General features: G+C 37.7%; 4 protein-coding genes and 1 long non-coding RNA gene across 28 annotated transcripts; 2 read left to right on the top strand and 3 right to left on the bottom strand.

The window, feature by feature from the left end:
- Positions 1–3,851: 3,851 nt before the first annotated feature.
- Positions 3,852–13,072, bottom strand: PEG10 (paternally expressed 10). Its single transcript, XM_019443356.2, is given in 5 exon segments — positions 3,852–3,999; positions 4,001–5,133; positions 5,136–5,877; positions 5,879–6,344; positions 12,777–13,072. Coding segments are annotated over 5 exon segments (2,385 nt in total). The 5' UTR covers positions 12,782–13,072; the 3' UTR covers positions 3,852–3,960.
- A 140-nt stretch (positions 13,073–13,212) lies between these two features.
- Positions 13,213–82,480, top strand: SGCE (sarcoglycan epsilon). Of its 13 annotated transcripts, none has more exons than XM_053897007.1 (13): positions 13,213–13,394; positions 30,242–30,349; positions 40,987–41,109; positions 43,094–43,251; positions 48,951–49,023; positions 54,022–54,220; positions 64,630–64,792; positions 68,502–68,528; positions 68,828–68,901; positions 69,265–69,453; positions 79,289–79,332; positions 80,214–80,248; positions 82,194–82,480. In XM_053897007.1, exons 1-13 carry the CDS (start codon positions 13,286–13,288, stop codon positions 82,242–82,244), a joined length of 1,353 nt encoding a protein of 450 aa, XP_053752982.1. In that variant the 5' UTR covers positions 13,213–13,285; the 3' UTR covers positions 82,245–82,480. The 13 variants fall into 13 exon arrangements, with proteins under 13 accessions (XP_053752982.1, XP_019298900.1, XP_019298891.1 ...); XM_019443346.2 differs by lacking the exon at positions 68,828–68,901 and adding an exon at positions 67,357–67,568 and having other exon boundaries at positions 13,216–13,394; XM_019443347.2 differs by lacking the exons at positions 68,502–68,528; positions 68,828–68,901 and adding an exon at positions 67,357–67,568 and having other exon boundaries at positions 13,216–13,394.
- Positions 82,481–92,422: 9,942 nt separating this feature from the next.
- On the bottom strand, positions 92,423–160,733 carry CASD1 (CAS1 domain containing 1). Of its 12 annotated transcripts, XR_002078343.2 has the most exons (23): positions 160,278–160,720; positions 152,284–152,380; positions 151,375–151,495; positions 143,080–143,124; positions 141,528–141,590; positions 137,175–137,219; positions 136,620–136,743; positions 135,031–135,245; positions 133,017–133,439; positions 131,891–131,980; positions 124,884–125,003; positions 123,758–123,914; positions 122,276–122,355; positions 119,821–119,922; positions 117,150–117,290; positions 116,519–116,596; positions 112,719–112,811; positions 106,667–106,734; positions 104,635–104,728; positions 99,078–99,225; positions 97,652–97,775; positions 95,312–95,494; positions 92,423–93,055 (listed from the first exon to the last, which is right to left on the bottom strand). XR_002078343.2 is itself a non-coding variant. In XM_019443343.2 (18 exons), exons 1-18 carry the CDS (start codon positions 160,408–160,410, stop codon positions 106,708–106,710), a joined length of 2,154 nt encoding a protein of 717 aa, XP_019298888.1. In that variant the 5' UTR covers positions 160,411–160,720; the 3' UTR covers positions 104,805–106,707. The 12 variants fall into 12 exon arrangements, 7 of the variants coding, with proteins under 7 accessions (XP_019298888.1, XP_019298889.1, XP_019298884.1 ...); XR_002078344.2 differs by lacking the exon at positions 97,652–97,775; XR_002078342.2 differs by lacking the exons at positions 92,423–93,055; positions 95,312–95,494; positions 97,652–97,775 and having other exon boundaries at positions 98,206–99,225.
- Positions 160,734–160,857: 124 nt separating this feature from the next.
- Positions 160,858–223,123, top strand: LOC109263705 (uncharacterized). The gene is made up of 3 exons (XR_002078347.2): positions 160,858–161,152; positions 195,847–195,988; positions 222,950–223,123. It is a non-coding gene; the product is annotated as an uncharacterized LOC109263705 (long non-coding RNA).
- COL1A2 (collagen type I alpha 2 chain) lies at positions 218,472–254,122 on the bottom strand. The gene is made up of 52 exons (XM_019443336.2): positions 253,890–254,122; positions 251,355–251,365; positions 250,696–250,710; positions 250,018–250,053; positions 248,732–248,824; positions 247,396–247,452; positions 244,562–244,606; positions 244,425–244,478; positions 244,282–244,335; positions 243,916–243,969; positions 243,445–243,498; positions 242,897–242,950; positions 241,125–241,169; positions 240,778–240,831; positions 240,631–240,675; positions 240,216–240,269; positions 239,574–239,672; positions 239,407–239,451; positions 239,201–239,299; positions 238,707–238,760; positions 238,437–238,544; positions 238,040–238,093; positions 237,852–237,950; positions 236,896–236,949; positions 236,332–236,430; positions 235,888–235,941; positions 235,363–235,416; positions 235,157–235,210; positions 234,832–234,885; positions 233,824–233,868; positions 232,580–232,678; positions 231,066–231,173; positions 230,361–230,414; positions 229,344–229,397; positions 228,595–228,648; positions 228,444–228,497; positions 228,240–228,347; positions 227,795–227,848; positions 226,622–226,675; positions 225,489–225,650; positions 224,674–224,781; positions 223,893–224,000; positions 223,404–223,457; positions 223,209–223,316; positions 223,011–223,064; positions 222,522–222,629; positions 222,010–222,063; positions 221,780–221,887; positions 221,187–221,445; positions 220,618–220,802; positions 219,684–219,926; positions 218,472–218,945 (listed from the first exon to the last, which is right to left on the bottom strand). Exons 1-52 carry the CDS (start codon positions 253,957–253,959, stop codon positions 218,799–218,801), a joined length of 4,104 nt encoding a protein of 1,367 aa, XP_019298881.1. The 5' UTR covers positions 253,960–254,122; the 3' UTR covers positions 218,472–218,798.
- Positions 254,123–288,358: the final 34,236 nt, after the last annotated feature.

The raw sequence follows: 288,358 nt of genomic DNA, 5'->3' as shown, positions 1-288,358 counted from the left end.
GAAATACAGCAATAAAATGGGGAAGGGTAGGGAGGTGGTAGGGAGAGGAGGCAGGGGTAAGTAGGAGGGCCACTGACAGGGGCATCATCACTTTCCGGTAACTTCCATAAATATTTACCTTCCATCATTACCAGTTTCATTCCAGCAAGAATTTTTCAAAGAGTACCTACTCATCCTATAACTCTCCAAAGGCTTTGCTCACAATCTGGACCCCTGGAGTTAACACCCAGGGCAAAGAGCCTCTTCTAAATGATTTATCTAATCATCTTTGAACTTTTTCCCACTAGAGTTTTGTCCATGTCCAATCTGCCCTAAATAGGTTGATCTCTCTGCAGTTCCCTCTGAGTTTATTTGAAATCTTTAAGGGTAGCAATCATAGGGTAAAGGATCACAAGTAAGTACACATGTCCACTTATAGAGTTATCTAATACATAATATCATGCTAACTTTTAAACTAACCCCACCCACTTAAGATTACTTAATAGTCCCTCCCACCCTAAAATACTTATCATTATATATATCCCCTATTACTTAAATGATTACATAAAGAAATAAAAACAACGCAATTTCCACAGACCAATTCAATTGATCGTTTTCTACAATCCGAGACAACAAAGAACTTTCAACCCCACTAGATGTTCATTCTTTAGATAAACGGTTCCCACCCAGCTCTTCATCACAGCAGGTGATCCTTCATTTTTGTCCGGGTCTTTCCAGCAGTGTTCTCTGTTGCCAATCTTGGAACTGCATCTGATGTTCGATGTCTGTGGTGGATGACAACCACATCAATCCAGGAGCCCAAGAGGTACCTGCAAACTTAAAAACAAATCCAGACTGCACGATACAGATGTGCCCTCTTTATCCATTGTGCCACCTTGCATGATTGAATCAAACTAATTCTCTGTTTTCCAGCATCCAATACAAATACCTCATTGCTCAAACTAAATTGACCCTTCAGAAATGTATGTAAACTTCCTCCATCTCAATATCCTAGTGTGATGACCTTCACTAGTTCTCTCCAGGGTCACCCAACAATGGGAGCTCATATCTTCTTCTTCCTTGATTTCATGAACACTGAAAATTTGGGTCAAAAGTTAATCACGTTTGCCAATTTGTTTCAAAAAGGTCGACTACCGGCTTTGCTTAATAATGCTGATATGCTGATTTATTTATGTCCTTTATGCTTTATTTTGCTCCCTTTTTAACTCCCTTAGAGATTTAATTCCTTTGCTCTTTCCTTTCTAATGAATAAAGGCATTTTTGTGGGAAAAATGCCAAAAAAAAGTGTCCAATTAACATAATCAACAGCAACAAAATAAATTCAGTGAAAGGAAACTTATTAAATCCTGATACTATAGAATAAATTTGCAATTACTTATTCTTAACACCTACATTTATAGATAGTATAATAGAGAGTATATATAGCAATAAAGCATAGTACACACTGCCCAAAGTTTTCCACAAGCTTTACTAAACAGCCAAATGTGCGTCAGGGTCTTCATCCCCATCACCATGCTCTCCCTGACCACTGCTTTCGTTGGTCAACGTCTCCAGATGTTTGCTTGCGGTGATGGCAAATGTCCGTGTGCACATGCCACAGGGCTGCAGATAAATGACCTACTTCTAGGTCCTCTGCAGCTTGAAGATCAATTGACAACTGTAAGTTTGACACAAAACAACTTGAATCAAATGTATGGATGATGGATTGATCTGAGGTAAACTGAAGTGACGCTTCAAAATAGTCCAGAAGCACAAACGCACCATTTTAAAAGTAATTACTCTAATACACGTGGGTGACTGACAAGCTTTCTGATTCCACTGAAAGGGGGGGGGGGGGGGGGGAGGAAACGTTTTTGGAATTAACTAGCCAATTAGTTATCTTCTTTGGATTTGTAAATCTTTTTGTGTGACTTGTTAAAGGCCCAATTGATAAAATTGAACTTGTATATGTTAAAATAGAAGACTGAAGGTTAACGGGATAAACCACTATACAAATACTCCAGTTCTGAGGACTCTCATTCACAGTGTTGTAAGAGAAGTTCACAGTAAAATATTTTATACTATGTTAACTTATCCATTTTAATTAGTTTAACAGTAAGAATTGGATAGAACTTTGTAATTCAATGGAAATAACTTCTGAAAGCAGTCACCACTTTAAAACACTGTTAAAAGACACCACTAATCTACAGCTAAAACTTTTAAGTATTTAAACATGCAAGAATGGGGGGGGGACGATAATGAATGTATGAAAGATGATGTGGATGAAAAATGAAACTTCACCGTTGGACTCCTCTTCATGATAAGCAATTGGAAATATGTACCACACGGCCTACTGCTCAAACTGTGTTTTGGCAATTGGACGTTGTGTATTGAAACACATGCCCCTTGAAGCCTGCCTCTTTCTCCTCCGTGCATGGCAGCAAAATGGAGTCTCAGCAACCAGGCAGGAAAGATGACACGAATCCTGCAGCAGGGTTAATGGCAGTAGTAAAGAATTAAACAGAAAGAGAAAGGTTAGACAAACAGTTCAAGGTAGTAGCAATAGACCAGGCTAAAGAAGTCAGGCAGTCCCAGGTTAGCACAAAGCATCCAGGAGACTAGACGTCATCACCAGACTGAAGACAACACTTGTGTTGTCCGTTGCTTTGAGTCATTTGAGTTGCTTCGAGGCCTTTCATTCATTGGCAGCTTATTATCCTCTCCATCCCCTAGAGGGGACCGCTTTCCATTGTGTGAACTCTTGATCCTTTTAAAGTGGTTACCCATCAGGTCACTCTCTGGATTTAAAGCTCACAAAAGAAGTCCGTATCTTCAAGGCCATGTCCGGTGCCTCAATCCCTCTTCTTCAAAGATATCCCTCGCAGGCATAAGAGTGTGGGTCTGGGTGCTAAATTCGTGTCCCCTCTCTAAGCATCCTAATGCTATAGTCTAGTGAGGGGACTGCTGATGAAATGCCCAGATGCAAATGGAGGCAGACACATGGAGAGATGCTTCCAAGACTTCAGATGAGGCTCTTCCAGCCCGTTAACAACACCCGTGAAATTTCTTCTGATGGACAAGTTGGTAGCATTAACTCAGTCTCTTAAGAGGTGGGTATGGGTTAGGAATCCTTTTGATTTGCTGCTACTCATTAACCCTCGTGCGTGACCAAAACGTAATCACCAACAGTCTCTAATTACCGGGTTTAACACTTCATGGAAGCCATTACTGGCATGATGATGGTAAGGTGTTGTGAGAAAGCCAGAGTTCTTGGGTACATGTGGTTTGCACCAGGGTGTGAAGGCACACTCTAAACATGCCAGAGTCCCTTCTGAGAGAGCACTTCCTTCTGAGGCCTGAGGTGTTGCTGTTGCAGGGGGTTTGCCTGCTCCTGGGAGAACCAGTCTAGTTGCTGCTCCTTGAGAATTAACGGAACCATGAATGTGGAGTCTGAAGATGGTGAAGTTTCTAAGGGTGCAGCAAAAAGATCACGGAAGCCGTTTTACACTGCACCAACAATTCTGGCTTCCTTAATAAGGCGTCGGACCTCCAATGATGTAAAGAGGGTACCGAAACTGCAAGAAAAGTCATGTCCTCCTCCTCCTCCTCTGTATCTCCCCCTCCATAGAGAAATCAGCATTTCCTGTGTTTGTATCAGCTTCTCTGTAAATGTTAAAGGTGGAATCTGGCAGCCTATTAATTCAGATGGTGACAGAGATTTCAACGAATTTTCGTTATGTTGGCAGTTACGGTGGAAAACCGAGAGAGAATTTGTTGGTAAATGCTCTGTCGCTCTTTTGGTGCTTTTCAGGACGTGTGCCCGTCCAGGGTGGCCCTGACCTTTCCCTAGCCGTTTCAGAGAGGACCGTGCCTCAGGTTTGGCCTGAAGATGCAGTAGCCCAATTTGGCACACAGTCATTGGTTGAGAAGCTGAACAGGAGTAAATGTGAGGGCAGAGATCTCGAAGGACACGACAAGTGCTTACATGGTGCTGTAAGACGGCGGCGGCGGCGGAGGCGGGCGGCGGCGGCGGCGGCTGCGGCGGCGGATACTGGGGTACCGGAGGCTGGCGGTACCAATGCGGATTCCAGGTGATCATCACGGGGACATAGAGCGATCGCCCGTGTCCGTCTCGCCCCACTGGGTACCAGGCGAATCCTACCGGGTAGGTCGGGTACGTGGCATAGGTGGGGTACGTTTGGTATCCAGGTATCTGAGGTACGTATTCAGTATACGTCGCCAGGTGAGCCTGGTCATCCAAATTTGGAATAGAGAGTCGAGGATACTGATTCTGGATGGTGAAGTTGTTGGGAGCTCGGCAGTCGTAGGAAACTTGCAGTTTCCACCCCCTTTTCACCTGGAGAACTTGGGCTCCGTTGGGGGCGATCGTTGGGGTGATCAGCCCATCTTTCACGTTTCTGGCCACGAAATCTCGCAGAGCTGCCATTTCAGGCTCGGACAGTGAGTACACGTGTCCGCTGGGGATACTGTGTGCTCCAGGGATCATCTCTATGGTCGGGTCAGCCAGACGGTGATCTGGGTAGACGTTTTCATCCACCGGAGTGTACACGTTCTGGACGTAGTAGTACCTCACTGGTTGGTAAACTCTGTATCCATCCACCGGGTAGTAGAAGGACGGCTGCGCTGGTGGGGGGAGCGACGGTGGTATCGGAGAGTACATCCGGCAGTGGTATCGGCAATATTCAGAATCAAAGACGATAGATCGGGTGCTCCATGTGATGTTGGGGTCGTGTGTGCTCAGCCAGCGCACCCCGAGGACAACGGGGAAGAACGGAGACTGAGTCACGTCGAATGACAGCACCTCGCGGTGATCTCCCAGGTCAACGATCAGGTCATGTGTTTCGTGGACAACGGGGCCCGATGCTATGGGACGTCCGTCAATTGCTTCCACAAGTATCGGCCAGTCCTTGACTCTCAGAGGAATCCCATTTTGGGCAACGTACTCGTGATCGATGAAGTTGCCAGAAGCACCAGAATCGATCATGGCTCGGACGAACAGGGTGTGTCTGCCCGGGAGATGAATCTGGAGCATCACTTGCAAGTGTGGAGATGAAGCATCATCTTGTGGGGACCTTATTAATTCTGGCCCGGTCGCTGAAGGTCCCTCTACAGCGGGGCCGGGGAGTTTCCCGCCGGCGAAGCCTTTGAGGCCTTGGCAGGACAGTTGTCGGCGTAGTGACCTCCATTCCCACAGTAGAGGCAAAGGTTCAGCTTTCTGCGTCGTTCCTTTTCTTCCTGGGTCAGGCGCATGCGGGCACCTCCCACAGGCTCGGTGGGATCTACCTGGTGGTGGCTGGTGATGTGCGGCAGAACGAGCGCGCGCGGCGGGGAGCGAGGCTTGCGCGCCGCGGCTGCTCTGGCCAGCCTCCTCTCGATGTGGATGCACTGGCCTATCAGTGCGGACAGCGACTTGGCCACTTCAAGGCGCGACAGCTCCGCCTGGATGTGGTCGCTGAGGCCCTCGTGGTACTGGTCAATCAGGGCGGGCTCATTCCAATCCAGGTCCTGGGCAATCATCTGGAAGGCGTTGGAATAGTCGATGACTGACCCCATGCCTTGGCGCAGACGTCTGATCTTGCGTTTGGCAGCCTCCCGCCTCTGAGGGTCTTCAAAGACGTGCTTCATCTCGGTCATGAAGGCTGGGTAGTTGTGCATCAGGTAGTGGGATCGCTCCAGCTTCGCGGAGGCCCAGCGGGCGGCACGGCCGGTCATCATGCTGGTCACGAAGCAGACGCGGACGCGATCGACTGAGAAATCTCGGGTGCTCTTTTCCATGAAGAGCTGGCACTGGGCCATGAAAGGAACCAGCATGTCTGGGTTGCCGTCAAACTTCTCGGGAAGGTCATCTGGGCACTCTTCCTCTATGGGAGTGGGCGGGGGCAGCGGCCGCCGCAGCACCTCGGAGCTCGAGGTCATCCTCCTCATCCTGAGGGGCGGGCTCCACTTGCTCACGGAGGGAGGTGTTCTCCTCCGTGAGTTTCTGCACCTGGTTCTGCAGGTTGTTGTTCTCCTCTGACTGCTTCATGACCTTCTCTCTGAGGTTGTTGATCTCTTCAGAGAGATCGTCCCGCCTTCGTTCGGCCAGGTTGGGGATGTACTGGCCTCTTTGGCCGCTGCGCGAGGAGGAAGAAGAAGAAGAAGAGGAGGAGGAGCAGGAGGAAGAGGAGGAGGAAGGGCCGTTGGGGGGAGGAGGAGGAGGAGGAGGTGGGCAGTCGGGCCCCAGGGTGAGAGTTGGAGTGGGAGGGGACCTCCCAGGTGCAGCTTCGCTCCTGTGGGGATGGAGGCCTGGGTCCTGGCCTCCTCTTCCACCCTTTCTTCTTTTTGTTTTCAAAAGCTTTTTGTTTCTGTAAAGGAAGACAAAAGCATAAATTTAACATGTACATTCAAAGCAACACATTACAAAAAAGAATTTAGCATTTAGAGAGTCCACCAAAATACTTTAAATACATGAGTACTTAAAGTATGCACCAAAATACTTTAAATACATGAGTATTTAAAGTATGAACCAAAATACTTTAAATACATGAGTATTTAAAGTATCCACCAAAAATACTTTAAATACATGAGTATTTAAAGTATCTCTTTGCCCTACTTGTTTACATCAGTAATTAATAAAGAAATGCAAACCTTGAAAAGGGGAGAAAGAAATTAATCAATTAAACAAAGCATAACAAAAAGCACCCCATTTTTTAAAAATCCAAATGACCTTTTCCTCCTCAAATGTCACCTGTTCATTATGACTCAACAACACATAACTATATCAACAGCAAGCTTCCCTTCACCAACTAGAAAAGAACACTGAGACATTGTAAACAAACAACTCTGTATCAAGAGAGCACAGCAAAAACCTCTCAAGTCAAAGACCCAGTCAGAATAAAACCACAAAGTAAAGCCAAAATGATTAACTGTTATTAGACAAGTTACCTGAAACACAGCTAATATTCCAGCTAATAGGGAACCAAAAAAAAAAAAAAAAAAAAAAAAAAGGTGGGGGCTTAAAATCACAATGCCTATATTCATCAACTCTGGGGGAAGGGGGCACTTTGGCCAACTGTCATGTGGTCTACCTCCATGCAGAAGGTAAATGATTATCAAAACAAACAACAACTGCCACAAAACCCACAAGATTATCTAAATTACTTTTCTGACCACAATTTGACTTCCCAAAGAGAATTCCCTGTGGGACAGAAGTGGCACTGAGCAGCAACATGTGTATATCAGTTTCCCTCCTTATTATACGATCAATCAGCAAATATTAATTGATGCCTCTTAGGAGGAGCTGAGCTATCAAATTGGACACTCAAAAACTTACAGTATAGATTTAATTAAACAATGCAGGTAAGGCACAGGGTGAATATTTAATAACTGTTAGTTATTACATTATTAATAGTTATTAAAGTTATTAATAAGTTATTGATAGTTATTCATAAAGTTATTAATAAGAAAATAGAAATGTAACATTCTGTTTAAAGAGGCTAAGATTAAAATAGGGAGGGGCTGCAACTATAGCAACCTAGGCATACATTTTCCACCTAAATTTTTAAATTATTTTTGTATATACCGTAGGTTGAACAAATCCAGGACCTCATTTGACTTCCAGGTCACCAGTTTGCAATTTCTTGTTTTTAAACAAAATTTGTCAGCACAGTCCCACCAAACAAAAAGTTTGTAATTTAGAGCAGGATAGGGCTGCACTCCTAGGTGGTGAGTGGATATATGGCGCATGGGGGGGTTGGGGGATTAAAGGTTCCTAATTATGGGTATGGGGACAATAAATCACACCTAAAATAAATGATCCAACAGTGCCTATGTACTTCCTAAAAATAGGGCTAAGTGCATTTAGAGTAATTTTTTTAATAACTTTACAATGAGCATTAAATTCTCATATTTGGAAAACTTTAGAAAAGTGCTCAAAAGTTTAAAAATATAATATACAAAGCAGGCAGACTGCCTATTCACTACAATTTTAACTTGGCAGTCTTGGCCACCTTTTCCTCTCTGACTCATCAAGGCAAAATGGACACTAAATTAATTATATTATTTACAACCCACAAAGATAAACATGTGTTATTCAAAGAAGTTAGGTGAAAAATAGCTAACATTTCAATCAATAGGGCATAAGAAAAAAAAACAACGTGATAATCAAAAATGATGGCTGTACACTTCAGCCTTGACCCTGGGTGTAGAGAAATACCCTTTCCTTCCTCTTCCTTAAGACCCCTCATAATCCTTTAGGCCCCTCCCCTACCCTCCCCCTCCCTACTCCAAGGAGTGGCTATACAGCAAGCAGAATCTCCCTCCAAGCCCCCAAGCAGAATCTTTAAGGGACAGAATTACTGTGCCATTTTAATAGTTTTAATTGACATTTAAGATTAAATATTCTAAATAGTCTAAAAATGCAGAAAAACTAGAAGATGCAATACATCATAACCTGTGACACTGTTTCATTTCCAACTCCTTGGAGATAACTGTATTGGTGACACTCAGAATATAAGGTTACAAAATAGTGGACTTTTTATTTACAAAATTAAGAGTTTTAATGTCCCATTAAACAACAACTAATAAGCACAAGTCAGGTGACTCAGGTGCCACTTCTGTCATCCAGACAATACTTTCAAAATTCTGGAAAGGCATTCAGAGCATGGCCTGGCGCTGCCTGACCCAGGTCAGGAAGGTTAACAACCTACATGTCAATCACAGTCACTGAGATGAGTTTTATTGAGGCCCAGATCTGATGGGTTTTAATATCTGCAAAATACAATAATAGGACAGATATAACAACATGTTCAGAAATCAGCAATCATTGTATTGTTTGGGGAATCAGAAGATCAATAATAAGCGTTTAAAATTCAAATGCTTTTAGTATACAGGAAGGTACCATAAAAGTGAAAAGGACCTGAAGTTAAGACAGTAAGGAGGAGGCTGTGACTGTAATTTGGGGACGCATGCCCCCCCTCCCCAAAGACATTCAATTCTTTAAAAAAAATTGTATTCCAGTGCTGGTCAAACAAATTAAGGGTCTTATTTGGCCTGCAAGGTCACCAGTTTGAGACCCCTGACCTTTACCAAGATCAGGTTTCAGGTGCCCACCTCTGGGGTTTTAAATTTTGGGGTGGGGTTCTAAATCCTAAAGGAGATGACTGTCCAGAGAAGAGCGGTTTCAACTTTAAAAGTGATAGGATAGTGGGCAGGCAGGTTAACATTTGTGTAAATAAAGTTTTAAAATATTTAAACAGTAACTAGAGCACCAGTTAACATAGAAACAGGAGCATTATGACTTGATTTGAATTACAGAACTATGGCTCTTTAAACCCCCCTTATGAGGGGCTGTACTGGGGAGGTGCAGTCAGGTTTTAGGAAAACCTGAAAGGATACATAGCATAGAGCCGAGCCACATGGGACAGATGTCACCTTTACATATGAAAAAGAATTCATTGCTAGTCTATATAGGAATTAAATACATTTAATTCATCTCTGACTATTCAGGATGACTTCTAAAAACCTCCGTTCCCCAAACATATCAAAGAGTAATAGTGGTCCAAAACTGTCACACATTAAACATCTCATTAGGAAATGACACTTCATTAAGCAACTCTTAATTGCTTTACATTTTCAAAAGTCCCAATTTCTTTTTTAGTACTCTGTGTACTATTTGTGAAATGCAAATTATATTAATATGCACATTTTGACCATTGTTTTGAACTTTAAAAAAATGCAGACACAGAATTTCCTAAGAGGAGTGGGGGGGGGGGGGAGGGTCAGGGTAGCAAGGTGGGCATGGGGACTTACTGAAAGCTGTAATTATAAGTATGTATAAAAGTATCAAGATAAATGAGGTTTTAAAATTTCTTCATTTAGTTAGAAACATAAACATGGTACATATGACTAAAAGTAAGGCATAAATTGGTTTAATAAAAAAGTTTAGCAATGCCAGCTAAAATGTTCAACTATGTTCAAAATGTTTTTACATTATACAAATTTTAAATGAAAATTATGTACCACCAGTAAGTAATCCACTCACCCCAAATTTAAATATTTAAATAATTAGTTTTTGCTTTTTATTTTAAAAAAGCTAATTCTTCTGAATATTTTAAATTAAAATAGTGTTTTTTAATTATAATTACAGCTTGCATTATTGGAGTTTAAAGTGTATATATATATATATATATATATATATATATATATATATATACATACACGCTTTTTTTTTTAAAGATCCTATTAAGTGTGAGAAATAAGGCTAGCAATGCCTTGGACAATCCAGCACAGCAAAGCACCACAGAAAAAAAACCAGAAAACACCTGCAGACACCAAAGAAGGCACTGAATAAACCAATTTACTCTGGTCATTTAACACATATTTAATGAATGCCTACCATGTGCCAGGCACAATTAATAAATATGCAGGCAAGTTAGCCAGGGCTAATACCCTAGGGTTCCAAGAAAAAAAAAACCTAGCTGCACAGGCATACACATAAACACCTCATCCTTGCTCCAAGGCCAACAATGCCAATAAGCCACTAAACTCCTAGGAAACACAGTTCAAATTGTTCCTTATTTTGTATCCACCAAAGAATCCTATTCCAGTAAGCCACCATAAATGCCCATTAGTGTCTCAAAAAAAAACCTTAAAAGTATTTAAAACAACTTATTTCTCATTTATAGTAAAAATATTTAGCTGGATTGCCCTTAGAGGCACCAGCCATGTATGCTCAGAAGCACCTTTCATAACCCACTGTCAAGTTTAAATTGTGGATTATGTTATTTAATATATGCAAAGCACTTGTAAAAAGTGCTTGTAAATTCCAGGTATAATTATCATTGTTGCTAATTGTTCTTGTTTATTGTTCTTATATTTATTAGACACTGCTGGATAAAAAGCAAAACCGGCGCCACAGAAACCGCAGAAGGGAGGGGCTGTGCAGCCAGGCTCAGGCAGAGAAGGCAGTGCGCAGGCGCAGAGGAGGTGGGCCTGATGGGAGGGGCTGGGGGCTCACACTGCGCAGGCGCAGGCGGGTTCCGGGGAGGCGGGGCCGTAGGCCAACTCAGAAGAGGCTGGCTCAGGGAGGGGCCAAGCTTTGGAGAGGCGGGGTTTGAGCAAGCCACCTCAGAGGAGGCGGGCCTAGGGAGGGAGGTTTCAGGGGGGTGCCACCTCAGAGGAGGTGGGCTCACAGGGGGAGGTGGGGTCTGGGGGGAGCCACCTCAGAGGAGAAGGGCTCAGGGAGAGGCGGGGCCTGGGGGTGTGGCCTCAGGGGAGGGCTCAGGGAGAGGCGGGGCCTGGGGAAGAGGCCTCAAAGGAGGCGGGCTCACGGGGAGGCAGGGCCTGGGGACAGGCCTCAGAGGAGGCGGGCTCAAGGAGAGGCGGGGTCTGGGGGGGAGACACCCAGAGGAGGGGGCTAGGGAGGGGCGGGGTTGGGGAGAAATGGTCTAGAAGGCGCGCTCTAGGAAGGCGCGCTGCAGAGGAGGCGCGCGCTGAGTAGGCGCTGGGAGGCGCTAAGCCCGCTCTGAGCAGATACTGCAGAGAAGGCGCGCTAGAATGGGCGGGGCAGGTCTGAGACTGGCTGTTTGCCTCTCCCACGATCCCCCCCTCCCAAAACCCCTCCCACCAGCCTCCAACAGCCAGATTCATTTCATGCAACAAGAGCAATCATCCCCAGATCCAACCCCCCCCCCCCCCCGCCCATACTAAGCAAACCAACAGTTTCCACAAACTGTTGCTGGACGCCCATTCGCGCCACCACTACAACTACACTGCCACTTCAATCAAGCGCAACTAGGCAAGGCAGCTCGCTCTGCCACCACCAAAAGATTCCCTTTTACACTCAAGTCAGCGCCCCTCCACTCCACTGCTATAGCAGGAATGGTGTGGGCAGAATGTTAAACACTAATTTTTGCCCGGGGCTCCATTTTGTGTAACAGCACCATCATGCAGACAACCGTCCTGCAGAAAAACATAGTGGGAGCCATTCCAAAAGGTGTGTTAGAGACAAAGGGTGGGGTCCCCCTCTAAGAAGACGGAGTAATCTTACTCTACAGCTCTTGTCCCTTTATAGCAGGTTTCTTTATAGCATAAAACAGTGCAGCTTGTATATCTCTGCAGCTGTTATTACTTTGTAGCGCATTTTAGGTGTAAATTCTCTGCAGCTCATGTACCTCTGCAGTTCCTGTGCCTTGTAACACAATGAAGCGCTGTTGTAGTGCTAATGGTATCATTTTTGTAGCGCTAATCTTCTGCAGCTCAGATTTTGTAGCGCATTTAAAGCGCAAATCAATCATCAGTCTGTAGCTCATATATTGCTGCAGTCCATAATGGTTTGTAAGCGCATTGAAGCGTCCATCCATCTATAGCGCATCTGACGCGCTTATCAGTTTGTAGCGCATTGAAGCACCCATCAGCTAGTAGCGCATTTGAAGCGCCAGTCTACAGTGCATTTGAAGCGCTTATCAGTTTATAGCGCATTGAAGCGCCAATTAGTTTGTAGCGCCTATCACTATGTAGCGCATTTGAAGAACAAATTGCAAATTGGTCTGTAGCTCTTATCCGTCTGCAGCTCATGTCTGTCCGCAGCTCATGTCTGTCTACAGCTCTTATCTGGACTTGGGTCCTGGAAATCAAAGCCCTGAAGGCTTGGTTTCTCTCTCCACTCTGTTTTGGGGTACAGCCAGTGAAGGCGTGACAAGATTTTCGTGGAGACACTTAGGGGCACTACTCTATCTCCCGCAGCTCCCGAAAAGGACAGGGAATGAATGTGATCTTAAAAAAAGAAACATCCTCACCGCATACTCACCACGCGAGGACTCCTCTGCGAAGACAGGAGGACGGGGTCCCACACCTGTGCCAGGCGTGGGTTCCGCTGGGTGCTCCGCAGCCCGGAGTGGCCCCGGACGCGAGCCCGCTCAGCGGACCTTTCGCAAGGCTCGGTGGACCCTCTTCGCTGTTCTCCCCAGGTCGTAGTCAGGTTTCTTCGACACACACCAACCGAAGTTGAAGCGCGTGTACCGGGAGCGCCGACCGGGAGCCTTATATAGGCTGAACAGAGGAGGGGGGCGCCAAATCCCAGCGTGCTCCGCGGGTTAGGGGGGCGGAGGGGAGCGGGGGCGGGGGTTGGGGGGGGATTGGGGGATGGGGGTGGGGGCGATGGCCACGCTACACTGGCCCGCCGCTAGGGGGAGTACGGGATTAAGGAGGGGGTGCAGGATGCTGATGCTGAACTGGCCAAGCTGGGAGGAAAGAAGAAAGGGAGGGGAGGGGAGAATCGAGGACGGCCGGCCTAGTCAGGCCAAGAATGCAATTGTCCCGGTGGTGGGAGCTGGGAGACCCTTGTGCTTGGACGGGACAGGGTCGGGGGACACGCAGGATGAGCCCCGCGACCACTGGCACCTTCTTGCTGACAGGTTAGTGGCCCGCGCGCGACGGGAGGTCCTGGGGCCAACAGGCCGCCGCCTCCCCATCCCCCGCCCGGGTTTTGGGTACCTGGGGGCATTTTCTGGGCGCCAGTCCCTCTTTCTACCCGCATCCTCACGACACCCCTTGTCCAGAACACCCCGCACCCCAATTCCTGGGCCCTGTGAGTCCCTTCTCAGCCTTGACCCCTGGCCTTTTCTTTTTCTCCGCGCCCCCGCGGGCCCCTCCCTGCCCAGAGCGCGCAGAAATTCTGTCTCCAATTTCCATTCCCACCGCACCCCCTACCCCTAATTACCAGCCCTGGTGGTGGACCTCTCCCCATCCCTGAAGCAAAGACTTGGGGGTTGTTGCCCATTTTTCTGGGGGTCGTTACCACACGAATGGGGCTCTGCGGCCCGGAGACAAGCCATAGGAAATGGGTGTCAAGCTGCATCCCCTTCCACATAAACATCCTTTTTTTTCTTTCCTTGAATCCGATCGGGAGGGAACACAAAAATGTGCATTTGAAACACCTAATTCCCCTTCTTCCTAAAAGCATTTCTTGGCGGCGGAAATCTCGTTTTTCTTAGATTTTACGGAGCAGGGAAGCAGAATCGTGAAATGCTGGGAGCTAAACTGGGCGTTCGGGTCAGGGTTAACCCCGGCTGGGGGCCAGAGACGCTGCAAACAGCCGCGTTTGCCCCACCAAGTGCACTATTTTGAAAAGCAAAAACAATTAAAAACAGCTGTGGATGCCTCCAGTGTGCTTGGAGGCTTCGGAGGCTCCCAGCTATGGCCTTTTAGTGGTGATTACAAGGTTTACACAGAGACCTAGCTCTCTCTGCAACGTTACGTTTTTCTAAGTCTTGTAGAGTGAATGAATACATTTAGTCACGGTAACCGCATGTTTAATCCTTTCAAGCGTGTTGCTGAGATTCGGCCACAAATGTTTGTGTGTATTTATGCATATAAACATACATATTTTACTTTAGATAAAATTGCAATGAGTTGCAAACCTCTGAAATACTGATGAACAAGGATGCTTAAAAAAAAAAAAAAAAGAGCCATAACGAGGATTTCCATTTAAGCGCCTCAAAGTGTCAGGGTCTGAGAAAAAGGACAATTTGTTGATAATCTTAGAAAAAGAGGTTTAAGTTAAAATGGAAAGCCAATTGTCTACAGCTGAGTGAGGTTTCTGAAATGCGGATGACCACATTTGTATTTAAAGGCTAAAATTGAGTATATTTTAGTAACATTGCTACAGATTATTTATACATATAGGATAAATAAGAATTCGACCCATTGTACGTGACAGGGTGTCAGGGATCGCAATTAAAGCTAGCTTTTCTAGGAATAAACAAAAGTGGAACACAATTACTGGGATTTTACTTTTTATCAGAAATAAAATGTTGACCATCAGATCTATGAATGAATGAAGTGAAAATTTCCAACAGTGGAAGATGTTTTTCTAGGAAGTTGGGTGAACACAATTATACTTTTTAGAAGTGCCTTTAATCTTAAGATGTTCATCCTTTTCTGCAAGATAAAATTTTAGGATGTCTTATGTTTGTCAGAGTACCATTCTGACTGCCGAACTGTCAACCCCTTAGATGTTTTTTTCAATCTAGAAAATTTAGTTTGCCTATTTGTTAACGGATAGATATTCTTTACCTAAAAAGTGAGATTAAAAACCAGGATAGATGGTAGGGAAAATAAAAGTTTAAAAATCTATCCCGAGACTTTTAAAGTTTGCATAACTTTGAACCAATTTCATTTTTTATTTCAAAATGTTAACCAGAATTTGTTTGTATAAAAACATCTTTAGTATTATTTTTTATCATACTGAATTTTTATTCACTGTGCAAAATTCAGGAGAATAAAACTCCAGAAAACTGGGAAAAAAATCAAGAAGAAAATCAAGATCACCTGTAACTTCTTCATCCTAAACTAATCCCCATGCACATTATGTAGTTTACTTTTTCAGACTTTCTTTATGCATTTACATGTACCAAAATAACATATATTTCTCATAGAGCTACATATGTATGATTCCTAAAAATTAAAAATCAGATCAAATTAATTTTCCTTCATTATTTTCTTTCCAAAGAGACCTAACTGTTAAACAACATTAAATTTACAGAGATTTTTTAAAGGAAATAATATTAATTGCTTTTTCTAATTAAAATTTAAATGAACAACGTTAGTACATAAATATTTAAAACTGGATAACTGATAATTTCCTCTGATCTCACTATTGTAACATACACATAGTTATCATTTTGGTGTATTTCCTTGTGTTTTTTATTTCTCTTCATATTAAATAATTTTTATTTTGCTTAGAAATACTTTTCTGAGCAAAAAAAACAACATTGATAAGTAATTATGATAAGACTTTTCAAATCTGAAACAGCAAAACAATATTAAAAATAAATACAAAAATATAACATTGACAAATACCTTAGATAACATTTGTGTTATCTTACAAAACATTAGCCTCCCTCCAATTAATAGACAAGAATTTAAAACACTTTTTTGACATTTATTATTCCTAAGTGAATTTTGGATTTTCTCAGATATTCTCAGTGTTGACTGTTTCTTACCCATTTTGCACACGGTTACATGTAAAGCAAAAAAAAAGGTGTTACTGAGCATATTTATTTTATCAAATAATAACTGGGCATTATATTTGGATATTTTAATTCATTTTGATGAGCATTTGCTGTGGATCCATGAAGCTGTTGATTGACCACCTGTATTAAACTTCTAGTGCAATGGGAAAATTGTATTTCAAAACAAAGTAGCATTTTCCCTTGTCAAATACTAGCTAGACTTCTCTTTGGACATTTAACCTATTTTATGACAATTTTCCATCTGTGAAACTGTTGACTTACCTCAAGTATTTAGCCTAATTTCTAGGGTGGCGGGAAAATTGTATTTCAAAACAAAGTGGAATTTTCACTTGTCAAATAATTAGACTTTCTAGTTGGACATTTTATGTATTTTAAATGAAAATTTGCTATAGATCTGTGAACCTGCTAATTTACCAGATACTTTTGGCTTCACTTTTAGGGTGGTAGACAAAATTTATTTCTAAGCAAAGTAAAATTTTCAGTTGTCAACTGGACTTAGTATTTGCTCATCTTACCTCTTTATTATAAGGGTTTTCCATAAATCTAAAAGCTGTTGGTTTACCCGATGTATTTAGCTTAGCTTCTAGGACAATGAACAAATTGTATTTCTAAGCAAAGTGGAATATTCACTTGTCTTGCTCTCAGACATTAAAAATAGCAAGAGACAGCACCAGAGAAACCTAGTGAGAGACCATCCAAAGAGATAAGGGTAACATGTATTCAGTTTATAACGCTGGTTTTCCACTGAGAAAACCATACTCTAAACAAATGCTGAGGCAGTAAAGAAACCCTGACATGTTAAAAAATTCTCCATCAAATATTCAGATTGTTTGGGATTCCAATAAGGGCAGGATTTATGGATATTTTCTCCAAAATAAATAGCCACTTTATTTCTTTTCTTTTTTGATAACTGTACACTTACTCTTACTGACTCCTTTTCTTAAACCTTACCCTTGCCTCAGCTCTAAACACCAAAGTGCAAATCCTACTGCTGATCTTGTTTCCTGCTCTTAGTGTAAAAGAGGACTCTAGGTGAATAGATGATACGAGTTTATGTGTCCATTAGAGATTCTTGGGCTGGAGCTCTGTTTTAGTCCAAATCTTCACAGAACTATTAAACATGGTGACTTTTTTTTTTCCTTTTCATCCTTTTGAACTTCTCCAGCATAGATAAAGAGACAGACATAACAGACAGACAGACATGAACAGACTGAGTCACTCACTCTCTGTCTCTCTGTCTCTGCCTGTCTGTCTCTCTCTCTCTCTCTCTCTCTCTCTCTCTCTCTCACACACACACACACACACACACACACACACACACACACACACACACTCTTATATGTATATACCCCATCCAGGCTTTTTCTAAACTTTAGAATACTGTTCTCTGGTTTGCTATCTCTCTGATTTCCAGAAATATTATGCCAAAAACAGGAAAGCAAAATTAAAAAAAAAAAAAAAAAAAAGAAGCTAGTGTTCCTAAGGATCAACAAGTCTTTTTAACTGAATATTTTTTGATTGGGGTTTTCAAGTTGGTAGGATCAGATAGAGTCTCAAGTCTCTTAAAGCTGTTTTACATGAACTGCCTCCAAGCAACATTCTCTCTAAGAAGAATTCCTGGTGTCTTCAATTTTTTAAACAATGTAACTATAGTAAACACAGTATTGAATAAAAAACAGTCTCCACAGTCTGACGCCCGAACAGACATTTCCATTGAGGCTCCTTTCCTTTTAGTCTTTGTTCTGTGTGCATATGTAGTTTTCAAAGACTATAATTTTAATATGTATAGGTTTTTTACATGTTGTTTTGAAACATAAGTGAATCTTACTTTCAGCAAAGCATTTGTTAAGGCTTGAGATGCTCTTGTGGGTGAGATGGTATGTTGATTAGCGGGATTGCTTTGTGGGCATGAGGCGGGCTGAACTAGCACCCTCCAGGTGTGTGGGGTACTGGGTTTGGGTCCAAGAGTGGTCCCTGGAGAAAGATCTAACCCTTTGCCCTGGGTCTTTTGTTTTTCCAGCATTTTTATGAATGACTTTGATGAAGATCTAGGATGCTTGCTTTAAAATCCAGGAATGACTTGAAAAGGGGGAACTGTTACAAGTAGATAACAAGAATTTAGAGTTTAATGTGGTTTAAATAGGCTGCGATGCTATGTGAAAAGATACTTAATAGCAGTAAATGCATCATAATTCATCAGTGTATAAGGAAGAAGGTGACTTAATGTGGTGGCAATCTTTGAGGAAAAAGGTTAATATGAACCAGCAGCATGATGTCTCTGTAAAAGAGAAAAAAAAAATCAAATTTAGATTCTGATAATAGTATAGTGTCCATATGTCACAAAAACGAATAGTACCCCACTCTAATTAACCACATCTGTAGTATTGCGTCCATTTCTGGCTGTCACATTTAAAGAGAGACGTTGACAAATTAGACAACTTCCAGAACAGTCCGTGGGGATGATGAGGGGTCTGGCAATCCTGTCATAGGAGGTATCCTCAAAGGGTCTGGAAATGTTTAGCTTGAAGACTAAAAGTAGACATAAACTCTTTTCTGTTTGTTTCGGGAAACAGAACTAGCATCTAGTGGATGAACTAGAAGTGGATGAAAAGTAGAGCTGGATTTCAACTCCAGACCTTTCTAACAGTGCAGCTCAGCCAGGGAATCAACTTAACACCTTTACTTGGTCTCTTCTTTTAAAATCTCAGAACTATTCACCTTTGTTTCAGTGAATATTTAATCTGAAGGCCATGCTAACATTTTTGCGTAGGGCAGCAGAGATACTTGTGATGGAAACATTTTATTTTTTTCTGATAAACTGTCTGAAAAGAATAATCCTCTGTGTTGCAAGTTGATCTCTTACAACTGGAAAGTAGCTGAAACAGGGCAGTTTAACACATTCCTTCCTCCCCTTTCATTGTATTTCGAACTTGAATATCTGAGAAGAGAATTAAAGGGTTTGTTTGTTTGTTTATTTGTGCCCTTTTTATTTCCCCCTGCAAAGTGTCCTGACCTTAACTTGTTTCCTATAGTTATTCCTTTCCTGGTGTTTCTTGCTGGCTGGGAGCTGGCTTCCCGGGCAGAGTGGCCATGGATGATGGGGAGCCCAGGGTTAAGGGGGAGCAACCGCCATTGGCTGCTGGTGCAGGACAGCTGAGCCCTTGGCTGCTGGATCCTCTTACCCTGGGGGAAATGGGGGGCAGTTGTCCCTTCCGCAGTTTTCACCCCTCTTATATGACCTTGCAATACTTAGTTATAATTTTTAGCTTTTCAATTGAAAATAAAACCTTTCAATCAAAAGTAATTTCCTACCCTGTGGCCTTTTAACTTCTCTCCATTTCAGGTTAGCCTGGATTCTGACCATCTCAGGAGCACACTCTCAGTGTCTCAACATGTCTTGTGGCAGATTTTTCTTTCCTGTCCATCTGCCTGTTGATCGTTTATTTTGATTACCATATCTAACTTTGAAAACCTGATTGCTCAAAATTAATTTATAGAGTATACACACAGGACCCCCCCCCTTCTGAGGCACGATAACCTGTAATACATCTGACTCCATGGAAACTATTTTTATGCTCCAGAGCCTTGAAAACTAAGGGTGACTGTGATGAGCGATGTAAAGAAAGAAGAAACTACCCTTCAGTCATCTTTTTTAACCAACTTTTTCCTACTTTTTTCACTCCTGTCTCTCCCCAACACCCCCAGCCCCATACCCAGAACTTTCTCACTCCAGTTGTTAGGTCAGAACCATGGTCACTCTAACTGACTGTGTTAAGTATATTTTTCATGTTAAACAAGTTTGTTCTTATTTTCTGTATCTTTTATAAAAGTGCCATGCACTTTTGTGGGATTGTAATAAGGCACAGGGCAACTTGTAATGGCTCACTTCCCAGTTGTTGAAGATGCCACAGGCGGTCCTGTGCTGAGCTCATATTTCTGAGAGAGAAATGCTCAGAGATGAGCTTCTGGCTTGTCAACGCTCGTTCACCTGACCCACGGGCGGCTATTTGCGATTCCTTGAATGCAGTGATCGCTCCTGCGCCGGGGAAGTAAATAATCCTCAAAGTTAAATTTTAAAAGTTGAACAAGTTGTCTCAGGAAATAAATAGGTAGTCTCAACACATTAAGTTGTTGGCATGATTATTAATGTCATGTTCCTGGAGAAAAATAACGTGGGTAAAGCTAAAGTGCTGTTTTCTTCTAGAGTCACTTGGGTAGAATTTTTTTTCTTTTGATCTTCATCTGAGAATCATTATGCAATATGTATGCAATAGCGGTTTAAATGTGCTTTATTGCTTACAGAGAGCTCATCTTTGGCATGTCTCACTTTCTACTTAATTGCCTTGGACTAATCAGATTTTGAGAATAGATCCTCAGCATTCTGTACCCCGGGAATTGCCAGGGCATCTGTTGTGACTTCGGAAGGAAGACTTTCTTTTCTGACAAATGAAGCTGTTCATTTAAAAAATGCTTAGGAGTTAGGCAGCTCTGGTGTAAATTCTTCCCCGTTCTTCAGTGTTTCACTCATTCATCTGGTCACCACTCTGATTATTATGGAGATCTGGGGTTATTGTGAATTTGAAAGGAGAGATCGCAGTTAATTTTCCTATAGTAGTTAAAGTGAAATATTTTAGCTTCCGGTTTCTTCAGCAATAGTCATAGATGTAAAGTTGATCTTTTACCTTGGAATGCAGGAGAAAAGAAAAAAATAGCCCCGGTGTTCTTTTGGGGTTTTTCTCTGTTTCTTTCTTTCTTTTTTTTTCCTCCTTAGCAAATTGGTAAGACATGTGGTTAAATGATGCTGGTTTTTCTCTCTTATGAAATAGTTAATCAGTGTAGCACTTTTAACATTTGTCATTTTCTCTAGCTATAGAGTTGATTCTAATCAAAGGCCGGTACCGCAGAAGTGGAAACAGAACAGGTTGCTACATGTGCTTATCAAAATCTGAAAGGTTATTTTTTATCTGGCTGTTTTACTTCTAAGAGTTTAGCTTATAGGTACACTTGTGAAAGTGCTCAAAAGTAAAAGTATAAGGATGTTTATTGTAGGGTTGATAGCAATAATGAAAAATTAGAAAAAGAAGTGGTCATCTTTACTAAAAATTCTTTTATTTATTTATTTTCTGGGGGTGTCAACTGGTTTTGAGTCCCCTCTGAGATGCTGGGGATTATAGGGTCCCAACCATTAAGGATCTTTTACACTAGTGGGGCTGACAGAGATAAATCAAATAATCACACATATAAATGTGCCCTTCGATCTGTGATAAGTGCTACAAACACTACTAGAATTTCTAAGTAACGGATTTAGCCAGGCAGGGGGATTAAGGAAGGCTTCTCTGAGGAAGTATGCAGATCTGAAGGGTGAGTAAATGTTAGTGAGGTGAAGAGGAAAGGTGTATTTGAGGTAAAAGAAGAGCTCTGTAGAGGCCCTGGGGCAGGTTGACTTGGCAAATAAAAGGTGCTGGAAGAAGTCCAGTGGAGTTGGAGCTGACAGAGAAGAGGGAGCCCAACACAAAAGGAGGCGAGCTAGCAGGTCAAGGAGCAGAGTTTGCAGGACCTGTTAGACTGCATTTAAGAGTGTAATCTTCAGCCTAAAACCTAGGGGAAGTCTTCGGAGGGGTTTAAGCAGGACACGATCAGATTTGCATTTCACAAAGAGCATTTTGGCTGCTTTGTGAAGAAGGGGTTGGAGGGGTCAGAACGGCTTGCAGCACACTCCTTCCAAGGCTACTTTTGTAATCCAGGCTGGAGTTGGAGACCTCCTGAGCTGGTGTGGCTATCGGGGATGAAGCTGGGAGGGACGCTTTGAGGAGTAAATAGCAACGGGAGTGGGTCGTGGATTGAATTGGCCGCGGGGATCAGCAGGAGGAGATGGCAGGAACGATTTCTAGATTTCTGTCATGAAAGGAGGAGGATGAATGGGGGTGCCATTCATGGGATGAGGAACACGGTAAGAGGTCCAGGCTTTAAAGGAAAGATCAGGAGTTCTAGTTTGGACGGCTGAGTGCGAGGTGCTGATGCGTAAATTATGATTGAGCCACACCGGCATAAAGCTATCTATGCAGCCTTCAGATGTGATGTCACGTAAACATATTCAAGATCTATGCTAAGGGAAGACACTGTGATCACATTATGTGGAAAAGAGTACGGTGTGTATATGCACGTGTGTATGTGCAAGGACGTATGTCTGTATATGCATAGATGTGAAAAGGTGTAAAGCCCTTTGGGAATGGATGCCCTAGGCACTGGAGGGAGGCCACAGATAGGGGAGACGGGATTTTGATTTTTTATACCCTCCTGGTTATACTATTTGAATACGTTGCAGTGGTGATACAGGGCTTGTACAATAAAGAAAAGTAATGACAGTTCCAAGTAAACAACTGATACGAGAGTCTTTCGCTTTCAGAGGTTTCTTAATTGGAAAATCTTGTAAGCATTGTACTTTTTGTGTTTTTAACAGCATTTTCCTGACAGTTTGACTTCCCTAACCTGGTAGCTCTTACACTCTGCCTTTTAATCCTTTTCCACTAGATTGCACTATTACACTAGATTTCACATAGCCTACATACTATTTTGTATTCTGCCGTTTGCTAATTTTATTAATTTCAAAATAATCCAACATTTTGCAGATCAGGACATTAAATTATAATGGTGCATATAACTAGTACATATATTATGCATCCCTTTTGTTAAGGGTCCCACTGGTGCTCCTTATCCATCTAACATTTCTGAGATGGAACACAGATAGTCCTGTTTCCGGGCAGTGGAAACCCAGTATGTGCTTTGGTCAGGCTATTTGAGCAAAGGAGTAAAACTACTAAGAGAAGTGGACAACTGTCCCTTCTCCATTATTCTATCAAATCAACACTTCTTTTATTGGGTATTTAATTTTCGCCCCAATTTTGATATGTATGATGCAAAGTTGATTCTTGTGCCTGTGCAGATTTTGCTTCTGTTGTATTATTTGCTCAGAAAAAAAAAAACAAAACACCTAAGAGTTTATGAGAGTCAGAGCTAGCACGTCGTATCAGTAGAACTCGCTTCTAATTACATCTGGCTTTCCTCTGAAGGATTAGGCTACAGCTCTCGCCCATCATACCATGGCCAATGCCATCATCTTAGTCCTCTGGGAGGCCACGTGGAGTTGGGGGGTCATTGGAGCCCCTGGGCTGTTGGCTCTGCTCATCAGCAGCCTCCAGCATTTACTACATGCAGCTCTAGAAATATCACTTTTCATGTGTCTTATGACCATGAGAACAAAAAAGAGAAGCTTAAGTCTGTAATGCCAATTGTCACATTTTTTTTTCATTTAAGTGTCTACTTTTTAAGAAATCACGTTTAAAGGAATCCAAAATTTCCTTCACTGTGCCTGGGTGGCTCAGTCGGTTGAGCGCTGACTTCGGCTCAGGTCATGATCTCACAGCTGTGAGTTTGAGCCCTGCATCGGGCTCTGTGCTGAGCTCAGAGCCTGGAGCCTGCTTTGGATCCTGTGTCTCCCTCTCTCTCTGCCCCTCCCCGACTCCTGCTCTGTCTGTCTCTCGCTCTCTCTCTCAAAAATAAACTTTAAACAAATTAAAAAAAAATAAGATTTCCTGCATATTAGTTGAAGATTAAATGTAATAATAGCTCACATTTTTCTGAGAACATCATTATGTGCAAAGCACTCTTTTGAGGGTTTTAAATGTATTGTTTAATACTAACAACATCCTTATGAAGCGGGCACTATACTGTCCCTACCAGATGAGGAGACTGAGGTACAGAGATATTGCATAACTTGCTCAGTGGACAAAAACTGGGATTTCAACCCACTCTTATCTTCAGAGACTCTGATACAAAACACTACCTTTCTGTATTCCAACCTTATTTTACTCCAAAGACTAGTATCTTACCTTGCTTATGCTAAAATTATAAAATTCAAATAATTTTCAAACATATTTAATAATTACTTATGTTTTGCCCTGCTGGACTCCTATTTTAACAAAGTTTGGAGGCTTCTTAGTTTGGCATTCCTAGGTTTAAAATCCTGCTGTTACACTTCTCTTTAGAGGATCTTTTCCTGAGGTTGGAGTGGATAGTCCTTCTCAGCAAAGCCTTTTTCCCCCATAGTTTCCAACTTTTTAATTTTCCTCTTTTAATGAATCATGTGTGTGTGTGTGTGTGTGTGTGTGCGTGTGTGTGTGTGCATGCATGCCCATGTGTGCAATCATGCACATAATGCATGGAATTAATTTTTATGGGCATTGCCTCATTGCTAGTTATTTCTAATCCAGCAGTCGAGGGAAACTTACTTTTTCTAGAAAGAAAAATAAGCTGAAGATGATGTACTAGTAATAATATTTCAAAATACATTTAAAAGTATGTAGTTTATAAATTGCTTTTCCATTTAACCATTTGGGGTTAGTACTGATGGAGTAGATGATACGGACTTTGCAGTAAGCCAAGAAATAAGTTCAAAGTCCTACTCTGCCACTTAGTAAACTTATGATCCAGGGTATGTTCCATAATTTCCCAAGTCTTTTTATCCTCAGTGAAAAATGGAACTAATAATACCTACTTCCCATAGTTGATAATGTAATGATTATCAGTTAATATGTATAAACTCTTAGTGTAGTGCCTCTCACTTATTATTCAAAACGCAGTAGCTAATGATAATGTCAATGCACATTTCTAGAGAGAAGAATATGAAGACATCTTAATATAAGAGACAATTTTAAAAGTATTAAGGATGTTGCATAAAGGAAGGGAAGAAAAGATACAGAGGGCCAGGAAGCAGCACAGCGACGTGGGGAAAGCAGACAGATGTCAGGGACATGAGCTATCTATCTACTTTATGAAAACAAAGTCTGTGCCCCCTTCAAGTGAAATATGAAAAGAGACAGAGGAGACAGTGGACAGAGATAGACATGACAGTTTGGTTCAAAGGTGAGTGTGTTAATCAGATTAAATTTCATTTGGCATTCCCTGCTGTTTACTTGGACAGCAATGGCAGAGTAAATCGTTATTTATTATTTCTTTCCCTTGACATTCTGATTAGCTCATCAGCAATCAGTCACCATTCACAGCTCTTCAATTGCTTTTATTAAATAACAAACCCCACCTCCTCAAGTCCGCAAATTATTCAGGTTTGGGAAAGAGTAATGTCTCTTTGGAGAGTGCTTGCTCCAGGCCAGATGAAATGTAGTCAGTCATGGTGCTACGAGACTCAGAATAAATCATGGAATCTTAAGACGAACTTTAAGTATTATATAGTTTCAAGGGAATTTAAGGGCATGCCAGCCACCTTTGGATTAATTCAGACTTTGATGATTTTTGAGAGAGAGCTGTTGAGGAATTGGTTAAATTGTGTATGCCAGCTAATCATGTGAATGTCTTCTTAGTTTGCGCAGTGTAAACGCAGTAAGCATGTTATTCTTTGCTTTTGTGTTTATGCATCAGAGCAAAACTCACATCCAGGTACAATTGTTGCACAGATTATCATGAACCCAGTGAGCACAGTGGAGTTTCTTTCAAGATTTCTGAGGATGGTCTGTTATCTTTGGAAAGAGTCCAAGAACCGGTCCATACAGGTTGAAATTTTTTTGCATATTAGATTTAATCTTGATAAGTTATGTATAGAGTAAATATTCTTAAATTGAGTTGTGTTTTCCCATGCTAACTAAGGAAATTTGTTCTCACAGAAAAAGAAATGCTTTGGTCCTTTTCTAACAAAAATCAAACTTTAAAATGGTAGCTTTTTTCAGCGAATATCTGCATTTGTCATTGCACAGATTATAGTAATTTTCTATACAAGAAGCTAGTCAACTGGATCCATGGTCTTGGACACACAATTAAAAACAAATAGTTATTTCCATGTTATTGAGATTTCTTCCTCAAGGTGTGAGACTTGAATGTGGAAGCAGGCACACCATCCGTGGCGTTGTGCCTTGCCTTTAGTGACACTGTCTGGCGAGTAGAGTCATAAAAAAGTTGTCTTTTTATTTAGATTTATTGGACTACTGTCTTCTGTGGTCAGAGTGGAACTTTAAATGGATTACTCTGAACTTTTAAAAAAAATGAATATGCTCAAAGCAATGCTGGCTTTAAAATAGAATGATGCTGGTGGAATGTGTTTAAACTCTTACACTGCTTCTATTTTTTAATGACTGAGGCACCAATCAAATTTGTCTTTTGAATCTTGTAAAAGCCAACTGGACTACCCTTATATAGGACCTAGAACGTATGAGCAATGAAGCAATGTCCTTCACCTGGCAAGGACGTGACAGAGTGGAAGAAATAAAAATCCCATGGATTTAAGTTATCTTAGTATATTCTTTAAATCACCCATAAAGTACAATATATGTAGTTTTGTGTTTATAACCCTGAACAATTCTTTTTTTTTTGTATTTTTATTTAAATTTTTTTTAACTTACATCCAAGTTAGTTAGCATATAATCCAACAATGATTTCAGAAGTAGATTCCTTAATGCCCCTTACCCATTTAGCCCATCCCCTCTCCTAGAACCCCTCCAGTAACTCTGTTTGTTCTCTATATTTAAGAGTCTTTCATGTTTTGTCCCCCTCCCTGTTTTTATGTTATTTTTGTTTCCCTTCCCTTACTGAACAACAATTCTTATGCATACATAGTCTGAGAACTACTGGGCTAGAATAAAGGAGGGAACAAAAGGGGTGCTGTCTGGATATTCAAACCATTCTTTTTTTAGAAAATTTTTTTAATACTAATTTATTTTTGAGAGAGAGAGCATGAGTGAGCAGGAGAGGGGCAGAGAGGGAGAGGGACAGAGCATCCAAAGCAGGCTCAGCACTGACAGCAGACAGCCCTCACACTCAGCAACCGTGAGATCAAGACCTGAGGTGAAGTCAGACGCTTAACTGACTCCGTCACTCCAAACTGTTCTTTATGGTAACTCTCCAATCCATGGGAAAGTGGAGGTAGGAGTGGATAAAGTTTTCAGTTCTATGGTCAGCCTTACATTTGGCATATATGATGTGACTCAGTGACTATCCTATATACCCTTGGGTTTTGTAGGTCTTCTCTCAGTCTTCTAGAGTTCATATTGTGTATGAGAATTACCTGATAAAACTGTGTAACCCACGTACCTACACTCTCCACGTTGGAGTTATGAATATGTGCTTAAAACATTTTTTTGTTACGAATTTTTTTGGGGTATGAATATGTATTTTTAGAGAGTTGCCCACAAGATTCTTCTGTGACCAGAATGTAGTCTTTGGAACCCAGTGATCAAGAGAATGCAGTGGGGGTGGGGGAGATATTTGGCCACAAGAGGCCATGGACATTTCTGATCCTATTTTAGCTTAAATTATTTAGGGAGTAACGACTGTGTTTTTCACCTAGATTTAAAAGGAGACAATTTGGGACTCCTGGGTGGCAGAGTCAGGTAAGGGTCTGACTCTTGATCTCAGCTCAGGTCTTGATCTCAGGGTCATGAGTTCAAGCCCCGCATTGGGCTCTGTGCTGGGCGTGAAGCCTGCCTAAAAAAAATAAAAATAAATAAAAGGACATAACTTCAGTTATTAAGCAAATCAACCATTTCTTAGAAGGATCATCCAGAAGATTGGTCTTTCAGTAGATATAAAATTAGTACACTTAAGTTTGCATATTTTAAAAATTAAATACCCATCAAATCATTTATTTGCTTGGGGTGCTAGGGCCTTTGATTTCTACCTGCAGGCATCACTGAAATGTTCACCTGAGGTTTTGTTTGCCTCTTTGTTAGTTTTTAATAACTTGGGTGTTGAATTGTATTCTTTTTTTTCCATTTTGGAAGGGAACTCAGTATTTCTCATCATTTAATTAAAGTTCAGAATTTTATTCAAAATTCAGTTTAAAAAGGAAATACACATTTCATCTCTTAGGGTGAGGAACCCCTTTCAACATGAAGCTTCCTGTACTCCTGCTGATGTTTTTATCTTCACTTGTCCTTAGTTTCTGATTCGTGAGGTATTTTCTTTACTTGTAAATGCTGGTTTCGCCCATTCTAGTTTCTCTTGCATTGTGTCTCATCAGGTTTGCTCCCTTTCTTTATCCTTAGTCTGCCTGTCTCCTTGCGTCTTTTCCCGAGCTGAACAAAATCTGTTTTCCCACACTCAGATAACCTGCCCTCTCTCCGCCTTGCTATGTCGCCGTCTATCTATCATATCATTTAATCTCTTTGCTCCCCTATCCCTGCCAATGTTCTTAAGATTAACTATATTTGCTGCATCTATATCTTGACCTTTTGCGGTTTGGTTTCTATTCTTGTCACTTTGTTGCAACTCCACTTTCAAGGAGTCCCCGGTAACTTCTCATTTTACACAGACTAGTAGTCTTTTCTAAACTCTCATTCTCTTTGACCTTTTTGCAGTATGTGAGGATGTTGATTCCAGTCTCCTTGATATCTCTTGTGTTGACATATGTGACACTTCAGGCTCAGTTGTCCAACCTCTCTGACTGCCTCTGCTGCTCTTTGCTGAATCATCCTCTGTGCTTGCTATATAAATGTATTTATTACCATGTTCTTCTGCCTTTGCTGTCCATGCCACTTCTTTGTGCGTTCCTTCTTGCTATATTTCAGCTCCAGAAGCTAGGACAAAATTGTAGGGTATACCCTGGGGGATTCCTGGACTGAGCTGAACCCAGAGGGAACATACCTGAGATGGTTAGAGGAAGGGAGAATGTGTTGGAGACCCAATGTTGTAGTTAGGAAAATCGTACCCGAATATCATGTCTAAAAGGTAAGGATGAGGGGCGCCTGGCTGGCTCAGTCGGTTAAGCATCCGACTTCGGCTCAGGTCATGATCTCGCGGTCCGTGAGTTCGAGCCCCACGTCAGGCTCTGTGCTGACAGCTCAGAGGCTGAAGCCTGTTTCAGATTCTGTGTCTCCCTCTCTCTGTGACCCTCCCCCATTCATGCTGTCTCTCCCTGTCTCAAAAATAAATAAACGTTAAAAAAATTTAAAAAAAGGTAAGGATGAAAAATGAGGGAGTAAGCAGTAAGAGTGGTGGTTCGATGATGGGAAATAGAATAGATGAATGGCTCAAGAACACGAAGGTGTATCTTCTCCAGATCACCTTGGTATATGAGGGTGCCTAGTGCATGTGACCTGGGAGCATGGTCTCTTTAAAGAATTATGCTGGGGTTTTGGCTTCAATAATCATTCCTCTGGGGATGAATTTCCAATCTGTATCTGAAACCCCTTTAAGTTCTCTTATGAACCAGAGTTCTATTTCGATCTTTCTCTTAGACGGTTTCACCTGGATATTCCAAGTAATACCCCGGACTTAATATATCTCAAATTAAATTTGTCATCTTCCTCCTAAAACTGACTCCTTTTGGGGGGATTCCTAATGTATCACTATTTTGTGTCATCCTGGTTCAAAAAGTCAAAACCATCTTTGACTCCCCTTTTAACTAACCGACATGCGGCAATTTGAAAACTTTCTCAGTATTATCTGCATGATGTCATGTAACTGGCCCCAGCTTTATTTTCCTTTTGCTTCAACCACTGATTTATGGGCTCACTGCTACCCTACACTCCAGAGATAGCCTCCTATTTATTAGCCCCTAATCCCAATTCTGCTCATTTCTGCCAATGTAATGTTTCCAAAACTCAACTGTAAAATTTCTTTTTTTTTTTTTAATGTTTATTTATTTTGAGAGAGAGAGCTTTTGCAGTGTGAGTGGGGGAGGAGCAGAGAAAGAGGGAGAGAGAGAATCCCAGGCAGGCTCTGTGCTGGCAGCTGCACAGGCCCAGTGTGGGGCTTGAACCCACAAAACCGTGAGATCATGACTTGAGCTGACACCAAGGGTGGGATGCTTAACTGACTGAGCCACCCAGGCGCCCCCTCAACTGTAAAATGTAAAACATACTTTAAACTTATCACAGCATCCCTATCCAGGGATTATGGCTCCCTCCTGAGGGTTTTGTAGTACTTCTCTATCACTGTGTGTATGTGTAATGATTATATGCATATATATTTCATTCATATTTGTGTACATGAATGATCAATCCCTGAAGATTGTGGACTTGTTGAGTTGCAGAACCTGTATCTTGTTTACCTTATATCCTTACATATTCCTTGTGGTGACACACAGCAAATATTTATTAAATGGAATCAAACAGCTAGTGGGCTGAAAGGAATCTAATCCCAGTTAATAGTAGCTGATCTGTGATAGTCATTTTAATGTAACATTAATTTCATTTTTTGTGCATTTGTTTTATTCTGAAAAGCTTTTTTATTAAGCTGTGCTGATGGCATAAATGGAACCATTAACTGGAAGACCAAACAGGCCAACAATTATATTTTCAGCAGAAAAATGACTGGTGGGAAGAAAGATGGTGAGTTTAGGTGGTAAATCTAAATCCCCTTTGGGGGGTCAATTAAATGTTCGCTTCCAGTGTCCCATTTGCTTTTTTAGTCTTGTGTGGATTTTTTTTTTTTTTGGTAAGTCAGTCTGAAAAAAATCAGATTTTGTTTTCCTAATCTTCTAAAACTTCTGATCCTCTATGTTCTTAATCCATTATTTTCTAAATTTTTTTTCCTTTGCTGTAGTTTGCCTTTTTTTTTTAACTAAAAATAATTCTTGTTTTTAACCTATTGTGACCCTTATCCAGTCATTACCTTGCCACTTATAAAAATTGTCCCAGTGTGGTTATTATAACAATTTATTTACAACGTTGAAAAACATTAAGAAGCACATTTAACATAAATCATTTTAAAAACAGTATTTATTCAACCTTAGAAAAATGGTCATAAAATATTTTGGCTAATTGTGGATGGTTTTTTGACTGATTTTTTTGTTGTTGCAAAACCAAATTGATATGTTTTGCTATTAAATAATTAGATGGCACTTACTTTCTATTGGAAAGATGACCTGACCCTTGGATGATTTTTTTTTCCTAAATTTTTTCTTCCCTATCATAAATGTGTCCATTAGCAATATGCCAGGACCTTTGAAATAATGCATTTCATCAGGGAGAAAAAGACTTACTTAATAACCAAAAGATGAGTTGTTTTCAAAATGCTGATTATCATCATAAGCTTTCACTTAACATTTCTTGATTATTTGCCTTTAAGATCTCTGCCCACCACCCCCACCCCAACCACACATATGCACATACACAATTTTGGCTATATGTGCTCCTGCATGTTTGCATGTAGCCTGGTTTCCATAACTTTGGGGCAACCAAAGTGTCTATAAAAATAGCAATTTAAAAATGTGTTTAGAAGAGAAGTAATTTTATGTGATAAAAATGGCTTTACTGCCATATAACAAATCCTGGGTACCTTGTAGGAATGATTCCTGGCTTACCTCACTCTCTTCATACAGCTCTAAAATTAGAGGTCACTAGCTTTATTCCAGCTAGCGCCAAATTATTCCTTAGCTGGAATCATCCACTTCCAGGTCTGTTTCACAGTAAGACAGAGGCTTCCAATTTTCTACTCTGCTGTTTTTGAAACAAACCCGCAAATATCTTTGCATTTTTAAAGGAATTTTGATTGGTAATATCCATAATAAAACATAGAGTTTTATAACAATAACTTCCCATGAGAAGATCACAAAACTGTGTTTTAAAAAGCACTAAAAAATGCATTTGTTCCAGGACCGAAGCCCGTCATCTCAGAGTCCTTTCCCCACACCTTCCTTAGATATTCTCAAGGGATTCCTCCTGGTTTCTTCAAGGGAATTACCCATGATGATCATCAGTATCTGGCTGCTTCCTTACTCAAGCTGAGGGCCCTCAGCTTCTTAGGCATATCCCCTCTTCCTGTTTTCTGATCTTCCTAGTTATGGCCCCAGATGACTCTCGGCGGTGTTGCCATCTGCAATGTACTAAATCTCTTCATCTCCCGAGGCCTTGGGACTTGCTCTGCTTCCTGGTGCCCCACATGAGATCACCAAAAACTCTCCCTTTGGACTTCACACCATTCTGCACTAAATTTACACTCATCCATTCTTTTTTTCTTCAGTTTCTTCTCTTTCACTTTGATCTCTAGAACTCCTGTTATCTTTGAGCATGTCCCTCCATTTCCTACTTGATTTGCCAAAAAGGTGTTCCACAGTAAGCTGTTGAGCCCCGATGAGTCATCTGCTGTGGTGCTTTCTTTCTTTCTTTCTTTTTTTTTTTTTAATGTTTATTTATTTTTGAGAGAGAGAGAGAGAGAGAGAGGGAGAGAGAGAGAGACATGGAGCATGAGTGGGGGAGGGGCAGAGAGCGAGGGAGACACAGAATCGGAAGCAGGCTCCAGGCTCCCAGCTGTCAGCACAGAGCCCAATGAAGGGCTGGAACTCATGAACCACGAGATCATGACCTGAGCCGAAGTTGGACGGACGCTCAACCGACTGAGCCACCCAGGTGCCCCTGCTGTGGTCCTTTCTTAGTAAAATGTGCGATTCCAAGGTCTTTGCATGCAGCATTCTCCAGAATCTTCAAGAGATACTTGTCTCCTCCTCTTTTAAACTTCATGCTCTCATTGGATCCCAAACTGATTTTCTCCTTGGAACTTGAGTGATAATTACAGTTCTCAAAATAGAAGTGATCAATACATCCTAAATCTACTGAGATACCACATCCTCAGTTTCTTTGAACTCAACCTTTAGCTTTTTTTCCCTCCCTGGTCTTCTCATCCAATTTAAATACTATCACTATAGTTCTGTATTATCAAAATATACAGAGAATGATGCCTTATCAACTGTACGAAGAGAATTGTTTCTAGTGGTTCATAGAGCAAGGCCGTTTTAAATGCTACCTCAGGTATCAAATGTTCTTTGAGATGTTCTTGACCGTGAATTCCAATCATCTCTTTTTGGCAATTTCAAGAGAGCACAAAACATTCTAAGAGCATTTATAGAGTAAAGTAAGTTTAGTGATTGTATTTTTTCTATACCTTTTAAAATAATGCTGTGTCCTAAATTTTAGCAGTGGGATGGTATCTCTTCTGTAAATAGGATTTTGAAGAATTTGAAGTCTCAGAGCCACACAGTTGGCATCATTCTATCTTGGCACAAATTACAAAAATCATAAAGAGCATTCTAAATATAGATTCCCTTTTTTTTCCCCTAGGGTGGAGGTAGAGGAACTTAAAATTTATCCCAGAATAATTTAAATAAAAAAGGAATAAGCCTTCACATTACTCATTCATATACTTCACTTAGATAAATGTTTTCAAATTCTCCTTTCTTTCTTAACACGACTCACTTTCCAAAATGGGTGAGCCTTAGGTTTACTGATAAACTTTTATTATTTTTTCCCCTAAGAAACAAGAAACAAACTTTCTCCTTAGAGAAAGTCAAAACAATCATGTACTGATTTCCTAATTATTTAATATTAAACTTAAACTTTAATTTGACCTTCTTGGGAATAAAGTCATATGTACTCTGAATAATTTGCTAGAATTCTCTTCTGCTGTCTTAAAGGAGCTCCTCCTTAGCTTACTGACAGTCAAGGACTGGCATGCCTTGAACATGGAAATATCTCTCTAGATGACTTCTTTTCCTCTGTGGTTGGAGAGGAGCAGGAAGTGCTCCTATGGCTGAAAATATATATTCTTCTTTGCCTCTGAAAGGTGGCAAATGTAGGAGGAAGAGTCACAAAGTTCCAGGACTTCAAAAGACCATCTATCAGGGATATGAGTTTCTCCTTCTAGGCTCAGGTAATGCCAGCTGAAATGTTTCCTTTTAAACTTCAAGTGTGTTTCTTTCTTTAAACAAAAGAATCTTCAGGTCTGTTTCTTTCTTGGAGTTGTGACTGTCAACTCACTTCTTCCCGTTGTGCAGTGTTATTACGGTAACTTCACTAAATAGAAGAATGAACTCGGACAAATTCTAGTTTGTCATCAAACAGAAGAGATGATTAAGAAAGTGCAGGCATTATGCAACATAATTAGCTTGCTGTAGTAGATCGTAATAATAACAAGGTACAGACAACCACCAAATGTATTACCTTATGCTTCCAAATCAACAAAATACATGACTTACTGGGTTCAAGTCCCAGCCTTTCCTCTTACTCCTCCTGTAGGCTTGAACCCATCATTTTGTCTGTCTGGGTTCAATTTTGTTATCTATAAAATGAAGGACTGAACTCTCCAGGGGGGCAAGTGCATGCCAATTCCGATTGATAGTGTCTGTCAGGAATTCTGGGTTGAGAAGAATGCTGAGGCCATATCCAAGTAGGAAGTAATGCTATGATCTGTCTTTAGTAGAGAAATATATTTGGCATGCTCAGGCAGGATGACATCTAAAGCCCTTCTCAACAGCAGCGTTCACGAGACTAAGTTCATCGATCACCAATTAACAATGTTTTGCAACCACTTTCCAACTGACATTTAAGAAAAAAACAACAGGACAAAACAAAAACATGTGATCATTATATGGAAAATCAAGACGTTTCACTCCAGTGTAGAAAAATAGTTTCGGTAAGTGGCTTTGGTCAGGAGGAAAAACAAACCTTTTGCTTTTTGTAGAAAAAGATGCAGTGTTTCTCTTCTACCTCATGTAAAGAAAAGTGGCCTTATCTCTTAAAGGAATGAAGTTAAAAAAGCAATTTAATGCCTTCCCTGTGATGAATTCTACAGCCTAGGCATGGTCTGTGACTGAGATAAAAACAGTAGCTGACCACCACCAAATGAATGGCCTGCAGTACTTTGATGTTGAGTAAACTCACAGGTGAAGGGCAGACTGCTGAGAAAAACTTTTGATTCCAAGCCAGGATTTATAAACCTGGATTGATCAAATATAAGGTAAATCTTAGTGAGAGGGGGAAAAGAAACCCCACAGAAAGGTCGTGTACCTAGCTGGATACTGATGTTCCTCAGAATAGTTTTCTACAGCAATTATCTAGGTTAGTAATTAAATTTCAATTTGGCTATAGAAATAATACATTAAAAAATAAATTGGGAAGGAAACAATAAATATATCGGACTCTGAAACCCTGAAATGAGTTCTCTTGAGGCAGAGACAGCAAATGAGTTTCATCTCTTAGAATCAATGCGGATTCATTGGTAGCAGCTTCTTGTGGTGCTGTGTGTTCAGGGGCTCCAAGCCTTTTAGCTGGTAAAGCCATAAAGTATAAGACCAAACTTAATTTTTTTTCCTGACAGTACTTATAAGTTTTAATTACCGGGGATGGCCATATAATAAGTTTAGCGACTGTATTTTTTACGTAACTTTCTTTTAAAATGATATCCTGGTTCTTAACATTAGGATTAGCATAAGGATTTAAGGTAAAGAGGATTTTGAGGAATCGGAATGTCTCATTGCTTAGGCAAAAGTTTATTTTCAAAGCTGTGCCAGATAAATGGCTGTTCAGTATTACCATTCATCTTAAACGTACTTAAAAGTCTTCTTCAACATTTTTACCCCCAGTTTTTTTCAGGCAGTGCTATGAACAGTTGAGAAATATGCACCATCTTATTTAAGTAATTTTCACTCAGTTAAAGCACTCTTGTCATGCTTCCCATTGAACAGTTTATGTCTTAAAACTCTCTGAACATGAGAGGCAAATTAACAAAATTGAAATGCTTTTAGAAGTAGACTTTAATTTCTTAATAATAAATTACTTATCAATTATAGTGCGTTATAATATTCTTAGGCTGATTTAGCTATTGCTGAAGGTAATAGATCACTTAATCAATAGATCTCTTTGTTTAAATTATGCAGTATATTTCCCACACAGCAGATATGTAAGAAATTATTTTATACAACACATTAAATCCATTCATTTTGATTTGACAGTTCGTGTTTACATAATGTATGGGTTGAATTAAGACTTTCTATGGTACACTTATTTATTTCTGAATGCATTTAATACATGGAATTTACGCTGCCATCTCAAATAATGGCTGTGTCCCAATTATAGTAAGATCATCTATTCAGAAGTATACTGCATCAACTAAGGACCAGGAAATCTGCCACAAAAGGTGGCCAAAATCGATGCGGCAAATGCAGGCTCCTGTTTTTCACATCTAGCAGAGCCCCGCGTGCGTTAAGACAGAACAAATTTGTTCTTACTTTAACACACAACGCCACCTCATTTGGTAGTCTGGTTTCTAAAAGTGCATGCAGCAGATTAATAGCGGCAAATTAGAAGGGATAGAGAAGCTGCTATAGGAAACATACCGATAGCAATGAGAAATGACAGCTGACAACTTGTCTGCAGATGAGAAAACAGAAAATCTATAAAACACACAACCTTAAAAAGCATTAGCAGACTGGGACCCACTAGCGGAGGTGTGTGATCAGTAAATGACAAGGCAACCAAACGGTCCATAAGGACGTCATTGTATAATAGAGCAGAATGCAATAATTGATGTGCCAAATGATGATGCTGTACCATCATGAAAAAGGATGGACTCCATCCTTTAGAAAACTCAGCTCTCTGAACTGTTTCCTTCCTTGGGTCTCCTGGTAAAGTGAGAATTTACTGTGTCTTATTAAACCTTAAAAGTTAGAAAGTGATGATATAAGGGGACCCTTTAGAATGATTAATTTGTTGATAAAGCATCTATGAGAGAGATATACACATAATAGGTGCCTAACAGAGGCCACCTGGACGTGAATACTGACAATACTTTATGACTTTCTTCTCAGAGATTTCAGTGGAGAGACAGCTTTCAGATTTAAATCTCGCTGGGACTTGCAGGGTCTCACACTCAGCAGCTAGTTTATTTTATAACCGTGCACTTGTTCTTGGTGATGCAGAAAAAGGTCTGGTAAGTGTTCTTTGGACTTTTTTGTAGAGAAGGGACTTTGTATGTGCCTGTACACACACATATGCCATTAAAAATAATCCTTGTGATAATTGCGAAGTTATATGCTATAAATTCTAGCAATGCACCACCATAATCCTTTCAAAATTTCATGTTTACTAAATACATCCAAATTTGCTTTTGTTTTTAAGTAATTGTACATAAGCACTCAAATGCACACCCTCATCACGATGTGGCTCCCTTAGGGAGAAAATTTCAAATGGACTATTAATAAAGGAAGACAGGATGCTATTTAGCTAGCATGAGGCCCCACTTTATTGTTACTGCCATCACCGTCTGTTACTTGATTCTTGGCTCTCTGCTGTCACATGGTTGTTGACATGATCTGTAGTTTTCTGTACGTTATGACTAAAATGTACAGAGAACAGTTTTGTAAAGTTTTTGGTAGCGTGGTAATGAAGAACATTGAACTGAGTTTAGGGACCCTGGCCCCTTGCCCACACACCCTTTTGCTCTTCTTAGATATGTAATTTTTCCTAAAAAAAATCTGCTCTCTGTGACTGTCCTCAGTTTTTAATCTTTGCAAATCTAGCTACCCTTGCTGTTTGAAGATGCTGTTTTTGACCCCCTGTGGGTTGAATTTTTGGTTTAATTGTTTTTCCCATTAATGGTGATGGATTTGCACGGGATTTAGCCACACACTGGTTTTCAGTTTCATTTGTTTCCAGTGGCATGTGTTTGCAGAGGTAATGGATTTGCAGCCGTAGACAATTGCAAAGCCATGTGATACACAGAGAGACCAGAGCCTGTGACCTCAGTTTGATTAGCATGACACTGTACACATGTATATTTCAGAGATCATTAGATTTTAGTACTGTGGATTCTTAGAATGTTTAAATTTGATTTTTTTTAAATTTTTTTTTAACATTTATTTATTTTTGAGACAGAGAGAGACAGAGCATGAATGGGGGAGGGTCAGAGAGAGAGGGAGACACAGAATCCGAAACAGGCTCCAGGCTCTGAGCAGTCAGCACAGAGCCCGACGCGGGGCTCGAACTCACATACCGCGAGATCGTGACCTGAGCCGAAGTCGGACGCTTAACCGACTGAGCCACCCAGGCGCCCCTAAATTTGATTTTTAAGATTTGTTTTTAAGGAAAGCAATACACTTCAGGCTTTCTGTTTGTGAGTACTGCTTAGGTACATGTGGATGCAACACGTGTTAACTGAGTCACAGCCATTGTTGGTGTCGGTGCAGACCAAATCAGGTTATTTATATAGCTCATGCTTAGAACAAGAGCCTGTAACTTGGAATTCTGTGTCCCGTGTTGTTTCCAAAAGGAAGCTAGGTGTAAATACCACCCAGATAGCCTCTGTTGAAGAGTGATTTGTTTTGCAGGTAACAAATGGGAAAGGGAAGGGTAAAGGGCCCTTCTAAAATGTTGTGTGGGTGCCCGTAATTTAAACTGATGCTGCAGAAAGGAAGTATCATTTTCACAAACAAAACATAGTGGCTTAGTCATTTTCCATTTCTAGATGATGAATGTGCCATACATCCATATCATGTTTTTCTCAGAGTGAATGGCGTACTATACTTACAGTGAAGCAGCCTTTACTGCAGAGTTGCCAAGGTAACTGACCAGCAAGTACGCAGTTCAGCACATTGCAGAAAGGCAATTGAGTACATGTGAATAAAGAAATGTGCATGTCATCTTAAAACCCACGAGGGCCATGGTAAATTGTGGTTTGGCTCTGTAGATCACAGAAATGGTTTTTATGAAAGCGGAAACTGAGATGTTCCATACTAGTCCTTGTAGTGAGGTCATGTGCAGTGGCAGGTGCCCCTTCGTGGTTCCCCTTCAGGCCTTGCCAAGGGCTATATAGTAAATAGAATCATTTCAATATCGTTTAATATGAACAACCTTTCTTTTGGCTTTAGAAGCTAGCTTTTATTACCTGATGGCGGCAAAAACTAAGGGAGACTCTTAGTTTATAATGTAAATGGAGGCTGATAACCCATAAACTGCTACACACATGTGAGAATTAATTCGTTAAAAAGCTGAAATTTAAGTTAAGTATTATGTATACATTTAGTGCACAAACATAACACCTGTGTTTACCTCCACAGTGCTTTTTAAGTAGAAGGTTTTCATCCATTCAACAGGCATTGATAAAATTATTCAAATATGTCAGACACCTTCTAAGTGCCAAGAAAATAACAATGGTAAGTAAAATTCAGTGCTGGACTTCAAGGTGTTTTAATCTCTAGAAAGAATAAATTACGTAAACTCTAGAGAGATTCCTTTAGATTATTTAAAGTACTCCTGTGCTTTGAGGGTAGGATTATGATCTAGAATTTAACCACCTTGACATACAGAATGAAGTAACTTCTCAGTAGGGGTTCACAAATCTCCATAATTTGACTCTTCTTCCTAGTTTTTCTCCTTTTGCCTTAAATATATCTCAAGATCACAACTTAATTTTTTTTTCCTTGAAAGGTCCCCCCAGTATCCCACGACTGTATCTTACAAGTTTTCACCACTGAAATGCCCGAATCCCCATCTATGAGTTTCAGAATCTTGTTAGTATTTTATGAGCCATATGGAACTCTGCTTCTTACATAAATCTTTTCCAGATCTTTTCCAGCTTCCATTTACTCCTCACCATCTTACTGTGTGTTGCTAGAGCAGTCCATACGTCTGGGAACATACCTAATTAGGTGGGCATTGGTCTCCCAAACCAAATGGTGAACTCATGGAAGGCAGGGACTGGGCCTCCTCCATTTTCACATTCTCCACAGCACCTGGCATTCAGGGGAGGCTGTGGAATCCAACTGATGAAAAATCTCACATTCTCATCCTCTCTATTTTTCTGTGACTTGCTCATTCTTGTTTGTTTGTTTTTTTTTTTTTTTTGGAATGGGACCATTTCCACAGGTGAGTAAATTGTTCTTGGGGGGAAGAAGTTGGGTATTCTAAGGGCCATGTGCAGAGTACTTATGAATACTAGCAAATCAAGTCAGGAAAGGAGGAGTCTCTCTACGTACCTAGTTTAAACATAACTTGCAGCTTCCTTCCATCTGTTATATAGCCTTTGAAGTTGTGTTTTTAGTAGCAAAGCTATGGGTACATGAAGCTACAATATTTTCATTCAGTTCTCCATTTTTGTCAGCCATCCACAGAACTGCAGGGACAAGTTTTCACAGATAAAGAAGCATTTTGTGAGAGTTTGTATTTTTATGCTGAAAAATTTACTGTCAGTGATTTTGCTATCTAGGGCTTTTAGTTGTGAGCCTAGGGTAAGCAGTCTTGAGGTTCTCAAGGTTAATTACTACATTCACAAATCCATCAGTGACTAAGAGAAAGAACTGACCTGATAGGATTTATCTGTTTAAAAATTGCCACCACTAGCCAATCAGGAAGATAAAAAACTAAAAGAGATTGTAGAGGTGACAAGTGTAATGGCAGTAATGTGTTGGTGGAGATGATGATATCACAGGAAAAAGAATAGGTGGGAACTAATTAAACCAATTTAGCCATTTTAATGTACTCACATCACATAAGTAATCGGTAACTCATGAAATCTGCCCCATTTCATTTAAAGAAATTATTTGCGCTAAATTTTATTATGTGATTGTTATGTTTATTTGGGATGTAGCATACTAGAATAGATTAATAGAATTATTAAAAGTCAAGATCAGGTAAAATGGAGTAAATCATTTCTAGGATAAATACGAGGAAAAAGTATCCAATGCATTTTTATAAGCATATATGAAAGTCACCTATTATATACATTTGATATTATATAGTCTGCTATGCTTTGTCTGGCAAATAGTTAATATGGTTTAGATTTTTACCACTTAAAAATTACTCTTTATACTTCACTTTCAAAAAAGAAAAAAGAAAAAAGAAACTGTAATCGTAATTATGTGGTGGGTCAGTTCTCATCATATATTTTGTTGGTAATGATTCCCATAAAAAGAAATTACCAAAAAAATATTATGAATGTCTTCTTATTTAATAACAGCTTTAATTATTAAATGTGCCTACTTTTGTTTACATAATATTTGAGTGTCTAAACACACCATGTTGAAAGAGTTGTTTCATGTTTTGTCCTGAAGTCACTTTCCTTTAAAACAAACTTCGTAACAATATCTTGCATGCTGCTTCAGTTCTCCCAGAAATTTCTAAAGAAGCAAAACCCTTCTTTGCAGTGTAAGCAAACTATGAACGTTTCTCATGATCTCTTATCTTTCCTTTGTTTTCAGTGTACACTATTTTCTCGAAGGTGCACTCTGATCGGAATGTGTACCCATCTGCAGGTGTCCTCTTTGTTCATGTTTTGGAAAGAGAGTATTTTAAGGGGGAATTTCCACCTTACCCCAAGCCTGGTATGTTCTCGGTGGGAAACAAGTGGGTAATTTACTCAATTTTCCTTTTTGTTCAGTGTATATGACTCACAAGGTCTATGATCAAATATTATTAACATTATTCAAAATGGTCTGTAAATGTGATAAATTGGCTGTTGTAGGGATATTGCCTGTTTTAAGATTAAAAATTTAATCACAGAAGGAAATAATTCATTTTGAATTAAAAAAAAAAAAAGCTTGTTTCTAGTTTTCCAATGTTGAGTTTTGTGCTTCTGACAAATGACCTACCTGTATTCGTGTAGAAATAATTATAGCTGTACAGTTATGATTTTCCATATTGAGACTTCGATTCTTATGTAGTATATTGATCTTTGGAAGACTATACATATGTTGTAGAAGAGAATGAAATACGGTATTTAGAAAGAGTTCTCAAGAAAGCTTTTACAATATGAGATAATTTTATATAACTTCATAATATAATGAAGATTAATTTTTCCTTCAAAATAATACTAATTGTGAAACCTTATTTAATTCACTGTTGGTTTAATGCCACCTGGATGGCTCAGTCAGTTAAGCATCTGACTTTGGCTAAGGTCATAATCCCACAATTAGTGCGTTCGAGCCCCATGTCGGGCTCTGTGGTAACAGCTCAGAGCCTGGAGCCTACTTCAGAATCTGTGTCTCATTCTCTCTCTGCCCCATTTGATGAATACCATCAAATTAATTAAAATATAGAAGGGGTAGCAAGCAAAAATATATTTGTTACTATGACTCCTAAGTAATAAACAATGAACTTTCTGAGAATTGTACCATTAGAATTAATATAAATGTTATTTTTGTAAATTATATGATGAATAACATACCTGCAAACAGTCATAGAAAATAGTTAATCATGTTCTCACCAGCATTAAAAAAATAATCTTTTTATAAGTTATTTAAAAAAATTTTTTTAATGTTTATTTATTTATTTTGAGAGAGGGAGAGAATCCCAGACAGGCTCCACACTGTCAGCCCTGAGTCCGATGCAGGGCTAGGACTCACAAACCATGAGATCATGACCTGAGCTGAAATCAAGAGATGGTTGCTTAACCGACTAAGCCACCCAGGCACCCCCCCCCCAAAAAAAAGGTTTTTATGTGGCATTCTGTGTTTGCAAAACAACATAGCTGAGCCTTTTGAGCAGTAGCTCCAATGTTTGTGAAGAAAATATGTAGTTAAGAGCATAGTTTCTGGAGTCTGCCAGGATTAAATTCTAATTTCACCATTTAATAAGACCATGGAGAAGTTACTTAACATGGAAAATTACATATCCCATGAATAAAATTAGGGCTAATATTATTAGCAACATTTTTATAGGTGTGTTTGAAAATCAGGTGAAATAGTGCCTATAGAGACCAGCCACATTCTAACAAATGGTGCTATTATTATTTATTAATTACAGTTCTTTTTGGATTTATAACATTCTCCAAAGTTTTAAAATTACATTATTTTTGTTTTTCTGATACTTTCATCATTTTGAGGTATCCATTATGATTAGTTTGATAGTATCCAGAGTGTTATGAAAGAAAGGCTTCTCAAGAGAATATGTGCATCAGCATGATTAGAGGATTTTCCTGAAAGATTGTTGTCTCCTTGGCAGAACTTTCACACTCCTATGTGACAAAAAAAAAAAAAAAAAAAAAGAAAAAAAGAAAAAAGAAAAGAAAGAAAGCAAATTTCCAAAAACATTGTATGACTGCTTTTCTTTGTTGCATAAGATTTCCAGGCAAACTAAATAACCAAAAAGATTTTTTCTTTACTTGAGGCTCTAATTGAAATTCCCAGATGGGTTGGGTTTTTGTTTGTTTGTTTGTTTTGTTTTGTTTTGTTTTGTTTTGTTTTTTTGGTGTGTATTTAGTTTGCTACAAATGTAAGAAAAATTTTTAGAAATATTTTGATTGAAATTACCAAAGCAACATGTGTGAAAATAACTGTCTTATATCTTAATTCTGTGTTTCTTATCTAGGCGAGATTAGTAATGATCCTATAACATTTAACACAAATTTAATGGGTTACCCAGACCGACCTGGATGGCTTCGATATATCCAAAGGACACCATATAGCGATGGCGTCCTGTATGGGTCTCCGACAGCTGAAAATGTGGGGAAACCAACAATAATTGAGGTAATTTACTTAGAACTTTTTTTTTAATTTGGAAATATGCCATTCCTTTCTGTTTATCTACCAAGGTCTTTGTTTCAGCTTTGTATATAAAAAAGGGAGCAGTCTAAATTAGTGGGAAAAAATTAAAAGACATTTAAAAATGATAGATTACTATAATATGAATTCTGTGTAAGAAAATAAATACAAACTTAAAACACTTATTTGCTTTATATATTAATTTCAAATTGCATGTTCATTGAAATACAGTCTTTAAAAGACATGTGCTCCTATCATGTGCTAAGTATTATGATAACTGCTGGTAGTAGAAGATGAGTAAGAGGTGAGTCCTGCTATGTCTTCCAGGAATTGAAGCACTGGAATGGAAATCCATTGTTAGCCAACACTGTCATAACTATTTTAATAAGAAGGTACTGTTTGATACAGAGTTGTAAATAGGAATTCACTTCACAAGTAGAAGGAAGCCTATCTTAGAAGAAACAGCACATCAAAATCTTGGAGATGTAAGCAAAACCACGCGATCTAGAGAACTCTAAGTGTGGCTAGAAGGCAGGATGCACCCCAGAGGGCAGATGATGGGAATAGAGGTGTTGATGTTGGTAGGGGTAGATCTTTGAGGGCTCCATAAGCCAGGGTGATATGTTTGGCCTTTATTCTGGAAGGAATGGATGCTATTATAATCCATCAGATTTTCACCAGTACCTAACATCATACCTGGAAGACATTAGAAATTAAAACAATAGGGGTGCCTGGGTGGCTCAGTCAGTTGAGCGTCCCGACTTTGGCTTAAGTCATGATCCCCCGGTTTGTTCGTTCGAGCCCTGCTTCGGGCTCTGTGCTGGCAACTCAGAGCCTGGAGCCTGCTTGGGATTCTGTGTCTCCCCCTCTCTGCCCTTACCCTGCTCACACTCTGTCTCTCTCTGTATCTCAAAGGTGAATAAACATTGAAAAAAAAATTAAAACAATAACAAAAGCAATATTGACATTGAATGGGAATTAACACTATAAAAACTAAATGGATATAAAAGCTAGTAAGGTTTCCCTGTCATACCCAACAAAATCAGAATTATAATGGCAGTCAGTGGCAAGAGAGTCCTACTGCAGTTTTATACCCTGATGCCTCAGGAGCTTAGATTTCTAATTTATTAATTCCGTAAGGGTTTAGTGGTAGTGACCAGAGCAGCATCATAGGAGCTACTAATGGAATTGCCAGGAGCTTGTACAGGTCCTGAATGGCATGTTTTCCATCTGGTATAAACTCTCAGGGGATCACATGCTTTGAGTTTTTCTCCAAAGTTTTAATCAGCCATAGACTGTGGATATGAACTTCTGTGTTGGCAAAGAGAAGCTGTTTCTTCTTTTGAATTGAAGTTTGAATTAATATGACTTTCCAGTGACTTCTATCAATAAATCTCCTTCCAGTAGACAATGTAGATATAAGATACAGAAACAGAACATATAAGTATCTACATAGATATATATGTAGATATAAGAAAAAAGTTATTTTGAGTTATTGTCAAAATATTTTTTTAAAATTTTCGGTAAAGTTATATAGGTTATTTACCTAAAATAATGTCAAATGTCATTTTTAAATTGGAAAACACTAAAGGAATTCCATTTAAATTAAAGAGCAAAACAAGAGTGAACCCCTCCATCACATTTATTACAGAATATATTAGAAATCCTAGCCATTGCAGTAAAGAAAGAAAAAAGACCATTAAATCTGTAAGTATTTAAGGGAAGAAATAGAATACTCAATGATATAAATAGTCCATAGACTATTAAAATTTTAAGAAAGCCTAGGAGTAAACTATAGGATCAATATGAAAAATATGGTTCTGTTTCTACACATGAAACACAAGTATTGAGAAAATATATGTTTTAAAAATATACCATTTATAACAACAGCAAAAATTGTAAGGCACTTAGAATAAATATAACAGAAGGTGTGCAAAGTCTATATGGAGAAATTTATAAAACTTAATTGATACTAAGATTATATAAGTGAGAAGGTAGTCCATTCAGTGACAGGAAGACTCAAAATCATGAAAGCATCATTTCCCCCCTAATTGATCTATAGATTCAATGCCATTCCAAGAAAAATTGCAATAGGTTTTTTTCATGAAACTAATGTAAACTAATTCTAAAATTTATAAAGAAGATAAATTTTAGTGCCAAGAACAATTTTTTTCTTTAGTGCTAAAGAAAAAAAATAGAGGGGAGGAAGGTTTCTTTCCCTTCCAGATATCAAGATTTATTATAAATCGCTAGTAATTGTCATAAGGTTGTATTGATATAGGGATAGACAAATTAACCAATTAATAGAATGGAGAGCCCAGAAACAGATACATCTACATAAGGAACAATGATATACATCTGAAGAGATGGTACCACAGCTGACTGGGGGGAAGGATGTCAGTGAATGGTGCTCAGAGAATTGGTTAGCCATATGGCAAACACAAAATTAAATTCTTACTTCATAAGAAGTACAAAACTTGAGTTTAGGTAGTTTAAGGATTTAAATATGGGAAGCAAAATTTTAAACTGTTATATGAAAAGGTTGAAGAATATCTTTCTGAGTTTGGGGTAGGGAAGGATTTCTTAAACAATACCTACACATTTTTACTTAAGAGAAAAGACTGATAAATTTTACTGTGCTACACTTGTCAACTGGTGTTCATCAAAATCGTTAAAAAATAGACAACCCACAAACTGGGAGAAGATACTTTAAAAATATATAGCTGACTAATGATATGTATCTAAAATATAAAAAAGGACTTGGTAATAAGAAAAAAAACATGAAAATAAGTAATAAGGCATGAACAGACATCTCACTAAAGAGGAGACACAAATGACAATTAGGTAAAGAAACTTACTCTGATCAGTAATGAAAAATGTTCAGATTAAGACCACAATGAGAATTTTACCCTTGGTAAAAGTCACTGAGGGTGGATATGGGGATTAGATAAGCACTTTGGAAAACAGTATTGAATATTTCACATAGATGAGTGTCACTGTACCCTATAATGCTGTAGTCCCACTTCTAGGCATATACCCAAAAGAAACACTTGCAAATGTCTACTGGAGGTGTGGCCAATCATGCTTATTGAACGATGTTTGTATAGCAAAACACTGGAAACGCACAGAGCAATGGAGACCCAGAAGCCTGTCGGCAAGAGAATAGATAACAAAAGTCTATGAGAAGAATAGAGAAATAAATTGTGGAGTTTTCATTCAGTGAATTAAAAAAAAATTTTTTTTAAGTAGAGTGGACACACAGTGTTACATAGTTTCAGGTGTACAACATAGTGACTTGATAACTCTCTAGTTATGCGATGCTCACCACAAGTATAACTACCATCTGTCACCATACAACTCTATTATAATATTATTGAATGTTTACAGCAACAACGAATGTAAGCTTGCCCAGCAACATGGACAAATGTTTTAAACATAATGTTGAATGAAACAACCAGCCCCTGAAGACTACATACAGTTAAACACTGTTATAGAACTCGGAAACAAGCAAACTAACATATTTTAAGCATACATGCATTTATAATAAGACTATATTTAAAAATGAATGGGATGATAAACGTAAAATTCGAAATGGCTACTGCTGGTTGCAGAGACGGATGGGAGAGAAACACATGTCTTGAGCCAGGATTCTCAAGGGTTCATGATGTTCTCACTCATACCTTACTACTAACATAATGTTACAAATATGTATCAAATAATATGCTAAAAAGGTAATGATGAAAATTTAGCATATCTTTCATTTAACACAAGTAGTGATTTATCTGTAAATAACATATCTATATTTGTATATAGTAACATATTTACAGTATTTTAAAATATTCTATTAACGTAGTCAAAAAGAGGTTTGCATATCTTAAGCTAATATTTAAACATATAAACCCACTGATTAATTTATTCATTAGATATTTGTTAAGCATCTAAAATAGATCAGCTACTGTTCTAGAAATAGGGGATCAAAAAAGCCTGAACGCATGCATACCTCTCTGCTATGAAGGGCTTCACATCATCATGAGAAGTAAAATTTGAGAACGTTAAAATGTTACTTTATTTAAATACCTCATTAGAAGTGATAGACTGCATTCTGTTATAGCTGTTAAAATTAAACATTAAATATAAATTCAGATAAAATTCTCTCCCTGATTTATGAAAGGTCCTTTATTCTCTTCAGTAGCCTGTGACTTAAAAAAAAAGTATTAGAATTTATGAAATTTATAATAATGAAATTTGTGATAATTATGGGAAGTTAGCCATAAAAAATCTTGCCACGAACTTGAAAATGTCTGATCTTTCTGAGTTTTAGCTTTGAGATACCCTAACAAATAGTAAAAAATTGATACTTTTTTTTTCCCATTGAGAAAATGATTAAGTTATTTCACAGGGTAAACTTTTAAAATCCTCAAGTCTTTTTTGCATTTTTTCATTTGCTTCTTTGTGAGCAATAGTTCCTAATTTATTTTAATGACTCGTCTTAATTTTAGTGTCCCGTGGGAAACTTGTTGATTATGTGTCCCAACAGACAGCAACAAGGAAGTCATTAAACCCAACAGAAATTTGACAAATTGGGGACAGAGAAATCCTTTTAACTTCGTGCAATAATATGCTTTTCAGAATATGTACTTTCAAATAGTGTTAAAGGTTTGGACTTACTTATTCCAAAATTCTTTTTTTTTATTGTTCTCTCAAATAATATTTCTGGTGAGCGTAATTTCTTTCCTCTAAAGCTCACAGATGATGCTATAACAGTCTTTGATATTTATTTTTAAATGAGCCAGATTGTTCTTTTCGTTTGAGTCAGTTTTGTCCTGCTCTTTTTGTCTCAATGTGCACTACAGCTTGTCACTGCCAGAAGGCTAGTGCTGGGATTCTAAGACGATTGCACAATCATTTGTTGTTTTTGAGGTACTGCACACCTGTCTGAATGATTTAATATCTGTTATAAAGTTAATTATTCCTTAATTTTTGAGGCCCTATCTTGTTGTTGGCCTTTGCTTTGTTTGGTGTTTGCACTGGCCATTTCGGGGTTGACTTTGATGTAAGTTCATTGGCTCTGCAAATGTTTACTAATATTTGACTCTACAAAGGGATTGATTTGTGTTTTTGAGCATGTGCCATAAGCTTTACAGGCTATGATCCTTATTATTCTTCTGCTCCCATTGGGAGATACGAGGTCCAAGGGGTTATTCATGCATTTTTTTGACTGGTTGGTGTGCAGTTTATTACTGAATACAAAGAACACAGAGATGTGCTTTTTTTCAAAGTGTACTTTTTAGTATGATCCTTCAGCTCCATTTAAAAGTGCAAAAATACATTGTTTTGGCTTTTTTGAAATCTTAGACCGGCACTGGTAAGTAATTTCTAATGGTTAATCCATTTACTAATGATGCATCTTCGTTGGTACTAGCACTTAATGGTGTTCTATAAAAGGGTCTTTCCGATTTTAACTTTTTGTTTTTGCATGTTAAATAGACTTGACTAATTATTTATTTTCCCATAACATTGCTAAAAGCTCTGAGTCGTTATTGCCTGGAGAAGACACATTTTGTAAGTATATAAACAAATAACGAAAATGGGAAGAACGACAATTTGTTTTCATTTCGTCCTTAATGAATTTCATTTCCCAAATAACATTTCACTTCTTTAATATGATTTTCTTTTTCTAATAGATAACTGCCTACAATAGGCGTACCTTTGAGACTGCAAGGCATAATTTGATAATTAATATAATGTCAGCAGAAGGTAGGTACGAAGGATATGTTGCTGATTGTTTTCTTATTTACCAGAAGTATTTCATTATGTTTTGTGTCTATGTAAAACACAATTCAAGATTTTAAGGTACCACATACCTAATGTTACCAATAAAGTAGTAAAGTGTAGAAAAGAAAGTGAAGCAATATTTAACTGGTTATAAAATATTATGATGTGTGATGATGCTGAAAAGCTCAGAATAGGGGGCCAAACACATGGGCCACTTACCTCTCCACGCCTTGGTTTCATCATCTGTAAAATGAGACTAAGACCAGCATTTCTCTCCCAAGTCTGGGGTAAGGAAGGAGTCTCTGAGTTAAGGATTGAAATGTACTTAACATGGGGCTGAGCTCAGAGTGTACAGTCAGTAATTATTAGCTAGTTTTATTACTTTACTTTAAAACTGATCATAGGTAGTGGTTTAATTGTGTGTGAAGATGGAGAGTTGTTGATGGGAAAACACTGGAGTTTGGGTCACAGTCTCCTTCCTAAATAGCAAATCACGCATTGCTGGAGCCTATCAGCAATTTGGAGTTACATATAGTCACATTGTCAGTTACTCCCAAGGATTTGGAAGGTTAGGGACACAGGAAATATTCTAAGAGTTGCACTCTCAAGTATTCTGACCCTTTTCTGGCATTCAGTTGGGAAAAAATTCATGCCACTAAAAACTTTGTAGTTAAAATTTGTAAATCATGGGATACTCCTCTCTATGCTAGATATCATTTATGAGGGTAACAGAAGAACTGACACAGCATTTTTACCCATAAAATTAGTAAAAGCAATTGTGCATCTTAAATAGGGAATTCATAGTTCTATTTACCAGTACAATTAAATGAGCAAACAAAATATTTTATTAGAACCTACTAATTTGCAATTCTTGATAATTGAGTTAAAAAATACCTCTACACTATTTGAAAGAAAGCAATAGTTATAGAATTGATGCTGCAAAACATAATTGGGGAGATTGCTTAAAGATTTTGAACCCCTATACGTGAGTTTTTTCCCACGTGTTTTAGCAGCATCAGTTGCACACAACAGTGTGCTAGTTTAAAACTTAACGTGACTTTCATATATGAAAGGCAAGTTCAAATGCCAGTTCTGTGGGCCTGGACAGATGATTCCCTGTCCCTTTTTCTACTTCCCAAGGGCTTTTGGTAGGTATTCCTGTTTGGACCCAGAAGACTTTTGCAACTGTAATTGGATGCTTGCATCCAGTCTAAGCTATCCTTATAGAATTGAAGTACCATTAATGGTCAGAATAATCACAAAATTCCCTTTCTCCTTGGGAATTCATCAGTGTAGTGATATAGTTACATTACAGTGGGCTTGGACCACTAACCTCACCATTATGCTCCCAGAGGGGCTCCCCTTTCTCAGGTACAGAAGTCCCTACAGATTGAAAGACAGTCTGGTATACAGTTTGAACTTCCTCCTCAAGTCTGGTCTCAGGACTGGTAGATACAGAATACACGGGCATCCGTCCTCTATGTGTTTGATATGTAGAGACCTATGCTCAAGCAGATACATATGTAAGATTGAAAGTTGGCTTTACAGGCTATTTATTTTATTTAATGTGTATTTATTGTAGAGAGAGAGCATGAGCAGGGGAGGGACAGAGAGAGAGGGAGACAGAGAATCCCAAGCAGGCTCCGCACTGTCAGTACAGAGCCTGACACAGGTCTCAAGCTCACGAACTGTGAGATCATGACCTGAGCCCAAATCAGGAGTCGGATGCTTAAGCAACGAGCCACCCAGGTGCCCCTGTATCGGGGGTTTTAAAGGTGTGTTGGTGAAGGAGGAAGAGTAGATAGATTTTGGAAGCCTCCACTTTTATTTTGGGCAGAGCTGCCCCACTGTCTTTTACATAGGGTTCAGTGGCCCCAAACTGTGAAAACCAGTGAACCAAATAGCGTGCGTTTATCCTCACTGGTCTCGATGGAGTGCATGTGGGCACTAGGATGTACATCTTTGAGCAGGGCCTACACACGTGCCGTGTCTCCCGGATAAGGTTAGGAAGAGAAATAGCAGGAGTTGCATATCAGGATAATCATGCTCAGTCTGACTCTCTGCCCAGCTGTCTCCTCCTCTGAGAGACCTAATGGGAAATTAGTCATGTAGAATCACAGAGCTTGGAGCTCAAGGAGAGTACATAGAGTGATTCTCTAAATTGGGTCTAGTGCCTCAGAGACCTGCCACCAATTTGTTGGCCTGCCGTTCCCTTGGCCTCTGTGATGTCCAAAGATAGCAGGCATGGGATTTCCCCAAAGTTAGAAAGCTCCTATGACTCATCTTTGGAAGGTCTGGCAGCAGCTCTTGGCTCGGTGGACAGCAGGCAGCTGTAGGGCCCAGAGCCTCCAAGGGGTGTGGCGGCAGTGTGTCTCAGAAAGGAGCCACGAAACAGGGTCACATGGATTAGGAAAAACCAAGTAACAGTTCTCCAAAAAGTGGCATTGATAATAAGAAAAATGTTTTGCACGCTTTTTTGGAAAAGTGGATATAAAAACACGGAGTAAAATTAATGGATGATAGACTTCTAGCACACTCAAAAACTATATTTGGTATTATTTATAAATATTATTTATTGCCAAGAAACTGTTCTTCATGACATATTTATGCATGGCTGTTTTTCACTATGGAGAAAAATGTGGCATGATTAAACTACTGTTTATCTGTATAAAACAGGAAATGTATCTGTATAAAACAGGAAACTTATCTACATAAAATAGAATAAATAAATCATATTTTAGAAGATTGCAGATGGGCTATACATCAAACAAATCTAACAAAATCACAAGCAGAATAAATGGCAGTGTAGAAGATGAATAAAGAACCTTCCGTGATTAGAGCCTCGAAAAACTCAGTCTTTAGGAAGAGACACCATAGGTCTAGAAAACCCCCTTGAAAATTCTAAAGCCTGAACATGTTCCCTGAACATCTTCCCCTGAACATGTTCCCCTGATCATCTTCCTCTGGCTTCAAATGTCTTTTAATATTAAAGAGGCTTCATAAGAGGTGAGGTCATCAAGATTTCAGTTATTTATTGTGTAATTTTTAGTTTTTATTTAATTATTGAGTAAGAGTGGAATACTTAACAGATGTATGAGTTTTAATGAAGTAAATCAGAGAATATATGTAGTGTAATTACTACTGAGGACTTTAAATGTGTATATAGTCCAGAAATAATTTCTTTTCCTTCTAAGGGGAGAATTCAGGTAAACAGCTTGCTCATATTATTTATAATAATTGCTAAAGTTTACTATTTTATAAGTTCTTACTCTATGCTAGGAGCTCCACTGAGCACTTTATATACACGGTCTCCTTTAGCTTAGATAAAAAATATATGAGGCAAGTTCAAATGATGGCAACATTCTGGGCCTCTCTAAAGATCATTTTCCCCTTCTGACAATCCAGAGCAAGTACCTACTCACCCCCTGGTCGTGAGTATTAAATGTGATAATTCACCGCAGTCCCTTAGCTTGGCCTACCTCATAGTAAGTATTCCCAAAAAAGTAGCCTTTATTACTACAGAAATATTATTAAACATAAAAAGCTATTCTTTATCTTAATTTTTTTAAGTAGGCTCCATGTCTAACATGGGGCTTGAGCTCATGACCCTGAGATGGAGTTGAATGCTCTATTGACTGAGCCAGCCTGGCACCCCAAAGCTATTCTTTATCTTAACAGAACAATCTGAATATAGGAAATGATGTTTTTTAATTCAAGAGTAACATTTGAGGAACTGAAATACAGTTGACCCTTGAACAATGCAGGGGTTAGGGTGCTGACCCTTGAGCAGTTGAAAATCTGTTTATATCTTCTGGCTCCCAAAAGACATAACTAGTAATAGCTAATAGCTTACTGTTGACCAGAAGTCTTACCAATGATAACATAAATAAGTCTGTTACACATATTTTATATGTTATATGTATTATATACTGTATTCTTACCATAAAGTGAGCTACAGAAAAGAAAATGTTATTGAAAAAATCATAAGAGAAGATACATTTACAGTACTCACTATATAAAAAAAAATCCACATATAAGTGGACCTGTGTAGCTCAAACTCATGTTGCTCAAGAGTCAACTGTAAATTTTATTTATTTCTATCTATTCTACTTAGTTACACTGAAAGTCTGAATTGGACATTGGCTACTTAAAAATATTAATTTAAAAATTTTTAGAGGGAAATTTTGATGAGATGTTGAAAAGGAAAAAAGCTAAGTAAATCTCTAACAACATGAGGTAGGGAATTTTGTGAGAAATTTAAAATATAATTCCCTAGAATATTTAATTATGGAGTGATCAAAAGAGAAATTACTATGATTTCAGATTTCTTTTTGAAAATATAACCAGTATTTATTTTAGTAAAAGTAATGTTTCGGCATGCTCTAAAAAGATCAGGAATACTGCAAATTAAAATTATGGTATTTCAAATTATATGTAAATAACTCACAAACAATTACAGATATTTTGTAACATCTCTATTTGGAAAGAACGTTGCTCTGTGCTTCAACCTTGTCCTCTGTTCAAATGGGCAGTGAAGTACATAGGGTTGTAATGATTAAATAAGACCATGTACTTGAAAAAGATCTGTCGATTTTAAAACACTACAAATACAAAATATTATTCCTACCCACGTAGAGTTTTCTGGAAATACTCCTTCCATATTGGCAGGGGAGGAGACTGGCAAGTCACTGGGAAATTTGAGGCAGCTGTGGCATTTTTATCTTTTTTGGTCAGATCCTACAATTACAAATTGCCCTGCTATCCCTTGGATTTGATTACATTGTAGGTAAAATTCTGTGTCAGATGTATGTTATGTTTTTAGATATGTCCTCCGTTATGCAGAAAGTCTTTAAAGTCAATATTATTATTCCCCAAAGCCAGGATTATGACAGAAATCAACAAGTCTCAAATTGTTCATCTGTTTCTCTTTCGAAAGACTATTTTATTAAAGATACACATATCCTTTTTCACCAAAATTAGACTTCCCGTTACCATATCAAGCAGAATTCTTCATTAAAAATATGAATGTAGAAGAAATGTTGGCCAGCGAGGTTCTTGGAGACTTTCTTGGGGCGGTGAAAAATGTGTGGCAGCCAGAGCGTCTGAACGCCATAAACATCACGTCAGCCCTAGACCGGGGCGGCAGGGTCCCACTGCCCATTAATGACATGAAGGAGGGGTAAGCAGACCTTTATCTCGTTGCCTTAAATATGCATTGTTAAATATGGTGATCTTATCAAACTTATTGTAGATAAAGGATGGCCTATTGCATTCTTTTTAATAAGTAGGTATTATACAGATATGAAAACACTAGCAATTTTCTATATTGACAAAGAGGTTACATTAATGATTCTTTATATCTGATGTTCCAGGTCCTGTGAATTCTAATTGTAGATCAGGATCAGCATCATAAATTATAGCACTAAGTCTTTTGTACCTTCCATAGAGGAGCTGAGTATTTAGGGTCCTGAATTTCAAAGGAAATTGATGCCCCAGTTATCAGCTGCAGGACACTCAGACTGCTGTAACTTTATTCTAGGAAACTATTTCTTCGCTTTAACATTCTTTCCACCATGTGTCGGTGATGGATAGCTGGAATGGATTTGAAACCTATTCCTAAAGCCTGGCCTTGTCACTCATAAGCTGGGTGACATTGGGCAAAATGCAGCACTCCTCTGTGCCTCGGTTTCCCCATTTGCTCCAATGGGCATTGTACTCTTTCTTCCTTCAGAGTTGTTATAGTGTCTAAATGAGAGTGCATTTGAGAGGGATTCGTCTATTGTCATGCCTTGCAAATGATGACTTATACCTGTATAGAGTTTAAGAAACACTTTTCATGCCTGGATAAATTGAAAGGATTGAATGTCAACATCAAATCAAATTTGGTCTTTAATTTTTAACCTGTAGGTTGAAGCAGATCTACCTTTTTTTTTAAACCATTCTATAAATATACGAGATATGGAATAAATCACAGTTTATATAGCATATGCCTTTCCAACTCCTCCTTTATCCATATTCATGGTAACATTTTTATACAGATGATATCTGGAATTAACTAAAATACCTGGATTAATAAGAATTAAATTTAAGGGCAGCTTTAACAGAGAACTTTGTTGGAAATAAGGGAAGAGATCACAAATAGACACAGATGAAGTATGGGAGAGTAGGTAGAAGGGGGATAAGGGATAAGCAGTGAGCTGTGAAGTCCAACTTACAAATTTCAGAATTAAATTGTAGCTTGTATGTTACAGTAATGGATTTTGAAGTCAGTCAAGCACACATAGAAGTGCTTTGAGAAAAATAGCTGCTTTATCTCTTGTCTATCTATTGGTTGGCTTTCTATATGAAACCATAATTTTAGAGCTTAAATTTTTTTACTTCAGAGTTCCAGCATGATTCTGTTTCCCACTGAGTATTTAAAGTAGAACCATGGAAAATGATGAACAGAGAATCTCCCCTGAAAACATTCTCCAAAGCTGGAGTCTTTTCAACAGTTTCTTAAAGTGATGCGTTTGCAATGATTGTTAAAACAATGACCACAAGATGTTAGAGGAAGCAACCTGGAAAACAGGCATTGGTAGGGTTTTCCCTGGTTGTGCTTTCTTCTGGGCTCACTCTTCCATAATCGGTAGTGCAGGCCCCGCCCACAGAGGCTCTTTTAGAAACAATGACCCTAAACTGAACTGAACAACTATCTAAACCAAACGCTGACCAAAAAAAAAAAAAAAATGGTGCTTCTCAACCATGTCTAGCCTAAGAATTGCCAGTAGAGCTTTAATAAAAATATGGATAGGTTCCTGGCTCCTGCTTCCCCTTAGAGATTCTGAGTCTTGGAGTCTAGGGCTGGGCCTGAGCATGTGACTCTAAATTAAGAACAGAATTTTTGTCCTATAAGTACTTGTTAGAGAATTCAGTCATTAGCTGACTGACCCCCTAGCACCTGCTAGAGGGAGGCATGTGCTGTCAGATATTTGAGAGAGTCAGTCCCATGGCATTTATTTGGACCCTGTTGTCTCAGATCCCTTCCCAACTTGAAATGCTTTCCATGAGTTTTAATTTAATGTTAAGCCGTAACCTTTACAAAGTATTCATATGATAAGTCTTTTAAAATAGCATTTCTATAAATTGTATGCAATGCCAACTCTACTACTCCAGTGTCCCTATATGAACACCAGTGAAACAAGATCATACTTGAGTATCATTCCAGAAGAAAAAATTGTCCCTGGAATGATTTTGCGTATCTTCTTTAGTTGTTATATAATGCCTTGGTAACACAAATAATTTTTTACCCTGTTGCCTGAAACTTAGAAATAAATCCTGTGCTTGACTAACTCCTCTCTTGTGCCGTTCTTCCTTTTTGCTGATGTAAGAATCATAATTCTTAATTTACCTAATACTTTTTGCCTCCGTACTTTCTTTTGAAAGTAACCTGGGCTATAAATCCCTTTTAAAAGTGAAATTTTGAAAAGTTCAAGAAGTAAGGTCAGTATAGCAAAAGAATTCCATCCCTTTCTTTTTTTTTAAACTTATTTTCCGTTTATTTAGTTTTTGAGAGAAAGAGAGAGAAAGGGAGCATGAGTGGAGGAGGGGCAGAGAGCGAGGGAGACACAGAATCTAAAACAGGCTCCAGGCTCTGAGCTGTCAGCACAGAGACCGACGCGAGGCTCGAGGTCACAGACCGAGAGATCGTGACCTGAGCTGAAGTCAGATGCTTTACCAACTGAGACGCCTGGGCGTCCCAGTCCCTTTCTGTTTTAAGATTTTATTTAAAGATGTAGTCATATACTTCTGAAGTATTAATTGAGCACCTGATAAATGAGTTCTGCTTAATATTTAGTAGCAAAAGTCTCAGACTGTTAAATATACACACAAATGATATCTCCATGAAACTATTTCCTACTACTCATGGCAGCCGCAATCTGCTAATGGCAAGTTTTTCCATATTTGATAGATGGAGTCAGATAAACAGCAGATGAATAGAAGTTCTCCGCAGTAGACCCATCAGAGGAAACCCACTGCCCTTCTGCAGCCCCAAGTGCTGTTAAATGTCAATCACCAAGAACCCCCTCTGCAGCATCCTGGCTCCTCATCCTTCCTGATGTACATTTGTGCACCTCTCGAGGCTCACTGACAGCTTTCAAACTTCTCCTAACTCTAGCAGAAAACAATTACAAAGATTTACTTCAAAGTAAATAAGCTCCTGCGAAGGAAGGCTGAGCCTCCTGAAAAGATTTTCTTTCCCTTGCCAGACCCATAACCCCGGGCAACTGTGCTCGCTCTGGGTGTGGTCTTGCTGCTGCTTTTGCTCCTGATAGGGAGCCAGAGGCTAAGGACTCGTGGGTGCATTTAGCCTGGGATAAAGCTCGTGGAAAGAGGAGTGGGTTCATATTTCATTCTAGGCATGGCAGAGCTGCCAGCCCGGGGTGAGTGATGTGGTGTAAATGGCGGCTATGAAGGGAATGATGGGGTGTGAGGATTAAAGAATATACTCACTTTTCATAAGAGATTGTCAAACCCACCACTATTTCCTCTGGTTACCGAAGCATGTGGATCTAGCCTCAATCAGCAACAGAGAATCCTAGTTTATTCGTTAGACAATCTCACAAAATACTCCCTCTAATTAATTGTTTGCTTTCTGCCCTATGAAGGCCTCAGTGAGAAGTTACACTTGGGGAAGAGAATGTAAGTCAGTGGCTGCCAAATACTGCTCTGATGCAAGGTCATGATCCTGGGCCAGTCTGTAGTGCTCTGCTGACTTTGTCCCCGTGTTTTCTGATTTATGAGATTGTCCTTTATTCTTAAGTCACGTGCCTCCTACATTTTTGGTGCAAACATTCTTTTGTGGAATGATGCTGATAACCTGATGGGAAATTCTAAAATAGAGCCTTAGTAATGTAAAAATTGGAAGTCCATATAAATCTATTTTTGTAAGTATAAGTCAGTATAGCTATATGCCTAAAGTCTGTTCGGGATGCCTGGGTGTCTCAGTTGGTTAAGCGTTTGACTTTGGCTCAGTCCGTGAGTTCGAGCCCCGCATCAGGCTCTGGAGTGCCTGGAGCATGCTTCGGATTTTGCGTCTCCTTCTCTCTCTCTGCCCCTCCTCACTCACACACTGTCTGTCTCTCTCTCAAAAATAAATAAACATTAAAGATTTTTTTAAGTCTATTCTACGTTCCACATATAGATTCATTTTTTCTTTTGTAGTTAAATGCTTACTAAGTATTTGTATTCAGGAATACTATATTAATCTTTAATGTACAGTGATTTTAAAAAAATCTACGCTCACAATCTAGTAGGGACCAGGTGAGTAATCAGATAATTAGAAAACAGTGTCATACACACCACTGCTGAGATATTCACAGAGAGTGTATCTCCTTCACTTCAGCTCCATGCCTGGAAAGGGTTCACAGAGGAGGGGGAAGCATGATCTCAGTTTAAAATACAAATTAACCTGCCCCCAAAAATAGCAAAGAGGGATTCTAGATAGAGGTGTCAGCTTGAGCAAAAGCCTTTAGGTAGGAGAAACCCTGATGGATTTGGCAACCTATTTCAAATGGATTTGGGGGACAGGGATCCAGAAGTGGTAGTTTCCAAGGAGGCAAAACCCAGACTGGATAAAGCCCTGTATACCAAGAAAAATTGTTTCTGTTTTATCCTGAAGCATTAGGGACATTTGCAAAATATAACACATGGTGAAGAGTGGTAGAGTAGACTGAACCCGAATGCCTCCCTTCTGCACGCAGGAAAGTCTCCCCCCAACACACAGAACTAGAAGGGTCTGACCCTTCAGTGTGTGCCAGTTCCCTCTTCTGATAATTTATTCTTTCTCCAATGGAGAGGAGCAAGTGAACAGTAGAACAGAGTCTGGAAGTGCCCTTTATTGTATTTCTTATTCTGTATTACATCTTTTATTTAGTTTAACTTATCCTTTATTGTTCATCTTATTTTTTGATTGATTGGTTGCAGATATGCACAGAACAAAGACATGGTGTGGGGGACAGAGGCAGGAATCATAGTGCATTTTCTTTTAAGAGCTCAAGTTCCCAGGCAACATGTAACATGTGGACACATTCTTCCCTAAACTCTCTTTTATTTCCTATACACACAAAATAAAGAATAAGGCACATTCGTTTCTTGGACAAATAGGTAAAGTATGCATTCATTGGATCCATTTAGCTAACAGAAATCTGGCTGAAAAAGGCAGAGTTTGGGCTTAATTTTTTTTTTTTTTTTTTACCTGTTACTTGGTTTAAAACATTGTATGTGTAAAGGCACAGTGAATATGTTCTACCTCAAGGGAAATTGAGTTGTTCAAACTGGAAGAAAAGATTCCTTTAGAAGGAATAAATTCCTTCCATGTAAATCAATTCTCAAGATTCTGAGGTTTTGGTAACCTTGCTTGAGAGCCTTATACTTGACAATATGTTACCATCTCAGCTGTTTACACATTTTAAAGCTTGAAAACACGTGACTGAGGTCATAAAGGTGTAATGATCTTTTTTGTTTCACTTCGTAAAAATTTTGTTTCTGCATATCAAAAAGTGAGCCGAAAGGAAAACAGATTATGAAAAATGTAATTTTAGCATGTATAGCATAGAGTTATTATTCATGGCCTTATACTAAATTTTTTTTTGTAAAAAGCCAACATGTTGAAGCTTACAGGCTCTGCAAAGGAAACAATGAATACACATTTTCTGGACCTGCAAGGCAAATCTAATATCTCCTTCTCTCAAGCATGACATTTGTAGTCTGTTTGCATTTTATTTATTAACTTATTTATTTTTCCACTATTGATATTTAATCGACATGTAACACTGTACAGGTTTAAGGTGTACAGCATTATGATTTGATGTATGTATATATTGCAAAACGATTACCATAATAAATTTAGTTAACATCCGTCACCTCACTTAGTAACAAGTTTTTTTTCTTGTGATGAGAAAGAACTCATAAGATCTACTCTCTTAGCAACTTTCAAATAAGCAGTTGCCTGTGTTTTAAAACTGGTGTAATGCTTTTTATTCATTCATTTGTTCTGCAAAGAGGCTCCCTGAGGACAGTGAGAAAGACTGGGTTCAAGGAGAATCGTTAAGGGGCTGTTGCTCCACGGCCTGTGGAAAGTGATGGTGATCAGAAGTAGGGTTGTAACAGTGAGATGGAACAAAGTGGACAGGTGTATGGGAGAGTTCTTGCAGGGTAAATGTCAGAGACTGATGATGGATTGAATATGTGGAAAGAAGGACAGGAGTCAAAGATGATGGTGCTTGAGCATCTGGCCATGCCAATCATCGAGAGAGAAGAAGATGGAAAAGGAGGAACAGGTGGAGGTGGGGTGGGGTGACGATGAGCTCAGTTCGGAACATATTAAGTCTGTGAAGCTTACGGATCATCCAAGTAGAGATGAAAGTATGTGTCAACTGTCATAAAAATGTTTCTACTTCTAGGCATCTCTTTTAAGATAGTAACATTAAAGAATATGCACAGAGATAGTCTTTGCAATATTATTTATAAAATCAAAACTTTGGAAGCAACTTACATGTCCGACTCTGAAATAATTGTTGAATAAATCATGTGCACTTAAAAAAATATATTGCCATAAATCTATAATTATAAAGCCTGTACAATGTGGAAAATGCTTATGATGCATTAAGGAAAAAAAGCAGGGTGCAAAATTATATTTTAGAGATGATTGTAGTTAGGTTAAAATGTATGCATTTGAAAAATACTCTGCAAGGTACATTGGAAAATGAAAATAGTTATCTTGGTAATATAAATTAATTCTGTTTTTTTATCCCAGTTTTTATGTAACGTTTTTATATTGCTTTTATAATTTGAGGGAAAAACATTTCAAAGCACCGAAAACTTATGCCCATTTATGTTATCTTGAATTAGTTTAAACTCTTACCAATTATAAATGCAAATCAATGTCATGTTAAAGCAAGTTAACAGTTATAAAAACACTCATTTTATTTCTGTATTTATAAGTACATTTCATAATTATTAAGGAGAAATAAGATCTTGGCTAAGCAGTTAGTAAGGGAATAGAAATTGGCTTTTTATAAGCTTAAAAGTAAGAACTTGTTTTAAATAGAATATATTTATAATTACTTATCATCTGAATACTCCACAGTGGTTTCTTCTACCTACTTTTTGTGCAGAATTTTTGATTTTTATTTTCATCTTTAATTTTAGCCCATTATATACCATTTGTCTCCCAAAGGCACCATAGTTTTTAAAAAATGTTCCTTCAAATGAATCTTAAATCCAAATATAAATTTGACACAAAGAGCAGCAACCAAATGAGTTTGTATAATCAAATTCTGGGGCACAGTTGTCAACTCAGGGTGTGAGTTCGTACTTCCATTGATGCAGCTTTGAATTTTTGTGCTGCACTTTCATTTAATTTCATTCCTAAAAATAACAGCTTTTTTGAGACGTAATTCACACACTGGGCAACTCACCTATTTAAAACATACAACTCAGGGCCACTGGGTAGTTCAGTCGGTTAAGCATCCACCTCTTGATTTTGGCTCAGGTCATGACTTCACGGTTCGCAAGTTTGAGCCCCACATCAGGCTCTGCTCTGACAGCACAGAGCCTGCTTCACATTCTCTTCCTTTCTCTCTCTCTCTCTCTCTCTCTCTCTCTCTCTGTCCTCCCTCACTTGTACTCTCTCTTTCTCAAAATACATAAATATTTAAAAATAAAACCTATAACTCAATGGATTTTAGCTTATTCACAAAGTTGTATAATCATTACCACAATCAATTTTAGAACATTTTCATCATCCTAATACCTTCCTTCCAGACCCATTGGCAACCACTTACTACCACCACCAGCCCCAGCCCTGGGCAACCGCTATTTACCTGATATCTTTAGAACTTTTCCTAATGTGGACATTTCATATGAATGGGATCATGTAATATGTGGTCTTTCGTGACTGGCTTCTTTCACTTATCCACAATATTGTTTTCAGGATTCATCCATATTGTAGCCTGTAACAGTACTTTGTTTCTTTTTATGGTTGAGTAATATTCTATTGTATGAATATTCCACCTTTTATCCATTCATCAATGAGCATTTGGATTGTTCCTCTTCACTACTGTGAATAATGTTGCTATGAGCATTCGTGTGCAAAGGTTTGTTACAAGAGATCTATTTTCGTTTCTCTTAGGGTATATACTTAGGAGTGGAATTTCTGGATCATATGGTAACTCTGTATTCAACCTTTTGAGGAACTTCAAGACTATTTTTCAGAGTGGTTGCACTATTTTACATTACCACCAGCAGAGTGGGAGAGTTCCAATTTCTCCACATCCTTACCAGCACTTATTATCTGTGTTTTTATTAGAGCCATCCTAATGGATGTGAAGCATTATCTTATTGTGCTTTTGATTTCTATTTTGCTGAGGACTAATGATGTTGGGCATCTTTTCATGTACTTATTGGACATTTGTATACTTCTTTGGAGAAATGTCTATTCAGATCCCTTGCCATTTTTGTTTTTGTTTTAAAAAATATTTACTTATTTTGAGAGAGAGAGAGAGAGAGCATGAGTGGGGGAGAAGGGCAGGGAGAGAGAGAAGAGAGAGAATCCCTAGCAGGCTCTACACTGTCAGCATGGAGCCTAACATGGGACTTGATCCCACGATTGTGACATCATGACCTAAGCCGAAATCAAGAGTATGATTTTTTTTTAATTTTTTAAAATGTTTTATTTATCTTTAAGACAGACAGAGCATGAGTGGGGATGGGGCAGAGAGAGAGGGAGACACAGAATCCAAAGCAGACTTCAGGCTCCAAGCTGTCAGCACAGAGCCCGATGCAGGGCTCAAACTCACGAACCATGAGATCATGACCTGAGCCAAAGTCTGATGCTCAACTGACTGAGCCACCCAGGCGCCCCAAGAGTCCAATGTTTAACCAGCTGAGCCATTCAGGCATCCCAGATCCCTTGCCATTTTTAAATTGGATTATGTGTCTTTTTGTTATTGAGTTGTAAGAGTCCTTTATATATTGTAGATATAATTCCCTCATTAGATATATGATTTACAAATACGTTCTCTCTTTTCATGGGTTGCCTTTTCACTTTCTTGATGGTGACCTTTGAAGCACGCAATTTTTAATTTTGATAAAGTCCAAATTATCTGATTTTTTTGTTATTACTTTTGGTGTCATATCTAAGAAACCACTGCCTAATCCAAGGTCATAAAAATGTATGACTTTTTCTCCTCAGAATTTAGTAGTTTTAGCTCTAACATTTAAGTCTCTGATCTGTTTTGAGTTTTTTTATTTTTTATATCATATGAGGAAAGGGTCCAACTTTATTCTTTTGTATGTGGATACCCTGTTGTACCAGTACCATTTGCTATGAAGACTATTCTTTCCTCCATTGAATTATCTTGGCACTTGTGACAAAAATCAGTTTACTAAATGTAAGAGTTTATTCTGGAACTCTGAATTTTATTCCATTGATCTACATGTCTGTCCTTATGCTAGATTACTATTGCTGATTGTTTTGATTACTGTTGGTTTGTAGTAAATTTTAAAATTGGTAATTGTGAGTCTTCCAACTTTGTTATTTTCTTTTAAGAATTTTTTTTATTTATTTAGGCTCCTTGAATTTCCAGTATAAATTTTAGGGTTAGCTTGTCAATTTCTGCAAAGAGCTGGAATTTTGATGGGTTTATTTCATTTTATAAGTAGCTACAGCATTATCATTAGAAAAGGAAGTATTTATTTAGAGTAATTTCCTGGTTTTCTCTCTTCTTTTGAAAGACCTATGAGATGCCCTTTTCTCAAGCAGCTTCAAGATTATTTAAATGCTCTTAACACTATCCCCTCTCTCTCTCTCTCTCTCTCTCTCTCTCTCTCTCTCTCTCTGTCTCTGTGTGTGTGCATGTGTGTGTGTGAAACTCTTGTTGACCAATTAAGTAGAGTTTTTCCCCCTAATTGCTAAGATACGCACCAAGAAAATAAAGTTTGCTTGCTGAATTTGTGCTTATCAAATCATAGCTTTCTCTTAGATTGACTTGTTGGATAAAAGAGTATAATAAGAAACTTAACAGTAGGGGTCTATGCAGTAGGAAAGCTGACAGAACTCTTGGGTAGAATAGCTACATGTCCACACCTCCAGAGATGTAATGTCAGAGTCTTATTAAAATGAAATCGAGTGAGATTTATTACTAACAATTATTTATTATTTTAGCAATAGTGTTATTTCTAAATAATTTAAGAATAATTTTTAAATGTAAATAATCTATCAAACAGTAATCATAAGGTGACAGACACATGCTTACTTGGAATTAAAATAAATAGGATGAAAAAAATTTTTTCTTTTTAGAAATTAACACAGAATGAAGAGAGTATCTGGAACACCAAGGCACTCAGTAAATATTGGTTGAATAAAGGAAAGAATGGAAGGCAGCCCCTACATGAATCACTGTTTTTAAAGCCCAGGCCCCTACCTTAGGGATGATTCTAGATAATCCCTCAATTCAAAAGGATAAATCCTGCTTTCAGCGTAGATTGTTTTTCAGTGTTTCCAATTTTCTCAAAGGATAACCTGAGAGTTTCACATTTTTGCAGCGTTTATGTCATGGTTGGTGCCGATGTACCATTTTCTTCTTGTTTACGAGAAGTTGAAAATCCACAGAATCAATTGAGATGCAGTCAAGAAATGGAGCCTGTGATAACATGTGATAAAAAGTTTCGTACCCAATTTTACATTGACTGGTGCAAAATTTCATTGGTGAGTTTTTATTTTATTTCGTTTTTGCAAATGTAATTATAAATGATGTGCCTGGAGATAAGATTTGACTGAAACCTGAATGGCTTTTGGGAACAAATCCTAGGTTTACTTTGTTAACACAATTGACTTCCCTCCACTTTAAGGATTTGGCAACCTCGTTGACAGTGTATCCATTTAGGGAAGAGTATCTCCACTTTTGTCCTCAGTCTGCCGTTGATTAGTTGGGGCTACATTAGCTTGGCAGGTGGTCCCAATGATCCCCCTGGACATCCAGGTGGCTGCTAAGTCAGAATAAATATGGAGTCTGTGTGACATATGAAGAAAGTCTCAAATACACTGCCACTACCCACTTTGGAAGGAGAGACTATAGCACAATAATAAATCTGAAAATAAACCAATATTGTGCTATGGGTCAGTGTCCTAGAAATTCAAATTGTAGGGAGAGTTCAAGGAATAAGAAATAATTCCAAGTGTGCAAAATTAGAATCTTACCCACAGCCCCACAAATAGTAAATATCTCTTTTTAAATTACCTTTTAATTAGCATTCTAAAAGACTAAAGAAAATGTAGGTAAGGTTTCCTCTACACTTGATATGTATAATATTTTATATAAAACTTGTATTTTTTTATCTTGCTTTCTGGAATGTAGGTAAGTTGTTTTACTTCTTTAGTGACCTTTAGATTTAACTTCTGTCAACTCTTGATGATTGGTGGTGAGTGAAGTCGATCTAAGTTTAAAGTTGACATTTGAACAAAGTTATTGACACATAAACACAACTGTCACTTCATGTCTTAGAGAACCAACTGCAGGCAACTTGCCCGGATCCAGTAAGGGAGAACATAGCATTCACATTGTAGCACTTAGCACCTGTGGCCCTTGGCCCTAGACTCCTCTTTGTATGTGGCTGTGTCTGAGGAAAATAAGTTTCTTTCTTTATCTTTTTAAGTCAAGTAAAATTATGAAGATGCTGTGGTTTACGTGTATTATAGGTAAATGTTGAATTTGCAGAGCGAGGGTGCCAGAGACGAAGAGGCCGCAATCATAACTTGAGGGGGTACCTGTAATCAAAGTCCGTGGATGGCAGGCCCCAGCAGTGCCATTTTACTTGTGGTCCTGCTGTAAATGGTTTCTGCTTAGGAATATTATCTAATTTCTAAAGGTTTAAAGATGACTTAGGCTTTGAAGATTTTAGTTTCTGTGGTAAGACTTTATACATGGCAATATTGGGATTTTCATTTTTTATTCTACATGCATTTATTTATATGTCACATCTCATCCCAGAAGATTTCAGGAGGCTTAAATGAAATAATGCAACAATAAATATAATAAATAAGATATCAAAGAAATGGAAGATCAGGACCTGAACTTTATTAAAAAAAATAAGCTTAAGGTCAAGTTTGACAACAAGCTTCCTACATTGGAGATTGAAAGAGGAAATTCATTAGTTACTTAGTTCACTCCTTCTTAAAGGAGGCAGACCATCAATTCTTTGGCAAGAAAAAAAAAGTTTTTCTAGCACTGTGTTCTTCACAAAGTTGTTCAAGTGTTTTGTTTTGTTTTGTTTTGTTTTGTTTTGAGAGGATGCTGAGAAAAGCCACAAATCATTCTCCCCAGCATTTTTGGGGGAGGGGGAAGGGCGAGGGGAACAAATGTAATGACCAAGTTCACATGACTATATAGAGTCCTGTAACAATTAAATGCAACTCCGTGAAAGCGGTTCAGTTAATGTGGAGGTAAATTAATATAGTGCAAATGTGCATTTTTTGATTCTGGGATAGAATGTAGTAAAACTGTAGCATTAAATGAGTGACATGTGCCTTCGGCTATCTTTCCTAAAAGTTACTTCTGTCTGCTAGATGGCAGAAAGAAAGATCAAGATTGTAGTCACTTAGAAAGTGTCTCTCGTTTTGTCTTTTCTCTTTCATTAACCTTAGAAACCACACACACACCCCTGTTATCAGCTAGTTCATGGTTTGTTGGCATCTGCACTAGAGGTTTGTCACTAGGAGACAAGAAATGTACACAGTAGTAGGAACATACTTTGTTTTGCGAGAGGGAAACTAGGAAAGAACATCTGCATACACACATAGCGTTATTACTTATGGATTCCCGAACATATGTCTATATGTTGTGGAAAGGACATAAAAACTAGGCCAACATAAACCCTTTGTTCCTTTTTTTTAAATGATGATTTTTGAGAGAGACCGCGTGAGTGGGGGAGGGGCAGAGAGAGAGGGAGACACAGAATCTGAGGCAGGCTCCAGGCTGAGCTGTCAGCTCGGAGCCCGACGTGGGGCTTGAATTCGCTAACTGTGACCTCATGACCTGAGCTAAAGTCAAAGGCTTAACCGACTGAGCCACCCAGGCGCCCCAACCCTTAATTATTTTTGCTCATTACTTCTTCCTAGCTGCCATAAACAACTGCAAGTTCAAGATGATAAAGGAATTGGAAGAAATTGCTTTTGAGAAATGTGTCAAAGAATGTTTTGATATGTCTAGATCTTCAACTCTTGTCATGTTTGTAGCTATTAATTTGATGTGTAATTGTCTTCTTTTATATCAGGTTGATAAAACAAAGCAAGTGTCCACCTATCAGGAGGTGATTCGAGGAGAGGGGATTTTACCTGATGGTGGAGAGTACAAACCCCCTTCTGATTCTTTGAAAAGCAGAGACTATTACACGGATTTCCTAATTACACTGGCTGTGCCCTCGGCAGTAGCACTGGTCCTTTTTCTAATACTTGCTTATATCATGTGCTGCCGACGGGAAGGAGTGTGAGTACTTTAAAGCACTAATAAAAAATTATAGAGCCTACTAGGTTAACAACACATAAGATTCCATTAAAAGCCAAGTTTCATTTGGTTCATAAAACACTTTATAAATTAATTGAAATTGTGTTCAAGTCAAACTACAGTACTTTATTCCTTTAAAATGAATTAAAATAGTTTGAGTCTAGTCAATCAAATTAGGGGACATAATTACTTTATTCAACAATTATTAAGGCTAGATGTAAATTCATGCTGGCAAAACAGTCCCAAGAATAATTGAGGCTACTTCTTTTGGTTATATAAGCCATTTTGTGCAGAGACTGTGGGATCTACTGATATGGTGATTGCACTTTAAATAAATAGTCTTAGTTTGATCGGAAGTGATGGTCAGAATTCTTCTTGAAATTGTTCTGCTGTCAAACGGGTGGCACCATCTAAATGTTTAAGAAAATATGTATCTATACATATAAACCTAGGAGTAAATTAATGAAAATAAGAGTATAATTTGAGTAATGAGTGTTCACTTCATGAACAGTTAGCACTTTCAGGACATCTATGTCAATTAAAAGAATCTCCTGAGATTATCTAGACGTCAGGGTAACAAAGCAAAGGATAAAAAATTAATGAAGCAGCAAGTAACAAATTCTTCCATTTTTTACATGTAGCCTGATTTCATTATGTCATAGAATTTATTTCCAAGAGCTTGATTCTTAATCTCCATTTTTTTTTCATCTTTCTGTGTGTTTCTCATCAGTATTCCATCTCTGTATGTGTACTCATCTAAGTAATGTCATCAACCTGGTGGCAAATGCTTCCTGGTTGCATTTAATAGTAACAATGTCAGCATTTCCACATCATGCAAGATCCCATGAACATATAGTCTTAATGTTCCAAATATCAATGCTATTATTTAATTCATAAATTTTGTTTTGTTTCTAGGGAAAAGAGAAACATGCAAACACCAGAGTAAGTGTCTTCTTTCCTGTTATTTTCTTTATCATTTCTTTCACTTCTCAGTTGCTCATCATGCTCCATACATGTGTGTCATGCTTTTATTTTTTCATTTGTCATCGTTCACAGTTTATTTCATGAATGTGAAAGCTGCTTTCTAAATAGAGATATTTAGGAGGGGTAGAAACTAAAAAATAAAAAGGGTTTGAAAACTAAGATGACATAAGTAAAAATTAAACCTAAAATTTCAGATTCAGAATATTAACTTGCCATTTATATTATGTGATTTCCCAACCTGCATTTCTATAAACCAGATAACAGATGAAAAGGCCCTTCATACACGTTTTCCTGAATCTACAGTAATAACCTACCATAAAATGAAACTTCTGTGAGTATTTATAAATGCCCCATCAGAAGCAACAATATAAAAGCTATGGTAGTCTAATCTTAATCGTAGAAATTAAATAGAGCACTAGCTTGTTACTTAGGGCTGTGATATTAACAAAATGCTTTATAGCTTAGTTTAATGAAAGACACATTTATTTAAAAATTGATTTGCAACTTTCTGCGTTGCTGTGTTAAAAGTATGTGAAATGTACTTCTTTCAGAGATAACTTGTAGAATGCCCAAAAGTGCAATAATGCCTTGTTTTAAAAAGAAGAAAAAAATTCATAACGTTTTTCAAATTTGAAGACCCATTGGGCTAATATGTGATTTTAAACAGATGTTGTTTTATTTCTTTTTGATCTAGCATCCAGCTGGTCCATCATAGTGCTATTCAGAAATCTACCAAAGAACTTCGTGACATGTCCAAGAATAGAGAGATAGCATGGCCCCTGTCAACACTCCCTGTGTTCCACCCTGTGACTGGGGAAATCATACCCCCTCTGCACACGGACAGTTATGAGAGCACCAATATGCCCCTGATGCAAACACAGCAGTAAGTATCCGCTTGGTAGTATAATTATTAGTATGCATGAATATATCTACTTAATTTCTATAAAGACCAGAACTTTTTGCTTTGCATTTGTTTGTTTGTTTGTTTGTTTGTAACTCTAAGAGAAAATACCAATAGGACATTGATGATATAGATCCTGACCCCACTGTGCTGACCCAAATATAAAGAATTACTTTCAGGAAATGCACTTTTCTTCTTCACTAATTGAAAGAAGATGACATCCACCTTAATAGTTAAGAAACTGACACTGCTAACAGACCAATCATGTTTGCTCAAAGATGAGTTAATTGTGAAAAGAGAAGCATATCCTAAAACATAACAAATTATTTTTTAGAGCTATTATTAGAATTATTGGGTTCTGTTAACCTATTTTTTTAAGTTTATTTATTTATTTTTGGAGAGAGAGAGAGTGCAAGCAGGGGAGGGGCAAGAGAGAGGGAGAGAGAGAATCTCAAGCAAGTTCCATGCAGTCAGTGCCAACGTGGGGCTCAAACTCACAAACGTGAGATAGTGATCTGAGCCGAAATCAAGACTCGGATGCTTAACTGAGCCACACAGTCACCCCTGTTAACCCGTTTTTTAATGTTATTACCAGAGATCTATTTAATCTAATTTTTTGTGCCTCAGGGTAAAAGGTTTTTACGTTATTTCTTATGATATGCTTGTATATAAAAATGAGTAGTTCCAATTTTGACTATAAGCATAATTTATTAGTGCCAACCTTTGTAGTACTGGAAGGACTATGATTAGAAAGCCTGGAAGAAAACTTTGTAAAGGGTACCTTTGGGGACAAGGGGTTAATTAAGGAAATTTCCTAGTTGCTCTTTGAGAACCCACCTTATATGCCTAGAAGATCAATTTTGATATAAGGGGATTGTAGGTAAAATTGTAATTTATTTTTAACAACATGGGGTTCCCCTGTAAATTCAGTTTCCCAAGGAAGTCACAAGTTTGCTTTTGAGATCCTCCACTTTTTCACTTTACTTTTGTGAATATAATATGATGGATATAGAGAAAAATCTACCTCCGTCTCCCCACATAAACCTTAGTGTATGATCAACAGGTAATACTGATTAAAGATTTCTCTGGGAACCATACTGGGTACAGTTTCCCATTGCAAGTGCTTTTTTGTAATCATGTAAAATGTATGTGGTAATTTGAAAATTAAGTGGTAATTAATAAGAGTAATTTAGATAGTTAGATTTGATGAATTTGTCCACAATACTTCAGAAATCTAAAAGTATTGTATTTTCCTGAACTGCTCTAACATTATCTACTTAGTGGTGAATAGGCTAAGGTATGTGTTTATGTGTGCACGTCTGTGTGTACAGTAATTGATTCAAGTCTGATAGACAATGGAGAAACTTGCATACATTTAAAATTTTTGAGTTTTGGAAATATTAATATTCTGCCAGGGATGTGAATATTAAGGTCTCACAAAATTTAGTTGTACTGAATGGAAGGGATAGATTTCTACGCTCTCTGATGGTTGGTTCATGGGACATCCTAAAACCCACTTTACCAGGATTAGATACTGATGGGGAAAATGAGTATAATTTCAAGAGTATTATAATAGCTCACAATTTAAGCAATCCTTCTTGCTTTTTTTAGATGAAGATTATGAACAGACTTATCATTCATTTCCAAATGGAAAGAATTTTTAAAAGTCTTTAAGGCTACCATTTTGTATTTTCTTTACCTAAGAGTGCCAGTGAAATCTGGGTATATATTCTTCAAATGTTGATATATAATCTCAAAAAAGTGAAATGGTCAAATATACTTGAGAAACAGTCCTTTTGTTCGTTTGTTTGTTTGTTTTAAAACTATAAGATTTTTCAGAGGCCTTGAGTATATTGATATGCTTTATGAATCCATGAAAAAAGGTCAGACATAACTCTTCAAAGACCACATGTTCCTAGTGATAAAAATAACAATGTATCACATTTTAAAAGAGAAATATTTGTTATAATGAGTAGGGGAACTTAAATATGTTTGCAAGTCAGCAAAACTATTGCTAGTGAAGTTTAAGGGAAAGAAAAAGGCTGTGTCATTTTTTAGAGACACTTTCTGACCATATATATTGAGACTAAGAATAGCTCCTTAAAAATTATTTTGATTTTCTGTGGTTAGGATTTTGCAATGTTGCTACTAATATACAAAAACAATAAAATTTTCTGTCTAGTTTACAACCAAATACATCTTCCCAGTCCTTCCATAACCCCATCGACTATCATTATGTTGATCCGATCTATTTGCAAATGCAATAGGTTATTTTCTTGAACTTGCGACAATTTGGCCATATACGTATTTTTAAGTCCAGAAAACTTTCACATTATTCAGATTTCTGCTAATGGAAAAACTCCATTAACTAGCACTTCTATATAAATAGGGTACATAGATAATTGATGATGTTCACAATGATTATTCTGAGGCACTGCGAGATCATCAAGTACGTCTGACTCATCAGAGGAAAATTAAATTACATTTGGTGTAGTTTCAGTGTTGAGTGTATATTATCTTTCTTTTATTCTTGGAAATGGATAATATGTGCACTGTCTCTATGGTAACTGCCTATAAGCCAGAATATGTGATTAACCTCATTTTCCAACCATGCCAGATAATAGGGAATTCATTGTATCAGGTTCGTCACAGCTGTCCTTTACGCAAATTCAGCTTTTACTCCTTACCTTAAAAAGCATGTTTTTCAAGTTTTATTTCAGCATCAAGTACATATATACATAAATAGTTTGGTCATTTGGATTGAACTGAATTCTCAACATTAAAATGAGATATTACATTAGATGAGGTATTACAGTACTTGATAACCAAGTCCAAAGCTTGGATAATGCTCCCTGGTATTTATTAATTAACCCTTCCTAAAAGGGCATGTGTTTCATCTTCACATATTCATACTAACTTTACTGATTTTATCATTCATAAATAATTTGGCTAGCGACAGGATTTCATGTTGATTCGTCAGGCTTGACACCGGAAATATTCAGGCATAAGGAAATGGCTGAAAGTTTATGTTGGCTTCTGAGCAAGACTCGAGAACATTCCAAGCTTTTCTTCAGAGCTGCACGGAAATTTGCTTGGGTCTCTTAAACAAGTCAGTCCCGGATCTAGAGAACCTTATAACAGTGTGAGGTAAAGAGAACTCCTAACAGTTGTATGATGAGGGGCTGTCCCAGTAACATGTCAGTAACACAGTAATATTTTCTTCTTGGTACAGTGCTTTGCAGGACTCTAGACTGGCACTGTTCATTAGTAAAAAAATGTTTAATCATTTGCAATTGATGAAATTGGAACATGGATAAGAGACAACACTGAATTAGGTCAAAACTGAAATTAGATTATTTACCTATCTTGATTTTAAGGCAAAGATAATGTAGTCATTGACCTCAGAGGGATCTCTGATCCAGATAACAGGCAAAGTGATTGAACAGGTAGTGGAAAGGAGACCTGGACAGGGACCAGAAGGTGGAGTACATGCTCAGGAAGGACGATTTCATTTTGCACAGCGTTCCTTCTACATTTCAGGTTACAGAGACAATATAAACAGGCTGTTAAAATGATCACATGGTATGGAAATGCCAGGGCAATTTAGTTTTGTCTTTGCTAATATATTTATTAATTAATGTTTTATTTTGGAATGATTTTTGAGGTTCAGAAAAGGTGCAAAGACAATATAGTTTCCAGAGACCCCTCACCTAGTTTCTCCCATTGTATATTTGTCACAACTAAGAAACCAACATTGACTATTAAGCAGACTTCAGATTTTTTTTTTAATAATTTGAGATTTCACTAGTTTTTCCTTTAATGTCCTTCTGTTCCAGGATTCTGTTGAGGACACAATAATTGGCATGTCTCTTTAGTCTCCTCTGATCAGAGCAGTTTTTTAAACCTTCCTCTTTTCCCATGACCTTGACGGTCTTGAAGAGCACTAGCCACATATTCTGAAGAATGTTCCTCATCCCCTAATACAGTCAGGCTTTCTGCATCTGTATTTATCTTTGCAGTGGAGTGAATACATGTTACCATTAATAGTAAGAAAAACTTTTCTCTCTGCAGGCTGTCCCCTTACTTACTTATTACCATTCATTGCTGGAGATTGCATTATAAAGTAGTTCTTTATTTTTAATTTTAATTTTAATTTTTTTTTTTATTAGAGAGAGAGAGCAGGGTGGAAAGGCAGAGGGAGAGAGAATCTTAAGCAAGCTCCATGGTCAGTGTGGAACCTGATGCAGGGCTTGATCCCATGGCCCTGTGATCATGACCTGATTTGAAATCAAGAGTCAGACACTCAACTGACTGAGCCACCTAGATGCCCCTATAAAGTAATTCTTAAAAGTAAATGTTGCTTTGCCCAAAGAATCATTGTGATTAAGGGGTATTTTTTTGACCAAAGACTTAATTTAAAATATATTACAGATTGATATACCTCAAAAACAAACCTTTGTAATGATTTAAATGAGGAAAATCAAATTCCAAGTCATAGAATTTTAGGTCCTAGAAGGGATGTTGAGAGATAGTCCAGCCTGGTTGTTTCCCAGCCATATTGCAGATCATATTAACCTGTGGAGCTTTTGCAATGCAGATCCCAGGGCCCTACTTCTGTGGATTTGGAATCTGGTGGAGCTGTAAGTTAGATGGAGGAGGAAAAAGCATTGACAATTCCCAATTAAAATACTTAAAAGGGCTAGGCTTTAGAATTTGGGAACACCAGCTTGGGGTGGGGTTTGGGGGTGGAAGTGGGGAAGGGGCTATTACTCATAGTCCTTCTCCTAGAGTTTTAAAAGGGGAGGAGTTTCTCCTGATTCCCCACTAAGAGGTGATGTACAAAAGAAAAGTGTGAAAGGGGGCAGTTCAGGTGCCTGATATAGTGTTGGGACTGTTTCTGGGTTTCTGTTTATCAGCTGCTATCCTTTTCACACCTCCTTCTGCTGCCTGAGGAAATGGTGTAGAGAAGTGAGAAATGAGTACTGATTAGTACTGACTGGGACAGAGAAATGCTGAAACTTGAAAAACTAAAAACCACTGGGAAATTGTCATTTTGCAATTTTATAGGAGGCATTTGCTGGGGAATTTCAGACATTCAGTTTTCTAAAAAAGGATTTATTCTAAAATTTATAATGTAGTACATGTTTTTCTAGGGGGGTAGATCTGCCTCCTTATTAATCCTTTTCTCATCCCAACACAATATCAATGGACTTTTCCTGAGTGGGAGGCATCCTCATAGAAGATTTTATGTAATGAATAATAGGGAAAAGTATCCAGACATTTTCTAGAAAGGTTTTAATTGTCTATACGAAATTTTCCTTATTCATTATACTAAACACAATGCCTAATCCAGAGTAATCGGGTCTCCCTCAAAACAGGAGGTAGGTAGTGCTTAATCTTCTATAGATTAATGAATAGAAATCTAGAATTCAGTCTTCTAATGAGAGATATAGTAACTAATCATTTTAATTTTTATCTAAAGTATTTTTCTGTTTGTCTTCCCTTTGGTAATAATGAGAAGTAGCTATGGTAAAATTTCATGAATAAAAAATTAGGTTTCAATGAAAGTTAGTATCAGTTGAAGAGAATGTATTAGGGTACCAAGATAATGGTTTCCTGTTGACAAGAAGTGTCAAGCAGCCAGGGATATTTCAGAGCCATTGACTTTTTTTTGTTTTAATTCAGCAATGGATGCAATATCTGTGATGAATTTTGGTTCTGTAGGTTTCTACTGCTTCAGTTTAAAGCTGTGGTAGGCTTGGTAGGCTTGCTTTTGGCTTTGTACAAGCAAGGGAAACTAACTAAAAGAAATAAGTGAATTTCTCCTTTCTCATTTATGTTCCATATATATTCTACATTGATTTATTTAAAATTAGGTTTTGAAATTAAAAATTATAGTGATGTTTCTCTGTGTCCTTCCTTTCTTCCTTAATCCATCCAAATGGCCTGGTTCCTTAGTAAAAGCAGGTGAGGGGTCCAAATCAGCATTTTTGTTAGAAAAAAATTATAGAAAATTCAAGGGTTGAGCAACATCAATTTTGCTGAAATAATTGGGAAATTCCAAAAATATATTACTATTATTAAATATGTTACTTACTGCTAAATAGCTCCATACTAATTCAAAAGAGAAGTATTTTGTATTCTACATAGCCAAACTAATGTCATTTATTTTCAATTCTGGCACAGATTCTGTGGCTTAATGAAAATCACTTAACCTTTCTTTGCTTTTGAGTCTTCAAGCAAGTAGGAATATAATGGGTTGATAATCATCAACCTTACTCATATAATTACTCTACAGGATATCCAAGAATGTCAGATTACCTTAAAATGGTTGTACAAATAATAAATAATTGTGTACTCCCCTCAATCACTTATTTATTAATTTGCAAGTTATTACCTTTGCTTCCTTAAAGAATAAAGTTTGTGCAATGGCTAATTTACATAATTTTCTATTTAAATGCATGTAATTAATGGTAGCAACATTAGAAAATAATTAATGCTAATAATTTAGAGAAATACAGTTTTCTTAAATCTTTTTTCTACGTAATGCAGTTTACACATAATAATCTTTCAGTTGGTCCATTAATAATGTAATTATTCTAAATAGTTTTATGACTTTACAGAGGTCCTTCTTTGAAGGATGATTGGGCTTCTATTTGAAGTCAACCACACTTTCCTGTATAATTGCCTTTAGCAGTCTGCTTTCACCAAAGATGGAATGCTTCCATTTTCTCGATGCCTGGTCTGCTTGACTTAGCTGAGTTACTCCAGCATTTCTCCTGTATACCTGAAGCAATGCTCTTAGGAGGGACCTCCTTTCAACTCTTCAATGTAATTCACACTTCAAGTATGCCCACCCTGGGTATGTTAACACCCTGACACTCACAGGCTCACATGCAATCACAGGTTTGGGCACCCACAAAAGCAGAGCCAGGTGTGCACACCCCTGGAGATTCTGGGCAGGTTGTATCTTCACTGATTTCTTGTTGAGCACCTTTTTGCTCATATAAGCACTTTTATGTAACTCATCTGTGTTTCAGTTGAAGTTGCAAGTGGTGCATGTCCGTTGTTCACACTTCACCAAGTGGGGCATGCGCCACAGGTAATGTTAAATCTCTAAACCAAAGTAGCACAACCGTTTTCTCATAGATCTACCTTCTGTGTGGCACTTTCTCAACCGTTTCTCCTCAAACCTAGCCAAGCCCACTAGTACTTAGAAAGTTTAGCAGTATAGACGAAGAGGAAAAGAATCAGAGGCTAGAGAAGAAACAACAGGGTGGAGATTGACTTTGATCAGTGGTTTTCAAACTGTGTTCCACAGAAGGGTAAATTGGAGCCAGGCCAGTAGGATGACTCCTACTGGCCAGTAGGAGCAAGGGGGTTCCAACTGCTTCAGCCAAATACTGATTTTGAATTGGGGGTATCCTTGATTTAGGGATTTTGAAAGGCTTTTCTTGTCCTCTACAGTATTTTTGTTTTGTCAAAATGTATTGATTTAATCCATTAATAAGCTTGGTAGAGCTAGAGGTGGTGAGAAATGAAGAAGTGTGTGTGTGTGTGTGTGTGTGTGTGTGAGGTGTGTGAGGTGTGTGTGTAAGGTATGGTGTAATAGCTTCTATTGTAGAATAGGTAAGCCCAAATTAGTTGTTCCTGAGAAGTTAAAACAAAATTCCTATCCCCCTCCCAAATGCCCATGAAATTGCAGATGTTTGTTTTCCATCTTTAAATCTATAACTTATTTTTTCTGTGATTTATAGATTAATCATTTGATACTTTAGAGATGAAGACCACTATAAATATATCATGTGAAATACTGAAAGAATAAACAAACAAACAAAATATTCCCGGAGACCACACAAGGATAAGTAGGGCTGATAGGTAATAGCAAAAAAAAAAAAAAGAAGAATATAATTATTGGGATGAATTATTAAGTAGCTTCCTCGAATTGAATTAGAATTGATTTTGTTAACAATATATTTAAAATGGAACTGAAAATTAAAAAAGAAATTACTTGAAGTCATTAACATTTCTATAGATTAATTTAAGAGTTTAAACAGTATTTAACTAGCATATACAGCTTTCCACTTTAGATTGTTGTATGTGGAACATAATATTTGCCTGGCTGAAATGATTCAGATCAATGGTTTTCAAACTCTGTTTCTTGGAGGTTTCTTAGAAATGCCTTAGGGGCCAGCATGTGGGGCAAAGGAAACAAAGCAGGCGGGATTCCTGGCTCCCTTGTTTCAACCCAGGCAACCTCACATTTATCTCTTTTGTACATCAAGAGTTCTGCTTAGGATTTCAATTAAAAGGAATTCTATTGCTGAAGAGAAACAAAAAAACTCTGAAAACCCCTGGCATGGATCAAGCCCTACTCCTAGCAAGGGGCTGACTCCTAGAATCTCTTCCACACAGAATCTAAATTGTACATTTTTGAAAACAAATTTGAATATCAATGTTTGAAACTAAGTATGTATGAACGTTAATGAACACATGTGTATGATGTGAATCTTTCTGGGTGTCTTCACTTTTGCCCATACCCATTAAAAAATTATGTATCTCATGTTTACTGTTGAGGATGCTAAACAAAATAAGGGATTCTTACTGTTAAGGCACTTTGGGGCAAATAAACGTTATGTGATGAGAAACACAATGACAATGCAGCATGTGTGTAAATCCATGCTCAGTGGTAATGGGAAGGGAATGCTTAGAGAGTAAGGAGGCATAGAAGAAGTGGTACTTGAGATATTTTTTAATTAAAAAAATAATAAGTTAAAAAATTTTAATTAGCATTCCTTGTGGGATATTTTTAAATTATAAGAGTAATTCGTTTCCATCGTGACAAATTTTAAGTTGAGTTTGCAAGGACAAATGGGAGTTTGTTGGGTACAAGAGATGGGAATGGCCATGGTGTGATGGCAGTTCTATTTCAAGCAGTCAGGGGCTGCTCCATGTAGGGACAAGATATACTGATGGTCTTTTGGGCCACACTAAGGAACTTGAAACTTAATTTGCATGTAGGTGTAAGGAAATCATGAAATGTGTGTTGTTTGAATGACGTAACCAGATTTGTGTCTTAGAATGTGCACAGTGGATTATGAGGGAGCAAGAATAAGACTAAGGAGACAGTTCAGCTCAGTTGTAAAGATCAAGTGAGAAATGGTGATGGCTTCAACCAGGTTAGCAACACAGGTGGGGAAGAAGAGGACAGATTCAAAGGAGATTGAGGAGAATCATCAAGGGTTCCCAAGATTGGGATGTGGGGACTGAAGGAGAAGGAAGGGTTGATGATGACTTCTACATCTTAACTAGTGCAGTTGGGTGGATGGCCAGTGTCATTCCCTGGGACAGAGATACAAGAGCACAGATTTGGCACAGTGAATGAAGATGGATATGTATGTTGTTCTGTGTGAGTGTGTATGTATGTTCTAGACCTGGATCTGAAAGTGTACAGGTTACAAGCACAAGCCCCGAATCCCTGTGTTCACATCTTTATCCACCACTTCTTAGCTCTGTAGCCTTGGACTTCTAAAGCCTGTTTCCTCATCTCTAAGTTGGAGAAAATAATACCCACCTCCTAGGGTTGTTGTGAGGTAGAATGTAGCATTTAGTAGGAACTTTATGAATGTTACCAAATATTATTATTTATTTTCCTCAGACCTCAGGTTCCTCATCCATAAACTCACGAGGGTGTGCTGGGTTAGATGATTTCTGGGGCCCTTTTTAACTATAAAGTTTTTCATTCTAGTATGTCTGCTGTCTGTTTACAAGTGTATAGACAAACACAGTTTTACTCAAAAATGTCAATCATTTCTAGGAACTTGCCACATCAGACTCAGATTCCCCAACAGCAGACTACAGGTAAGTACTAAAAGTAATAATGTCATGATGTTTATGTATGAGGCTAACAGATTAAAAGAGAATTATAGTATTATATAATTTATGAAGCTTTAGCTTCACCAAGTAAGGCAAAACAGTTGTGTCATTCCTTAATCAGAGTTTGAACCTCAGAATAATAGCTGAGATTATTGCATAGATTGGCATCAGAGTGATAAACACTGGGTAAATGATCTTAGAGCAAAAGCATCCATGGAGGTCCTGTCTAATTAAGGAAGACTGAATAAAATCCCCTTCCTTCAGTGAAGCTCCCTATTCTTCCCCTTGGTATGAAAGATTCTTAGCTTGGATGCATCCAGGATTTGTCTCAGTAAGTGAGCAGCTTGAAACTGACTCTTACAAAAGGAAACCATTGTGACTAATCATTGAGGCTTCAGGGGGATAAATGAGAAATGGTTGGCCTGGTTTTAATGCCACTTTAAAAAGCTGTTATAACATGACCAGTGACGACAAGATGGCAGACGATTCTCCCTTGACTATTCTATTTCCCTAAGACTTGCTTTCTTTAAGTTTATTTCTTTCAAGTGTCCCTAAAAAATTTCCACAGCCAATTATTTCATTCATCTCAGCACTGAGTAGATAACTTATTCATGATTGTCTTCTAATTAGTGGTTGATTCCTAGTTCTAATTGCCAGGCAACCAGTCATGCCTTTTGTAGCTCTTTTGGAGAAGCAAGAGAAGTTTTAAAAATGTAAGTTGGATGTGGAATTCTGAGTACGCATAGTGTTATTATGGTAGGGAAGCTATTAAGTAAGTCTCTTAAAAACTTTAGGCACGTATAGAAATTTATTGGATGTTTTTCTTCAAGAATTATTTTCTCTATTACTGCTTTCGGGAATTTAAGGAGATTTCCGTTTGACAACTTTTCAAAGATTTGAGGCAAGTATAATAAAGTTGTTCATCAGATTTTAATTACGAGATAATGTTTATCAGAATTTTATCCCACCATTTTGACCACTTGTTTTAATTAAATGCTAACATGTCTCAACAAAGATGTTCAATATATTGATGTGGTGGTGCTACTGTGTAAGCATTCAGGAGATTGATGAAGGAACAAACTTGGTTATAAATATGCGTTACCTAAAGAGCAAAGCAAAAAATGAATCCCTATTAACACTAATTGCATGGCCTTTTTTTTTTTTAAGAAAAAAACTTGTAAGGGACTGTTTCTACATTTTCCTCATTAAATTCTTAAAACTTCTAACTCCTCTAAGATGTCTTTCCTCTGATTCTTCATTATTTAATGCAGGGAGTGAGTAGAAGGGAGACCGTTTCTAGTAGAACAGTAAATAATTTACCTGTATATTTTAAAAACCCAGGTAAATTTTACTTATTCCTCCATTAGAGAAAATAAGGAAACCTAAGTAGATGATATTAGAGAGAGATATTTGATAGTTGTATAGATTTTTAGCAAGTAGTCTTGTTAGTATGCTATATTTTAGTAACAGGCAGTATTTCCAACTACAGGGACAATTTGTGTCTGAGCAAATGGGATAAAAGCCAAAGAATTTCCCTAGGGGAATTTTAGGCTGTTCAACCCAATTTTCTAGATTTTTTTCTAAAATAGATTTTGGGGAGCAGGCATTTTGCTTGAGTCAAGGAAGCTTTGATCTCTTTTTTAGTTAATACTCTAGCCTATTACCTTCTTGTTTTCTTATATTTTTCTGTAATTTGGAGCACATTATTGACAAAAGTGCACTATCTCCTCTTGGTTGTTTTCTTCTTGTCATTGCTGTTTTCAGTGAGTCCCCAATGTATCTAAGTGCTAAAGGGAGAGAGACCACCCTAGCATTTTTTATAATTATGATGGATGGTTGTGTTTCCGCCTCTGCTAAATGCATGATCAAATAGAGTTATGCCTCCCAGAGAGAGGAGCTAAATGGGCAGCTTACATTCCTTATTCCCATTCTGTTCATTTGAATGAAAAAATAGTTTGTTTCTCAATTTCTGAGTTATTCTGCTCTGTATGTACATCCATGGATTTAGTGCTATTTATGTATTTTCATGGGTTCAACAGCTTTTCTGTCACTCCTTCCTGCTTATCCTGGTACCACAAAGAGGCAGCCACATTTGTGATTATTATTATTGTGTAGTAATAATCTGCCATTTCCAAGTATCTCAAAGCATGAAGTGAGGTCATAGTTTTCTTTATGAATATAATTTAAGCACAGGGTTTGTTTGTCTCTTGGATACTGGGTAATTTTATCTGTAGCTTCTTACATGGAATTTGTTAGGGAAGAGTATATTTTGAAGTTTGTTTTATTTAGTTGTGTGTGTGCTTCTTTTTTTTTTTTTTTTTTTTAAATGATCACCAAAAGTTTCAGAAATGAACTAGCTGCTGGTGTTGTAATCCTGGACTTAAGCACTAGCTGGGATAATAGAGCAGTTACAAGCTGACAATAGCATTGCCTTTTGGAGGAGGCCCAAGCCATTAGGTTTGATGCCCCTTTAGGTTTTCTCATTTTCTTTGCCCTTCCAACCCACACAATATTTTCTAAAAAGTCACGATTAAAAGGTACAGTCATACATCCCGCAGTCAACCTCATTCTTTCTGTTTATTGTGGGAGGAATTTTCAGACCATACCTTTTGAGAAGTTCAAACCATTATAGTTTGGGCCCAAGAAAGAAAGAATTAATTTAGAATTTTTCCTTTTTTTAAAAAAAAAAAGAAAAGAAAAACCTATGGCAGAGATATAATGCAACATAATTATTTTAGATTATGTTAAGGAGATAGAAAATTACTCCTGCTCATAATATGTTTTGCTCGAAATCTAAAAGTGTCCATGCCCTAATTTGTGCCTATGCTCATTCTTACACTTTGCAGGTAAATGGTATCCCTGAAGAAAGAAAACTAACTGAAGCAATGAATTTGTAATGAGACAATATAGCAGTACTATCTTATTTCTTCTCTTTCCCAATAATGCATGAGCTTTTCTGGCATATGGTGTGCATGTCGACAGTATTAAGTATGTACCAAATAACACAATATAACTTTCATTTTACTAATGTATTTTTTTTGTACTTAAAGCATTTTTGACAATTTGTAAAACATTGATGACTTTATATTTGTTACAATAAAAAGTTACCTTTAAAATAAATATTATTAATGAAGCTTAATGTCTGGTGAAATTTATTTCAGAAAATACTCGATTGCCTCCTGTATAGTTGGCATCCTCTGTTGCTTGGAAGAGGTTCAGTGTTTGTATCCTTGTGGCAAGATTTAATCTGTTCTTTTAGATACTACTTCTTGAAGTGCTTTAAGGTAGACCTGGTTTTATGGATTATGGATCTGATGATACCTCGTTTATTAAGGGTGGTCCAGGCTGCATAGTTACCTGTTTCCATAATCATATATTTGGTTTTGGAAGCAAGCTGGGAGCTGTTACTCAAAAGAGATAGTTACCTGCTCTTGGTGACATGAATTAGCTCCAAAACCCTGAGCCCCCACTGTGATAACAGTACTTGCAAGGCTTTCCTAATACCATGGTGGTCTGCTTCATGTGTTGGACACTATTGGATCAATGTGGTTATCAGACTACCTCATGGGGCCACTTTTGTTGCAGACTAGACCAGCTACAAAACCTTCTCCTCCTCTTCTCTGAGCGGAGGCCGCTGTGAGGATTGGGAAATGCAGTGGGAGTTAGCATTGGTTTTTGCACTGATCATATTAAGGAATTGCATGGGATAAAAATTGGCCAGCATTCCACAAATTGTTGATAATTGCTTAATCTCTGCAGTTCCTTCTGAAAAAATGGTCTTGTCTCTGACTTAATATTTTGATGGGAAGAAAGAGTTAAAATAATTTCCCAGTGGTCACTACTAACTTAATAGTCCTTACTTTATGGGTCAAAAAAGATGGGGATTCTGCCACATGCTGAGGATTTCTACCCCAACTAAACACCCTTGTAGTGGGCAAATGAGTATATGGTAAATTTGGGATCTTAATGGTGACCTTAAATTAGACCACCTTTTTCAGTTGGCCACAGTAAGCCCGTGCCCCCACCAAAATAACTGCAGTGGTTATCAGTACCCTCAGGAATTCCAGAAAACTCAGATCTGGATTCCAAATATCCCCTAAAAGTATGTAAATTTTCCTTCTTCCAAGGTATAGTCACCCAATAAATTATGATCTTTCTTTGGGAATGTTCATATCTATAAGTCTACACTGATGATAAAAAAGAATATTAGGCAAAAATGTTTAGGCTAAATGTGAGGCTACAAGACTATTCAGAAAATAATTTAAAAACAACATCCAAGACCAGAGCCTCCAAATACAAAAATAGCAAGTAGGTGGGGTGTGTGACTTCTGGGATCAATGAATGATCCAGGATTAGAGCTCTCACTTCCTATGTCCTGACTGTCCTGAATTGAGTGGAGGAATAAAAACATTGCAGCAAGCCATTTTCAGATGGAGTAGCTTCACAGATTTGCATTTTGGAATTTCCTGTACAACATCCTTACTAGCTGCTTATATATTGCATTATTTATTTGCTTAGTTATTGCCCAACGTATTAAAATGAATCAAGTCATGCTCTGAGAATATGGTGGTAAGCCAAACAAAGCACAGGCCCTGCCCTCATGGAATTTGCATAGTAGTAGAAAAGACAGATTAATCAAGTCATCATACAAATAAATGTCAAGTTGTAATTGTAATAAATACTTTGAAGGAAAATAATTGGTGGTATAAAAAGTTAGAGGGATTTGACCTTGTGAGCAAGGTCAGAGGTTTCCTAAGGAAGCTTGTGCTATCAAAAGGATGAATATAAATTCATAAGATAAAGTGGAGTAAGAAAGAATATTTGAGATGGAGAAAAGAGAGTAACTGAATTCTTTTGGGAGAAGAGATCCTAGTGAATACAAAATTCTATAAGAAAGTTCAATGCAGCTGGAGTAGGGACAATAGGAAGAAGATGTTGGGAAAGTGTGCAGGGTGAGATCCAAAAGATAGGTAGGACCAAACCATGCATGACTTGAAGGCAGAAAAGTAAAGTCTGAAGAATTTTAAGAAGGAAGGCTGTGATGTGGTCATATCTTGCCTTGTTATACAATCAATCCAGCTATACTATAGAGTAGATGGGTTGGGCGGGTATGGATAGGTCTGTTGTAAACACAATTGGAGAAATAGCTGTGATCAGGATAGTGGTGCAAAAGGTGGCAAGAAATGGACAGATTCAAGAACTATTTAGAAGGTAAAAAGCAGTTGGTACATTGATACTTTAGTAATAGTGTTAAGTAAAGGAAAGGGGCTAATTCTGATGACAGGGTTTTGTTTGTCAAATGATGGTGCTGTCCATCACGGATAGAGCTAACAATGAGGAAAATAATGAGTTCAATTTTAGGCAAAGTGAACATGAAGTACCTTCAGAAAGCCAAGCAAAATAGGCAGTTGAATCTATGAATCTGAAGGTCAAAGTAGAGGTCTGAACTGAAGATACAATTGGTAAGTCATCTGGATCTCGGTAGTCAGTATAGTTGGGAAATTTGATGAGAAAACTGGTCCTCAGTGTATCACCTGAATGTTCCCAGGTCAGCTCAAGTTTGTGTGACAGCTATTCCTCCGGTAGCTAGCAGATTTGCGAGAATCTAATTTATACACATTTCACAGAATTAAAATATAATATGATTTTTGTAGACATCTCACTACTTTAATAAATCTTACATTTTTAACCCATAAGGGTTCCTGTGGTCAGATCATCCCACTTTACATTCAGTTAATAGAGTGCAGGTCATCTTAAGTAATTAACCAAACATCAGAAGTGTAATTAACATGGTCCAGGACAGCACAGAACATCTATATCAGTCTTCCTTACACAATAATCATGAAAACTGAACAATAAAGTTCTTTCACATGTACAAAAAACTGTCATGGGCTGGTTTACACTTTTACAACAGTTTTAAAATTAACTGGATAAAGAAATGATGCAGACATTTTAATCCAGTGCTATAGGTAGGCTCACAGATCATCTCATCTGTGGTCAGATCATCTCACTTTACATGAAGTTCATCTTAAGTAATTAACCACGTAGTTTTCATACTGGTGTTTATATTTGTAAAACTGGGGCAGCCATGGGGAGGTGCTGCTTGGATCTTCCTTCAGGAAAGAATTTGCCATTCAGCTGCAAAAAGGGCAGTCAACTCCCAGCTCCCAGCTGTTAGCACCTTCAGGATCTGCCTTGGCCTTTGAACAGAGGAACAGTTTTCCCGGGCAGCCACCCTCCAGCCATGGCTGAGCATGGTATCAGCACCAGGGCCTAGGACTCCTCTATTGGGAAATCTTTACTCTGGAATTTCATGGTAGGTTGGCTGAGACCCTCAGGTTTGCATTGCAGTTGGATGACCTCCTTGCCCAATCCTGCTTCCTCTCCACTTGCTTTCCTTTTAGAGAGGTCAGATCTCCATCATGGACTGGAGATTTCCCTTCAATTCAAAATAATGGGGCGCCAGAGTGGTTCAGTCAGTCAAGCATCCGGCTCTTGATTTCGGCTCAGGTCATGATATCACAGTACGTGAGTTCCAGCCCCATGTAGGGCTCTTCTCAGAGCCTGCTTTGGATTCTCTATCTCCCTCTCTCTCTGCCCCTCATGCATTGTATCTCTCTCCCTCTCTCAAATAAATGTTAAAAAAAATATATTAATAAAGACTGATTAGAGCTCCATTACAAATATAGAATATAAATCTATGTGTCCTATGATCTTAAAAGTGGATTTTATTGAATCAGAAATCTGTTCACTAGTGCCACCTCAGTAACTGTGTGTTGTCTGTTTTTGCACCATTTTCAAACAATATGTAATTCTTTTCTAATCAACTGGGAATCAAATTGATCGCTCATGTAGAACAAATTCACAAAAAGCAGCAATACAACAGAAATACTGAATTAGCTGGCTTCCCCCAAAACAGGTCATATATTTGGGGATGATCCCAGGAAGCCAGACTATGGAAGCAGAAAGATTGAGGTTAGGAGGTTTTGAAGGAAAACCAACAAAGAGTATGTCGTTGATCTGGCTATTATTCTGGAAAGAAGAACTCTGTTCTCCTGGGGCGTCATCTAATGAACTATATAGAATACACCTCAAAAATTTCCTTCAAAGTGATAAGAGTTTTAGACTTTCATCCACAGACTCATCATCCTGCAGCTGACTTGCTCCAGGGGGGCATCAACTCCCCTGCACTTCTGGGCTTTGGCTGTGAGTGGGCAGAACAAGATCCTGGGGCTCTGGAGAAAACCCTGGGGCAGGGAAGCTGAGAGATGCTATGGAAACTTGAGGTGAGAAAAGAAAGCTACATGAGCTACCAGCAGGATATCTTGATCAAGCAAGGGATGCTGCTGGATTTTGCACCACATCATTGCTATAAATTGTTAAAAGGCAGTTACTATCATCTGAACTTATTAGATGACATTTCAGTTTGCAGTGAGATGAAATCATTGACGCACAACCTGTAAGCTTGTGATAAACATGAGATTCATACACAAAGGAGAATTGCTTGATGAGTTTTTTGCTCTATACTGAAAACTCAATGCGATGAGAGGATGGATTTTCATTTGGGGAAAGATTATTTTGTGAGCTGTGTGGATGTGACAAAAATATCCCTGAGATCACAGTAGCTTAACACAATAAAAGTGCCGTTCACTCATATCATAGTCCAGTGCAATGAGGTCAGTCTTTCTCCATCTTGTATGCTACATGATCTGGAACACATGGTATCCAGGATTTCTATGGGAAAGGAAATGAGAGCTGAAGGGTCACATGAGATATTTTTCAGAGCTGGGCTTTAAAACCGCTTCCCTCACTTTCATCTATACTCTATTATCTGGTAATGCTATGGTCTCCAAAAGGTATTGCTGTGGATGCTGTCTTCCTGTGTACTTAGGAGGAGGAAATGGTGTGGGAAACGTGAGCATTGTTTTGCCACAAATGTGGACTGGGCAAAACAATGATTAGTGATTATGGACTAACAGAAGTGTATGTAACAATGGAGGACAAAATTACACAAATAAGTAGTTCTATCATCCCCAATTACCTACATTGTGAGTTAGAACTTTCAACTGGAAATAAAAACAACAACAACTACTACTACAAAGAAACAAACTGGATATAATAATCGAACTAGATAAATAGAGAAATATTGCATTAAATTCTGGTCGAAAAATATATGATTATCGGTTCACAATCCCTTATCTGCAATTCCCAAATCCAAAGATTTCAATTTCTTTGAAAATTCATAGCAAATCAATCTAATGGTAGAATATGACCTGAACAAAAAGGAGACTTATTTTATCTTTCTTGATCCCACTTGGTGTGATGCTTTGCTATAGAAACATTAACATGTTTCTATACATGATTTCATTACATGATATTGTCTTCACCCTACTGAGTATGTCATATAACATAAGGAACATACATTGATTACATTTATAAAATATGAATACAACTGAATACCAAAATATACATGGTCTTCAGAATTTCCAGTAATGTACTGTGGGCCTATACTACTAATTTGATAAATATTATGTTTAAATTTTTATTATGTTTCTACAATAAACTTATTACCTAAATTTGGGGTTCCATGTGTATTCCTAAAGCAAATGAAGGGGTAAAATAATGAGAAAATATTGAGACAAGCTGGTCTAACAGAATAATATAATACATCTCCTAGTTCTATCCACTGAGAGGACCTAAGAGCAATAATACCTCACAAACTCTAGCACTCAAATTTTGGTTTCTAGGAGCCAAGGCTCCTTGAGGAAACCGCTAATGTCAGGGCTGCGGAATAGAAGGCATTGATGAGCCCAGAACGTCTTCTTGCACCAGAAGGTAGGAAAAAGAATAATGGAGATTTATCAAAAGAATTCAAGAGCCAGCTAGAAGGGGCTCAGCTCACAGTGGCCAGATATGGGACAATTTGATTAACAAAATATAGTAATGGATTATAATCTCTAGATTAAATAAAATCCCTGAAACTACAGTGATACAAATGAATGTATGAATGAATGAATGAATGAATGAAAAGTGCATCCTTATGGTAGAATGCCAACTGATGCAAACGATATGATGAAATCATTTTGCAACCACCACAGAAATAACTGTTTCACACAAGAATCATATGTAATTATATGGAAACCAAGATCTGGGAGCTAGATATTCTAGGGTGTCATTGCTTCTAAGTCATCCAATGGACAGAGACAGAGCTATAAAATATATAGATGTATGGGATGCCTGGGTGGCTCAGTTGGTTGCAGGTCCAACTTCACCTCGGTCATGGTCTTGCAGTTCGTGAGTTTGAGCCCCACATCGGGCTCTGTGCTAACAAACAGCTCAGAGCCTGAAGCCTGCTTCAGATTCTGTATCTCTCTCTCTCATGTTCTCCTGCTCTCTGTCTCTCAAAAATTATGTCTCTCTCTCTCTCCTGTATCTCTCTCTCCCTCCCCTGCGAATGCTCTGCCTCTCTCTGTCTCTCAAAAATTAATAAATGTTAAAATATATATATATAATATAAAATATAAATATAAAATATAAAAAATATATGTATAGATAGATGTATATGTGTAAGTATACATCCTCTATCTCTATAATAAAATAGGATATTTACATAGCCTCAAAGTATCTCCCTACAATGTAATAATTAATTACTATGTTAGTTTCCTATGGCTGCTGCAGTAAAGTACCATAATCTGGGTGGCCTCATAGTCCTAGAAGCTAGTAATCTGGAATCAATGCATAAGCAGGGCAACCTCAGGGGAGAATCTTTCCTTTTTTCTTCCTCGTTTCTGGTGGTTTGATGGCAATCCTTGGCATTCCTTCCCTTGCAGTGGCAGATCTTCAACCTTTGCCTCTGTGATCACATGGCATTCTCCCCTTTCGTGTCTGTGTCTCTTTCTCCTTTTCTTAAAAAGACAGCAGTCAAATTGGATTGAGGACTCACCCTGTCCCAGTATGACATTTTAACTAATTACATCTACAGTAACTCTATTTCCAAATTAGTTCACGTTCTGAGGGACTAGAAGTTAGGACTTCAACATATCCTTCCCCACTCCCCGTGTTTCATAGGTTTATTGCCAAACTGCTTTCAAGAAGGTAATATCAATTTTCATCCTAACTTATGCAAAGACAGTTTGGTAAAGATGACAAAAATAGTAATATGCATTCCTGGTACTAGTTCTAATCAATATTTCTTTGATTACCACTGAGGTTAAACACTTTTTCCCCATAATGTTCTGGCCATCTTTTTTTTACTCCAGTAAAAATAAATAAATAAAATAACATTAAATTTATCATTTAAACCATATTTAAGTATACATACGAATGTTAAGTACATTCACATTGTTGTGCAACAGGTCTCTAGAACTTTTTCATCTTGCAAAATTGAACCCATTATACAGTAATATACATTGTATATACCCATTAAACACTAATTTATCCTCCCCCTTTCCCCAGCCCTTGGCAACCATCTTTCGACTTTCTGTTTCTATGACTTTGACTACTTACTTTAGATACTTTATATGAGGGAAATCATACAGTAGCTGTCCTTCTATGACTGGCTTATTTCACTTAGCATAATGTCTTTGAGGTTCAACCATATTATAGCTTGTGACAGGATTTCCTTCCTATTTATGGTGGTATAATATTTAATTGTATGTCTATATCACATTTTCTTTATCCATTCATCTATTAATGGACATTTAGGTTGCTTCCACCTCTTGGCTATTATAAGTGATGGGGCAATGAACATGGGTGTGCAAATATCTATTTGAGATATCTACTTGATCACCATATCTTAGCACTGGCATAGGAGAAAACACTTTACTGTGAAGATACCTGGAAAACACCACTTTAACCAAATGATCAAAGTTACCATCACCAGTAATGGGACAAACTGATACATGTGCCTCCTGATATGATGTGCCAATAAGAACCGCCATCTCTGTGATATTCCAGCTGAAAATGCATTCCTTAATCTAAATCTGACAATATAAAACTTAGAAACATTCTACAAACTAATTGGCCTTACTCTTCAAAACTCTCAAACTCATGGAGATACAGACTGAGGAACTCCAGATTTAAAGAGACTTAAATGACATTACAACCAAATGCAATGTGTGATATGGGACTGGAATTCCCAGCTCTTTTAGAAAATAAATTGCATTGGGGCGCCTGGGTGGCTCAGTTGGTTAAGCATCCAACTTCGACTCAGGTCTGATCCCACGGTTTGTGAATTTGAGCCCCGCATCGGGCTCTGTGCTGACAGCTCAGAGCCTGGAGCCTGCTTTGGATTCTGTGTCTCCCTTTCTCTCTGCCCCTCCCCTGCTCACACTCTGTCTCTGTCTCTCTCAAAAATAAATAAACATACAAAAAAAGAAAATCAATTCTATAGATAGAGAGATGAATGGCTATATAGACAGAAATGATACAGCAAGTGTGGTAAAATATTAACATTTCGCAAATTTGAGTATATGGGAACAGTTGCACTATATTTAAAACTTTGCAAATCTGAAATTAGTGTCAAAATAAAAATTCTTAGAAATAGCAAGCTCACTAAAATATGAAGAATGGTTAAAAAGGCATGAGATTAATGCAGAGCAAAGAAGAGCAACTGTTTAGGAATGTGACAGGAAAGAAGAAATAGAAGTGTTTGCCTTTGAGAAATATTTTGTACACAGAACTGGTAGGGTTTGCTGATTGAAAATGTGGGGAAAGGAGGAATCAAGATGACTTCCAGAGTTATAACCTTAGTTTCTGGGCATATTTTTGATCCATTTACTGAGTTTGAGAAGGTTGGGCACAGAATGCTTCTAAGACAAAGTCAAGAATTTAGTTTTGAACTTTTTTTCTGGTTGCAAAAGCTGTCTCTTACTAGGGCAACGAGCAGGGTAGCTGTGCCGTCTCAGGAATTTTCACTGCCATGTGCCAAATTTTTGTGTATGTAAGTTTGTGGCAAGCTTCTAAAACAAATCGTATCAGTTACAGCAGTAGTATTAGTAAAATGTTAACTGGCATGTATACTAACGCTTGGTAATGTCTGTATCAGTGCAAAGTGTTCAAAGGTCTGCCACAGATAAAGATAATGAAGTTCAGGGGTCTTATTTCAGGTGAATGTGTAACACAGGGCTATCTTAGACAAACCTGAAGAAGAACAAACACATTTCAAAGGTAAATAGAATTATGCCCTAATTTATTTGTGTTGATAGCTCATCTCTGAAAATCATTGGAAAATTAAAATGAGTAATTAAAATTGCTTTCTCTTTGTGTTCAGAGGTTGAATGTTGACATCATGAGCTTCCAGGCCAAGCCAAGAAATCAGGGTCATTGAAAGAGAAGAGCTCTTTATTGATTGTCCATGGAATTTCTAGTGAGACATAGCAATGTACATTGATGCCACATCTTGATAGATGATAATCATAGATTAGATGCATAAGGTCTTTGTTAAAAGAGCTCAGACCTGTCATGTCCACAAAGTGCATCAGAGTGACTCACCAGCCTATAAAGTCTATTTTGTTAAGAAATGCCAAGTGCCTAAAAATAAAAAATGAGATGGGAGAAACTAAGAAAACTTAGTTTCCTCTGAGTTTATCTCATTTAATTAGGGTGGCATGGACACGTTCTCATAGCATGGCAGAAACACAAAAGAGACTATAACTCAATCATGCAAGAGATTACCAGACAATGTGCACCTTCTTTCAAGCCACTCTTTGTGACACATTTGCTGATGTCCCATTAGTCAAAGCAAGTAAACTGGCTGAGTCCTAAATTGGAGTGGGAGAAGAATATAAGATTACAGGGCAGACTATGAATATGGGGTAGTTATTAATGGAGCCATTAATGCAATCGACCTACCACAGTCTACACTCTGGTCCTGATTATTTATGTTCTTTCCACCTGCAGAATACACTAACCTCCTTTCAAGTCTCCAAATTCTCATTCAAACATGGTAACACACTTAAAATACTTCTTATGATCTTCTCTTTGGATGTGGCTTCTTCTGATATGGAGACACACACTGAGACTGTGAGTAACTTGCCCCACTCCCAAAACTCAACATAAAATGGTGAGACATGGATTTGATAAATACAATAGATATTTCTTTTTAAACAGGAAAGCCTTGGAGACATATAGCAGTCATTGATTTGTTTTCAATTGCTATAAATCAGAAATATCACGAAAATAAAAATGATCACACAATGTATCAAAGACCTGAACTTAAATCTAAAATTATAAACTCTTTGAAATATAGATAAAATGGACTTCATCAAAATTAAGAACCTTTGTGCACCAAAAGACACTGTCTAAAGGATGAAAACATAACCCGCAGAATGGGAGAAGACATTTGCAAATTATATGCCATAGGGGTTAATACCCCAAATTTGTAAGGCACCCCTACAACTTAACAACAAAAAATCCAAACAGCACAATTCAAAGTCGTCAAAGGACTTGAACAGACCAGTCTCCAAAGAAGAAATACAAATGATAAGTAAGCATATGAAAAGATGAAAATACATCTTTAATATTTTAAAATATTTGATATTTAGGGGTGCCTGAGTGGCTCAGTTCATTGAGTGTCTGACTTGGACTCAGGTCATGATCTCATGGTTCGTAGGTTCGAGGCCCACATTGGATTCTGCTGTCAGTGCAGAGCCTGCTTCAGATCCACCCCCTCTCTCTGCACCTCTCCCACTGTGTGCTCTCTCTCTCCCTCAAAAATAAATAAACATTAAAAATAAAATAAAATAAGATATTTAATGTTATATTTTTACATTTTAAATATTATAAAATCTATTATGTCAATATGTTAATTGACCTGAGAAGAAAAATGAGATGATCATCTCCACGGAAGCTGAAGAGTCATTTGATAAAATTTTCAATTCCAGTTTTGACCTCCAAAATACTCTAAAAATTCACATTAGATGGCTACTTCTTAATATGACATATCCAGCCAGCCTTGTGGAACACTAGAGGCACTCTGACTAAATCAGGAATATCTTACTTGAAGGACCATGACAAGAAAACATAGAAACAACAAGAAATAGACATCAGAATAAGGTAATAAAGGTAGAAAATAATAAAGGAGGAGGTTGAACTATCAATATTTAAAAATGATATGGTTGTATACCTGAAAACCCTAAAGAATCAGCCAAAGTGTTTCAAATGAGTAATAAAAAATTCCCTAAGATAGAGCAGATGTAGATTTAACATAGAGACATCTCCATATACAAACAATTATTAGTTAGAAGCTACCATGATAGAAAAGATCCTACTTCGAGTAGCAGTCAAAAAGAGAAAACATCCAAGAATGAACTTAACTGGAACAGAGCAAGTCTTATATGAATAAAGATTTTAATGTGCCACTGATATAGAAGACAACTTATGCAAATGGAAAGACACATAATACTTTTGGACCCAAACCATAACCAAAGGATATCATTTATCCTAAATTAATTTATGAAGTTAATCTGATTCCAATATAGATACTAATAGGGGTTTTTTTTTGGGGGGGGGGACATACAAGCTGATTCTGAATTTCACTTGGAAAAACAAACAAACAAACAAACAAGAATAGCTAAAAAAAATCTCTGATTAAAAAAAGAGCAATAGGGTACTTTCACTAGACATAAAACCAAATTATATTATAACATTATGAAATAATATAACATATGAGAAAAACCTCTGTAATTAGAACTGTGGGAGGCTGTTGCTTGACAACCTGTTGATTCAGAGTAAAAAGTACAAAAATTGTCCCATACAAATGAATTAATTTAGTATGTGCTATAGGTTGTATGCAAAGTCAATGATGGAAAAGGTGGACTCTTTAATAAATTGTATTGGCAATAGGTAGTCATTTGAAACAGAATTAAGTTGGATCCCTACCTCACATCATAAGGTATAGGAAAAAAAAACAAAAACAAGTTATTTCTTTTATTACTTTGGAGTGAGGAAATCTCTAACTATGCAAAAACTATTCAAAACCCAGAAGTCATAAAAGAAAAGATTGACAAAATCTCTCTGTGTATAGAAAACTTCTACAAAGCAAACACCATAAACAAAGCAAAAGACAGACTGAGAAAAAGTATGTGTATCTTATATCATAGACACAGGGCTAATCTCCCAAACATGTAAAGAATTCTTCAGAGTTGATAAGAAAAAGACCAATAACAGATAAATGGACAGACAGTATAAGCAGAGTGTTCACAGAAACGGAAGTATGAATTGCTTTTAAATATATGGCAGGATGCAAGTTGATACACTGTTGAGGGTTTGGGGCTGTAGGAGATAAGCGCTACTGCTTTGCTAGTCAGGAATATAAATTGCTGGGGTCCCTAAGGAGAGTAACCGTGCTGAAATACCAAATTAAAAATGCATATACCTTATGGCCCAGTAATTCCTCATCTGGGAACTTACACACATATTCATATTGGTGGAAAATGACGTATACGTAAAGCAATTCACTATATTATTTGTAATAGTAATTGTTTGGAACTAATTAAGAAGGGAATGGTGGATCAACACGGGAATCAGTGAGGGGCTGTGGATTGATGTTGGGACACTGATGCCGTATAACACTATGGTAACAAAGAACGGGGGAAATTATGTATTGATAGGGATTTCCCTACCCATTTCTTTGTACTATATAAAGGAACTTTGTAAGAATACATGAAAAGCTAGTTAAGTACAAGCTACAAGTAGTTGTCACCAGGATTAGGTAGATGAAGGACTGTGGAGGAAAAACAAAAGTTTTCACTCTCTGCCTTTAATATTTTTTGATTTTTGAACCATCCGAGTTTATTTCCTATTCAAAAACAAACACAGAAAAAGAATTATAGTAAGGCCGTTGACCTTGAAAGAGGAAAGTAGAGGACACGGGCTGGCGCCAGTATACATTCCTATTTCTGTTATCTCCACATATCTCCCCTGGCATTTTAAAGATGACCAGAATGCTGAGAGAGAGGCTTACCAATCCTCTGGTGTCTTCTTTCTCATCTCCCCTTATAACTCCATTGGTATTTTCAAGGCTAGCACCTTGCCAAAAAAGAAGCGTACACATGCTTCATGCGGGAAGTGATGGACCCTTGCAATTTTTGTTCCAATAATATGCCTGTTTCTTTTGACATGTACCCCATTGGATAATATTAGAACTCTGAAAAAAAAGAAGTAAAGATAACTACTGGAATGGTAAAAGCAGGGGATATAAGGTTTAAATCGGTAGAAAAATAAACACTGGATGATTGCAACATTTTAGAAAAATAAATCACAACAATAAAGAGTAGTAATATAAAATGGGATGGAAATAGTAAGACTAAAAATTACAGTTAGCAGAAAAAAAAATATGACAATGTAAAACTCCCTCTGGCAATATCTGGACTACAGCTATTTTGGTTGTTTGATTGCAAGTTCCAACGTAAACCCGAGCTGACAGGGGACCTAGGGTGAGGGAAACATTTTCTCCCCATATTGAAAACTAGAAGAACCATCAGAGCTCCGCACCACCACCAGCTCCTGGGCAGTAAGATGCCCCTGCGGTTGGGGCGTGGCAGGGGTGGGGTGGGGTGGGGGGAGAGGCTTGGAATTTGCTCTTAATCACAGACAGATGGACTATTGAGGACCCACATTTCTGCTCCATACAACACAGAGTCAATAATTTTGTACCATGAAATGTTTAAGGAAGGCATAACAGAAACCCACCACTCACATTAAAAAAAACAATGGAAAAACGAAAAACTCAATAAAGCTCCCATCAAATGACCAGCTCTGAGCAATGTTGCTTCCTGACGTACCTTCCAAGTTAAACTATTTATGTAACGTAGCCCAAGGTAATAGAATGAAGTGATGTAGTAGATGGAATTATAAACCATAAACCAGCCATAAATTGGAGAGAATCTTGCTTTTTAAAAAAATTGTAAGACTTCTTTATATAAGGATAGTAAAAGTAGATCTATTAGTTTTTAAAATATTTTCTTTCAATTTGCCATTTAATTTATTTATGACATTTCTTTTGACCAAGAGAAATATTTCTTTTTCATAAATATTACCATCATATGCACTTTGCTTTCCTCCTTTGTTTATATGTTTAAGCTATTTTCTCTGTATCAGAGATTAGAAAAAAACCAAATTGCATGTCTCCCTCCTTTCCTTGTTTAGTTAAAATTCTATGTTCACTAAATTATGAATTCTCATATATACAAATGACTCTATTCCCAGTTTTTTCTTCTGGTCTCTTGATGTAGTACATGAATTTAATTGTAAATTTCTGGGTTTCTTTATTATTATTATTATTATTACCTTTAGATAAACTTTTTTTTAAGTTTATTTACTCATTTTGAGAGAGACAGAGACAGCACAAGCGGGGGAGGGGCAGAGAGAGAGGGAGAGAGAAACCAAAGCAGGCTCCGCTCTGCACTGTCAACCGAGAGCCCGATGCGGGGCTCGAACTCACGAAACGTGGGATCATGACCTGAGCTGAAACTGAGAGTCTGATGCTCAACTGACTGAGCCTCCCAGGTGCCCCTTTATTATTATTTATTATTGAATGCAAATACTTCCCTCATCATTCTTTGCAGCAGCTGTGGAGGTGAGCTCAGCTCTCAATACAAAAAACTCAACTGTGAGGTCCAGCATGCAAGACAAAAAGTCACCATTTTGGAAGCAGTAAATGCTCCTGATCAGCACTAGAAGGAAGGAAGGGCTGCTCTTACACCATGACAGATGGAAAGAATATGTGTGGAACTGAGGTAATCCACTTGGGTTGTGGTCACTACTCCGTTGTCCTCCTGGGACTGTAAATGAACGAGTGCATCAACCTCTGCCTAATGAGTATGATTACCAAGAGCTCAGTGACCCGTCCAGAAGGAGAGTGTGGATTAACCACAACTCTAGGTAAGCCAGCAAAAGTTGCACAGCTAAGGGCAAAGGGAGTTTAGAATTGATGGTGGAGGACAGAGATAGGACCATCAGTTGTGTCCCGGAGGCTAACTGCACACACAGGGACTGTAGCCTGTCTTATTGACCTCTCTTTTTAAAATTTACCTTCAGAGGAGCACCTGAGTGGCTCATTTGGTTAAGCGTCCGATTCTTGATTTTGGCTCAGGTCATGATCTCACGGTTCCTGAGTTTGAGCCCCGCATCGGGCTCTGCACTGACAGTGTGGAACCTGGTTGGGATTCTATCCCTCTCCTTCTCTCTCTGTGCCTCCCCAACTTGTGGTCTCTCGGTCTCTCTCTCTCTGTCTCTCTCTTTCTCAAAATAAACTTAAAAAAAATATTGTTTTTCAATATAAAGAAATGAAAATAAAATTTACCTTCAGAAAAAGCGGCCCATGGAAAGCATGTAGGACAAAAGTGTGGACGTGGATTTGTGCGCCACAGCAGGGCAGGCTGTGACGGTTGTGCGCATGCCCTGTTCACATCTCCCGTGCAGAGAACCTGATGAGAAGAACGTAACAGGCAGTCTGTGGATACCACACTATGGCATCTGCCTCACTGTTCAGCTCAAGGTCTGGATATTTCTCGGCTACACCCAGCCAACAAGAAGCAGGGCAGCGGCCAATTACCCAGGCTGTCCCTCTCTGATGCAGGACTCCTCTGACTGGATAATCTTTTCTCTGGGGCATCTCACAGCCTGGCTGAGACTTTCTCAGAGTTTCATGCACACGGAAGCTCCTCTTACTCAAATTTCCACCCTTTTATCTCCCTTTCACAGGTGTCCCAAATGCATCATGGTGTGAGGGAAAGAGAGTCATCAAAATGACTAATAAATTTTGAACTCAAGCATTTTTATGTAAAAAAAAAAAAAAGATCTTCAGTCAAAATAGAAGACAAATGACAACAGGGGGGGAGTATTTGCAACATTAGACAAGTGGTTATTATCTTTATTTTACAAAGAATGCCTGAAGGTTACCAAGAAAAAGATAAGCCTTTAAGTTACATATAGAGAAAAGAAATAAATAGACATTTTATTTAGAACAAAATCGAAAACTGAAAATAACTAATTATGACCCGATTCTCCTATTAGCCCACCCAAACAATTACCTTCCCTCAAAGAATTCCTTAGCTGTGTACGAGAAGGTCTCAGAGCTGAAATATTATCTCCTCAGAGAGACCTGATCCGACCTTTGCATGGAAGAGGCCTCTGTAACAATGCCTGCTTTTAGGAAATGTAGAAAAGGGGATAAAGAGGAAGAGGAAATATAATTTCCTTTTTTCCCCCGCAACATTAGATATGTTTGTTGTTTTATTGTTTTTCTTGCTTAAAAACAAATATAGCATGCAATATATGCTGTTTTGCACTTATTTATTTGAATGTAGTCAATATACAATGTTACATTAGTTTCAGGATAACCTCCTATCCAGCAGTCTACCTAACAATGCCTCTGAGTTCCATGCTCCTTCTTTCCATCCACTTTTGTGCTAAGGGTCACTGCTCACTTTGTCATAGATCACAGATTGGGGATTTATGGGTTAGACACACCTAAAGATAACCCTGCTATTTCTCCCAAGCCCTCTCTGTATAGGGTGGGGTTACCTTTATTCTCCTTCCCAGCATCATCATATGTTATGGTGTCTCAAATTTTTACAAAGGACTAGGAAAACTAAAGTCACAAGAAACAGGAATTTTCTTGAATCATCCAACATCCTCCGGATTACAGGGAAAAGGGAGCAGTTGAGACCACATTCTAATGAGGAAAAGAGCCTCTGATTCAAGGTCTAATTTATAAAGCCACTCACTGGGCCTAGATGGTCTCAGAGCAGGATCATGATGGTGAGTGGTAAGAAGCAAGTGTCCACACATGTGGTCACTGCCTTGTGCCTAGAGCAAATGTGTACCAACAGCTTGAGTCTTTGGCCTGGCATCTGGTCCTCAGAGCAGTAACCTCTGAAAAGGAAACAAAATTGTCAGGGAAGGAACTAGCAGTGATACCACTAGAATTGTTGGTAATCTTTTTTTTTTTTTTTTTTTTTTTTTACACACACACACACACACACATTGTGAATGGGGGAGAGGCAGAGAGAGAGAGAGAGAGCGAATCCCAAGCAGGCTCTGCACTGTCGGCACAGAGCCCGACGTGGGGCTCAAACTCACGAACCATGAGATCATGACCTGAGCTGAAATCAAGAGTCGGACACTTAACCAAATGAGCCACCTAGGCACCCCTGATTGTTTGGTAATCTTAAAAAAAAAAAATGAGGAAACAGCATTGGCTGAGCAGGAAGAAACGATGTGGAAAGAACAGGAGGAGACTCCCAGCCCTGTTTTTCTGAAGAGGGGCAGAGGACTGTGGAAGTTTGCTATCAGGATATTTTATGAGCTGCTCTGGGTGCCCCTATTGCTCAACAGACTGCTATGGTCTGAAGAAACACTTATGACCATCACACTGTCTTGTTCCAAAAAGGATATAAGAAGGCTTACTGGGCAGGGCAAAATATAGTCAGAGAACATCGTTTGAAGTAGATGAGAAGGAAAAAGGGGCCAAGAAGGGGAAGGAGGCTAATAAAAATAACGAAGACCAAAGTGCTCTGTTGTCTGGGATGGAGCAAAAATTTAGCTCTTGTTTTTTATCAGCACATGTAAAAAGCCAATTCACAGTGTCCATAAGATAGTAGCAGATGAACTGTTCAGCAGAAGCACAAATATTCCAATTCTAAGGCCAGAATGAAATAACTCTTAAGAGTCCACATAAAGAGGCCGTTGTGTAACATAATCAACAACATTCTTACAGTTGACACAATGATGAATTTCATATAACTGTTTTGTAGAGTGTCCTGCAATGCTGATCACTGGCTTCAAACTGGAGAGAGATTCTAGGGAGATATAAGGAAAATATTGCACAGGTGGTCTTTGCTAGGTGCTTGCCTGACTTAACTCTGGGGGTACATTTTAAAGGATCCAAGGAAGTGATAAAGAGCAAATCTTAAAAATAAATTTTTTTGGACGTTTATTCATTTTTTGAGAGACAGAGCACGAGCAGGGGAGGGAGAGAGAGGGAGACACAGAATCTGAAGCAGGCTCCAGGCTCTGAGTTGTCAGCACAGACCCCGACTCGGGGCTCAAACTCACAAATCATGCGATCATGGCCTGAGCCAAAGGTAGATGCTTAACCGACTAAGCCACCCAGGTGCCCCTAAAGAACAAATTCTTAATGTTTCTTTATAAATAGTGTGTTTCAGGGGCGCCTGGGTGATTCAGTCAGTCAAGCGTCTGACTCTTGGTTTCAGCACACGTCACGATCTTGTGGTTTCATGCGTACGAGCCCTGTGTTGTGCTCTGCGCTGGCAGCATGGAACCTGCTTGGGATTCTCTCTCTTTCTCTCTCTCTCTGCCACTCCCCCACTTGCTTTGTCTCTGTCTCTGTCAAAATAAACTTAAACAAACAAATAAATAAATAAGTAAATGAATAAATACTGTGCTTCAGTCAAACGCATAGCTGACAGACATTAAGTAGCTGGGAGTTCAATCCCAGATAACCTAACCTGAAGTTCAGCTAGGAAATCTAGGGATCTAGGAAAAAAAGCAGGCTCAATTGGATATTGAGCTAATGTAGGAGCAACATTTTGGGGGGAAATTTAAGAGTCTAATAACTATTTTCTGATGGAATACTATAGAGCTTAGCTAAGAGTCTCTTTAGGGGGAAAAACTTTGAATATGCACTATCACACAGATAGATGGGTCATTAGGTTTCAAATTTCTGCTCAGTATAACCTGGTCTTAATTAATATGAATCTGGAAAATGTGTAAAGAAGGCATAACTTAACATAGTGGCCATTAATCCCCACCCCCCAACTCTAAAAAAAGCATCCATAGAAAGCCTAGCTTTGAGTGCTGTGATTTCCTGATGTTCTTCCAAGTTAAATTATTTGAGTAATGTTCATCAAGGTAGCTGAATGAAGTGACCTTCTGTATAGAATTAATCAGGAACCAACTGAAGTTTGGAAAATATCTTGTTTTTTCTAAACTTTAAGAGTCCTATATATACTCAGGATATTACTTTTTTCTCAAATGTTCATGTTCAACAATTTCCCAGCTTGTATTTTTTCTATTTATGACTTCTGGTATATTGGTTTTAAATTTTTATGTAATGGGATGTAGCCATTCTGGTTTTCCCTTTTGCTTTATTCTTAATGGATCTTTTCTCATCTTGAGATATCCACTTACATTTTCTACTTCTTCTTTTATGTCTTTAAACCCATCACTCATCTTAAGTGTCTTTTGGTATAGAGAGTAAGAATGGGAGTCTACTGTCCCCATCCCCATTGTTAAGCAATTCTTGGGACTATCTAAAGAATATTTGTACCTTTCTCTCGTAAAGTAAAAATCAAACTGTAACATTATTCTAGTATGTCCTGGATTAAAATGTTTCTGTGCTTGCTATTCTGTCATTAATCTATATATTCTTGCATCTACTATTCCACACCGACGTGACTGTAACTTAATAATGTCTAAATATTCAATTGTTTGAGTCCTACCCTTTTCATTAGTCTATTTAAATTTTTTTCTTATTCTTGCCCATGTATTACTTCTTTACAGTTTCCATTTTAAATTTTGTAGTCTCTGAGAAAGGGCTCCAGCTCCATGTCCCTTGTGCATGTGTATGTTTTAAAAATGCTGGGCCCCTCAGACTTCAACTAAATGTTTTTCCATCACTTTTTCTCTCCCAGTGATAGTGTCCTGAGGTAAGGATGAGATGGAAGGAGGCAAGGAAACGAAAAGATGGGTTCTTAGTTCTAGTTTTCTCTTTCTATGCCAGGGATGGCTGTCACTGTTTTTCTCCCAAATTACCTTGGAAAAGCACATCTTGCCTCTCCAAATATTAGTTATCTTCTGAAACCGATCTCACGTAGTCTCAGAGAAGAGAATCTATTCCTTTTACTAGCAGAGCTTTGACCCAATGACTTGTCAAATAAAACAAACCAAAACAAAAAACCACAACTGGCTTAGTTATGAAAAACTATAGTCAAAAATCAAGTACTTACTGAGACTAGAAGCTATAAAGAGGGTGAAGAATTACAAAAAACAAACAAAAAAAAAAACAAAAAAACCCCAAAAAACAAAAAAAAACAAAAAAAACCCCCTGCCAGATACAGAATCAAGCTTTATTTTTACTGTAGGATAAGCCTTTAAATATAGCAAACATTTAAAATATTGGAGATATTTAAAATATTGGAGATATCTGGGTGGCTAAGTCAGTTAAGTGTCTGACTTTGGCTCAGGTCATGATCTCACAGTTCGTGGGTTTGAGCCCCATGTCGGTCTCTTGTGCTAACAGCCCAGAGCCTAGAGTCTGCTTCACATTCTGTCTGTCTGTCTGTCTCTCTGCCCCTCCCCAGCTCATGCTCTGTCTCTGTCTCTCAAAAATAAATAAATAAATTAAAAAAATATTGTTGATGTTTTAAATTTGAAAATAGGGGCGCCTGGGTGGCCCAGTCGGTTAAGCGTCCGACTTCAGCCAGGTCACGATCTCGCGGTCCGTGAGTTCGAGCCCCGCGTCAGGCTCTGGGCTGATGGCTCAGAGCCTGGAGCCTGTTTCCGATTCTGTGTCTCCCTCTCTCTCTGCCCCTCCCCCGTTCATGCTCTGTCTCTCTCTGTCCCAAAAATAAATAAAAAACGTTGAAAAAAAAATTTTTTTTTAAAAATTGAAAATAAAAAATACAGGGAAAATATATTTTAAAAAAATTTTTAAAGATTTTTAAAAAATGTTTATTTTTGAGAGGAAGAGTGCAAGGGTGGGGGGGGGGGTGGGGGGGGGGGGACGGAGGATCCAAAGCAGGTTCTGTGCTGATAGCACAGAGCCTGATGTGGGGCTGGAACCCATGAACCATGAGATCATGACCTGAGCTTAAGTCAGACGCTTAACCACCTGAGCCATCCAGGCACCCCCAGAGAAAATAAATTCAATCAGGACATTTTTCTTTCTTGGGATAAGAATCTTGATACTATCTTTTTACTAAGATGTATAATGTCAGATTTTTCACTGTGTTACTCAGTACAATTTTACCTTTGAATCTTTTAAAGACAAGGGGTATGTGATTTCATTCAGTTTTATAGTCTCCCAAATGCATCATAAGTGTTACTTTTGAACATGGACAAAATGTCTGCATAAAAATTTTTATATCTTAAGGCAATTATTCCTAATGTATATGTATAATTCAGGTTTTCCAATTTTGTCATATGCAGGTTCTGGTACCATATTAAATGGCAGTCGTATAACTTCGACTTGTGTCTCCCCATTTTCACTCTATTAATATTGAAAAGGTAAAACAAATAGTATTATTAAATTTTTGTAAGATTTAAAACCAGAAAAGAATTTCTAGAATTCAGTCTTCAACCTCATAATTTCGAGAATGTAGTTGTCACTGCTTTTTTCTCTGGAAACAATTTTTAACAAGAAAATGACCCAGAATACACCTTGCCAAATAAGTTTCCCCAAATCACAATTATCTTAAGAATGAACAGATTAAGTTGTATATTTACACAGTCAGCCTTACATGTCTTTGCAGAGAAGATGAGCTGATGAGATGGGTTGAACTGCCAATCAAGATCATCGATCTTTAGTCTAGTCTTTGTAGTTAAGCTAACAGAGTCATTTTCCCTTGAATGAGGTGAAGAATTAAATTCCTTTCAATAGTTCCCAAACTTTCTAGGTACAATGCTACCCAATCTCCTGTAAAACAGCCGACTCCCATGTGGTACACTCAATTTATTAAGCAAAACATTAACTTGTCTAAGCCATGGAACACATCCAGTTTGTGAAATGACTGAGTCCCAAATGTATTCTAAGATTTTACCATAAAGTCATTCCCAGGGAATGAAATGAGTGGGCCTAAGTTCTGTGTCCTTTTGAAATAACACCAATTTCACTTGCATTTTGTAAGTCCATGGGTCATGACAATAGCATTGTTATCATACTTATTAATTATAACCTTTACTAATGTTAATATTAGCCGATATTGAACTTTAAGATTTTTTTTCAATACAATTAATCAATAATGAACCTGACATAGGTATGTTTCTGAGTCACTTGGTAACCTTAGATTTTCTCTGAAAGCACAAACAAATATAACTAAGTAGGTGGTACTGTTGATACCTGGGCTCTTAACTTCAATAGAAAATGTCACAAATTAACTTCAAAAATTTTTCTATAAGTTCGCAACTACATCTCAATATACTGAGGAAGATAAGATAGCCTTCTACTTTCAAAAGCATATTTCTTTTTGGCATGTAATTTCTGCTTATTTCTTTTGGCATGTAATTTCTGCTACATTCAGTGGACATGCTTTTAAAACTTACCATCTGTTAAATGTTTTGATGCAGTTTTTTCACTTAATATACATCTGAATTTCACAGCATTATTATTTTTATATTTTTCATTTACAATCAAGTCCTGTTGAAATAAATTAATTCATTAATCTGATTCTATTCATACTGGCACTCACATATACGTTTCTATGTACTGGCAATGGTTTTTAGTATAGTTTATTTCATAATGGTTTTTTTATGTTGCATTCTTTGACATAGTTACATTTTGCCTATTAAACAGAGAGGAATATTTTTGACTTCCACAAAAAGCACAATCTCTCTTTCTTTTGAAAATACATGGCTTTCTTGGTTTATCTTTTCACTTCCCTACTTCCAACAGAGATGAGTCCAAAGAAATAATTCCCTACTACAAGACAGATAATAGTGTAAGTGCAATGGCAAATGGCAATTGACACCTGGCCCCAGCATAAAGCAAGAAAATGAATGGGAAGATCCACAGTGAGTAAAAGACTTACGGTCTACATGGTGTGGCTGGTGCTCAGCTCGCAGATACGGTCACTATTTGCCTGCCTGCATGAGTGAGTTGCATTTTTATAACATTATGCAAATCGACATTCTAAGAGCCAAATCGAGTATATCTCAGCCTCTTGTCCAAATCACTAAGGAAAAGTTTTTTCCCAGCTGCCTTATCATTTGCGGGGCAGCCTACCTGCCTCGAATGGGATTAGTACTTGACACTGTTTTTTGCAGCACTCACTAATTAATTAACCCAGCAAATAATTGAGAGAGGCATTGTTCTAAGAGTTGACAATACCACAGTAAATAAAATAGAACAACCCGCCCTCAGAAAAGTCATGTGCTAATGGGGAGAAGTGGAAAATTAAAAAACAGTTAAGTAAAAGGCATAAGTATGTCATGAGTATGGGGAAAAAGTGAAGTCATTATAATATTCCAGGAAAGTGCTGGTGGGTTTTGAAGCAGGGTGATCCCATTGGAGGTGATGAAGGTGATTGAATTACTGAATTACGGATACATTTTGACAAGATTTACTAAAATATAAGATGGTAAGGTGTTAGAAAAAAGGAGTCAAAATTTTTTATTTGGGCAAGTTGAAGCATGTAGTCACCATTTACTGAGAAGAGGAAGATGGTGGTGTTTTTGTTTGTGGCCAGTAGTGGGGAAGCTTAGCTTTGTTTTAGACTTGCTAAGTTTGATATGTGTTTTAGATATTCAAATGGAGATGTTGAACAGGCAGTTGAACATATCTGAAGTTATAAATTTACTAGTCATCAGAATATAGATAATAAAGTCACGTGACTAGGTGATAATCACTTAAGACGTGAGTATGGATGTCTGAGGTCTGGGCTTTGGGGAACTGCAGTTTAGAGGCTGAGGGTGTGAAGAGAGGATGCAGGGAACAAGCTTGAAGGAATGGCTCGTGAGGAGAGGAGAAAACAGGAAAGATGGTGTCCTGGAATCATAGTGAAGATGGTTGAAAAGGGAGGTAGTGAATCAACTGTGTCAAATACTGCCTATATAGGTCAAGTAGGGTGAAGACTGGAAATCGATCATTGGATTTAGCAATATGGAGGTTCTTGTTGACCTTGACAAGAGCAGTTTGGGCCGGTAGGAGAAATAAACACAGCAGTAGCTTTGGGAACACAAGAGATTAAGAGGAGTTTGTTTTTAAGTTGGGAGAAATAAAGCCAGAATCCTTCAGCTGATGGTCAAGACTTTTTAATTTACTTTGTGTATGGCACCTTACTATACCACCTTGACCCTGGAGTTGCAACCTTACTGAAGAAATGACAAAATAATGGGAGTAGGTAATTCGTGCTAGAACAGTTTAAAAAAATAAGATAAAGAAAGTATTGTTTTCACAGAGATGGTGGAATTTAAATTATTCAATTCTTAATTCTTAGAATTCTTAAAATAAGTTGGATTTAGGTAGATGAAAAGAGTGAGAACAAAAGAATAGTATGATATTTGGGGGACAGTAAGACTAGCCTGGCTGGAATTCATATTAAGAAGAGATGGGATGATAAACATGGAGAACTTTTACCATCAAGCTAAATTCCAGCTTTGTTATTTCGGCAATGGAGATTATAAGAAATAATCCATCTGCAGTAGCTGTAGAATTAAAAAATAAAATCTTGTTAATAGTTTTCTTTTTGGTGACTATCAGAAAATTGTCTTAGATGCTTTCTAAATGAAAAGTAAAAGCTAATAAAATTAGCTGAATTTTAAAAGATTGTAATAATTACTTTTAAGCATGAAGATTTCGCCCTATGCAAGACAGAAATACTTCTAGGTAACCACAAATTTCCTTTTAAAATATTGATCTGTCCCATTTTTATGCTCTGAAATGGTATTTTAAAAGTATTTTGTAAATAAGAAATAAGTTAAACAAATCATTTCTAAGTAAACCATTAGCTCATAATATCAACTCTACTTTTGGAAAATAGTCTCTTGCTTATATTACCTTATTGATCTTTAATTTTTTTTAAACTTTTTTTTTAATGCTTATTTTTGAGAGAGAGAGAGTGCACGAGCAGTAGAGGGGCAGGGACATAAGGGGACAGAGGATCTGAAGCAGGCTCTGTGCTGACAGCATTAAGCCCCATGAGGGGCTCAAACTCATGAACCATGAGATTGTGACCTGAGCCAAAGTCAGATGCTTAACTGGCTGAGCCACCCAGAAGCCCCTATGGATCTAACTTTAAAAAAAAATAGAAAATACTTCTAATTTATACAAGAAATTAAGAGGAGTTTCATTAAAAGACAAATATAGACTTAATGGAGATTTTCAAATTTATCTTGTCTTCACCAATCCTCAAAATCACCCTAAATAAAACCAAACTTAGTATTTGGAATTTTTGAAGTAGTTGTCAGGATCAGTTCTGCAGATAACTACCCAAGTTACTTTATTTTTACAAAAGGGAAGCTGTTAGGTTGAACCATATGATAGCATATTAGTATTTTAATACAGTGCAGCATAAAAATTCCAACTTGGCTCTGTGTTATAAGTCCACATATAAAGCAGAAGAGACAATTTAAGGGAATGAGGCATTGTCCTAAAACTTGCATTCTCTGAAGAACTGGCTTTTATTGAGGATCTATCACATGAAGGTTATGCCCTTAGTCTTATATTTATTTAGCCTTAATGTTTATAATCTAGTAAGAAAAATTAAATATAAACAATGACAGATACGGTTATTATTAAAATTAACTTTACAAAGCTTACAAGCTTCCTGGGATCACATTTGAAATAATGCAGCATTTGTGGGGGGAAAATTCACTCACCTTAAAAATTTTAACTGGCTATTTATCTTAGAATGGAATGGTAGGGTATAAATGTTATTTCATATCAGTACCTAAAGCAAACGATAGGATCTATCTAGCTGATAGGTACAGTGAATGGTTTTTGCTCAAGGCTCTGAATTTAATGCTTTTTTGGCTATCCATAAAAATGGGAAGGTTTGGCAAAGGAAATGGGGAAGGATTGCAGTAGATTTGAGTCAACCAAGTATCTTTTGGGCCCAGATGGTAGATTTCTCAGTGTGATTTATATTACAGACAATCTGAGTTTAGAGAACCTCCATGGTTTTATCTCAATTTTAGTGTGTTGAAATATTCTGTTAAACATCTTTTTCTGAAGAATGGGATGACAGAGCTATGATAGTCAGAATCTGAATCAATGCAGAAACAGTATTAAAACATATACCATTCATAGATGCTGTCCTTATGGCAATTTTTACCACAATAACCTCTTACCCATAAAGACTCATTAAGAAAATTTAATGTAAATAGAATACGCTTTAATTACAAATGTACTATATTTTAGTTATGATATATAACTATAAATAAAAGAGTGGGACATATGAAATGAGAGCATGTGAAGAAATGGCTTGCTAGTTAAGCTCTATGCTTGAGTTCAAATAGGAAGGAAAACATATTCATTGGGTATCATGATTGGAAGACATAAGTGCTTCCAAAAAACAGAGAAATACTGGTCATCTTTCTTTTTCAATTGTTTCATCGGGAAGAATCTTTTTCAGGTGATAAAACTTACAAGCTAAATTAAAATGCACTCTACTCATTGGCAAGCCACACCAGCAAGAATAATGTGATCACGGTGCTTGGAAGTTTTTGATTTATAACTATACTATTCTCTACTTATAAGGCTGCAGTCTAGGAGGCAGAGCAATGAATCATTACAATTGTCTATCTGGGAAATGTCAAAAGATTAAGTAAGGGCAGAAGAAGAGAGAAGAAGAAAGAACACACATTTTTGTCTGAGAATTATTCCACAATTAATGGGAAGATACCACTAGCACATAAATCCAGTGCTGAAGAAATAATAATTAAATTTTTAAAATCTTCAAATAAGGCTACTAATAAAGCATAATGCTTAAACTTCCTGGGTAGAAAAGCAGATTATCCTCTGTGACTCTGAAAACTAAATCATTCCTTATTCAACTATCACAGTGACCTCTCCCAATACACTAAGAGTTTGGGAAAATAAACTTAAGCTGAATAAAATAAATGAATTAGAAATTTGAACCAATCATTAATGGATCCAGATTAAAAAAAAAAAAAAGGACACATACAGTTTAATTGATACTTTGCTGATACAAAAATAAGCATCCACAGAATGTTTATTTACTGTTTAAATTACTCCATATTTTCATATACCATGAACAGAAAATATATTTTATCCCACACACAGTAAGAACAAACAAGTGCAATCTTTCAAACATTAAAAGTTATAATCAAATCTGTACAACAGATAAATAAATTTATACCTCTAACAGTTAGCCTGTAACAAAACAAAATGAAAAACATACATTGCCCGAAGTCACCGGTTTACTTAAAATTCTACTCATGGTTAATACATCTCACTCATAACAACTTGAATTTTTACTACACTGCACAAGTTAGATTGATAAATATTTTAAAAATAGGGGGGAGTAATAGGAAATACCAAAATGATTATAAAGAGCTTTCCAAACATTGGAAATAGACAGAAATTAATTAGTTGAAGGAAAACATTAAATGGATCCACAGGGTACTGGTTTTACACTGGTACAGCTTCAGGAAAGAAAACATGTGAATGTCTGGATTGGAAAGAAAATTTGGCCTTTTTATAAAAAGAAGCAACAGCATCAACAGTGACAAAACCCTGTCATGGAGCCTAGAACAACTCTGTGAGACAAAGTGTACAAAGATTTAGGTATACCTGAAAAACACAGTTAGGAAGAAAAATCATGTCAGGAAACAACATCAGAACATGAACATATATAAATTAAAGGCATACTGTTTATCATTCCACATCATTGCACATATGGTAAGAAAACAATACTGCAGTCATTCTTGAGTAAGAAAGTTTCGGTGAAGTAGGAAGTTGCATGATAAATACAGGTGTAGACAATCTTATTACCACAAATTTAGTAAATATCAAAACACTCAGTGGTGTCACTAAGCTAATTAAATTATTTATATGTATTTACTGGAAAGGTAATTATTTCCCTGCCTTCATGTTAACTTAAAATCATTTATAAATGGCAATATAGATCCAGTAGAAAAGACTTTTCACATGCAGTCCTATACAATGCACTCTGCTTCAATTTTTTTTTTTCAGTATTTCACATTGGAGATGTACATTTCCAATATATATACAACCACACATGTTCAACAGACGCCACTGAGCTGTCCTCTTGCCACACAAATTAATTTACATATACATTTATATCTCCAGATAGATACTTTTCTCCTCTAGGCAGACACAAAATTAGTCTGAAGAGTTTAAGTTTTTTAGGATCTTAGGAACCTAATGTCTGGATTTGTCTTGAATCGATGATAAGATGAGGAGTCCACAAAAAAATGCAGCTATACATGCCAACCTTTTCAACAGAGATGAGTTATCTTTAGGAATAATAATCTGTGCAAGATCATTAGTGATCTGAGAAATTTCATGTGCCACACAAACAAATATGAAAGTGCTGACAATGATGTTGAGCATAGGGTTTCCGGGTATGAGAACCAAGATGCCTCTTGTGTCCGCTGCCAGCCAGATGTGATACTGGCAAATAAACAGCTGGAAGGAAAGTATCTAAAGTTAGATATGTACAGATGGTCCAGGACTATCTCACAGTTTTGCCTAACTTAAACATTTGGTAGCATCATTACATTAGCAGGCTTTTTCCAAACCATTTAATTCTGTTTCACTCTTGGTCCTGAAAAGTCTACTGTGGTCTACTCTCCAGAACTCCTACTTGCTCAAGTACTACTTCGAAGTCCCCAAGAAATAAACAGGACCCTTAGAACTTTAAAAAACATTTTTTTTGCATGACATAGAAGACAGCTGACAGAATGATATCTGAACTCTGGTATTTAGACACCAAATAAAGAATCACTACGTGTGTGTCTATGCACATAAGTGTATATATATATATATATATATATATATATATATACACATATGTGCATACTGCATATTTAATTATATTTGTGAACCATATTTCTGTATGTGGATACATGAGCAGGAAATGGCATGGATTTTAAGATGTCTTCAAGTGTGCTTTGAATGGCCAGACAAATTTTTTCAACTGTATTTTCATGCTTCCATAGTATATTTCAACTTTGATGTGAGTATACATATTAGATGACACCACTACAACTTTGATTGTGATCACAAATGTTCTCTCATGAAATTGGTTCAAAATATCAAAGAGTAGAAAAATGCTTAAACTACCTCCCAAATATGAGACCATAACATTTCTATATATTTTTTTAATGTTTATTTATTTTTGAGAAAGTGTGTGTGCACACGCACATGTGCAAGCAGAAAGAGAGGGGGACAGAGGATCTGAAGAGGGCTCTGTGGTGACAGCATAGAGCCCGACGTGGGGCTTGAACTCATCCACCATGACATCATGACCTAAGCCAAAGTCAGACACTTAACCAACTGAGCCACCCAGGTGCCCTAAAATTTATTTTTACTAGAAATACCAAATTATAACTTCATTCAACTAAAATTTATACAAACTCTCATACTCCAAGTATTAAGAGGTTGGCAAAATATTCTTTATATCTACTGAATGATTTGGTAAGCCATTCTCGATTAATAATTCTAAATTCTATTCAGTCTCACTTATGAGACAAAAAAATAATAGAACATTTATTCAAGAACTCAAAAATTTATTTTCCCTATTTTAAAAACAACTTAATAAATCTTATACTCTAAAATGTATCTTCTATGATTACAATATGAATTCCACTGTTTTAAAATGTTCTATCTTGGGAGCGCTTGGGTGATTCAGTCAGTTAAACATTCCACTCTTGATTTCAGCTCTGGTCATGATCTCATGGTTCATGAGTTTAAGCCCCATGTTGGGCTCTGGGCTGACAGCGGGCAGCCTGCTTGGGATTCTCTGTCTCCCTCTATCTCTGCCTCTCACCCTGCTCCCTCCCTCCCACGCGCGCTGCGCGCGCGCGCGCGCTCTCTCTCTCTCTCTCTCTCTCAAATAAATAAATAAACATTTAAGAAAGTAAAATGTTCTACTTTGAATAATAGAGCTCAGAATAGGCAGAATGTATTTTAAAACATACTTTAAGGTTTTAAATAATTCATATTAGGTACTGCACACAAAATGTAATGAGTTTAAAAAATTTCCCCAAATTTCCAATCACAAAATTTCCTGAATTTTATTAGGATAAGTATTGATAAACTAAATTCTAGGAATATTTAATTATGGAGATGAAGAACAAATCAAAATCTCCTCAGCTTGTCTTCATTCATATCTATTTATAAATCTCATTTATATCTATTTAATTTTTTTCTCTCCTGATCTCAGCATCTTAGTTGTGTTTAAAAGCTTAAAACAATATAAAGAATATTTGAAAGTCATCTATGTCCAGTCATTTAAGTAAGGCTTTAAAAACATACTATTCTACTGCTGTTGAAAGTTCTGAATTTTTTTCTATAATCCCATAAATAACATAGCTTTGATTTTTTAAAAATGTCTGTTGGATTCACGCACACACAGCCACACACACACACCTGCATGTAACACTTGGCTATAGAAGATAGAACAAAATATTAATGTACCAACCTCTAATGAAATTTTTCCAAACCAAGCAAAAAATGAACTATAAACTGAACGGGCATATCCAGGGATATTCCTTATTAGGATGAAGGCTAAAATCTAAGGAAAAACCACAAAGGCAAAATAAATAATCTGTTTACTAAAAGTGTTTGCTTCCTGTCAAGTGAGAACTTTATTATCTATGTTCTTGGACTATTTGATACATACACAATGTTTTTTTTCAATAAAGTTTTGGCAAGTCATTTTTGTTCTAGAGTCTGTCCATGTTAGGTTTCTCAACATGTGCTCTGTATGTATACCGCATGCCAGTGCAGAATGTAGGTAGTGCATGGCTGAACAATTTTATGTGTATTTGAAAAATTGTAAACCCACGTGAGGCCCTTTGTGTAGAAAGAAATGATATCCTATGTTGTGTAGCAAAATTCATAAAATTTCATGATACAATTTGGCTTCTTCCATAAAGTATCTGCCTGACTGGCAGCCATATGCCTTCCTTTTGCTCTCTTCAAAAGCCTCCTTCCACTAACAGCCATGTAAAGATGAGAAATGGCAGGACTTTTAAGATGTCCTCATGTTTGCTCTGTATGGCCAGGCAAATGATGCCTTGAACTGCATTCACATGTAATGTATTTTCTCCTTTTGATCTCTTCTCTCCAAAAACAATCTCCAGCTTTTGGGCGCTGGCCTTCACCTCTCTCCCCCACCCTTCTGTACTAGGTGGAATAATCTTGAATTTTCTAAACTTCTAATTCAGTGTCACACTCAATAACTAGTTTATCAAGCAAAGAGCTCTCTTTAGAATCTACTCTCCTTATAAAGAACAAAGAAATTGTAAGTAAAAAAGTTTTCACTTTCACAAACATCTTCTCTCCTAAAACTTCTCTCATAAAAAGATTGAAAGATCTATTTGCACTTCAGAGAAAAATCCCATATTCAGTGTTGATCATTCTGGGCATCTGGTCAAAGGCTTTCGGAAGAAGCCTCTGGGATGCATACAAGATGAGCAAATAGGAGATCTGTGGGTCCCTCAATCATTGGGAAAAAGGAACCAAAGTGAACTACTCAGGTACTATTAAGTTGAGTAATCTTCATGGGCAATAGCATCAAAGGGACTCAAGTTTGAATCTGGCCTTTCCCTTGTATTAGTTTTGGGATTTAAGGCAAGGTACTTTACTCCCTTAGGTCTGTTTCCTCATTCATATAAATAGGGATATGATTTACTTGGAAGGTTGATGTGAGCATTTGATGAGAAAACACATAAGAGGTACTTATCATAGCATGCACTGTGAGTCATTTAAGAAACATATTAGGTTTAATAGCACAGCTGGTATATGTAATGGTAAAAATCATAAAGGTGAGACCTACACAAAACCCTTGAACATGAAACCATTTAATGAGTTATTATAAAGTACTGCGTAAACTGTAAAATGCTAGGAAGAATGACATAGATACCTACAAATCACTAGTCTGAGCTCTCAGAAAATCCAGGAATAGTTTTAAGCAAATCACTTTCTTTCTTTCTTTCTAACTTTAGAAAGAATATGTACTTATTTCTTTAGCATATTCCAGTCTGAGTTTTGTCATACACTTACTAAACAATGTGATAAGGGGGATAGAAAATCAAATAATAGCCATGGAAAAGATAACAGGGGTCTAGGGAGCCATCCTTATTAGCTTTGTAAAGAAATAATAATAATGCTTAAAATTTGTTCAGCATTTATAACTTGTTGGGTACTGTGCTAAGCACTTAATATACATTATTTATGGTTAATCACCTGTATGCTGTTCTATAACAAGCCCTTCTGGAAATTTCTATCCAGATTGATGGGCAAAACTAAAAGGTCAGGATTCTAGGATTGCTCTACAAGAGTGAAACAGATAGAAGGATTGAGAGTATAGAATTATTGAACAATTATATTACACACCTGAAACTAACATAACACTGTTAATTATACTTGAATTAAAAAAAAAAAGATTTGATATATAAGCCTTCTGCAGGCCAGGCTGGGAAAATACTTTCTAACAGAAAACTAGGAATCTTGTACATGTTAAAATCTTAAGAAGCTCCCTCAGATAAGTATGCTAAAGGTACACAATCATATATATCATTTTTAAAAACCACAATGTCCTATATACACACATCTACACCTATACCCTCACACCTACGTTACCCTTTGGCATCTGAAAATAAGAGTGAAGTGTGATAAGGATGTAAAATTTGGGGCTCCCTGGATGATCTGGTTTTTACAGTAGGGGACTGGGTCCCTTGAAAAGAAGTAGCTGCTAATAAAATTAGTACTTGCTTCAATTTATGCTCCCTGTCCATTCTTTTCCTCTGCACCAGAGGGGCTAAGGCCCTCACTGAAAAAGTATTAAGTAAACAGGAGTGTGTAGAGGGTAGCGACTGGAAAGGAAGGTGATAAGGATTAGCAGTGCTTGCCTGTTATTGTATGTGTATCTACTCTTTCCCTTAGCTCTTCTTATATTGTTCTGTATTGGTGCATCATGAACGGTAACACCTCCCTTCCATTATGAGTAACAGAAATGATATCAAATATGATATACCAATCATTACTGGTAAGGACTATTACTGTCTACAGAAGTCGTGAAAATGCCACATGACTACAGCATAATGTTTAAAATTTCATTATCAATTACATTTTAAGAGTCTGTCACATGCTCAATTCTACTGACTATATAGAGGCTTAAAAGGAATAAAATAGTTCCTTGCACTGAAGAGAACTTAAGACCTAAGAAAAGATCCTCTAGAAATGACCCCTGCTCCTCTTTGCTGGACTACTCATTTATTAGGTCATGGCTTAGACACTACTTTCTCTAAGAACCCTGCTCAGATACCAAGATAGCTTGAGAAGAAACCCCACATGCTTCCAAAGCTTCCTGTATTTAACCATCGCCACAATATCACAATGTCCCATCATCACTGGCAACGGGAGGTATCCCTGCAAAATGTCAATCTGCTTTGAGTTGCCCCTCGCCTCTGCCCACCTCTCAGTCGCTACCAAACACTTCTCTAGACGCTGGCTGAGTTCTAGCCTGAACAACTTTCTGTAAATTTCCTGAATGTCAATTTGCTCCCTTCCATCGCAGGGCCTGAGTTCTTGCTGTCCTTTATCCCTCCATTCTCAACTTAATTTTCTCAGGGAAATAATTTCTGACCCCAGACCATGCCTGCTACAACTTCAACTAGGTCATATCCCCTTACTATATTCTCTTGTAGCATCATATACGACTCTTTATAATTATGTGGTGATTATATGATTACTATCTGTAATAGAAGGATGGAGGCTCTGGGAGGATAGGAACTATGTCTATAATACCCCCAGCATAATATTAGTGCATAGTTATATTTGTTAAATGCATGCAAAATGTTAAATGAACAAATATTTACTGGTTCATATCTCTACTAGACCATAAATTCTATGAGGGCAGGAGCTGTATATATCTTAACAGTAAACTTCTTACATGTAGCATGGTACTTAACACATTGATAGTTATGATTTAATAAAGAAATATGAGTAAATGAAGACAAAGCAAACATGAGGAGAGTTAACAAGTTCTGAATGCCTACTGTAAAGTGACAAATATTGACAATTTCCATACATTTCACGTAACAACCCTTTAAAAGAAATTTTAAGGTTTCTGTACAGTAAAGGAAGGTAGGGGTTAGGATGATTAAATAACATACCTACATTTTATAGTTTGATCTCAAATCTCTCTGCTTCTAAAGACTGTGTTCTTATCAAGAATTAAGAAAAACATTTTTTTTCCTAAATCAGGATAATTACCTGCACCACAGATACAGATGGGTGGAGTTCATTGCACTCTGCTTTGTTTTTACAACTGCTAGCCCAGATGGAATAGGTCTAAAACAAAAAGAATATATATGGATCAGTTCCTGAAAATACTTATGACTCAATGAAGCAGCTTCCTCATAATCTACACAGTTTTTGTTTTGTTTTGTTAATAACATTATGCTCCATTATGTTATTTAAAAAGCCTTAGTGAAAGCTGCCCACAGGTTCGGTCATCACTTATTTTGGTATGCTCAACTGTTAAGTAAAAGAAAGCAGACAGAGAGGAGCACAGGTCTGTGCTCCTCTGGAAATAGTGATCATGAGGCAATGATCACTCTTCCTGTCAAACACCTCACATTTTATTTTTCCCCAAATTTATTACATTTTTACAAATTTCCATTTCACTGAGTCCTCAGTCATTCTTCATATTTAACACATGCATATATACACATACTTATATACATTCTCTTAGCATTTATGTTCAATGAGAAGAAAATGGAGAAAAAGGATTTTAAAAGTAAAGATTTATTAAAAATAATTGATTGAATCCCTATCTCTTAATGTTAATATTCTGTACCATTTAGGATTTTGGAAAACTAGAGGATTACACTTTGAAACTTACCAAGAAAGAAACTACTGAAATAAACAATAGAAAATTTGAAATTTTGTTTGAAAAAAGAGGTTCACCCTTTCCTTCAGAAAGTACTTGACGCTTCTGTAAAGCCAGATAAATGAAAGCAAACAACATTCCATGAAAGACTACCTAAAAAATAAGAAGAGAAAATTTGTTTTAAACAGCTAGATTTCAGTAAGTAGCAGAAATAGTTGGAAAATAAGGACAATATATACAAAAGTAAGTAGGTTAAAAGCTTAAAGATTAAATGAAGTTCTTAAACTTCAAGAAATGACATACAATCAAGGATTGTTAGAAACTATCCACAGCTCTTGCAACAATATGAGATAAGCTGGTTCATTTTGAGCAGTCTCAGCCGCAAGTGAAGAAATAAAGAGAAGTTCAAAATAATGACAAAAACACAAGAAACAAGTGTTGATGAGAATGTGGAGAAAAAGGATCTCTTGTATACTTTGATGGGAATGCAAACTGGTACAGACACTGTGGAAAACAGTATGAAGTTTTCTCAAAAAATTAAAAGTAGAACTACCCTGTGATCCCATAATTCCACTACTGGGTATTTATCCAGAGAATACAAAAGCACTAATTTGAAAAGATATATGCAGCCCTATGTTTACTGCAGTATTATTTACAATAGCCAAGATACGGAATTGGCCCAAGTGTCCATTAATAGATGAATGGATAAAGAAGATGTGTGCATATATATATACACACACAATGGAATACTATCCGGACATAAAAAGAATGAAATCTTTTTATGCAATAACATGGATCTAGAGGGTTTAATGCTAAGTGAAATAAGTCATTCAAAGAAAGACAAATATCATATGATTTCATTCATATGTGGAATTTAAGAAACAAAACAAACCAACAAAGAAAAAAGGAGACAAACCAAGAAACAAACTCTTAACTACAGAGAACAAATTGGTGGTCATCAGAGGGGAGGTCGGTGGGGTGATGGGTGAAATAGGTGAAGGGGATTAATAGTACACTTATCATGATAAGCACTGAGTAATGTATAAAATTACTGAATCACTGTATTGTTCACCTTAAACCAATATAACACTATATGTCAACTATACTGGAATTAAACTTTAAAAAAAGAACAACAACAATAAACTATTCTGAAGACATATGGTAAAATTTAAATGCTCAACCAAAATAAAACACATTTTATCTTGATACTCTCAATCAAATAAAACAACAATAACATCACCAATATCATGCTTTTAAGAAGGAGCATATGCACACAAGAATGGGGAAAAAAAAATGGTAGACCAGAAAGCACATAGAGCTTCCTTTTTTTTTTTTTTTTAAACAAAGGTTTAAAGTGAACTATCACGGTAGATTGCTGTAATGACTAGGTTGAGAATTTAGAAGTTGGTAGCAAGACTTTAGCAAAGCTTTTTATTTATATGTGATTTTGAAGTGCAATGTAGTATACTGGAAGGTGCATAGGTACTGGAAACCAGAAATGGCACAAAATAGGCATTAAGAAAACATTTGTTGGGGCACTGGGTAGCTCAGTCAGTCAAGCATCTGACTTCGGCTCAGGTCATGATCTTGCAGTTCATGAGTTTGAGCCCCCTGTCGGGCTCTGTGCTGACAGCTCAGAGCCTGGAGCCTGCTTCGGATTCTGTGTCTCCCTCTCTCTGTGCCCCTCCCCTGCTTTCTCTCTCTCTCTCTCTTTCTCTCTCTCTCTCAAAATAAATAAACATTAAAAATATTTTTTTAAATCAATAAAAAAAAGAAAATCTTTGTTGAATGAAAAATAGGATGAGTGAAGTATGGAAGAAAAAAGGGAAAGAGAGAAGAGAGGTAATTAATATTTATTCATTGTCCATTATTTTCCAAATGCTGTGCTCGATATTTCCTGGCCAATTGAATCTTTCCTTCAAGATTAAAGTTACGGAATCACCCATGACACTGTTCTCTCTTCTTTACACACTTCTACCACAAAATCCATACTGTATATAACTTAGTACCTAAATATAAATAGTAACTTTGGGTTTTAAACTAGATTGTAAGGCTTAGAAGCCTGGTGGTATGTCTTCTTTCTCTAATATATTCCTCATAAAACCAACATCTAGAGCATATACTAGGGTTCAATAAATATTGTGTTGAATGGCCAAAACACATATATGAGGGATCATTTTTATTTTTTTTAAGTTTATAGGGATCATTTATTTTTAAGTTTATTTAAGTAATCTCTACACCCAACATGGGGCTCAAACTCACGACACCAATATCAGGAGCCACAGGCTCCAATGACTGAGCCAGCCAGGCACCCCTATGAAGGGTCATTTGTAAATCAAAATTATGTCTCAAAGAAAGGCCACTTTATAGACAACATTTTTACAGTATTTTCCTGCTCATATATATATATATGTACATATATATATGTATATGTATATATATACACATATGTATATATATACACATATATATATGTGTGTGTGTGTATATATATATATATATATATATACACACACATGCATACCCTCTCTCCACTATAAAAAAATGGGAGGAGGGCTGCTTTAATTTACCAAGTCAACATACTTCCTTATACTAAAACTAAATAAAAATAATTATAATTTTCCAAATAATTCTTTTAAAGCGTTAATTTGAAATGGCAAAAGATCACAAGGTAAATACATACGTAACGGTCTAACCTCCATCTGAACCACCATTCATATACATTCCCTTTCAGTTCAAAACACTTGGACAATGGCCAAAGAGAAAAGATCTTCTCAAATGCACCCTGAGAAAAGGAATCCAGAACACAAAATAAGATGGTATGAGTCAATACTTGTTTTCTAACTCTATTCTAAATTATAGTTTTCTACTAGGATTATAAAAAAGTTATTCACAATTTAAAAATTCTTTAATTTGACGTTCATTTGAAAATAAATTTATTTTACTAACGGCTAATAAAGATGACTTAAAACTTTTTTGTTAACTTACTTTCACTGCACATGAAAGGCTACTGAGACTGCAAAATTAAAACAAAAAGTAAGCTAGTAACTGGAAAATTCTTCCATTTAAGGTTTTTAATCTATTACATAAAGCAGCTAATATTTACTGATCAAAACATCAAAATACAAAAGACCTCAGCCATTATGATATCAATATCCTAAAGAATGATGGTTAAAGTTAAAATACAGTTTTTCCTTCTCTAAATGTCCTTAATAATCTATAATCAACCATCTGAATTAAAAGAATCCTCCGAATTAGTCACCTTACTTAATCAACCATACCCAAATGCCATTACCAGCCTTTGAAACAAAGTTTACAATTTTACTCTGGTCAAGTTAGTGAATGCACTCTCTTATTAATCTGACAAGCCTGGAAAATCTGGGACTGAAGGGGCAGAAGTCTTGGGTGCATTCCTGCACATTAATGAAGTCTTTCAAAGAAGAGAACAAAAACCTCAATTCCCAGACTAAAGAAGGACGGCAAACTTTTTGAAGGAAAGCTCCATTATTAGACCTAATGCCACAGCATAGAAAATGTAACATAACAATTTTTAAAAAGGCTATTAAAAACCAAAAAAGTGAAAACAGCATTGTATTTTAGGTAATGCTGAATCTTTATAAGAACTTTATTATTTTAATAAAATACAGTATCCTCCATTTAACCATTTAAGAATTTAAAATACCTATAACTTATTAAACAGAGGTCCTATCAAAATCTGTGCCTCAGAAAATAGAGGATTCTTACCAAGAGTTGCAATATAAAGTACTTATAGATCATAAATATTGATATGAAGTACAGAAATATAAATATCAAAATAAAATATAGAAATATTTAGCATCTATTAGAAATACATGGTCCTGTAGATCATATATATGTATTTAGCACTTAACATATTATTTCTGATTAAAAATTTATTTATGTGATCAACAGAAAAGTTTTTAGTGAGCACCCATTTTGTGAAAGACACTGGGCTATACTGGGCCATGTACTTTTTCCTTTTGTACACTAATCCAAAGCTGGGGAAACCTTTATTGAACCTCTGGTTCACCTTCCCTTGTCTCCCTCAGATGCACCACAGAGTGTTTGGAATTTTAATCAATAAGTGTCAAGTAGCTGTTGCAGTTACCTGGCTATTTCTTCATACGTTTGCTATTGTTTCCTTATTATTTATAAATCTCCTGCAAAAAACCTTGCAGGTCAGGCAGAAATAAAAATGCTTTATTTCTAAGCATGAAAATAAGAATGAAAGCCTACAAAAACAAACTAATAAAAACCAGCTTTATAGGATCACTCTCTCCCTCTCCCTCTCTCTCTCTCTCTCTCTCTCTCTCTCTCTCTCACACACACACACACACACACACACACACATACACACACACACACACACACACACACACACACACACACGATGCTTATATGGCATTTGCACCTGACACAGCTAAGTACAAGACAGGGAATGTTGGAGATGGGAGCAAACTACAGAATAAGTCACAACTACAGGCATTCAAATTAAAATATTTTGTTATAAAGATCATACTGCCCAAATAATATGTCTGTCTGATGGACTGACCAGCAGGTAGGAATTTGCCACCTTGCTAAAGTAGCTGAAAACATCTCAACCGTCATAAGAGGGGGATAAAAGGGTAGAGGTAAGAAAATGACCAAAAATTTTATTAAATTAAACATATTCCATACATACAAACCCATTTGCTCCTGAGTTGGTTTTACTAACTGCCAAAATTTTAGTCTATGCAGTTATGGAAAAGTCAAGTAACACTTTGAAGCAATGAATAATGCACAAACCAAGCTGCAAATTCTGTCAAGAGAATTTTGATCTCCACTTAGAGTAGTGTCTTATAAGAGGCATTCAATAAACGTCTGATTGATCAAAGTCAAGTAAAATGGATTTTGAACAATTGCCAGAGGAAGAGCTTTAAATTGCTCTTACAACAAAAACAGTGGTAACAAAAGTAGATAGGTCTCAAAAGAACTACACTGAGTAGTCAACTACAGAGTGACACTTTTATTACAGTCATTAAAAAATGAAGCTAAAAAAAAGCTCTGACTCTTCTTACATACTTTGACTTGAACTTTAAAATAAAATAGAACAAAATATAAACTGAAAAGACTGTACAAACCTGAGAATATGCCAAAAAACATATACATAACAGCAAGAAGGCTAGTTTCAACAGTAAGCCAAAATGCCAGAAACAATTTCCTAAGAGAGAAAACATTTAATTTACTAAAAAGTATAAATTTACATAAAAAACATATTAAATAGTCTCTGTTTAATGTATTAATACTCTGCACAGTCCTTACAATAATCAAAGGCTGCCTATAGGATACATAAAATATATGTAAGTGGTATAAACTGTAAGAAGGGCAAAAAGGAAAAGACGGACCAGCCTCACTAGGAAGGAGGCCACAACCCACACCTGACACCTTACGTATCTCCTGTTCATCCACTATAAATATATCTGAAAATATCTCCTGGATTCAATTATACCCATGTACTATTCAAAGTTACAACAAAATTTGGAAAAATATGTCAATATGTTCAATGTAATTCTAACAAACATTCATGTTGAATATAGCTTAGGTAACACTGCTTAAACATTAAAGTTTCAAGGAAAGAGCTTAAGAACTCCCTAATGGACTAACGTTTAACCTTAAAATGTATTTTAACGTATGCATATTTTAAGTTACGTGTTCATAGTTTATATATATTGATTTAATTTAATATGTTAGGTTTGTGTCGAGGGATTAAGGTACAAAGGCTATTCAACGACATTAATGGACTTGATTAAAGGCTGGAACTCAACTCTTTCCTGAAAAAGTTATTTGACATTATGATGGAAGTCAGTGGAAGATATTTTTGATATATAATATTTGATTGAAAGAGTTAAGTTAAAAATTACTAAAAACAACAATTTTTAATTTTTCCAAAAAAGGGAAGCTTTTATTTCAATGATATGATCTTCAGGGGGAAAAAGCATGAAGAGAAATGAATGTGGCCTCACTTTGAATATGACCAGTAACTGGCTATGTGGAGTTTGAAGGTGACGACCTTCTGGACGCTCAGGTTTCTTTATATGCACAACAGGCTGACAGTAAGTGTGTAAAGAGTTGTCTAGAGGGTAAACTGTATTAGTGCCCTTTAGACCTGGCTGACATAAAAAGCCTTTTTGTAAGTGAATGTTTATCCAAAAATCTCAATACATGTAAAATATATAAAGCAGAGCTGCCAAAGACGAGAGAAGGCTATAAGGGCCTGGAGCCCCATTGGATTGCTCTCCTCTCCTCCAGTGGTCTTCACTCGGGCTCTGTACAGGACAGTCTGACAAATGCTGCGTCAGCTGATGTGTAAAACGACTTTGAAAAATTTAGATTAAAAAAAACACATACATACAATAGACATGCAAACTATTAATCTGCACTGTTATATTACTTGAATTATTTAGCTGTACCATTTTGGAAACATAGTTTAAGAACAAAGTTTCAAATATCAAAACTACACATAAATTTAAACTATGTCTCAATAAAAAATAGCCTTTAACAATGAGAAATAAATTTTGTACATGAAAAGTATATATTTATTAACAGTAAGAGAGTATATTTACCGTTTGCTTTTTTTTGGATTATTTGTGGCCATAGTGCTAAAGTAACATATATGACCATGAACCATACAGTGACCAAGGGGACAAAGTAATAGAATTGATAAGGCCGATCCATTACTATACATAACACCACTACCAGGAAATTGAGACGAAATAAGACCTATTAAAAAGGAGAAGAAAATGGTTTTCATTCCAGGTATGCAGGAAAAGCAAAGACAGATTCTCTCTGACAGAGTACAAACGTTTATTTAAGACCAAAGTAATAACTGCAAGTATATTTTACTAATCCTTAAAATTACATTTGTTCTACAATCACTGTAAAGAGTTGAATATAAAATATTTATGCATCATTATATTAACTAAATCCAAGTAAAACACCAACCTCAGCTGTCCTCTGGCTACAACTGTCATCTTGCTAAATGTAGGGAGAGAATCATAAGTCTCCTTCCTAAGGCTATGGTTTATAAGCAGAGATTAGATTACGTCAACAAAAGGGTGTCCATTTCATCTGTTTGATGTTGATTTACCCCATTTAGGATTAAGTTGAGAGTTGTCATAGATACAAAATAATATTACTCAAATTAAAAAGTGACTTTGGGACCTCTGTTAACAGTCATGTCAGACCGTGTGATGTCACTCAAAGAACACAGGGTTTAAGCAGATTGATATTAGAGTTGTACCACTTACTATCTGACCATAGGCAAATTATTTAACCTCTCTGAGCCTCAGTGTCCTTTCTGTAAACATGAAGATCACAACTCAGGGTTGTAATGAGGGATAAATAATGTTCAGGAAGTGTCCAGCATAAGGTGGAAACTTAATAAATATTAATCCTCTTCTTAAAGAAAACATAGCATATTATAATAATTCCAGGTAACAGTACATTTCTATAAAACTGAAGTGAATTAGCAGTGTCGTCCCTTGAGTACTGGTCCTTTTATTAGACATTCACTTAAATTACATTTTCCCTTCCCTCAGTAATAAATTATTTATCTCGAATTATTAACCACAGAACACAGAAATAACATAACTTTAAAGTGCAATGTCATATTCAAATTATTGGTGGCCTTATAATGACCATATTCATATTTTTATGTCAAAATGAAAGAAGAACTGAAATCATCCCTACCTGACAGACTCTATGAATTCCAAAGTCTCCTTTGATCCAAAAGTATGAGAAATGCCCATACCCTGTCTGAAACAGGTATGCAGCAACCAGAACCCGGATGTGCATGTACACAGGCAAAAACTGTTGACAAAAAATAAATAGGTAAAATATGTTGGCACTAACTATACTTTGAAACATCATAACCAGTACATTTAATCAAGGCAATGGATCATCGTTACCAGTTGGTATAAGCTCAATAAAAACATTTATGTTCAAAAGTTAGGCAACACAGACCAAGCACTAAAAAAATGTAGACTTCAGAATCAGACCCAATTCAAATTCTGGTTCTGCCCCTTACCAGCTATGGGACTTTAAGTCCGAGTTTTCTAAAATGCAAAATAACAAGGTTCTTATGAGGAATGCAGGAGTTAATAAATGTGAAACACTTTGTGTATTTCCTCCACTTAGAATTAAATATAAGATATCCATAGTTATTAATCATCAGATATGCTGAATACGAGGTAACTCTGGATTTCACATTTTCCCAGTGAGAAGATAAAAAAAAACAAAAAACAAAATGCCACATTTTTGGCTCCCTTAAAAACATGGACTTTAGATTTGTAAATTGTTGTGTAACTACTTATTTAATTATTTAGCAAAAAATGTATATTAAAATATATGCAAACATAATTTAGAAATATTATTTCCCTCCCATTCTTTTTTTTTTCAATATATGAAGTTTATTGTCAAATTGGTTTCCATACAACACCCAGTGCTCATCCCAAAAGGTGCCCTCCTCAATACCCATCACCCACCCTCCCTTCCCTCCCACCCGCCATCAACCCTCAGTTTGTTCTCAGTTTTTAACAGTCTCTTATGCTTTGGCTCTCTTCCACTCTAACCTCTTTTTTTTTTTTTTCCCCTTCCCCTCCCCCATGGGTTTCTGTTAAGTTTCTCAGGATCCACATAAGAGTGAAACCATATGGTATCTGTCTTTCTCTGTATGGCTTATTTCACTTAGCATAACACTCTCCAGTTCCATCCACGTTGCTACAAAGGGCCATATTTCATTCTTTCTTATTGCCACGTAGTACTCCATTGTGTATATAAACCACAATTTCTTTATCCATTCATCAGTTGATGGACATTTAGGCTCTTGCCATAATTTGGCTATTGTTGAGAGTGCTGCTATAAACATTGGGGTACAAGTGCCCCTATGCATCAGTACTCCTGTATCCCTTGGGTAAATTCCTAGCAGTGCTATTGCTGGGTCATAGGGTAGGTCTATTTTTAATTTTTTGAGGAACCTCCACACTGTTTTCCAGAGTGGCTGCACCAATTTGCATTCCCACCAACAGTGCAAGAGGGTTCCCGTTTCTCCACATCCTCTCCAGCATCTATAGTCTCCTGATTTGTTCATTTTGGCCACTCTGACTGGCATGAGGTGATATCTGAGTGTGGTTTTGATTTGTACTTCCCTGATGAGGAGCGACGCTGAGCATCTTTTCATGTGCCTGTTGGCCATCCGGACATCTTCTTTAGAGAAGTGTCTATTCATGTTTTCTGCCCATTTCTTCACTGGGTTATTTGTTTTTCAGGTGTGGAGTTTGGTGAGCTCTTTATAGATTTTGGATACTAGCCCTTTGTCCGATATGTCATTTGCACATATCTTTTCCCATTCCGTTGGTTGCCTTTTAGTTTTGTTGGTTGTTTCCTTTGCTGTGAAGAAGATTTTTATCTTCATAATCCCTCCCATTCTTAATTTTTTAAGTTTATTTATTTATTTTGAGAGAGAGGGAGAAAGAGAATGAACGAACGAACCAGCAGGGGAGGGGCAGAGAGACGGAGGGAGAGAGAGAATCCCAGACAGTCTCCACTCTGTCAATGCAGAGCCTGATGTGAGGGCTCCATCTCACAAACTGTGAGATCATGATTTGAGCCGAGATAATTTAAACTATGAGATGAAACTATCAGACACTTAACCGACTGAGTCACCTAAGTGCTCCCAACCCTTAATTTCTAAAACAATTTTATTTTACTCTCCTACATCAATGTTACATCATGACCAAGATGCTTAGAATAATTTACCATGGTTTTTCAGAGCATCCTATCTTCACTTCTTTTTTTAACATTTATTTATTTTTGAGACAGAGAGAGACAGAGCATGAATGGGGGAGGGTCAGAGAGAGAGGGAGACACAGAATCTGAAACAGGTTCCAGGCTCTGAGCTGCCAGCACAGAGCCCGACACAGGGCTCGAACTCACGGACCGCGAGACCATGACCTGAGCCAAAGTCGGATGCTTAACTGACTGAGCCACCCAGGCGCCCCTCCTATCTTCACTTCGAAATTAAATGAAATGTAACACATTTCTGATCTATATTTTATGGGAATCACTGGAAATATCTCATTTATAACTCCTAATTCTCATAACCCTAGAATGCTGTCATTCATCCTATCAGCCACCACCCCTTTACGTGTATGATCATGATCTCCACAACACAACTAGTGCACTGGTTTTGAAATAATCTTTTTTTAAATTTATTTTTATTTTTTTAATTCATTTTTGAGAGAGACAGAGATAGCGTGAGTGGGGGAGAGGCAGAGAGAGAGAGAGAGAGAGAGAGAGAGAGAGAGAATCCCAAGCAAGCTTCGCACTGTCAGTGCAGAGCCCGATGCGGGGCTTGAATTCATGGAACCACGAGATCATGGCCTGCGCTGAAACCAAGAGTCAGATGCTTAACTGACTGAGACACCCAGGCACCCCTTGAAATGATCTTTAAAAGGCTTGTTCAGTGACATCCAACCCTTGCAATTATAAGATTATTCTTTTAGGGATAATTACTAAATCTATGTAAACATTTTTTGGCTCCTATTTTATAGATGCATCTGATCACTCTGTGATTATCCAGCATTGACAAACTTATGGCCACTTCAGGTTAATGTATGTTTTCCAAGTGATACCTTGTAGGAAAAAATAAAATAAGTAGACATCTTAAATAGATTTTATGAGTCCTTCAATGTATGCATCTTTTGTATATATCCTTGAATGCACCCTTGAGCACATCTTTTTCTTTTCTGAGAAGACAAAAAGCCCTGAATTTATAATAGGTCATAAACTCTTCAATACCCCTTCTACTCTAGCCAAACTGTTAGGGTTCTCTGTCTCCTAGAGTGATTCTTGTGCCTCCCTGTCACCTTTCCTTTGTTTATCTGTTTATTCTACCCTGGAATATTCTTCTTGTGACCATATTTTGCTTATTCAAATCTTATTCTTCTTTAGAGCCCTGTTCAAAAATTTCCTATCTTTACTCTCAGATGAAAGTCATTTTTCCTTCCTCAGAGTTCTTACAGCACTGACATCTATATATCAAACAGGGTTTTTATTTATTGCCCTTCATCATTAGTTCTTTTTAAATGTCTTATCGTTAAATCAGAAATTTTCGATGAAGGTGTAAGCTACTAGAATCACAGTGATGAAGGTAGGAAATGTCGTTATTAAAATAACCTCAGGATTTATCTAAGCCTGTCACCTCATTCTTGAAAGCACTCTAAAATATTCCCTTCAAGTATCTGAACACTTTGAACAGCAGAATATGTACAAATTCCCAAGGCAATCCATTCATTTTCAGATGGCCATTTACTACCATAAAGTTCCTTTTCAAGAAAAGTTGAAATCTAACTCTATGTAAAAGCTACCAACTTCAGTCTTCTAGGGCAATGCTATGCAATAGAAATAAAATGCAAGTCACATAGTGCACTTTTAATATGGCTACCAGAATATTTAAAAAGCTCAAAGAATCAAGTGAAACTAATTTTAATAAATATAATGTATTTAATTGAATATATACAAAGTACTTTCATTCTAACATGTAATGAGGATGTAATAAGATATTTTATATGTTTTAGGCTAAATTTTTGAACTTAGTATGCATTTATCACAATTAATCATACTTAACTGGTATGTATTTCACATTCACAGCACATCTCAATTCCAACTAGCTATATTTCAAGTGCTCAACAGCCACATGTGTCTAGCGGCTTCCATAATGGAGAGTCTAGCCTTAGAGCCTTTTGCATACACTGATTCTTAGATCTGATTGTTCTACAAGTACCTGAAAATAGTTGTCAAACCTAGGCTAACTATTCCCAATCACTTTAATCACTGTCCACAAACATGCTTTGAAATCCCCTCAAGACTGGGGCTGGGCCTACAAACTTCGGACTTGGTTATTACATTTAAAAAGTAAACACTATTCATTTAAACTAAATTAAACACTATCACAGCAATCTGCCAAGTACCTGCCAATGTTGGATTATTGAAAATTTCATGTAATACTTCTCCCAAGTTTTTATTTTAATGCATTTTAAGCCAACAAAAAAGTTGTAAGAATAATACAATGGATATCCATATACCATGCTGACCCATTTTAAAGAATGCTGCAGACTACATCGTTCCTAAATATATTAGCAAGTATCTTCTAAGAAGATAAAATAGTTTCTCACATAATCATATATCATTTTAACAACCCAAGATTTAGTATTACTATAACAGTATCTATTGTAAAATTTACATTCAAATATCCCTGACTGTGCCAGTAACATCCTCTATGGTTTAAAAACAAATTTTTTTTAGGAATCTTGGATCAAGTATCATACAGTGCACTTAGTTGTCGTTTCTCTTCTGTCTCCTTTAATCCAAATTATTTTTCTTTTTATCTTTCATGAGTCAAGTACTACAACAAAATTTTAATATTAAAATATGTTTGGAATTTTAACTGCATTACAATTAATAGCTAGGCTGGCTTCAGATTCTGTTCTTTTTCTAGTCCCACAAATTTTCCCTCAAGATCTTTTATTCAGATCCTTTCATGAAAGTTACTTACAAACTCCCAAAGGAAAAAAAAACCCACTGTGGAACACAAAATCATCTACTGTATAAACCTAACTCGCTGTACTCTCCATATTAAATTCACAGTGTTTTATCCCTATTTCCTATAAATTATGTTTTAAAAGAATGTTTATACCAACAATTGCAATCTGCTAGACCATCTGGATTATTTTAAGAATTCTCTGTATTTTTTTATGGTTTCTATTTTAGTATAAAAACATGGCACAACTAAAGTTTGACATATTTTAACATATTTTACTCAAAATAAAAAACATTAAGATTATGTAATTAAAATAACCATGGCAGGTAAAAAAGGTTTTTAATGAGGGTAATCCCTCAAATATCCAAGAATCAGGTCCCAAAATATGTTATAACCCATGCTAATTATGCTTTGCTAATGTAGACACAGGTAATTTTTAACCACAAAATCCTATTATATAAAAGAACAGGAATATGTTAATTAATCATAACAAATGGTCTGTTAATGAAAAGTATGTCCTTTCAGAACAGAGATTTTTAAAAACTGTAATTTAGGATATATTGGGATGTAGTCTAAGATATATTAGAATTAGAATGCTAGCTTGGCAAATGATTATAACAGAATGCCAAATTACCTTCATCCTTTTATGATCCAAATTCTTTCTGGAATCACTGAATTGAGGAACTTAATCTGCCATTAATTCTTTCTATCTGATTTTTTTAAAATAGGAGTATCACCCTTTAATATGTCAGCAATAAATTATGTCTCTAAGTGGCATTTTCTTAAAACAAAAGACTTTTTTCCTTCTCAAATTAATCTAATCCTTATTCATATGTGAGGGGTATTTCTAAGATTCTATATTCATCTCTACTGACTTTTTAGAGAATCTGACAAATCTATCCTCCAAATTCTGAGCTGGGCTTACAAACAGTCTTACTATCCTCATCTCCCCTTGCCTCGGATTTCTTTTACTGTCTTCAATCTTCTGTACCAACTTGAACTCACTAGGTCCCCTTCAGTTGCAGCGTGACAGGAATTTCACTGCTGCCACAAATATACACATCATAGCCATACAATTTCAGTAAAAATTATACTTCATTTCTTTATCTTCTGCCCTTCAAACAAACCATCCATAAAATCATGGACAATTTTTGAAAATAACGAAAAGATTCAATGAAGAATAATATTATTTTCAAATTGTTGGAGATATCTGAAGAAAACCTCAGTATTATTTGTTTTCTTAACTGCTACTTTGGAAATTTCAAAATACTTCTGTCTGGACAAAATTCTTATCTCAATTTATCTCAATTTATCACCAATTCAAATACTATTTACAGATGTGTGCTTTGTGTAAACAAAACAATAAAAAACAGTTCAGTAGTTCCATAATTGTTTTAAAGCATATTTTATAGAAATCAGTTTGTACCTTCACTATAAAACTTGCGTGAAAAGTAGTTATAAGATGTAGGTTCGCCCTCCAAAGTCTGCTTTAATTGCAACGTAGCTGGAATGTTACAACTCGGAATACGTTTTTTTTTGTTTTTGTTGTTGTTTTTTTACTCCTGTCAAATCCAGGGTGTCTGAGACCATGAGAATCCTATCTTTTAAGACAACTAGGGAGAAGGAAAAAATGACTTTGTCCAGGTACAGCACATCAATGGTACAATGGTAGTCCATTAGTACCTGAGTTCTTTGAATAATGGAGGAAAAGAGTTCTAAGGTTTTTAAACTCTAGAAGTGTAACAATATAAAATACAAGTAAGGGTAGAATATAAATATAGTCATCTAATTTGATTTCTTTTGATAGTAACTTGTCTATTTGAAATCTTTAGCAATTAAGTGTCATCTACATTGTTTCCTCCTAAGTTTAAATTAGCTGTCCAACAGGGTGGCATGAATTAATACCCTTAGGTTATCAGCTGTTTCTACTCCATTAAAATTAAGGCCAGGTATTACTAATAAATTATTGCCTGAAGACTATACATTCTCAAAGAGTCAGGTGGTAGGAGAAGAATGGGAAGGCATAAAGGTTGGGTAGAAAATAAAATGGGTCTCTAAACGGTCAAGAATATAAAACACAAAAGAGGTGGTGCCCTTAAAGAAACATTAAAGTGCCACTGTTTCCTATATTTTCTGAATTTAAATTCAAAATACTTACTGTACTTGCTCCAGAGATATGATAAATCAGAATCACAAGTTGCATCCAGCCTTTCCATTCATCAGTTTGTTCTCTATTTAACACTTTAGTCTGTGGAAAAGAACCAGTCTGTTTTACAATTCATTATGAAGGTATTATTAAGTAAATTTTTCTTATAGGACATAAAGCTAATGCTTCTGTTAAAAGAACTTTGGAGAAAAACAAACAATTAAAGATTGTCATTTTATTTGATAAGATATATAATGAAACTATTTCAATATAATATGAATTGGAGAATTAATATAAACTAAAGGAGATTTTATATATTTAAGTTGCTACTCATGGTTTTATATTAAGATTACATTTAAAGTTTGACAGATGTGTTTGTTAGTCTAAAAAATGGCATTGTATAATTTTCTTTAGAAAAATCTTAGGAGTTTCAGCTAGAAAAGATCTTACAGTTCTCTTATATTTTACTGTGAAAAAATGGTCCATTATTATAGTTTATTTTCCCAAGGAGATGAAAAAACTGATTAGTCATCCTCATATGAAAGTTACTTCTTACAAGAGAGTTTATTAATTCAAATAAATCATGCCTTAAAAAGAAGTTACGCTAATATTCTGAGCAATTACAATAATTTGAAAACAGGAAATTCAGACTATTATAAGCAGTGCCCACATTATTACATAAATTCTAATTTGTGTGTATACATGTCTGTATAGATATATAAATATAAAATGTTTGTGCATATAGGCATTTGTTAATTATATTTTTTAGTTACTTTTTAAAAACTTTACATAAGATAATAGTATCTCATGTTTGTAGACCATTATAAAATTGGGAACACCTCCACTTTCCCTATTCCCAAACAGGCAAAATAACACTAAGTCATGACATCTTTTTCACAGATCCTTATTCACCAATTTTTTCAACAATCTTTATGTGACTCTGAATTTCTTCCAAACTGTTTCAAAAAAAAGCAATTGTTAAGAGTCCACCAGGCAAAGTACAACCACAATATCCTTTTGTCCTCTTCTATATATGTGTTTGAATATTCTGGCATGGTACATGATTATTATTTCTTTAATCTAGAGTTTACAATGAGATGAAAGAGTTAACATGAGCTAAAAAGAAAATGACTCTTACCTCCTTAGTATTTTCATTGTAAAATACTCCCAAAACCAAGATGTAGATAATTGGAATAAAGAAAGTTGAATGTGTATAAAATTTGTTTTCCTTCATAAATAGATTTGCACGGTCACACATATAGAAATAAGCCATTATCAGGCCAAGTTTGCAGAAAGACTGTAAAAGTATTTCTAATGGAGACACAGAGGTATTGATAATATTTTTCTTTTCCTCTCCACTTTCCAAATCAGTACATGGCTTATTCTTCCGATGAGTGTTACGATGAATTATATAAAAAATTAAATATCCGATAATAGATAAAGTAAAAAAACAAGCAGCTAGCTTCTGTATGAGGGTAAGAGGAGGCCGAGGTTGACAACAGGAACCATCTACAGGCTTCAAAATCTTATTGCAATACACGTTCATAAGAATCATTGCACTCTGTGAACAAATCAAGTTATTTGGTTATTATCTTGTCAGTAATGTATCTTGCATTAGATTTTCTCTTGTGAATATTACTGACTTTTCAGCACCGAAACTAAAATGCCTTTGTACTCTTTGCTACCATTTCCCAAACACTCATGCAAATAATGGTATTCCTTAATCTGTAATAGCCAGTTCAGGGGTTTTCAAACTTCTTGGACTATGATCCATAATGAAACACTCATTTTATAATGTGACCCAGAACACATCCACAGGAAACAATATCTATCCTTACTATCTAGAATGCACTCTGACATTTGTCTATTCTATTCTTAAAAAAATAAAACACTGATTTCATGGCTATTGGGCCATGACCTTTGGTAAAACAAATACTGACAGATGTCAAAGCCCAAAGAATTTTAGTTAGCAGACTCGCAGGATACTTAAGACAGAGTGCCAGTCTTTAGATGTAAAAAAAGATATAAAATTACTGCCACCGAAAAATCATTAATTCTTAGCTAACAATATTTGTAATGTGCTTTTCATTTGGTTTATCATTTATGAGCACTTAGAATTATAAAGTTTTAAGATTTCTAACGTTAAATAAAATGTGGAATCTTCAACATGGTTTCATTATAGCACAAATCTCCTAGATAAGCTGCCAAGATTCTGCCTAGTTGAAAGTTCAGTCAAGTCTAGTTCTATAAAAATTTTATAGTTTAGGCTATTTTGGAACTCTAAGATGATTATATTTTTTAAGCCTAAACGTTCAAAATACTCAACTATTTAGAAAATCTCATACTTTTAGCCCTGCAACTTCAGGAAGTTCTGTACCTGAAAATCTTGAAGATACTAGCTTACAAACTCCAACCCAAGGTTCTTAACCAGTTCCAGGGGGTCCACAAAGCCCCTTAAAGTATATGGAGAGCCATGAGTGTGTATATGCATATACACACACAAACACGCATTTCTGCAAGACTGGAACAGAATCATTCCTTTTTACAGAATACTCAAAGGGGTTATGTGATTCTCAAGAAGATTAAGAATCACTCCTTTATAAGAAAACAATAGCTAAATAATATCTGCTGTACTGTATGTGACAATTTATAACCATGCAGTTCTCTTTCTTATTTAACCTATTTCCATCTGTCTGGATTTGTTCAGTAACTACTATGCAGCCCATATAAAACTTAGGGTAAAATAACGATAAGAGAATAAAAATTATGCTACATGTTTTAAAAAGGTGCTCTTCACAGAAGCTTGATCTTACACATTTAAGGTTTTTAAGGCAAAGAGAACATAATACAGTAGTTTTTAAACAGGAGTGTGGTGAGAACTTATAAGCTTAGGAGACAAGGTATATTAAGAATGAGGAGCACTCAATAAATGAAGTTTCATTTCCTCCCTCCCATAACTTCTTTCCTTCTTTTACTAAAACTCTCACATGTATAAAAGCAAAATTAGTTCTACGTGCATGTTTAGATAGAATAACTACAAGTAATTAAGACTGTAATAAAATAAGTTGTTTGTTACCATATTATAGTGACTTATAGCTAAAACTAATAAGATATTGTAGTTTCTATCTCCTGATAGATACAAGAATTCTTACAGTTTCTCTGCTTGATTCAGGAAGATGTAAGCCATCCAAAGACTCTGTGATGGTTTCTTGAGCAATTAATTTAGAAACACTGAACATCTTAACATTTGATTTAGAATTTCTGGTGCTACTATTCAAAATGCTGACTGCAGCTTCATTGTAGGCATCTATCTTCTCATTAGTGATCATTTTCCTATTTTCACTTAATAGATCTTCATAAACAGGATCTGTACACAAAACACATATTTTTAAAAACACATTTAAAAAATCCCTACTGATAGAATTAGTGATCATGCAGGTTCACTGATTGTACTTCATATTCTGTTGTGAAAGTTCAGATACTTTGAATCAATCGATATCTCTTTTAAATCTAAAGAACTTTTATCCCTCTCTTATCTTAGTACACAGCTTTCAGGAAATATTTTTATGTTCTAGCATATCTTAGGAGTTTAAAATTTGGGGATACTGAGTACCACTGGGCAATGGGAATTGAAAACTAGACCGAAAAATGGGGTGCCTGGGTGGCTCAATTGGCTGAACGTTCAGCTCTTTATTTCAGCTCAGGTCATGATTTCATGGATCCCTGAGATCAAGCTCTGTGTCAGGCTCCACGTCAGGTTCCGCACTCACAGCATGTAGCCTGCTTAGGATTCTCTCTCCCTCTCTCTCTGCCCCTCCCCTGGTCGCATGCTCTCTCTCTCTCAAAATAAATCAACAAACATTTAAAAAAATAAATAAAACTGGATTGGGGAAGACTGCCGAATTAAGAGTAACAGTCAATCTTTTTTTTTCCTGCCACTGCTTTGCTCATACAATTGGAAGGTAGTATTATTGAGGATCAAAGTCCCTTATCACTTACCATAATTTTTTTCTCATTTTAGTAAAAGAAAGGTTAACAATTAGTTTGTAAATAATATAGATTGCAGAATAGATTATCACTACTCTTGCTGTTCCGTTTAACTTGACATTCAATTTGGAAATAATTGTAAGAGTTTCTGACAAGCCAGTTGAATTGCTAAAATATCCAAGGCAATTTCATATAGTGCTAGACATTAAATAATGGACATTCAATAAACTCCTGAAATGACTTGATCTAATGTCAACTTTCTCTTAAAGAATTTCATTACCAAGTATAAACTAGATGGTATGAATTTAAATACATTCTGTCAATTCCAGAATTTATTTGCTTCCAATGACTCTAATATTATGAAACAGACTTAATAATTTTTTTCTGTATTTCCCAATCACCATAAATATACTTTGTAAGAAATAAAAATCAGGGGTAAACATCTCATTTATCTTTGAGAACTTATTCTTTTTGTTATATGCTGCAGCCATTTTGTATGCTGAGGCTCCTTGAAGGATATTTTTGTTTATTTATTATTTATTTTCACTTATTATATTTATTAGTTTATCTCTTCCTTAAGTTCAAAAAAGGAAAGCAAATAACTCAAATTTATTCTAATTTTGCAAACCTTATTTCAAGGTTTATCCTCATAAAGGAGTAATTCTACTTCTTGAAACAGGAGACAATAAAAAACCCATGCTTCAAAATATATACATAATGACATTTGTTCATTACTCATTTGTTCATTCCTTACCTTGTAAGACCCAATAAACATCACTAGTCTTTGCCAGTTTTTCTAAAAGTGGTGCTATGGAGGTAATGTTCATTTTATATTGGGAAAGAGCTTCATTGCTACCATTGTGAATCTTGATAGACCACTAAGAAATAAAAAATAAGCATTAATTCAGCATTTATCACAGAAAAATTATAACTTGCTCTATTGTAACAAAAGTTATTATTTTAAGATAATCTCCACTTTTATTCAACATTAGAATAAAATTTCGTCAAATTATTTCATGAAATCTATGAAGGCAATTAAAAAAAGCTGATATAACATTAGACACTCAATGTATGACATTCAAGAAGAATGTAATTTTATAAATAAAATAATATTGACATTTAACACCAAGTTTACTAAATTTATTCAAATTGTTTCATTAAAATAAATCAGCATCATTAATTATAATAGAAATAGTAATCGAAATATAGGTACAATCAAGAATTCTATTTAACATAAGTTAAATTTTCCTCAGCGTGTCCTTAAGAATGAAACAAAAATCCGTACGTAAGAATATGCATAATAACTTACTGTGGCAGCTCCTGCTATAATCACATGGGGCTTTGCAACAGAATCCTAAAGAAAGAAAAATCTTCATAAGAGTGTTCCATCTAGTTATGGGAATTAATATAAGTAACATCACTTACTTTTTGCCTTAAATTTAAAGTTCTTCCTTCTAAATCCATTTTAATTTTCTGAGTTCCTTACTGGATTCTCATTATAACAAGATGGCACATCCAATGCCTAAAACCTTACATGGTTATGTGGTTATACAGAATAGCATGAAGCTTGTGTGTTTAATTTTTTGGTGTTCTTAAAAAAAAAGCCCAAAATATATCACTGAAATTTAATATGGCCTAATATTATTCTGAATTTGGAGTAAACTGTTTAGAGTAAAGCTCTAGTATATTATGTCAGCCAATTAAAAAATATTAATGAAGACTAGAGGGTACATAGAAAAATGTTAAATAAAATGCAAGAAATGTAATCTTTGGAAAAGCTAAATCTGACATGTATAACGGCTAATTATCATAGACCACAATGTGCAAAGAAACAAGGAGAAATTTGGTAGAAATCCTCATCAAATGCAAATTGTACTATTACTAATACTACCAATTATACAGTACTTAGTAATTTACTAAGTTCTTTTAAATTAGCTCATTTGAATATAGATTCTTGCCACCCATGAGACAGGCAGGAAGATATTATACACATCATATCAAATTAAGGATACAGACTCAGAAAAGTTTATAGGGTATTGCTGAGGCCTGTAAGGGACAAAGCCAGAGCTTAAGTCTTGTGACTCCTAAATTTAGTGCAATTTTCACATCAAAAGACCTGCTATTATAATCATGTGCGCAAGGAACAATTAAAAATAAGCAAGAAATTTAATTAGAAAAAAATATGACTCATCTAGAAAAGTAAAAATGACAGGTATTGTCTCATTACCTCTCAAGGTAGAAGACTATGAAAGCAGAGAAAAAGAATAACAGTAATTTCCTTCATGGATACTCTCATTTCCAGTCTAGTGTGTTTCATTTTACACTGCTATTTTAGTGGAATTTCTTCCTCATCTCTAGGTGGCTCCCTTTCTGATTTGTCACAGTCATTAACCCCAAATCTTATTTCTCTTCTACAGGTCCCTCTTGCCTCCCTTCTCACTTTTGGTATAAAATTCTCAAATTTCATGGAGAAAATGGAATTCATCTGGCTTGTGTGCTCTAGACTTCCTCTATTCTTACAACTTCTCCCAGCCTATCTTCCTTGAACAACAGAGTCAATGGCTAATCCTCTTAATGGCTAATCCTTACTCTGTGTCTCTATAGGCCCCCTTTTTCTGTCCAGGGATATATCCATGAATGATCAATCTCCAATTCTCATCAATTTCATTTTCCTTCTCTAGCCTCCTTTCTTCCCCCATCTACAAAATGATGTATCATCTTTAGACTAAAAAAATGTTCCTTCAACCTTGCCTCATTCTCAAATCCTTCCTCCTTGTACTGTTAACCAACAGATTACTTGGAAGAGCATTTTGCCCTCCCTATGTGAATTTCCTTATCTCTCATTTATGCCTCAATTGATCACATTTTGATTTGGGGCTTCACCATGCAATAAGACTGATCCCATTCATGAATTCTGGATTTCTACGTTCTGTTAGCTTCATTCTACCCTGTCTAGTTCCTAAAGTGACACTTCTGACTGTCCACTTTTTAAAACTCTTTCCTCCCCTTGTGTGTCATGATACAGTTATTCTTCTCCTGCTTTTCCTCTTACCTCCTTTACTGCCCCTTCTCAAAATGTTTTTGATAGTTGCATTACCAAGTCCTCTTCTTTAATCTCTAAACTCTGTGCCTATTCAATGTCTTCCATTCAAGTAACTTCAACTATCACCTCACACAATACCCAGATTCTCCAATTCCATCTGAGTAGCTCAGACTTCTTAATAAGTGCCTTCACCTACAGAATTAAATCTAAATTGTTGGTTTCTTCACAGTTTACCCTAATTTCCCATGACTCCCTCAATACATGTCACCATTCTGTTTAAACATTTCAGTGGTTCTCCACTACCCTCAACACAAATTAAACTCAATATTCTTATTTTTAGGAAATATGCCCTGAAGTATTTAGAAGTAATCAAAACATGGATAGATAGATAAATGAATTTATACCACACCGAATACAACTTAAGATATTATTCATAATATCTGCTTACCTTATCTCTTATTAGCCCTCTCCTCAAATGAGGCACATGGAAATAACAGCCAAAACCAAATGCAAATAAAAAAAGCACTTTGAATTTAAGCTCCAGCCATACTAAAACTACTAGTGATTCCCTGAATAGGCTACAGTCTATCTTCAGTATCTTTGCATATGCTATTTCTTGTGCATGAAACAACCCTCCTTTCTCATAACAGGCCCTCACCCTTAAAATCACTTTACCTGAAAACTAGTTTTGAAAACTTATAGTTAGTGCCTATTCTCTGTAATCTTGCTGTACCCTATTCTTCCCCTATTTTGGCACTTGTCACATTACTTTCTTAATTAACTATATCTGCCACTCATCTGGAAGCTCTTTGAGGAGAGGAACTCTATCATGTTAACTGGGTATCAGCACTTTTTAGCCTAGTACCTAGAAAATGGCAGGTGATTAATAAATATCTGTTGAATCACAGCAGAGTTGTCTAAATTCAACTTTGCTTTTATGCCTGTAGGCTACAATAATGCTCTTTCAGTTAATAAGTGTATCCTTCTAACCCCACAGTTCTTCTGGAAATATTACCTCCTCTGTAAAGCTTTCTTAAACCATCACCTGTATCTAACCAACCCCCATCCTAAGTGCCTCTATCCATGGTGCTTTCATAGTTCTTTGTGCTCAATTCTGTACTTACTCTTCATCTTACCATATTATTATTCATCAGAAAGTCACTATACACTAGATACTGAAAATTCTTTGAAGGCTGAGACTGAGGCTAATTAATTACTAGCCACACTCCTAACACCGAATGTAAAGCCAGCAATATCACATAAATAATAATAATAATATGGATTGTTGTATTCCCAGGGTCTAGCTGCTTACTACGAAAATAATAAAAAAATACATAAAAACATGCATACATACATACTTTTTAAATAAATGAAATCAATCCATCAGTCAATCTTAAGTAATGACACAGCCATCTACCTAAATAAGTGGAATCCTTCCTATCCCCCAGTAGTCATAAGGAATCTTACAATAGAATCTAAAGCTCTAAAAACTAGTTTTAGCAAATTACAAGAACTGAAAATCTGGATATGCAATGTAACTCCAGGTTAGTAAATAAAAAAAGTTATCGATGATTTTACAGGACTTATACATTATACTGCATTGATGTTTCTTTAACTGTGAATTTCTACTACTTTAATGATATACTTTCAGGTCCAGCACAAACATAAAACATGTGTTTAAATCATTTGAAATATATACATGTAACGTTATTCTACACTTTTGGAATAAACAAATCAACAAAGACAAAATATAATTATGTGAGACTGCAAGTTACCAGAAAGTTGAATTCTAGAATTTGTTTTCATATTTTGTTTTTTGAAAACTGAAACACATTTTGTCAAAAAAAAATGTTAGAAATGTTGACTAGGTTCCCACTGGATCCTACAAAAGCTTATTTGGTGTATGAAGTGGTTGCAGTGCTGAACATGTACTGTGAAAAGAAGCAAAGAAAAATACCAGTGCAGTATAAGTAATTAAGCAAAACAAGGTCAACAAAATTGAATACTGTTTTATCCATCCCAAATGCAAATACCTCTAAGGAAAGAAGACAGGTTTAATTAAAGGACAAAGAGCTATATGGAGACTACTGTGGAGATTCTAGAAAGGACTTTGGGGTTTTCAAAGTGAATAGAATGCTTGCCCTTATATCTATCTCCAAACATTATGAGCCAAAATATGCCAGACTTGACTTCTGGGCCACAAATGTAATGATAAAAGGGAAGAAAACAGGCTATTTAACAACAACAACAAAGTTTCCTGAAGAATCTGGGCATGAGTTTGAAAAAGTGGGAACATGCTCAAGAGAATGTATGTTGTGCAAGAAGACGACCTGGGTTTGAGTTAACTGGGCAACAGAAGTAACAGAAAATTCTGTCTGGAAAATGTGGCATCAGCATAACCACAGTAGGGTTAGAGTGGTGGCAGCAGAAGTACTAGATCAAAACTCCCTCTTCTCAGTAAAGTGACCGGATCCATCCAGCACAATTAGTCACTATGAAGAAAGTCGGCACAGACAGAAGAGTAGGACAGGCAAGTAAGGGGGAGAAACACAAGGAGTGCTCATGAGCTTTTAAAATTTGGTTGCTTAAAACCAGAGACCTAGATGTTCAAATACAGACCTCAGTCCATACTTTGATACACTGTTTCATAGAACCATTAACTTCTGGATGCCATAGAAAATCCTAAAAAAAGAAACATAATGAATAAAAAGTCAAAGAAACTTATTCGTGCTGCCTAAAAGAAACATGAACCCATCTCTTCAAGAGTACCTAAAGTAAGGGGTGCCTGGGTGGCTCAGTCAGTTAAGCATCCGACTTCGGCTCAGGTCATGATCTCACAGTTCGTGAGTTCGAGTCCCACGTTGGGCTCTGTGCTGACTGCTCGGAGCCTGGAGCCTGCCTTGGATTCTGTGTCTCCCTCTCTCTCTGCTCCTCCCCTCCTTGCACTCTGTCTCCCTCTGTCTCAAAAATGAATACACGTTAAAAAAAAAAAAAAAAAAAAAAAAAAAGAGTACCTAAAGTAAAACACACCTTGTCCGTGACATCTTCATCTCCCATCTCGGTTTCCCAAGGGCCTCACAGGAATTCTTGTATCCACTTCTACTTTCCTCTAAACTACTCTCCACAGTCATCTTTTAAAATTTAAATCTGATCTTGCCACACATCCTTGCTTAAATATTCAAGGACTTTCAATTGTCCTCAGAATAAATTTCAAAGTCCTTAAAACTACTAAGGAGGTATAGGATCTGGCCTCTACCAAGACATTCTACCTTTTCTCCTCCCACTTTCCCCTCACTTTAAGTACCCTGTTGATTCTCCTTCAGCTCCTGGAATGCTCTATGTGCTCCTTTTTTCTCTAGGACTTTGCACATACTGTTCTGCCTACAATGCTCATAAAACTTCTCCACTGAGCCTGACTCGCTCCTACTTATCCTTGAAGCTTCAGTTAAAACATCTCTTTCTCAAAGAGGAAAACTATTTTTAATTCACTGTTTTGTACATTCCTAATGCCCACTTCTTCCTTTTTTTTTTTTTTTTTTTTAATTATTTTTAGAGGGAGAGACAGTGCGAGTAGGGGAGGGGGCAAAGAAGAGAGAATCTTACGCAGGCTCCACCTTCGGCACGGAGTAAGACTTGGGACTCAATCGCACAACCCTGGGAGTTAAATCCAAAAGCTAAAAGAGTTAAAATCAAGAGTCAGAAGCTCAACCAACTGAGCCACCCAGGCGCCTCCCACTTTTTCCTTTTCACCATCCTTATTCCACATTTAAAGCATGTAGTGAACTGTAATGACTTTCAAAATCCATTAAGTCTAGGACATTTTTGTCTTGACCCCTACTGTATTCTCAGTATTTAGGAGAAGTCACTGTGACTAGGAATTCAGAAAAGTCACAGATATTCTTTTATGGATATTAATCCTGAACACAAACTGGTTTCAAATTAACATACAAGATTATTATTTTCTGGATTAAATAATCTGAGAGACCAAATTTTCCATTTCATTACACAGAACTGTGCATACAAACATTTATTCAATCATTTTACCATTCTTATCTACTCTAAATACACTGAAATATATTTAATACCTACAAAGCATTAGCTGATCTACAAATAAATTAACCAATGAATATAGTTTCAACATAACATTTAGCTTACTGTTACATTAACCTACCACTTTAACTGATGAAATCTTGTCTTCAAAAGGAATGTTTCCATGCTGTCATTAAAAAGAGAGAAAACAAGGAATATTAATGTATAGATTAATTTTATGTCATTAATTCTCCCTTTAGCTGCTTTTGCTGATTTATTTATGCACTACATCTCAATTATCTATATTCAACCTGAAGGGAAAAACACTTGCATAGAATACCAAAAAATAAGTGACACTAAATTGTTTATATATGATTTTTAACATCTAAGATAGAGTCTAAAGATAAAACCTCAACTCCAAACAAGCAGTTATGTGAACCTGTATCTTTTTGCCAAGATTGCCACATTCCAATTTAGTCTTAATATAATATTATCTATGGCAGAGATGGAGAGCTCCTCTGCATTTCCTGAGTCCCCACCAGTTAGACAGAACCACATGACTAGTTCTGGCCAACGTAACATGGCTAGATGTGACGTGGGTCACTCCCAGCTGAATTTCTCAGGGTAATTCTCTAGTCTCTGGTTTAACCTGATGCTAAGACTACAGAGGCTGACTGTAGTCAGACTACAGAGGCTGGTACAACTGGAAGGTGGTATAAATTCCAACAAGGAGGGATCTCCAAATGACTGCATAGAGTAAAACCTCTTGCCAACCCACCCACAACATGTAGCTCTAAGTGAGAAATAAACTTCTGTTTTGTTAAGATTGTAGAGTGGTTTGTTGCTGCAGCAACATCTAGTCTCTTCTCAACAATACACTAGTATCAGTCTTGTCTGAACAGGAGTGCACATATACGGCTCTAGGTTATTTTGGGTTTCGTTTCAAAGACTGTATAAATGGTCCAGTTGAATAAAAAAATCAAAGTTTGGAGACAACTTCTAGTAACCAAGCATTCCATAAAACTCTAGGGTGGGGTGGGGGATAGAAGTGGTCAAATAAAAAAGGTAATTCTTCCTAAAACCAAGGTTGAAATGTCTTCATTAATTTAACCAGACAAACAGTATTTATACTTATATCTCTGTGAAATAAAGCTTACTTTTATCAGCATGCTAACTTTTAAAATTCAAGCATCATTTCCCAAAAGGACTCTGAGAGCAACTGTACTTTCAGGTGTGTTCTATGAAGAGTTTACTTGGTCAAATAAGTCTCGGAATTACTGGGTCAGACCAAATCACACAAGTGTTTTCCTTCTACTATCCCATAGCTATTGCATAGCTCAGGTAATTCAATTTAACCTCTCTCTTCTTTTCCTTGGATATACACAAAAGAATATGTCTCATATGTAAGTCACAAAGCACAGTAAAAATAAATAAGCACTCATGAGTCCATCGCAGAAATCAGAGCACTACCAACACACTGAATGACCTATGTGGACCTTTCACTACTTTGAATTTTGTTTGTATTTTGCTTTCTTTTTTATTATATAGTTTTGTCACATGTATATGCATCCTTTAATGATATATTGTTTAGTGTTACTGGCTTTCTCTCCCACTTTTAATTTTGAGAAATGTCAAACTTAAAAAAAAGAAAAGAAAAATGTCAAACTTAGAGCAAAATTGACAAAATTATAATGAGCACCCCAAATACCCTTTATGAATTGTTAACATTTCCTCCACCAGCTTCTTGTCTCTCTCTGCATAGACATATACATTGTTTTCCTTTTACTGAACCATATAAAAGTAAAGTGCAGGATGAGCACTGGGTGTTGTATGGAAACCAATTTGACAATAAATTTCATATATTGGAAAAAAAAAAAAGTAAAGTGCAGACATAACATTTCACCCTTAAAAACATCAGCATGTATTTCCTAAGAACATGGATATTCTTTCACATAACCTCAATACTATAATCCCACCTAAGAAATCTGACATTGATAAAATATTAATCTAATACACAGTCCATGTTCAAATTTTCCACTCTCTTCTTTTTTCCTCGCTATAGCTCTTTTTTAAAAATTTTTTTTAAATGTTTATTTTTGAGAGAGAGAGAGAGAGAGAGAGAGAGAGCATGAGCAGGGGAAGGCAGAGAGAGAGGGAGACACAGAATCCAAAGTAGGCTCCAGACTTTGAGCTGTCAGCCCAGAGACTGACATGGGGCTCAAACTCATGAACTGTGAGATCATGATTTGAGCCGAAGTCGGGATACTTGACCCTGAGCCACCCAGGCACCCCTCTCTATAGCTCTTCTATTTTAATCTAGAATTCAATTAAAATCATATCTCTTTATCATGTCTCTTTACTCTTTAAATCTAGAACATCTCCTGGCCTTTTAAAACTTTCATACATCAATGAACTTATCATATTTATATATATCAAATATTATATTTATTATTTTTGTAGAGTCTAGGCTGGTTGATAAAACACACAAAATCTAGATTATAAACAGCACTGACAGTTACCCTGTTGTGCATATCTCTTACACGAGTAAGAGTTTCCCTACAGGTTCATAGGCCATACAAATATTTACCCTCACATGATAATGTAAGTTATTTTCTGAAGCGTTTTAATAATTTATATTTTCATCAACAGTTTCAGATACAGAGTCTTTAATAAATCTTGTCAGATTTCATATTTTTTTGCCATTGTCAAATTTAATTCCTGTCACTTAAGTAGGTATAAAATGGTATTTCACTATGGTCTTAATTTGAATTTCCCTGATTACCAATGAAGTTAAACATCTTTTAGATTCATGCTGGGATTTATGTTTTCTTTTCTGTGAAATGACTGGCCATGCCTTTACCCTTTTGTTTTCTATTAGGTTGTCTTTTTTTTTTTAAATTAATTTGTGATTCCTTACATCTCTTAGATGTATATTATAAATATCTTGTAGTTTGTAGCTTAGCTTTTTTCTGTCAGGTATCTTTTGGTGAACAGATAATCTTAAGGCATGTGAATTTATCCATCTTTTATTTTATGGTTAGCATGTTTTGTTTCTTATGTAAGAAACTTTTCCTTACTTGAAGTAATGAAGATATTCCCCTGCATTTTTTTTCCCTAAAGGTTTAAAAGTTTTGGCTTCCACATTTAAGTCTAAATTCATCTAGAAATGATTTTACTTGATGGTGTGAGGTAGGGCTTCCAATTTCACTTTTTTCTATATGTATAACCATAACCATAATGATGCCTCAGATCATTAATTAGATAGACCTTCTTTTCTCCAGGGATCTTTAATGGCATCTCTGTTATTTATTAAGTCTTTGTATATGCATGCATTTTAAAGTTTTAAAGTTCTATATCCTGTTCGATTGGTTTCTTGATTTAGCTCTACCAACACCACATTGTCTTTATTACAACACAGTTAAAATCAGTCCTGATACTGGAAGATAAGTCTTTTCCACCTTGCTCTTCAGATCTGTTGTTGTTATTCTTGGTCCACTGCCCTTCCACATAAAATTTAGGATCAACTGGTAAAGTCCCACAACAAATCCTGTTAGGATTTTATTTGAATTACATTGAACCTACAGATCAATTTAGGAATAACTGACATATTTACAATATTGATTCTTCTCATTCCAAAATATAGTATATATTTTCCATTTAATTATATCATTTTAAATTTTGTTTACATAAAATTTTTTTTCTGTACACAGAAATCATCCACGTTTGCGAGGCTTGTTCCTATGTACTACATGGTTTTTGTTACTTTTGTATACAGTATATTTTAAGTATTTTGAACTCTATATTCCTGGAGTGCAGTATGCAATTCACTTTTAACAGCTTTATTGAGTTACAATTAATTTTTGTATGTTTATCTTAATATCAACTATCTTGTTGAAATTTTTATTACATCTAGTAATTTTCTATAGATTCTTCAGAGTTTTCTTTGTATATAATTGTATCATATGAAATTCTGAGTCTATCTCTTTCTAATCTTTACATCTTTACCTTTCCTTGGCTAAGGGCCTCTAATATAATGCTGAACAGAAGCAGCAATAATGGGCAGCCTTTTCTTCTTATTGAGTTTAACATAAATGTGTCTAACATTTCACTATTAGGGATATTTACTGTAGGCATCTAGAATTTTTATCAGGTTAAGTTAGAATATAAAGGAACTAATCTCATAGAGACAGAACGATACCAATTCTCTGATATTGTCAAGGCCTGCTTAATGGCCCAACACGTTGTCAAAAAAGGTTCCACATATACTTTGAAAAAATATATTCTTTTATTTTTTAGTGTCTTCTTTAAGTATTGAGCTGTAAGTTCATAAAATCAGATATGCTTAGTAATTTTGCTTGTCCTATCATTAAATGCATGAGCAGTGAGCAATTCTCTCACTTTGATGAAGGATTTGCCAACTCCTCACTGTAATCACATTAATTTTGCTTTATACATTTTAAGGTTAATTTATTTCATGTGCATGAGTTTAAAATCTTAGGATTTGAAACTTTTGTCATTAAAACGTATCTGTATCCCTGATAATACTTTTTGCCTTACCATCTATTGTCTCACATTAATATGACTTATCTTTCTTTAATAAGTATTTGTCTAATAAATCTTTTCTCATTTTTAATTACAACCTTCCATATCCTTTTGTTTTAGGTATGTATTTTGAAGCAGCAGAAAGTTCTTTTAAAAACCAATCTGAAAATCTGTTTGGTAGGCAAGTTTAGACTGCTACCCTTATTTTGATTATAAATGTTTCTACCATTTTACTTTTTGATTTCTAGCTCCCTCACACATACATAGGTTTTTTTATATATGTGGAATATATATAAACACTGATTTTCACATGTACATATATTTTTGTATATATACATATGAATGTATGTGTGTGAGCATATATGTGTGTGTGCATGTGTATGTATGTATGGCACATATATTTGGCATTAGATGAGTTTGGTTTTAATTTTTTTGTTCTTCTGGTTTGGAATTCACACATCCTAATTCCTTTATTCTTTGCTCTTGAAATTTTACTATCATCTTTAACTTAAGTTCTGAAGTAAGAGAGTAAAGAGGACATTAGAAAACTGACCATCTCCCTCTGATTTACAAGCTATTATTGGCTAGTTCTTTAATACAGTCTTTTTGTAAAATGTAAAAAAGAATTATTATTTTATATAGACAGTGTTTGTTTAGATTTACCTGTTTAGGATTTTATTTAACCACTGCTTCTTACATTTCAGATCATTTTTTTCTGAATTATTTCCTTTCTTCCTGAAGTTTACCCTTTAAAAAGTCCTTTACTGTAAGTCTATCTAGCAGTAAACCCTCATCACTTTTGTTTATCTGAAAATGTTCTAAATTTCAAGAATAGACATTGTATGCTAGATACACAATACAATTCGAGGTTGAAATTTACTTTCTGTCAGAAGTTTAAAGCTATTATTCTAGTGTCTTCTGGCTTCCAATATTACTACTGAGAAATATGCTGGCCCAAAGCTTAGTTTTCTACTGCAGCCTTTGGCATCTGTCTTCAGGTCAGCCTGAACCCCTACTGAGTACCTACTATTATTGTTCCCATCTCTGGTTTGAATCATAGTTTGTTCCTTTTGGGGGGAGTGTGTCCCATTTCCTCAAAGTCTAGAAACACATCAACAAGTTTTTTGTTTTTTTTTTTAAATCTAGGATCTAGTTAGTTTGAGGTAGAAGGGGCCCCCAGAGTATCTAGTTTGCCCTCCAGCTGAAAGCAACACAGTTTTGCTGTTGTTGTCGTTGTTGTTTTACTGCAAGACGTCCAAGTTTTTAACATCCTAGCCTAAATTAAAATCATTGAAAAGGGGATATAACATCTAGTGCTGCCCAAACTTATTTGACCACGGCTTCTACAGAACTAATCTACAAAATAGAATTTGAAAAAAGTCCTGCTCTATAGCTTCTTTAAAATTCTTTTTGCCTTGTGGCGCCTGGATGGCTCAGTCATTTAAGCTTCCGACTTCAGCTCGGGTCACAATCTCATGGTTTGTGGGTTAGAGTCCAGCATCCAGCTCTGTGCTGACAGCTCAGAGCCTGGAGCCTGCTTCAGATTCTGTGTCTCCCTCTCCTTTTGCCCTTCCCCTGGTCATTCTCTGTCTTTCAAAAATGAATCAACTTTAAAAAAATAAATAAATAAAATAAAATTATTTTTGCCTCAACACAGAAAAGAAAAAAATTCAAACAAAGAACCATCTTCAATACTTCTACCCAAACTAACCCACACCGAGGCTAAAACAATAATAATAATAATAATCAGCTTATACAATGTGCCAGACTGGGTGAGGCATAAGACATGTATTTAAAAAATAACAATGATAATATATAATCTCTGTCTTCAAGGTGTTCAGAGACAAGAGAACTAAGTAAAATACATTTTGGCAAATGCTCCACTAGCAATTTGAACTAGTTTCTCAGTAAATGTCTACGACAAACTGTCTTTGTTTCTTTTTAGAATGCATATACACTTAAATGTATCTGGTTTGATAATTGTGGGTTAACCGGGCACCTCTAAACAATGAAAATTGGAAACCTAGGTGTTATAACTAGGGCTCAGAAACAATATACCATATTATGCCCACTTTGGGCTATAAACTAAACCATTATAGTTTTTATCAACTAATTGTTGCCAAATCTATTATTCCAATTTTCAGAAATTCACACTATTCTGTGCCTAGAAATACTAAAAGTGTTTCTTTGAAGTCAGAAATCTCTCTACTTTTTAGAAGTTCACTTAAGTTTTTTTACCTTAAATTGTGATAATCTCATAGAATTCAATAGTTCCAATTTTCTATATAATTTTATGTATATAATTACCCATGAAAAATACATTTACAGATACCAAATTAAATGAAAAATTGACTTTATCATTTTCCATTATGCAGATTTAAAATCTATACTAGCCTTTTCTAGTGGACAAAATTTCTAATAGCTGATGGATTCTTCTCACAAAGAACAGTTCCCAAGGAATTTAGCACCCACTACTATCATTACTATGTGGCTAGATGTTTAGCTGTGAAGTCCCTAATTTTTTAACTCCTTACCACAGGGCAAGTTGAGGTGAACAGGCAGATTTTCATCATAAAATCATGAGCTATTCCCCCTAAAATTCTGAACTTTCTTGCATTTCACTTTTCTCTCCTTGCTATTGCCCACTCCCAATCATACACAGCTGAAGACAGGGATTCGAACTTTGGATCACTTAAAAAATGTATAAAAAGAAAGGTATGATGATTCATAAAATATTAACTAATCAACAAATTAATTAACAAATATATATATAGAGAGAGATCCATTCTTGCTAGTTTTCAAAGATATATTTTTAAAATCAGAAATTTTCGGGGCGCCTGAGTGGCTCAGTCGGTTAAGCGTCCGACTTCAGCTCAGGTCACGATCTCACTGTCCGTGAGTTCGAGCCCCGCATCGTCGGGCTCTGGGCTGATGGCTCAGAGCCCGGAGCCTGCTTCAGATTCTGTGTCTCCCTCTCTCTCTGCCCCTCCCCCGTTCATGCTCTGTCTCTCTCTGTCTCAAAAATAAATAAACGTTAAAATAAATAAATAAATAAATAAATAAATAAATTTTAAAAAATAAAATCAGAAATTTTCTATAAAAGTAGCAGATATTTGTTGCATTGTTGTTTTAATTATATAGCATAATTGCCCAGTGCCAGTACAGTTGCAGAAAATTATGTCCTGATGGGCATTGCCAATAAGAGTATAAATGAAAATAGTTTAGCAATATAATCAATATTTTTTAAACTGGATTCTTTAACCTAATATTTGCATTGCAGGGATTCCATCTACAGAAATAATTTAAAAAGCAAAGTTTTCACACAAAGATGTAATTGAGAATGTCCCTTCTTAAATTGCAAAAGTAAAAAAAAATACAAAAGTACAAGAAGAAAAAAGAAAATTATATATTACATCATATCCATTCAATAACATGTTGCCATTATGATGAAACTTACATTGATTATATAATAATACCATGAATTATGATAAGTGGTGGAAACAAGACATAAGACATGCTAAAAGATTACAAGATTATTATTTTAAAGAGACTGAAAAGAAATATGGCAGATATGAAAAGAAGAATAAGGGATATTTGCTCTTAGTTTTTGTTGTAAGGAATTCTCAAAAAAATTTCCATTGAAAGAACTTATCATTTCTGAAAATTAGAAGTTTCAGGTAATAAAAGGTTTACTAATCCGTTGCCACCACTTTTCTTATGTTCCTCATTATGTTCTCTATGATATTCCCCATCGTCCCTTTTTCCTTCCACCTTTCCCAAAACCAAAGTAATAAAACTTTTATCACTCTTTTTGTTATTATGAAAAGACACATTCCTCCTATAACTATTCAGGTGGTTAACCTCTAAAACAATAAAGAAAATAGGTAAGTTTTACCTTATTTCCTTCTTCTTTGAATTGGGGATTAATTATTTTTACAAAAGAATAAAACAACTGACGAATTCTGGAATCTCCAATAAATGCAATATGTTTATCTACAAGACAGTTCTTTGCTTCACTGAAATCAACAAAGAAACATTAATTACAATAAGTAAAATCAGCATGTTGGCATTTCAAAGCACAGTTTGTGAAGTAGTGCAGGATTATTATACATATAGTTCACGTTGCTTTAGAAATAGGTGGCTAGGTTTGTTTAATCAACCAGCCCATGGATGATCAACTAACTCTCAATACTCACAGCCCCCATTTATTAAGTGTTTAATATGTACTCTAAGTATGTTAAGTGCTTTATATCCATTATCTCAGAATAACTCGACAAGGTAGCTATCCAGGTCCTAAAGCTAGAGTCCTTCTCTCAAGGGCTATTTATTGCCTTGGGCCTGATTATCTCTGACCTGAGATAAAGAAGCTTGGAGAAAATTCTTCCCCTAATGCTTTTGGCAGGAATCTTCATTTGGACTCACCCCAACCTCCACACTCTGTTGGCAATTCTCTACCATCATATGGAGAAGTACCATGTAGTATTTCCTTTGCTTCATCAACCTTTCTCCACTCGTTATTAAAACCTATCCTAGAGAGGTGCCAGGTGGCCCAGTCAGTTAAGCGTCTGACTCTTGATTTCAGCTCAGGTCATGACCTCATGGTTCATGAGTTTGAGCCCCATGTCTGGCTCTGCACTGACAGCCTTGAGCCTGGAGCCCGCTTCAGATTCTGTATCTCCCTCACTCTTTGCCCCTCCTCCACTCATGCATGTGCTCTTTCTCTCTCAAAAATAAATAAATAAACATTAAAAAAAAAAAAGACCTATCTGAGAAAAGAAAAAAACAACGAAGTAAGAAAACTTACCTGATTTTGTATTTATGCATCATGCAACTGTGAGGTTGCCAAACTTTCTCTCCAAGAAATCTGCCACTTGAGAGAAGGTATTCACATGAATCATTGCCTGTAACAGTTAAACAAACAATATTGTAAACAATAGTTATATTTTTGTACATTGATTATCTGACCCCATGTAAGCTCTCTGAGATCAGAAAGCATAGTTTTCTATGCTTCACTGTACCTTCTCGATACATTATTTATACATCCCTGAGAAGCATAGTAAATATTAATACATTAATATTCAGGAGGAGAAGAACCACTGATGACAGATACTTCACTATAGAAGATAGAAGAGACTCCTAATTCTCAAATGCTACATTCACTGCTTTGGCAGTGCCTTCTGCTTCAGGTTCTCTTTCTAGGGACATCATCTCAACCTCAAACTAGCCCTTAAACCTGCTTACCACTCCTAGTTGGGAAAGAAGAGTTTAAGGAATAAGAGAGAAGACTTTGGAAATGTCTTCCTATTCAACTATTACAACGTATGGTGCATTTGCACATCTGGAAATACAGTAATTAAAATATTTTTTAAACCAACTCCCTGATTTCCACGACTTTCCTGTGAGGAAGTATGCTATCCCTATTCTGTAAATGTGGAAACAGAGAAAAGGATTTATTCAAGAACTTCTTATTGAGGTCACTAAAACTTCATCCTTTTATAATTTACAAAGTAACATAAAACTATTTTAGCTACATGGTGGCTGAAGGTACATAGGATCAGTATCAACAACAAATGCAGACTTTAGTTTTTAATATTCAGCCTGTCTACCTCTCTTAACGTTCTCCCCTTCTTTTCCGTTGTCCAACCAGCTCCTCCCAGATTGGTTGGGACTATCACAGTTTCACACTGAAAGTTCCACATCTTGGAAACTCTCAGTCCTATGTAAGTGGGGAGGTGGTCACCCTATTTCCCATGGCCATTTTATCATACACTAACTGAAATGACTGAAGGAGTTTAAAAGGGAGTTGGAAACATTAAAAAAGTCCAAATACGTCAAATGGATAAGGGAAAAAATGAGACATTTCGAATAATATAATTAAATCACATATTATTTAAATTAATCTCTGGTTCTTTATGAAGAGTCATCAGCAAGCTCTATTTGTTTCACAGACCGTTAAGGTCAGGATAACGAAACTCTACAGAACAAAAATGATACTGAATCACTCAGGGTGGAGAAAGAGAAAACCCAAAGATATTTAAAGTGGAAGAACACATCTTTCTTCTCAGTCTGGTTATCCATTTATCTGGTCAATATACAGATAAAAGGTGATACAAATACAAGACAGGTATGCATAAATAATGAAAGTGTTGTTATTTCAGTGTCATAAATTCTAAAATAGAGCAGGAAGGGAAAGTGAAAATACTGCATTGTAGTGTTGGTAGAAAACTGGATAAGGAAAGCAGAATATCAATTATTAAAATTTTGCAATATGTATATTTTGCAATTTTGTATATGTAGGCTGCGCAGGTTTTTTGTTTTGTATTTCAAAATTTTTTTAATAACCTCTCTAAGGAAACTATAAATAATCAGTTCTTAATTTTTTCCAATTATTAAAAACTAATTCTAGTTCTCAAAAACAAAATTAAGCTACATAAATAATCAAGAAGGAGTAAAGAAAAGACTATAGGAACACACAAGTTATTTTTCTAAAAACATCCATCTGGGCGCGTCTGGGTGGTTAGTCAGTTGAGAATCCAACTCTTGATTTCAGCTCAGGTCATGGTCCCAGGGCTGTGGGATGGAGCCCTGCGTGCGGCTCCAATCTGAGAGTGGAGCCTGATTGGGATTCTCTCTCTCCCTCTGCCCCTCTCTCCCAGGTTGCACTCTCTCTCTCTAAAATAATAAAACAAACAAACAAAAAAATCCTTCTGCTATATTCTTTTATAATGGTTCTACAGTAAAATACTATTAAAAATCTAGTAAAGGGGTGCCTAGTTAGCTCAGTGGGTTGGGTGTCCAACTCTTGATTTTGGCTCAGGTCATGATTTCACAGTTTGTGGGATCGAGCCCCATGACAGGCTCTGAGCTGACAGTGCGGAGACTGCTTGGGATTCTCTCCCTCTCTCTGCCTCTGTACCCTGCTCTCTCAAAACAAATAAACTTAAAAAAAAATCTAGTAAATGTTTAAAATTAGAATGGAAATTCCATATTTGCAACATTTCTACCTCTTTAAATATTTATAAACTAAGTAAAAAGTTAGTATCATCTATTTTCTAAAAAAGTTATAAAAAGTTGCAAATAACTCGGTATTAATTCTGTGCACTTTTTCTTCCCTTTCTTTCTCCCTTCCTTTTTTTTTTTTTTTTTTTGTTGTTGTTATTTGATTTTTGTGTGTTAGTAGAACTTTAAACAGAAACACACCCTGGCCAATCTACAGTATGTGGGATTGTTATTGTTAACCATCTATATGAATTATCAACATAGTTTTGTGGAGATGGAAGTACCAGACCAAAACATCTTAAAATAACCAGTCTTTCTCCACCAGAAAATGTGTTTTAAAATGCAAAGTTCTTTTCTTCCTCGATACTACTACTCACACATTGTTTTTCAGTAGTTCAGCCAGTGGGAAATAACAGCTCTCAACTGATGAACCCAAACTAGAAAACAAAAAAACAAAAAACAAAAACAAAAAAACAGCAAAACAGATTTGAAGCTGTCACTAACCAAAAGACACTATAAACATAGTTCTTTAGAGACTACTAGTCTTTCCAGGAAAGAAAGTTCTAATTTGCTAACGAATGCTAGTTGGTGATAACTCTTCTTAATATATTTTATGATGCAATTTTTTTTTTTTTTTTTTTAGTAATCCTTGTATCTGACATTAATACTCTCTGTATTATATCAGTTAAGGCTCAGTCAGAAGACAGAAACTGCACTGCTATTTTAATAGAGAGACTCTAATATAAAGAATTATAGAAAAGCAAAAGAACTAACCAGGCAACTGAAAAGGCAAGAGACTTTTTTTTATACTTGTCAGGAAAACAATAAAAATACTGGTGATAATAACTACTATTATCATCTGAAAATAAATTAACCTAATTTAGAAAAGAAAACTCCCACAAAATTCCACACTCAAACACAAGTTCTCTTTTACTGAGAAGGAAATACTTTTGGATCAAATCACTAAATGTAATCTAGATGTTAAAATAAGTTAACATGCCACATCTTCATTATGCATACTAAGTATATGTAAATATCTGCTGGCACATACTTCCCCGTCAAAACTGACCCAGAAAAACCTCCAAACAAAAGAAAACAAAAAATCCCAGTCATTATTTTCAATTGCCTCATATAATTTTGATAGCTGCTTTAAAACAACCAGTGTGAGATGCAAGTTGCCAAGTGCTCAGATAAATCAAGCTAGGAACACGATAAAAACAAACAAAAAACAAACAAACAAAAACAACTAAAGGGAAAGAATTATCTACTTCAGCTATCTCCAATACTAGATTATCTAGATGAATGGCTGTGTCTTCCTCTTCATTCTATTACCTTAACCATAAGCATTCTGGTTTGTCAATCTAAAGTCTTGGGTTTTTATACATGATTTTTCTATGTTAGAAAGATACTAAAAGCAAACAAAATAAGTAAAAAGACAAATTTTTAAAAAGCCGAAAAACAAATGTAACTGCTAAAGAAAATATCTAACATGCTAAATAAACTGTAGCTTATATTTTCCTTTGAATAGAATATCTCTGGCACACTGCACCTTTAGACTGGCTGAATCATCCTACCAAAGCTATCTGTTTATTACTACCAACCATGAAAATATTAGATCATAAAGTTTTTAATATGATTTGTAAAATATTTTGTTTGCCTAAAATTCAGCAAGGTTACACTTTGGTCTGTGCTAAAAAATCACTGTTTACATTTTTCTTTTGACAAACTAGGAATGCCTACATTACAAGTGGCATCTTATAGATCAGGATCTTTCTGGCAAAGAAAGAAAAGGCTAAGAGACCTAGAGTTGCTTCTTTCTTAAAATTCGGAAGCTTTGAACTCACTTTTCTCCAAAACATGCAATAATACTTAATACTTGCATTTAATAGGCCTGGTGACAGAAAGGAATTAGATTTCAACAAACTTAAAGCATTTGAGACAAGTTTACTTTATCAATTAAAAAATTAAAAATTGTCCAGATTGGAATTACCCTTAAGGCTATTGATACTGGCCTCTTGTCACAGAAATGATGTTTTTAATCTATAATCACAATAGAAATGGACATTTTGTGATTTAGTAACTTTAGAAATTGAGAATATTTAAAAAACATATAGTTAATAGGGTTATTTTTTAAAACGTTTCTATATTTTATATAAAAATATTAATAATGAAAAAAACCCCTCTATTTTGTAAAGTTGAGATCAGAACATGCTATTAGAACATGAAATTCAATTAAAGCCAAAAGAACCAGGGGCCCCTGGGTGGCTGAGTCGGTTGAGCGCCCAACTGCAGCTCAGGTCATGATCTCACGGTTCGTGAGTTCGAGCCCCACGTCGGGCTCTGTGTTGCCAGCTCAGAGCCTGGAGCTTGCTTCGGATTCTGTGTTTCCCTCTCTACCTCTTCCCTGCTCACATTTTGTCTTGCTCTCTTTCAAAAAGAAATAAAAACATTTAAAATAAAAAAAAATAATAAAAAAACAAAAGAACCAAATGAAAGGAGAAAAATAGGACTTCAAAAAATAAGAAAAATAAGGACTTCGAAAATCTATTTATGCAGTTATTGTTTATGGAGTTTCTAATGTGTGTTAAACTCTGATGATTTAAAGATGAATAAAATACCCTTGGAGGCTTATAGTTTGTGTGGGGGAGATGGATACAAATTATTACAATATAACATAAGTATGTACTAACTTCTATAGAAACACTGAATTGTTAATTCTTACTTCTGTGGTGGTGACATTTGAACCAGACCCTAAAAAAGAAAGACCCTAAAAAAGAAAAATCTGTACTGTTTTAAGGAGGGGGGTCACTGCAAGCAGAGAAAATCAGGTATCTGACATATGTAAAAGGGAAAAGCATATTTAGACTGTGAGCCTGAAGTTTAGAAGAAGGAAAAAGATAAACATAGGTAATAAAAAGTAAGCTGGTCAGATTCTGAAGTTGTACACATGCAACTTTCAGAAAATTATTTTACTGGAAAAAGAAGGGGAAAACTCTTGGCTGGTACTGTGAGGCTGAATTAGTGTTTCTAAATGATTTAACCCATTTCCCTCTGGAAAATGCTTTCTCACTCCATCTTCTATACATCACCACTGCCTAAGAAGCTCTGAGAAAGGCAGTCTATAACCTAATGGCATGAGGCAGACTAACTAACTGGGTTGTAAATCCTAGCTCAGTCACTGACTAATTGTGTGTCCTTAGGCAACTTAACCCCTCATGCCTCATCTTTACAATGTAAATAATACTGTAATTCGCTGGATCTAAGACGACTGATTATAATATAGACACATCATTATTTTATGTAACACTAGAAAAATGCTATCAATTAAACTTTGACCTGCAACAAAGTTTTAAAAATTCATCCTGATTACAGAGATGTCAAAAATGGGGGGTGGGGGTGGGGAGGAATGATATATGATAATTTATCTACTTCATAGAATGGCTGGAAGGACAAAAGAAGATCAACATGTAAAACCCTGAGTAGAACAGTGATTGACATATAACAAGTACTCAATGTTATCACGTGGTGTTTGCCAAGCTTTACTTTCTGTTGTATATAATGCTTTCTTTACTTCCTATAGTTTGTATATATATATTCAAACTGTATTCACTCTACCTTGCCTGAGGCAAACTCATACCGACACAGTGCACTTTTTAATATAAAGCCTAAACCTCTGTATCTAATATAAGGTCCTTACTTATTTTTAAAGATTTATGATATTGTGATTCAAGCGTAGGGACATCTTTGTGTCAAGGGCGCTACATTTCACTCAGTTTGACACTGCCAAAGCATGAGGATGTCTAAAAACTTCCTGGTATGATCATTATTCCTCCCAAACAGTCTCTGGCTCAAGTTTTTGACATTCAGTCTGGGCAAGTACACACACCAGGTGTACTGCTTCACATTCAAGGCACTGAAGCACCTACAGAAGCTGATGACTAGCTTCTGCAGGAGGCTTTATAAACAACCCCAGATTGCCACACTGACTCATAAGGTTCCATCTGACATTCTATTTTCCCTTCTGATGACAGATTTTGAAAGGATGAAATATATAATCTAAATATAATAATCATCCAAGCTTATCAAAAGATAAACCACAATATAAAAAAAGGGAGGGGGGACTAGATGTTTACTTTTCCCACTATAGCATCAGTTACAACATTTACCTTCACCACCATCACAGAGACAAAATCGAGTTAGAGTACTGTCATCTTATAGACAAGATCGAGTTAGATTACTGTCGTCTTATACCAAACTAACATAAAATGATTAATAGTAGTTAAAAATTTTTCTTCAAAATGACCACAAATTAATGCATCGACACTATAAAACATTAGTTTTATTTTGTACATCAAAGTGTCTGACTTCTGTTACAGCCACTGCAGATGAACCAAAGCCCGGCCAGATCACATGGCTGTGATCTATAGGAGGCTGAAGGGAAAAGGCCAAAGGGTATAAAGAATTTATCTTTTAAAATCGATTTAGTGCATTCATATAAAGACCTATTCGTCCATTATGGTACTAGAGTATAAGATTTTTAATCCTCAAGAATTGGAGAACACAAGGCAGCAAAACTGATCAAAATGTCCTACACTTTGAAAGATCTCCTGGGATGAAAACAGAGCTCAGATTCCTGTACCTGGTTTACTGGATATTTTGCCAAAGTGGTGTGAAGTTAAATGGGAACAGCGTTAAATGTGCACCTGTCCATTACACATTACATCTTGACCAATTAATCTCACAGTCACCAAGAGCTGTCCAGATAATGGTTTCGATAATACTAAGAGCCAAAAATAAGAGATCCTATCATTATTAATTTCCCTCAGCTTGTCAGCCTCTCTCCTAGTGGCATTTTAACACAAAACTAAAAAAAAAAAAAATCAATCAACAAGGACAAGTAAATACCCCTTGATTACTGAAAGATAGTTCGTTCTGAAATACGGAGGTCCTATTTCCTTTCCCCCTTTACACCAATTTCAAAACCCACATTGAAGGCCTCTTTGCAAACTGCTTCCAACGTTAATTTCCCTGCCCACCTCGACTCCTGTCAAGCCAGAACTTCAAATATCTGCCCCACTGTCTTTAATTTGTAAAAAGTGTGCAATCAGAACCCTTTAAACGTTTCTGAATCACGGAGGCTGGGTGACACCTCCTCCATTTGGCCAAGGGCATCCTTTGCCAGCTGTCGCCCCCGCGGCAGAGGAAAATGGGGCGGCCCCTGCCGCTGTCCAACAACAGCTCGGCTTAGCCGTACAGGGCAGAGGCCGGATTAAACAAAGGCGAAAGAGCCAGACCCCTAGGGCGCAGAAATCGACGACCCCAACTCCGGGCAGAGGTGTCCCCTTGCAGGGCGGCCTCCGCCTTCGGCGGCCCGGGCTAGTCCCCCCCCCCCCCCCCCCCCGCCCCGAGGGCCGCGGGGCCTCCCTCCTGCACTCGAGCCCCGGGCCTGGCGCGACTACCTCGGCCCAGCTCGCGCTGGTGCTCGGACCCCGGCAGCAACTCGGGCCAGACCCGGGTCGGCTGCCCGACCGCAGCGCTGGGCGGCTCGGGGGGGGCCAGGACCACGGGCCCAAGTCCAGGGGCGGCCCTCACTGGAGTCCGCTCACTAGGCCTCGGGCGCCCGGCCCGCCGCCGGGGCCACCTGGGGGCACGTGGGGCCACCGCCTCCCCCGCCGGCCCGGCGCGCGGGCGGGCGGGCGAACGCGTGAGCGTGGGCGTGTGTTGGGCGAGGGGGGCGGCCTCCAGCCGCCGCGTCGCCTCCTCCCCCGGCCGGCCCGGGCAGGGGGAGGGCCCGCTCACCTCGGTAGCGGCGGGAGGCGAGGTGGCACGCTGCGAGGAGCAGCACGGCCACCAGCGCCAGCACCTTGGCGCTCCTCACGCTGAAGTAGTGGTTGATCTCCCGCTTGCCCAGGTTGTAGGCCAGAGCCGCCATCTTGGTTCCTCCATGACAACAGTGCGCGGCGGAGCGAGGAAGGGGCGCCGCACAGGGGCAGCACTGGGGCGGCCGCCGCAGCCAGGCTAGGAGCCGCCGCCAGCTCCCGCGGCCGCCACCCGCGCCTCCCGCCGGGGAGCCTGACCCCGCCGCCGCGGCGCCCCGGGCCTCCACCTGGCCCTCCTCGGCCGCGGCCGCCTCGGCGGCTTTCCCCCAGACTCGCCACCCCGGCTCGACGGTGGCGGTTCCCCAGGCGCCCTGGACGCCTGTCTCCTCCCCTTCCTCCTCCTCCCCTTTAGCCTCCTGCCTTAATAGCGGCTGCGCCTGCGAGGGGGGTCCGGATGCCCGGTGCTCCGGGGTCACGGGCTCCTGATGGCCCTCTGGGGTCACCGGGTCATGGGCGCCAGCGGGCGGCGGCAGCGTCAGGGGCATGGGGATGTGGGGAGAGGGAACGAGGGGTCCGACCTAGCCGGAAAGCGAGCTCTGGGGCTTTCTCCTGTCGTACTGGCCACTACCTGAGTCTAGGTTGGGGCAACAGAACTACAGTTACGGAAGAAAAGTACACATTATTCCACTTCTTCCTTCCGCAACGCACCCTTTCCTGACCTTTCTACCCCCCTGAACCTGCCCAGCTGGATGCGACGTCCCAGGGGCTTATGGTCAAGCTAGCTGGTCAGTCTGGCTGATCGTAGGTGCTTGCCAGATGTCGAAACCGCTGATAGCCCTAGCACTCAACCCACGGGTAAGACCAGTTTCAACTCTTAAACTCACTTTCTTGGTCCATTTCTTTTGAAACTTAAAAAAATTCCTCAGTTTGCCCAGTTCCAGTGGGCAAAGGCACACTGAAGTACAGAGTACAAGGTACGGAAGGAACCTAGGTTAGTGCAGGTGTCGGGGAGAAAACATCCTCAGTCTTCATTTGTATTTACGTGAGGTTAGTAGGTGGATACGCCAAACATTAAAACGTGTGTTCATACTAATCATTCCTGTTCCTAAAGATGGTTAATGTTTTTGTGGTTATCAATAAAGCAAGCATGCCTTTGCTTTTGTTAAGCTCTTGTTACCCTCACCCAACTTTTTTTTTTTTTTTTTTTTTTTTTTGGTCTCTCCTGTGCTGCCCCCAGATGGGAATGGTTTTTTACTGTTTCCCTATCTACTTGCCTTGTATAAGTGAGTCATTGGTTAGTTGGGGTGTTTTCAAGTATTCTTTCCCATTTAGCCATTCCTGAACTCGTGTTCATGAGCCCCTCTTAAAATTATAGAATGTTAGGTTTGAAGGGACTATTGAGATCTTGTCATCCCAATTCTTTTCATCCAAAGACTCTTTTTATTATGTTTTCATCCATGGACCCCATATCTTGAAAGATTTTGTCACTTAAATGAAATCACATACATCACTGTCATGGATGTAATGCTAATAAGCAATAAAGTTAAATAAGTGTACAAACACTAGGCACTGTTCCCTGGAAATGGTCGCTTAATTTTGGCTGTCACTCTTCTGATCCAAGGTTGATCACATGCTGGAAGAATTAAATCTGATATTGTAAAAACCAGATAAGTAACTCTGCTAACAGCATATGGTCCACCAATAACATCCTAGAAATTTCTATGATGTCATCAACAGCAAATTAGAATTTCTGATCAGCGTGTGATAACCAGTGTTAGCCTGCGGGGTTGATTTAATGCCTGCCAAAAGTAAAGAAACTTGACATTTTATTTAATTGCAATTTCCAGAAGGCTTTCTGAAATATTGTAAATAGCTTGTGGACTTCTTTCTTCCTTCCCTCTAGTTTAAAGCTAATCCCTCTCCTCTCCTCTGAATCTCTTCCTGTCCCCCTTTCTTGGGGTGTTGATGACTCCATCAGTCATCCCTATGTCAGTCATCCTCTCTCTGTGTCTTCTTTAAACTCTCCCTTTCTCCTGTTTCCCTTCCACCAGTAAGTTTCTCTTTTTAGGGAAATACATCCCTGGACTCTGTATTTCTGTGTGTTTACTTTTCCATCTCTCTTTCCTTCTCTGACAAGTATCTAGAAAGAGGAGTTGACTTTGAGGTCTCCATTGGCTCCACTCCCATTCTCCTTTCTAAGTAACTCTCAAATATACTGCCTCCTCTCCATCTTCTTGTTGCCTTGGTTAAGGCATGATTTCTTGCCCAAATTTCCCATTTTTTTAAAACTCGTCTTCCTCAATTCTGGCTCAAAAATCCAATCTTTCTACCTCTCTGCCACACCTCTAACCAGACTGAACTTTTTTTTTTTTCCAGACTGAAGTTTTTAAAGCCCAAATCTAATGATGTTAAAAACTAGACCATGGTTCCATGTTTATTTGCCTATCCCTAAACCATCCAGAATGTTTACTAATGCTCTGCAAGTTACATCAACCCTAATAAACTGATAAACAGAGAAAGCATTTGATAGGAATGCCTTAAACTGTGCATTACTTAAAAGCAAAGCAAAAACAACCACATTTTATCCCTCTTCCCCCCTTCCTCCTCCTCCTCCTCCTCCTCCTCCTCCTCCTCCTCCTCCTCCTCCTCCTCCTCCTCCTTCTTCTTCTTCTTCTTCTTCTTCTTCTTCTTCTTCTTCTTCTTCTTCTTCTTCTTCTTTCCAAATGTCTATTTGCCATTGTACCACAGGAGGTCACAGGGACAAAGCAGATAGGAAAAAGAGACTGAAATGGAGCAGCCAGTGCAGCAGGAGGAGCACAGTTTTGAGGTGAGAATCTTCTGGTATAAACTGTTTCTGCTTCACTGTATCCATTCATATTGTTTATACTGATCTAATTTTTTATTATGGTAAAATTGACATATAACATATTAATCTCAGATGTACAACATTATGACAGCATTTATATACACAGTATTATAGAATGATCACCACAATAAGTCTAGTTAATATCAGTCACCATGCATAGTTACCAAGTTTTTTTCTTGTGATGAGAACTTTTAAGATCTACTTTCTTAGCAACTTTGAAATATGGAATACAGTATTATTAACTATAGTTCTTTTCTGATCTGAAAAATTCCTCCTTCCTCTTCCCAAAGCTATCTCTTTCATCCATGCCTTGGGATACTATTTCATTTGAGAACTTGGTCTCATAAGTTTCCCTTCTTTATTTCTACCTTCAACTTTTCCCTCTTCACTGTTTGTCCTACATATAAGCTCAAATGTTTCCTATTTAAAGTGCTTTCCTTAACTCACTACATAATCTCTCTTCTCCCTATCAAACCTCTTAAAGGAACAATCTATAGTTACTGTTCCCATTTTTTCTTACTAGTTATTGATTTTTAAGCTCTCAAAAACTGACTTTTGCTCCTATTATTTTACTTAAACCACTCTTTCAAACGTCAACCACATCCTAAATTACCAATTCCAATGTCTTTATATTAGCTGTATCCTTCTTGACTGCACAGCATTGTTGGAATATTTGCTTTCTTAAAATCTTCTCTTTTTGACTTCTGTGCCACTACATCCTTCTGTCTCTCTTCTTTCCTTTCCTGTGCATCTCCAAGAAGAATCCTCTTGCTTTTTCAAAGCCCTTATATGGAAGTACTTTTCAGAGTTTTCTTGTTTGCTTACTTTTTCTTCTTGGGAAACCTATGTTGCAAGTTGGCCTCAGCTATCACACTGGATCCATGTGTGCAACTTGGATTTCTCTCATGTGCTCCAGACCTCTTTTACATATCTCAGGGATAGCTTCACTGAGTATCTCAAGGTACCTCAGGCTCAGTGTGTTGAATACCAGTTTTATTTTCCTTCCAAGACCATCCATCCTATTATGTTTACCATTTAGTTTATTGACACCACTATCCTCAAGTCATGCCTGCTAATCTTTGACTCATCTTTCTCCTCTGCCTAATCTGAAGTAAGGTTTTTCAACTGGGGGGTGTGATCACAGATGAGCCATTTGATAGTCAGAATAAAGTGCTAAAACTTCTATTTATAGTTAATTTCCATTAGGAATGATTTTAAAAGACAATTTAGGTGATAAAAACAAACTTTGTTCAACACCTCATGAAGCTCCCTTCACAGAGCTGCAAAATGGGGTGGAAGTCAAGGAATTTTTATTTTATTAAAAAAATTTTTTGGGGGGGCACCTGGGTGGCTCAGTTGGTTAAGCGGCCAACTTCGGCTCAGGTCATGATCTCATGGTCCGTGAGTTCGAGCCCCGCGTCAGGCTCTGTGCTGACAGCTCAGAGCCTGGAGCCTGTTTCAGATTCTGTGTCTCCCTCTCTTTGACCCTCCCCCGTTCATGCTCTGTCTCTCTCTGTCTCTCAAAAATGAATAAACGTTAACGTTTATTCATTTTTGAGAGACAGAGACAGAGTGCGAGTGGAGGAGGGGCAGAGAGAGAGGGAGACACAGAATCCAAAGCAGGCTCCAGGCTCTAAGCTGTCAGCACAGACCGTGAGATCATGGCCTGAGCAGAAGTCGGATGCTTAACCGACTGAGCCTAGGTGCCCCTGGGAATTTTTATAGGATTAAAAATAAAGAACAAGGAAGAGAGAGAGAAAAAAAAAAAGAAACTATCTGATTGGCTGGAGTCACATAGTCAACCTTTTTGGCATGAGAAGAAACAAGGAAATAAGTATACAGCCCAGAGCTAGCTTGCTTTTGGGAATTGGCTTCACTGCATTTCTGGTTAAGTTGGTTGGGCATTTAGAGAAACACAATCTAACTTTTGGTTTGTTGTTATGGCACCCCTGAACAGGAATGGCTCATCTTAGGCCTAGAAAGTTATTTCAACATTCCTAACTACAGTAAAACAGGGTTTTATTACTATTTCATATAAGTACATCAGTACTCTAACTTGGTCTATATGTAGAGTCATGTCAAGTGCACTTGGAGAGGAATCCTGAGGGGAATGTGGGAATTCACATTTGTGAAGAGATCAACAATGGCTCACTTAATTTTTTACTTTAAGCATATTGTGCCTATGAACCTAGCAAATGGATTCACAGATTGTATTATCTACTTTCACTTAAACTCAGAAAATAGAAAGTGACATTAAAAATCTCTATGCTGAATGGGAATTAAAGATGATTCTAATTATAAAGGCACTAGTGGTGCACCTGGGTGGCTCAGTTGGTTAAGTAACCGACTTCCTCTCAGGTCGTGATCTGTCAGTCTGTGGTTTGAGCCCTGCCTCGGGCTCTGTGCTAACAGCTCAGAGTGTGGAGCCTGTTTCAGATTCTGTGTCTCCCTGTCTCTCTCTCTGCCCTTCCCCTGCTTGTGCTCTGTCTCTCTCAAAAATAAGTAAACAAAAAATAAAATAAAATAAAATAAAATAAAATAAAATAAAAGCACTAGCAAACAAGAATATATAGAATGGAATCTTCTATAACTAATACAAACTCTTCATCAGTTATATTACATGGTTTTAATTTATTATATACCCACATATGGATATGTCAGATATATATGTAGATTATATATCATCCATGACATTCATAGATATGGACAACTTAAATCTGTAAGAAATCAGAAAAAATCTTGAAGTTATCAATATTGTTTGAAGTGAGAATTTTCATTTGCTCATTGTACACCATAGATCTTGTTGTAAAATACATAAATCTTGTTTGAGGTGAAAGTTATTACTAATACGAAGCCATCAAAATTAACAAGCCATTTAGAAATTAAGCATCCAAACATGAATTAAATCACTCTTTTTAAGAGCAAAAAAAAAAAAAAAAAAGTTTGTGAGCACATATGAATGTTTCAAATTACATGTATAATATTAGTTCATTAGTAGAGCAGTACATATTTTATAACTAAATAAATATGCATTAGTTGGAGGAGTGCATGCTGAAATTGTAACTGATATCGGGTGCACATCAAAAACCCCAAATCACTTACTTACTGAATCACCATATCCTGTTTATTCTGGCTTCCTCAAAGCTCTTTCCTCCCTAGAATGCTCTAGTTCAGGTTCCAACCTAATCATTGCAAAAGATTCCCACTGAATTCCTTCCACTAATGTCTCACCTTTCAATCTCTTTTTTTGCTAATTGCTGCTAGAGTTGCTTGTCTGAGGCTTATATTTGGTCTTGTCATTTCCCTGCTTAAAAACTTTGGTGGTTCCCTGTTGGGACACAATGAATTCCCAGCCTCTTAACATGTTTAGAATTGTTTGTGGTTTGGCCTAAACTGCCATTTCTTCTGTTTAGCTCTCATTTCATTCAACCATGCTATCCCACAAGCCAGGAACATTATATATCTGTCACTTTTCTCTTACTATTCCTTTAACTTAAAATACTTTTTCCTCTGCATCTCACATTCTACTTGTTTAAAACCTGTCTTCTTCCCCCCCCGCCCCCCAATCCCCTTTAACTTTATTGAGGTACGACTGACAGATACAATTGTTTATATTTCTAGTGTACAATGTGATGATTTGATATATGCACAGTCTGTGAAATAATTACCACAATCAAAAGAACTTTCTCCTTTAAAGCCTGCTCCATTTTGCCTCTTCCATAAAGTAAGCACATGGCTCCTTATGGGAATATAACTCCTTTCTCTGATTTCTCATAGTACTTTGTTCCTGTCTGTGCTTAAGTATGCATTCAACACAGGCCCTGTCCAGTCAAAACAGATATCTTCTTTACTTGTGCATACTTGTGTGTTTTGGGAAATTACCAGCTCAGTCTTTTGGGATATATCCCACTGTGCTTTATAATCTATTCAGTTATTATGTTTATCTTTGTCTTCTTCATTCCTCTCCTTCTAGATTTTATGCATTGGGGCACAGGGAGTTAGTACTTTTTGTATTATTTGTAGAGAAAACTTATGAAAGACTTAGAAATGGACCAAGATATTGTAGTTGTCTTCAATGGAAAACTAGGCATTGTCCAGATTATCTGATTCTATCAGGTCTCTGAATCTTTTATTGTCTTTGAGTTATTTTACATTGCTCCAAGTTATATAATACTTATAGTAATGCAAATGATTTTTGTCCATAGAAATGCAAATTGTATCTCATTGGGATTCAGTTGATTATTGCTCTGTGGATATTGAGCAGTTTTGAAGTTTAACATTTGTTAAGCAAATTTACTTCACCACTCCTAATGCCATATATGTGTGGTTCTTTTAATTCTCCTTTGAACCAATTGTAATATCTTCTGGTTCCTTCATTAATTAATGAATTAAAGAAAAGCTTTGACACATGTTCATTTTATATCTGTATGAAAGTCTTGCTATATCTTCTTCTAAAAATTATCTTTTAATACATGACTATGACTTGAACTTAATAAATATTAATGTTTCTCAAATCCAAATTAAAGGTCATTTAATGAAGAACACTGGAAAAAATTGAGGCACTTTTCTTCTAGGAATTTTTGAGAGTATGGGGTAGATCAATATTTTCCAAACTGAATTTTGGCTTGTCTGAACAAGTGAACAATCTCCTACAGGACATTTAAAGCTTGTTTCTGTCGCAGTGAATTTGAATATTGGTCTTTGGAGTCTTTGATCAAGTTGAGTATACCCAAAACAAAACAAAACCCAAATATACAATTTGTATTTACTCAAGTATTCCAAAACTGATACAAAAAAGAATAAGAAATTCTAAAGTGTTACTCAATTATTTATTACATTACATCATTTTTTTTTAGCCAAAAGATTTCACCTTGACAAAAATTACACAAAAATCTTCTCAATAATCCTTTGGAAGTTGTAAAACGTAAAATTTTCATATGTGTTATAATAGTCTAAATGTAAGAAACACATCCTGAGTGAACCATATGTTCACATCTGTCCTTCTTGTCTTCAGATTGGGAAATGCTTGAGAATCAACCTTAGGTCTCTGTTTTTTGTCTAAATTCTCTGCATATCCCAATTGTATTCTCTTTCTCCCACTTTTTCAGCTTCTTTTCTATCTCCTTTTCTTCCACTCCAATTGTAGTGTTTCCCAAACATCTGTACTTCTGAGAAAGTTCTTCACTCCCTACCATCGGATTCCCATTCACTTCACTGTTTTGGACAAAAGTGGAATCAGAGAAGACGAGAAAAGAGTGGACAGATTGGAGACAGACTTTAGAAGCAAAATAAACAACACTTACTGATGTATGTAGGAGATGAGGAGGAGAGAGAACCAAGGGTGACTTCTGTTTTTGGCTTGAGCAACTGATGGCTTCAGGGACCATTTACTGACATGGGGAGACTGGAGTGGGAATGAGCTTGGAAAGATGATCAGAACATTGTTTTCAGTTGCTTTTTGTTTGCATTGAAATGTGTTTAGAAATTAAAACCCAGAAAATACAGTATATACTACATTTTCTTGTGTGAAGTTCTGCTGCAGCCACCACTCTCAATACCCTCTCTTGAGGACAGAAAAATGCATCTTCCCCTCATTCCAAGTTGCACACTTTTTTTTTTTTAAGGATAAAGGGGAGAGGGATGGTAGTGTAACAATTATTTTGCCCTAGGTCTTCCTCAAAGGCTGAGACAAATTCTCCTTTCTGTACAAGAGTTGTTTAAATTAGCTGGAAATTCACAGTTCACTGCTTTTTAAAAGGCACCCTATCCCTTAGGGAAGGAGAATATGAATATCTCCTACTGTTTCTAAGGTGAAAGATGTTAACCATTGATCAGATCAGATTGGGGCAGCTTGAACAAAAAAAAAATTCTAAATGACCTGCCTGGTTTCACAGCCTTCTGGCCCAAATGGTACTGACATTTTCATTAAGCAGGTTAAGGAAAACAATAGAGGTTAATTAACTTAGTGGTGTTTCAACTGAAATGGCCGAAACTGCCCTAGGCCTCAGGTAAGTCTAATGTTGTTAGTCTCATCTTGGCCTTCCACTTTACACTATATCACCTTTGAAGGTCTGTAAACAAATTAGAATCGCTTTTTGTGTATGGCTGCGTAGCTCACAGGGATGTGAAAATATATTAGGTAACGTCTGTAAAGCACTTTAAATGATTTATTCTTGAGCCAGTTTTTCCTAAGGGATACTTTGTCTCACACGCTTCTAATTGCCATCTAGCTAGATGATAAAGAGCAATCTTCAACTAAACACTTAGTGGGTTGCAGGAGATGACTCATAGATCTTTTTACTCTATGCACACAGAACATATACTTACATTTCCCATCATGAAATTCTGCCTTTTTAACTAGCATATTTTTCTTTTTGGTGACATTTAGATATCATTTTTGGTTTGCAGAAGTGGCAGGTATAACTTTGTGGTTGTTAGAAAAAAAGTTTTTACTACGGGGGTAGAATAATGTAAAAAGAGCGTAGGTTTTGAAAGAATGTTCGAGGTTTGACACCTGGCTTCACCATTTACTCGCTAAACAATGTGGCAAATCATTTTGCCTGTTGAACTTCAACTCTCTTACTTGTAAAATGAAGATAATAATACCTATCACTCAAGGTTGTTTTTCTGACTAAATGAGTAATGTATAGTTTTTGACACTTAGGTGATGCTCAATAAAAGATTCTTTCTTCTTTCAAAGTTCATTGTCACTTGTAAATTCATAAGCTATCGTTCTTAAATTTGCTCTCTACCAGTCAATATCTACAAGTTAACATGTATGTCATAGAGACCAGGTGTTCAGTAGAAAATAGGCAAGTACAGATATATTCCTTTAGATAGTTAAATAATCCTTGGTTTAGTCTGTTAAACAGTACACCAAAATGATATTGAAAGGTCCTGTCCTTTTTGCTTTATTTCTAAATTTTAAATAATTTTGCTAAACAAGCTACTCTTTAAAAAATTTTTTTTAATGTTTTATTTATTTTTGAGACAGAGAGAGACAGAGCATGAGCCGGGGAGGGGCAGAGAGAGAGGGAGACACAGAATCCGAAGCAGGCTCCAGGCTCTGAGCTGTCAGCACAGAGCCTGACGCGGGGCTTGAACTCACGAACCACGAGATCATGACCTGAGCCGAAGTCGGCCGCTTAACCAATTGAGCCACCCAGGTGCCCCAACAAGCTACTCTTTTGATCATAAGTAACCTATAGAGATTATTTTTGATCATGCACACACACACACACACACACACACACACACACACACACACACAAGTCTGGTTTCATTATGTTTGTTTACATAGTTCAGCAAAAGGTATTAACTAACCGTATATGCCCCTTTGAGCATTCAGTATTGAGCAATTATATAGGCCAAAGAATTAAATTCTGCTGAATAATTTCATTAAGGAATATAGGATTCAATCATTTAAAAACATCTATTTTTTTTTCCTATCCCAAGATTGGGAAACCAAGCTCAAGAAAATCTCTCCACCAAGATTTCACCTTCATTGCTTATAGATTCCAGAGAACTTCTTTCTACTTGAAGTCCCAAATACATTGTGGTTCCTGGCCAGCCAGTGAGTGACGTAGCCTATGAGCTGTGAGGCTTTAATCATAAAACAGGTACCAGACCAGTTTTCTTGGGTGGTACCTGTTTTATGGTTTCTTGCTTTTACACATAAAATACACATGCTGCTTAATGATAGAATTTCCATAACTGATTAAATGTCACTTATTTTCAATTGTGACCCTCAGGTATGACCTTGTGTGACAGTGTCACAATTGAAGATAATAAGATTCTCTGTTGGTGTGCAATATATAATTTTTTATAAGAATTTGATACCTGGTGAAAACAGCTTCTTAATGACCCAGTGCAGGTAACTTCGTTTTCATGGAAGGTATAGATACTCAGTAAAGGTGTTTTGGTTTTAAATTCTGAAGGAGGCACTAAGAGTTAGAAGCCACTTTTTAAAATGTTTCACTTGAAGTTGAGAGTTAAAGAATTAGAGGTAAATTACCAAGTAAAAGAAAGGACTTCTTCATACACGTATCAGAAAATAGACAATTAACAAATAAATGCCTTCAGTATTCCAATCCAAATAACTATAATTAAATTTAGTTCATTTATGCATTTATTTAGTCTCATGTATTTAGTTTTGTGTATTTATTTCTTGTTCTGCTGCATCTTGCTTTGGTCATCAGGCTGCTTTCGTGAAGTCATCTGCTTCTAAAGTAGAAAGGGTCTTGGAAATCCCAACTCGTTCCTACATATCTGACAATTGTGCAGGCGGTGTTATCTTTATGCTCTAGAGTTGCAACTCATGAGCCTATTTGTTGAAATATCAACAATTAAAAGAACACAGTATAGTCCTTTCTGTGAAACTCTGACATTGTCTTTCTTTTTTGAAGATACAAATTTTGACCTCTGAGCCTTTTGGCAAGCATCAGAAGATAAGAGAAATCACAAGACTAAGTGATTATGGTTATTTTACTGTGGTAATCAACAATGCCTAAACTGAAGACAGTGCAGTCTCTACTGAGTGTAGTACATGGTTTTTTGTTTTGTTTTGTTTCTGTTTGTTTTGTTTTTTTGTAATAATTAGTATTTTTCCTGGGAGTAAGAACATGTTATGAACAATGAGAGCCCTGACAGATAGATCTTCAGGGCCTTTCAATTCATTCTGTTATGTGTACAATCTCGGAAACATGTATATGAGTAGTATTTTATGTATAAAACTTGGGCTTTAATTTGACACTCTTTTGATTAGTTCTTACAATAGTGTTGAGCTAATCAAGAAATACAGAATATGTCAAGAAAACAACTATTTGGGGCATCACTTCTTTTATAAGGCAAAAACCCCAAATCTTCATGAATTTCCAGGGCTCCTATGGGAAATTTTTAGAGGTTTTATGTGTAAAGAAAAAGGATGAAATTTTAATTTTTCTGAATCTAGGCTACGATAGTGGGAGAGCAAAATCAAGAGTTAACAGAGTACTTTAAATCACCTATTATGACAAGATTGGGTGTTCCTGAGGAACAATAAATTGGCCACCTATTAACCAAAGTGACAATACAATATTCTAAATAACAAGAAGGCAACACAGTTGCAAAGAATCTTAGATCTTTCAGAAATGAGGAACTTTATGTTTTTGTTGCTTACTAATCAAGGGCTTGACAAAGTCAGCACAAGACACAGAAGACTGTTTTGATGTTTTGACATGAAATTTCTGCCACACAGACAGATCACAGAGAATGTGAAAGAGTATCTATTTACTATCCCTTGTTAAGAAAAGACCAAATAGTTTGAGATAGGCTGTTGTTTTAATATATAGAAAACAAAATTCTAGTTTTGTATTAATACTATATGTAGCAATAAAAGATTCATGAGCTCCTTGCTCTACTTTTTAAATTATACAATTATAATTATATACTTTTTACAAATAAATCCATCAAAATTAAGTGAACTTCATCAAAACTTGAAAACATTTTATTTCTTCTTTTCAGACTCATTGCTTGCAGTTTGAGGCAAATACAGTTTGTTTGTTTGCTTGTTTGTTTGTTTTCTGCCAAACTGTAATTTCCTATATCTATTAAATATTTGTCTCACATTATCCTCGTTTACATTCTGGAAGAAACAGACCTTTTCAGACAAAACTCTTCTCTTTTCCTTGAAAACAAAAACACATCCCATTCCTTGCATTGACAATTGCATTTTTCTGCTACTGTTGCTTTAGTATGGTCTTTGATTGCCTGTATAGAGTATAACTCTCAGTCAAATAAACTATATTTCATAGAGTAACTGGAAGAGAAATGTAGAAGTATCTATTGTACACTGTTTAGCGAATTAGCAAAACTCCTGAATACAACCAGAAAACCCTCTGGAGTCACACACATTTATATTTACATTTTAAATTAGAAAAATGAACACAGTCATTAACATGATCAACAAATACATCCACTGTAAGAAACAAAAGCATGCATCTTAAAAATATGTCGAGAGACTGCATTTCAGTATTATATTTCACTTAGAAATTGCCTAAGTGTCCAAGATTAGGCAGTAAATAACTTCATTTTAAGAGTAGTCCAAGGTTTTAAAGTTAAATAAGTATCTTGGCTAAGTTAAGTAGACATGCTGCAACTTAGACAATCACTTATCAGAATTAAAATTTAAGAATTTAGATGATTTATATTTACATAGTTTGGGAGTGAGAATTGAGATTCCCTATATCAATTTGACTTCATACTTGTTCCAGGAAATTCTTACTCAGGAGTATAAAAGATATAAACCAGGAAACAATTTTACTATTTGCTTTAGGAAATTCCTGAAAAGCAATTTATCCATATGATTTGTTCATCTGGCCAAACAGCTCTGTCTCCTATCAGGATAATAAATTGCTCACTTGGCCAAATAGGTAGCTTATAAAAAAAACCATTTACTTATTAAGACTCATGTCAAGAAGCTGGCCTTACTATATTTCTCAATCCTAAACTATTATGTCAAGGACTGTCCCCCGTGTCAATTAGTTCTCTGTCTTGACAAACTTGCCTTCAACCACTTAAGCCCAGATCCCCGAGCCCTATAATTATCCTTCCCTAATTTTCCCATTTTGAGACATTAGTAGGATCTCTCAAGGTGGTGTTATCCCTTACTGCAGTAGGTCTAATGAACTTAGCTTTGATTGATCAACAGAAACCGTGAGTTAATAAATGTGTGTTGCTTTAAGCCTAGAAGTTTGTGGTAAAATTGTTATGCAGCAATAGCAAACGAATACAACTACACTGATAAAACCAAGGAAGAATCAGATAGCTCCTTTCAAACCAAAAGTTTATCAAACCTGCCTAGATTGTAAAAGATACAAGTTTATTATGTGAACTTGTATTTTTGTGCAAACCTGCTTCTGATCTTGAGGTTTCTGTAAGAAATTTTGAAGGCTTGTTTTACATGTCCATTTTTAAAAAATTTCCTGAGACACTTGGGAATATTAGAGTTATATAAGTGCTTATTTTTCTTTATGAACCAGTTAGAATGGAGCTATTGGGATTTGAGAGACTATAATTTATTTATGTGCTCAAGAGGTAGGAAAACGTCAAACATCCAGTAAGAGGTAAAGGTTTTCCTCAGTTACAGACGCACAGACACACTGAGAGCTTGCAGCTTCAGCTCTGCAATCTCAATCATAGATTAACAATAAACACAGAACCATGACAACTCATGAGAGCATATCTCAAAGGGATGTTACCTTCACTGAGAATAAAATGTTTTCTTGACTGAGTTCACACATAATCAAGCAGACAAACAAACAAAAAAAAAAGGTTAACAAAGCAGATTATCCTCTCTCACCTAAAATATCCGTATTGTATCCTGACAATCACCTAACAGATCATAAAACTATTCCCAAATACTGCTATTATCAGTGAGGGATAACTTGTTAGCTGTACAACAACCAGACTTATATATATGTACACAGGGTGCTTTCTTGACTATGAAATCAAGACTGGCTCAGTGGTCCAATGTACCGATGGGTCCATGGTCCAGCTGTGGAGTTAGAGAAGACATGAACAGAAGAATAGTCTTGACTAAGAGCCAGCAAAAGGAAACAAAAACTCCCACAGTGTACTCACAATGATTTAGGCTATTTTAGTATTGAAGAGTTTACATGGGGAGTAGGATGGCCAAAGGGGCCATATTACTGATGACCTTGAATGTTAAGACGTGACAGTGAATTACTGTTGGGTGTTAAAATATACTTCTTTTCCAAAAGATAAAATCATGGCGTTAATGCAGATATAAAACTAAATAGATGTTAAAGATTTTAACTCATTAACAAGGACACTGGTCATAAGTTCAAGGGGGAATTATAAAAAAAAAAGGACACATTCATAAATCAGGAATATTGAAATAAATGTGCAAATGGAGGTAAAACTGGCCTCATGGGAGTAGGTGTGAAGGGAGGAAAGTTCATTGACTGTCCACCAGACAAAATTTACACAATTGTAGACAATAATTATTATGCATTGTTATAGGTTATCTCCATCTGACAAAATTGTAAAGTAACTCAAAGACTAGAATCAGACAGTTGAAACAGTATGGCCAAATAATATGTTTTGTTTTGTTTTGTTTTTTTCACTGACAAATACTTAATCATAATATTTTCCTACAATGAGATTGACTGGCTTGATGGTAGAAAGTACTGGGCCACTTATGAGAAGGGTTTTAGATTTGATAGACAATTTGATAGTTGCTTAGATGTAGTAAGGGGGAAGAAAGATTCAAAGATCATTCATTACAAGTGTGGCAATTGCCAAAGTGGTTACTGGTTGCTTCATGTGGGCTAGGATAATGATGGCATGGTGCTGGAGACAATGAAGGGAAAATCATGGAAATATTTTAAGAGGAAATCATTTTAGAAGTTCGAACCTGTGACAAGAAAAGAGGCCTTTTGGTTTGGAGGGGGAGGGTTGCCATCTACTCCATTATCATTAGACACTCCTTTTTAATGATTCCCTCAAACAGTCATGCAATCTAAGTAAAAATAGTGTGCTTGCTCAGTCTGATAGCTCCTGGGTAAGTCCTTTGACTTTCCCTTTTGGAATTGACTTAGAATATATCACCTTTCCTGATGCACTTGACTAGAAATCATTTGTGAACCTACAGATAAAGATCAGGAGGGAATTTAGGAAAGTCCTGAAATGAACAGAGAAGACATTGCTTAGTAGTTTTCTTCTCCTTGTGTGAATTTGATTAGAGAATATTCTGAGTAAAAAAAAGAAAGAGAGAGAGAGAGAGAGAGAAAGAAAGAAAAAAAAAGGAGGATTTGGAGAAACATCCTCTCTTGAAAAAGTTTGGGTGAAAAGGCATTAATATGACCAGGGATCTTTTTCAAATTAAAGATATGATGAATACTAGGTTTATAGATATATTCTGTTTGCTTAGCTTAAGGTCCTTTGAAATTCAGTTTTATGTCAAATATATCTGCTCTAAATTAGTCAATTTGCTGTTCTGGTTTCCCAACATTTCAAAAATTTCACCTTAGTATCATCTCCTCTGTTTATCCATATATATAAATGAGGTAGTATATTGCTTTGTTCCTTGTTTAAGAAAGAAAAAGAAGGAAGGAGGGAGGGAAGAATGAAAGGAGAGAGGGACATGGGACAACAGGAATTGGGGAACTAAGGAAGAGAGACAAAGAAAAAGAAAGTGAGGGGACCCTTGATTCTAGTTACAGTTTGGTCACTAACTTGGAAGTTATGGAAGTTAGTCTGGCCACTACTGTAGACTTGGGGTACCTTTTCTTTTTCTGCAAACAAGGTAGTAATAAAATCCTCAAACTACAACTTTCCTTAAACTCTATTAGACTTTCATTTATACTACAATGAATATTCAGTACCTCAGCTTGTGCCAAGCCCTATACTAGAGGCTGGGGATATGGTAGAGATAAAGGGTGTTCTTGCTCTCTTTAAACTTTTGCTCTGGTGGGAGGTACTAAAAAATAAACACACATAAGTAAAATACAATTTAATACAGGGTACTTAGTAAGAGACCTTGTTTGTTCCTCCTCAATGGATGGCTAAAGCCAAATCTGAGATTTAAAAATGTGTTGAATGCTCCAGATTGTGAAGACAACAACAAAGAATTGGAGACAGATATCCCCTCAAGGCTGTGGTTGCTTAAGTAATTCTCCCAAGTGTCCTTTCCATTTTCATTCCACGTCTCCTAGAGGGGATTAGAGAGGAGAGAGAGAGAGAGAGAGAGAGAGAGAGAGAATGAGAGAGAATCAGCTGCCTGAAATGAAAGTGCTTGGCTTCTCCTCTACTGCATTTGTTACTAGAGTACTATATTGTTGCAGAGTTGGGGAGGTGTCCCCTAAAAGTCACGTGAATATTTGTTTAACCCCAAAAGCAAAGGAAGGGGAGCTTCAAGACAGCCACCCATAGAGATTGGGGGTATCTGCAAGAAAGCAAGACTGCTTCTTGTTTTCTGCGGGGTCAAGTGCTTATGCGCGTACTTGCTGATCTCTCTGCCATTTCCACATTGTGGAAAACCAATCAGAAACAAATGGCAGAACAGAGAGGAGTGACTTGTCCTCTAACCTGGGCATGGCAAATATATTCCCCAGTTCAAATAGACCCTATAACTGTAGATGGACTTGAGCTGACCTCCCAGTAACCTTACCTGCTGAGTAGATCTTGACAACTAAGAGCTTGGTGACATACAAAGGGCATTTCCTGTGGGAAGGTCGGAAGAAGTGAGCCAGAATGGGATTGCATATGCCAGGGGTCCCTCAGAGTTTTCTGAGGAACCAGCAGTTGGAAGCTTTTTGCAGGGAGAACATCAAAGGCTAGGTGGTGTTACCCAGAGAGAAGCCTCTATGACCAAAAGAGAACCTCCAAAAAGCAGACAGTTACATAAGATCTTGGCTATCTTTTCTTCCTTTTCATCCCCAATTCCAGAAGCCCTAATATTGGAAGGATGAGAGAGGAGGAGTGAAGGAACATGCTGGGAAGAGACATCCTGAGAAAGAGAATGAGACTGAGGTTTATAAATGAGTCTGGATTTTTAATAACCGAAAGTGACCCAACAACTTTGGGAGCTGCCTGAGTTATTGTTAAAAGGCAGGGAAGGAAAATTGAACAGTGCAAGGTTGAAGAAAGTGGTTGGAAAAAAATAATTTGTATTCGTTCGTTTTCTGCTCATGGATCCCCCCCCCCCCCCCGATAGAGTTTAAACTATAAGTAAACTGGTTATAAATAGGTGGGATAATTGTGTTTGGTGTTAATGCTATGAAGCAAAGAGAGGAAAGAGTAGAAAGTAACTAAGAAGATGGTGGTGGGGAGGAGGCTCCCTTAGCTATGGTGGTCTGGGAAGCTCTTTGAGTTGAAAACTTACATGAGAAAGAGACACTCATTCCAAACTCCAAATTTTTACACAGAAGTATAAAATGCTCTAAGGTAAGATCAAGAAATAAGGCCAGTGTGGATGGATTTTAGTTACTGAAGCAGGGGGTGATAGAAGATACTTCTGGCAAAGTGGGCAGAGTTCTAGTAACAGAAGGCCTGTAGGCCTTGATAAAATACTTTGATGGCAAATTTCTTTTCTCAAAAAATTTTCAAGCATTTTCTTGACCCTAGCCTCCTTGTAGAATATCCTAGATTGGTTAACCTAATTTTATTTAATGGATAACATATACTATATAATTATAAGTAATTCTGGTCTCAGAGGTAAGAAACTACTAAGACATCTTACATCTGTTCTCTTATGACCCCAGTGCTACTGTTATATCAAGATAGTTATAAAAAATTCATTTATGCTGCTCCAGGTCTCCTATCACTCAGCTCTTCATACCCGAGGATTAAATCCTTGCCCGTCAGAGGCGTGCACATACTCAAGTAGTTATAATTGACATCTAGATTCTACATGATATATCTGCTTATCAAAGATTGAAGTTATGGGCTTAAGTGTTGTTGTAAATAGTTCATATTAATCATGCCAAAAGAAAGAACAAACTATTAATTTGCTAACATAGAGAAGGTATGGAGAACACTGGAAACGTGGAAGCTAAAGATTCTGCTCTTTGATATTTATGATTTAAACCCCAGAACAGGAAATCCTCTTGGACTCAGCTTTAACCCCAGGGATGGAAATCTCTGGCAGGAGCAGTATGCATTGTCTCTCATTAGAGTGCAGTTTTTCCATAACCACGTTAAAGAATGCACAGGCAGCCAGGGACGTGTGCTGGGCCCTCTTGCAGCAATGTTCCTGGCTTCTTCTCTAATGTGAATTACAGACCTCTCAGCACAATCCTTAAACTTCTCCCTGCTACACTTATGCAAATAGTCACTCTGAATCCAACATGATACCTTTTGGTTAATCCTGGGACATTAAGTATTGCAGCTGTCTCATGGAAGAAACAGAGAGAAAAATTTCTGTTCAGTATGGAAATAACTCTATAAAGCTCATGATAAATGAAGGCTTATGAATAGTATATCAGTTATTGTAGTCATCATTATAGGAGTATATTTCCTTGGGTTCTTATGGGAAATTACTTTCTTTGGCACATTCTCAGGAATTATTTCCTGTGTTCCATTAGCTCCGTGGGATGACATACTAAAATGACGGATGCAGTTCTATTGTTTTGTTAGAGTGCTCTATAACTGCTCTTAGGGCTCCTTGTTTGAATGCATGTTATATTCTCTTTGAATATTATCTGAGAATATGATTCATAGTTTAGTCTTAATGTTTCCAAAAAAATGACTTAATGAACAAGAAGGAAACTTGTTCTGGTGGAAAGAGTAATAAACAGCAAAGCAGGTAATCCTTGTTCTAGTCCTGATCCCACTGCCAAGTATGTGAACTATGGCAAATTGCTTTAGCTGTAGAGTCTGTTTCTTTATCTTTTACTTATTTTTAAAATCCCCTTCAGTGTATGTTTCCTGTTATCCTAACATTTTCAGCATTTAGTAAATGATAACCCTTTACTGAAAAATCCTGCTGGGGAGGCAAAACTGAAGTACAAAAATTATGAAAAGATGTACAATCAAGTACTGACTTACGTAGTATGTTGGTAAGAGATATCACTTGCGTGCAACAGAAGTCCACAGACTAAGCAAAATTGAAGTTATTTCAAAAAGTATCATGGGGGCTCTCAAAATTAGTTGGAGGCCAGGTAGGGGGCCAGGCTTGGGAACAGGGAATATTTTGGAGAGTTCTGAAGAGTAGAGAAGCAAGAAGTATAGCTGCCATAGCATGGCTGGAACAGTCTGGTCAGGATTCTGCTGTTATATTGACACTGCTACATGATGGTCAACCACTCATGTTGTCTCAGTTGCTCAGATTCATAGCGTAGGGTAAAAACATTCAATGGGCTGACATCAGGTGTACTTAGAGGTGGGACCCTGTCAGGGCAGATACTTACAATTACTCTCCAACTATGATCATGTACCAAAAGGGGAAATCGTTCCCTGAAAGGAAGCTAGAGTGCCTTAAAGTAGAATGGTTAATGACAGTTGTCCCCACATATATTCAATCACAGAGACTAGAGAAGCTAAGTTAATTTACACTGGAATTATTGAGAGACTTTATGAAGAAGGCTGGATAAACAGAAGTGGAGGTAAGGTCAATGGAGAAAGATTAAAAAAGAAAAAAGAAACAACAACCACTGCCACACACACACACACAAAATACCCCACAAAAGAACAAAAACAAGCAAAAATAGATCTAAGCCACTATAATTCAGTCTGTTGAACTTTCAGTATTATTTCTAATCAGCAGCATTGTACCTTTTCGTTCTCAGAGAAGCTTAACGTTCACTCATGGGAAAGAGAACGGTGTAACTCTTGGCATAGTCTATTTGCCAAACCCCAGCAAAATCACATCTTCTCATGAGAGAGTGCACTCCTTTTTCCAAAGGCATCCTGAAAATGCGTTCCCAGGACATTGTCCCAGGCCACCAAGGGATCTGGTTCCTCAGTTTCCCCACCCATTCAAAAAATGCCTCATCTTCTACATTATAAAAACAGTAAGCACAAAAATATATTTAAAAAGAGGTAATATAAGAGGTAAGAAATCATATACTTTTGTCATGGCTATCACTTATTATTTGTGGGATATTTGTCTTCTCCCTTTCCACCAACATTTTATTGATGGGTTGGAATAGTGTGGTTCATATGGTGACATTGCTTAGAGTTTCTAGCAACAGAAGCATACTCTCTTTCCACAGGACTGTATGGCTGTGCATGGCAACGGCCAGCCACCCCTTTGTTAACCAATTTCAAAGGCTATTAATGATCAATGGACTATACCTAGACTTCTGTGGCTGAGATGTTCAAGTTAAATTTTAATCCCCCCTTCACCCATACTAGAGTTAGAACTGAGGCTTATAGAACTTAATTAATTTTTCACAGAAAAAGAAAACCATGCTTTTTATGGCAGCAACATGAGAGAACCAAGGAAGGCCTCCACCTGTCTCTGTCCCAACACAATTTCAAATAAACACATAAAACCGACTTCAATCATAACATTTTCATGAATATAAACTTGGGGATTTCTCTGTGCTGAGCATGCATATTAGGGACTCAATAAATATCGGTTGATTTAATTCAAAATACATCTAGAAACTGATAGGGAAGCGCTTCTTCATGTTGGCTGTCATGAAATTACATTACTGTTGTTTGGGGTAGTCCCATGAAGTAGAACTCTCACTTCCCCCCAGAAGCAGTAGGAAAGCAAACAACTCTCTAGATAAACATGGGTAAACATGAATAAAATATATTTACAGTATCCTACCTTGATGATGGATTTGCAAATCTGTCTGCTTTCAGATGTTCAAGACAGAGAAAAATTGCACAGGAAAAAAATCTTGTATTTCCTTATCAAAACCGGTGAAAGTAAACATGTATAGTAAATTGGAAAAAGCCTGTAAGTCTGGAATATTTTTTAAGTGTTATCTTTTGTGCATTAGCTTGGTGTTCTTGGCGGTGAGAGGAGGGCAATGATTATTGACTTTCTCTTCTTTAATTTCGTTTTTCTTCCTCAAAGTGACAATCGACAATTGACACCAGTGGGATGAGACAACCACCAAAGTGTATTTTCCCCCCAATTCATTGTGAAGAAAGTGTTCTGTTTGTGGCAAATTCCTGCACATAAGGCTGACTAGGATGCCAGCAATTAATGGGCTGCTATGGTTAACGTTGGGGCATGGAAATCTGAAGACAGACCCAGTCTGCAAGAGGTGTGTTGTCGGGGCCGAGCCAGCAGCTGGCTTTCTAGACACCTTACAGAACCCCGTGAGAAGGCTTTATTTTGGTGAATTTATCACAGTAAATGATCTGGCCCTGAACTTGTCTAGGCTTGAAGCCCTGAAGTTTTAGTCAACTCAACGAGAACGGATGCATTTCTCAGTGACTCTTTGATGGAAACCAAGCTCACAGGTTGATATCTAAAATTGAGTGCCAGTTTATTAATTTTTAATAGGAAATGTAGTTGTCACACTAACCAGAGAACTATAGTCTATGACCAGTCCATTCTATTTCTGTTAATAATTGAATGTGAGATGTCAAATTATAGCCTGAAATTCACTTGATGACTATGAAATCAGAACAAAGGGAATGGTTAAATAAACATTCTTTAACTGTTAATACATTCAGGACACAGTCAACTTTTCTTTTCTCTTTCATATCTTTTGTTATTAGTATTACAGGCTAAACTTAACCATTTCAGGGCCATCTTCCCTCATTTCCCAGCCTTAGGGAAAACTTTAATCCTTCATGTACTGAGTTCAGGAGAATTCTATTTTTAACTTTTACTCTAACAGGGTGTCATTTATAAAGCATAAATTAAGATTATAGGCACAGTTTTAAAATGTGCATATTGGGGGTGCCTGGGTGGCTCAGTCGGTTGAGTGGCCGACTTTGGCTCAGGTCATGATCTCGCGGTCCGTGAGTTCGAGCCCCGCATCGGGCTCTGTGCTGATAGCTCGGAGCCCGGAGCCTGCTTCTGTTTCTGTGTCTCCCTCTCTCTCTGTCCATCCCCCGTTCACGCTCTGTCTCACTCTGCCTTTCAAAAATGAATAAATTAAAAAAAAATTTTTTTTTTAAATGTGCATATTGGTAGCACATAGAAGTCACAAGTATTCTCAGAAGGCTGAGAGTTTAATAAAGTTGAGTAATACCAGGGCACCTGGGTGGCTCAGTCAGTTGAGTGTCCAACTTTGACTCAGGTCATGATCTCATGGCTCCTGGGTTTAAGCCCGATGTCCAGGCTTTGTGCTGATAGCTCAGAGCCTGGAGCCTGCTTTGGATTCTGTGTCTCCCTCTCTCTCTCTCTGCCTCTCCCCCGCTCGCTCTGTTTCTCTCTGTCACTCTCAAAAATAAATAAAAACATTAAAGAAATTAAAAAAAAATAAAGTTGAGTAATAGTCAATCTCTGAAGCAGTAAGTTGGCTATTACCCACTGCCAAAGCGAGCCAGGAAGGATTTTCCAATTGTCGACCAGGAGAGAGACACCAAATTCTGACACATTCCTGTCTCTAAAGAAGTGTTATGTGGTAAGAATACTATATCATGCCTCTTTACAACCTGGATGAAATATCCACAAGTACTGTGTGTGTGATTTTTCTTGGAGTCCAGGCCCCCACATACCTTGGTAGCAGAAAGGAGGTTGTGCAAACTATGGTAGGCGAAATTAAACTCTGCTGGGGGTTGTGTCTGATGGGCCTCTGACTGTTAGAAAAGTCACATTTAATATGCATACTCCACCCTCACTTTAATTTTCCCTTACCTGTTCAGCAGAGGCTGGTGTGAAGGCAAGCAAAGAAAGTGAAGAACTCGAGGGTGTTCCACATTTCCACCCCCCAGAAGCAGACATCCTTGTGGCCCTGCATACACTGAGGAGGGCTGTAATCTAGGCATTCTAGATCACCTCCCATACTTGGCCACACTCGTACCATTTGGAGTAGCGGATCTAGGTCCAAGACCTAAACCCAAATGCCCAGGATTCATTTGTATGACTAACAAAAACAACGTCTCTTCCCTCCATTTCAAAAGGATTTTGTCCTTTTGTCCTGGCTTTGCTAGTTCCCAGTCCAAAGTGTTTTTGTAGATGGGATTCCTTGAAGATGTTCTAGGCAAAACACTTGATTAAAGAGGAGTCTCTGAGAGGAAGCAAGGATGTTCCAGTTTGAAGAATTCCTGCCTCCGGTAAGGGAGAAGAGAAGGGAATGAGTTAGTATATATCTGGAGAAGAGTAAGAGCAAGGAGGGAACCTGTTTGTTGAGAGGCAAAGTTTTCCAAATGTGGTATAAAGAGCTCAAGCTTTTAAGTCATACAGACCTGTGTTTGAATTCCAAATTATCACTTGCTGATGGAGGGTGGACAAGTTGCCCAGCTTCTCTGCTGTAGCCCCATGGGTGTGATGAGGGAGGAAGACATCTAAGTCACAAGTGAGACCACATGAACAAAGTGCCCATCAAGTGCCTAGACCACTGTGCTGTTCAAATGACAGTTTCTTTCTTCTTAACCCATGATGTTTAATTGTGACCAGGTGAAAAAAAGGACTTCAGGGATAATAACCTTTTCTTCCTAGTTGATTGAAAGTTTCTCTTCCTATAATGTGATTGCCCTGGTAAAACCCAGAGAAAAGCTCTTTCATGCCTTGTCTGCAGACATCCCCCCCAGCAATCTCTTTTCCTGATTCACTTAGTGTACTTACCCTTGCTGTGATCACCCATAAGAGAGGAGATTGGTTCAATTCAGCAATGAGGAGAATATGTCACTGTCCCACAGTGGCAGTAATGGCCCTTCTGCCCTTGGGGAGAGAGATAATAGGCACTACTAAGTTATTTGGAACTTTCATCTATACACCTTTGTCCTTTTCCACTTTTGCCCATTTGATCTTATGTTTTATTTTATTTTATTTTTTTAATATTTGATGGCATCCAAGGCTGGGGTTTGGAAGTGATTCAATTAAATGAATATAACAATAATGTTATATTCTTATTTGTTTTTTTGGATTTTTCAAGATGGGTCCAGCTAATTCTCAGACTTCTTTACTTTCTGCATGTGCCCTGAATACCATAAATACAATATTATAGTGAACCAACATTTTCACCAAGGAGAATCAAATCTAATCTCACTAAACTTGTTTTTCAAATGTAAGAGCCAACACTGTGATTACCTGGGGCCCCAAGGCATGAACTGGGAATAGGAAAACAAGAGTATAAAATAAGGCAGATTGTTTTCCAACAGGAATATAGACATATAATTAAAATGATTTTCAACCTACAGACACAGCCTAGATTTGACTATATCCAGGATGGCAAGGGACACAATGAATACCTTGTTTCTTTGACTAACAATGAAAAAAAAATCTCATTAAAAAAATACTTCTTCAAAAGTTATGCCCTAGACTGCAGAGCCAATCACCTTAACAGAAGATATTTGGACAGAGTATGGTTACTATATATCTATAAAGAAATCTAATTTGGAAAATGCTGGTCATTTGATTTTGAAAGAAAAGCTAATACTGTACTATAGTTACTGTAGAGACCTCAAAGAAACCATTGTATTTTTGCAGTTGAATTTAAGTTACAGAAAATTCTGGTAAAGCTTTTCAAGCTGTATCTACTACATTGAGTGAATCAGAGGTGAGAAATGTTCTAAATCAATAACCAGCATTCTAATGTGACTTTTATATAATTCTTCAAGAGGAGATCTAGGAGAGCCAATGCAATGTGACTTCTAGTCAAGCCCAGACAACTTGCTCTTGCTACCTTGTTCTCTCAAGAGAAGGATGAACACGTGGGAATGACGAAGGGCTACCCACTTGGGATCCTATTGATTTTCACGTGTTATTTTCCCTTCTGCTTCCCTCCCCCACCAATTTCTCACTCCCTGCTATTTCTTTCACTGCCAGCATGGCAGAGAAAAAAAAATGTGGTTATTGGTACATGTTGGTGGATATTGTACATATTGGTACTTTGAATAAGGTTTTCTATTTCTGTTCATACTGCAAGAGTGTGTACAGAGCAGGGGAGTTTTTCCACAGTCCTAATGGTTCCTTTGGCCAGAAACTGACTGATATTCAGCTGAATTTAGAAATTATTATTTCGAATGGCCTTAAATGTGTTGCTTTATAGGTAATTAGGACTTAAATTAGATTTCAGGGAGCCAGCATCACAAGTGATTAAGGAATAAGTTCTGGAACAGAATCCTGATGTAACTTTGGGTAAATTACTTAACCTCTTTGTGCCTCAGTTTCCTCATTTGTAAAATGAATGCTTGTTGGGATAAGATATTTTTATATGTAAGGCATTTAGAATATGCCTGGCTCAAGATAAATATAATTTGAATGTTTGCTCTCACAGGTCTACAATTCCTTATTTGTGATTCTAAAATTGAAAAGCTGGGGGGAAATGGCACATATTATAGAAAACTTGCTAAGTGGTTACGATCTGACGTGAACTGATCTGTGGCAATTTATAGATTTTATTTATCCCACTTTGTGTGAATATTCATATGTAAGATTAAAGAACTATTAAATATGTTTCATTATAAGCTAGACACCCCCCCCCCACTCCAGGGTTGTTGCGTAAGATACTATCTGCAACTTTTTAAAATCTAAGATGTTCCGAATTCCAAAAGATATCACCTGAAGGGTTTTTCGAAGCTTAGTTAAGCAAAGTACAATAAAACAAGGAATGCCTGTATTATAGTATGCTTTTGAATTGACTGTTTAAAAATTACATTTCTATGTCTCTATTTCTAGTTATTACTTTTTGCCTTAAAGTTTACTTTATTGGATCTTAGTAAGTTACACTTCTCTTTTGGTTAGTGTTTGTATATTACCTCTTTTTCCATATATTGCTTCCAATTTTTGTTTTCTTACATTCAAGGTGATTGTCTTGTAAGCAGTATACAGATTTTTAAAATCTATCTTGTGGGGTGCCTGGGTGGCTCAGTTGGTTAAGCGTTTGACTTTGGCTCAGTTCATGATCTCGTGGTTTGTGAGTTCAAGCCCCCCACTGGGCTCTGTGCTGACAGTTCAGAGCTGGGAGCCTGCTTCAGATTCTGTGTCTCCCTCTCTCTCTGCCACTCCCCCTTCATGCTCTGTCTCTCTCTCAAAAGTAAATAAACATTAAAAAAAAAATCTATCTTGAACAATTTTGTCCTTTAAATGTAGTATGTAGTCATTTTATATTTAATATATTGACCTTTATATTTGTGTTTAAATTTACTATATTAGGCTTGATTTTAATTCTTCTTGCCTTTGGGTCCTCCTTTTCCTTCTTCCCTAACTTTATTTGAATTAATGAGTATATTTTATTCTTCTTCTACTTAGGTTGATAGTAAAGCATTTTAAAATATTCTTTTGTGGTTAATGTAGAGATTACAACATACGTCCTTCGATTATTACCATCTACATTAAGTATCCTCTTCCTTATATTAGTCTTTTACTGCTTTCTGGACAATGAAAGGATCTTACAAACATTCTGATTTCATTAACTCTCCCCTTTTGTGCTGTTGTAATATGTATTAGTTTCCATATATTAAAAAAAAATTTTTTAAAGTTTATTTATTTTTCAGAGACAGAGAGACAGAGCGTGAACAGGGGAGGGGCAGAGAGAGAGGTACACACAGAATCTCAAGCAGGCTCCAAGATCTGAGCTGTCAGCACAGAGCTCGACGCGGGGCCCGAACTCACAGATGGCGAGATCATGACCTGATCCAAAGTCGGATGCCTAACCAACTGAGCCATCTAGGCGCCCCTACAAAACCTTTTTATTTTGGTTTAGTCCCTATAGTTTAATTTTGCTTTTGTTTGCATTGCCCAAGGAGACATTCTAGAAAAATGTTTCTACAACCAACATCAAATAAACTATTGCCCATATATTCTTCTAGGAGTCTTATGGTTTCAGGTCTCACATTTAGATCTTTAATCCATTATTTTTGTGTATGGTATAAGAAAGTGGCCCAGTTTCATTCCTAAGCTTGTAGCTGTTAAATATTGTTATTTTAAAGTTTCTAATGATAATTCCAATATCTGGGTCATCTTTAGTTCTATTTCTTTTTTCTTTTTTTTAATATTTTCTTATTTTTGAGAGAGAGCGAGAGAGCGAGAGAGCGAGCGAGAGAGAGAGAGAGCATGCGGGGGGGGGGGGGGGGGCAGAGAGAGAGGGAGACACAAAATCTGAAGTAGGCTCCAGGCTCTGAGCTGTCAGCACAGAGCCTGACATGGGGATCGAACTCACAAACTGAGATCATGACTTGAGCCGAAGTCGAATGCTTAACCGACTAAGCCACCCAGGTGCCCCTCTTTAGTTCTATTTCTATTCTCAAATGTTTCCTTTTTTTTTTTTTTTGTTATATGTTCCAATTTCTTTTCTCTATTAATATGTGATCAGAATTGGACGTCTTGAACAACAACAACAGAAAAACATAGAGGTCTTGGATGATGATGTCTTTCCCCAAAGATAATTTAATTTCATTTTGATGGGAAGATAGATATACGGAAGATCACCTTAATCTGGTTGAGAGTGGATTCTCTACTCTGATGGGACTGGTCTAGTTCTAATTCGCCTTCATTCCTAGGACATAGCTCTTATTTCTAGGGTATGGCCTCTCTATGCTCTCAAGTTGCAACCATGGGGTTATTTCCTACACCTCCTTTACTTTCGTGATCCCTGAGTTGTAAACTCAGCACACGTCCCAGCACTACCGTACTACTAAAATTTTTGCCTAGCTCTTTAGCAAACTGTTATATTGGCTAGGTTTCTGGGAGTCTTGCTCTGTGTATGTGCCGTTTTGGAGATGGTGAACTCTTTTCAGGGAAACTGCAAGCAGAATTTCAAGCTCACTTTTATGTATTTCCTCTTCTTTCTCAAGTCTTAACCACACTGGCTGCCCTCAAGTACAAATTCTGTCCTTTTGGCTCTCAGAGCACAGCTACCAGGTTTGTCTGTCTGTTTAGCTTCAGTTTCTGCTACAGATCTGCAAATGCCTTGAGGGGAAATCAGCACAAAGGCTCACCTCAGTGTGCTTACCTTCTCTGCAGGACTCTGCTTCTCAAGTCCTCCCTGCCCTCAGGACTCTCTGATGTTGTCAAACTAATGTTTCATGCGTTTGATAGTTGATTTTGGCAAGAGGACTATTCTGATGTATGCTTCTCTGTATTAGCTGAAAGTAGAGTTTCCCCAACTTTCTTTGGAAAAATATATAAGGAAATTCCTATATTTTGCTGCAATATAAATCTTTCATGTCAGTAAGTGATATTTTTAAGAAAGATATTTTCCTGGTGTTTTAATTTAGGGTTTTATTTGTGACCAAAAGACTTGGCACCAAATAAATCCCAAAGAGAGTCCTCATGAACTTGAATGCTAGAACATTTATACAAAGATATGATAATTTAAAATTGTAAAAGCAGGCTGGTTTTCTTTCTGCTATACATAAGGGACTTCAGCATATGTGATGTGCAATATATTCAAGAAAAACATTATATCAATGTGTTGATCTACAGTTAGTATGTTGGTAACCATTAGCATTAAATTCGCTATATTTTTGTTTGTCTTAGGATGTTAAAAGTATTTCAGGAATTACAATTTGGATGAACCAGGTCTCTTTATAATGTTTCCAATAAAGTTTGAACTACTTGCTACATTTTCTCTCAATAACCTTTCTTGAGAATTAACAAAATCCTTCTATTGATCTCTGTTTTACCCAGAAATATTACAGCACATATAAAAACATTTATTGACATTGCTGTTGATGACTATCAAGATGTTTCTTCTACTGAACATTATTTTTAAAGTAATGATTGACAAAATATTTTTCTCTCCCTTTATCCTTGCCTAAGTTTTTGCAAACTGTAAGTGTATCTAGTAAGTATCAGAACAGGAACTAATCATTTCTGCCTACTCACTGTCATTGATACTCTGACAATTATCAAAAGCCTTGACATTTTATTATAATCTACATGAATGATGAACATTTCCTTTAAAACAGAATCTTCAGCTTGACTTATAGAATTGCAGAAATAGCTGTGATAGTTTAAAAATTATATTCAACTAATATTTATAAGGGGAAATTTAAGACTTCGGAATAAGCAGAGAAGACTACTGTCTATATATTCAGAGCCTTTGGGGATTCCTATCTGAACCTATAGGAACATACAACCTTGTCTCTAACTAAGCTGTTTTACAACTTTGTACAGAGTAAAGTTAAGTTGTACAAAATGGGTAACACTGCAAATAATTCTTGTCTGTAGACATACACAGAAATTTTATACCCTAGAGGGAAAATATTTTTCCTCCTATGGAAAAGGCAGTCTTGCAAATTCATGTCAATATTACAGATTCATGAATGTGTCTCCCTTGAGGTCTCTTTTTGAACCTATTGTAATGGGTCTCTCATTTAATTAATGGGTTAAAGAACACCTTTGATATATGTTAATTTTGTATTTGTATGACGGTCGTGATTTTGTCTTCTTTGGAAAATTATCCTCTAACATAATGCTTCCTTGAGCTTGTTCATTTATGGAAACTCTTTATTAATTTTCTATTTTTTGTTTTAGTTCCAGTATAGTATATAGTATACAGTGTTATATTAGTTTTGGGCGTACAATATAGTGAGTCAGCAATTCCATACATCACCCTGTGTTCATGATGATGCATTTCTTGATCACCATCACCTATTTCACCCATTCTCCCTCCCACCTCCCCACTGGTAACTATCAGTTTGTTCTCTATAGTTAAGTCTGTTTCCCTCTCTCTCTCTTTTGCCTTTTCTTGTTTGTTTTATTTCCTAAATTTCACATGAGTGGAATTATATGGTATTTGTCTTTCTCTGACTTATTTCACTTAGAATTATACTCTCTAGCTCCATCCATGTCATTGCAAATGGCAAGATCTCATTCTTTTTTTTTTTTTTTTTTTTTTTATGTCTGAATAACATTCTACCTCTTCTTTTCTGGTCATATGTCAGTGGACACTTGGGTGCTTCCATAATTTGGCTATTGCAAATAATACTGCTATAAATATAGGGGTGTATGTATCCCTTTGAATTAGTGTTCTTGTATTTTGGGGGTAAATACCCAGTAGTGCAATTACTGGATCATAGGATAGTTCTATTTTTAAATGTTTGAGGAAACTCCATACTGTTTTGCACAGTGGTCACACCAGTTTGCATTCCCACCAACAGTCAAGAGGATTCCTTTTTTCCCCACATCCTTAACAACACTTGTTTCTTATGGTTTTGATTTTAGCTATTCAGATAGGTGTGATGTGATATCTCATTATAGTTTTTTTAAGTTTATTTATTCATTTATTTATTTGGTAAAGAGTGCAAGCAGGACAGGGGCAGAGAGAGAGAGAGAGAGGGAGAGAGAGACAGAGAGAGAGAGAGAGAGAGAGAGAGAGAGAGAGAGAGAGAGAGAGAGAGAATCCTAAGCAGGCTCCATGCTGTCCATGCAGATCCCAACATGGGGCTTGATCCCATGAACCAAGAGATTATGACCTGAGCTGAAATCAAGAGTTAGATGCTTAACCAACTGAGCCACCCAGTTGTCCCTGCAATTATTTTTAATATGATTTCCTGTACTTTTCATTTCAAAATCTGTAGATTGGTTCAGTAACTAAAACTGCCCACTTTTCTGAAAACAACTACCAATAAAGGGATGTTAAAATATCTAGGAGCACGAGTTATTATATGTTTGCAAATCTTCAGATGTAGGATAGTCTCTTAGGCTACTTATAGAATAAAGTCTTATTTATTTCTGTACCCCTTCCCCTTTAGCAGAAATGCAAGGGGTAATTTCCCTATTGTTACGACTACACTAGTTGTCTAGTATTTTATCTCTATCTTGGGCTTAGAGAAGTCCTGAAGTATCATAATCAATCAGGAGGGAGATTTCCTCAATAGGTTGTTCAGTAAGGGATTGGTAAAAAAAAAAAAAAAAAAAAAAAAAAAAGCCTGTAACCCAGAAGGCAACATTCCTGTTTACAATCAGTAAGTGAAGAGGTGAAGCATGGGTTCTAATTAAGTCCTTTATCATTGCTAAAGAGAGGATCAGCTACAGTAGTGATATTCTCACTCAAGTCAGGGTTCCTGCTTACCCACCTTCCATTCTTTTTTGTTGTTAATTTTTTTTTAATGTTTATTATTTTTGAGAGAGAGAGAGAGAGAGAGAGAGAGAGACAGAGAGCAAGCAGGGGAGGGGCAGAGAGAGAGAGAGGGAGACACAGAATCGGAGGCAGGCCCCAGGCTCTGGGCTGCCAGCACAGACCCTGAGTGGGGCTTGAACTCACAAACTGTGAGATCATGACCTGAGCTGAAGTCAGCTGCTTAACCAACGGAGCCACCCAGGTGCCTCCCACCTTCCATTCTTTTCTGGGTACTGGAATAGTGCTCTTGGCATTAGTCCTTAATTAGATCTACCCACTTATTTCTTCCCAGGCAGCAAGCTCTCTCTTGGGCTATGAGGCACCTGGGCCTCCTTTTGGTACTCCCTTTCATTTACTCACCTCTTTCCAACTTTCTTTTAGCCAGGGATGGGGGGAAGGTGGTGGAAAACCCATTTCCTCTCTATTCAGGCTTCCCTTCCAGGCATTTTCCCTTTCCTCAAATTTAGTTCTCCTGGTTTTTTTTTTCCCCCACGATAAACTTTGATGGCTCATTACTCTTAGAGATTGAATCATTAAGAACCAAAATATTAGTTCTTTTTCTTGATATTGAAACCCTGCCTCTAAGCGAGGGAAATGTTTGCATTCCATCATTCTCTGCATGAAAGAAAAAAAGAAAAAATTAAACAATTTAAGTTCGCATATTATAATAGCCATAAAATTGTGGTCTTGCCACAGAAAAATACTTGGTTGGGAAGCTATAGAAGGTGGAAAAATAGATATTTGAGCTGAACAGCTTCCCTTGTTACCCTTTTTTCTTAGGTTCAGAATGCAGAAGAAATACTGTACTTATCTACAATTCCAATAGAAACCACCTGAGGGCTGATGTGTGTTTCAGAGTTCAAAAACTTTTAGATTCATACACTATATGTGAATTTATTATGTAATTTCTCCCAGAGGGGCCTGGGTCAGCACTGCTTACTCAAAAATGTTAATTTTTTTGCTACCAACATATGAATATCCATACTCTAGAATATCATACTCTGTAGAATAAAGTCTTTAAATAGCCTCTTGTCAATTCACATCAGCTTTTGCTACTAAATGATTTCAGATCAGATTATATTTTGCTACCAAATGAATATAAAATTGCTTTAGATTTTCGGAGCTTCCTGGATTTTGCAATTTGAATAAGAGATTTGGACTCATATTTCCTCAAATTTAAGATACCATCAATTATGAAATGCTCTATTCATTTAATGATAGTTTTGAGAACCAGAAAAATAAATGTTTCACTGGCTATTATTTTATGTGTTTTTACTTTGTTTTATGCTATCTTAGTTTATATATCTGATTTCATTGTATGTGGGCAGTGAACATGGTGTGCATAATACCAGGGTTTTCTTTTTCTTTTTGTATTTTGTTGAACCTTCCTTTGTTGAACTTGGTTATTTATTGTAAATTTACTTATATTAGAATATATGTACTTATATATACTTACTTATACTTATATAACCCCCCCCCACATACCTATATATACATACTCTGGTGTTATGTATATGTGTATACGTGCAAGTATATATAGATACACATGTAAATATTTGTATATATTAGCAAATGTTATGTTATCCAGATATTGTTGATACTTATTTGAATTGGCTTGATTTGGGAACTCACTTATGTTCATTGTTAGTTACTAGAGTGTCATTGCTTCTAGACCCTCTCAGTAGAAGGTAGAAAATATATCTGTGGCATATAAACATGTACACACATATATTATGATACATGCATATCTATGTCTGTTTATATATCTACCCATATAAATATTAAAACAAATGAGTTCATACTGATACCTCCAATTCCAGTTTAACAGCTCAGGCCTCTTTCTAGCTTTCCTCCTTTTCATTTTTGTGACTCACCTCTTCCCCTCAACCCTCCTGTATGTAGCTAATCTCCTGACCACAGGAGCCATATCTTTGGTCTTTAGCTTCACCATCATCACTCCATCGTTCCCCTTTCCCTGTCCTTATGGGTACTTGACCCCTGTCTCCACTGCCCCCTCCGTGCATACGTTGCTGGTCCCTTGGTCTATTACCTCTTCAGCAACAGGCCCTCCACTACTTCCTGTCCCTTTGACCAGGCTGCCACCTCCAAAGAAAGAGAAGTCAAAGAAAAAGGAAACCAATTAGGTAGAGGAAAAAGAGGAGAAATAGAAGGGTTTACGTCCTATCTTTCATGGCCTGAAATTTTACTCCAAACTTTCTAGACTTGGATTTTTTTCTTACTGAATTATTTTTCTGCTAATGCTTGGTGAACTTTTTTGACAAAGGAATCTCATCACTTATTTCTTAGAAATTCTTTGCCTCTATTTCTCAAAGCGTTGCTATTCCTGTTTGTCTTTTCTCTCCTTTTATGGAAATTCTTTAAGTCAGGCATTAGAACTTCTGAATCTATCTGCCATGTCTCTCAAAATTTCCTTCACAGTTTACATCCCATTGTCTTTGTTTTATGTTCTAGAAGAAATCCTCAGTGACATATTACAGTTTACCAATTTACTCTGCAGTAGATCCAGTGTTACTCAGTCTATTCATTAAGTTGTATATTTTAATGAGTATATTTTCATTTTAAAAACCTTTAACTACTGAGAACAAACTGAGGGTTGATGGGGGGTGGGAGGGAGGGGAGGGTAGGTGATGGGTATTCAAGAGGGCATCTTTTGGGGTGAGCACTGGGTGTTGTATGGAAACCAATTTGGCGATAAATTTAATATATTAAAAAAAAAACCTTTAACTGATTTTTTATTGCTATTATTCTTGTTTCATAACTACTTGTTCTTGCTTTTAAGGTACTTGATTAAATTATGTGCTTTATTTCTCCTACAGTATGAAATATTCTTTAGAGACGTTTCTATTAACTCATTCCTCAGGCATAAGATTTTTCTTGTGAGCTGAGGGGCTGAGTTTGTTAGCAATCTTTCATGGTGTTGCTATGGGATAAATACATTTTATTTAGACATTTATCTTCCATGACAGAATTCTCCTGCACGTATGCTAGGCTGTGGTAGTCTCCCAATGGTATCCAAATTGTCTCTCAATGGGAATGATGTAGTTCTCCTGATACAACATAATGTGGCTATAGCAAGGACAGTATTTTCTTTCAGGATGACTGTCTTAACTGCTTAGCACAGTAACTATGACATGCTCCAGATACAAAGGGCCCAAAGAATTTTTGCCTATAATGATTTCCAATTATGATGACTTCCCACACAGTGGATTCCTGAATGCCTCTTAAACTTATGGCTGTCAGTCTTTCTTTCAATGACATCTCATAGATTTACATTCACCAAGAGTTTCCTTTCTCATTAAGATTTTTCTTCCTTCCCCCCTTCCTTCCTTCCTTGCTTTCCTTCCTCCCTCCCTCCCATTTCCCTCCCTCCCTTTCTTCCTTCCCTCCTTTTCCCTTTGTTCTTTCCTTCCTTCTTTTTGCTATTCTCTGGTTTTATGCGTGAAGTAGATATATCAGCATGTAAGTCTATATCTTAGAACCAGAATCTGTTAATGAAATAGTACCTGTATGTTAATAAATTTAAGTAAACAATGGAATTTTATATCTTTGGCTTCATAAAGATTGAATCTATATATTTGAAGTCTAAAGGCTCTTCTGGATCATTCTTATCTATGGGCAGTCATATGTAGCACCCTGTGGAAAACACACTTTCTAGGAGACTAACTTCTTTAACATGTTTAGGATTGATACATTGATACTATAACATGGGAAAAGACTGGGATTGTGTAAGCATTGCCTATTTGATTAAACTCATACTTTCTTTTTATCTTTAATTGAATTAAGAATTTCTAGAAGTTAAATAACCTCTCTTGAAAGTCAGCCAAAGATTTTTGAGAGATAGCTATTGGGGAACTGACTATGGTTCTCTATAAGCATGTATCATGTGCCCCAATCTCTCCTGGCCTTGAAAGTTTGATGATTTATTAAACAGTTTGGCAATTTTTGTTGCCTTTAATTGCATTGCCCGACTTCTGCCAGGTAATCTTTTCTTCTGCTATCACAATGTTTCATTTCAGTGCTGTTTCATAATGCAGTAATTTTGAAAACATTCTAAATGAAAATTTGGAATCTGAATTTAAGTCAATGTGCAGCTGTATAATGTGTGACCCCAGTGCAAAAACAGATCACAACTTGAAGCAAGGCTCTTCTTTTACTTAAGTAAGTTTTGTCAATGTGTAGTCAATGCCAGCTATATCACAACTTGCTCCTCAAAGTTTCTTTGGACATAAAGTGTGAAAAAATATGCTTTAGTCCAGGAAATATGGTATTTTTGTTAAATATCTAATATGCTGAATTAGAGAATAGAAACAAAAAGGATATAATATTCATTGGGTAAGAAGAAGCAACCAAATTGTTCTTTCAGAGAGGTGTCTTCTGATTGTGTGAGAAAGGAGGGTTAACTCCAAATAGCTTAAGAAACAGAACATACTGGCTCATGTAACAGAGAATCTAGGGGTTTGATGCAGGACTCAAATGATATCAGAGCCTAGTTTTGACATTTCTCTGCATTCTTCTATCTCCTGGGCTGGCTTTATTATCTGGGTAGCTCTAGACCTAACTTTTCTAACATTCAAGTCCATAGGAAAAGGGAGACAGTGTCTTCTCTGGCGGTTTCCACACAAATCCTGAGAACCATTGTAATGGGACCAACTTGGGTAATGTGATCCCCATCCAATCTCCTGGGGGATCTGTTGTTCTAATTGGCCAGGGGCCAGGATGGTGGTATGCTACCCAAAATGTACCGATTGATTGTTGAGAGGTGTGTAACTACTTTGCCAAGGAAACTGTGCAATTTACTCAAAGAAGTAGGAGATGAAGATCAGGTGGTCAAGACCAATACCAAAATATCTTAGATATATGGGTGGATACGGAAGCCAGAGAGAATAGGATAAAAGCTTCTAATTGTAGAGTCTGAAGGTGGCTGTCATTTCCTATTTAATAACAGAATTTTATCAAATTATGAGCATTTTTCAAGGTCTCTAATTAGTTCTCTATCATCAATCTTACATAACATTCCTCTTCTTATAGGTAGATTAAAGACTATTTAAGATCAATCTAAAAAGAAAAGAAAAGAAAAGAAATATATAGGAATAAAACAGAAAAAGGAAATGTTTCCTTAATTGATCCAAGTGCACTTAAGACTCTTATTATTTAACACGATGCCCTAGAAAACGAATTCCATTGCTCCTGTTGTCTCTGGTAAGTAGGTAAATAGTAGCAAAAATTGTTTCCTGGCAAACTAGGGGTAAACCACACTATATTGTTTGCTGTTCTCATAAATCCCAAATGCAGTATGCTGCTTCTGGTCAGAACTCAATTATTGTTGTTTACCGACCCATTCAGTAGCATAAATATATGGAAAATATGATTGTAATGTGGTATTCTAGCCTCAAAGCTGATCTACTACACCTTCCTCTGAGATCTTAACACAGATAAGCAGAACAGCAAGAAAATAAGCAACGATTCCCTTTTGTAACCAACAATACCCTTGGCCTTCCCCTGTCACTCTGCCCCTCACGCCCACACCAATGGGACCAGATAAACATATGGAACTGAAATGTTCTCTTCTTGAATCATAAGATCATAACTATGCTTGAGTGTTATCAGTCTTTCAGCTTCACTAAGGCTTTGCAGTAATAGATGTGAGATGTAGTCTGTCTTAAGGGTATTTGCGTTATAAAAGGAAATTCTTGAGGACTCTAAAGAAGCTCTAGGAGCTTTAACTGGAATGGTGGGAAGAGAGGTTCTTTGCAGAGGGGTTGGGGGGCTGGATACCCTATTCCCACATTTTCAGTGGAGCAGCAGACACAGACCAGGTGTTTTTCATAGTGTTTCTGCTATAGGTTTAACCTACCTGCGTCAAAGCGCATCCACTTCTGGGCATGTTGTGTGTGTGTGTGAGTGACCTAAAGATACTAGAATTCTTCCCTCTTCCAGTTCGTGAGAGAGTGAATAAATAGAGACTTGGCAGCCGCCTCACAGAGGCTGCTGACACCTGCTCCAGACAAATCCCAGGGCAATGTGCTTTCCATCTTCATTGCATGTTCTGCACGAAGAACTAAACTTTGTTTATCCTCCATCCAACTACAGATTATATTTCATGGCCAGCTGGTTCCCTTTGAGGCAGAATTTGGCTCCTGAAATATAGTACTTGCCTAGGTAAATGTTTAAGTTGTTTAACAAAGAACATAAAATCACTTTTCACTTTTCATTAGTCTAATAGGGACTATTCATATGTTTCTTGACAAATTTTTTTTTGCTCCCTCCCCTCAGAACAGTATAAAGAGACCAAATATTTTATCATCGTGGAAGGAATTCTTTCTACTTTATCATTATTCACATCACTGTCCTCCTGAGGCTGTGAATATGATCATAATAGGTCTAGAGTTATTGGCTTTCAATTAATATAAACATTCTCCATGAATTTTGGAGCAAGGCTTTTTTCCTTTTTAGTGTATTTCCCTTTGGTGTTATTATGTAGTACTTTCCGTACTCACCTCTGTCATGATAGCCTTGTGTGCTTAGAATTAAAAACTTAAGTCCCAGTGAAAAAAACTTAAGAAGTATATCTGCTTCTAAAGATCCATAATCATCTCCCCAAGCCCTGCAGTGAATACCCATAGTATCTATCACAGCACTGTGCACACATTATGCATTCTGTCATGCTTGTTATTTGAGTGAAAAAGATGTACATAGTTTTGAGTTATCTATGTTACTATCCCCAAATCAAAAATAGATCATAATATTAGCTCTTTTCATAAATCTTCCATTATGGGTTATTTTGATGGTTCTGCTGCTCATTTTCACAGAGCCCTAACCTGCCAACGTGGGCTGGATCCTCATGAATGCAGTGGACTCGGATGTGACAAAGCTTCAGACTGTTTCATTAGGTCCAGTTTGCCTGGTTTCACATAAAAAAGGGAGCCTGGAAGTGTCAGTCCCTGAAGATCAGAAAGCAGCCACCATGAACTAAGCTAAATGAGACACCTCTGATTTTTCGGGCATGACTGAGAAACTGATGGCACCACAGCTGTGCAGGGAGAATGCAGAGCAGAATGGAGTCAGGCTGTCTAGGTTCAAGAACCAGATCTTCCCAATTATGAGTGTGTACTTTTGGATCAATTATTTAACATCTCTAAGGCTCAGTTTCCCTGCTTGTGAAATGGAGATAATAATAGTATCTAACTCACAGGGTTGATGTGAGGATTAAATGAGATCATGCTACTGAGAGAACACGGGACAGAGCCTGGCACCAAATAAACACTCAATGAATGTTAGCTGTTAAGTCCTGTCTGCCGTAACTACTCCTTGACTCTGAACTACTAAAGCCCTTGGAATCTGCAGTGCTCATTTTGGCACTTGATCATGCATTCATTCATCTATCACCATCTATTGAGGTGACTTTAATCCCTATTGGAGGGCTGAATATGGCTCACATAGTGTTTAGGATAGCAGATTGCCTATTTTAGTGCTCTGTGCATTAAACTGACCTCTGATAAATATTTATTCAAAGCTCTAAGTCAATACTAAAAAAGCTAAAGGAATATTGTGTTCTATTAATGCAGAAAAAGTGTCCAGTTTATAGAAGCCCTGCTTTATTCCTCATTGCTAGGATATTGGGTTTAATTATGGGAATCGATACTCTGAGAATGATTCTGGCAACAAGAAGCAAGAAGAGGAGGGTCTAGCAACCTTACATTATACGAGAAATGGTTGAAAGGACTGGACAAGGCAGGGGATGAGAATGTCTGTTTCTTTGGTGTTAGATGCTATTGGAGAGGTTTGCAGTTTTTAGATTTCTATTTGTAGTCAATTTTTAATTCAAATCCCTTAGGCAGGATTGGGGGTAGTTCCCATCAAGGGTTACCACACTTTAGAAGCTCTTACTCTTGGGGTGTCTGAGTGACTCTGTTGGTTAAACATCCAACTCTTGATTTTGGCTCAGGTCATGATCTCATGGTTCATGAGTTCGAGCCCCACATCAGGCTCTGTGCTGACAGTGCGAAGCCTGCTTGGGATTCTCTCTCTCTCTCTTTCTGCCCCTCCCCTGCTCTCTCTTGCTCTCTAAACAAACAAACAAACAAACAAACAAACAAACATCTCTTACTCTTGTAGTTACTATGGCTTTAAGTCAGCTTTATTGTCCTTGCCTTGTGCCCCCCCCCCCGCCCCCGCCAAATAGTGCTCCCTAGAGGCTCTTGGTCTTTGCTGAGGGAGCATCTAACCAGTTTGCTGGGGGGCCTCAGCATTGCTGAATCTGGAGTCAAACTCTCACCATGCTCTTCTCCCATAGGCTCAGTGGGTTCTAAAACAATGGAGTAGAAACAGGTGGGAAATTGGAACTAACAAACTGTAGTTAGCCAAGGGGCTTGGATTCATGGTCAGTAAGAGAGAACTGGGTTGGACAGAGTGGGTTCAAAGCTGTATCTTTTTGAGAACATGTACTTGGTTTGAAGGCAAACTCTACAACTTTGCAGCTTAACCCTACGCTCAATTTTAGACTTCCTGAAACCTTGAAGATTCTTTCTCTCTCAAGTGATTGTGCTTTATAGTTTATTTAAATTATTAGTGCAAAAAAGAGTGTGGTTTTTCTACAAAAAAAATTGTCATGTTTATACTATATTTGGTTTGGAGACTAAATATCTAAATATGTTGGTCAAACTATCAGTGGAAGTACCGAGAACTGCTTTGTTTCATGATCCGATGTTTGGGATCATTGAATTTTGCACTTAAAAAACCAATTACTTTGATTTTATGTTCATTTTTGTTGAGTGCAGTTTCAGGCTGTTACTTGCAAGTCCATCCCCATGTGGGTTCTCCTGCCTTCTAAGCTTTCTACCATCCTGACTGACTTTAACTCTAATGGTGGCTCAGCTGTGTGCTTGAATGTTTTGCTAGTAACTCAAATTTGCTGATTTCCCATCACAATGGTATTCTCCATTACTTTTTGTCTTGTAATTCATGTAATTGTAGGATGTTTGTTTGATGTAAACTCTTAGTCCTTTTTGGAAATATTTAAAACACTGTGTTCTTTGGGAGCACATGAGGAATAATATTTTAACACATAGCTTTTATTTTCACTGAGCCCACATTAAGCCAAGGTAATTTTGTTCCATGTTGTGTAATGTTCTCACTTGTGATTATTTCTGCAGGTTTCTCATTTTCTTTTTTAAATCACGACAACTAAAGGGCAACAACAGCGGCTGGAGTTAACGTTTGTCAGACATTTTAGGTTAGTTTTCCCCTTTGCATGACCAGGATCCAATGACAGCACCCAGCTGGGTACATGTTGAGATTGCCACCCACTGGTGAAATAGAGAATTTTCATTTTCATGTGTAAGAAAACACATTCGTTTTCTGTTTTCAGAGTAGGAATTCATATATTTAGGTCCTTTAAAAAATATATTTCAAGCTCCATTAAAAGAATAAAGAATTTCATTATTATGAAACAATTTAAAGCTTTATGGGAAGAATAAAAAAGTCATCATTATAAAACCATTTAGAAACCTTTATTTACATCTCTTGTATCCCCTACAAAGGGGTGAAATGAAAAAAAAAAAAAATCTTGGAATTAATTATGCCAAGAGTGCTATCAGTGGTTGCTGTTGAATACTAAGATTAACAGGGATTAAACTAATTTTTGTTGCCTCTTTACATTTTTATTTACTTAATTTTTTTTTCTGCAGAAAGCTTATATTGCTTTAAAAGAAAATATAAATCCAAAGAGGGAAAATAGCAATATGTGTGTATATAAATCGAAATGTAAGTCTTCAATAACAGCACTTTATGGAGTGTTAAAAAAAAAAAAAAAGCACCACCTTAAATCAATGCCACATTTAACTAAACAGATACAAAAGGAACAAAAGCTCTGAGATTGAACTGCGGCTTTCATCACTCCGCTAGCACAAATTTTAAATTCAAATGCATACATAAGAATTTATTATGTGATAAAGATGCCATTTCAACTTCATGTGCAAGGATGCTTGGTTACCTCACATCATTTACCAAATAAATTCCACATGTGAAAATTAAAAACATAAAATGAAATAAATTTCAAAATACATAAATGAATATTTAAGCTAATCAAAAATGCAATGGAAAAAATTATAAAGGAAAATATTGAAAACTTCTGTGTAAGAGTATTACCGTAAAGCAAATGAGAACCTGGGGAGAAAATATTTATAGCATATAGAACTGACAAAATAAATATTTTTTTTTTAAAAAAGCCTGTGAGCACTTGAAAAAAAAAGTTAAACCTCACTACTAATCAAAGGATTGCACGTTTTTTTGAAATGAAAAATTTTGCTATAAATTGGCCACGATTTAAAAATATCAATGTTGTCAAAAGTACTCCATACTATAGAACTACTTTGCTATTTAAAATTATTTCTTAAAAAGATATAATAACATGGAAAAATACCCATATCAAATTTAGATTATAAATAGGGTTTAAATAATAATGCAGTTTATCTGTATCTCTCCAGGAAAACGTTATTCCAAATGTTTAAATGAGATTATTTATGTTATTAGAGTTATTGGTGATAATTTCCTTTTTCATGCATATTTGTATTTTTTAACTTTTGGCAACAAAAAATTTCAAATATATAAAATCCTCATTAAAACTCATTTAATTGGATTACAAAATAATACATGTAGTTCGATTACTATTTTAATAAGATAAAAATCATATGTATATATATACATTTCTGCATTTATAATTCATATATGTAGATTAAAATTGTTTTAGAATTTAATAGTGATATTTGTATGGCTATTTGTTTATATTTCTATGGTTATAGGTAATTATTCATCATTCATTATGTAATTATTTTACTACTGATAAATAAAAATGTACATTGTATATACTGAAAGTCGTCTTTAGGACGATAGTTAAAGACATGTAAAATATTCATGGACACTTAATGGTTGAAAGAGGGAAAAGTATAGGAGTATATGCAGTTTGTTGACAGTGTGATAGAAGTAGAGGCATATATCTATTTTATTCATACATATATATGAATAGACTTAAAAACTTGTGAGAGTTCTAAAAGTTCAACTGTGATTATAGTACTATGAATATAGTTGATAGTTTTCTTATTTATTTTTCTGACTTTTTAACTAGAAACAATAGAGTCTGTACATGTATGTCAAATATATACATTGAATTGCATATTTTAAATATATGCAGTTTATTATGTTGGTTATACTTCAATAAAGTTGTTAAAATATATAGTACAAAATTGCTGCTCAAAAACAAGACAGAAACAACTCTCCTCTTTCTAAAAAGAAAATTTAATGTTTAAAAAGTGTGGTGTCAGTTTTTACTAGCCCAACTTTCATTCCATCCCATTTGTAGATATGTAGAATACTTAAGACATTTCAAAATATTTCTTCACTGGCATTTGGGACAGTATTGAATCAGCACTTTAAATTGGGTTCCATAAATTTGGATCTGCACATTATTTTCTAGGGTATGGAGAGTGGGGTAGAGTATTTCTACCTATCAAAATAATGTTAATCCCTATCATGTGCAAGGAGCCAAGTACCTTGTGGAAACATTTAGCTATTTTTCCATCAGAATAAGGTCATTTCTTATGATTAACAAATTTAAACAAGCAAACAAATATGATTTGACTTTTCAGAAGGAAACCACTTACTCAGATATTAGAGTCTCTCATTAACACATCCTGTGCTTCAGCAGTAATTTTATTGATTATGTGAACTGTTAAATAGTCCATCTGCAATGCAAATGTGACTTTAAAATTAAAAACCTGACATCAATTTATTTTCCTCCAGCAAATTCAGAGCTAAATTAAATAAAACCCTTGATTTGAGGCAGCCAGCCTTTTCTGATAAAGCTTTCAAATATCCGGCATGTTAAAAGTGTGTTGCTAGGTACGTGAAAGATGATACTAGACAAAGAATGACACTGTTTCAATCATTTTTTAATAAAGGAAAATATACAGCTCTCCTGTGTAGCTGCACACTGCTTGACTGGTGGGCAATACTAATATGTGTCCAGAGATATGATGATGTATCTGCTAGTCTTGCCTAGCTGTGCTGAGACCTCTTGTACAGATGCTCCTGTGTGACAGCTGGCTGTGTAGTCTGCTCTGCCTTACTTGTAAGGCTTGCACTCTAAAAACCAAGCAGCTAATTTTAAAATAGTAATGCATGGCACAGTCCTAAAGAATGGATGAAAATACTCATCCCTGAGGCATATCATGAGTTGATTATAATAAAAATTGCTTAATTATTTATTAGTAGTTGCTTTATAAATTACTCTGGTTTTGCTGAAGGGTATAAACTGTGAGATGGGAGAGAAGAGCTAGAGAGGTGAAATTGTCAGGGGACACTGCAGTTAAGGGTTTCATATACCACACAGATGCCTTTGACTTTATCCTGTAAGTGATGTGGAAACAGAAATCTTTTAACAGGAGATTGAAAGGCCAGATTTGTGTTTTCTCTGTGTGATGGGAGATGGATGTGAGAGGGACAGGAAAAGAGGCAGGTAGCAGTTAAGGTGAAAGACCACAAAGCCTAAAGTGAGAAGTACAGGGGAAAAAGATGGGAGGAAGCACCAAAATATTTGAAAGGGAAAACATGTAGGGAAAACCTTCAGAAAGATCTGGTAAGTGAATATGGGGCCAGAGATAAAGTAGAGGAAAGAATTGAGTTTTCCTCTTTGTATAACTGGATGGATAGTTAGCACTGTTAACTGATATTGAAATCACAGGTGCTGATGATGCCTATTAGAAGGGGGAAACCTAAGTGGCTGGTTGACCTACTTTGCTAATGGATACATGCAGTCACTCAGAAATTTTACAAGAGCAAATTGTATAGATAGACATGCAATAAACAATGACAGTAAAATTATAGACAAAGCCCTCCAACTAAATCACAAAAGGCTCCGAAAGCATAAGAACCTTTTTATGAAGCTGATGTCAGAGACAGGGACAGAAATGGAACAATTAGATTGCATTAATTGTATTTGTTATGTTGCAATGGCAATGATTTTCTCACAGTAATAATGAGCTCTGTTATAATGGGCATTCACCTTGTATCCCACCTATTCATTCATTAGAATGAGGGTTTTTTTCCCCCCTTTTACAAAGTAAATACACAATAAGATCAAATAAATTTTGATGATTGCCAACAGATGGTGAGGGGCTCAACCTCAGACCATCTGATCTTTTGCTTTTCAGTTCTTTCCGGCTGTTCTTTCTACTTAATTACCTTCCCCTCACTTCCTAATCCCTTCCATGTAATTCTACACCAAGATTGGGTCTAGCACTCTCTATTAATTTTCCACAGCCTACACTCCTTTCTGATAAGATATTCTTTCTTTGTAGCTGTGTTGCTAATGGATCTAAACAGTCTGGTTTTAGCAGAACCTTTCAATCCTACTTGAACCATGTCTTTGCTCAATTTATTAATTCAGTTTAATGCTGAGAATTTAAAACTGACTCTTACAGTTTAATCTCATTTCACATCTGACACAATGGATCAACCACTAGTAATTTTACACAATCAAAGAACTATTTTAACTGACCTGTCTTTGAAATCCTTCTCATATGAGACATTTATTTTTTCCAATCGCTAAAACAGACTTACTAGAGTGATATATGTGTTTCAGCGAGAAATTTCCTTTATTACATGAATGCATCTATGCATTTTTTATGAATGAAGCAGGAAAAGTATTGCTGTAATAGGGTTTTTTAAATGAAATTTTAGGCAAGTGCATAAAGAGTAGGAATTCATGGAAGCTCAACTCAGAAGGCATCTCCTAACATAATTTATTATAGACTCTGTATGTGTATTTACATAATCCGTGTCTAGAGAGGACCTTCTTTCTTCTTTTGACAAGAACATTTTAATGTCCAGTTCAATATAATAAGAAGGCTGTTTCCATGTCCTGTTCGATAGTCCCCAAGAACACTGCTTTACAGAGGTAGACTAATAGAATTCTGTTGATTCAGACTTCCTGCATTATACATGTGTTCTCATGTTTCTGTCCTGTTTCCCAGTAGTTTGTTTCACCAAGTACTTGTTCTTTTGGTATAGAGATTGCATACCAAAAACTACACATTGTAAGCATTTGTAATAAAATAAGGCTTAGTTTTAAAGGTATTTGAAAGGTATCATCTGTTTTGTGAGTGCCATTTAAAAACAATCAGTATTTTTTTCTGATAATGAAAGCAAAAATGTTCATTTAAAAAAGTTTTAAAAACAGAAAAATTAGAGGAAAGAATCCCAACAATACCCATAATCTCACTAGAGATTATGGCTGTTAAATTGTTGCATATACCCTTTCTGGATCTTGTATGCATATCTGTTTAAAATGAAAATTTTAAAACAGACTGGGACTTGTATATAATGATTTATACAGATAATTGCTACACACATTTAACTTATGTGAACTTTACTCTGCGTGTGTGTGTGTGTACAACAATTAAATAGATTTTAAAAAATTTCCCCTTTATTGTGTTCATGAGTGTATTCCCCAGAATAAGCATGAGATGGGTGATATGAATTGACTCTTTCCTTAATCTCTGTGTCTCAATTCCTGTATGTCTCTTATAGTATGTGCATCTTGCTACAGTGACTGTGACTCCAGTGGTAAAAACATATATTTTTCCTACAACATAGTCTAACCTCAAGCCAACTTCTCTGATGCTCACAGACACAGTTATCTATTCTAATACTAAAAAGAAAAACTATGATGAAATTATGGTATTTGGTATCCAACCTGGAGATTTTCAAGGACAATGTTAACTATATGAGATTTTTTTCATCATGATTGAAAAGCCTATCTGCTGCATGAGATGCAACTTCCTTGTAATCTACTTGTTTATTTTAGTATAGAGTTATTAAGTTCCCCCCCATATCACTAAGTACTCTTCGAGAACATTCTTAATAACTGCATCACAATCTATCATATGGATGTGCCCTATCTACTTTAACCAATCCACTATTATTAGACATTTGGTTAATTTCCAATCTTTTGCTATAAATAAGGCTATGACAACTGTTGTGCCCGAGATATGATACGACTGTCAGCTATTATTTTGCACGTGTACTTACTGCTGTTGTAGTGTCTTCCCTTCAGGCACTTCCACCACGTTCATTCTGATAAGATACAGGAGGCAGGAGAATGTGATTTCTCACAATAACCAACTGGGGATTGACTTCAATGGAAGAGGAGGCAATAAAACATGCATTTTTAATACAACCTTTTGGTGTTCCTTGGTGGCTCCTTATGATGACACCTCCTGTGCAGAGGGTTAGATTGGCACTTAGTCGTGTGAGCCAGTTCAAAGAGGGGATTTGCAGTGGCTTTTTTGGGAGCTCCACGGTTCTGCTTCCTTCTGTCAGCTTCATGCTGCAAATAGCCACGGCATTTCTCAAAGTTAGAAGACTTCTAACTGCGATTCATGTGCTTGTCTTTCATACTGGCATAGCTCTCCCTCCAAGCCTAGGTTGCTCTGGGCAGCTGCACTAGAGGACAGTTATGTGTTCACACTTGAGCAGTGGAAGAAAAAGTAGTCTCACAGCTTTATGAGAAACTCTTCATACAAACTGTGCTTGTTCAAAAGTCTTTAGAAAACTTAAGGATTCATTTCCTAAGATACATTCCAACGTGCGAATAATAAGTGGTCAAAAGTATAAACATTTTTAAGGCTTTTATACATACTGATAAATTGCTCTCCAGATGTTTTGTACCAACTTATACTATGCCAGCTGTAAATGAGACTGATCTTTTGGCTGAAACACTATCTTTTTTTTTTTTTTTTTTTTTAAGAAGCATCGCCATACACCGGTTAAGATTTTACTTTGTGTTTCTTTACTAGACAAGTTGAACCTTTTTTTTTTTTGTATATTTAATGATATTTTGTTTTGTTTTGTTTTTCCTAAAATTCATGTTCTTTGTCCAGTCCCACCCCCACCACACCCAAGGTTTTTGTTTTTGTTTTTTTTTTTTTTGTTTTTTTTTTGTGCAAGTGTTTTGTTTTTAAATTAATGTCTAAGAACTTTTTGTATTTTATGTTCTTATCTAAAGACAAGTACTGAAACCACATGAAATAAGGTGCACATTTTTCAGGAGGGAGGAGTGACAGGAAGAGTGTAGGAGGATAGACAGGGTGCAGACCTCCCAATAGAGATGTTGCTTATGGCCTTTGGTGCCCTCACCCCCTTGAAAAATTGCCCCACCCATGGCTTCTGACTCCTAGGTGGCCAGGTGTTATACCACATGACTTTAATGATCACAGCTGATGGGATGTCTACTCAAAGGTCATCAGTTAATAGACTGCCAAGGGATTTATGAACTGCACCAGAATCTCTTCCAAAGGAATTAGGATAGGAAAACAAAACAAAACAAAACAAAAAAAAAAAAAAAACAAAAACAACAACAACAACAACAACTGCCAATTAATAGTGGATCTAAAAAGACAAACATGCAGAATATGAATGAACCAGATTAGTGGTAGAGTTGCAGAGAACAGAGTCACCAATTCCTGCCCCTGAGATCTCTAAAGCCACCTTAAATGGAGAGTCACATTCCAGCTCCAGTTTCAGCAAAGCTGTTTATCTTTCCCACTCTAAGCATGTCCCTGTCCCATGAGCTTCCTGGACACATCTCTATTATTTACAATTAAGTGAACTTGAAGAAACAATGATTCTGAGCGAAAGTACTTACGATACAGATTTAAGAACTACCTTAGTTACAATTCCATACATATCCCAGTAGAGCCATCCTTATAGTTAATTCTTTGATTTAACAATTTGTTCAACATAATATCATCGAACATGCAGTCTATGTTAGGTATTGGGCTAGGTGATGAAGGAGACACGGAGACGAATCAGACAATCTCTGCGATCTAGAAGCATATAGTTCAATCACACTTTTCTACATGGCGTGGTCTTTCATTACTGCAGATTGTCAGATCAATGGTGACCAACTAGTTGCTAGGCAACTCAAAAGACAGGAATACAGACCTGATGCAGCTCTATTCTGATATGTATTCTTCTTTGAAATGTTTGTCAAGAACTGTGAAGGGGCTGAAATTTTCTCTGCTTTAAAGCTAAGATGTTAGCCTGCCACAGTTTAATAGATGCTGGCAGAAGACATGTGACATCTAGGTCAGAGACAAAGGAGTTTATTATTACTCACAGCAAGGCAAGCAACTGGAGCTTTGTGTTTACTGCTGGTTCCCTTGCCCCCAAGTCCTATGGGGGCAATGCAGAGCAACCCAGGTGGATGTGTCACAACTGAGGAACACCAAGTGTAGGGAACCCAAATATTTTACAATGGGCTGCAAGCAAACCAGCCAGACATTTGCCCTGTAGGGAAACATTATCTTTATTACAATGGACAGTAACTGTTCTGCGCTCTGGAAGGAGACACTATCTCTCTCTTTCAAGACTGTCCCTGTCACTATACAAACATCCTTGAAATGGTTATCCAGAACAAACATTATCAGAATCTTTGCCTGCAAGGCATTTTGCAGAAACACCAAAGCCGCATGGAGAATTGTTTCCTTACCATATTCTTTCTCTGGTACTTTTTTCAGCCATTCAAATTTTTGGTTCTTATTTCTACTAACTCTAAGTACCTACTCACTCTGAGATTGGCCTATACTCCTCTGTTTTTGCTATTCACTCTATATCCTGTTGACTAGGTGTACTCGTTGAAACTTTTTTGTTTTATGTAATAGAAACCAACTTTCTCTAACTTAAGCCAAAAAGATAGTGGAAGGATACTGGATTATTTCATAATTCAAAGCAAAACACCTATTACCATTCTAGGACCTCATCAGCAGAAGTTCATGGCCCCCCCCTAGAGTGCTGTATTAGCGTGCCTCAACTTCGGTGGCTCCCAGTCTCTGTCATTCTTCACTCCAAGTTTTAAATTCTCAGAGAAGAGGAGTCAAATGGCACAGTTTGGCTGAGGCTCTGCCTTTATCTTTTTCAGTTATGAAAGGGGAAAAGGCCATAAAAAAGCACAGACCTAGTGTATCTTAGCTATTCCCAAAATAGGAGAGATTATTTCTTGGGAGCTTTGGAAGCCTTCTCAATTGCTTTCTAGTCTGTCTAGATTTGTTTTGATTGATATTCCATTACTCATAAGAGATATACAGTTATTGTATGTAACTTCTTCTTTAAAATCAATTAAATATAGTTTTGTTTTGCAATTTTTTTTTGTTTGTTTGGAGTTATTTTGTGACCTCATAAGCAATTTGGTGATTCAAGAATTTTGGGTAAATATAGGTAGCCTCTAGTGGTTGGAGATCGATTGGACTATATGTCTTTTCTTGTCAATCTTGCTATTAAATTGTGTGCTACAAGTAGAGCAAGGCTTAGCTCAAATTTTGTTAATATTAAATATTTATTAGCTAGTCATTTATCTTCAAGACCATTATTTCAACAATAAAAATTTATTTTCCACATCTTTTATGCTAATATATCCCCTGATGTAGATTTCAATAATGCTCTTTTAAATACTGCAGTAGCTACCTCTAAAGCTTGTCTTTTCCTAATTAGGGTATTTCCAAGGTTCCTAATCAGCCCTGGAGTGTGGACTAATGTTACCTTATTGCCCACATGCACATATATACATGAGACTTCCTGTGGAAGTATTTTTAAACTAAATTACCAGACAGACAGTATAATAGGTCAGAATTTAGGCATTTAGTCATGCACTCATGCTAATTTCCATACTCCTTTGTAATTAACATTCCTCCTGGCTGGATTAATTGGGTTTGCAATAAGTAATCACATTTATAATACTGCAACTGTTCCCAAATTAATTGCTCACAAGTTCAATGAGCCATTACATGTTCTCATTTAAAGCAGCTTAGAGAGCCCATGATTTTAGAGCTGTGATCCTAAACATTTTGGGAAGAGGGGCTCAGAATCATCCAAGAATATGTCAATAATATGGTAATGGCAATAAACCAGTGGTTCCCAAACTTTGAGAGTACATGGGAATCATCTTAATGTACTCACTGAAAATGAAAATCTCTTGACTCCACCTCAGCAATTCTGGTTAGGTAGATACTATGGGATCTGGAAAAACTTTAAGTATTGCACACCATCTTCCTAGAAAAAAGCCCATATACACATACTTCCAACTTTACCAGTGATTTTAAGGGAGGGTTTCAGAACCCTGTGGCATTAGTTGAGTACAATTTTTCTCAAGACTGGCTGCATATTACATTCGCCAAGGGAGTTTTAAAACAATATTTCAGACCAATTAAATCATAATATGAGTGGTATAAGGTGACTAAATTGTCTGCCTGTTTTTTTCCCCAACCCAGAATGGAGGCTAGAGATTTCTCCCAATGTATCAATCTATTTTACTGAATTAGACTCACTTGACAGATACCTAGCAAAAGTGATAATAAAAAGAAGCCCACTTACCCTATAAATCTTACAAAATACACAGTTTAATTTGTGTATTGGTGAGAAGGCACATCATTTTTGGCATTGATTTGTCTTTCTCTCTTCAAAGGTTCAAAGGATTTAGTGGACTTTGTTTTCTTGTTTGATAGATAACTCTCCCAAGCTTGAGAGAAGAAAAGCAAGGCTCTTTTTATAATTTATGGTGACAAGGTGAGTGTTTATTGTGATAGTTTAGTTGAAGAAAATCTAAGAAAACATGTGGAACTTCAAATTGAGCATAAGCTTACTATATTTTAATATTTAACAAAAAGTAAATATTAATTATGAATAAACCCAGAGAATTGGCTAAATGGGCAATTTTCCAGATGTTATCTGAGGGAAGTCTTTTTTTTTTATTATTCTTATGATTAGGAACATATCTTATCATGATGAGCAAAGTAGTAGATGGAAAATTGTGTTACACTCATAAAGTTTAAAAAAAAATTTTAGACACTTGTATTATAAGGAAAAGGAGACCTATAATCAGTGATAGAAAAACCATGTTGGAAATTACTATAATCCAGCATCTTTGAAGTGGATCCATTTATAATAATACTCATAGAGACATTCAAAGCACTGGCAATAATAGGTGATTTAATGATGCTTAAAACCCTTGAGTAAATTCATATAGGCCAAGAAATTTCCCAGAGGACATGAATTTAATAATTATGATCATTTTGTGTGCTGATCACTTTTGAGTTAGAATTTCTGCTTCCAGAGACAAAGTTTTAGAAACGCAAATTGTGAAAATTAAGTGTCAGAAGTTTGACTAGTTCAACATGTATGTGTATGACTTATAGTCCATTTGTGTACAAGAACTAGTTTCCGAGTAAGCAAAAGGGTGGTTTTCTCAGCTCAGAAAGCTTTGTCTCCAAAATTAGATGCACCTAATGACATTTCAGAAATTTTGCCTTTTTTGTTGTTGGGTTTTTTTTTTAATGTTTATTTATTTTTGAGACAGAGAGAGACAGAGCATGAATGGGGGAGGGGCAGAGAGAGAGGAAGACACAGAATCGGAAGCAGGCTCCAGGCTCCGAGCCATCAGCCCAGAGCCTGATGCGGGGCTCGAACTCACGAACCGTGAGATCGTGACCTGAGCTGACGCTCAACCGACTGACGCTCAACTGTCGGACGCTCAACCGACTGAGCCACCCAGGCGCCCCTTGCCTTTTTTGTTTTTACTGTTAAGGTGGGATCGTTAGTTTCCTTTGTAAAAAATTGAGATTTTCAAGCTTCTAATAAAAGGTTGATACTTTTTTTATTAGATTGTGGAGGAGGACTCGCCAAAATTGTGAGAGTTTGGAAGTTTGCTTGGAATCCATTTGTAGGAGAAAGTGAAGTGTAACTGCATTGTAGATGTGCTGTCATTTTGGGCCACTCTTGTCAGAGAACCTAATGCTCCTGGAATGGGGAGGATGAAGTTACAGGCTTGAGGGAAGACCCAGCTTTGTGGGGATGATGCTAGTGGTGGTGCTGCGTGCTTACTGTCCATCAGTCTTATAAACTGCTACGCATTCCTGTTTCTGATCCTAACAGTCTGGTGGGCAGTTCATCACTCTCCCTGTCTTACAGATGAGGAAATGGTGGAGATAGGGTTCATACCCAGATAGCTCTGCCTTCCAAGCCCCTGTTCTTTCTATCATCCTCTTATTTCCATTCTATATAATTCCCCAACCCCTTGCTTAAATCCTGAAGGGTTATTCAGTGCATTTTGGGGCAACATTTGTATCATTGGACAGCTCTACTCACCCAAAAAGGCCATTCTCCTTTTGAGCTTATGTTTGCCTCCTTGTGACTTCCATTTACCAGCTCCATGGGAGAGATATTAAGGATAGATTAAAATGGGTAAGAAAAAAAATGGAGCATTGAGGACATGAAGGTGGGCTGCCATGGAAGCTGGAGAGAGGGCTGTGTGTCTGGGGCAGACAGGAAATAAGCACAGGAGGCTGTTCTATTTTCTCCTCTGAAATTTGAGTTTTCATTCTCTGATGGTGTGCATGTGGCTGTGTTAAAAGACTGGGGTGTTCTATTATCCAGTCAGCAGGGGGAGCAGTGAACTCAAAGTGACATCCCGTTGAGAGAGAAAGGCCATCTACTCCGCACAGTGGTTTATGAGTAGGTGTTCTTATTCTGCCTGGCATTAATAGATTCCATTAAAAAAATTGTTTCTCCCTTTTTTTTCATGCTGTTGATGGTTAATTAAGTCATTGGGCACCAAGAGCAATGTTATACTAGAAAAAATTCACTTTACTGGCATTTTGTGTTCGTGAATTTCTTTAAATATGTAGTGAATTGCAATTTTAAGGAGACCTTTCTAGAATCCATAGGATTGTTAATTCTGGCCAAAATTATTCTTGTAGGTTGGGCTCAGCATAATAGCTCTGTTTGAGAAGAGCCAGATGAAGAGGAGACATTTGGTTCTGGGATGACCTGAGGGTCTCTGAAGAACATGTTCCAATTATTGTCCTTACAGTCTTTTATAGTCCCAGGAATTGCAGTCTCTTTTAGGTTAAAGCTTCTTTTAAAAAAAAATAACAAAAATATGCATAATTTTCCTAAAAATAACATTATTATTATTATTATATAATAACTCTCCATTATTGAATACATTTGTTCTTAATTTGAAAAGGTTTTGTGAACAGGTGCACTTTGATGTTGTAAGGTCCAACTCTGGGTCATAGAGCATCTGCCAAGTCCTGTTCAAGCGTAGCAGAGAGGTCCCATAGCAGGGAAGTGGAAGAGCGAAATATTTCTATTTTAATGTGGGTTGATGCTGGTTGGTTCTCTCAGGTCTTAGGACAGGAAAAGCAGCATGCTCTGAGTATGAGACCCAAGATGAGATATGAAGGTCATGGTTCAGAAAAGCCCAGGGTTTAATGAATAAGTAATACTGCTTTTGTATAGTGGTTCCTAACATGTTTCTTGGTCATAGACCCTTTGAGGTATCTGAAGAAAGTTGTGGATTCTATTCCAAGAAAAATGCACATACACACAAAATTTGGTGTGCTATTTCAGGAGTCCATTGATGTTCTGCCCTCCCCTGAAGCCCATCCTGAATCCTTGTTTAGGGCAGTCTTCACAGTAGGGGGGCGGAATGTGCACACCCTCTAGGGTATGTATGAAATGATCCACTGGAGTATGGAATCTTCTATTTGTATTTATTTTCTCTCTTTTACAGTTTTTTTTTCCCATGTAGGTTTTCCATTGCACATCATGTATTAGTCCCATAGTACGTAGTACGTGTATAACATTTATATATAAATAAACAAAATTAGTTAAGGGCTCACATTTTTACTGATAGGGAGGCATGACTCAAAATTGATGGGTTACCAATTGAAAGAGTGGTGCTAATTAAATTTAAATTCTAGGTTCTCCTCTCCCTACACTGGAGGGCCAGGGACAGGAGATTAACTCAAGAGATGACTACCAGTGCCTGCAAACTTCAGACCTAAAGATGATCCGTAACCTTCTCAGAGAACTTAAGACACTTTCCCAGGTGCTCTTGGCTAGTCACTGGTGGAGCTGGTGCACATAACCTTGGCTGCTGGCCACAAATTATGTGCTCATTTCACCAAACTGCAGGGAAAAGTCAATCATTATGGGCAGTCGATGGCCCCATTGCAGCAGTTACTGGTGCTCCCTATGGACACTGAGTAGTTCAATCCCTGGCTGATCCAGGCACAAGGATAGAAAGCATATTTTAGCTACTTGATCAGAGGGCTAGGAAGCCGAGCTAACAATTCAGCATTAGCTCTCTCCTGTTGGTACAGTAATACCAACATATTTCAAAACAGATAGAGGGCTCTGGAAGGGTTGAGATTCATCTATGTACAAAAAAGATTTACAATGGGTTATTAAATGGGAGTTTTGAGGCTGGTTTCTCAGGAAGTGCCAACCACTCTTTCTCCCAAATTTCCCTTGGTGCCACTGTCAAAGGCAAAGTACTCATCTAGATGGATTGTTGTTCTGACCCAAAACGACATTTCCAACTTTTCTTATATATAATCCAATTTCTGAACTTCGTTTTCAGTGATATTAAGTGGAATAGCAGAAAAAAGTATTTTGGCATTAAAGATAATAAATGTGTTCTGCATTGGTCAGGTGTCCTTGCTCTTTGCCAGTGCATTAGCTGTATTGATTTTAGAATTTTAAATGACCCTTTTTACCAGACTTGATTAATGTCTCGTCCCCCAGTCTTGGCTACCTGCTCCTTCCTTCTCTCATATGCAATCTTCTTCCTTCTCAGACTGGCACAGTTAGAGGTGGCTGACCTTCATAGGACCAAGGGTCAGGAAATGTTGTGAGGAGGGTCCCTTGGGCCTGGTGATTAGTCTCTAAAGAGAGGTCTGGTGTGCCAGGGTCAAGCCTTCGGTACTTTGCCCAGGCCCCGGGAACACTCACAGTGGACCTCCTGCTTGGTAAGTACCAGACTGTTCTAATACGTGGCTTCCAGAGAAGAAGCCTCTGGCCACAGAGCGTTTGAAAGTGAAATTAGATCTCTGGCAAAAGCTGATCAGCTAAACCCAAATGTCACTATTACTGCATGAAGCTAAGGTTAATTTTCTGAGATTCCCTCTCATTAATTAATAGTGTCCTCCGCTATCCTCACAGGACACTTGGTTTAAAATTGTGTTCACACATTATTTTATTCTCTCTCTGCAACTAAACTGCGAAATCCCTGAGGATGCCGCTGCTTGGTATGTATGGCCTCGTGCGCCCCTTTCTGATGCCCCCCAGTGTGGCTGGGTCACTGTGAGTGATGACTCTTAGGTTAGGGTTTTCTTCTCTTTCAGAAGATGAATGGGTGGGAGGTGGACCACTGTTTCCCCGGAGATGGCTACTTCTCAGCCAGGATTGTTTTCGCTTGTTGGCTGCTTATTTCTTTTCATAATATTTTAAGGCTAAATTTGTTGTAAATGATAAAGGTGATATAGCTATATCATAGCAAATCTGGAAAATTCAGGCATAAAAGTCATTCCTATCATTACTCCATGAACGCGCCTACTCCTAGCATTTTTACACGCATGTTTGATATATTTCTAATGACAGTGTACTTGAAAATGATATTTTAAAGACTGTAATATTCCATTCTAAGCATTTTTTGTTGTTTAACCAACCTCATAAATGTTATTGGGTTATCAACACTTATTTCACTGTTTTCCCATTGCTTTCTATTAGATATACCATTATTCATTCCTCATTAGTATTTATTGGCTATACCATCATTTATTTCCTCATTATTATTTTATCAGATATATACCCTTATTTATTGAACTATTTTTCTGTAGTCCCAACTGATGGCTAAATGATTATTTATGACTCTTGGCTTAAGAAATCTGCCTATTTGGATTCAGTTTGACAAAGACCATTATTATTATTATCATCTAACGTAGTGTTTGGCTCGTAGCTGGTAGTCAGGAAATGGCTTCTTCCTTCTTCGCTTTCACCCTTTACGTTAACTTTCTTGGATTGTGACCTGAGGGCAAGGCATGTTGAAGGAATCCAGAGATGTCTAACTGGTTATCATGTAAGCTTGCCCTGGCCATTTTAATTACTAATTTGTAAGGAGTACTCATATTCTGATATACAGGGGTTTGGTTTTCTTTGTATCATTTGGTCAGCTATATTGGTTCATTCTTGCCGGATACAAAATGTTAGAGCCACAGACGGTTGTGGAAATCACTGGGTACAGTGGCTTCCTGATGGATGTACCTCAGAATTTTGCAGGGTTCTTAGGAATACTGATTCCCTACTAAATCTTAATTTGGTGGCTGAGGACTGGGAATCTGCATTCTAATAAGCATCCCTGTGTTCAGATTCAGGTGGCGGGAAGGACCATAATTGGAAGTTACCGTTTGGGTAATAGACTATGCTAACTTTTTAGACTTGATGTTAGATTTTCATCATGTTCAGTCTTTTGCTTTTAAAACTAATTGAATCTTGAGATGACTTATTTCAGGAGGCAAATATTACAATCCCAATTATGTTCTGCAACAGGAAATAAGCTCTAAATGAATCTTAACATTTTACTTGACACATCACTCTGTTTAAGTGTATTAAAGATGTCATTGAAAGGTGCAGGGGAGGAAAATGAACTTGATTTGGCAGGTAGGTGTTCATGGTACTATTATCCACAACTGTCTGTGCTGATTGACAGCACACACATTACCTCCTCACACGCATTGTACTCAGTTGCATCAGATTTAAGTGTATGGCATTTTTACTGAATATTTGAAACTGTTTTAGTTAATAGTATTAATTGTGCATAGACCAACTTTCAGCCACTGCTTCAAAGTACTTAATAGACAATAAACCAGAAGGTTCTGTGGATCTCTGCTTAGAGTAAACTTAGGTCTACAATACCATTTGTTTAAGCATTATGTATTTTGAGCAGGGCAAGTGTTTATAGTTCAGAGAAGGAAACTTCCCCGTATTAGATATGGAAGTTGAGGGGCAGAAAGATGAAACGCTCAAGGTCCCTTGACCGCAAGAAGCAGAGTCAGAATTGGGGTTCAGATCTCCTGGGTCCTTGTTCTCTGCTCTTTCTATTATACCACACTGCCCTTTTTGCATAGTTTCTATCTAATGAGAAACAGTCTAACGGCTGGTAGAGATGCTATAATCCATACTTATATTGCAAAGAGCATCGAAGCAAGGAATTCTACTCAGCATTTTCTTTTGGAAAACCAAACATGCTTTATTTCATTTTTTTCACAATTTATTTAAACATCTCACATATACAAAATAGGTACAATTTAATCTTTCTGCTTGTCCGAGAAACAAGGCTTCTTTTTGGTACCATGGGAGAGGATGAAAATGAGACTGGCAAAGAACAAATGCTGAATTTAAAGAAGAGGACGAGGTTGGGCAAGCAATCTGCATACTTTTATTTGGGAAGAAGATGTAAAATACTGATGCTAAATCACATGAAGAAAGAACACACACGGCAACCCATTACAGAGGAGTCTTTCTTCTCAGAGTCCTCTAGCACCATCAACAGTCTTCAAGTATCTGAAATACTGGTAGCACCTTTGTATTTGGAACAAAACAAAACAAGTACCTCAGCTCATCTCCGTCTAGGTCAGCACCTAATGGTGTGGATCACACTCATAGGAAAGTGTCTTGAGGTAGTTTTAAACCTTTGGAAGTCTGGGTTTTAAACTTCCCTCTGTGGAAGATATTCAAAAGCCACAAGTGGTGCAAATTGTTCATGGTTTTTATTTTATTTTTCAATTTTTATTTTGGTTTTCTTACAAAGGTAGACATTTTCCACAACAGGTGTAAGAGTGTTGAAAAAAATTCCAAATCTTTGGGGGGAAGGGAGGGAATGAATGAAATCGTATTGCACTATGCTCTGATCAATCCTTCTCCTTCTCTTTTGCCCACAATTTAAGCAAATAGATGTGCAGGGGAAATGAAATGGAAGGACTCAGCTCTCAGTTAAAAAAGAAGAAAAAGAAATGGCAAAGAGAGAAAGTTTTTTTCGGACTTCTTTTGTTTTCTTTTTAATTTAGGTTGAGTTCATTTATTTGAAACAGACTGGGCCAACGTCCACCCTGATTTCTTGGTCAGCACCACCGATGTCCAAAGGTGCAATATCAAGGATAGGCAGGCGGGATGGCTTATTTGTTTTGTATTCAATGATTGTCTTTTTCCATTCATTTGTCTTTTTCTGTTTAAAAGAGGGAAAAAAGTACATATATGAAAAGCAGCACTATTTCTACATCTAGTATCGTCAGAACCTTAGATATTTAAGAACCACTTTTGGGCTTGTTCATTCTGAAGAAGTTTTCCCAAGGTCAACATGTTCTCTTTGCAACAGAAATATCAGGGGCGTCTTTAGGGAGAGCAGTTTCTTACCAGTCTAATTTTTTAAAAGAAAATTTCAATACGTATTCCACGTGGCTTACTGCTACATTATCGTTTTTTGGGGTGTGCGTGTGTGGGTAAGGGAGAGCCAGGTGGGTATGCAGGCTGCTGCAAGTAAATTTTAATTTTTCTGCAATGTCTAGCATATTGTAGAGAAAAATCGCATGCATGCCATACTAATAAGTAAAATAAAATACATATAGCCATAAGTGACAGCTTGGGACCTTTTAACCTCAAGTAATTTTAAATTGTGGGCAGACATCATAATTTAACAAACTCATGTTTAAAGAAAAACAGCTAGTGCATGGACACTGTATATATTTTAGCATTGCAGAGAATTTCAGAAGGCAAGGTCTGATAAGAACACTCGGAATTTAATTTAAATAAATACAGTTATGAAAATAGATTTAGTAAGTTAGGTCTCTTATTCATCCGTTTATGGTCTTATTCATTCATTTACGGTCTAAGTTAAAACTCCATCTCCCCACCTCCAAAATACACTCCCCAAATAAGCGTATCCCCACATTTCACTATTACTTACAGAGCAGCCGTCTACAAGAACAGTGTAAGTGAACCTGCTGTTGCCCTCGGCAACAAGTTCAACATCGTTGGAGCCTTGCAGAATGACAGCCTTTTTCAGGTTGCCAGTCTCCTCATCCATGTATGCAATGCTGTTCTTGCAGTGGTAGGTGATGTTTTGAGAGGCATGGTTGGCCAGCAGGCGCATGAAGGCAAGTTGAGTAGCCATTTCCTTGGTGGTTACTCCTTCAACATTATATTCAAACTACAGAAAATAAGATAGAAATTCTAGTTAAGTGGAGATGGCCTCAGGTACTAAGAGTCAAAAAAAAAATGTCTGGTATAGGGAGGAATAATGGACTCAGAGCTGACCTTGGGAAAAAGGTACTTTTCCAGGAAACTCAATTCACTGGTCTTTGAAATATTAGTTACTTAGAAGGGACATAGGAACTACCAGGCTGAGGCAAGATCATCTCAAAAAGATACCTGTTCTAGATAAGGTATTTTTAATGGGTATGTATCTTCTTTAGAATAAGAGAACAAGGAGACAGAGATTCAGACCTCTTTCTTTTTCTGTAATCCCCACCAGGAGGCATGCAATAAAGTTGGTGAAAAGATTTGATTAAAAATTTAGAAAAGCACATGTTCTGAAAATATACATTCATGGGTACAGGGACGCATATGCTGGCCAGTACTTCCTCACACTAAATGTCATTAGTCAGTTTCTCCAGGGATTATCAGTTGAGCCAAATTTGCAGAATAACTTTGAATTGTGTGGGTACGTTCAATCAATCCATCTTTAATGTACAATTCCAGGATAGAACTGGAACCCAAGAAAAGAGCAGGTTCTTTTAACAATCACATTTGGGTAAACGACTAAAATGCAGATCATTAAAAAGCAAACAATCTTAATAATATTATTTAGTAGGAGAAGGAATGTTTGTAGGATTCCTCACCTGGGTACCACCATTGATAGTTTCTCCTAACCACACGTGCTTCTTGACCTTGGAATTTCTGTACCAGTTCTTGGCTAGGATGTTTTCAGGTTGAGCCCGGATACAGGTTTCGCCAGTAGAGAAATCACAGTATACTTTGATAGCATCCATAGTGCATCCTTGGTTAGGGTCAATCCAGTAGTAACCTTTAAAAAAGACAAGACCCAGCTCATAAAACTTCTTATTGAGTAGACTATAGGTTCTAATAATTACTAGACCAAGATTTTGATTCTTATAAGTAACATTGTCTACCCTACATTTAATAGGAAGAGGATGGCTACTTTCCAGATTAGACAGTTCCTTCTCTCCTCCGTGAAACATCAAATCAGAGTATATGAAAAATGCAAAAATACACATTAAGAGAAGCCTGAAACTGGATGCTGGTGAAGAAGAAAATGCTTCTAATTAGGCATGATTCTATATAATGCAATTTTTACCCAAAACCTTTTCATTCTAAATGTCAGTGGGAACTGACTTTGCAAAGCCCAGCTTATGAGAAGGGCCATTCTGGCTTGGATATCTTGACCTACCACTGCTCCACTCGGGGTGGCTAAGTCTCAAGTCACGGCATGTGCGAGCTGGGTTCTTCCTAGAGCCTTCAGGAGTAAGAAGGGTCTCAATCTGGTTGTTGAGAGATTTCAGAGTAGCATCAACTTCATAATCCTTGGGTCTGAGAGAAGGTGGTGAGCGAGGCTGGTCAGCCCTGTAGAAGTCCCCTTCGTAACCAAAATCATAACCACCACCACTTGGGCCAGGAGGTCCAGGAGGGCCAGGGGGACCAGGGGGGCCCTGCAAAGGTGAACGTGAGAAAAAGGAGGTTTTGTATTTGGTCACAGTGAGAGACATCAGTGACAGCAGATTTTCAGTCGAGCATCACACACAAGCATGTTCTAATAAGTAAAAAAGAACTAAGTCCATGTAAATAAACAACTTGACCTCAGACATACTTGCAGGGATGGACCTAAACAACGTATCACATACAGATAATTTTTACACATTTTAGAACTAACATGTGGCAGTGGGGGACAACTTTAATGTGTTGTCGTAACCATCTTGGTTTAGTCTGAAGAAGATATTCCTTAGGTCTGTGATGCTCTTCATTATTTCCCAAAACGATACTTACAGCAGGACCTTGGCTACCCTGAGAGCCACGAACGCCAGCAGGTCCGACTGAACCAGGATGTCCAGTGCGACCGTCTTTGCCCATAGGGCCAGAAGGACCAGCAGGGCCCTAGGGAAGAAGGACGCAGGGTCTGAGTGAGTCAGTTAAAACCCCACAAGGAAGCAGAGGCCTGGGCTCAGTGCCTGACATAAACTCCATTTCAGAGATAAATGTCTCTTAGATTGACTTACCCTAGGACCAGCAGGACCCACAGAGCCAGGAGCACCTTGATCGCCATGTTGGCCCTTTAAAGAGAGAACAGGAAAATCACACTTTCAGAACACGTGTCGACAAATAGGTTTTTTTAAATTGAATGGAAAACTTTAGTTTCAATGGACTCTGGATTGAGAAAATTGAAAATGTAAAATGGGGCTCTTTTCTCCCATTATGTCTATTATATTCAATTATATTTTTTTCTACAAGCTATTTCAGCAGTGCAATATTAGTCATTCCTCTAATTATATTTATTTTAAGTGGGGTTGAAGGACATTGTTGCCAAGAGATTTTAATATATGTATATTTCAATTTCCCTTAACCCTCACCTTTTTGTGTTGGGATGAAATGGCATTAATCTCTGCGAGATGGAGTGAGCCAGAGAATGGGAAATGAATATGATGTAGGACATTTTAGAACAACGGCAGTGAAAATTTGAGGAAGATCTTTTAAGATCCGTATACATGCATGATGTCCACATTTTACTTACAGCAAGACCAGGAAGACCTTGCAGTCCATTGTGTCCCTTTAAGCCAGGAAGACCTCTAGGCCCCTTGTCACCAGGCTCTCCTTTATCACCTCGAATACCTTGTGGGCCCTGTATAGAAAAAAGAAGGGCAGATAGGACATTTACTTCTTTAGAAAATGAGACTCCCGTGCCCACAAATATTGCTTAATCTGTTTACAAAGCAACTCAGGATGTGCAAAGGTTTAAAAGCCATGGGGGTGTTATCTATTCCCTTAATCTGCTTTAGTTGAGCTTCCTGTGAAGTGGCTAGATTTTTGTGATTATTTAAAACAAGCAGAAGGGATTTGAAATAGAAGAGACTTAGAAGCTATTTGTAGCAATTCTCAACATGGACTACATTTAAAAAAAAATATGAAGTCTAGCCTGTATATTATTTATTTTCTTCGCAGACAGTCTGGACTGAGGCTCCTTAAATGTTAATTTGTAAAGAAATCATCACCATGTACATACAGTAGGACCTCTTGGACCAACAGCACCAACGGGACCAACAACACCAGCAGGACCCTGTTAGTTGAAAAAGAAAAACATAACTGATCAGCCAAGCCCAAAACTCTCCTCCCCAAGCCCCCATAGTTCCCAAGTGTGGGGAGGTCACAAGGGAAGCCTACAAAGATGGCAGCACAAAGGGACTGGTATTTACAAACTTACAGGTTCACCACGGTTTCCATGTTTTCCAGTGGGACCCACGGGGCCATGAGGACCGGGTGCGCCCACAGCGCCAACTGGACCAATGTTGCCAGGGTAACCGCGTTCTCCCTACCAAAGGCAAAGTGAAGTTTAGCATCAAACTGTCCTGTGTTTTGGTCACTTTTCAATTGGAGAAAGACAGAGAGGTATACTGACCTTGTGTCCAGGTTGACCGTCGCGGCCTGGGGGACCATCATTCCCAGGGTTGCCCTGTGAAGACACCACACCAATGAAGGCACTTAGTGAGGCTCTTTAACCCACCAGCCCCTATAGTTCAGCTCCTCCGTCTTCATCACTCCCAGTGCTCACTAGTGAACCCGCTTTCAGACTGTTAAAAGACAGGAGCAAGAACTTGCCAACCTAGTTTCTTTTAGAGGTGTTTTGGATATTTTGGCCAACTTTGAAGCATGCTCTTCAAAGACCCATCCATCCCCCAGTCCAAGTAATTTTTCGTATTTTCAATACCAGGAGTGGTCAGTACATGTTGATTTAATGGAGAAACAGACCATCTTGTTCCAAAACTTGGAACAAGAGGAACTCAGCTCAGGATATGATGTTGCACATAATGAAACACAGCTAGGTTTTCTAGCTATGTTTATGTAGTTAGTATGTAGTCTAGTACGACAAACCAAGCGTCATACTCACATCCCGACCAGCTTCACCAGGAGCACCATTGACTCCAGGTGCGCCCACAGCACCAGAGGGACCACGAGCCCCAGGTGGACCAGCGATGCCGAGAGGTCCAGGTTCACCCTAGAGGCAGAGAACACAAAACAACATTCTTCTTATTGGATTGAGAGCAAACTTCACCCTTCCTAAACAACCCTGGCGAGGAGATTCCAGTTTGCAAGGAGAAGGTACAGTGAGACTGAATGGGTCACAAAATGGTAAGAAGTGTCATCAGTGTTATCCTTGCCCTCATCCTACACACTCAGATGGTCAGCTTTATTGAATTTTGGAATGCTGTTCTGTACAGGTGAGCCTAGTTACGTCCGATATCCCAAATGAAATGAATTCATAAAGTTGAGAGAGTTTATGGAGGTGAGCTGAGCCCTAGCTGCTGTCATGTATAGGATTTAACGGAATGATTCAGAACTTCCAGAGCTTCATTCTTCCAACAGGATAAATGATGCCAGCATTTCACACTGCAGAGGAGTAAATGCAATTAGAGCTTATATAGTTCTTAAGCATGTAAAAAGAACAAAAATCATTCTGCATAATATTAAGCTGTATCTTTATAGCGTGTGTCTAAGTAAGGTGGTATTAAAGCTTCTTAGATAAGTGACATGTGATCTGTATAAAGAAAATGCCATGAATAAAAAATCTTAAGTGGAGTTATTCAGTGATCAATCTGTCACATCTGAAGTGGCAGCTTTTAAAATCTTTTATTATGTTAATGAGAATAAGAATGGTGTCAAACACTTACCACAGATCCAGAAACACCTGGTAGACCACGTTCACCTCTAGAGCCTGGGAGACCCAGAATACCAGGAGCACCAAGAAGACCTTGAGGACCAGGGGTTCCAGGGGGTCCCTGAACAAGAGGGAAAATACCATTACTAATAAGCCCCTCAGTGACAATATGGGTTGGCTTGAGGATTGTGAGAATGCGCTATCCTCAGTTTAGAAAAAAGCTAGTGACCTTCCATTAGTAGGATGTATCCTTGGCTATCTTTTCTCTAGTGATGAGTTTCATGTTGGCAAGTATATTTCTTTGTACCCAGTTCCTCCCTGACACCAATGGAACGACATTAAAGAATATGTGGTTGTGATTAATGAAGCCATCTGGGGTAGTGAAATAGAGTTTTTATGGAATCTATGCCAAGATGCAAATTTTGACCTCGGCCTCTAACTGAACCAGGTCTAAGAAAGACACATTTCAGAGTAACAACGATACTGAACAACGCATGTTTAAGGAATTGGTAGCTTGCTGAGATTTGATAAATTTACAATAGGATGACCATGGCAATGGGATTCTGTTCAGTTCCCAGTACCAGTAAGGTGCCATTTTGATAAAAGAGTGAGTTCCCTCATTTATTGTCATCCCCATCTCATGCCTTCTGAGCAACTGCTGAAGCTATGACACCTCAGTATCTGTTGGACAGATTTCCTGGCTCAAATTGAGCTCTACTTGAAAGCCTGCAACACTCATCAACAAATATATGCCACTTGAAGATCTGTGTAAGGCTTTATTTTAATTCAACACAAGGTATTAAGAAAGAGAAGCTTGAAATCACTTACAGCAGTTCCAGGCTCTCCAGAGGGACCCTTCTCACCAGCAAAGCCAGGGGGACCAGATGCACCTGTTTCCCCTGTTCGGCCAACTGGACCTTGGTCACCCCGAGGCCCACGAAGTCCTTCTTTACCAGCAGCACCAGGGGGACCAGGAGGGCCAGTGATACCCTGTGAGCAAATGGCAAGGTCATTTATCCTCAGTTAATCATCACAGACCTGGGAGAGAGCAGCTGAGGTTCCAGATATTAAGATGCAAACAGTGTGAAGCAACAGGATGATACCCTGACCATTTGGGGGACATGTTTAGGGTTTGTAATAGTCTTTCTTATGGAGAGAAGCAGCTCCCATCCTTTCTCCGGAGGTTATGGCAAACTGAATAACTGAAGCAGAGGCTATGGCAAATGTCAGCGAGGAAAAGCAATGCTGTGCCAGGATCCTGGCATATTGGAATCAGAACTATGTAGAGTTAGAAGAGTTAGTCATCAATGAATGGGACTTTGGGTTTTGGAGGACTCTGCTCATTTCTTTTTGAAAAAAGACAATACTGGAATTTTGTTCATAATTGAGGAATCACATATGCTCTCAACTAGGTTTAATTAAATGCCTACAGGGAATGAAGATTTTTCTGTTATGAACCTGTAAAAGGATTCCAAGAAATCAACATCTTTGTGATTTTTTTCCCTGAAACCTTAACCGGAAGACTTAATCCTTGGTAATTAATTAAATTCTCTTGAGTCCTGACAGGAGAGTCTGAATCAGAATTAAATTAGAGGCCAAACCACCTTTAAATTCTGGAACAATTATACCTTAACAACGGAGGCAGAATGTTGGCCATAAAGGGTAATTAGATATAGAAATATCTGATATGTGACTAAAACTGTTCTGTTTTTTTTTTATTTTTAACGAAGAGACCGTGCCCCTAAAAAGGGACTTGTGTTCACATGAATAAAAGCCTCTTAAGCCGATATTATAAAATATAATTTGTGATGATTTTGTCTTAATGGTTCAGGAAAACTGATTTCAGACCAGGAAAGTAATAGCAAAATATTAGTAGCGTGTTTCTAGAGAGTTTCTTACCAATTTCCTATTAGAGGCAAGGTTGTTTGGCTAAATGACACATTTTGAAGTGATTTACTTACAGAGGGTCCAGGAGGACCAGTCCGTCCAGCAGCACCAGGGAAACCAGTAGCACCCTAAGAACCAAGCACATTAAAATTCCACAATCAATGGCAGCTCTAGGGATGTGGGTAAGATGGAAACTTCTCCTCTGACAACTCCTCAATACACGTGACCACAGATGGACCAAGGAGTAGGTGGTGGCAACCTCATATAGGGTATTATTTAACAAGAACCCCCCCAAAAAAATTAAAAAAAAAAGAAAAAAGGGGGTGCCTGGGTGGCTCAGTCGGTTAAGCGTCCAACTTCAGCTCAGGTCACGATCTCGTGGTCCGTGAGTTCGAGCCCCGTGTCGGCCTCTGGGCTGATGGCTCAGAGCCTGGAGCCTGCTTCCGATTCTGTGTCTCCCTCTCTCTCTGCCCCTCCCCCGTTCATGCTCTATCTCTCTCTGTCTCAAAAATAAAAACGGTAAAAAAAAAAAATTAAAAAAAAAACAAGAACCCCAAAGACCTTCCATTTCTACACAGCTTTCCGACCAGCGTGCCCCAATTGCAACACCCATATTTTGCATTAAGGCTCTGATGGTCCTTTTTGAAATGTGGGTATGTAACCTGATGGTTTTAAGAACAAGAAGACACCATGCTATTATTACACACTGATGTGCATACGTTAATAAATGTCTTAACCACTTGGCTGGGTGCAAAAGAAGTGGACACTGGATAAGTAATTTTGTTTACACAGGAAGGTACAACAAAAGACCATGAGTATTAATTGCTGTCCAGCAAGAGCAGGAAGGAGTCAGTGCAGTTCATTCCTTGGGAGGTCTGGGTGTTTAAGGAATCTGCATAACAGCACTGGGTGCCAAGAGAAAGGGCATGGTCAGGCAGGAGAAGGGGGGCATCGGCAAAAGGATAAAGAGAAATCTTTTTACCCATTTCACAATTCAACAACCTGGCATTAACTTTGGTTATTGCCTCAGGTGAGGGGTAGCAACATACACTACACTGAGCTCCAGTTGGGATTAAGTTAATATCCCTTGGCCTGACTATCACTTCAACACCAGAATATCTTCAGATACAGTTAACTTGAATTTCAAGAGTCTCCTTATTATAGTCCAAAATTAACCAAAAATCTCCAAAGTTTCAAGGTTTTCATAGATTCTAAAGAAAGAAATGTCCTGCATTATAAATACTCACAGGAGGGCCACCATCACCACGACTGCCAGCAGGACCAGGGGGACCATTTGGACCCTAAATGGAAATTGACAAAAAAAGATGGGGTCAAATCACAAAAGAGTTCTTATACATGTTGCTTTTTTCTTCAAAGGTATCATTCCTAAAAAAAAAAAAAAAAAAAAGTATCATTCCTATATCTATTAGAAGCAAATCCCGAAATCAAAAATGGTAATCTGTGTCATAAGATAAATGTCCTTTTTTCAGTGTTACCACCCTCATTGGGTTACCAAAGAAGTAAGATGAGACAATATTTATGAAATTTCTATAAATTATAAAGCAGTATGCAAATGCTAACTCTTACATTCCTGGTGTAGTTACAGTAGGCACTTGATTGATATAGGTTGAATGATAAAGATTTCAAGGGTAACTACACAGGCTGTGTTGACCACCAATGAATTCAACTTACAGATGGGCCAGCAGATCCAACAGGGCCCGTGGGACCAACGGGGCCATTTTCACCCTTGGGACCTTTGGTTCCTCTCTCTCCTTTAGCACCAGGTTGACCAGCAGCACCCTGTTAGGAAGGAATAGTTGGAGTTCAGGCATTCCAGCTCACTCTACTTGCCAGTTTGGGATGTTTTGGGGTTAACCATCATTATGTGATACTCACAGCAGGACCAGCAAATCCGTTGGGGCCAGCGGGACCAACTTCACCACGTTCACCCTAGGTGGGAGAAGGGATTGAAGAATGTCGTAGCAGTATTAGATTCGTTCATGTCTAAAGGCTATGAGTGTCCAAAATGACCCAGGTTTCTACTTACAGGGCTACCACGAGGACCAGCAGGACCAGCGGGACCAGCAGGACCGGCTTCACCCTTTAATAGAACCAAAGATGAGCTTGTTAATGTGCTCAAAGAGGAGGTGGGGGGAGGGAACAGCGGTAGACAGTGGGCTCTTGTCAGGGTTTGCAGTCACATCAGAAGAGAAAACTAATGCTCATCTCAGACAGTAAAATAAAATGGATTCTTACTGTGCTTACTGTTGTATTCATTTTGGGGGTTGAAGTGGTATTGGTCATACACTTGCAAAAACACTATAAATCAGTGCCCACAATACTAGGAGGAGGACATTTTAATTTTTAGATGGACACTGAGCTGATCTATTTGCTGCAATCTGTGCAATACAATAAATAAGGTCTATTTTAAGTAGACTGTTCGATGTGAAATGGGCACACTATGTATTTTATTGATTTTTTACAATTGAAGGCTTTGAGAAGGCTCAGTGCATTAGGATATTGTTAATGGGCAACAGGGAAAGTCTTTAAAACAAATGATAGGGATTAAAGTATAGATCAGATAGCTAGCACATCTATACGAAGGGAAAGAGAACTTTAAACACACAGCATTTGTTTCCTGCTGCCCCATCACAACAGATAGGTTTTTAAGTAAGTAGGCTTTATACCAAGTCATAAAAATGAATTGCTGGGGCTCCCTGGGGCTGGGGCAGGCAGGAAATTTTAGACACTGCTGTTGGCTCAGAGAGTTGCAACTCCGTGAAAATGTGTGCTTACCCGGTCACCAGTGGCTCCAGCAGGACCAGGGGCACCTACAGCACCAGGAGCACCCTAATACCAAAAGGAAATGAGTCTTATTAATAACACCCCCAGTTTCAAAAGTGACCCTTGCCATTCCCCCTTGCTGTGCTTATACAGTGACTGAACACTTTCACCGCACACTCTGGATGGACATCGAGAAGGCTTTTGATGCATTTCAGTTCTAATTATCAAAACTATTAGAAGCGGCTCTCAGGAGGAAAGTACCCCCAGTGATAAAGGTTATAGAAATGTGTCAGTCAAGGGCAAGTTACGAATTGGGGAGATCTGAACTCTCTGCTCTTGTCAAATTCCCTAGAGAGCAGCAAATGAGTAGCCTTGTTTGAGACCACTAGGACTGTGTGACTCAGAGAAAGGACTATTATCAATGTGCCAGAGTGAGTTATCAGCTCTGAGGGAGGTGAGACAAAGGACCGAGGTAGCTGATGGCCTGGAAGAACCATGTTGCCAATGCTCTGGTAGGGTTATTATACCTTTACAGGATTATCTTTGGCATCACCAGGGCAGTAACAGGTAATCGTTGGGACTGCTCTTCAGGTGATAAATTCTTAGGACATACATTTGAATAAATGGGACCTTGTTAGAGGTTTTGGCTTTTTAAAATGTAAGAGTTATCGTTTTGTTTTGTTTTGTTTTTCTAAAGCCCTATAATAATTTGAACGGTCACTTGAAATTCTATTTAACCTAGAGCTTTTGGTTTATAGTTTGTACTTCGTATAGTTAACACTAAGGAAGTTAAGAAATTCAGGTTTTGATTTTCAAAGGGATAAGTTCTGTTGAATCTTTCTTTTGGGACTGTAAAATGATATTACTATTCAGAGATCCAGGAAGGAAAGGAATAGTCTTTCACTAAACCTGGATCCTTTTGTCCGTTCTATTTTGGAAAAATGCCCACCTCAAATCGAGTGAAATGTAAAAATAAAATAAAACAAAATACCAATCTAAGTACACACAAACAAACAAAATTCTACTTACACGGGCACCATCTCTGCCTGGGTTACCAATTTCACCTCTGAGACCAGTTTCACCCTGAAAGTATAAAGCAAGAGTAGCTTTTCGTTTTCCAACCACATTTTTGAAGCAAAATTAATCTGAAGTGTTTATACCTTCGGTTGCTTACATTTTTAGTAATGTCTTGATTCCCTACTGTTCTATAGAATGTTGAATGAGGAAAAAAAATGAAGGAAAAAATAATTCAAGGCCCTCTCCAGATTATTGTTAAATATTCTTTTCTAATTTCCATACACCCTCCTGAAGCATAATCAAGCAAGGTACAAATTCATGTGGACAGAATTATAAGGCAACATCACAATGGGCTTCAGTGTCTGATCACTCTTATGGCATAACTAATGCAGCAGCACGGTTGACAGCTGTTCAATATAGCTTCTTCCCATTAATTAGGGCAGGATGAGGCATTATTGTTAGTGGCATTAAAATGAGCCTCATGTATTACTCAACACCATCTGTTTGCGTGAAATTCCATGGTAGCAAGGAATTTTGCCAGATTAGTGAGTTTAGAAATGCGTAGGTGCTAGGTGGCAGAGGGAAATGCGTATTGATAGATATCAAAATGCTACCAGACCACCTACCAAGAATTGTAAAAAACTGGGCAACCCTGTGCAGCCTTCTTTGCTAGAGTTCATCAACAACATGTCTTAGGGTCCAACACTGAGAGGGTACCTTTTCTCCCTTGCCTCCAGGTATGCCGGCAGCACCCCTCTCTCCTGGGAGTCCACTGGGACCAGATGGACCAGCAGTGCCTGGAGCACCAAGCACACCAGGTTCACCCTTGAATCAAACACATGTGAAATCAATTATTTCAGTGGCAAAAGAAGAAAATGAAGACTCGAACTCTTGAAGGATTCCAATTTAAACATTTAATAGATAGCATTCTTGCCAGTTTAGAGACACAAAGGAGGGCTGTTGAAAGGAGGGAGAATCTAACAGAGGGAGATGCTATTAATGACACCGTGGCTAAAGAGAAGAGAAGTGGGAGTGGGTGGCTGTGATTTTTCTATAACCCGCTCCTAGTCCTCTTCAGGCAGGCAGGCGTGGAGAAGAGGAGGGCAGGACAATAGGATGCAGAGAGTGAAAAATGTTTGCCCACAAACATTTTTCAAGGATAAGTCTCTTAGCCCACACAGGAAATAGGTAAAGAAACCTCATCAACGGGGGAGATGTTTACATTTTAATCTCCTTAAGAGCAGGAACTATAGCTTCCACTTTATATAAAAACCCTACAATTCCACATACTTAAAACCTATCGACTAACTTCTAAGATAAAAGTCTTTGGAAGTACTACCTCACCAAACCATATTTTCTTTCTTGTTTCCTCTCTCCCTCTTTCCTTTTTATTTTTTCCAATATCCTTCCACATACCAAAATAGCTTTTTGCAGCTAATCCTTACATTTTTTTCCCCTTAAAGGTAGAAATCAGGAGTAATATGAGTTGCTTTTCTTTATTGTGGTTCATCTGTTTTTCAGAAGTGTGTAATTCTATCTATTTTAAAATCTAAACCACAGATTCTGTTTTGAAATACAAGTTGCCAGGCTTATGTTTTGGGGATGAATATATTGGCCACTTAATTTTTACCTCTTCTGTTATTAAAATTTAGACTACCTTTTGAAATTTTACTCTCTGAAGTAGCATGGTAAGAAGGTGAAACTTTGTTCTCTAAAAATACTGTCCAAAATTATATGATGTTTCTAGATTAAAATCAAAGTATAGGGGTGCCTGGGTGGCTCAGTCGGGTAAGTATCTGACTCTTGATTTCAGCTCAGGTCATGATCTCATGGTTCGTGAGATCAAGCCCCACATCAGGCTCTGCACTGACAGCATGGAGCCTGCTTAGGATTCTCTCTCTCCAGTTTGCATGCGCACTCTCTCTCTCAAAATAAAAATAAACTAAAAAAAAAAAAACAAAAAACAAAAAACCCAAACAACCCAAAGTATAAACAGTTTGGTGAAACAAGAGTAAACCCATACTAATTCATTTATGTATGTAGAACACTGGGATTTCCCTTCTTTTGGAATAATTCAGGTCCGCTAGAATCAGATTGTCATTTACTGTGATGGAAATCAACACAGAATTGGAAATAAAAACTCTGAAAAACAATTCATTTACTATTGTGAATGATCTAGCTACTCTAGAATATAGTGGGCCCAAGCAGCAATATGGGATGCAAAATTTTACCTTGTTTCCATCAGGCCCAGGGGGTCCAGAAGGACCTCGGCTTCCAATAGGACCAGAAGGACCAGCAGCACCACTTTCACCAGGGGGCCCACGCTCCCCCTGTTAAAAGAAAAAGAAAAGAAAAAAGAAAAGAAAAGAAAAGACAGATATAAGTGTTGCACTGTTCAGCACTTTCAGAGATACCATTTTTCACATCAGAGTTCATAGATTTTTAGCTTTTGAATCCTGGTCCATTAACAAATTATAGTTATTTTTCCCTAATTTCTCTGGTAGTAAAATGAACGAATGGGATGAGATAATCTCTAAAGTCTCATTCAGCTTTAGTGTTTCGTGGCTGTAACCGCGGAATGTTTTTCTTCTAGAGTACAACATTCAACCTTTGGAAGTCATTCTCTTTTTTTTTTTTGTAATAGGTCCACAGATAAAAACAGACATCGGTTATGCATGGTATTTATTGGGAAAGACTGTGCCATTTTAAATGAAGAGCAATGCTAGGTGTAAATAAGATGAGATATTGTCATGTCTATGCTCCCTTTTTATAACCTTATGCAATAGTGATGTAACAATTATAATATTAACAGGATGTATATGTATATATGTGTGTGTGTGTGTGTATGTGTCTACCTACCTTTCTAAATATCTCTCAATTGTATGTAAATATCACCATGACATGGTGGTATTCCATGGCCCAGAATATTTAACATGTACACAGTCCACATTGCACCTGTTTCAAAGACCTTTTTTATAACTATGGTTTTATGATACTAAATTTGGTAACTGACCATATAATAGGATACTTGTGGGGCAAAGTGATCATTCCAGTTTTTCCAATGACTACAGACAAACCAAATCTATTTATTTTTTTTATAAGAGCAGATTCACGATTTTGGCATTAGAGTTTGAGCATCAACATGCATTGCAAAAACTGACTTCAAATCTTAGTAAGACATTACTTTTTCTTGTTTGTCATAAATATCATACTTGTATATATAAGTTACTGAATATAATACATATATTAGCTCATTTATGTTTTTTATAACTGTGGTTTTTGGCTAAGAAATACGAATAATTAAATTTAAATTTTTGATTTAATTTACAGATCAAACATTCTCTACAGATTATGTGTAACTACAGAAGAGTCTCAGAACCTATTGCAAGGTCATCAATAGCTTTCAAAAGAAAGCACTACTTGTTTTACAAACACATCACCAGAAGTTTATGAAAGTTAATTAAATAACACTTACTCTTGGGCCAGCAGGACCAGGGAGACCAAATTCACCAGGGAGACCCTAGGCAAAACATGATAATAAATAAATCATGAAATGTACGTATGTTCTTGAAATCCACTTATGATTATATTTAGGTAATTTCAACATAGCGGCATAAAGCCACGAAGGCTCTACCTCCCTGAGTGTACAAGTACAGGGCTATTAGGAATAAGAGAAATTTGTTGTATATGGACAGGTACAAAAAGTGAGAATTCCACTGATATCAAAGATACTTCTATGCTAGAAGCTGGTACCAACAAATTTAAGCTTTCCATTACTTAGTTTATTGCTTTTAAAAAAATGACAAAACAGACTATCTCATTTGATATGATAATGATGAACAGTATCAGACATTGCTTATTTTTAGTTATATAACAGACTGCTTTCTTAATAGAAATGATCATATTCTGCACATTACCTAGTTAATTGTATACCCAAGTGTATCTCCTTTATTACTGACCAGCTGTCTCCTTAATGTGCCCCACTGTTGACAAAGGAGACCAGGCCACAGAATGTAACTGAATTGAGGCACATTCATCACAATTACCAGAGAAAATGACTCAGAATTCATGCCCTGATTGTGGCTAGCAGTGTCATGTCTGAATGCCAAGAAAAATATTAAACGCAATTTTTCAGGGTCTAGTTTGATGGAAAATCAGCGCATTTACTTTTTTGCTATGGGAAAGGAAAATAATTTGCATGTTAACGTTACAAAAAGTAAGGCTATTAAATGGAATGTTCATTGGTACATTTTACTTCCATAATGCAGTGTTTCATTCAGTCTTTAAAACGAAGCATTCATTATTCCAACAAAAATGAGTAAGTTGGTTTATTCTCTCCAAAGTACCCAGGTAGGCAGAACACTATCATTAACATGTGAAATAAGAAGGTTCTTTTTGCCTATTGTAATTGCACTGCAGGAGGGCATTACAAGGGGGAAAAGTCCCAACTTCAGGTAAGTCTACTAGCACTTGTTTCACTCACCCTTTCTCCTGGTTTGCCAACTTCACCAGCTGTACCTGCAGGGCCAGGCAGACCCTAGGAAACAACAAACAAGCCACAAATCTCAATCTTAGGGCTACATTCACAGGATGCTAATAATTGGGTTTTTCTGGATACTGATAGTGACATGATCACCAACTATTGCGTGTTATTACAGCATTACACAAAAGTTTGCCTTGAAAAAGTAAATTTTCATTTAACTTTACAGTTCTGAAATCAGGTTCTGTGTGGTGGGGGGAGTGCTATGGTGATTTGTAGCTGGATAGTCTGACCAGAGGCAGTATTCTGTATGTTTTAATTGACTTACCTGGAAGCCTGGAGGACCAGCGGGACCCTGTTCACCTTTTCCACCTTGGACACCCTGAAAGTGATAGGCAAGATAGCATGAATAGAGGTGTATGCCACCACTGCTGTCTACCTATAGAACTCTTGGACTAGAAAAATGAGATGGTCATTTTGCAGGACTGGATTTGTTGCAGGGCAGCAAAGAACAAGAATGGAAGAAATACTCACTTGTGGTCCAGGGGGTCCCTGAGCACCATTGTTTCCGTCAGGACCTGGAGCACCCTAGAAAGTTTCACAGAGAGGCTCAGAATTACCAGTGAGACAGTTTAAGAAGCCTCAAAGCCTCACGCATTACTTCCTCAAAGCTTATCATCTTAGAATGACTCATTGTGGGTCCCCTGCCCAAGTACTAACTTTTGAAATGGCTTGTGGGAAGTCCACGGATGGAGGGCAATTTATGAAGGCCAGAGAATGCTACTAGCATATGCATAGCTCTTTAACCATAAAATAAATAAAAATCAAATGCATCCATAAATATTTTTGACCTAGTATACATTCTGATTCGTTACAGCTCACTGCTTTGTAAGTGCAGTTAAAAAAAAAAAAAAAAAAAGACATTTTTTGATGGTAAAAGGATCCTTGGGGATGCCATTTTGAAAAGAAAATGCCAGAATTATATCAGGTGGCCTCAAAGGCTGTGTGTTTCCTAAGCGGGTACTATGTGGGCAGCTACAGGCAGAAGTTGGCACCTACCCGAGCACCGGCAAGACCAGCATGACCTTTATCGCCATTTTTGCCTGGATCACCCTATAACAAACATTAAAAAAGTACACATTTAATGTCAAATTAACCATGAAAATTTTGAAATGTTAATTTCTTGCTTGATTGTTTTCTAAGGTTCCTAGTCTTTGAATTCTGTTAGCTGGGGTGTGATCCATCTTCTTGCAAGTCCAAGTACAATAAGGTCCACCTGTGTTTGCAGAGGCATAGACTCAGGAGATAGGTTTCCATCAGGGGTGCAGTGACATATTGGAGATCAATTATTAATGTGGTAAGTGGCTTGTTGTTTTCTTGTGTTGAAAGGGACCTCCCCCTGGCCCCCTTGAGGTAGAGCGGACTGAGGGCAGGAGAGAAAAGAGAGTTTTGGTGAAATGTGGCAAAGAAGTGCCGAGGGAGAAGAGAGTGTGGCGTTCTTACAGTGGGGCCTTTGGGGCCAGGGAATCCGATGTTGCCAGGCTCTCCTCTTGCTCCAGCTGGGCCAATTGGTCCAGGCCGGCCATCAATGCCAGGGAGGCCCTGAAAGCAGAGTTTATTTAAAGTTCATTCGGCATCAACAGGGCCTCACAACCTCAAACTTGTGATGCTGCCATGGGATGAAACAGAATCATTTTCTGAATGCAAACAGCTTCCTGGTATAAAGTGTCAATAAATTATGAATCTATTTTCCTTTTCTAAATAGGATGTCAGTACACACACGGCCAAGTCAATCTCATATGTACACAATTCCTGCTTTCCCCTCCCTTCCCGTACCCCTGTCACCCTCTTCAATTTTCCCTGCCATGTTTTTCTCTTTCCTTCTCTCCTTTCAGTCCTGCGTTCATTTGGACTCCATAATTACAATCTATTACTTTGCATTCCCAGATGATGTATGTGGCTGATATTTATTTTCTGTGTGTTCATGTATAAAGAAGCCACAGAATAGACTTGATAAGGGTGCAATAAGTGTCCTTGAAAATATAATGGAAAATGAGCAGTTCTTACCATGGGACCTTCTTTGCCAGCTGGGCCAACATTTCCAGGGGCACCAGGAAAACCCTATAAAATAAATGAGGATGCTTTCATGTTGCCACTTTAACGCACATACTCAAGGCTCCAATTCATTAAAATCTCACAAAAGCATTTTCCCCCTGACTTCTTGTTTGTTGCCTAGGGTAAATCACTGGGAGGTATGGAAAGAGCTCTGAAATCTTTCTTCTTTCTATCTTTTATGCCTTTCCTTTTATTGGATTTTAGTGCGAGTGATTCATTTACAGATATCTCAAGAAAGTGTTAAGCACCATACTATAGGGGCAAAATGTATCATGTTATTTACCTCATAACAGAAAAACAAATACTTTTAGTCAGCAATTTTCAAAGTGGATTTTTTATTGCTATATTTGGTGTGTTTATTACTTGTTTATGGGACAATTACAGATGATATTCATCCATAAGAGATAATGGAGGAAAAAAATCACTCTATTGCTATGGATTAGAGTGTCTACGAATCTAAAGGTCATTTCTCTGTGGCTAGTGTGATGCTGAATACATTACAGCATTTTGTGATTGCTGGAAAAATGATTTCACTTATGAATCTAATACACTGATAATGTATAGTCCTAATACGTTTCATGAACACCTTATATAAAACTCACAAATTGAGATACAAGATTCATGCTGATAGGAGAACCAACCTAATTTGGATATATTAAAATCAATCTATTTTTCCAAAACCTCCTGGCCATTGTATCAAGCAGTAAATAAGAAATTTACGAACTAACCAAATTCGTAAAAGTATCTCTGAGTGTTGATAAAGTTACATTAAAAAGGCAACCATCAGCAAATCTACTAGCAGATTTACGTTTGATGATTTTTTTATTGTCGTCTTCTGATATTAATCATCCCTTTAAAAAAGGAAACGGTGCCAGGTGTGACTCACTCAGAATCTTTCTGAAACTTACTCGGGGTCCCATGAGGCCGGGCTCTCCAGGGCGACCAGCATCTCCATTGGGGCCTCGGACACCAGCAGGGCCAGTAGCACCGCGGGGGCCAGGAGGGCCCTGTTCAACAGAAGGGGGAGAGAAGGGTGCTTAGGCGGGGGACACACCCACCGAATTCTCTCCCTGGGAGTGAGGAATGGACAGCTTACCATAACACCGGCTCTGCCATCAGCTCCAGGGAGACCACGAGAACCAGGACTTCCCTGTGAGAGAGTACATGAAACGGCAAGAGTCAGGGAAAATCCTAGAATCCAACAGGGCAGTGTTCACAGAAATATGGCATGCATGCGAGAAACCGTGATGCCCTTAAGGGAGAGAGACCAACACAGGCCAAGCCAAAAAATTTCACCCGAACCCCAGAGGGATGTGTGCAGGAGACATTCTACAACAGTAGGTCAATCCTGTTCCCAGACCAGACTGAGTCACTGATCTAGAAAAGCAGATGGAGAGCAGATGCTCCCTCAGTCATTCTGACCAATTTCCAACGAAAGGGTGTTCTATCCCTCTGGTTGGTGTGCCTGGGTGTCAAGAGCATCTGGAACCTACTCTCAGCCCAGGAGGCCCAGAGGGGCCAGCGGATCCAGCTTCACCATTGGGGCCTCTCTTTCCTTCTTCACCACTGGGACCAGGAGGACCTTGAGGACCAGCAGAGCCCTGTTTCATGGAAAAAGCAAAAGAGGAGGGAGTAGAAAAAAAATCATTTTTATGTCAAATCCACCCAGAGAAAAAATAATAACTTTTTAAAAAAGCAAAAGTATTACTTTTAGGATTGAAAAAGTAACAAACCCATCAAATTGTAATTATAGAACTACTTACGGGCTCACCCTTGTTGCCACTCTCTCCTTTGGAACCAGCTGGACCAGGTTCACCCTAGGGTTCATTACAAAACAGTGGTCAAATGACAAACATTTGTCACAACTCTTTTACAGACAAGCATCTTGGAATATTCACGGATCAAGGTAAAGAGAAGTTCAGGTTCTGTAAGAAATGTGTCCAATTCATATTGGAACAGCTTATAGCAGAATGGCTTAGTTGAAAGGACAAGGCTGATAATAGAAATGTACCTCACTGACCTTTGGGTAATGTTCTAGGATAGCGGGAGGGTGTGTGTGCGTGTGACAGAGAGAGAGAGAGACAGATGGACATACAGAACATACATGTACATGCACTCATAGAAGAAATGCAAACTAAAAATGCTAAGAAAAGGAAACATAAAAACAATAAATCCACAAGAGGAAGTCTAGATGGTGACAAGATGATGGCAGAGCTAGTACTTCAGGACGATGGAAGCTGTGGCCACGATCACTTACAACGAGTCCTCTGGCACCAGTAGCACCAGCAGCACCAACAGGGCCGGGAATACCACGGGGTCCAGGGAGGCCAGGTGCCCCAGCAACACCGGGCAAGCCCTGTGAAGAGAATGCGGGGTGACTCATCATAAGATGATTGGCAGATGAGGTGGTGCTCTTTAAAGTGCCTTTAAAAGCAGAGCAGCACGTAATAGCCATATACTCACAGCAGCACCCTTCGCACCAGTCAGGCCGTTGGCTCCAGGGTTACCCTACGAAGAAAAAGAAGGGAGAAGGATATCAGTTCATAGGAGTATTTCCATTCTTCTCTGAGCCCACCTTCACTCTTTTGGCTTTCTTCCACTCCCTGAGGTTAACGACAATGACTACTTACAGGAGGTCCAACAGGGCCAGAAACACCTGGAAGACCCATTTCACCACGGGGACCCGCGGGACCAGCAGGACCAGGATTACCGACCGGTCCAAGTTCACCCTAAAAGAAGGAATGACACTGAGGCATTAGTCTGCGAATAATGAAACAGCGTATCTCCATTTTTAGGACATCAAGTTTCATGAACTTTCTTCAGAACTGCGATCATTTCCCTTACCTGGTTTGGTACCACAGATTTGGATTTGGGTTCCTGTTTTCCTGGTCTAGTTCTCCCATCTTGGCTACCATCTTCACCTACCTCTGTCTCTCTGCCTCTGTCTCTCCTACCTCTGTCTCTACACCTCTGAACCAGTGGAGACTGGTTCTCAGCTAGTCAGTCCTGACTAGTTTGGGAGTCTATTTCAGAGGGGTCCCATAAAATAAACCTCCATGTTGGCTTTTATATCTATGTCCTTGGGCTCAAGTATAGAGACATGATCTATTTCATGCTTGGAGTGAGAAAAGTAGCCATTCTATATCCATTTGGAAAGGGCGACTCATTAAGTTACCTGTTCTGTAATTATCTATCTGCAAACACAGTCTGTGTCTTTCACATCATAATAAGAAGTTTATCAAGGTAATGACAATGGTCACCAGTGTTTTTACCTTGGGGCCAGGAGCACCTGGGAAGCCTGGAGGGCCAGCAGACCCAATGGGACCCTGAAATCAAAGTAGAATACGGTAAGAAACTTCCTCCCAGTAAATTAACAATACAATGAGGCTAGAAGATTGCAGTGGCTCAGAGTGGCTGGTTCCTACCGGCAAAGAGAAAAGTGACAGCTAGTCTGTTGTCATTAATATCAAAGGGAAGACATTCAAGGTATCCAAGGTGAGGTTGATTTTACTTTGTGCATCAATGAAAAGCCCTAGGGATACTAGTACTTATAAAGAGAACTTCCAAAAGACCTCATAGAACATTTGGTAAGGGGTCTAAAATGGTGTCATTTTACAAATTAATAAAGAAGATAGTTCCCATCCCACACTCTCAACCCCTTCCAAATTCTTCAGTGTCAAAACTTACAGCAGGACCCACAGGACCCACACTTCCATCACTTCCACGGGCACCCTATGAAGAAAATAAGGAGAAAAAGTCAAGAGGAAAAGTTAAACAGCAGTTGTTAGAAGACTATTTAAAAGGATAAAAAGGGACAAAATTGGAAATACTCACAGCTGGGCCAGGGGCACCGACACGTCCTCTCTCACCAGGAAGCCCACGAGCTCCCTAGAAGCAGAAATATTTTCAATGAAATCCAGAATGCTAATTTAAAAAATGTCACAGGCATAATTTGCTTGGTCCAATTTCCAACATGCGTAAGAATCCACTAGAAATAACTAGGTCTTGTTCTAATTCCAACTAAAAGGTAATGGATTTCAATTAAGTATGCAGAAAGTTATTAGAAAAATATCAAAGAATACAATGCCGAGGGAAATGGTAATTAGCAAAAACATTAAAGAAGTTCCAGCTTGCAAAGAGTGTACACATTTAGATTTACAATCAAGTAATCAATAACTTACTGTTTGACCTGGAGTTCCATTTTCACCAGGGGCGCCAGGTTCACCCTACATGGAAAAGAAGGATTGGGATTTTGTTCATTACAGGTATTGATTATTTTTTTTTCTGATCAGGTAATTTTTACCCTCTTATTTTAATTTGAACCATTTACATATTTTGAAACATGTAGACTGCTTCTCAATTATGCCAATCACATAAATTTTTTTAAATTTCTAAAATTTATGTTTTTATTTAGATAATACCAAATATCACAGTACTAGGGGCATGTGGTTACTTGAGGGTTATTTACCCTAGCTCTAATATTTTTCCTTAGACTTTGGATATCATTTCGACTAGGCCTATTTACCAGGAATAATATCATAAAAAGAGATGGCAGAGGATAAACTGCTTTCAATAGAATCATATTTACCCTCTTTAAAGTTATTTTTTTAATTTACTTTTATTTATTTACTTTGGTGGGGGAGGGGAGGGCAGATAGAGGGAGAGAGAGAATCCCAAGCAGGTTCCACAGTGTCAGTGTAGAGCCCGACATGGGGCTCGAACCCATAAACTACAAGATCATGACCTAAGCTGAAATCAAGAGTCGGACGCTTAACTGACTGAACCACCCAGGCGTCCCTAAAGTTATTTTAAACACTGAATATTTTCCTTTTTGTAAAATATGCACGGAAATTTAAAGCTTCGTAATATTTTTCAGAGCTATCTTATTTATTTCCAACCTATATTCTTGAGTAAAAAGCATGGTGGGAGGGGGAGCAGTAATTTAATAAAATGGTACATGTAAAGAAACTTTCTTTCTAAATAATCTGATGAAGATATAGAAGACACAGGTTTGAGAGACCCTTTAAGGACCCTTCATTTCTAGGATTCTAGGTGAAGTGTATTCTTTGGGAATAAGCACAAATGAGAGGTAAGGATTTTAGCCTAAAGCCTTCTAACTACTGGATGTGTGACTCTGGGTGAGCCACTCATTCTCTCTAAGCCTCAGTTTCCCTCATCTGCAAAGTGAGGGGGTCTCCAAAGCTCGCTGTGGCTCTAACATTTGATGATGCTGAGACTAGTAGTCTGAGCTATTACATTAGGCCCTAGGGAGAATGAGTTTGACCTTATCCATTTGTGTGGCAGCTGGAAAGTTAGAGCAGACTCTCCATATTCACGTTCATTTCTGGTCCCGCTAGTATTCGTCACTCATTAATTTGTAATTACGTTGGTATTCACTTTAATATCACATTATCTCCTTAATAGGAGAGAGAACATTTTATAGTTGAAAGCGCTGTCAGAGAAGAGCCTAGCCAAGAGATAACACACTTCTGAGACTTTAATTACCTAATTAAAAATTTTTTGAGTGTGCACAGATAAATCACAGGAAAGAGGTTGAAAAGTGGATTGTGACATGAATGTACCTATCTAATTTGTGCATGGCAAAGGAGAATTTACAGTTTAAAATAACACGGCGTTCTAATATCTGATTTTATGTTTATTTACTTTTATTTTGGCTGCAGAGGTCGGGTGGAGGAGGAAAGGAAATGGAGGAAGAAACTATTGACATTTTTATCTCAACTGTTTAATAGATATTAAATTAAATAAATATTATTAATAATTGGCCTTTTGTCACAGAATCCTGTATCCTCACCATTAAGGGCTCTGAAGTACTGAGGGGGAAATGAGAAACTCTTTGGAATATGAGTAGTCTTCAGTAAAAATATACTTTCTGATGGTGATGGGGAATTACAGTCAATTGTTTCAAAAACAATGCTTCTGATTTGGTACTTACCTTCACACCTGGAGCACCAGGCTGTCCCTTCAATCCATCCAGACCATTGTGTCCCTGAAATGCAAATTCTTATGATTAAAATTCCGTTTCGTTATAGTGCTTGGTCAAATCCAAACCTCCTGGGTGAATCTGGTGACCGCTTCAGTACAATGTGTCCAGGGCCCAGCAAACTTGCTCTGTTTCCCCAGGTAAGTCGCTAAACCTCCCTGTGCTTGAAAGGGAAGGATATAGAACTAGATGATCTCTCACATTCTTTCCATCTTTAATCATTTTACGATCTTCAGATGGTTATAAACACCTCTTAAGTCATATGCCTTTTACACAATTTTCTCTGTAGGGATCCTCATTTCTTGGAAGCTGTGGACAGACTGAAAAAACTATACCCCACTGTACTTCCCAGCCATCCGACCTCTTCTCTCACTCTCTTCACTCTGGTGAATTCCAGGAATTTGGAAGCAAGTATGTGTCACCCAGGAGTTTAAATATAGTTGAGGTTTTTCCTAAAAATAATCAACATTTTCTTTCCTCCGGGTAAAGAATGTGCTCACCCTAATGCCCTTGAAGCCAGGAAGTCCAGGAGTCCCAGGGAAACCACGAGCACCCTTAAAAAGAAACACAGAAGGTAAATGTTTTCGTTCTCAATTAAAAAACAATGATTTCTTCCCTCCAAAGTACTTCTTCTCATGGAAGTTCAAGCTTGGAATCAATGGCTGGGATATTTTTAAACCACAGATCAGCAAATTAACTTGCTCTAATTTGAGTAACTAATACTATGGTATTTGTACAAAACATGATTTAGTTTATAGTATGCTTGCTATCATTAAGACGACATTATTTGCATTAATAAAAACTGTATGCATCCTTAACTAGGCTCCTTGATTTGTCAGATGCCTTCAGTGAGTGGTGCATGCGTTCAAACATCTATGTGGCCATTTAGACTGATTCCAGTTTTACCAACTGTCTTATATGTGAGATGCTTCTGATGTCTGGACTGTATACACTGGGCTAATAAATCTTACCTGTGGTCCAACAACTCCTCTCTCACCAGGTCGTCCAGGTTTTCCAGGGTGACCCTAAAACATGGAAACATCATAGGGTAAGCTGCTTTTCTTGCTAAGCCATCAGATGGAAGTTGGAACATCTTGGTTTTTAAAATAGGGGGAAAAGGCATCATATAAAAATGTGGGTCCAAATATATATTTAATTAACAACTAATTCCCTTAAATACAAACAAATTAAGATTTCATTAAAGTAATGTTTTCCAGATGGGGAGAGTTATATCAGGCATATTCAGCTTTTGGCAAAATACTTCATTTGAATCCAGAAATTCTTGTTGAGGCAGTATTTAAATGGCATTTTGCAAGTGCTTATGAGTAAATACTTACATCCTCACCAGCCTTGCCAGGAGGCCCAGGTGGACCACGAGCACCCGCAGGACCCTAAGAAGAGACCAATCGTTTCGTCAAGGTTACATCAATAAACTTCTTGAAAAAAAAATCTTTACCACAAAGGGGGAAAATGTACTCACAGTTTGACCAGGCTCACCAGGCTCACCAGCAGGTCCTTGGAAACCTTGAGGACCCTAAAAGAAAACAGAGATGTCATGCTCTGCACCTTTGTTTAATTCTTTTTGCCCAAGAGAGATTACTAGCTTCCAGTACTTACAGGAGCTCCAGATGCACCAGGAGGCCCTCTAGGTCCCATCAAACCCTGTAAAGAGGAAAAACATAGTTAGCACTGATAAGTTCTCATGGCTTTGGTTTGGGTTAGATAGGATAGTACAGTATTGCCATAGACATTTTGCGATGGACAGATGGAGAGAATTATCCTGGTTTTATTTCATAGTTTTTGTTTCTCCCAAAGAAGCTCTTAAGGACCCACGTTTCCTCCACGATTTCTCTGCCTTTGCTCTCACTTCTTCTCCTAACCCAGATCAGCAGAACCCAGTTGGATGGGTGACCACCGGTTCCTGACAGTCGCACACAATTGGGCATACTGAGGTGGTTCTAATGCCATGAAGCGGATCCGTCTCTGCACAGTATAGAATACACGACCGCCTTCTATGCGGCTGGCGAAGCCTTTCCATTTGGATTCCCTTGATCATATGTCACTTCTGCATGTCATATCTAGCTAGGAAATTGATATGCTTATTGGCATAAGAGGCATCAATTGAAAAGGATTAAAAGTCCTTCTTAATGATTAGAGGGAGGTTCCTTATAGAGCCTTGTAGCTCCTTTAAGGGCTGTTGGTGACCGATGAAAACGTCAAACAAAAGGGGATGTGGTGAGGGGTGAAGGAAAAAGAAAATATTACTGAAACATCCTCCTGGAAGGATCTAATATTATATCTGAAACTGTGGCCCACAATAATGGCAGATTGTTGTTTTTGTTCTTCATTCTGTAGCACACAAGTAGAGTCAAGCAGCATTACTAGTTTGGGAGCTAGCTCCACATTCTTGACTCCCTGGTGCAGTAATGAATGCCTGGGCAAGCTCTCCTGTAGGGGCCAGCTCCTTCACACTGAAAATATTGCATAGACAAGTCTAGGGCAATTTATTCGTGACACATCAACGATGGGGGCTCTACAGGAAAGTCTGCCCCACTGCACGAATGCCTAGGGTGAAATAATACGGATTTTATTAAAAAGCACATCATCTTAATTATAAGAATTGTTTGCTTTTAGAAATTGCTTCTACATTAAAAGAAACTGTCACTTTTCAATCAAAATGATTGTTTAGGTATACGTTAAAAATAATTTTTTTTGACGCCATGAATTTTTAATTATATTTATTCATTTTTCTGCGTATTTGCAACAATTTCATTTACATAAAAGGCAGTTTATTTTGCAGGGGCTGTGAGACGGACCATGATTACTCATTAATTCAGAGAAGAACCCTGTGGGGTTTTATAGTTATTGATTTTCCAACATGGAAAATTATTTTAATACTTTATTGCTGCCTATCTTCTTATTTGTGAGCCACATATCTGTTGATTACATATGTCTGTGACTGTGTGGATGTGAAAGCTTAAATTATATTTCACTGATATTTAAAAGTAAAACACACTGTTTTATGCCCCCCAGAGAAGGTTCCAAAGTCAGGGGAATCTGAAATCCATATTAATTTTCTGGGCTTATGCAGGCTTTTTTTTTTTTTATTAGTGTTTTACTTTTTTCCCCTTTAGATTCTTCTTGAGACATAGGTACTGCTTTAAAACTGACTAACGTCCAGCATTAGCTAAAATGGCTAATTTCAAATATCCAATATAAACAAAGCCAAAGAAAATCTCTACTTCTTCATTTCACATATGGATGTTTTAAATTACCAGGACAAAGCAGGAAATTGGAAATCATCAATTAAAGGCACATTACTTCTCAAGTGAGAGTTTTAATTTACAGAAAATATTATCTTGCCCTTATAGTGTATTAGCTTATTACGGACCATTAGGTCCAGCCAAACATCTTCTTTTGAAGATAGAGCACCGAATGCATCGTCCAGGTAAAATTTATATTTTAAAGACCATGTTAACTTTAAACTGCAGTGTTTAATCAACTTAATATTTTTAGTTCCAGCAATTTTTTCCTTTATTTTATACATACTAGTATATATTTTGCATGCTCATATCATCCTTTTGCTAACACATCTCACTAATGCTTGTTGGAAGGTTCACTTGTTAAAGATAGACCATCATCATCATAATCATATAGATGCTTTTCTAGATGTTACTCAAATTATGCATATGTTGCTAACTATGTGTGCTGAGTGATATGAATGCTAAATTGCACTCAAATTCTCTTCTATATTGGTTTATAGTTAATAGACTAAAAAGGGTATTTTTATTGAAAGGTATAAAAAGAAACATTTCCTGTATTGTTAACTCCTTGAGGGAGGGAGAGATTCTGTCATATTCATTGTTGCATCCCTAGTGCATAATACAGTTTGGGGCTCATTGAAGGCACCTGATAAATATTGTTGAATAAATTGATGTTTTATTCAAGTACTAGATACATGAGACATGATGTCGTTGATTATCAGACATTCTAATTCTGCCATTAACCACTTCCATGGCCTTAAAGGGAAAGGGCTTAAACTCTCTTGCTATAGAACAAACAGCATGGACTAGAACTTGTTGCTCCTTTCTGGCAAGTTTATAGAACTTAATAGGTCCGTGCCTCTACGGGTTGCTTAAAATTCTGAGCAAGGTCAAAGGATGTAAAAAAATTAATCAGAATGATCACTCTTTTGAATTAAATTGATTTATCTAAGTTATGGTTACTATGTCCAGAGATTATTTACACATTGGAAACATGTTTGTAGAGAAAAGTGAACCCTGAATCTAGGCTCAGATTATTATACATTTGAATACAAAAGGAATTGCTGCTTTTATCTGATCTAAGTATTAAGTGTTAACCTTGGGAGCTAAGGAAATGGCAATGTGAAATTTTTAACATGAAAAACAAATTCTTTTTGTTTTGGTTAAGATAAAAAGAGATAAGCATACCATTGGTCCAGGGCCAAGGCCAACTCCTTTTCCAGGGTCATACTGAGCCGCAAAGTTCTAGAGAGGAAAAAAATATACATATACATTATAAATGCCAGCCCTATAGTTCACTTTCTCATTCTACTTGTAAAGATTTTTACATTATTGTTTAAAAGGGAGCAATATTTTTATATAGTTGTTAGTTTAAAATTCCATATTGAAGGAAGTTCCTAAAAAGTGAGGAAAAAAATACAAGTTTAAAAAAATTTAGTCCACACCTGGTTTGAAGTAGGAAGCTTCCCTACCTTATTTTCCAAACCCTTTCCCTCCCTGTCCATCACTCCTCCCCTGTTCCCACCCCCTAAAACCTCTACACTGAGAAAGGGGAGCCTTCTACACTTTAAGCCACTGGGGATCCCTGATAAATTACACAGAGAACAAGAGGTCACCTTTGTATTTCCACCTGTTTGCCAGCTCCTCCAGAACTACCCAAAGTGACTAAGAGACCTTTTTCATGCTTGAGTTTCAAAAACGAGTTTTCAAGTTTAGAGGAAAATTAAATTAAAATGCCCCTTGGAAGATTAAACTTTTAAAAAATAGTTCACAGTAATAACTTTACTGTTAAAGATCTCTCTTATAGTAGTAGGTCTATTAAAGAAGGTGCTTTTTAATGCACTCAGTAGATAAGCAATCATAATAAGATCTTTTGGGGGAGAAAGGTCTTATTTTACTGGCATACAGTTGGGTATTAGAATCAGGCTTCTGATTCATAGTGCTAACCAATTAAGCAAATATGTTTTCCTTCCTGCAGTGAGGCCATTTGGCACTCATACCATTGTTAAAGACATAAAGCTAAAGGAAGATATTAATGAAAAAGGGAAATGTACTTTTCTTAAATTAGTTTCAAGCAAATTAAACCTAAAACTACTTTGAATGTTGGTTCAGCAGACTTCAAGCCAAGGAGAATAAAAAGAGTAGGATGTTTGTGAAATTGCTGAAGATCAGGGATTTCACTTATAATTCAATCTAATCAAACTCTTCAATAATGCAACACCTCTTATTTGTGCCCTACTGATGAAAGATATTAAATCCCCAAATTAAATAATAGTTGTGAGGACTGCAGCTACCTTCAGTGAACACAAAGACCAGTCCTGTAATTGACAAGGGCTCACAAAGAGAACAGGCAAAGCAAAATCTTGAATGAAGAAACCAAAGAAATGAAATAAAATGTACTAATATTCAAATAGTAGACGCTCCCTTAACTGCTAAAAAATAACTTCCACAATGAACCTTCTTCCAATAGAGGTATAACAAAACTAAAGTTAGCTAAACGTTAGCAGTGCTTAAGACACCTTACCCCGCCAAGACCAGGGGGGCCAGGAGGACCAGGTGGGCCAGGAGGGCCTGGGATACCGTCGTCACCATCTCTGCCTGGTGGGCCTGGTGGACCCTGTTTTGTAAAAAGTGAATTAGGTCAGGGTTAGACAGATCCCTTAGAAATCTATACATATAAAAGAAGACCTAAGAACACATGTGGTAAGATCAGTTGTTCAGCTCTTTCAACGTGCAAGTGGTAAGGAAATGTAATACGCCATATTTGTCACTAATGGGAATTCACTTATGACATGGGTCTTTCTTAGAAGGAGGTTTACTGACTGGCACACAAAGAAGACACAAGACAGAGTAGTTCCTCTGGAAGAGGGCTATCTCAGGATTTGAATATTAATTCATAATGGAGCTCCAGTATTCAAATAAAGATGGAAATTACAGCTACAATTTAGAATTCTATAAACTTCATATAGAAAAGAGTGCACAGCGATGTACCATGTATACTGATTATCAGTTTCAGACTGATGAACTTATTCAATTGTTTTGATATATTATGTATGAACAGTAGATTAATTGATATCACAATTAATAAAGTCACTTTATCACAGGATAGAAAATCCTGCAGATTTCTTACCATTAACACTATTTACATTGTTAAGATAATTTACCGACATATTGCTACTTCTAACACATTGTCTGAGTGGAATACATTTTAGTCTGTACTTCCCAACACATATAATGTAGGTATTTATACACTGGCAAACGTGTTCTATAATGCAAAAGCATGTAGTTATACATGCCAAATAAGTATAGCAGGGAGATCTAAGAATATCATGAATAAATCGTAAGCCTAACTTGAACATTTATGAATTTACACAGAAACATGTTGTTGACTGACTGATGTTTCACTTCTATTACCAGACTACGTAAGAGATCTTACTTGAAAAGCAAACAAAACATGTGAAAAGAGAGGATGTATGGTGGTAGGTAGATACATTTCCATTATACAGGAGTTGGACAGGTCAACTGAAAACAAAGAAAGATAGACCATGCAAAGAATATGGCTGCTTATAATAGTTTTGCTTTCCAAAAGGATAGTCTTGATCTAAAAAAAATTATTGATATATATACAATAATGCTCATTCACCTTTTCTGTAGGACATTATCTGCTTAAAAGGTGGTGCAAATATCTGGATGCCCCACCAGATATAAGAAATATAGTGTTCGTATAAACTGTAAAAGTTTCCTGTAGTTTCTAACATGTAGTTATTCAAATATGGTTCAAAGCTTTTTAATAGTTCAAAAATTACACACCCTTTCTCCACGTGGTCCTCTATCTCCAGTTGGGCCCTACAGGGAAGATACAAACAGCACGATAATAAATGTCTAAGCAATTAACAGTGAACGAGCAAGCATTCTTGACAATAATTAGTCAGTAAGACTGATCTAAACACAATATTATTAGAAAGTAGATATAAAAGTGGCATAATACAATAGAAAAAGTATTTTGTTTTTATTATAATGACATGGGATGTTTTTAAAATGGGAGACTACAGGCTATAGTCTCCAGTCACTACGCCAATATTATAACTACTATTTTTAGAAATATGATTTCTGTGGATAAAATTACCATTTGTTACATCGTTAACAGTATATTTATATAGTCAAAGCCCTTTAAAATAAACTTGCATTTACTACCTATAATTAACATAATACTCATTCCATCTCCAGAATTAAAACAAGTCTTTTTTTCCTTTAGTATGTAAATCACCAGTTTGTGTAATATCAGTGTAATTAGAGATAATTCTGGAAGATAATAAAGCTTGGTTATCTTTAACATCAAAGATACTTTATTTTATGGTTTAGCTAATGCATATTCATGTGGGCAAAATCTTGACAAAGTATTTTCCTTCTGTAGTCTACTATAAATTTAGTTAAATTAGAAGTTCTTTCTGATCATTTCAGATATTATGGAAAATATGAGACTCTTACCTTTCTTGCAGTTGCCTAGAAAAGAATAAGTAAGAAATTATTAGGGGGAAAACTGTATTTGTGTTTTTAAAAATGGCTCCTAGTTCTGTGAAGTATACAAATATATCTACAGAGTATATGCACTGTGCGTACCATTATTTAAATATTTCAAAGTTCGATTTTAAATTTTACCAATAAATTAAATAAAATATGTTCAGAACCAAAATTTATACTTATCTGTAATTATGCCTCAAATTCAATTCACGAGCTAAGAATTTGTTCGTAATAGTCTTGCAAATGATTCCAAGGGAATAACAAAGATTCTTTAGTTCTGTGAAGTCTCCTGCTTTGTAGTAGCGGATGCTTAAAACCCAAACTTCCACTAGATTATTTATTCTGTTTCTTAGGAGTGTTCTTATAAGGGTGGTCTTATTCAGTAGCACCGCCCATTTTGGACATTGGGGTGGATGCCTTCGAGGCAGCCAGAAAAGTTTGACTACCACAACTCTTGATGATTTTCTTGGGAATCCAGGTTGTTCAACACCAATGTAGCCTCCTCTTCCTTCCTCAGAGAAGACATTAGTGTGACCACAGTAATCTCAGTATGTATGTGTGTGTGTATATATATATATATATATATATATATATATATAACAAATTCTAAAAATTATTTTACTCACCTCTTCTAAAGCTGTAGAGAAAAGAGAAAAAGAGGGACATAATTATTAGAATCATTTCATCGATCCATAGCAGTGCTTAACAAATAGATATATTAGTCTATAAAATTGACTTATCCAATTAAAGGATCAAGTGTTTTTTTCTTTTTTATTAAGAATATTCTAATGCCTTGGAAATTATGCAGTCAAAAGTATGGCAGGGGTCAGCAGTGTGATTTGTTTGCAATATTAATATGTAAATATATTTCAAATTAAATTGTTAATTATTTACTATTTTATAAATGCTGTTAAATATTAATGTGTCTGAAGGATATTTATAATGAGTAGTAATTAAGTTAGTAAACTGCATAGGTAAATCACTGAATGTGAGTAAGACGGGTACATTGATGAGGAAATAATTTATGGTTTAGATAGTTTTTGATATGTAAAAATCTAAAAAAGGGAAAATTTAAGGAACTATGTTATCGAAACAGACTTTTTTTAAAACAAAATTTACTTAGTATTTCACTGAATTTATACCATTCTTAATGTCCTTTTTCAAAAGGTCTAATTTGCAAATTAGTCACTATGAAAATGGAGTCATTTGGACATCTGAAATTTTGCTTTAAATTGGTTCACTTAAATTAGGTAAGGTCATTTTGCCAATATGTATCACTTTTGTCCCTGGGAAGGAATTGCTCTGTATAAATGGAAAAACTGTGGATTAAAGATCTTGAGAAATAATGGGAAAAACATACTAAAGTAATATCCCCCCCCTTTGCCATAATTGCTGTAAGTCCTTAAAGACTGAATTCCTCTCCTATGGTATAAAAATTATAGGTTAACACAGGATGTAAGGGTGGCCAAGCTGGCAACAAGATGAATCACCCCTAAAAATTGCTTTAATTAGGTGGCCAAGAAGTGTGTCATTTGGAGTGAGAACATCTGTTACAACAGTCACAATTCAGGAGGGTGGACCACATCCAGCACTGACATTTAAGGGCAATTTATAAGAATTACTTTTAAATTAGGAAAATGATATGTTTACTTCATTGTATCCATCAGTAGGAAGAATAATTAGGCCTAAACTTGATTAACAGAAGTCCTTATGATTTTGGAAATTTGCCTTTTAATTACTCAGACTGAGCCATTTTGAAGAAATGTGTGTTTGGTAACTTTTATTCCAGACTGTAGTTGGCTGTTGGTCAGAGGTGAGTTGCCTTTTGTACCTTCAAACTTTCCTAGGTCTGTTTTTATCATTTCTCTAGGAGCCAACTCTTTCCCCCATCCTCAGATCTCATAAAAAAAAAAAAAAATTGGTAATATGAATTTCTTCAATACAATTATTCCTTAGTATCCACAGTGTGTATACTAAAAGTGGACAAAGGGAGAAAACACACATACAAAAGTGAACCAACAATGATGCAATGGTAGACACCGTGGCATGTGGGTGGAGCAAACTTTCTGGAGTGTTGGGTGTGGCCAGACACCCCTCATACCCCATCAAGTCAGTATCTTTGTCTGGTATCTAGACAGCCATTTTCAAGACAAAGACAGATTGCTTTTCTCCATTCTATCTTGACATAGAAGTCTGGTCATAAAACCTATGTCTGGAAGGTGGCCTTGGAGTCCATCTAAACTCCATTCTGCATTTTAGAGAAGGCTCAGTTTGACTTGCCTGAGGTCATGTGGTAAACTAGTGGCAAAGTCATTGGAAAAAACGCGGTCTCTTGAGTTTCAGCTCACTGTTGATATTTCTCAACTTGGTATGGTCAGAGTGTCTGATTGTCACTGAGGACACGTTAAAGAGGTAACTCTCAGGCTCAACAAAAGGTAGAACGTATTTTAATTAAATAAAGTTACCATTTCCATGACCAGATAATACATGGAGAAGCTAATCTTACTCTTCAGAGTGTATCCATTCCAAGGAACATCCATTTTCCTTCCCAGGATACACTGACTAGCTACTGGGAATGGCTTCAATCAGAAACGCAGGTCACCTCTATATGTAAACCCATAGAGTCTCTCATGGGGATTTCATTAGCATAATGCCTGGTCCTCTGTGCTTTCCTTGTCCTCCCTCCAGAGGGCGCCTCATAGTTATCATCCTCATCCAGGCAAGCCTTAAACCGCCCAGAAGAGAAAAGCCCAAAGTCCAGATTTACATAGTGGGGTGAGTTTTATATTACGAAATTAAAGGGCTTTCTAAAGCAGGCCTCAGGTTTTACAAGGTGGGCATCAGTGCAGTTATGGGGCCTGTTAATGTCTCATCCTAAGGAAAAAGACTTTCTGCTTTTTGAGCTTCACTAATCAGAGGACCCAGATCAAATTAAGACTCACTTTCAGTTGAGAGAAAAGTTCCCTAACTTTTGGAGAGAGTTGAGCCTTTTATGTTTTCATTTTCTAAAATAATTTCCATGTTTTCATCCATGCCGGTGGTTCTCCACATGCCAGGGAGCCTTGCCTCCAAGCTGTACCAGGTTTTCTTTCTTCCGACCAGGGTGCCCACCCATCTAACCTTTCTTCCCCGTTTGCCCCAAGCAAGCCGAAGGCACTTACATTGGCATGTTGCTAGGCACGAAGTTACTGCAAGCAGCAACAAAGTCCGCGTATCCACAAAGCTGAGCATGTCTACCACTTAGACATGCAGACTCCTTGTGTCGCAGAGCCCCTGGGTCACCGGCGGAGGTATCACCTGGCGGGCGCAGGCATGCAGTCGTGGCCAGTACCTCCAACTTAGCTGTAACCTCCTGCCGCCTTGGTGCTAAAATAATAAAGCCCGGATCTGCCCTATTTATACGGCCAAAGTTTCCCTGGCCCGAGGGTGCCTCCAAAAGCGCCTCCACCAATCGGAAGGCTGGGGCTGGGGGCCCGGGCAGCCACAGCTGGGAGGAGACTGCGGGGGCGCAGAGGAGGGAGCGAAGGGGGGAGGGACGTGGCCACGGGGCTGGCTTCTTAAATTGGTTCCATTCTTTTTGAGGACGTGGACACTTTTGAGGCTTTCAAGGGGGAAACTCTGACTCGCTGTCTACATACCTCCGCCCTCCCCATCCCCCCTCCCTTCCCCGCCCTTTCCAAGTTTGGAAACACTTTTGGACACGTCGGAGCGCTCTGCAGACACCGACGTGGGCACATTTGCCGATCTCCGGGCACCGGGCAGCTGTAGAGGGGACGGGAGCCCGGAGATCAAAGTAGGAGCTGTCCAGCCCTGCTTCACCTTGTGCCCTGAGGGCCACCCGCAGGGTGGAGGGGGCCGGTCGGGCGCGGAGGAAGTTAGGGAGGAGGGAGTGGGGATTCGACAGCGTGGCGCAGGCGGAGGCCGCCCGCCCCCGCCCCCTCCTCCTGCTCCCTCCCGCAACCCCCTCTCCAGTTTGGGGGCGTGTGTGCGCCCGCTTTTTCATCAGTAACGCTCTCTCTCTCTTCTGGCCCCGGGATAGGGTGAGAAGGGGTTTCTGTCTGTGCAGGGTTGGGTTGGAGTCCCAGGACGCCTGGTGTCCGGAAGGTGGGGGGAGCACGCTAGGGGCAGCGTGGCAACGAGTGATGGGGGAGGATGTGCTCTGCGCACGCTAGACTAGACGGCTATTGGGGAAATCCTTCGACCTCCTCGCTTCCTTCTGCTGAGGCCGATTCTCGGCTGAGGCTTCAGAGATCATCTGGCCCTGCAAAATGACTGCAATGGACGACTTGGATGACTGTCTTATGGGATCTCTCGTTTCTGAGGTTGCAGTGAAGAATTTGTCCCCTCCGCTTCAGGTTTCCACTCTCCACCTCCTCTTCTCCACAGACATCTTGTCCAGATTTACCAGCTCCAGGGTGAGCCTGGACTCGGATAACTCTCCACTGAGTCCACCAATGCCTCTGGACCCTGATGCGCGTTCACTGACCCTACTTACAGGCAATGCTTAAGCACCTTCGTGCCTTCCTCCCCTCCCCTCCACACCTTGGGGAAAATGCCTAGCCCATCTAGAGAGGCTTCCAGTTAGACTTTGGGATAGGGCAGTCTTTTCTGGTAACATTCCAAGCTGCACTCTCATCAATGTGGATATTAACTCTCTCCTCAACACCCAACCTCCTTCTCCCCTTTTGGCCCCATCCCACTCTCTGCTCTCCAGCAGTGGGAGGAGGGGTTCCAACCTTGACCCTGAAGCAAGGAGGGTGAAAGGCCTCACTGAGAAGTCGGAGATTGTGGAATACTGATTGGGTGCAGTCAGCTTCAGTGGATGGCCCTTTTCCCAACCCTCCTGAGATGTCATTGCGGGCCCAGAGGAAAGGCCATAGGTCTGGGACTATACTGTGCTTGCCCCGCACCCCCATGAGGCCGTCTGGTGCCACTCAGAGTGTCTTGGGCTCCCAGAAGTCAACTCGAAAGAGCCATCTTTAGGTCAATTTCATTGGCGCCAAACAGAAGTGAGTGGGCAGCAGTTCCTTTCTCTCCACACCCCGCCCCCCTGCCCCTTTCTTTCCCCTAACTCGTCTCTTTTTTTTTTTTTTTTGGCTGTGCTTTACGGAAGAATTCCTCCTAAGTTAACTCCATCAGCAACCTCTATAAACAAAAGGGACTGAATGTTCTTAAACTGGTTGCAGCCTGGAAACTTAAAAACCAACAGGTTAATGGAAATACAAGAGAACAACCAAAGCTGTAATAGACCCTTTCTTTTATTCTAATTAAAGGCACTGACTGGGGAGATAGCTTTGAATTTTTGAAGTAACTTGGAGTGAAGGAATTTGAAAGGGTGTCTGGTCAGTTTTAGGAGAGTGTTTACAAGGAGGACTCCACAGTCAAATCGGATAGTTCAAATCGGAAAACCTTTTTTGGAAGTGCCACCATAATTTCTCTTTTAGCAAAAAAATGCTCAGCTAGTTTTGAAGAACTAGAGAAATATAATTTCAGTCACACGTTTATAAACTGAAAAGAAAAACATCTCTGCAGAGTAAACTGATAACTTGAAACACATTCCTAGAAACTGATGCAAATAGCAAATGCTGCCAGGCTCCTTCCCTGCTGATGTGGCAGGGGTTGAAGCCGGCAGTCGTCAGCATTTGGTGGGAGGCCCTGGAACTAGATGGAACAATGAAAATGGTGAAAACTGAAGGGGAATTTTTCTTTTATAAGCGGGAGACTGATTCCAGTCCCAGCCATTTTTATACATTTTTTTTTTTTACTCTTTCTTACTCATTGCTCAATGAGGAAGATAGTGTTTATATTTAGATCTCTTAAATATTTTGTACCTCAAACAGAGAGAAACTTTTGGTGTGGATAGGGGTGGGGCTGGGAGGAGAGCTGACCCGAAGCCTAAACGAGTGTCCTGGTGATAGCTGCCATGGTGTGTGAGTGTAGGGGGGCCTGGCACCTGATGATGATGGGTTGGGGACTGAGCCTGAAGAGAGAGGAGGGAGGGAGTAGATGAGGGAGACATTGAGAGCCAAGGAATGGAGGGGTGGAAGAAGGAAGGCAGAGATCAGTCTCTGCTTGACAGTTAACACCTGGGTTCCCATTCCTAAAGTATTCTCTGTTGCAAACAGATGGCCTCTTCAGCTCTGTACCCTCCACAGATTTCGAACCGGGTCACACCTTAAAGTATGATGTGAGAGTCAGCCTGATACAGGGACGTGAACAGGCTTATGAAGCCACACTGTCTTACATTTGTATTCCTCTCTTTACTTTGATCAAAGTAAGCATCTGACTGATGTCTCCTTTCAAACATTTGTTGAGGATCCGCTCTGTGGAAAGCCCCAATATTACCCTATCACATTCTAGTTTGAGTTTGAGTTGAGTTGGTTGTCAAACAGTTGTAAGAAGGTATTAGCTGATAATTAAGGTGGTAGCTGACAAGGTTTGATTGCTGACTTCTTTCTGTGATATGTTTGGGAAGGCATGGGGATTCCTGCCCTACATCATATCAGTTGCATTATTCAGCTCCCACTGATTATTTAAATGAGACAAGATGTATATTCATTCAAGTAACATTTAGTGTTGTGCCAGGCACTGTACTAGTTGGGTTGAAACAGAATCACATGCTCATTGCCCTCAGGCAGCTGATGGTCTGCTGAAGGACAGAGAAGAGTGTGGGGAATACTACCCTGGGCGAGGACACGATGCTTTTTGGCGGGGGAGGTTTTAAGATGGACACCTAATCTAAACTTAGGTAGGTGGAATCAAGGAGGGCTTCCTGGAAGATGCAACTAGCTCAAGCCCTAAATATGAATAGGATTTATAAGAGATGGGGGAGAGATTGGGCACAGATGCATTAGAATATGTGGCAGTTCTGGGGCACGTGGGTGGCTCAGTCAGTTAAGTTTCCAACTCTTGATCTCAGCTCAGGTCATTTTTTCATAGTTCATGAGTTCAAACTTCATGACTCTCTCTCTCTCTCTCTCTCTCTCTCTCTCTTTCTCTCTGACCCTTTCCTGCTTGTGTTTTCTCTCTAAAAATACATATATAAACTTAAAGAAAAAAAAAGACAATGTGGCAGTTCTGAGCAATGGAAGCATTTCAGCATGGTTGGATTGTGGAGTGGGGATGGGCAGAGGGGAGGACAGAGGACAGAGGACAGAGCTAGAGATGAGATTGGTGGATTTGGCAGGAACCAGATCAAAAAAGCACCTTTAAGCTGTATTCTGGTGTTTATGTTTTTTAAACTGTGCTATGGGGAGTGTTTGGATGATTTTTAAACAGAGAAATTATGTAATGAGAGAGTGCTTCTAAAAAGATGGTTCCGGCTGCAGTGCAGAGAAAATGATTAGAGGGGGAACCAGTGGAGACAGAGGAGCTAGTAAGGAGGCTTCAACACTAATTCTGCCAGAAGACAATGGTGGTCAGTACCAAGGTGCCGTTAGAGTTGGAAGTAGTCTGATGCTTGGTATGGGGGAGCATTGCCAGGTGTCTGGCCTCAGCAACTGGCTGCCTGGAGGCATAGTCCATCGAGCTGGGAAACATTTGAGGGGAAGACTTGAGGTGAAGGAGGGGAGGCTACAGAGGCCAAATCTGGGCATGTCAGTGTTGGGTGATTATGGACTACCCAAATGGATAGTTTTCATAGATGATTAGGTGGATAGGCCTGGAGTCCAAAACTTATACTTGGCCAGGGTTTATGGACAAAGGAGTCAAAGACATTAGATTACTAATGTCATGGGAGTGGGTGAAATCCCCCAGGTTGTATGTGTGTGTGGAAGTGGACAATAGTAAAAGCCCAGAACAAAACCCTGAAGAGGTCCAGCCTGTAAGCAATGGACAGAAGGGGAAAATGGATAAAGGTGACTGAGAAGGAACAGTCACATAAATGATGGAGGAAAACCACAGTGTCTCCATCACAGAAGGCAAGGAAACAGGTTGCTTGGGGGAGAAGAGTATAGATTTTTGGGTGTTGAAGTTTCATATGTTACTGAGAGGTCAAGTAAAAGCTAAAAAGATTACATAGATTAGCAACTTGGAGGTCACCGGTGATCTTGGTGAGGTGGTTTCAATGGAATGGAATCCAGCTATGAGAAGGTGGAAGAATGAGGTGAGAAACACATCTAGGGTAGAATTTAAGATATATAGGGAGTATAATATGAATTGGGAGAGAGTTGGAGTATAGTTTAAGGATGATGTTAAGATTCATATGGAAGAGAATTATGTATGTTAGAATAAGACCATCTGAATGTTTAATCTTAACAGATGTTTTATCTTAAACCCCACTTTAAAGACTTCCACTGAAATGCTCTTCTCCTTCAGATTTCCTACATTATACCCCTCCTCATTTGCATTTTGCATTAAGTGCTTATAGATTTTTTTTTACCTTCATAGTGAATGAGCATTCTTTTTTTTGGGAGTTCTCTTTAAAATGTGTAGACAGAGTCAACTTATCTCATAGTTTATGAATCCTAATTTAATCTGGGGAATTAATCTGGGACTCAGTACCCCATTTTTCAAGTTTAGAAATATGAAATAGATACTCATTTCTTTACTTCTGCATGACTCTGAGTGTCCTTGTGTACAGGTTGTATGGACAGGTTTGTTTTGTGGTATCTTGTTATTGTCTGTTCTAAGGGTGATAATTCCAGAGACTCTATTAGGGCATACAAATCTCAGCTTTCAATTAAGTCCACCTCTTTCTTTGAGAAGATGCTGATTACATTTCTTCAGCTAGTTCCAAATTCATCCTTAGATTGAAAAGCACCAGAATGCTGATGCATTCCAAAAGTCCACTCTGGCTTATTAGAACTTTGGTTGGCTTGGTTTCCAGACTCATATTTTCCAATTCTTTTCAAGTAGCTGGACGAAATGAGGAGACTTTTACTTTAGTTGCAAGAAAGATTCTGGGTGTTGGTAATTGATTGATTCACCCATTAAGTTGAATCAAGATACATTCTCTTTGGTTCCTACATTGCATATAGAAAAAGAGTTATAAAGACTTACTTATACATGATACCATATTTAGAATTTATGTAATTTATATTTCATCTTTTAAAAATAACTAGTGAATTAAGTTAATGGTATTACTGACGAATTCTTTAGAATTTAAAATTTGATCTTGACCTTTGAAATTCTCTATTTGCATGGATAATCTTGCAGTTAGTTAATGAGCCATCATAACTACCTATTATATTGTGTGCTAAGTACTATGCTAGGAATTTGACATAAATTATCTCAAACCTCCAATAATCATTATCTAAATCTCAGTAGGGTATATTCTATTATTCCCGATTTTACAAGTAAAAAACCTGAGGATTAGAGAAGTGAAGTGACTTGTCTAAGGCTTCCTGTATATCCTAGAATGAGTCAAGTCTCTGTACATTTTCTTTTCTTTTTAAAAAAATATTCTAGCGTAGTTAACATACAGTGTTCTATTAGTTTCAGGTGTACAATACAGTGATTCAACACTTCTATACATTACTCAGTGCTGATCAAAATGAAGGCCTCTTAATCCCCTTCACCTAGTTTACCCATCTCCTCCCTGCTTCCCTCACTCCATTCACCTCCCCTCTGGTAATCATCAGTTTATTCTCTATAGTTAAGAGTCTGTGGTTTTTGTTTGTTTGTTTGTTTTTTATCTTTTTTTCCCTTTGTTCTTGTGTTTTGCTTCTTAAATTCCACTTATGAGTGAAATCATATGGTATTTGTCTTTCTCTGCCTGGCTTATTTCATTTATCATTGTACTCTCTAGATCCATCTATGTTGTTGCAAATGGCCAAATTTCATTTTTTTTTTATAGCTGAGTAATATTCCAGTGTGTGTGCGTGTGTGTGTGTGTGTGTGTGTGTGTGTGTGTGTGTGTACATACCACATCTTTATCCATCCATCTATCGATGAGCTCTTGGGCTGCTTCATAATTTAGCTATTATAAATAGTGCTTCAGTAAATGTAGGAGTGCATATATCTTTATGAATTATGCTTTTGTATTCTTTGGGTAAATATCCAGTAGTGGATCATATGGTAATTCTATTTTTAATTTTTTGAGGAGCCTCCATAATGTTTTTCACAGTGGCTGCACCAGTTTGCATTCCCACCAATAGTGCATAAAGGTTCCTTTTTCTCAACATCCTCACCAACACCTGTTGTTTCTTGTGTTTTTGATATTAGCCATTCAGACAGGTGTGAGGTGATATCACACTGTAGTTTTGATTTGCACTTCTCTGATGATTAGTGATGTAGAGCATCTTTCCTTGTATATTTTCTAATGCCTTGTAGATCTAATATCTAGTGGCTCTCACAATGACAATTGATTAATTGATGAAAGGAATTAATTTTTCATTGACTGACCTCACTTGAATGTGAGGTCATTGATAGCAGAGACAATGCCTATTTTATTCACACTTCCAACCCTTTATTGTAGCATAGTGCTTGCTAAATAATAGATGCTCAACAAATATTTACTCAGTAAACAAAGATAGAGTTGGCATGACATCATTGGCGAATATGGGTCTTAGATGTCAGTTCTGGTTATTGTCTTCATTGTTGGTTTTACCACTTAGTCCACACACTTAAACTTTTCTTTTTATTGATAGGTAAGACTGACAGTCAATACATGAAATTACTTGAATAATACGTGAATGTGTTTTAGCCTACTCACCCAATAGTAGCACCTAACTTTTCCTTGATATCACATAAACATTTCAAGTCCAATTATTGAAGAACAAAGTGATTGAAGATTAGGAAAAAGCTAACTTTACTATTATAAAGTCACAAAATTTTAGAGCTGGAAGACAACTGAGGGATCATCCAAAACATAATCATAATTCTAAATGTGTAGAATCAGAATTTGTTTTCTACCATACTTTTAATACCTGGCAAATGTCAGGTATACATCAGGCATTCAATATGTTTTAGTTGCATGAATTAATACATTTTATAAATGAGAAAACATGCCTACTGAGGTTATATGACTAGCTGCCTTCTGGTAGATCTGTGACCAGGGGGTTTCCTGATTCCCAGTCTCTTGCTTTTTCCTTTAAATTAAAATAACAACTAGCACTTGCCTGGAATATTTTGCAGTATTTACAACAATCTGGAAATTGGTTATTATTTTACAAAGGATTAAACTGAGGCTTCACAAAATTAAAGTTTTTCTCCAGGTCAGTGGTTCTCAAAGTATGGTTCTGGACCAGTAATATTAGCATCAGCTTAGAATTTGTTAGAGATACAAATCACATTCCCCATCCCAGACCTAGCAAATCAGGAACTCTGGACATGGGTTAGCAGTTGTCTGTGTTTTAACAGCTCTCCAGGTGATTTAGTACTGAGGAATGTGACTGTCATGGTTAAACTTGAATTAGATCTAATTCATCTAATTCACATCAAAGAGAATAGATGTGAACATGTCAAGATGGAAAAGTGGGAGAGTCCAGTTAAGAAAATGTTAACTCCTTTTGTCTATGCTCCTTCACTCCAGAAAGTCCCCTTCACATCTATTTTTGCTCTCTTTCTAATATATCTGTTGACTTACTGCTTCTTTTCTTAATTTTTCTTGGTTCAAGGGGACGGGTAGCTAAACATTCTGGAAGGCTATTGGTTATTTTTTATTTATAGAATATGCAACATCAAAGGAAGACCGTTTCAATCCTGTTTTGCTGATCCAAACTCTATTTAAGGTTATTTGGATAAATAGCATTTATAGTAGAAAAACGTGTGTTGAAGGATATATATGAACTCTTTAAGAAAGCTGAGTATGGTCAGCTTAATGGTTAGAACTTGGTGCTAATAAAGTCTAGGGAGTCCCTCTGTGGACTAATTAACTTCCCCCTGCTACAGTACCTTGGAATTCACCACTCTGTGGTCCTGGGTCTAATTCCCTGGGTAATTAGTTCAGGTGAGGCAGGAAAGATTCATGGTTTACTGCAAATCCATGACTCATTCTGGACAGTGCCCCCCAAAGGCCCAGATGATGTTTTGAAACATTTTATTTATATATCGACATCACAGACATACGCTTCTATTCCCTGTGGTTCCCATGTCACGTTTGATACTTGAATTAGAATGGTACTCGAGAGCCTTAAAAAATGGACTTTCCTTCTGAAGCACCCAAGAGAGTAAGTGAGCAAATAAATCTTCCTATTCAGAACTTCAGAATGTGCAAGATGCTAGACTAAAACAATCGCAGAAGTCATTGTTTCTGCCTGTGAGTTCCTGCTCGGCTTCCTGACAGGTCCTGATTTTACAACTGTGGCCACTGATGTACACCTTCAGACCCAGTTCTGCCCAGACTCTGGAAATCTGCCCTGTCCTTGTATAAGATGAAATTAAGAAGCTCCAGTTTTAGCATTTTCTGTCACTCATTGGATTTGACTCTATAGCATTGTTCTTTTGTCTGGGCTTCATATATCTAAAGCCCAGTGTAAATTGTATGCTCATTCTTATATTTTCCATCTCTTCTTGCACTCAAGTTCCTCTTTTGATAATATGTTTATTTCCTCTATGACTGGATTTATGCACCCCATTCATTCATTCACTCAACGAATCTGCTGCTGTTTATGCAAGTAAAATGTTGGAAACTGGGTGTGAGACATGCTCTTGGCAACCGTCCCTTTACCCCCTGTTCCTGACATCCTGAACACTGGAGTCCTGCCCCTAACTTCAGCACTATGTCTCTATGTTCATGTCTGTTACTGTTGTAGACCTGTCTGACTGGGTCTGCAATAGTGCTTCCCCAGGGCTCTATCTTCCAGCACCTGTTGCAACACCTGCATTTCTTCTTGCAGGACCTCACTGATAGCAGTCCTGGCTTGGCCCAACACATGCTAGTCGTCTCTGTGCTTTCCCTGCTTCTGACTTCCAGCTATTGCCTGCAGCTGAGTCCATTTCTGTTGTGCCTGCTCCCAATCTCCACTTTTCTCTCAGAATCTCCATCTGAGAGAGAAGAGAATGGGTTTTGCCAGTTCCTCTAGCAACATCTTGTTTTGGACTGTGTGCTTGACAAACAATGTTGGAGTTCCAATTATGTGCCAGGTGCAGATGTGGGGATAGACAGAGGGATAAGGTATAGATTCCAATCTCAGGAGATGTCACAAATACAATAGATTCTCCCTAAAAGTGAGGATAAGGATATATTTCAGTTTGAAGTACTTAGGATGTAAGGGGAAAAATAAGGTTATTGACAGACTAGATGGAAACCCTTATAAACCTCTGTATCATCTCTCTAAAACAGAACCATTAAGACAACATGCTAAATAAAGAGAGTATCAGTAACATTTTTCACGTCTTAAATTACTAATAATGGTTATGGTACAATTGCTTTCCATTTACCATCTTTTGCTCAAAAGAAATTTCTCAGGGTCTTCCTCCCCTGCCATTTCAATGAAATGCCCATAAATTTGCTTTGCTTTGCTGAAGATAATATGCATATGAAAGGATTTTCCCCCCTGTATCTGGTTCTCCATCCAAATGCGTAATGCCTTTCTGATTTCATGATTTGGAATTGTTGACTCCTGCATCCTCAGTCCCAGAGATAACTCCCCAAAGCGCATGCCATCAGGCCCCTCTTACACAAATATCACTTTCCTGCTTCCTTGCAGCTGCGGGAGTGCCATTTTAAGGTCCTGGTTTATGTCTCCTCAGATTCCCTTATTTCCGAAAGCCTCAAGGCAAAAACCTCTGTTACTGCCATGCCATCTGCTTTACTTTACTTTTTTATTCCCGACACCCAATTTCCTTTTTTCCCCCAATTATCCTCAACAGGAGTGACTTATAATCCCTATATACTGGAACTAAAATTTTGTGGTTGGGAAAAAGTACACAAAACTAAATCTGCATATACTCAAATCCCTTGCTTTCTAAAATCTGAAGTAGGGGCAATGTACTCACGGGGAGAGATTACCTTACATAACTGGAGAAAATAACACATTAGCTCATTAAAACAGAGATATTGTGCATTTGTTTAGTGAACAGTGTATTAACAAGATCTAAGGGAGTCCACAGGAGGATCAAAGAAGTAACTGATTCTGCTGGGGAAGGTGACCAGGGGAAGGAAACGCTGAAACTGATTCTTGGAGAAATTTATCAAGCAAAAGGGAAAGGAAAACCTTTTTTTTTTGGAAAACCTTTTGTAGGGAGGCGGTCCAACATGCATGGAGGCAGATGAAATTTATTGTAATTTGTACTTAAAAAATAATTAATGTTATAACAATTTCCCTCTAGAATAATGGTTCTCAACCCAGGGCGATTTGGGCCCTGGGAGACATTTGGCAATATCTGGAGACATTTTTTACTGTCACAGGCGGAGGGGGGTGGTGTGCTACTGGCGTCTAGTGGATAGAAGCCAGAGATGCTGCTAAGTATAATCCAATACACAGGACAGACTCCATAACACATAATTATCCACCTCAGATGTCAATATTGCCTAACCTGTCTTACTCAGTCCTGTGTCAACAGGCAGAGTTGATACTGATTTAACATTTGTTGAGTGAATGGAGACATGAAAGAGAAGGGGAAGTATTTGGGGAGGGGAAATACATATGCAGAGTTAAAAGTTAGGGTATAATTAAAGAGGAGTGGAAAAACAAGGCCATTGTTAAGTTAAAGAAAAACTAGGGCATCTTGTGCCATATTAAGTCCTTTAATACACAGTTTATAGAGAACCATGGAAGGTTTTCAGCAGGAAAATGATACCATCTGATTTGTGCCCTACCAAGCAGCAGTAGAAAGAACCAGGAATTTGGGAAGTCATTGAGAAAGGCGTGGTAATAGTGCAGGGAAGATGAAGGCCTAATCTAAGGCTGAAGTAGTTAAGATAGAAGAGGGCAGATCTGAGAGCTATTTGAGACTTAAAATTGTTAAGACTTGATAATTAAATGTGGAAAATGGAGAAGTTTCTGCCTTGGGTTATTAAGTGGACATTGGTATCATTACTAGAGATATGGAAGATAGGAGTAGAAGCAGGATTTGTGTGTGTGTGTGTGTGTGTGTGTGTGTGTGTGTGTGTATGTATGTATGAGCTTGTCTTTGAATATTCATTAAAAATATTAACTTTATATTATATTATTACATTATATCATTATACTCAACAGACTTTGATTAACCGATTATTTAGGCACTGAGAATATCAAAATAAATAATTACAGTCCTTCAGAAGCTGACATGTTTATAGGCGCTCTAGTCACATTAGCCAAGAGGTGGAAACAACCCAAATGTCCATTAATGGGTGAATGGATAAACAAAATGTGGTATATCCATACAATGGAATTTTATTCATCTGTAGAAAGGAATAACGTACTGATATATGCTTCAACATGGATGAACCTCAAAAGTATTATGCCAAGTGAAGGAAGCCAGACTCAAAAAGGTCACATGATATATGATTTCATTTATTTGAAATATTCAGAACAGAGAAATCCACAGAGGCATATTCGTGGTGGCCAAAGGGCTAGGGGAAAAGGGCAACAGAGAATGACTACTTAAAGGGTATGGGTCTCTTTTGATGATGATGAGAATGTTCTGGAACTATATAGTCGTATGGTTTCACAACACTGTGGATCTACTAAATGCCACTGAGTTTACAGTTTAAGGTGGTTAATTTTATTTTATGCAAATTTGCCTCAAGTAGTTCTTAATTTTAAGTTTATTTATTTAGAGAGAGAGCAAACAGAAGAAGGGCAGAGAGAGGGAAAGAGAGAATCCCAAGTTGGCTCTGCACTGTCCAGTCCAAAGCAGGGCTTGAATTCACGGACCCTGAGTTCATGACCTGAGACACTTAACTGACTGAGTCATCCAGGTGCCCCTCAAGCAGTTTTTTTTTAAAGGAAGCTCACATTATTGTGAGAAAAAAAGACTAGTAAAAAATATGCCAAAACAATGTGAACCATCTATTATTGTCTCAAACAATACAAAATGTTCTTCAAGCCGAGGAAACTTTCCATATAAAGCTTCAGCAGATATGAAAGCCCATGTCATGAGTGGGGAGCAAAAAGGGATTGAAGAGACCATTTGCTCTATTTTTACAATCCTGGTTACCACACTACATGTAAAGCACAATGGAGATATTCCAGAGACATAAATTGGTTCCATCAACATCTTGTGATCATACAATGGGAAAGGTCTGAAATAGTACAGTTCACTGTTCCTTGGAACTCAAGTCTCCTATAGACTTCATCTCCAAAAGATTTGTAGAAAGTGAAGTCAGAGAATGACAATGATAATTAAAAGAATTACAAATAGAAAAATAATTGTTTAAGAAAGAATAGTGGAAACTTATAACACAACTTACAATCATGTGGCCTTTAAAGCTTTATATGGATTTCTCAAAGAACATTAAGGAATTTCCACTACTTCAGTTGTTTTTAAAAATAAAGAATAGGCTAAAAAATGTAGTGAACAATAAGGAATTGGTGGAATAGTCTCACAATTAACTGAAGATATTTTCCTGATGTAAAATGAGATAAGGAAGATATGATTATTATTTTCTATACCTTAAACAATAGACTATTGTTTCTTTTATGTTTATAATGCCTTTCAAATACGGTGATGAAGAACTGGAATCACTGAATAGTTCGGATAGCTCCATCCCTCCATATTGGAAGAAATATTACTTAACCTACCTCTTTCTCAAGCGAATCATTTATCCACTTATTCAGCAAACATGTACTGAATCATGGGCTCTGAGGAGAAATGGATGCTTAAGATGATAATTGCCTTCAAGTTGCTCATAATTTAGTGAGGATGTGAGAGAAACAATACAATATGATAGAGGGTCTTTCTGTAGGAAAACAAATGAGGTATCTAACTTTGCCTGAGAATATTAAGGTGGATCCCCAAGAGGAGAAGATGATTATTGATGGGTAGGGTTTTGTGAGGTTGGCACTGCAGGAAATAAACAAGAATATGGAAAAGCATAGCAGCATGGTGCAATCAAGTTATTTTTTCATTTATTTATCAAATACTTACTTTATGCCAACTATATCTCAGGCACTGTGACAGACACTAATAATCTAAGGCTGGAGGGTTCCTGCTCTCATTATCTTATAGTCTAGCAGAGAAGACAGGCACTCAACAAGTGTGCACAGTAAACTGAGATGAATCATCTGACAGGAAATACATAGGGTGCTACTGGAGTACATGGCAGGGACCCTGATCTAGCCATGGGATATAGGGAAGGACCTGGGGGAATGTAAAACTCAGAATGAGCATGATGTCTTAGCTTGGGCTGCCATAATAAAATACAACAGGCTGAGTGGCTAAAACAACAGACATTTATTTCTCACTCTTCTGGAAGCTGGGAAATCCAAGGTCAAGGTACCTACAGATTTGGTTCCTGGTAAGAACCCTCTTTTTGTCTTGTAAATGATTGCCTTCTTGTTTTATCTTTACATGGAAGACAGGGAGCAAGGGCTCTGGTTTCTCTTCCTCTACATAATAGGATACTAACCCTTCATGGGGGGGGGTCTCCCCCTCATCACCTCATCTAAATCTAATAACCTCTCAAAAGCCTCATATCTAAATACATTGGGGGTTAGGGCTTCAACATTATAATGTGGTGGGAACACAAACATTCAGTCCATAATAAATGAGTGGCATTTAGCTAAAGGAAGGGAGATGGGTGAGTAGAGGTTGCATCCATAGCGGTATGTTCCAGGTTACCCAAAGGACAATCAGGGAAGGCCTTAAAAGGCATATTAAGGAATTTATCCTAGCAGCAATGAGAAGCCACTGAAGAGTATTAAGCCCGGACCCAAATGTTAACTCTAACCTTCTCTCTAACTCTAACCCCAATCAGATTTGTTTAGAAAGACAACTGTCTGTGATCTTGAGAATGGATTAGAAAGGGGTGAGTGGAACAAGAGTCTTTAAGAGAACTTAAAGAGATTCTTCCACATAAGAGATGACTGGTAGCAGGGTCTGGGGTGATAATATTGGGGATGAAGAGAATTAGGTGGATTTAAGATATGAGAATCAGGAAAAGAGAAAATCAAATGTGACTATCAGTTTTCTGCCTTGTTGTGATGACATTTCGGAGACAGAAAATCCTGGCAGAAGAGTGTATTTGAGCTTGAGAAAATGATAAACTCCCTTTCAGGCATGTTGTTTTTGAAATACCTGTGTATAATTTCCCAAGTATGGAACATGGGAGCTGTTTGTGGTAAAAAAAAAAAAAATCAGAAGAGAAGTGTAGAGGTAGTCAGCATCCATGTCACGGAAGGCAAAGGTACATCTTGTAGGAAATGGAGAATTATTAAGGGGTTCTCAGTAAAGCAAATCTGTGGTTTGACTTGTGTTTTAGAACAATAATTCTGGCAGTAGGAAGGATGGATCTCAGGGAGTTGACACTGGAGGCAAGCAGTTAAAAAGCAATTGTATCACATAACTTAATGTGGGGGGTTGGACAGAAGGAGGAAGAGAATCACGTTTCAAGGGCAGGTTCATAGAATTTGCTGAAAGAATATCAGGATTAGGGGAAGAATTGTGAATGACTCCAAAATGTCCTTGGATGACTGAGTGGATGATGGTGTCATTAATAAATACAGGGAAAGTAGGGGGAAAGGCGGACTTGTGAATTTAACTTAGATTTGCACATGGTATATTTGAGATGGCTGCAGGACATTATTTGCTGCTGACTGGCAGGCAACCGCTACTGGCTTCTGTGACATCACCATTGCTAGTCTTATTAATATTGACCCATTTAAGTTTCCATCTATAACTTCTTTCCTTCTCTTGGTTCCTAAAGATGGGTCTCCTCTCTCTGTACAGTACTCCTCTGAGAAGATTTTTTAACAGGGAGGTCACCGAATATCATCACTCTGATGTAAGCACCACCACTAAAGGCTGACTTTTGTTCTATGAACTCAATGTTAGCTTTATATATACAAATAATTCCAGATATTTCTATTTGGATGTTTTGCTATTTTCTCAATTTAACATATTCACATCTAAGCCTTCCAAAATTCTTCCACTATGTCCAAAATCCTTATCATTTTCCTGAGTTTCTTTGTACAATAATGTTCTCCTAGTTGTACATCTGAAACCTGAGGGTCACCTCTGATTCTTCCATAGTCTTTGTTCTTCAAATTCAATCAGTCATAATGTCTTATTTTCTTTCCTTTAAGATGCCACTTGTTTCAACTTTCTTATATTACTATCCCTAATGTTCTAGTTAATACAAAAAGAAAAAAAGAAAAGAAAAACGTTTATTAAGCCCCATACTGTGTGTCAGATGGTCAAAGGTGCTCAGAGGGTAGCACCACTAGAAATACAAATAAATAAACCAACAAATGCCTCTTAATATGATGTGTTATTATTGTACAGTACAATGTATAGTGGAGGCCACAATGAGAGAGCTGTTAGTTCAGGCTATGAAATATCAAGGAAACATCTATAAGACAAACAAAACCATCAATGAGTCTTGAAAGATGAAAAGGATGGCATGATAGATAAGAAGAGAAAGACAAAACATAGAGGTAGGAAGTCCAGTATGAACCAGAATGTTGAAGCCACCTTCCATGGTTGATGTGGCTAGGGTACAAATTATGTAGCAAAAAGTGTTGGGAAATAAGGCTAGAGAAAGGCCAAATCACTTATCCTAAATAAGCAATGCATCACCCTACCTGCAGATTACTGTTCCAACTTTGTAGTCAGCTTTGATGCCTCCAGTCCTTCCTTCATCTGACTAACAAGAATTTATTTTATATGGTATTTAGAACGAGCTTTCAAAGTACCGTCATGATGAATGGATAAAGAAGATGTGGTTTATATATACAATGGAATAGTACTTGGCAATGAGAAAGAATGAATCTGGCAATTTGTAGCAACGTGGATGGAACTGGAGGGTATTATGCTAGGTGAAATAAGTCAGGCAGAGAAAGACAGATACCACATGTTTTCACTCCTATGTGGATCCTGAGAAACTTAATAGAAGACCATGGGGGAGGGGAAGGGGGAAAAAAGTTACAGAGAGGGAGGGAGGCAAACCATAAGAGACTCTTAAATACTGAGAACAAACTGAGGGTTGATGGGGGGTGGGGGAGAGTGGGTGATGGACACTGAGGAGTGCACCTGTTGGAATGAGCACTGGGTGTTGTATGGAAACCAATTTGACAACAAATTATATTTAATAAAAAGAAGTACTGTCATGAATATGACCCATTTAGCCAGCACAACATTCCTTGAGGTAGTAGCAAGCTCAAGTTAGTAACTTTTTCGATATCGACAAAACCAAGTTTAGACTATAGATCTTTTATATCAGATTGTCAAATGCTTGCCATTCATGTATGCATTTTGTGTGTTTCTGCCAAACTATATCTCTCACACAAGGCTATGATTATCATTCTATTGCTCAGAACTTTCATTTACTCCCTATTATCCTGTATCAGCAAAAAGAGCCTCTCTGCTTGATGTTTTCAAGGCTCTTCATAATTTGGAACCACCATACATATTTAATCTTATTTTTTACTACTCAACACAATTTGTCTTTGTGCTCTGGCTATCTATTGCTGCCTAACAAGCTAGTGTGAATCTTAGTGTCTTTAAACAGCAAATTTTTGATTTATGGATCAGGAATTCAAGTGGGGCTTAGTTGGGTAATTATTCTGTTTTACTTTGTATTGGCTGAGGTCACTCAGGGTTCAGCCAGCTGCTCTGGTCCAAAAAGGTCCAAGGTGGCTTTGTTCGTATATGTGTGGCCTTCACAGAGATGACTGAGAGTCTGGGCTCAAGGGGGACTATTAACGGAAGTGCCTACATGTGGCATCTCCAGCACAGCAGTTGGTTTTCCTATTTGGCTGCCACAGAGAGTGTTCTAGAAGATTAAAACAGAAGCTGCAAGCTTTCTTCTGTCTTAGCCATAGAATGGAAGTTATGCAGTGCCACTTGCACTACATTCTATAATCACAAAGAGAGCCTCGTTGCCAACTGAGATTCAAGAGGACAGGATTACATAAGGTGTGATTACCTAGAAGCATGGTTTATTAGGGAGTAACTTTTGGAGACTAATAAGCACACTTGGCTTCAGTCAAACAAATCCTCAGTATGCATGCACACGCCAGGCTTATTCCTACATGTGAACCTTTACCCCTGTTGATCTTTCCACCAGATTCCATTCCATTACTCCTTTGACTTCTTGAAATCCTGTCTTTCAAGGAGTGTTCAAGTCTTGAGCATTTTGAGTCTTTCTCTGAATACTCTTGTTCTCAAAAAAATCTTCCCCATATTTAATGGGGAATCATCCCCATATTTAATATTTAATGCAACAGCATTTATAGTCTGGCAGTAGGACTAGAGAGAATGAGACTGAGTTGGAGACATTTGGGTGGAAGAACCAACAGGGCTAGATCCATGTTTGAATGCTGTGGGCTAGTGGTAGGAATCAGTCAGAGATGATGTTGCAGCTTAGAGCCCCAACAGATGAGAGGATTGAGCTACTATTTACAAAAGATGGAAATACCATATGAGCAGTGGGGTTGGGAGAAGAGATTAATTCCCTTTTGACTATATTGCTCTGGAGGTGTAGAAGAGCCAGCTGAGGGAGTCTTGCAAACAATTAAGTGAGAGGAATGGAGATGGGAGAGAGGTCAGCAGTAGAGAGATCGATTCGGGGAGCTCCTGCTGAGGAGGTGCTGTTGAAGCTGTGGGACTGAAGGGCACATTAGTGGATCAGTCTGTTAAACCTCCAACTTTGGCCTAGGTCACGATCTCATGATTTGTTGGTTCGAGCCCCAGGTCGGGCTCTGTGCTGACAGCTCAGAGCCTGGAACCTGCTTTGGATTCTGTGTCTCCCTCTCTCTCTGCCACTCCCCCACTTGAACTCTCTCTCTCTCTCTCTCTCTCTCTCTCTGTCAAAAATAAATAAACATTTAAAAAAGTACTGAAGCTGTGGGGTTGAATAAGCTTGCCAGAGGAGAATTTGTGGAGATGGAAAATAAAACAGCGAATGGCAGATTTGGGGGGGGGGGGCGGGGGTGGGAGGGGGGTTGTAGCAGAAAGAACATGAGGATCCAGAGAAAGAGTAAAGAAAAAGATAAGAAGACATCTGAATGAGTGCACAACTCCTAATGCAAAGGAGTAGTGGGCTTCAAGAAGCTGAAGATGGTCAAGTATTAAGGTTGAAAATATGCTTAAGAAGCAAGGGACTAAAGAAGAGTATTGAACTTTATGATTAAAAGATCACTGATCATGATCTAGGAATCATTAGGAGGAAAGCTAGATTGTACCCAGTGTAAGTGGGCAGCAGGATTAGGAAGTCGTGAGTCAGACTGGCCACTTTTTCAAGAAGCTTAGCATAAAGAAAAAATAGGATATCCTCTGCAGTAGAATTCCAAATAGAACTCTTAAAAATGACTGTTCTTCTCTGATGGTAATCATTAAGTGGGAGTAGTGTGTGTGTGTGTGTGTGTGTGTGTGTGTGTGTGTGTGTAGGGATACGCTATATAGCAGTGTTTTCTAAGCCATGCTCTGCATTAAAATCACTGGAAGGTGAATTACACTTTTTAAGGCTCCAAATCAGACTTACTGAATGAGAATTTTTAGGTGAACCCTTGGCATCTGCAAGTTAAAAAAAGCTTACAGACACTGACTTAAGGGTTTTGGTACATCCAGGGATCTTGGACTTCACAAAATACTTGTCTTCATGGGAGTAGGGCTAAAATGAAATTAAGCTGTTGAAATGGAAGACTGAAAAAATGAAAACTACAGGAAGAATTTAAGATATGAAAAAGAAGACAAATATCTCTAAATTGAAGACAAATATTTTGGCAACTACAGAAATGCTGTACTTTAGATTTATTATTATTATTATTATTATTATTATTATTACTTGTATTATTATTTGCATCAGCAAGCAATATGGACAATTTTATGAGAGTCTATCATCAGAATTCCAAGCCATTTTCCCTTAAAACTGGGCTGGGGGAGGAGGGCAAAAAGAATGTGGTTTGTGAGGCAAGCTAAACCTCAGGAATTATTTCAAACCAAACACTTTTTCTAACTATTTGAAGCCTGGAAGCCTGAAGTCTAGATATTGGGGGCCAGGGAGTGAGCAAAACTTGGGCTGTGGAAACATTTGTCATTTCCTGGGAGGTGCCCTGGACTTAACCCTTGAACACACTTCTGAAATGTGACCAAGGTGAAGTCCAACTCTAGCCTTTTTCTTTATACTTTGCAGATTGGTGTGTTCTTTATCTACATCTCAGTGGGAAAGAGTGGCTTTCCTGGAGAAAAAAGCAAATAGTGGTGCCATTTGGGGACGTCAGTGATACCAACATTATTTAGTGCCTCTATGTTCTCACACTTTTTTGCAGTAATCCAAAACACAGACACAGTACCACATTTTAGTAATTGTATTTAAATATGAATTAATTCATGGTGTCATGTTGTGTATATATTTTCCTGGGAAAATCTTTATCAACACTGAGCGTCTGGCTTTTGTTTTGCACTAGCATGCCAGGAAGGGGTTACAGAAGGCCTGTCTTCTTGATGTATAACAGCTGGTAAGAAAGCTCTGGGTTGTGCTAACTCACCACCCCCCACTGTCTCTTTCTACTTAGTAAAATTCCTTGCAAAGTTGAAATCCAGTGGTAAAAGCAAAGGAAGCAGCTTTGGTTCATTAGTTTCGAGAGGGACTAAGGATGAGATTGTTGTAGTTAAAAAGGAAGTTTTAAATGCAACAACTGGGATGCAATCTCCAGAATTCATGGTTAGAGTGTTGTTCCTGAAAAGGAATAATTCAGGATAAAGAGTAGTCTTGGACTTATTGAGAGCCTGAGCTAGAATTGGAAGCCCCAAACCAAAATCACAATCAAGTCTGAAAGCTCGGCATCTTCAATTATGTGAACACTGCCTGGCAGCTTTTTGCTGTATGCAACTTACAGTAGATAACAACTTCCACTGCCTCTCTAATCAGTGTCTTACAGAACTGGGCTTACTCGCTACAAATAAACAGGGACACAAAGATGAAGTGTCCACAAAATGGCACACCCTTGGGTCAGCATAATAGCCACTTAGGTTGTGGAGAAATCCACATGATTCATGAGGTCCTTAACTAAACACATTAAGGAACTATATATTACATTTTCTCCAAGTCAGAATAAGTGCTTTAAATAGCAATCAGGAAGGAGAGGTCGAAACGTCGATCTCAGAAAGGCCCCTTTCTCTCTTTCTCTGTGTCTCGTGTCTCTCTCTCTCTCTCGCCTTCTCTCATGAAGATAAAGTGTCAGTGTGTAACCCTCATCTATTGAGTAAAAGTAAGTCCCCAAGGAAATAAAAACAACTCATTTCTCATTTAAATCCAAGGATAGTCTGGATGGACCCAACATACTACAATGCTCACATGAGAACCATGAAACTGATTTAAAGGACAGGAGTTGGGAAAGGACAGAGAGAGAGAAGGCAAAGTTTTCTAAATGCATAAATGCTGCTACAGAAAAGGATGGCTGGTTTCTTGGATGGAAGTTGAGGGCAAACGCCCTCTGTCAGAGCACCTCTGTTGAGCCACGCTGGCTTCTCTCTGGAAGGGCGGGCTGTGGGGCCGCAGCTGGGCTGGGCTCCAGCTGGTCAGCTATGTGGCACTGCTGCTATTGTTGAACAAAATTCTTTCCTCATTACACATCTCTCTTCTTGATTTAATAGAAAGTACAGTTCTCAGGATTTTTCTCTTTGTGAACTTGAAGAAAATCAGAAACAAGAGGCTGATTTTCCCCTCACTTAACAAGGGACAATTTGCTGGATCTGTAGCTTGATGCCACTTTATATAAAATTAATTCTAAGAAGACAGAGGAAACAGAAATTTGATCAATGTGATCGGATGAATATTCAAGCAGAATCCATAATTTACGAATGGAGAAGTCCGTTAGGGCTGATTGGCTGGTTTTAATGGAATTTAATTCTGTGGCGATTTGCTTTAAATTGCTTGTGTGAATTTAACGATCAGTCCAATATTGTTTCTATTATATATGTTAAGAGAAACTTCTGGAGCTGGGACATTAATCTTTTTTGGAAAATTATTAAAATCTGGAAGGAATAAAAATGAAAGAGGGGCATTTTTTAATCGAGCCTCATTTTTTAATCTGTAAATTGGGGGTAATACTTTCTCAGCTTATATATATATATATATATATATATATATATATATACACACACACACACATATATATACACACATATATATATACACATATATATGTATATGTATATATAACATATGTATATGTATATATACACACACACACACACACACATATATATATATATATATACATATATATATAGTATGATGAACCGAACTGTTATGTGTGAATTTGCCAGTGCTTTTGATAATCAAATGGAAAGACTCTGCAGACTGTAAATCAGTGATTCTCAACTGGGATAGGAAAGCTGGAGGAATAGAATTCGTAGTCACCTGGGTTTTTAAATTAAAGAAGGCCTTAGCCAGATTTGAGGACACCAGTTCATGATCTTTCCCCCTCAGTTTTAGATTTTGAGGCCTCTAATTGCTGGTTAATGTGGCCCCACCTCAGGCAGAATTTTGCACGATCAATTATCATTCAGTTGGCACTCTTGTGTATTTAACAGCTTGGATGATTCAGGCCAAAAACAAAATCGAAAGCATAAATAAACCCTGTTTTTGCCAAAAGCCAAACTTGAAAAAAAATTATTTAAGCTAGAACTTGGAGCCCAAATTCTCTAGAGTGTCATGGCTGTGACAGTCTAACCCAGTGATTCTGAGTGCGGTCCCTTAAACAGTAGAATCAGCATCACTTGGGAAACCTGTTAGAAATAGAAATTCTGGTCTTTTACCCCAGACCTACTGACACAGAATCTCTAAGGGTGGGGCCTAGCAATCTCTGTTTTAAGAAGTCTTCCAAGCAATTCTGGCCCACACTCAAATTTGAGAATCACTTATTGATCTAATCTAATCCCACTGACCATTTGGTCACATCACCTATTTGAACAATTATGATTGTTGCCACTCAACCTCTACTTCTCTCTCCTAACCCCTCCTTTGCATTGTTGGTACTGATCTTCCTAAAGCACCTTTTAATTATATCATTTCTCTTCTCAAATTGCTTCAGTGGCTCTATCGCCTGCCACATATGCAGTTATTGTAGCTAAATGGGGTTCTCACTATCAAATCCTACCAACTAGTTTTACAAAGGAGACCATTGTGGGACAGGGAATGAAGGTGGAGAAGCCTGGGCAAATCAGACAAATCCTTGACATCAATCACATCAGCATATTTAGATTTGGTTTAAAATGTGCCCGTTGGCAGCTTTGGGGAGTGGGAGACACTGGAGAAGTTGTGCCATGAGAGGGAAACATGCAAACTGGGGTGTGTGGTTAGATGGGGCAAGAGGTCTAGGATCCAAGCCTATTGCTTTGTTTTTGCTTTGGGATAGTCAGAACCCTTTGTGTTTTCTTGGAACTAGCTCATGGGGTGTATTAGTTTGCTAGGGCTGCCTTAACAAAGTGTCACAAATGGCACGGCTTAAACAGCAGAACTTTATTGTCTCCCAGTTCTGAAGTCTGCAAGTCTGAGTTTCAGGTGTTCGCAGGACTGGTTCCTCCTGAGAGCTGAGAGGGAAGGATCTATTTCCCCACTTCTCCACTTGGCTTGTGGAAGGCTGTCGTCTTCTTCCTGTGTCTTCACATCACCTTTCCTCTGTGTGTATCTCTGTGTCCAAATATCCTCCTTTTATAAAGACATCAGTCTTATTGAATTATAGCCCATCCTAATGACCTCATTTTAACTCTTTAAACTCTCTCTTTTAACTCTTTAAAATCCCTATCTTCAAATAAGGTTGCAACCTGAGATACTGGGGGTTAGGAATCAATATACAAATTGGGGGTGGGAAACACAATTCAACCCATAACATGGGACCAACCACCTTCTCCTCTACCCTTGGGTGGTCCAATGTAATGATCCCAAGAGGAGTAGTGTGAAGAGTGGTGAGTGGGCAGGTGCCATTCAGAACCATTTTTTTCCCCAACCTGGCAAACAGCTCTGACACTCATTCTAATTCTAGAAATGAAGAATGTTAACACTGGAGATTCTTACAGAGAACTTATAGCCTGACCTTATCATTTTGAAATGAGAGCCCACTGTTGGAAAGAGTTTCGCCCACCTTCACAAATCGGAGCAGGCTTCTGATTTCAAGTACTGTGCTTTTGAGTACGCTGCATTCCTAAGTGAAGAAGGGACTGGCCCAAGGTCACAGCAGAGATGGGACTGCCAGACTCAGTTCTCCTTACAGGAGTCTGTGCCCTTTATGGTTAGTGCTGAAGGCAGGTGTACTTCTGAACACTAAACATTGCGTAACACTTGTGTGCGTAACCGTAACTTTCCAAAGTCACTTTCCACCTGAGACAACAGTATTATTGTGATCTACTTTCCACCAAAATGGATTTCCCCCATGTTTTTACTGTACCATATTTGCCTGACTTCATAATATTTCTAACTTGTTTGTTAGAACTTTTGTAATAATTGGTATAGAAGGGATAAAGAAAAGGCTAACCTGATGGGCCTCTTCAGAACAAAAGTTATTTATTTCCTGCAAATTGTCAGAGAAAAAGAAAATAGATTCAGGAAGGTTTTTTTTGTTTGTTTGTTTGTTTTCTTTCTTTCTTTTTTTTTTTAATCTTTTAAGACACACGCCTGCAGAAAAAGAAAGAGTTGCTGATCAGTTGCTGCCCTTGGTGGGGGAGGGGGGTGGGGAGGAACTAGGATAAAAGCCTCATTAATTTTGACTTATTGTGAGTTTGTGATTATTTGAATATATTGAATAATGTAAATAAGATCATGGGGGAAAGAATAATTAGAAGAAAAGTTTTTTCAGGTATACAAGAGGCAATCAGGTGAAGAAGCAATCCTTTCTCGTTAACCATTCTGTCTCTGGCATCTAGCATATGGCCGGGCAAATAATACGTGCTCAATAAGTTTGTGTTGGAAGAACGAATGAATAAATGAATAAAATAGTATACTTACAATATAAGCAGACATTGGCAATACTTGGGCCGGCGCCCGGATATGATAATCTAATTGCAAATCTTGCTTCGTTATTTATTAAATTTGAATCTCAACGAAGCAGTTCTCAGTCTAGTTTTAATTACCATAGCCTCTTTAAAGCAATAAACGTGGATTTCATTAAAAGAATTATATTACCCAAACTTCATTAATTCATGCTCCTCTTTTCCTTTATTTAGTATGGCACGGTGAAGTCTAATTTCATTGAAATGACCCAGAGGGAAGTAAGTGATACCAAATAGGAGACAAAAAAAAAAAAAATGAGTGAAGAAAAACTCCAGTGTTTACCAGAATCCCTGTGTTTCTTTATGAAAGTCAGCCTCACCTGAGACAGAGGGAGAAGAAACAAAATATATTTTTAGAGAATATAGACAGATGAGTGTGGCTGTCTTGGGGTACCTGAGAAATTGTTAGGAAGTGTATAAAGTAATTGCTGCTCTACAGATAAAAGTCATAAATTTCTCCCCTGCTACAGCAAACAGCAGCACGCACACAGAAGAATCAAACTTTAAATCCAGCTGGTTATGGAAATCCTATCAAAGTAATACAGCATATCTTATTCAACTTTGCTTGACTCCAGGAGTGAAATAAACACCTAAAATTTGTTGTCTTTTAAGAAATGTTCAAATTCTTTATTTTATTTAAATTTTTTTAATGTTTTCATTTTTGAGAGAGAGAGAGAGAGGGAGGGAGAGAGAGCACGTGCGCGCATTGGGGAGGGGCAAAGAGAGAGGCAGGCACAGAATCCGAAGCAGGCTCCAGGCTCTGAGCTGTCAGCACAGACCCCAATGTGGGGCTCGAAATCACAAACCATAAGATCACGACCTGAGCCAAAGTCAGACACCTAACCGACTGAGCCACCCAGGCGCCCCTCAAATTCTTTATTTTAAACTTCATTTTCTTTCATGTCTATGACTGTACTAGGTGACTGTAGAGAAGTCTCTGTGCTTGATTTTACTGCTTACTGGGAGTAGATTTTACAGTGGCACTGACATTCTGAGGCAACTCCACTTGGTCATCTCAAATGGGTTACCTAAGATTGGCATTGGTCTTACCTAGCTGGAGCCTTTCTTTTCCTGTCACTTGAGAGCCAAAGCTGATTATAATCAAGAGTATAGAGGAGAAAGATGGACAGAAAGTGGTTTCCTTCGGCTGATCTTGTTGTCTGTTTTATAAGGTCAACACTCTGGGTTTTCAGTAAATAATCACAGTTTTACCTTATTCCTGGTACCAGGACTTATATTCATGTTTATCAGTGTTGTATTTTTCTTTGACATGTTCAGCATGCTCTTGCTTCTATAGTAATTTGTTTCTCTTTCCTGAACCATGAATGTGTTGTCCTTGGGCCTATTCTCTCACATTAAGCAAATAAAACTTCTATGGCTCAGTAAGCCTCCACAGCCTTTATTATTAGCAGTGACATTCTTTTGGGCCTAAAGGAAAACCGCTACATAATAATTAGATCTCACAGAGATGAAAACCAGCAAGTTTTCCTTTTAATTGCTGAGTATGATCAGAATGGTGCATTTTACTGCCACAAAACATTAAGAGCTATTCTTTATTAATAATACTTCCCTTTTACCAGGCACTTATCACGTGTTCAGAGTTAATCTTTGCAACAACCTAAACATGTCGACTTCCTTTTATCCTGTAAATACAGATGAGAAAATCCAGGATTCAGCTCACCAATGAGTGGCACAACTGGACTCGGAATTAACTGTACCAAACTCTGAAGCCCCTGGTCTTTCCATAAAGAACTGCCTGTCAATATAGTCTGTAGTCAGGAGTAAAAGTCAAGTTTCTAAGCATTCAGACCACTCTAAAATGCCTCTTTAAAAGGTCATTTTCCAGAATATTAATAAAAGCTTCTACTCAATTATAATTCTTCTTAATTAAGTAAAAAATAGGGGGAAAATCAAAACAGAAATAGGAGCTTGGTAAAAAGGAAAATATTCCTTTCAACCATATGCCTTCGTGGCACCTATAAACTTGCAGCTCTTTTTGAGTGCTGGCCAGAAACGAATAGGGTAATAGAAATGAAAGCAGAACCAGATGTGGGCAAGTCTAAGTGACCTGCCAAGTGGAAGATAATGTTCTATACAGATGCAGACACGAACACAGTGAATAAAACTCTTAAAGACATAGTCATCTCCATTCACTGGGCACCAAACAATGAGGAAAAAAACCCCACATCTTCCAAGGGGGATGCTTAGAAACTTAGCTCTAAGGTTTGGCATATAGAATTCTATTTCCATTCCGAATTGTTTTCAACTTCCTTTGCTAAGCATTATGGGACAAAGTCTTAACTGATTGCAAATGTTTCTGTGGTAAACTTTTCCATGGGAGTCACCAGCTGGATTCCGCAGGCCTTCTTTTGCAGTAAAACTTGGGAAGGAGTGGGTAACAACAAAGTCTTCCTGTAGGACATCACTGTAAAAAGTTGTCAATAAATGTGTATTCTGTGTTTGTTAAAGTACAGGGTGCTCAAAAGGAGCAGGTAAAATAAAGTCATAAAAGAAAGTACTTGGAGTCTAATTCCTTCTCAGCCAGACGACTGACTTCTAGTGGTTTGGGAGTGCAACCCAGAAGTATGAGTGGTTTCCAGAAAAAACAGTGTGAGCGTCCAAACCAAGCAATCTACTTAAAGTGGGCAAAGCAGAGCTGGATGCCATTATGAGTTTGAAGCAAGAGACATTCTTTTCCTTCCTTCTCTCTAGTGAACCTAAGAACTGAGTTTTAGTAGAGAATCAAAACGTGAAAAGATTGCTGGGGACAAATTGAGCTCTTAGCAGTTACTCAGTGGTGTCATCTGTTGTATATCTGCATTAAGAATTGAAATTCTTCAAAATAAGCTTTCTAATCAGGATTAAAAGGCAGAAAATCTATTATCACTCCTTCTGGACGTTCCTTCTTATATTTCCCAGGGGTCAAAAGTCTTCATTAAAACATACAGCCATCCTCAAATTGGACTTTCCTGAAAAGGGCTTTCTTATTTAAGACATCTTCAATAGAAAGACAGCTGGGTTTTCCTTTGCAGAGTGCAACTGTGAACATAGCCAGTAGTCATGAACACATTAACCTAAAATATGTATGTTTGTTTGCTTGCTTGTTTGTTTATTTATTTGTTACTTTTCATTAAAGGTGAAGAGTGAAGTTCTTCCTAAGAGAAATCACTTTTCTTTGTTCTCCAGAGATTCACAGAGTTTACTTCCTGTATAGCTCAACCTCCAGGACTTCATAAGCACGGAGGCTATTTTTTTTTTTTACCTTATCATTAGGGAAGAAACCAAAATGTCTGAGGGCGGCAGGTCATTTGGACTGGCATGGAGGGAGCTCTCCTACATTCTTAACAGGGCAGGGCAGGGTTAAGTGAAGCCCATTTGTCCTTGGTCCTCCTTGCATGTCACTTGTTGTCTGTGGTATGTGGAATCCCTCTCTTATCTTGGGATTTCTCTCCAGAGGCCCAAGATCTTCTCCTGGATTCTGTCTCTGGCCAGGACTCATGAGATACATTTCTCTTATCTTATCCCTTGGATATGACTGCCAAAGCTTTACATTTGAGGTCTGGAACTGAGCCCAAAGTAATAAATCTTTTAACTCTGTTCACACAGTACCTACATGGATCTAGTTCTGAGAGGGGGCTTAGAGTGTTGAGGGAGAGCATATCCCCATTGCTTCTAAAAGGACACCAAGGAAGGTGTGCCAAGTAAAAGGGTACTGGGTAAGTGCCCTCTGTTTGCTCAGCTCTAAATTTAGACTCTGGTGTAACTTGTAAATTCCTGTGAAAACAAACCCTCCAGGTGTGTGTGGGGGTTGGGGTGGGCGATTCCTTGTGGACACTGAGATTGGCAGCATCAACTCAACCCATAGCTGGGGACATTCCAGATGTGTGATTCATTAACTTTATGTTTTTGTGGCACATGTTTGATTTCTAGATTGGGCGGCAATGCACTTGAAAAGATGAAAAGGTAAATCTCACTTTTAAAAAAAGGGAAAAGTTTTGGAAAACTGAAAAAACTTACTGAAGTAACTACCCTCTTCAACTAGTCACACTTCAGGACTTCAGCTCCAGTCCCTATTTGAATCAAATTTTTGAATGTTCTGACAATACTTTTACATTTATAAAGCAAGATCCTCACATGTTCCAGTGACTGCTCAGTTCCGTTTCCTGCTAGATTGAATTTAACTTCTCATCTCTTATCCTTAGCAAGGAATACTCTGTTCTATTTTACACTGTATGGTCACATAAGCTCAGCATCTTATGGCCATCACCATAAGGGCTTACACCCCCAGTTGCAGCAAAAATACATTTTACATATTGAGCCCAAACTGCACACTGATGAATGGTTTACAGTGCACTAGTGTGCTACAGTTCATTGAGAGCCTGTGCCTCAGTAAGCCCTCACTTTCTGCTCTCTCCAGCCTCAGCTTGAAAGAAAACATCAGGAGCGGGTATCTGAGTGGTAAAAGCCTACATCTCTGTGCCTCTTTTCCTAGCCGATTCTTGTTAAGAACTGTGAAGGCTTTGAGATTTTACCACTTGCCAGCTAGCAAGTAAGACTGCCACCATTTTGTGGATACTGGTGGCAGACGACAAAAAAATCCCTGAGTAAGAGACAAAGGACTGTTTATTACTTACAGTGACAGCAATGGTAAGAGTATAAGAATTTTTTTTTTCTTTTGCCAGTTCCCTGATTCCCGCAGGGTGGTGGGAACAAAGAAACAACAATGGGAGCCAAGTGACAGCTGCACATGCAGAGGCATCTCTAAATTTAGGGAACCCAAATATTTTATAATAGGCAGTAAGCATTTCTGTGTTTTCTCTCAGGGAGGCATTATCTTTATTATACTGGATGACAAACATGCAGAGTATCTCTGTTTCAGAGGGAAATACTATCTTCTTCTTCCAAGGCTGCTTACTGTACATCCTTGAAAAAATAGTCCATGATAAAAGAGCAATCAGCGCTTCTCTTGCAAAATGTGCAGAAATATGCAACCCACAGAGAACGGTCTCCAACAATTTTGTACTTCTATTCACAGAGCTAGTAAAACATTATTATTATTTTTTTTTTATGATGAAGGAGAGTTAAATTATTTCCAGCCAGGACTCTAATTCTATCTTAGGCCGTGTTATCTTTCTGTAAGTTTGCTATACCAGCTTGGAGATTAACGAGAAGAAAAAGATAAGAAGAGTTGTTCTTGAGAGCTGAATGTATTTAAGGACTCATAACTTGTCAGTTCTTAGTAAATGCTAAGTAGTAGAAGTAAATTATTCTTCACCAAATGATGACCTTTCTTTTCACATTATTGCTCCTGAGTTCCTGCCTCAAAAAACTACTAGGGGGGAGTGTACTTGAGTGTCATTCTTCCAGTGTTCAAACATTACCCAACCACTATAAGATCATTAAAATTTTTATGTCATCCTTCCCCACAAACCAGGACATTAACCTTACCAGTAATAAGTAGGTAGATGCTAACTTCAAATATCAGTCCTGTAATTGTCATTAAAAAAAAAACCCAAACACTTACAGATTGGAAAGCAATTATTGTTTTGTCAGTTCAGAAGTTTATACTATTAACCTTTTAACTAATTAAAAATGATATAATAAGTCCTAACTTCAGGAGACTAAAAATACAAAGGAGGGGAACTTCACACAAACTGAACCATTATAGGAGTTTTATTTGAGGAGTGAAGAGAAGAGTATAATTAAAAGTGTCTCCAATTCAAAGGGGCTCCAGGTAAGTCACCTCTCTGAATAAAACAACATTTTTCTCAGTGGGAGTCTGGTCTGGTGATCATAAAAATGATAGTTTTACATGTTCTGGGAAATGTAAATATCAATATGAGAATGATCTCCCCTCCTCTTTCATTAGATTTTCCTCTTTCCAAGATGGATCATATAGCAGGGTTAGAATTCATACAGAGTCTCTCTGCTAACCAAGAAAGAGCTGTCTGATGAATGCTCTAGGAGAACACAGCTTGGGCAGATAAAAAGAATGGCGGGGGAAAATGACTGCATTGCATCAGACTCAGATTATTTTTCCCTGAGGAAAAGGACAGCTTCAGCCTTCTCTTTTGTGAGCTTTCAGCCTGCCATTACTCTTCTTCTGGGTCTCCACCGTGAAGTAAATAATTTCCAGGTTGCTTTCATTTTGGAAAACAGAAAACACCCTGAGAGGATTTAGAGAAAATAGCCATGCTCATCAGAGATACCCAACTTCACGACTCCTTGCTCTATGGAACTCTGAGGGAGAGTTTGTCTTTGCTGTCTTTATAGATATGGAGTTTGTTATGCTGTTTCTGTGGAAAATATATTCGTGTTAGGAATTGAGTTCCATGTGAAATGCAGATAAAGAAATGTCTGGTGCAAGCTGGGATAGAAACTTTCTTAAAAGACGCCATTTCCTTGTCTCTGTATATATTGCTGAGATACACACGATTTATTTTTCTTTTAAAATTAGATTCCAGTTGGTTATGAAAGTGTCTCTCTAAGGGCCATATTTTTCATATAAGTTTCTGTCCGAAGGGTATAATTTCTTGGGCTTCTAGAAGGCCCTTTTGTTCAATTCATATACTACTTCTCTGCTCATTATTGTATATCTTTTGTATATCTTTTCTATTCAAATATATCTCCTTCTGTAGGTGGTAATTACAGAGCCTTGCCACTATGCTAGTCCACACGGGAGATGACAAAGGTGAGCATCGTTTATGACTTCAGGAGTTTATGCCCTAGGGCTGTGCTGTTCAATGCAGTAGCTACAATATGTCTAATATGTGGCCACCTATAGCTGCTGAACACCTGAAGTGTGGCTAGGGTGAATAGGAAGCTGAAATGTTAATTTATTTACTTTTAATTAACTAAAATTTAAAATATCTAAGGTTTTTAAACATTGATTGCATGTTGAAGTGATAAGAAAATAAACAGAATCTTACGATTTATTTTACCTGTTTAGATGAACAGACTTAGAAAATAAGAGAACCAAATTCCCAGTTAAATTTGAACTTCAGATAAACAAGGAATGAGTTTTTAGTGTAAGTATATTCCTTTTTAAAAAAAATCTGGCAAGTCTCCCTGTTTTCATTACTCATCTTAATATGACTACAAGAAAATTTAAGATTATATATTTGGCCCACATGGTATTTCTATTCAATAGTATTGTCCTAGAAGAAATATTGTTAGTCTGACTTCATTAGAATACAAACTTCATGAAGGCAAGGACAATTTTTTTTTGATGTGCTTGCTAACATAAATGCCAGTGTTTTTTCAAACGTAAAATTTGCTACATGATGTTTTTCCTGGGAACAAAAGTGACTGGTTTTAGAAGAGTTGCTTAAAAGCCAGGGGACAAAGATGTTCAGGTGCTGGGTTCTCTCCAAGACTCTTAATCCATCATTCCCTTCCTTTATTAATCTCCCCCTTCAACCATGAATCCATGCAATATTATTTTAATAACACTAAATACACCTTTGACTTTTCATGGCACCCAACTGGCAGAAAGTCCTCTCCAAGTTACCCAAAGATGGGTTGCAACTCACAACCCAGATCACTGGATCAACCATAAATGTATAAAAACAACAGTAAATGGGCCTTTCAACTTGCCACAAGTTTTTGCTCAATTCCTGTCCCCATTTTCTGAAAAGACTTTCAAACTCTCTCTTCCTCAGAATCCTTCAACTTCTCTATCCTTTCCATTGCTCTCAGCAGATGATATTTTCACTGAGAAAATGGAAACTACTAGATAAGATTGTGATCTCTCATCTTCCCATTTCCAAACATATCTCTGTCTACATCTGTATCTAATCTATTCTTCTTTCCTCCTGTTTAATAGAAGAGCTGTTTGCATCCTCTCACAAGACAATCTGTTCACTTGCACTTTAGATTTGTACTCTATCTCCACCTCTGTCTCCCTGCCTACTCACCCCCCACCACTATATAGGGAGATTGGCCTGTCCCCATCACTGAACTGTGATAGTTCTTATTAAGATCAACAATGGCCTCCATGTCTTTAAATCCAATGGATGTTTTCAGGCTGCTTCTTACTTGACCTCCCTGTTGTGTTTGTCACTATTGATCATTTCTTTCTTCCCTTGACTGGACACAATCCTTTTCTGCTTGCTTCGTCTTTGTGGACTTGTTATCATTACAGGCTCATCCTCCTTTTTCCTGACTTTAAATATCAGAAGTCATCAATGCTTGAGGCCCTTTTCTCTTTTCACTTGGTACTGTGTCCCTAAGCTGTCTCATTATGCCTCTGGCTTCTATTACCACCTATATGCAGATGACTCTCAAATGTGCAACTGAAGCACACTCCAGACCCATACTGCCCTTCGACATTTCAGAATTGATGTCTAAAAAACACCTCGAGCTCAAAACGTTAAAACCGAATTCATTATTTCTCCCTTTCCCCAAACTTGGTTCTTTCAAAGCATTATCCATGACCCCTGCCCTCTCACCTTCACAAAGTTCAGATTTACACTACAGTCTGACATCTTTCTCAGCCTCCTCCACTGTTTTCCCCAAGGAATCTATTGCACCTTTAATTCCATCTTAGTGTTTGTTTCCTGGACTAACACACTGGGAGATGAAGCAACGATGAAACACAGTGAATACTGTAATAGATCTCACTGAATTCAGTCCCTTTGTTTTCATAGGCAAGGCTTTTGAAGCTTAGAAATCCTTAATTGGGATGGAACTGAACAAGACCTGTCATCTTCAAAGTTCAGAAGCATGACCTCTGTTACGCTGCCCCACCTGGTTCATAGCTGGTAAATGTAAAGTTTCTTCAGAGGCAGACAGTGGGTCTATTCTCAGTATGTCTTTAGACATTTTCAAAGGTTAATTTTAATGTGAGATTTAATGATATATAACATACACACAGAAAGCCGCATAAACATGTGTTTTTCTCGATGCATTTTCACAAAGTAAACACACCTACATAACCTCTGACAACAAAATACAGAACATTCTTCACACTGCACAAGACCCTTTGGGCTTCCCTCTGAGTCATGAGCACTCCTTCCTCTTCAAAGGAAACCACAATCTGAACTTCTGATAACAAAGACTAATTTTTTTAAGTTTATTTCTATTTTGAGAGAGAGAGAGAGTGGGGAGACACAGAGAGAGAAGGAGAGAGAGAGAGTCCCAAGAAGGCTCTGTGCTGTCAGCCCCCAATATGGAGCTTGAACCCATGAACACTCAGATCATGATCTGAGCCGAGACCAAGAGTCAGTCACTTAACTGACTGAGCCACCCAGGTGCCCCAGACTAATTTTTAATTTACCTTTATAAAGTAGCTCAAATCCATTTTCCCCACAGATTCACAGTGACTCAAACAAGTATGGTGTGTATATATATGGGTGTGTGTATATATATATATATATATATATATATATATATATATATCCATATATATATATGCATGTATTTACAGCGATTCACCATAAAACCCCCAGAAACTATTTTGTTCATTATTTTGGTGTGAGAGTCGAGGCCCTTTCCCGCTCCTGACCCAGTGATATTTTGTAAGAAATACATGCCATCCTTGCCAGCAACTGGGTATGTTCATTCTGCTGTTACCTTGGAAAAATTATGTAACACCTCTAAGATTCATCTT

Source organism: Panthera pardus, unplaced genomic scaffold, assembly GCF_024362965.1.
Source record: "Panthera pardus isolate Hobbes unplaced genomic scaffold, ASM2436296v1 HiC_scaffold_8, whole genome shotgun sequence".
In the NCBI taxonomy this organism is placed as follows: Eukaryota; Metazoa; Chordata; class Mammalia; order Carnivora; family Felidae; genus Panthera; species Panthera pardus.
This window is presented reverse-complemented; position numbering and strand designations above follow the sequence as displayed.

Bases quoted from the DNA above. Each gene is read 5' to 3' on its own strand.
- SGCE (XM_019443346.2), top strand. From the start codon at position 13,286: ATGCAATTGTCCCGGTGGTGGGAGCTGGGAGACCCTTGTGCTTGGACG. The intron at 68,529-69,264 runs GTAAGTGTCTTC...TTTTTGATCTAG, and splicing joins AGAAACATGCAAACACCAGA to CATCCAGCTGGTCCATCATA. The intron at 69,454-79,288 runs GTAAGTATCCGC...AATCATTTCTAG, and splicing joins CCCCTGATGCAAACACAGCA to GAACTTGCCACATCAGACTC.
- CASD1 (XM_019443339.2), bottom strand. From the start codon at position 160,410: ATGGCGGCTCTGGCCTACAACCTGGGCAAGCGGGAGATCAACCACTAC. The intron at 143,125-151,374 runs GTAAAACTTACC...TTTTAATGACAG, and splicing joins TCAAAGAAGAAGGAAATAAG to CATGGAAACATTCCTTTTGA. The intron at 137,220-141,527 runs GTCTGTATTTGA...TTCTTTCTTTAG, and splicing joins GTATCAAAGTATGGACTGAG to GATTCTGTTGCAAAGCCCCA.
- COL1A2 (XM_019443336.2), bottom strand. From the start codon at position 253,959: ATGCTCAGCTTTGTGGATACGCGGACTTTGTTGCTGCTTGCAGTAACT. The intron at 240,676-240,777 runs GTGAGTATTTCC...TTTTCTTCATAG, and splicing joins TCGGTGCCCCTGGCCCAGCT to GGTGCCCGTGGAAGTGATGG. The intron at 223,458-223,892 runs GTGAGTATGACG...GTGTCTTCACAG, and splicing joins CTGGTGAAGCTGGTCGGGAT to GGCAACCCTGGGAATGATGG.